The sequence below is a fragment of the Dendropsophus ebraccatus genome, chromosome 3 (assembly GCF_027789765.1).
Source record: "Dendropsophus ebraccatus isolate aDenEbr1 chromosome 3, aDenEbr1.pat, whole genome shotgun sequence".
NCBI classification, from domain to species: Eukaryota; Metazoa; Chordata; class Amphibia; order Anura; family Hylidae; genus Dendropsophus; species Dendropsophus ebraccatus.
This window is the reverse complement of record NC_091456.1, coordinates 127,012,310-127,272,338: the sequence shown is the minus strand read 5'-3', so window position 1 is coordinate 127,272,338 and position 260,029 is coordinate 127,012,310. Positions and strand designations below refer to the sequence as shown.

Genomic DNA, 260,029 nt, shown 5'->3' with positions numbered 1-260,029 from the left:
ATTCCTTTTTTGGATGCCCTGGAATAGTTATAATCACGCATTTTTTCACGCTGTAAACACCAGCAGTAGTCTGCCATCATGTTTGTGTTCCATCTGCCCTGATATCCATGTTCCATAAATATATATATAGCCACAAAATGCCAACGTCAGCAGTTTTAAACTAATTATTCAGCATTCTTCTATTTAGTTATACCTACTGCATATCTTTCTGCATACTATTATCTTTTTTCAAATTACAAACAACTGTCCCCTTCTGACACTCCATCCCCATACATATACAGAAATCTGCGTGGTATCAACATTCAACAACTCATGGACTCCCTACAATCCTCACTATCCCCAATCTCTTCCCTCACCTGCCCAAACATGGACGCCAAACACTACCACAACACCCTGAAAACTACCCTAAACTCTGTAGCTCCCCCTACTCTCTGCACACCGCACCACAGATGCCAGCAGCCCTTGCACACACCAGAAACTCGCTTTCTTCAACAATGCTCTAAGACTGCTGAACGTCTGTGGTGGAAATCTAGATCCTCGGCGGATTTCATTTATTACCAATTCACTCTCAAATCTTATTACTCTGGCCTTAACCTTGCTAAACAAGATTATTTCCCCTCCCTCTTCTCTTCACTGTAAAAGAATCCAATACACTTTTAACTTTCTTTTTAAGCCCAAAGTTCAGACACCCATCACTGACCTCTGTGCTGAAGATCTGGCCTCCTACTTTAAATCTAAAATTGACACTTTCTGTTCTGACATCACCTTCCAGCCCCAAATCCCCATAGATCCCATTATTTCTCCTACATTCTCTTCACTCTCTGCTTTTTAGCCAGTGACAGAGGAAGAAGTCGCCAAGCTCCTCTCCTTCTCTCGTCCCACTACCTGCCCTAGTGACCCTATTCCCTCAAACCTCCTTCAGTCATTCTCTCCCATTGTCACAACTCACCTCACTAAAATATTCAACCTCTCCCTCTCCTCTGGTATCTTTCCCTCCATATTTAAACACTCTATTATAACCCCACTACTAATAAAAACCTTCTGTAGACCCATCCTATGCAGCCAATTATCGACCTGTCTCTAATTTGCCTTTCATCTCTAAACTCCTGGAACATCTAGTCTATTCTCGCCTAATCCGTTATCTTTACGATAACTCTCTTCTCGACCCTCTTCAGTCCGGCTTCTGATCCCTTCACTCCACTGAAACTGCTCTCACCAAGGTGTCAAACAATCTCCTGAAGGCCAAATCACAAGAAAACTACTCCTTGCTGATTCTCCTGGATCTCTCAGTAGCGTTTGACACTGTTGACCACCAGCTCCTCTCCATGCTCAGCTCTCTTGGACTTAAGGACTCTGTTCTCTCCTGTTTTTCTTCCTAACTCTCTGGACGCTCCTTCAGTGTATCCTTCTCGGGTTTTACTTCTTCTCCCTTACTTCTTTCTGTTGGGGTTCCCCAGGGATCAGTGCTGGGTCCCCTCCTTTTCTCCCTCTGTACAGCCCCCATCGGACAGACCATCAGCAGGTTTGGCCTTCAATACCATCTCTACACCGATGACACCCAGCTATATACCTCCTTCCGTGACATCATCTCTGCATTCCTACAAAACACCAGTGGCTGTCTCTAATATTATGACTTGGCTCTTTCTCAAACCTAATCTCTTATATTCCCTCCCTCTAATCAACCTAAACCTAACATCTCACTCTCAGTCTGTTGTACTAGCATCACTCCTGCGCATCAAGCTCATGTCTGGGGGTTATGCTAGACTCTGATCTATCCTTCACTCCCTATATTCAAGCTCTTGTATGCTCTTGTGATCTACATCTCAAAAACATCTACAGGATCCACCCATTTCCCATCACTGACACCGCTCAGACTCTTACTGTGACCCTGATCCATTCCTGTTTTGACTACTGTAACTCCCTACTAATCGGTTTTCCTTTTTCTAAGCTCTCCCTTCTCCAGTCTATCCTGAACGCAGCAGCCAGGCTCATCTTCCTCTCCAGCTGTATCACTGACGTCTTCCCCATGTGCCAGTCACTGCACTGGTTACCCATTAAATCCAGAATACAGTTCAAACTCCTAACCCTCACCCATAAAGCTCTCCACAACTCTGCCCCTCCATACATCTCCTCCCTCATCTTCACCTATCATCCTACCCCTGCTATGTTCTGCTAATGATCTTACACTAACATCCTTCATAATCAGAACCTCCCCCTCCCGCCTCCAGGACTTCTCTTTTGCTGCAACAGTTCCCTGGAGCAGGTCTCTAACTCTGTTTGTATTGTATTTATTATACTTTATTTATTGTATAATGCAATATAAATATAACCTGTATTTATTATATATATATATATATATATATATATATATATATATATATATAGAAAAGAAGGAGATTGAGGACAGCATCATCTTCCAAAACACGTGCTAAGTCTTTATTGTGCCAGTTCGCATAATATAGTGCAACGTTTCAGCTCTATTTCTTGAGCCTTTTTCAAGCATAAAATAAGGGTTGTACAAAACGTCATTATATATACATAGTTACCAATCACCGGAGACAGACAATTAAAAGGGGGACCAATCAGGAGCATGGAGTAGGCGGTGCAACCGCGTTCATAATGCAATACACATAAAAATACATCATATATCAACCACAGATATTACATATCTTATCAAGTCTATCCAGACCTTCCATTAGAGTCCATACTGCCCACCGATCCCTCCGGTACAGTGATACCTTGCCGTGGCGATGACCATGTCGGCTGCGGTGTTCGGCTTGTAAACAAACCAACTGCGGTTGCGCACTGAAAAGCTTTGTGATTGGTGGATTCTCAGGCGTCACTCGCGCGTCATCTTTTTTCGTCCAATTGCGCATACCCTATAGGGTGTCGTTATGGCAACCTGTAAAGCTTCTCAACAGCCGGCATCTTAGTCCCATGCAGTGCAGATGAATTCCTTGCTTACGTTGCCATAGAGATCCAGACGCCACAACGAGTGAACTGTTTACATACACTTCAAAGGTGGAAGCACTTCTAGCTCTACCGAGCCCATCTCATTGCTCTCCCGCTCAGCATGCTCAGTCCAAGTGAGTTTTGCGGGAGGCTACTCACGTTGCCATAAGGATCAGGATGTTCAATGGGGTGAACTGCTTACATTTATTTCCAAGCGGGACGCTTCTAGCTCAACAGAGCATATCTCATCGCTCCCCCGCAGTCCCCAACGTAGTCATCTAAGGCATATACGGCACTCGTATCCACGAGATTTATCACAGTCCAATCTCTTAGTTTACTACGATGATATCCAATCCTTGCAACCAAAACGTTATTAGATACAGTCACCTGTGAATATGTTAATTCCATCAGTTATTCGCAGATCCTTATACGATGAATAGTGTGTTATTCCACCTGGTTACTCCACCCATATTCGCAGTTCATCTTCTTCATATATTATCTTCAGCAACCCTGTAGTTTGTTGCAGCCGAACAATCCGCATCACACGACCACGATCACCACCACAGAACATGTATCCTCACCGGTAGGAGATCATCTAAATAAAAAAACATATATATATATATATATTTTTTTTTTTTAAAGCGCTGCAGAATTTTTTGGCGCTATACAAATAAATATTATTATTATTATTATTATTATTATTATTATTATTATTATTAAGGAAGTCTCCTATCTTTTCAGAAACAGTGTTAGAATCTTGCTCTGCTTAGTATTACAATTAATTCCTATTCCTAAATGATTTCCTTTTTTTTCTAAATTCTTCCTATTTTCTGATTTTATTTTTCAGTTTTTTGTACGTGGGGAAGCCATCTTGTCTGAGTTATGTTCAACAGTATTTTCAACATATACCTTACAGAAAGCCCTATGATCATAAGAACAAGTTCAAAGCAAACCCTATTTATTTGTGTGGGAGAGGTTCCTAGACATGATCTATGAGAGGTCATTCTACAGGAGGGGGTGGCTGAGCTCTAAGCATCACAAATGGTGAATTATGGTAGATTCTGTATTATGGTATAATCTTTTACTATAATCCTATTCATAATAATAGGGAGGAGATTATCTGTATAGAACAGGATACATGTTTTTATAGACTGGCAGCAATTTGGCCCTGAAAAATAAAAATAATAACATATTATTAGATAAGGGCAGACAATTGTAGTGTAAAGTAAATTAAAAAGAGTTAATCACTTAAATATTTCTGAAATATGAAAAACAATAAAAAAAACACGTAATGACACGTAAAAATGTAGAATACTAGGCTGAAGTGTACAATTAGTTGGGATATTTTTTTATATTACAAGCATTGTATGGACTGCGTTTCAAAATGCTAAATCAATTACAGTATGCCATTGAACATCTAAATTCCTTATTTTACATATTAAATTGATGTTTTTCATGCAGAACCTCATTCATTTTTACCTACATTTTGAACAAGTGGAAAATAATTATCATTATCCATGGCTGTTGATATCAGTGTTGCTAAGCAGCTGAGGTCATTTAGCTTATTATATGGCATTAATCCATTATTCTGACTCAGCAGCAGTATCACCATAACAGGTATTGCAGTTCTCAGACATGGAGAACATTTCTAAATTCCTATTTCTGAGTTCTTATTTTAAAGTAGCCATATCACTGTTATATAAACCACATGATGATAATGTAATGTTGAAAGTGTAAAATATAGTCTTACCTATCCACACTCCCCTGGGATTCTCCTACAGCATCTTTGGGTCCCAGCTAAACGCTCCCTCCACCAGATGGACTCGTGTTGGCAGTGACAGCCCTCTCCAATTACTTGTGTCTCAGAAGCAAGGTCTTAGAACAGACACAGCTGTAGTTTGTGTATGGTTAACATCTATAAATCTTGTCTTGCAATGGTTTGCCAGAGCCTTTATTCTCTGTTACATACTTATCTTTTGTGCTTGTTATCTGGTACTTGTGATACACATATACCAGAATCTCTACCAATCATGTGCTTCTCGGAAGGTGTTTGTGACAGGGAACATGTTGTGATTAAAGCAATACATCTGCTTTGTTTGGGCACATTTATTATAGAGAGCACAGTGACAATAGAAAAGTCTGCCTATACATAAGGAGAAGGGCTAAGGTGCATTTATGATTTACCTGAACTTATTTCATCAGGTCTAGTGTAGTGAGTATTGCCCAAGTTAATGAATACCAGTTAAGTGTAGACATTTCCATCATGTTATGCATCTATTTAAGGAAGAAGTACTCTAAGGAAGAAGGACCTCTTCAGCAAACCAGTGCCCTTGGTGATTGGTTCAGATCAGGGAAGTAACTAGAAATGGCTGGGCCCTATAGCAAACTTTTCATTGGGCCCCCACCCTAACCGACTGACCACTAAGCTGTCAAGTCTAGTCATAACTGCATAACTGCAAGCACTTGTCAGGGGTGCTTTCAGTTAAAGGGACATTTGCAGAACCCAGGATTCCTGTTGGGCCAGATGGTGCTGCAAATGATGATGGCTCAGGGGGCTCAATGTATTGTAGGAGCAGGCAACTGATCAGCCAAGCAAGACAAAACAAACAAACAAAAAAAAACGAAGAGGAAGAATGATAGAGATTAGTGAACTAACAGTAAGTTCTCGTTCATGTGACCCAGAACACTCAGCATTTAAATCACACTTTCTAGAGAAGATGGATGCAGCCATAGAGATGCCTGCAAAAATTGGGTACAGCGATAGGCAATGTTCACACAATGTCTTTTCCTCTCTGAGTTCAAAATGACATCCGTCATTTTGCTGTTTGGCCGCCCGTCAGTGCAATGACAGCTGCTAAAGGAGAGCATGTGGAGCCTCATCAAAAAGTCTCTAAACACAGGACTAGCCAGATATCCCTCCGGGATGGACCCAGCCAAGGGTTTATCCCTTGTAATTACATTGACTTATAGGGCCACTTAATATGGTGGTTTTGGTGGGTTATTTTTACAGGAGCCACCCCTTGGCTGGGTCCTTCCCGGAGGGATATCTGGCTAGTCCTGTGTTTTGAGACTCTTTGATGAGGCTCCATGGGCTCTTCTTTTGCATATTCATGTTTCCCAGGGAGCAATGCACCTAGGACTTCACTGCATTGAGTGCTTTCATTAGCAGCTGGCAGTGTTGTCGTTTGGCTAGTCTCCCTGAGATCAGCGATCTGTTTCTCTTATGGCTCTACAAGGCATTGCTCCCACCTAGCCAGAATCCTGCTCCACACTGATGAGGGGCAACAACCCGAAATGTGGATGGATACCTGGCCTTGGTTTTTCCCTTGTCATTACATTGACTTAAAGGGCCGCTTAATATGGTGGTTTTGGTGGTTTCCTTATAGGAGCCACCCCTTGGCTGGGTCCTTTCCGGAGGGATATCTAGCTAGTCCTGTGTTTCAAAACTCTTTGATGAGGCTCCATGGGCTCTTCTTTTGCATATTCATGTTTCCCCGGGAGCAATGCACCTAGGACTTCACTGCATTGAGCATTTTCATTAGCAGCTGGCAGTGTTGTCGTTTGGCTGGTCTACCTGAGATCAACGATCTGTTTCTCCAATGACAGCTGCTGGTATATTATTCTAGATTTGTTGGACTAATTGGCCATTGGGTGTGTCTTTAATTGGAAAGTCCATTAAATATAGCAGAATGGTGAAAGGACAGTGAAACTGTGTGTCAAAAACTAAAAAAAATACAGTCTGCTGTTTGCAAAGATGTCAGAAGATAATTGTCATGGTGTCAGGACTGTATCTTTGAGAAGCTTGATGTGCTCCCTGGCTCATGCTGTGCAGCCGAGAAGACGCTGATTTTCTTGAATTTGCTCTCTTTCTCTGTTTTGTTTTGCATTAGTCTGAACACTGGTTTATTTTGTCTGCTCACTTGGTTTCATGGACACACCCGACTTCACCTGCTGAGTTCTGTCTGGCCATGTCATGGTTAATCTTTGTTTTGGTTCTTTCTGTGACTGGCAGGTCTTTGTGCCAGTGGATCTGTTTTGTTGTCAGGTGCCTGTGGTTTGAGATCAGGGGGATGGTCCAATTTTGTTCTGGACCAGACACGTAGCCTTCTATATAACACCCTCAGTTTGTATACTCCTTGCTGGTTATTGAGCTTGTCTCTGCCTGCATCTGACTCTGCTATTCTGTGTTTGTTCTGACCCTTCTGCTTTGTATTTTCTGACCATCCTTACTTGCCGCCTGACCCTGACCATATTGCCTATTTTTTGACTATGCCTATTGGATACGGATTTTGTACTTTTGTTGCCCGACCGTTGTCACCTGGATTGCTGACTATTCTTATTTTTTATTTTTTTTTGTCTTGTCTTGTCTTTTTGTTTCATGTATCCAGGCCAGGAACCGCAGCCCGGTTGCCTGCTGCCACTTTAGGGCATTGAATGGCAAGTAGGTCGGAACAGTGGGTGGGACTGAGCTTAGGGTACACTGTGTGTGTCTCTCCTGCATCTCTCTGTGACCTGAGTCGTAACACATGGTCATTATTTTGACGTCTGTACAGACAACATCCGTCATTTTATACACTGTGTGAATTGGACGTCCGTCATTCCATTGGCGTTAATGCATTGCATTGAAGTCAATTAAATCGAAGCAATAATGGACGCCTTTTCTAATAATCTCTATTTATCATTCTTTCTCTTCATGTCGTTCTTTTTTTTTTTTTTTTGCCTTGGTTGAATCAAAATTCTTTCAAAATAGGTCTAACATAAAAACTTTTGATGTCACTTTCTGATGACATATTCTCTTTGAACATGCTTGATCTTTGAGTCAAAAATCAAGAATAAAAATACCGTTAGTAGTAAGAATACCTAATTACCATCATATCATAATGATAATCAATTGAACATTAAATGCATATTTGATGAATATTTCATGGACCATTATTGATTCTATCCAACTATTTTAGTGAACTGGATGCAACAATGACCATTAATGAACACCACTTTTGTTTAGATCATAAAGAAAGGAATTTTATGTTTGTTTGTTTTTTTGTTTGTTTGTTTGTTTGTTTTATAATTGTATGGCCAGCTTCAGAATCAGAGCTTGAATGATTTTTAAGAATCAATTAATCCCACACATAACTAGTAAATATGAAGTATGTCTAATTTAAAGTCTAATATCTTTACAGGCCTTTAAGGTCATTATTATCATTATTACCACTAGTATTAGAAATGATGTACGAAATATATTTACTTTTAATTAAAAGGGGGAATATAAAGAGGGAAAGTGATAATTATGACCGAGAGTGTATAGGTGAAGTAGAACAAACATACTTCAGAATCCCAGGTTCTTGACACAGCAGGCAACTCCCCTTTCAATTATGTCTTCCCACTTTAATTAGTTTGGTCCCTTTAAGAACATCATTCTTCATAAGAGGGCATATAAGGGGTTCCAGTGCAAGATTGCCCTTTTTAGGGCAGTAACCCCGTGTATAGATAGGCAGGGAGTGATAGGATGTATTAGGGAGGGCATATTAAAAAATACCAGGCTTCCCACAAGCCCCCCCCCCCCCCTTTCTTTTTCTACTGTCTTCTACTGTCTAACTGTGATATCAATATTAAGGTTATTACAGAGTAACATGACCAATATGTATGGAATGTTGATCATGTTGAGAACATTTAGTTTTGGTGACAGTAGCCCCACTCCTGCCATATATCTAATAGGTATACATCAAGCCAGTAACAGTCTATACCTTTTCCCAATAGATGGATATGCTTCAGGTAATACTAATAGTACCATTATTAACACACAAGCACAGGGGAATTAAAAGGCAGGCTTGGAGCGCAATGTCTGCAGATGTGTATGGCCGCCACATGACAAGTCAGAAGCATATAGGAGTTACCGGAAGTACATGCACGGCTTTACCGGCGTGTGAAAAGAGAGACGGCATATTAATGGAGCTAGGACCATGCGACACACAGAGGTATCCACAGCATTAGTTGGACACCCTTCCAGCTTCATTGTAGGCCTGACACTATTATCTAAAGGGACACAGTAAGAGGCTTGGCTGAGCCATCGTACTTCTTTATATATTGCCTCCTTAGGGATTGAACAGATAACTTTGTGTGAGGTTGGTCACATATTATGGCACTATGAGTAGTATTTAGGTGTCGTTATACCAACCTCTGACTGATTGGGCAGCACAGAGCAATTGGCTTCTGGATGCATTATTATAGGCAAAACTGCTTGTTGCAAATGTAACCTTATTAACCTGTGATTAACTGTGTTTTATACCCACTGGGAAACGCATTGGTTAGACAGCACCACAGATCAGTGAGTATGTCAAAGTATCTTTGTGTGTGGTTATTTTTTTAACTTTTTAGCCTCATAATTAAAAGTTATGTTTTAATTTGTAATACACCTCTGTGAACTAATTGTTTATACGTATTTACAGCCCCCATCATTTAGAATTAAATTGACAAGTCTGTGATTGCTGATACAGTGCTCTTTTCTTCAACCTCTGTCCATGTAAAGAACTGTGCAATTCAGAAGAGGTTTTCTATGGGAATTTGTTACTGTTTTGGACAGTTCCTAACATGGACAAAGGTGGCAGCAGATAGCACTGTGTCAGACTGGAAAGAAAACACCACTTCCTGCAGGACATACAGCAGCTGATAAGTACTAGAAGATGAGATTTTTAAACAGAAGTCACAAATCTTGATAACTTGCTCACACCAGTTGATTAGCAAAAAAATAAAAAAATCCAGAGTACCCCTAATTATAGACTACCGCCTTAATTATAATATCTCATGAGCACAGGGATTTATACAATTCTATTTCTGTCCCTGCACAAAATTAGGACCACATAGTAAAACACAATAAATTAGTATAGATAATATACACTCACCGGCCACTTTATTAGGTACACCTGTCCAACTGCACGTTACCGCTTAATTTCTAATCTCCTGCAGTTTAAACCGAGCATCAGTATGGGGAAGAAAGGTGATTTGAGTGCCTTTGAACGTGGCATGGTTGTTGGTGCCAGAAGGGCTGGTCTGAGTATTTCAGAAACTGCTGATCTACTGGGATTTTCACGCACAACCATCTCTAGGGTTTACAGAGAATGGTCCGAAAAAGAAAAAACATCCAGTGAGCGGCAGTTCTGTGGGCGGAAATGCCTTGTTGATGCCAGAGGTCAGAGGAGAATGGGCAGACTGGTTCGAGCTGATAGAAAGGCAACAGTGACTCAAATAGCCAACCGTTACAACCAAGGTAGGCAGAAGAGCATCTCTGAACGCACAGTACGTCCAACTTTGAGGCAGATGGGCTACAGCAGCAGAAGACCACACCGGGTGCCACTCCTTTCAGCTAAGAACAGGAAACTGAGGCTACAATTTGCACAAGCTCATCGAAATTGGACAGTAGAAGATTGGAAAAACGTTGCCTGGTCTGATGAGTCTCGATTTCTGCTGCGACATTCGGATGGTAGGGTCAGAATTTGGCGTCAACAACATGAAAGCATGGATCCATCCTGCCTTGTATCAACGGTTCAGGCTGGTGGTGGTGGTGTCATGGTGTGGGGAATATTTTCTTGGCACTCTTTGGGCCCCTTGATACCAATTGAGCATCATTGCAACACCACAGCCTACCTGAGTATTGTTGCTGACCATGTCCATCCCTTTATGACCACAATGTACCCAACATCTGATGGCTACTTTCAGCAGGATAATGCGCCATGTCATAAAGCTAGAATCATCTCAGACTGGTTTCTTGAACATGACAATGAGTTCACTGTACTCAAAGGGCCTCCACAGTCACCAGATCTCAATCCAATAGAGCATCTTTGGGATGTGGTGGAACGGGAGATTCGCATCATGGATGTGCAGCTGACAAATCTGCGGCAACTGTGGGATGCCATTATGTCAATATGGACCAAAATCTCTGAGGAATGCTTCCAGCACCTTGTTGAATCTATGCCACGAAGAATTGAGGCAGTTCTGAAGGCAAAAGGGGGTCCAACCCGTTACTAGCATGGTGTACCTAATAAAGTGGCCGGTGAGTGTAGATTCATGTTGTAATAGTCATGTGTCCCAATATAGATAGATTTTCACAAAATGTTTTTTTCTACCAACAATGAAGTTACAAAAAAAAGCAAAAAAAACAATTTTAAACTGCAAACATTTTGTTTCAATATTAGTTAATTTAAAGCAAATTGTTGGATTAGATTTTAAGATTCCTTACAGTATATTAATATTCATTAGCTAATTAATGTGTTTACTTCTAAAGTGCTGGATGATAATCATGTCATTATAAACCTTTTAGTGATACTCCAGGGATATTCTTTTAATGAATCACTTAATGGGCAGGAAATAAAAACCAACTAGAATTGCCTAGTTTAACGCTAGATGACGGAATGCTTCAATAATTATTTCTCATATATGAGCTGTAAAATTATACATAACCTAATAATCCTTGAAGGATTGAAATACTGACTTGCGGGTCATGTGGAGCAAAATATATATAAAAAATGATAGCATATAAAAAGTTGAGTTGTTGAAACTTTTTATAAGAGAGATCAGTCTAAATATAAGCTTATAAACAAAGTAAATAACACAAAGTTTGAAAGATGCACAACTTTTTTTTATAAAATGAGTGTAGTACTTTACATACAGCACACCTTGCCACTCTTTCCTAGATTTACATATATCTTTGGCCCTGAGCTCCAAAGAGTAAACTGTATCAGGGACCATTCACTATTACATTCCATTTTTTGTATTGGCTTATTTTTTTTATCCTTAGGGTTGTGGCCATAACCTCTGCACTCTTTTTTTTTTATTATTCAAATCTTTATTTTTACAATTTTATAAAAAATTTACAAAAATATTTTACAAAAGGGATGCGAATATAAATACAGATTCAACAATATGTACATTCCAAGTCAGCATGACATAATAGCATAACAGTGACCAAAAAGGCCAAGAATTCATTCAGTCTATCCATTTCTAATGCATTTACCACGGATAAATTTATATACCAAAAGACAGAGACCCTACTTAGTACCTTCAGGGGCCATTTGCACAAAGGAAAAGAAGTAAACATGTATAACATCCCTTAACCCCAGAACCCTTCCACCCCCTCCCCACCAATCTTATCCCCAACCCCGTCCTCCCCACCCCTACCCCTCCAACCCTGGGCGTGGCTGCCCTTCCGAGAGGAAGAGAAAAAATAAATAAATACAAAAAAATAAAGAAATAAAAAATTATCCTTCCCATCATTTTATTTTTCTTCAAAATCTATATCATAAAAATGAAAGTCTGTCTGTCTCTCTGTCTGTCCCATATAGACTTCCGAACGCCTGAACCGTTTGACCCCAAATTTGGCACACAGATACATTGGGTGCCCGGGAAGGTTAGAGCGAAGGTCCTGTCCCCGCCAGATGTACAGGAGAGGAGGGGGAAGGGGAAGACCGCCCCATAGAAATGAGTTGAAAAATCTCCGCACTACACACACAGGTGATATAATTAGCTGCAGCTCTGCCCAGGAGAAACGGCAGTTGGGAGCCTTAGCAACCAATAGGATTAATACTTTCATTTTCACAGGATGCTGTGGTTGCTAGGGCCAGCTGCCTCACAACATCCACAGAAATAACTGGTAGACCCCCTACTCCATCTATACAGTACATGTATATACAGGGCACTACAGGTATACAGGACTCCCTATCCCAACTATACAGTACATGTATACAGGGCAGTATTACCAGCTGCTGCTGCCCTAAGAACTAAACCTGAGGACGCCCCATCCCCACTCACTAATTATCATCAGGATCGATTGGTAGATCCAGAGGTCACATTTAACACCACCACACCAGGCCTGATCAATACCGCCATATCAGATTTGACCAATATCACCATACTGTGACTGGATAACACCGCTATACCAGACCTGACCAATACCGCCACACTGTGACTGGATAACACTGCCATATCAGACCTGACCAATACCGCCACACTGTGACTGGATAACACTGCCATACCAGAGCTGACCAATACCGCCACACTGTGACTGGATAACAACACTATACCAGACCTGACCAATACCGCCACACTGTGACTGGATAACAACACTATACCAGACCTGACCAATACCACCATACTGTGACTGGATAACACTGCCATAAAAGACCTGACCAATACCGCCATACTGTGACTGGATAACACTGCCACACCAGACCTGACCAATACCGCCATACTGTGACTGGATAACACTGCCATACCAGACCTGACCAATACCACCATACTGTGACTGGATAACACTGCCATACCAAACCTGACCAATACCACCATACTGTGACTGGATAACACTGTCATACCACACCTGACTAATACCGCCATACTGTGACTGGATAACAGTCATACCAGACCTGACCAATACCACCATACTGTGACTGAATAACACTGCCATACCAGACCTGACCAATACCGCCATACTGTGACTGGATAACACTTCCACACCAGACCTGACCAATACTACCATACCCCCCTTCGAAAAGACTCTAGATTTTCTGGCAAGTCTGAACAGGAAGTGGAAGACTAGAAAAATTAAAAAAAATAAAAAGTTGTTTCCGTCCTCCTTCTCCCTGGTGCTGCTCCCATGCAAGGTGCTGCCCTAGGCAGACCACAAGTGCCTAATGGTAAATATGACCCTGCAGGTATACAGGACACTACAGGTATACAGGACCCCAAAACTATACACTACAAGTGAATGGGACCTCCACCAGCTATATACTACAGGTATACAGGACCCCAAACTATACACTACAGGTATACAGGACCTCCCCCAACTCTATACTACAGGTATACAGGACCTCCACCGACTATATACTACAGGTATACAGGACCCCAAACTATACACTACAGGTATACAGGACCTCCACCAATTATATACTACAGGTATACAGCACCCCCACCAACTCTATACTACAGGTATACAGGACCCAAAACTATCCAGTACAAGTATACAGGAACTCCACCAACAATATACTACAGGTATACAGGACCCCAAAACTATACATTACAGGTATATGGCACCTCCACCAACTCTATACTACAGATATACAGGACCCTCAAACTATACAGTACAGGTATACAGGACCTCTGAACTATATACTACAGAACACTACAGGTATACAGGACCCAAAAACTATACACTACAGGTATACAGGACCCCAAAAGTATACACTACAGGTAAACAGAACCCCCACCAACTCTATACTACAGGTATACAGGACCCCAAACTATACACTACAGGTTTACAGGACCATAAAACTATACACTACAGGTATATAGGAACTCCACCAACTATATACTGCAGGTATACAGGACCCCCGAACTATATACTTCAGGTATACAAGATCTCCACCAACTCTATACTACAGGTATACAGCACCTCCACCAACTCTATACTACAGGTATACAGGACCCCAAACTATACACTACAGGTATACAGGACCCTAAAACTATATACTACAGGTATACAGGACCTCCATAAACTATATACTACAGCTATACAGGACCTCAGACTCTACACTACAGGTATACAGGACATCCACCAAATATACACTACAGGTATACAGGACCCCAAAACTATATACTACAGGTATACAGAACCTCCATAAACTATATACTACAGGTATACAAGACCCCAAAACTATACACTACAGGTATAAAGGACCTCCACCAACTATATACTACAGGTATACAGCACCTCCACCAACTTTATACTACAGGTATACAGGACCCCCAAACTTTACACTACAGGTATACAAGACCTCTACCAACTATAAACTACAGGTACACAGGACCCCCAAACTATACACTACAGGTATACAGGACCCCCGAACTATATACTACAGGTATACAAGACCTCCACCAATTATACACTACAGGTATCCAGGACCCTTAAACTATAAACTACAGGTATAGAAGACCTCCATCAACTATACATTACAGGTATACAGCACCTTCACCAACTATATATTACAGATATACAGGACCCCCAACTATACAGTACAGGTGTACAGGACCTCTACCAGCTATACACTGCAGGTATACAGTACTTCCCAAACTATACAGTACAGATATACAGCCCCCCAATTATACACTACTGGATTACAGGACCTCCCTCAACTATACACTACAGGTATACAGCCCCCACCCCAACTACACACGACAGGTAAACAGGACCCCCTCCACTATACACTACAGGTATACAGCCCCCCCAACTATACACTACAGGTATTCAGGACGGATGTTTGACGTTTTTAGTTTATTTCTAATGTGCATAAGCTACAATTTACATAAACACTGCAGAACTGTCGGGTATATAGGGACATATAGGGCTACTGGCGATTTCCCCTTAAACAAAAAAAACAAGGACATAGATTGGCCTCCTGGGCACCTTAGCATACATCTAATTAACACACGGACACTTAACACCCGGGCAGCGTCGGGTACATTTTCTAGTAATTAAATAAATAAACAATGTTTATATATCAAGTGTCACTTGCCAATTTTTCCAAAGACGTTGGAACCTACCCCTCCCTCTAGCTCCCTTTCCAGAGTACCAAATCCTTTCATATTGATAAACTTGGTTTATCAGGTTTTCCCATTCAGTAGACTTTGGGGCCCTAGGGGCTATCCAGTTCCTTAAAATAACTAATCTAGCGTAATAATATCTATAATATCATCAGTCACATTAGGTAAATCTCCTAATACTGCTATCTCTGGGGAACGAAAGATAGTACAGTTAAACTTCGTCTCCAAGAGATGAAAAATCCTCTCCCAGTATTTGCCTAGAGCGCGGCAACCCCAAAACATATGACCCAGGGCTGCACATTCCTCCTGGCATCTCGGACAAGAGGAATAATTTCTTCCTCCCATACGAGAAAGCAGTAATGGGGAATAGTACGATGCATGCAAAACCCTAAATTTAACCAATCTGTGACCCTCTGAAAGTGAAACCTTTTGTACATTACTCCTTATATTGCTCCAAGTGTCCTCGCTCAAAGGGCCTAGCTCCTTTTCCCATCTGGATCGGTAAACAAACCTGTGCCCATGTTCATATTGTGAATTTAGTGTTATATACCTATAAATAAAAGATAAATTTTTCTTGGCATTAGATCCCATACCTTGCAACATTAATAGTAGTGCTAAATACCGAATATTTCAGGCGAACCCGTTTCCTCCCCCAAATGAGACCACCAAGCAATATTTCTATTTTTTTAATCCACCTATCGCCAATCCAGATGGGAGAAGAGCCAAAATAAAATAAGAGCTGAGGGAGGACAACCATTCTTATTATAGCAATCCGGTCAGCCATGGTCAATGGAAGTTTTTTCCAAATGGCAATTCGATTATTCAATCCATTCATGAAAGGAATCAGATTGGCGGTCATATAGGAGCCTCCTTTAGAGGTAAGCTTGATACCCAAGTACTCAAGGGGGTCTGACATTTTTAAAATACGCAACTGTCCTATAGGGGCGCCAATCTCCTCATCTATAGGTAAAAGACATGATTTACTCCAATTCACCTCAAATCCTGATGAGGCTCCAAATCCTTCCAGTGAAGTAATTATACCGGGAATAGTGTTAACAGGATCCACTACAAACAATAACAGATCACCCTCATATAAAAGGATTTTACTTTCCGCTCCTTCCATCCCAAAGCCTCTAAATTCAGAGCGCTGCCGGACCCATGCTGCCAGAGGTTCAATATAAATAGCAAATAATAAAGAAGAGAGGGGACACCCCTGACGGGTACCTCTGCTCAAAAGGAAAGGATTCTGACACACGACCATTAATAGAAAATTTCGCAAGGGGGGAATCATATAGGGTACGCCCCTAGCCCCATCTTATCTAAAGCCGCCCAGAGAAAATCCCACTTCACCCTGTCAAACGCCTTAGTGGCATCTAAGGACAGGATGGAGCGGCAACCCGGGACCCCATGTTGGATATTGGCAAATACTCTTTAAACATTGTAATGTACAGTACTACCTGGAATAAAACCCCCTTGCTCAGGGTCAATTAAGGTTCGAATCACACCAGTCAATCTTCTGGCTATAATTCTGGCAAATAATTTAACATCTGTGTTAAGTAGAGAAATGGAACGGTATGACCCCATTTCAGAAAGATCTTTTCCTTTTTTGCTGATAACAATTACCTGTGCTTCCCTCGTGGAGAGCGGAAGTTCCCTCTCTTACAGGATCCATTAAAAACCTCAAGCAGCATGGGAAGAAGAGAGCTAGAAAAAATTCTGTAAATCTGGAAACGAAGACCATCACTGCCCGGGGTGGAATTACCAGAAATAGATTTTAATGCCTCTTCCAGCTCCTCAAAAGAGATGTCACGATCTAACATATCACGAGAGTCCTCCTGGAGAGCTGGAAGATCCAGAGAACTCAAAAAGTCATTAATCTCTCTCTCCCCGGCCGAACTGCCCAATCTATATAATGAGGTAAAGAAATTCAAAAACTCCTTTTCTATCTCTACCTTACCCGTTACTAGATGACCATCCCTCCCCCTTATACTAGTTATATCTTTCTTATTTCTTTGGTCTTTAAGAATATTAGCTAGTATTTTATTCGGTTTGCCTCCTTCAGCATACCTCCTCTCACCCTGGAAGAATTGTTTATGTTGTACCTTTTCCTTAAGGAACTCAGAGAATTTCTTCTGAGCAGACAGCAACCCTAACCAATCATCCTGCTGTAGGGTTTGATCATATTTCTGAGCAGCCACCTCCACCCACCTCAAGAGTTCTGATTCCTTTTGGGAAAAGGATTTCTTTTTCCAGCTAATTTTTCTTGAATAGTACACCCCTCAAAAAAGCCTTCAGGGCGTCCCACACAACCAAAAGATCTTCAGAGTTTTTATTATTCTTCTAAAAGACCTCAAGTTCATTTTTGAGAAACTCATCACAGTTAATAACAGACAACCAATAAGGATTAACTCTATATGGGAGTGGACCATCGGTCTCTGTTCCACAACCTATGTCCACCAACAGGGGGGTATGATCAGAAATTGTTCAAGGTTCGATTTTAATTTTGTTTACCAACTTCAAACCCATATTATTACAGAGAACCAGATCGATTCTCGACGCTGCATCATAAGAGGTAATGTAACAGGTAAACACATTTTTATCCGGATAGAGGCAGCGCCACGCGTCAAACCATCCCATCTCAGAACAGAATCTTTGAAGAGGAGATCCACCTGAATGCTGCCCCAAACCGGAGTACTTACTGTCCCTCACATTATTTATTACACAATTAAAATCTCAAACAATAAACAGAGCATCATAGAAAGTATGTTTCAGGAACTGGACCAATGTTAAGAGCACATCATTCCTAAAAGGGGGAGCAATGTAAATGCATGCTAAAACAATATTATTTCCATCCAATTTACCATGAAGAAATATAAACCGTCCCTTATCTTCCACCTTACTGTGGGTAATAGTAAAGTTTATCTTATTTTGAATAAATACCGAAATACCAGAGGCATAGGAAGAGCCAAGTGAGTGGAACTCTAATTTCGCCCATTTCATTTTAATAGAGCCAACAGTTTTACTGGTTATGTGTGTATCTGCGCTCCTTTTAGTTACACCTGTACTTTAAAGTAATCACACAAAACAACCAGTGTAATGTTAATGTAATGCAGTTAGGAAGTTGTTCAGAATTAACAATAAATATTTCATTTTGTACAGGGTGTATGTAAGAGAATCATTGTTTGTTACATGCTCACACATGTCAGACAGTGGTAATATGCATTGAGAACGTCATACAGAATGCAGGAGTTCTTATAAGTAAAAATAAAAGTCCAGATTTTATATATTTCCAGTTTGATAACCATGTGAAAGACTGCCACGGTTTATGCCTCAGGAGTAGGGAGTTAGGGTGGACACCAACAATAACCTCAGTAGGACAGTAGGTTAAATACAGCTGGGAAGGGAAGGAAAGAAGGACACAGCACCCTTCATACTTCTATGCAAATACGCCATCCACAGTGCCCCAAACATGAATAGTTCCCTCTATTAAAGACCCACACAGTAATTAGCCCCTTCTGTTCCTCCATGCTGTAAATACTGCCCTTTTTGCCCTAAGATTGAACATTATCCCTTCAAACTAATATAAGGCAACCCCCACCCCCCACATAGCAATAACCCCCTTTACCCACCACATAGCAATAACCCCCAACTATGCCCTCAAAGTCGCAATAATCCCCCCTACTGTACCCCAAGTAGTAATAACACAGAGATCGCTCACTGCTCTGAGCCTCTTGTTAGCTGTGTTTGTGCCCTAAAAGGGCATTGACATATATGGCAGCAGTGGTGCCTGAAACAGTACAGGGGGAGGGAGTCCGGTGTCAAACTGGAGTCCCTGCTTCTGTAAGCATATTGGGTGTGTTTTGCTTTAATAAAATTATTATTATGACAGTGCCACTATAATAAATATATATGCGGAGGGAAAAAAAGAGAAGGCAAGAGGCGACACCTCGTGTGATACCGTTGGTGTTAGGAGGGATGTATTGGATTTAGATGCAAGCTCACCTTGTAGCCCCTTGGTCTTGATGCATATCACCCCTAAAGTGGGGTACTGTACGTGGTTCCAAGGTAGTCCGTGTCGGATTGCAGGCTGCAGAAAGCTAGTGAGGAGTGGCACTCCGGGATACTCCCAAATGGGGCCCGTGAAGGTAGATAGGGTAGGAAAAGGAAAAAAAAATTGCCAAACTTCTATATGCGCCAGCGCTGCCTCAAAAGACCACAGGCTTATTGGATTTAGAGCAAACAAAGATAGGTTTATTGATGCACACTATCTGATGAAGAAAGATGTTGCTTTTGAAACGCGTTATACCAGTGCATTTTTACAATAAACCTATCTTTGTTTGCTCTAAATCCACTGAGCCTGTGGTCTTTTGAGGCAGCGCTGGCGCATATAGGAGTTTGGCAAAAAAAAAATTTCTTTTCCTATGCTATAATAAATAGGCTTAATTGCCTCAAATATTTTTTTCTGTAAGTTATGTGTGGCTTTGTACAGTAAAGCTAATGTACTACAAGCTACAGTACTATATACTGAGTGGATGAGAACCTATACAATATAATGGTTCACCATTGATAGTAATCCAAATCTATATACCAATAAATCCAGAGACTGTTGTGTTTTGTGACAAAAAAGCACCACGCTCTAACTAAAAGATTTAGATGCCTACATCTTATCTCCCAGTGGGATCAATGAGTGTGAATTAAAGCATAGTAATAATCACTGCAATCTGCTTGATGTTCCATTTTCCTGCTGTTCTTCATTATGGAGTTCTGTCTTCCAAACAAGAAGAGAATGTTTGCATTTATAGTTGCTGAGCAGTCAGCACAGAGAGCAGTTGTGTTACTGCTTAAAGGGTTTACTCAGTTCAAAATTGATCAAACTAGTTTACATCCAATGTAAAAACTGTAGATGGTGCAGCCCCTTCGTAGAGTCAGTCAGTGGGAGGTCCACCTCTGCTCCATGATCTTATATCGATGATACATCGTAAGGATATGCTGCTCAGTATTAAAAGCTTAAATAAACCTTTAAATAATAAAAAGTACAAAATATTCTTCACATTCAGAAAAACATTCTCATTTACCCCGTCAAGGAAGATTTAGATGAAGAGCAATTGGAAGTCACTCTGACTCACTCTGACAGAAGTTATAAAACGAATGTAAAGCCACCTGTTAAGCTAGGGACAGGGAAACACAAGGACAGGTGAGCCCTGAAGCTGGCACCCGCCCCGCTGCCCCTACCTATTTGCCTCAGATGCTCTAATATAGCAAACGGACAACTGGACGGCAGTCCCTAATCTCACTAAAGTGAAAACACAAAACTAAACAATACACAACACAATGAAGGGAAGTCAGAAATCCGGGTCAAAAACCAGCCGAGCAGCAAAGTACAAAATCGTGTCCAAAGGGGTAGTCAAATGGTCAATAGCAAAAGTCAGGTTACCAGAAAATGAATACAGGGAAATGCTAGATCAAGTAACACTAGGGTGAGTTAGGCACTTTCACAGGCAAGAAACAAGGCAAGTGTAGATACTTATAGGACTAGAAGTCCCAGCCCAGCTCAGCCCAGCCCAGATACTGACAGCTAACTGGGAGAGTCAGATGTCAGTCACAATCACTCTGATCACAAACATATAGTGCTGATCTGCTGGGTGAGTGCAACACTGGACACTGCTATAACCAGGAATAGCAGAGCAGAGTAAAAACATGAAAAGCAGTCTGAGTGCTATGGGCGCCGAGCTGAGCGCATGACTCGAGTCCTAACACCACCTCACAGTCTGTTCACCTATTGTCTCTCCCGTCCCCATGGCTCTTCCCCTCGCTCAAGCACATTATTAAAAAGCCGGACCTGAAGCTATGCAGCCCTGAACTGCCGACATTATAGGAGACCCAGTTGTGAGGTCTGTGCAGCCGTTCTGTGAAGCTAATCCATACAAATGTGTTGGTTGGTTGCCTTTAAAGGGCTTTGCGACTATTTAGAAGAAATTTTAAAAACATATGGAAGATTACAGTATGCGGGTGGAGCTTCAGGGCTAAAGAAAAGTAATGCTGAAAATATATGTCCCATATGGTAATCATCCCTATGCTTTAAAAAATACTACTTGATAGTGGCAAAGTCCTTTAATAGAGTTTTCACAAATGTATTTGCGGAAGAAGCCGGATGTAGCCCTTAGGAGTGTGGGAAAACATGGATACAGGGATAACATGGATAACTTACTCTAAAACATCATTTAAAAAACAGTCTGGGGCTGTCTATGTTGAATTCTCCCCAACCCATTGGGCTTGATTGATAGATCACCTACCATACAAAAACAGGGGATATCAATCAAGCAGGCAGGGAAAGGGGAAGCAGTTTGGGACCACCCCAGGGACACAAAACTGCATTTTTAGCCACATTGAAACACTGAAGCATTGCAGAGAAATAGACCCTTGTGGTAATGGAGTCTCATGAGCAGCATTATAGTTATAATAGATTTAACAGAAAGAAAGTGTTCATCTGCTGTGTTACGCAACCGGTTTAGTTTTGGGCCACACCAGGGAGCGGAACTTAAGTTTTTTCAAAATCCTTACTCTTTATCCCTCTGCAGAATGCAGGAACTGGAATTTTGTACTGAAGGACATCAGGTCGCTTCACAAGTGTGTTTCCGGTCTGAGCAGCAGCTGGTTCCTAAGAAGGTGAAGTTGGCTGTGGATTGGCAGATAGCAGTAGCAGGTGAAGACAAGCTGCCTCTATAAATCTAGAGCAGTTGGCCGCATGCGCACCCTAGTGGCCAGAAGTGTCACTGCACACAAGAAGCCCCAGGATAAGCACAGAGCATGGCAGAGGAGCAAGCGGGACAATGGCACTGCTGCTGGTGAGTCTTGTCTGTCAGTGTTACAATAGGGAACCTATTCTATGCTGCCTGAAGCATAAGTCTTTCTGCTCCAAAAGGACTAACAATAACCCCCTTAATTTTATCCCAGTAACCACTATCATCAGGATAACCAGGATAACATCTACATCTGTGAACATCTACAATATTGACCTAGACCTGGGTGACCAAAGGCCTCATTATTTCTGGTCAGAGGCCAAGGGAATCTACAAACAGAAGTTTAGGGATGCATAAAACATCACTGACTTACTTTTCAGTAAGTGGAACATGAGACTCCTGTCAGATTTTGACAGGAGTCTCTGTTCTACTTACGAAGATTCTTTGGCACTCTTGCACACCACAGAAACTATTGTACATGTACTAATATATGTGACTGGCGATACATTATGCTGGTCACTTGCACTGCTCTATATGCTTTTAGTATAGCTGTGTAAGGGACATAACATGATGGTGTACTGCGACCCCTAGATGCCACACAAGAACACAAAATCAATGGTGCTGGTTACATCTATATATCAGCAGAATAAAAACTTATGAAGTCCTGTGTCTGCAATACTACAGACAGAAAAAAGTTGTCACAAATAACTTGTACTCTGCTGTGGGTTTTGAAGTGTCACTGTCATTATAACTTTAAAAATCTACAGTAGATGTGCTGAACTTACCAGAAATCCAGGTCCAATCTCCTGAAGGCAGATTTTCTGACTTGTGCTGGTTGAAAAAAGATACTAAACACATGAAGTCTGACCAGTAAACAGTGTCATGGCACAATGGGACAGATTTATCAAACTGGTGTAAAGTAGAATTGTCTAAGTTACCTCTACCAACCAATCGGATTCCACTTTTCATTCCTCACAGATTCTTTGAAAAGTGGAAGATGGAATCTGATTGGTTGCTAGGGGCAACCAAGACAATTCTACTTTACACCACTTTGATAAATCTCCCCCAATGTATCAATCAATCACATGACTGCCTTCTCTGTGATTGCTCAAATGACCTGGGAAACACAGGACTTCCTGTGTTTAGACTCTTTGGGGGGAAAAAAGAGGAAGAGTGTTTTTCATGAAAACTAATAATAATAATAATAATAATAATAATAATAATAATAAAAGTAAATTACAAAGTTGCCCTATTCCACATCTACTGTTGATTTAGATTTAAAAAGTTATAATGGCCGTAACATTTTAAAAGTGTCATGGTACCTAGAAGCTTCCCAATTCAACCTCATTAACTGAATGTTGCAATTTCACTGCAGTCTTAGGCTTGTATCCATTCAAAAAAAACAGACTTATGTAAATAGTCATCTGTTGGCTGCTGAGAATTGGCATTGTCCTGCTTGTTATTATCAATGCAGCACTAATAACGTAATCATAACATTGTATAATGGAAGCAATGGTTATCTCTTCATATACTGTATTCTGAAGATTACATTCCAAGAAAATTCTCAAGAACTGACAGCTAGAATGACAAATGTCTGAAAAGCTGTAATTGCTTGCAAATGGAGGATTCTTTCATGAATATACCAATGGGTGGATGAACAGAACAGTAATAAGAAATAAAAATAATATGCTCCGACATTTGCAATGTAAGGACTATAATTACTTGACAACTGTATATGTGCATCATGGATTGGGTACTGCCTGGGTATAGCCGATATGCCAATGTTATTAATAGAGGAAGAGGAGAGCTTTCTTATTATTGATCAGTGTAATTTTTAAAGTTGCAATGCCATTGAACAGCGGCAGCATATTTTACTGGCTCACTGTTAACAGTTTTTTTCTGGAGGTTCATGGTTATATACAGGTAATTCAAGGCAGGAGGTCCAAAGTAAGGTTTAGTGGGCAAAAAAAAAAAAAAAAAACATTGGAAAACAGTAACTAGCATTTATTGTATTTTATATTGCTTTATAAGAAGTAACTCCAATTCCTTTTAGTGCTTTTTATTATACCTATATAAAGAAAAGAAGTTGTTTTTATTTTTAAAGGAATTGAAAATTTCACAGCGATTTCACACTTTTGCTCACTAGCATAGGGCCAAATTAAGCCTACATCTGTTTAACCCTTTAATGACCACCAACACACCTTTTTATGGTGGTCATGAAGGGCTTTATTCTAGTAGACTGCTGAGTTTTTGCAGCACTGTATAAGAGTAGCCGCATGGGAGATCTCTCAGCCATGGGTCAGGTGCCACAGACAGACAGCTATTCTGCAGCTTCATATCTGTGCTTCAGGTGAAGAGCCAAGACATCTTCTCTCAGAAAATCCTTCAAAACAAAGACTGTATTACAGACGTGCTCTCTAAAACAATAAGCTATGAAACTATTTTGATATAATGAATCGGTCATTCATTTTCAAAAGTACAATATATGCTAAGTTTGTACATTAATCTATTAAATTAGGGCTGTATTACCTGGCTCAATTCATAGCTTGATGACTACATGGCTCAATGATCTTGCAGCAAGGGCCGTGTAACCTTTGCTGCGTATATAGAAAATAAAAAAGATATTACTAATGTCTCCAGACGTCCTGGTGTCCTCCTGCCTTTCCCCCACTCATTGCAGCTGCCACTGCCACTTCTGACATTCTCACAGTGTGGCAGCCTGTGATTGGCTTAGCAGCCTGCTACTAAGGAGATGTGTCAGCTATGGTTAGAGGGAAACAGCCAGGAGGACACTGGGGAGCCTTCAGAGGTAATTATACATCTTTATTATTTTCTATATAGTATCTACCCAATAGTAATAATCCCTCCCTCCTGTGGTCCTAGTAGTAATAACTCCCCCTCCTGTGCCCCCTAAGGGCCAGTTCACACTGAGTAAACAAGGCGTAATTCCATGGCGGACCTCTATGCTGCGGATTCCCGCCGTGCTCAGTGTGCTGCTTTAAGTGAATGAGAGGGCGCATGCTCGTCTGCTGCCGCCTCTCTCTGCTCGAAGAAGCTGAGAGGGAGCCACCGTGCTGCCCGACTGAGCCACCGTGCTGCCTGATAGTAGTTCAATAAAGATTTTTCATGCTACTTATATCTCAGTTTCAGCCCGTGCATACTTGTTCATTTTTTACCTTTTTATCAGTCTATTGTGAACTCCCTGCTCCTGTACTGTAGTAAGTGGTCATACATATAATGTATACATGGCCCCTCACTATGGAAGGATGGTTGGTGATGCCCTCTCAAATGCTATATAATCTGTGGCCTGAGGCGAGATCTTTAGCTCACCTCATGGCAGATGTGGCTCTTCCTGATTGACCAGATGCAGAAGTACAGTATACATATTGTGTACTTTTAAAATACACTGTGAAAGCAGTCTAAAAGCTATACCTTAATGCCTGTATCTACTTTTATCTGTAAATCATTCTTTTAGACAATCGTATGAAAATTACCAAAGATAGGCTGACAAGCACATCACTTCTACTGCTGCTTAAAAAAACTATTGTTTATGTAAGAAACATTTATACTTTACCCGAGTACTAGATTTATTGGTATGCAAGCAAAGCAATTTGTTTGTAACTCATTTTCACTACACATCAATATTATGGCAATTTGCTTCCACTTTATTCATAGTATTGCATTTTGCTTGATTGAGTACGTACAGTGAAGCTCAGACTTAGCAGTAGGCCACATTGCAAAGACAAAGATAAAACTGCAACACAATAAAAGTTGCAATTATAAGTACTGCAGCGATTTATTTTTTTTTTTAAAGTTTCGGGCTATGTTCACACTGCGTATGAATCCGTCCATAGTGCGAACCACGAATATACGCACGTGGTTTTGAGGTTGATGCGCTCGCTTGAAAGTATACGATATACACCCACACAGTGCACAGTACGTATAAGATCGTATTCGGCGCCATGAAAAATGAACAAGACCATTGTTTGAGGGCGGAAATGTTGAAACTCACGGCCGTGGTTTTTTTATGCGGTCCCGTACGAAGTAATTATTTCAGCCAAATTGAACTTGATTTTTCAATCCAATAGGTTCTGTGTGGTTTACGGGGCTGGGCGAAGATTTCCAAGTGAATGACCTGTTTCAGATCGCTTCGAAACAAGCTAGGGAAGCATAACTGTACTACGGGCGTATGTTCGCGGTTCGTACGCATCCGGCCGCATGTCTATTTTTCCCACGCCCGTAGTTTCAGCCGCACATGTACGGCGGCGTACCATTTACGGACAGATTCATACGCAGTGTGAACATAGCCTACATGTGTAGGTGATATTGTTTCCAATATGATGGAGCCATGTGAATGGCATAGGTCCCACAGAAATGCCACGTCTGTAGCAAATTTATGCTTTCCACCCTAAAATCCTTCATCATATATATTTTTACCATTGGAAGAATTACATGCTGTAACACGTTTCATACTTGGGAATAGCAGATATTGACTAAAGATATAAGTAAACTCAGTTTCCCTAAAACTGGGAGACAGGTTTAATAAATAACATTCTGCACAAGCTAACCAGTAGAATGTGTTAATGTTTACAGAGTGATTCTGATATTAACCTCTTAGCAACCAAGCCTCTTTGGACCTTAAGGACCAGGAGTTTTTTTTTTTTTTTTTTTTTTTTTTAAATAATGCAAAAACAAGCATGTTAGGTTTTGTGTCCCTCACCTTATGGCATAAATAACATTTTACTTTTATTAAATGGGTTGTTATGATTTTGGTATGTTTTATTTAGATATTACTACTTTTGCACAATAAAAACACTTAAAGAATAATTGGATTTTGTGTTTTATACTTTTAATAGAACCCATTCGGCATACATATAGTTTATTGATTAGTTTTTGTTTGTGAAGGAGAAGAAAAAATATAATTTCACCATTGTTTTTTACTTACCTTATTGCTTTTTATAAGGGTTAAAATCATATAACACATACATGATATCATGTATGTGTATGTTTTTATCACTTGCATAATACAACCACTTTTTATGGCAAAAATTGTTTTATTGCTTTCATTTATTTATTTTTTTACCTTTCATTTTCCCTGGTTTAAAACTTTAATTATTTTTTTAGTCCCATTAGGGAACTTTACAATGCAATCTTTTGACCATTAATGTAATGCTTTGCTGTATTCAGTATACCAAAATATTATGGCCTGTCAGTAAAAGGGTATGTTCACACAACGTCTTTTCATCTCCGTTTAAAATGACGTCCGTCATTTTGAGTCTAAAATAACGGACGTAATTTAGCAGCCTGACCTCCCCTTAGTGCACTGACAGGTGTTTGTACATTATTCTAGTTTAGGTTACTAATTGGACTTTGGATGTGGCTTAATTGAAAAGTCCATTGAATTTAATAGTAAAAACGGAGACAGAATGGTGACAAAAGGAAAACTGTGTGTGAACTACAAATAAAAAACGTCCACTGTTTGCAAAAGACGCCCAACAATAATGATCATGTTCATTATTTTGACATTGTGTGCATTGGACGTCCGTTGTGTGCATTGGACGTCCATCTTCCCATTGACTTCAATGCATTGCCATTGCAGTCAGTTAAATCTCGGCAAAAACGATTATTTTAAATATGAAATATTGCATATGAATTATATTTTGGGTGTCATGTGTGGATGGTTGCATGTTTCCATGGCAAAATCATGGTGCTAGGCGAAAGGTGACACATGCTAAAAAGTGTTGTCTTCCATGAAATATGAATATGAATATTTTAAACGGTTATTTTAAATAAGAAAATCAAACGCCTTTTTAATATTTTTGACGTTGTGTGAACATAGCCAAAAACTGACAAGCAATCTATTATGCCAACATAAAGGGAACACACAATGGCTTTGTAGCATAGGATAGTAGTTTTAAAGGTCCAATAAACAACAAGTCTTCAGAAGAAGAAATATAGTTTAACACTTTACAATCCAGTATAAAGCAGTATCAGAAAAATTAACATAATTTATCCATAAATTACATAGGGAAACTTTAAATCCCTTTAAATTAGAATTAAGAGCCAGACATGTCGTATAAAAATTTTGGAAAATAGGTCCTCTTCAATGGAAATTTAACTGATGTGTTTCCCCGAAAATAAGACATCCCCTGAAAATAAAGGATTTACAGAATTCCTAAATATAAGGCCTCCCCCACAAGTATGCCTGGCGCTGAAGGCATAGTGTTGGTCCATGGCCCCCACCTTTTTTTTTAAACAATAAATGTGAATTATTCTTTGCGGGAAAAATAAGAAATCCCCTGAAAATAAGACACATTTGTGGGAGCAAAAATTAATATAACACACTGTCTTATTTTCATAGAAACAGGGTAGAAGAAATACATGGCATGGTCAGAATTATATACAAAATAAAGAGATGAGCAAACCTCAAGTTTCATTAGTGAGCTGTTACCATGTTTCCAGCACTCTCCAGGGCTGCATTCAATTTCTTCAGCCAATCAAAAGCAGAATGGTTGGGTTTGGACAAACTAGAACATGCTTATGCATCACTTATCTCTAATAAGACCTAATCAATCGGATTATAGGAATATAGAAATCCAAATTAACAAATTCTTTACATGATCTTATTGCATAAGATTCATGAAGTTTTTGGCCTAGTCAGTGATGCAGAAATGAGAGAGAACAAAGAAGGACATGGATTTAAGACCAAAGTTGGTACTACACTACAGAAGATCTTGGCTTATAATAATACAAATATAGAAATCAAGGTATCAAAGAAACTGTGAACTTAAGCTATCCAGTAAACAATAGGATACAATTTTTTTTTCACTATTCTGCTGATTCTGGTAATAACAGACAAGCTTTTCCATTTTAATTCAAAATAATGTCAGTTTAGTCTTTAGTCACCTATATGCCGCAACTTTAATGCTGGATCACAAGAATGGATATTTGAAAGTGTTTGAGAAAGCAACAGCATTGGACTCATAACTGCCACAACTGCCAGGAAAATTGTTTGGGATGCAAACAAAATCCCACAAAGAACATCAGCTGAAATACAGGATGCTCTAAAAACTAGAAGTGTGGCTGTTTCAAGATACATAATAAGGAGGCCATTTAAGAAAAATGAGCTGCATGGTCGAGTTGCCAAAAAAAAGCCATTAGTACGCAAATGCCACAAAGTATCTCGCCTACAATATGTCAAACAGCACAGAGACAAGCCTCACAACTCCTGGAACAAGGTCATTTGGAGTAACTTTTTAGCCACAACCTTAAACGTTACATTTGGAGAGGTGTCAACAAGGCCTATGATGAAAGGAACAGAGGTGGATCACTGATGTTTTGGGGATGTGTGAGCTACAAAGGCACAGGAAACGTGGTCAAAGTTGAAGAAAAGATGTATGTACTGATTTTCAGCAAATACTGGAGGCAAACTTGCACTCATCAACCTGGAAGCTGCGCATAGAAGGTACTTGGATGTTCCAGCATGATAATGATGCAAAACACAAGGCCAAGTGGACACTGGCTACAGCAGAACAAAGTGAAGGTTCTGGAGTGGCCATCTCAGTCTCCTGACCTCAATATCATTGAGCCATTCTGGGAAAATCTGTCTTGCACAGTTCATGCGAGACAGCCCAGGTATTTACAGGAACTAAAGGCTTTTTTATAACTTGAATGGGCAGCTTTACCATCTGAGAATGTAAAGAGCTTCATCCCCAACTACCACATAAGACTTCAAGCTGTCATTGACGTTAAAGGAGGCAATACATGGTATTAAGAACTGGGGTATGTAAACTTTTGATCAGGGTCATTTGGAGGTTTTTTGTTGTCATTATCATTTAAAAAGAGAAAACAAATGATTTCACCCAACCACTAACCATGAGTGGAAAAAAAAAGTTTTTGTCTTTCATATTCTCTGAAAAAAAGGATAAGAAAGCAAAAATTCTGGCGCCGGTATGTAAAATTTTGAGCACGAGTGTCCATAATTTTTACTGTGTAGTTAAAATGGAAGCATTCAGTTACCCAATAAAAGCAGCGTTCCTAGGAATGCTCGTTCCCATAATCTACCTCTGTAAAAGGACCTGCAATTAACTGACAACCAAGAAAATGCTAGTTCATCGTCTGATTGGATCGTGTGCAGCCATTTACATTGAAGAGCCTTTACTCAATGCTTCACTCAAGGCTTAATCAATCGTGCAGCCCATTAATTTCATCACAGTTGCCAGCAATTCCCATTTCCTGTGGAAGATGTGTGGGCGGCTAGTGATGACTTAAAAGCCCGCACAAAAGATGCAATCAGACAACAAATGAGAGATTTGACTTTATGCCAGATGACAGAATGAATGTAGTCTGCAAGTGACAACATTTAGTCTTTTTTTCTCAACATATTATTTTTGTCCCTTGTATAGGCTATTAAAAATACATACAATGTTTTTCCGACAGATCCTGCAGATTTGAGTTGTGGCTAGAAGAAATCATCAAGGCAGTATATGTCACAAGGAAAAGAAATGGTAAAGTTGATGTCAGTGGAGATAGGAGTTGGGCGTGATGGAAAATCACTGTCTGACCTCTTTGATCTAGGAGGAACAAGCTTGCACTCTGAGCTATCTGGCTGTGGCTTAACTCTCTACATAGAGAAAACAGGTATGCTTGGCCATGTCAAATGTTCCTTTGTTTGGTGTGGGCAGGGGCTGAACCAGAAAGATAACTGATGACAGAATGATAGATGTGCCATCAGTTATTGCAGGTGTATTGTTTTAGAGAGCAATTCCAAGAAGATGCCCACTGTGAGTCACTGGATGTAACTGCAATGTAATCACTCACATGTTCTGCAGAGCCTGTTTTGGGCTGGTATCTACAGCTATATGGTCACTGTACGGGGGAATATTGTGTAGTAGTTGATTTTCTGTATGTAGTAGTCTATTATTCAGTCACTGTGGTGGTAATATGCAGTTGTGGTTTTGGTGGTATTATTTTGTAATAATATTGTGGTATATTATAGGGGAACTCCAGGTAGAGGTTAAAAAAATGAAACTTCTGCAGAAGCATAAAGCATTACCTACCTATCTATTCAAGTTTTGAAACTACCAAATATCCATTTTTATTTTTTTTTTTTTTTATTTTTTTTGGGTGGGGGGTTGTTCTGTTGTATGTTTCTGCACTTCCTGGTTTATCAGAAATATCCATTTTTTTTTTTTTAGTTTTTTTTTTTTTTTTGGGGGGGGGGGGGGGTATTGGGGGGTATTGTCTGCCTGAAACATCACACAGCACACTGTATTCTCTGCCTGTAACACCACACAGCACCCTGTATTCTCTACCTGTAACACCACACTGTATTCTCTACCTGTAACCCCACACAGCACACTGTATTCTCTACCTGTAACACCACACAGCACACTGTATTCTCTACCTGTAACACCACACCGCACACTTTATTCTCTACCTGTAACACCACACAGCACGCTGTATTCTCTACCTGTAACATCACACAGCACGCTGTATTCTCTACCTGTAACACCACAAAGCAGGCTGTATTCTCTACTGGTAACACCACACAGCATGCTGTATTCTCTACCTGTAACACCACACTGTATGCTCTACCTGTAACACCACACAGCACACTGTATTCTCTACCTGTAACACCACACAGCACCCTGTATTCTCTACCTGTAACCCCACACAGCACACTGTATTCTCTACCTGTAACACCACACAGCACACTGTATTCTCTACCGGTAACACCACACAGCACACAGTATTCTCTACCTGTAACACCACACAGCACCCTGTATTCTCTACCTGTAACACCACACTGTATTCTCTACCTGTAAAACCACACAGCACAATGTATTCTCTACCTGTAACACCACACAGCACGCTGTATTATCTACCTGTAACATCACACAGCACGCTGTATTCTCTTCCTGTAACACCACACAGCACGCTGTATTCTCTACCGGTAACACCACACAGCATGCTGTATTCTTTACCTGTAACACCACACTGTATTCTCTACCTGTAACCCCACACAGCACACAGTATTCTCTACCTGTAACACCACACAGCACACTGTATTCTCTACCTGTAACACCACACAGCACGCTGTATTCTCTACCGGTAACACCACACAGCATGCTGTATTCTCTACCTGTAACCCCACACAGCACACTGTATTCTCTACCTGTAACAGCACACTGTATTCTCTATCTGTAACACCACACAGCAGGCTGTATTCTCTATCTGTAACACCACACAGCACATTGTATTCTCTACCTGTAACGCTGATATTGGAATAAAGTAAAGAACTTTTTGAACTTTTTTTCTTTTCATTTCCACGCACATATTATGATCAAGCATCTGTTATCTTTGAAGTTGAGCCCCACAATAAGGCTCTTATCCTCTCTGCCTTTTAGCATCATTTATTTGTGTTACTGCATTATTTTTGTGAATATGCTGCAGTACTGCAATGACACTCCAACATGTGTGAACACAGCCCTAATTTCACTGCACACTTCTGCACAATTAGAGAAATCAGTGCAACACCTGCTTCTGGCCTGTCAGATGGTAAATCCAGGGGATTGGGGGATCCAGCCAAGCCTCCTGTGACATCACGCCCTGCCACCCATCTGCATCATAAGCCTGATCTCAGCAAACACACACAATGTGAGACAGAGTCATAGAAGATTTGTCTCTTACGGGGGGATAGCAGAAGGAGCAGGAGACAATGTGGATTTGCACAGATGACATTTTTTTCACTTCCTGGATTTCAATCAGCTACCAATATGACATAACCGTACAGATACGGTAATACATTGTATAGACACATATATTTAACTTTAAATGTACTTTTAATAGAAAACAAGAATGATTTGGTATTATTTAGTCTTTATATGGTGTCATTATTAGCAATGTTGGTCTTATGATACTGAGATCTGTTTGGTAACAGTAAAAATGTATGTATGGTAAAGTACTTGTTTCTTATATAGTAGTATTATATGGTAACTGTATGAACTGTACATATTATATGGTAACTGTATGAACTATATGTATTATTTAACAGTATACTGTCACACAGGACATATATCAGTTTGCTATTAGGTTTAACCTTTCCTAGTTATGCCAACTATATTGACACATTACTGTCATTCAGAGAAAAAACTTTTGACATGTCATAAAGGCATGTAAAATTGTTTATCGGTCATGGTCTCAGTGCTGACCCTCACCAATCTGTACATACATTATTGAAAAGCTTGCGGCTGTGCCTCTCACTCCCAAGCTTGGCACTCAGTCTGACTTAATGCAGGAGATGGGTTACACAGACTTGCAGTATAATTGAACCTGAGCGTGGAGTAAAGTGCTTAGCCGTGTACATCTGAAGGTTATTTCTAGAGGTCAGTGGGGGGTCTCGACATTGACATCTCACCTAATCAAAAGTTTTGTTTTCAATTTTTTTTTTTTAAATGACAGTAGCTTTAAGAATGAATTTTTAAGAATGCTTTTTTGTTAAAGGCAATACATACAGCATGGAGAAATGCAATCTTGTAGATGGGCAGCAGAGCAGTCCACCTTCCTGAGAGGTAACTAATAACATGACACACAGTAACATAATCTAATGTCAATTTTACAATAAAAAGACAGAAGCCTAAAGACAGGCAGTTAAATACATTCTAAGAAAACTAGACACTCCTGCATTATCTTAACTAATAAAGACATTTTGAAAAAGCAATATTTTCTTTAATTTGTTAAGCCAGGCACGAGCTGATACCTTTATAAAGCCATCTATTTCATGCAGCATGCAGAACACATTACTCTAATGTATAATGACAAAAATCATAAAACACTGCTTGGCTTATTGAATATTTTTTTTCACGGAAGAAAACATTTTCTGATAGATGATTTTACAAAGAAATAAACCAATTATGTTTTGCAAATGCGTATTTCCCTAGATCTTTGTCAGTGTCGCTAGAGTTTTTCTGTTGTTAGGTCTATGGCTTCATATTCAATCATGTGAACAGGTTTTGAGTTTATTAATTTTCTTCCAAAATTAAACAGATGAGGAACCTGTCAGCTCTGGGCCAATAATAAAAGAACATTGTAATACCACATTAATCACGTTCTGTGTTAGACAGAAATATAATCATGATTCCAAGGCAAAATACTGACAAGAAATATTCGACATGTTATACACCTTTCCTTTTCCAGATATGCTACAAAAAGGCGGCTTAAGGAAACTTACTTTCAGATGCAAAATTGAAACATAGGAAGAATGCAAGCTTTGAAAATAAACTGATGCACTTTCCCGTTGAAGGTTTTTTCAATTTTTTCGCCTATTTATTAACCAATAATTGACGAGCAAAAATTTTTTTTTAGATGCAACTCTTCTTTAACCCCTTCTGGACCAGGCTAATTTTCGTTTTTGTGCTTTCGTTTTTCCTCCAAGTGTTTAGAAGGCCATAGCGCTTGCACTTTGTCACCTACAGACCCACAAGAGCCCTTATTTTTTGCACCACTAATTTTACTTTGCAATGGCAGGCTTAATTTTCATATAAAGTACGCTGCAAAACCAGAAAAAAATTAAATGTGTGATGAAATTGGGGAAAAAAAATTTGGGGAGGTTTAGTATTTACCCCGTTTGCCCTAGGGTAAAACTGACTTGTTATGCATGTTCCTCAAGTTGTTACAATTATAACGATATGTAAAAAATTAAAACCTTTTTTAAAAAATAAATGTCCCTTAAAACCGCTCTATTACCATACTTATAACGCTTTTATCCTTAGGTCTATGAGGTTGTGTGAGGAGTCATTTTTTGCGCCATGATCTGTACTTTCTATTGGTACCTTGATTTTGCATATGCAACTTTTTGATTGCTTTTTTTTTTACAATTTTTCTGGATTTGATGCGACCAAAAATGCACAATTTTCCACTTTGGAATTTTTTTGTGCTTACGCCATTTACCGTGAGAGAGAAACTGCCAACAGAGGACTGATCTGCAATCAGAGACACTGATTGACAGCTAAGCAAGCAGGAGGATTGACAGCAGAGATTATTCATGAAGGAGTGGGAAGAAGAGGGAGTAGTGAGGTGTGCCAGAGCGTGGCACAAACAACTCCTCTTTGACATATCATTACAGTAGGAGACCTGATATTGTGCATAATCCCCTGCATGGAAAATTACCAAGAGGTAACATGCTTACTAGGGGACTACCAGCTACAGCACACTGTCAGCACCTTTGATAGGGCCCAGGTGCTGACAGATTCCCTTTCAGTAGTTGTGGACAATATACAGTATATAGAGAGAAATACATATAATATGTGATACCAATCATGATTTCTCCCTGTGACTAGATGCTTTGTATAAGGTACGTTTATGACATTTATTATTATGTGGGTGTAACTTTTTAATTACAGTTGTGCTCAAAAGTTTACATACCCCTTAAGAATTTTTTTCAGAGAATTTGACAGATAACACAAAACCTTTTTTTCCCCACTCCTGGTTAGTGGTTGGGTAAAGCCATTTATTGTCAAAATACTGTTTTCTTTTTTCAAATCACAAAGCCAACTAAAAACATCCAAATGACCCTGATCAAAAGTTCCCATACGCCAGTTCTTAATATTGTTCCTAACTTCAATCACAGCTTTAAGTCTTTTGTGTTAGTTGTGAATGAGCCTCTTTATTTTGTTCGATGGTAAAGCTGTCCATTCTTATTTGCAAAAAGCCTCCAGTGTCAGGGCCCCTGGGTACACAGAGACACAGGACAAGTGGGCCCTATGGCTAACAGCCCCCCACACTGTCCCTACCTACTTGCAGTGCAGGTCCTAAATGACCGTCCGCAACTGGGCGGCATTCCCTACACTGCAGTAAGTGCAAACACAAAACAAGACGAGACAAACTAACACAATAAAGAATAGTCGGCGGGCAAGGTTGGCAACAAACGGGCAGCAGTAGTACAGAGTCAGAATCCACAAGTAAAGTCGAGGTCACAAAATCCAGGTCAGAAACACTAATAAACACGGAACGGAGATGCAAGGAAAAGGTACAAGGAACTATACGCAATAACAGACAGTAAACAAGGTACACAGTGAAACAGAAACGAGAGACAATAACCAGGTAACTAGAGGACAAGGCAAGGAACACTGAACCAAAAGACAAAGGCAAGAAACAAGCAAAGGGATCAGGAACTAGGAATACAGACAATCTGAGGAAAGGCAGGATCTAGCTGACAGACAAGCTGAACAATGCTATCAAGAGCACAGAATGAAGGGAGGGAGAAGCTTATAAGGGAGCAGAAGTCCCGGACTCCAAGCAGATAGGCTGAGCAGGAGAAAGACACAAGAAATCACAGAAAGCCAGAGGTGAGGAGACCTGTCCATTAAAACACAGCAGACAACAATCAGCGAACAGACCACAGCAATGAAAGTGCAGGGAGAACTAAGAAAACAAGGACTGGATCACAGAAGACATAAGCAGAGAACATAGTAAAACGAGGAACGTATTAATGCCAAAAGCGCAGTCTTTGGCGCAGAGGTCGGATCTTCACCGCAGAGGGTGGCACTGATGCCTTTTCATGATATTCAGTTCCTGTAAATTCCTGGGCTGTCTTGCATGAACTGTGCGCTTGAGATCTCCCCAGAGTGGCTCAATGATTTTGAGGTCAGGAGACTCAGATGGCAACTTCAAAATCATTTCAGTTAATCTTAATCAAATAAATTGTCCTCTGCAAGGATGTTGAAGCATGATTGTCCTCTGCAAGGATGTTGTTCTAAAGAAGTCTGGCCCTTTTCAGGGTTTAGGCAGTGGCAGCAGGAGAGGTAGCAGTCAAGGAGGTGAAAGTGGTGGAACACAGGGTCATGGTGACATAGTGGTGATCCTAACATGCTTGGATGAAGAGTGCAGCTACCAGTAAGACCCAAGGGTCAGGTGAATACTAGCCAGGCTGGTATTAACAGATCCTTCAAAGTTCTATTTCCAGTCAATCCCAGAGCCAGAAATCATCTGAAGGGTCCTTACTGTGCTAGGGTTATACAAACCTTTCTGGCTGATGGGCCCCCAAAGGAATGTGACTTGTGGCCAAGACACAACAGAAGACAGAGCTGAGGAAACTTCTCCCGGACTCTCCTGGACATTTTTGAGGAATGGGAGAAGGGAGAATTTGGAAGGCATTGTTGAAACTCCAGGAGTTTCCAGGCTCAAAAGCAGTGAAGAGAGCAAGGCAGGGGAATCTCCTTACAAAGCAACGGGAGCAAGAGGCATACCATTCTAGGAAGACAGCCTTGGAGAAGAACCATCATTCCTAATTACAATGATGATGTGGCAGACCCCATGAGGAATCTAGGAGCACAGACGTTGTCATCTTTATCAGAGAACAAAGATGTATTTCTCCCACCAAGAGAACGTCAGGTCCCAAGCACAACTTTTGTTCCTCGTAAAGGGATAATCTCTTGCTCCCCACAAGTAACAGTACTGTAAGTAAACATGTGCATCCGCCATCACGGCCACCATGTTTACCATATTTGTTAACAAAATGCCCAAAATCCGCTTCACAAAATAAAGCAAATTGACAGCATGATTCACAGCAAATCCTGAATCACTGGATTCAGTTCGCTGATCTCTGGTTACAAAGGGTATGTCAACATTTCTGAAATATTTCGTTTAGTAAATTCTTGTAATTTTGGAACACCATAAAAAGTTAGCATTGTACCATTCCGCTGGTATTCTTCCTGGATATGTATCTATAAGTTGACAGCTAACTGTTACCATTCTTGTAAATGCTAAAAAAAAAAAAATCTGTCTTCATTGCTTGGTCTCTTCTTTTTGAAAGATCTCTGGCTTGGCATATATTCCTAGTCATGTTTTATGACTCCCAGTTTGAGTAAGAAACTGACTTTACAGGAAATCAACCTTAAAAAGGTGGTTTGAGTGTAATCCCTTTCTTTTCCTTTGGTAATGTAGAATGAGAACTTAATGTTCCTGTGCACATCATAGCTGACCATTGGAGTTACAGTTGAGAGACTTTATAAAAAAGTGAATATAAGAAAGTAGAAGGTGCTCATGTAGTTTTTCTATTACAATGTTGGTATGCCTAAGGTTATGTTCACACTACGTAACACTACGGCCATTGTTGCCGATGGCAACAACGTCCGTAGGTTTTGCGGGGTGGAACAATGCCTTGGTTTCAATGGGATCCTTGCCGGAGCGTATACACATCGTATACGCTCTGGCCGGGATCCCGTGTGGCCCCGCAAATAAGTGACATGTCAGTTAATTCCGGCCGCAGAAAGCCCTGTCAGTTCACACAGTGAATCCGCGTACTTCACTGTGTGCTATGGGAAGCTCTGATGCGGGCGCCCGCCAATGCACCCACATCAGAGCTCTGCCGCCGGAAAGATCATCAGAGATGATCTGGCCAGAGACCGGCCGTGCAATGACCCGGCCGGGGTCACGGAACAGCCGGTCTCTTATGTAGTGGGAACATAGCCTAAATCTACAACAATGTACCAAGAGTTATCTTTACTTTCAGTTTATGAACTTTTATTGATTACAAATATATAACTTCTAAACCCCTTTCCGACATGTCACAAGTCAGTGTCACGTACCCGTACTTTATGGAAAATTTTGTCTGATCTAGTAAAATGTATTGCCTTAGTGATTAAAAAAGGCAATAAGAGTTGGAATAGGACAATGACTCTTAACAGACCATTAGTGAAAAACGAACACGTAAAAATGAAAAACGGCTTTGTCCTCAAGGCCAAAATAGTCTGCGTCATGAAGGGGTTAATAAACAATGAGACCAATTTGTTTTAGTTTTGTTATTTATGGTTTTCAGAGAGCTTTCATCCTGGCTGCTGTGCCTATAATAACAGGCAAAAACATAGGCCCTTAAAGATCAATCTTTATTGATCCCTGCCCTACATATACAGTGGTACCTCAATTCTCAAACTTAATTGGCTGAGGAAAGCAGTTTGAGAACCGAACAGTCTGAGAACCGAGCAGTGTTTTCCCTTAGGAAATAATGTAAATGTGTTTAATTGGTTCCAGCACCCACCAATAATTACCTACAGTACTCATATATTACATTGTATAGTGCCCAGTATAATCGCTACAATACAGTACAGAACAACACTATATACTGTACAGGACATTATACACAAGAAACATTCAACAAAACCAGCAATTATAGTACAGTAGTCACCAACTCCTCACTCATAGTTTACTGTATAGTGCTCCCCACCCCAGCTCTGTAATCGATGGAAGATGGAGTTGCAATGATTGTACTACTACTGTACTGTATATGCACTCCAGCAGTCTTATACAGTACTATACTGTATGTGAAACCTCACCAGTGCTAAACTCACCAGGTACAACCCATGATCCACACTCGCAATGTTCAGATACCAAGTAAAGTTCGAATTCCAAACATTACTTCAAGGTTAATTTTCATTTGAATACTGCAGTATTACTATACTTCAAGATAGGGTGCTCAAAAAGTGTTTGAGAACCAAGAAAGAGTTTGAGAACCAATGCAAACTTTCCTTGAAAATACTGTTTGAGTTTCAAGCAGAGAACCAAGCAGTTTGAGAACCGAGGTACCATTGTACTATAAATTCCCAGCCACAAAGTTTAAATGCTGGTAGATTCATCAGGGATGCTAATAGATGGGGAGAACATAGTAGGATAGCTGACTTCTAACTCAGTAATTTTTTTTCCAAGTGCCTAAATAGTCACAATATATGGTGTTCTTGCTGCTTGTTGCTGCTGCTGTTTGCTTGTTGCTGCTGCTGTTCTTACCCTTATGTCTTAAAGAAGTCTGGCAAAAAATGTTATTAAAGTATTTTATTGCCCCTAAAAGTTATACAACTTACCAATATACACATATTAAGGGAAATGCACATAAAGTGCTTTTTTCCCCTGCACTTACTACTGCATCAAGGCTACACTACTTGGATAAAATGGTGATGTCACGACCCGACTCCCAGAGCTGTGTGGGCTGTGGCTGTTCGAGAGGATGGCAGGGGGACACTGAGGGACACAGGGCAATGGAGGGACACTGAGCATCCCTCTGCCATCATCCTCTCCAGCAGCCACAGCCCGCACAGCTCTGGGAATTTGGTTGTGACATCACCATTTTATCAAGGAAGTGAAGCCTTGATGCAGTTAGTGAAGCGAAAAAAGCACTTTATTTTAATAAGTGTATATTGGTAATTTGTATAACTTTTGGGGGGGCAATACAATACTTTCATAAAAATTTTCGCCAGACTTCTGCTTTAAGTTCACTACCATGACTAGTTCTATGGGAAGCAAGAATTGTATGACTATTAATGGCTTTGGAATGAAACATTCCCCCAGTACTTCTTGACAGCAGTGACACAAACTGTGTAACCAACTTCCCAAAATTCCAATTAATGTAGACCATTCCTTTAATTTAATTAACATACATTTGAGAAATCCAAAGCTTTATTTTCAAAGTTTTCAAGCAAATCTATCATCAAAGCAAAACAAAACAATTTCCTCTAATGTCTTTAGTTAATATGATCAAGTGACAGATTAAGAGAATAATAATTTGTCTGGGATATTAAACAAAAAACTAATCTATAGTAATTGCTTCTCAACAGCTATCTCAGTACATATAAAATAAACGTTGGACAGTGTGACAAATACGTCTTCACTTTAGACGCATTAATGTGCAGTCACTATAATTTATGGAACTATTCATATGGCATAGGGTAAAGTATTTGCTGCAGTGACTATGTACATAACTTAGATCATGCTGGAGTTAGCTTGAACAGATATTTGCAGGCATCTGTCTTAATGAAGCAGATATATGTTTGCATAAAATATCCCTAAGGTTCTACACTCATAAGCATTATTTTGCATCTTAGAGCGGTTGCCTTGGCTAGTGATCCTTGAGGAAAAAGCTTAATTACTATCAAATAAATGTTTTGCTGCCTACAATGGGACATGTTTTTAAATTATGAGAGAAACATTTATAGAAATCAATGGGAGAACTCATTAAAATCCATCCCAGCTAGATTTGTTCTAATTTCTAAAAATGTATAGAAGTTAAGGTTGGCATGATTTATTAGTTTGGTTAGCTGCATAAACACAACATAAAACACTAGCTTCTGTAAATTGGATTTTTTAAATGTTTAGTAGGTAAAGTCACTATTGTAAGCCTATTGTTAGCATTGATGCACTGAGGTACCTGGGCCACTGGGCTGACTGATTCAGTACTGGTAGGCAGGGTAGAATGGGTGAATGAGGGGGTAGGGCTGGAAAGAGAGTGACATATATCAGAAAGTGAGCCAGCACGCAGATTCACAGGATTTATTTAGAGCTGCATGTCCCCCTGTGCACATGCATTAAAATCTACACCAGCTCAAAGTTGGCATAGGTTTCAGTAAACATTTTTTGTATAAATAGTAATAAATATGGCACATGTAAAGGCCACAAACCCTCTGTGTGTGACCACGCCAACTTCTCTACCTTTAAACACATCAGTATTATACTATCCGCAATTACAGATCCATAATCGGAGCCATGATCGTCTATTACACTCAATACTGCATCATCCATTACAATCAATGGGTCGTTCAAATGCAGATGGGGATCGCAATTACGGACAGGTTTACTGATGTGTGAGTAGAGCCTTAGGGCCCTAGTTCCTGGAGCTATAATTGGCCAAATCAGGTCGATTCAGCTGCTTATCACTCCGTGTAATAAAGACAACAATCAGCCAATAAAAACGATCCTCACCTAAAATCATTGACCTCTGACCATGCATCGCTATATATAATAGCAATGCATGGCTGATGATTGTGTATACTGTATACATTACCTTTCCACACTCCAGATGTTCTTCCCAGAGCTGCTGCTGTAGTTTCAGAGTGACTCTCTAAACTGACAAGCGAATTACTGGCTATGGCTGGCAGAAGAACACTGGGAGTGTGGAGAGGTAATGTATTAAAAGTTTAGGGCAAGGGCTGCACAAACATCGCTAATGATGTCCGTGCAACCCTTGTTAAATCATTATCGAGCTGTGCAATAAGCTCACTAAACATTATTAATCGGGCCGCCATTGGCCTGTCTAATAGGACCCTTAGTGTTGTCACATTTCCAACAAATACAATAAAGCTTTAAGACAAAACAATAGAATTAGATGGTCTTTACAATGGATACATGGGCTGATGGCTAGTGTAAACCAAGCCATTTAGGTAGGTTAATAATAAAAGATGAGCGAACGATCGCCATTTGATTAGCGGGGGCTGCAGAACTTGGATAAAGCTCTAAGGTTGTCTGGAAAACATGGATACAGCCAATGACTATATCCATGTTTTCCAGATAGCCTTAGGGCTTTTTTCAACTTCAGAAGCCACCGCTAATCAAATGCCGAAAGTTCGGGTTCGGATAGACTCGAGCATGCTCCAGGTTCGCTCATCCTTATTAATAATCTATGGCAAGCGCCTTAGTTTAGTTACCTTTTTCATAGGTCTTATACTAAACATTTTAGTATTTCTACATATTAATATATCAGACTTCTCAAGGATGAGGTAGTGGATCCCTAGACCACAACTTGTTAGGCTCTGGCTGGTGGGGTGGGGACAGTGTCGGACTGGAGTGCCTTGGGCCCACCAGGGGAAATCATTCTTGGGGCCCACCTTTCTGCCACCATACTTATCTATGGTAACATTAATAAGGGTACATTAACACGGCGTGATATGGGGCAGCATAGGGCTGCAAATGATTGCTAATCAGCAAGGCAGGTGATGTGCAGCCGACAGCAATTATCTAAGGGCCCTTTTACACAGAAAGATTATCTGACAGATCATCTGCCAAAGATTTGAAGCCAAAACCAGGAACAGACTATAAACAGAGAACAGGTCATAAAGGAAAGCCTGAGATTTCTTCGCTTTTCACATCCATTCCTAGCTTTGGCTTCAAATCTTTGGCAGATAATCTGTCAGATAATCTTTCTGTGTAAATAGGCCCTTAGCCGCACAAAAGATCAAATCAGCCGACTATGGGGCATTTGCTTGCATGTCAGCAGATCTCTGGCACTTTTACATGGGCCGATCATCCGCTGAATAGACTTCCTAGGAGCACTTGTTAGCAATTATTGGCCGGCGACCACAACCATTACTACCATATTGTTACTGACCAAATCTGGTATACTAATGCTGCGTTTACACAGAAAGATTATCTGACAGATTATCTGCTAAAGATTTGAAGCCAAAGCCAGGAGTGGATTTGAAAAGAGGAGAAATCTCAGGCTTTCCTTTTGACCTGATCTTTGTTTATAATCCGTTTCTGGCTTTGGCTTCAAATCTTTGGCAGATAATCTGTCAGATAATCTTTCTGTGTAAACGCACCACTGCTGCTACTGAATAAAATCCTCAGAAAAAAGATCAATATCCCCTTTTACAGTCATATAGAGGTGGCCCCAGCTCTACACAGGCTCTATACACCATATACATTACAGTGCACATAGATTTAGCGACTCACAGGGGACGTCTTCTCTGATCAGAGTTCTTCCCTTTTCATCTTCTTCTCCATCTGTCCTGGGCCGTTATGAGAACTTCTCCGAGCCAAGAAGCCACAGAATCTGCCTCACTCTGTCACCATCCTCATCTCTCTAAAAACTGCACATCTGTATTGGCCCCTTTACACCTTCTCTCAGTGGTTAGCCCTGACTATTTGTAGCGTGTGTATATATATATTATATATATATATATATGTAGACACCTTGTAGATGGCCCCTTGTTCAGTTTGTCCTCCATATAGATGACCCTGTGTGCCTCTACTATAGTAGAGATACCCCTCTGTGTAATCCCCTTACAGTAGATGACAACCTATGTGCATTCCCTATATCAGGGGTAGGGAACCTCGGCTCTCCAGCTGTTGCAAAACTGCAACTCCAATCATGCCTGGACAGCCAAAGCTAAAGCTGTAGTTGTGCAACAGCTGGAGAGCCAAGGTTCCCTATTCCTGCCCTATAGTATATGGCCCCCTCTGTGTAGTCCCCTTATAGATGACCCCTCTGTGTAGTCCACTAAAGTAGATGCCCCCCTATGTGCATGCCCTATTGTATACAGACGCACCCAGTATAGTTACCCTTATAGATGCCCCCCATTGTTCTCCCCCTTTGTGTAGTGCCCTTTATAGATGCCTCCTCAGTGTTGTCCTCCCTATAGATTGCCCCCCATCCAGTGTCAACCAAATTGTAAAACTTCTGTATCTTCACTTGGATGGACTCCAACTGAACTGAATAATAATAAACACATTAAATTGGTTGGGTTTTAAATGTATCTGCATACTTTTCTTAGTTATTGTTAAGGTCCTTTTACATGTAGAAATCTTCGGCCACCCATGACCATAAACGAGGGTGTCCCCAAGCCCTGCTTCCAATTCATGCTCCTGCACACAATTTGTATGCACTGCTCCAAATGAGGTTCATAGCCCTGGAAGCCATGAATCAAGCAGGGATAAGGATGCAAGGGGGAGTGAGAAGGTATTACAACCTATATCACTTCAGAGCCTTGTCAATTTGCACAAAAGAATAAAAGCATTTTTCTAGGTTATGGAAGCACGGACAGATATGTGAAAGGTACCATGTGTATCTTTGCTCTAACGACTATCTAGCACTATCTGCTGTTTAGAACATGAAATGCGGCTGACAGATTCACTTTAAAATGTACTTGCAAAAAGATTGTATGCTTTAAGTTAATAATGATCACTAATAGTGATGAGCGAGCATGCTCGTCCGAGCTTGGTACTCTTTCGAGCATTAGGGTACTCGATGGTACTTGTTACTTGGACGAGCATCTCGCAAAGATTCGGGTTCGAGTTCTATAAAACAGCTAAACAATTGTTTGTTTAGCTGTTTTAATAAAGTTAAAGCTCCCTGGGAAGCAGGGAATCAGTAATTCAGGGATCAGCATTAGGAGGGTTAGCGATCCTCTGCAATAATGCCGATCCCTGAATTGGTTAATATAATTAATTAATAAAACACATTTTCAATGTAATAAAATAACTTTCATTGTTCAATAATTTAATTAAAACAAATCCATACTTGTGCAATTAAATATACTGTTAAAATAAATATATATATAAATAAATGTATATTTATATATATATTTATATATATATATTTACAGTATATTTAACCCCTTAACGACATCGGGCGTAAATTTACGCCCTCGCGCCCTGGTACTTAACGCATCAGGGCGTAAATTTACGCCCGATGTTTCCCCGATCGCTGTGTGTTCGCACACAGCGATCGGGGAAGATGGCCTGCTATAAATCATAGTAGGCCATCTTAGCTTCTCGGCACGGGGGGTGGTTAACATCCCCCGTGCTTACGATCTCCGCTATTGGCTGATCAATTCAGATCAGCCAATAGCGGCGATTGGAACCTTTCCGGGTCAACCTTTCCGAGGACTGTAAAAAGTAATGGTGGTCACGGTGCCACCGGCCCGATCGCAGTGAACGGCCGGCTGGTACCGGCCGGCCGTTCACGGCGATTGGGCCAGTGGCACGGCGATCAGAGTCCACAAAAATAGTAAATACCTGCTCTGGACCCCTCAGCTAGGTAGCTGAGGGCTCCAGAGCAGGTATTTGTACATTACTCACCTGTCCCGGGGTCCTGATCGGCGTCTTCCGGGTTCGCGGCGTCCTCCGTCTTTCCATCGGGTCTTCGGCTATTTCCAGCGGTCCCCATCGGCTTTTTTTTTAATCAGCAACTCCTCCTTTTTGGCGTAGGGTGTTTTTTTTCTATATCCTACTGCCACGGTCTGCTGATAAGTGCCGCACATAAGTGCGGCATTTATCAGCAACTCCTTTGTTGGCGTAGCTTTTTTTTTTATACTTACTGTAAAAAAACACGTAAAAAACACTACATTACACCACACTACATTGAATAATGTTTGACACTACACCACTACATACCCCATATATCAATCCCCGTATAAAGATGGCCCCCAGGGTGTTTTCGGCGTCGGACGCATACGTTATTATTGCCTCCGACACCGAAACAGCCAGTGAGGATGAATGGGGGGATCCTTCTTTCCTCCATTCCTCCTCATCCTCATCATCCAGTGATGTGTCTGGGGGTAGTGTAGCGTACGCTCCCCCCCAGACACGTCTTTTCCGCCAGTACCGTCCCAATAAGAGATGGCGGTATGGCGTGAAATTCTACAAACTCTGTGAGAGTACCTCAGGGTACACTTACAGATTTAGGGTACGTGCACACTGCAGAATGGTGAAGGATAACCCTTTGTGCATTCCGCAGCTGGCACCCGCCGGCGTACTAATGCGGGCGCGTGTCTCCACCCGTGTTATAGACTCCAATCTATGCATGGGCGGATTCCATCGTCCATCCAAAGAATGAACACATTGGACGGAGAGCGGAATCCACCCGTGCATAGAATGGAGTCTATGACACGGATGGAGACGTGCACCTGCATCCGTCCGCCGGTGGGTGCCAGCTGTGGAATGCACAAAGGGTTATCCTTCGCCATTCCGCAGTGTGCACGTACCCTTAGAGTGTATGTAGGAAGGGACACCCGAATCCAGCCCCCAGATGCCCCCAGATGCCCCCTCCCCCCATTCTCGGAACAAGTGGGAAGACCGTCCGGGAACTGATCTTCCCACTGCTGGATAATGGTTACCACCCGTACGGCGATAACTTTTATACCAGCACCCCCTATTCCGGTCCCTTGCTGCCCGCGCTACTGTAGCATGCAGCACGATCCGAACATATCAGAAGCAGTAATAGAGCCCTTATATTTAGCAGCCATGGAGCGGACCCAGCGCTTCTGGATATGAAGGACCCCGTTTCGCACCAGGACAACATTTTCCAGGTGACGTCCCCCACACTGGAGAACAGGAGACCCCAGAAGAAGTGCAGAGTGTGGCGTAACTGGGAGATCAGGAAGGACACCATTTTCCAGTGTGCCACCTGTCCTGATCCCCCCGGCCTCTGCATACTGGATCTCTTCAAGGCGTACCACACGTCATTGGGGTTCTACATTTTCTAAATTCCGTCCATTATTCCTATTTCAGGGGTCACGTTGATCCAGGGATTATTCTGATCGCCATTATGGAGTCGGGAAGGAATTTTTCCCCTGTGATAAAGCTACTGTCGTCTGCCTCACGAGGGTTTTTTGCCTTCCTCTGGATCAACACAGATTGACTTTGATGGACACCTGTCATTTTCAACCTTATAAACCAATAATTGTCCTAATACCCCCAAATAAATTAGAATTGTCCCTTTTCCCCAGCTAAATAGGTATGGCCGTCATTCCCATTAGAGACTTGCCATGATGCAATTTCAAAGCCTCTGTGCGGCCAGGACAGTAAAAACCCCCCACAAGTGACCCCATTCTGGAAACTACACCCCATAAGGAATCTAACAAGGGGGGCAGCGGGGATATGGCCCCGTGGTGACGGCCACATTTGGGACGTGAAAATGAAAAAAAAATTATTTTTTATTTTCTCTGCACATGTTCTACGTAAGTGCCCGTCACCAGTGGGGTCCATATGCTCACTGCACCCCATGTTAGATTCCTTATGGGGTGTAGTTTCCAGAATGGGGTCACTTTTCGGGGGTTTCTACTGTCCTGGCAGCACAGGAGCTTTGTAATTGCGGCATGGCCCCCATCCTCCATTCCAGCCTCTAAATGGCGCTCTGTCCTTTTGGTGGCTTTCCTTGTGCCCATATGGCACATTATGCCCACATGTGGGGTATTTTCGTACTCAGGGGAAACAACCCTACACGTTTTGTGTTCATTTTCTTTTTTAACCCCTTGTGAAAATGGAAAAAATCAAGGCTAGACCAACATTTAGTGTAATTTTTGTAAAATTTTTACTCTAAATCATTAATCTTGTCATGATTTTTTCATTTTCACAAGGGGCTAAAAGATAAAAAAAACACTAAATGTGTAGCGCAATCTCCCCTGAGTACGGAAATACCCCACATGTGGACATAAAGCGCCATGCGGGTTCAGGATAAGCCTCCGAAGGGAAGGAGCGCCATTTGGTTTTTGAAGGCTGGATTTGGATGGAATGGATTTCGAGGGGCCATGCTGCATTCAAAAGGCCCCTGTGTTTCCAAGATAGTTGAAACCCCCCACAAGTGACCCCATTATGGAAACTACACCTCTCAAGGAATGTAACAAGGGGTGTAGTGAGCATATGGACCCCACTGGTGACGGGCACAAATGTGGAACAATGTGGCGTGAAAATGAAATATTACATTTTTTACACTATAATGTTGGTTTAGCCTTGAATTTATCATTTTCACAAGGGGTTAAAAGAGGGGAAGAAAAACAAAATGTGTAGAGCAATTCCCCCTGAGTCCGTAAATATCCCACATGTGGAGATAAAGCGCCATGTGGGCACAGGGCAAGCCTCCGAAGGGAAGGAGTGCCATTTGGATTTTGGAGGTTGGATTTGGCTAGAATGGATGATGAACGCCATGTCGCATTTACAGAGCCCTCGTGCTGCCAAAACACTGGAAACCCCCCACAAGTGACCCCATTCTGGAAACTACACCCCTCAAGGAATCTAACAAGGGGTGCAATGAGGATATTGACCCCTTGATGACGGGCACATTTGTGCCATGAAAAAATGAAAATATTCCCTTTCACGTCACATTGTTCCACATTTGTGCCCGTCACCAGTGGGGTCCATATGCTCACTGAACCCCTTGTTAGATTCCTTGAGGGTTGTAGTTTCCAGAATGGGGTCACTCGTAAGGGGGTTTCCAGTGTCTTGGCTCTGTAAATGCGACATGGCCCTTGAAATCCTTTCCAGTGAAATTCAGCTTCCAAAAGCCAATTGGCGCTTCTTCCCTTTGGAGGCTCGTCCTGCACCCGCTTGGCATTTTATGTCCACATGTGGGGTATTTCCGTACTCGGGAGAAACTGCGCTACACATTTTGTGTCTTTTTTTTCCTCTTATCCCTTTAAGAAAATGAAAAATTGAAGGCTAGAACAACGTTTTAGTGTAAAAAATAAATTTTTCTTTTTTCACGCCATAGTGTTTGGAAAATCTTTGAAGCACCTGTCGGGTCCAGATGCTCACCGCACCCCTTGTTACATTCCTTGAGGGGTGTCGTTTTCTAAATGTTGTCCTTTTAGGGGTGTTTTTAGGTTTTGGCACCCCAGAGCCTCTGCCAACCTGAAGTGGTACGGTCAAAAATTACCAAATATAACGGAGGCGTTGAAATTCACTAGGCACTCCTTTATATCTGAGGCTTGTGGTTGCGTCAAATAGCACAATAGGGCCACAAGATGGGTATTTCTATAAACTGCAGAAACGGAGCAATCAATATTGGGGTGCATTTCTCTGGTAATAGGTTTATAATTATGAAAAATATTGGATTACAATAAAATCTCTGCACAGAAATTTAACATTTTCTAATTTCTTACACACTTAGCTTTTATTTCTGTGACTCCCCTAAAGGGTTAAAAACTTTCTGGATGTGCTTTTGCGGAGTTTTGGGGGTGTAGTTTCTGAAATGGGGTGCTTTGTGGGGCTTTCTAACATACAGGCCCCTCAAATACACTTTAAACCTGAACAGGTCCCTAAAAATATCTGATTTTGAAATTTTACAGAAAATTTGGAAATTTGCTGCTAATGTTTTAAGCTTCCTATTGTCTAAAAAAAATGAAAGATCGTTTAATAAATGCTGCCAACATAAAGTAGACATGTTGCTAATGCTATTTAATATATAATTTATGTGGTATAACCACTTTCTGTATAAGCAAAAAAGTTTCAAAGTTGGAAAAATGCATTTTTTCACGTTATTTGGGTTTTTTTCATAAAGATTTGTTATGAGTATCGACTCCAGTTTTCCAGAAATGTAATGAACAATATGTCACGAGAAAACAATCTCAGAATCAGCCGGATAGGTAAAAGCATCCCGAAGTTATTAATGAATAAAGGGACACAGGTCATATTCATAAAATTTGTCTCTGTCATTAAGGCCATTTCAGGCTCTGTCCTTAAGGGGTTAATTGCAATAGTATGGATTCGTTGTTTTTTTTTTTTTTTTTTGGGGGGGGGGGGGGGTAAATAAAATGTTTATTGAACACTTAAAACAGGCACTCCTGTATAACAAATTAAGCATTATAAGAGTACAAAAAGTTACAATCATCTGTGTCATCATCTTTAAGAAACCATAACCCTAAACAGGCTAAGGAGCATGGCGTCTTTGATCATAAAGTATAAATTTCTCACACAGGAATAACAGTAAATGCAAGGCACACATATCTAACGACAAAACACCAGGAGTCTGAATTCCCAAACTGAGAAAGAGGATAGAGAAAACTCCCTTAAAACTAGGAGAACAGAGAAAGAAAAGATAAGGAGAGAAACAGGTAAAGAAAAGAGGAGGAGAAGAAGGGGGAATGATGGGGGAAGAAGGGGGGGAAGCAAGGGGAAGGAAACATGGGGGAAGGGAGAGGGACTAGGGAAGGGTGTGGGAACCCCTACTATACGATAGAGCACACGAGAGGTTATCTCCAATGATTAGATATCCACTGAGATAAGTCTCCAGAATCCTTAAATACATCCCAGCAGAACCAAACTTTGGTAAAATTACCTTTCTTTTTATCCGAGTGAGCATTGAGCTCCTCCATTCGTCTGAGGAAAGAGAGGGAATCCAAGAAGTCTCCCGATGAAGGAGGTATTCTAACCTTCCACTTCCTTGGGACAGCTTGTCGTGCTGCATGCATGAAATGACGTAAAAGTCCCCTACGATAGGACTTGTCAGAGCCCCTAGACAAGGACAGCAATGCTAATCCTAAGGTGGGCTGTGTCGTAGTGAAACATACTTTGTCATACAGAGCGAACACTGCCCTCCAAAAACTCCTGATAACCGGGCAGGACCACCAAATATGCTCCAGACTACCCGAACTCGCACCACATCTCCAGCAGGAGGGATCAATTGAGGGGAAAAGCCTATGGAGTCTCTCTGGATAATAATACCAGTGTGTTAATATTTAGAATTTTTTCTCTTGTGCATAACTGGAAAGGGAAGACTTATGTACACAGAGAAAGACAGATCTCCAGTCTTCCTCAGAAATGGGATGGCCAGTATCCCTCTCCCACTTGGCAAAGTATGAAGGAATATAACTCACATCTTTAGCCTCCAAAAACCTACCAAACAGCAATGAGATGGCATGTCCCGGAGGTGAAGAAGCAGCGCAAAAATGCTCAAAGTCTGACAAGTCATCCATGTGCGCCCAGCTGTCCTTAATGGTAAGGAAGAGGACTTTAAGTTGATCGTATACTAGCCATTCATTGCCGCAGCCAAAAACTCCATCACAATAATATATAGTAACGGAGAAAGGGGGCAACCCTGTAGTGTCCCATTGGAAATCGGAAATGTCTCCGATAAGGCACCATTGACCCTAACCTGTGCAGTTGGACCCTTGTAAAGAGCCATAACCCCACCCACCATCAATGGACCCAACCCCACAAAGCCCAGTGCGGCCTTGAGGAACCCCCAGTGCACTCTGTCAAATGCTTTTTCGGCATCGAGAGACAGGATGCACAGGGGGGCCCCAACAGCCCTGGCCCTCTCCATTAACGTCAGAGTCCTAATCGTGTTGTCCCGTGCCTCTCTCTGCTTCATAAGCCCAACCTGGTCTCTGTCTATAATATAATGTAAAAAGTATGGATTCGTTTTAATTTAATTATTGAACAACGAAAGTGACTTTATTACAACAAAAATGTGTTTTATTAATTAAATATTAACTATTACAGGAAACTCTATTAAAGCCGTTAATTCATATTGCCGGCAATAGAGCTCACTGTAATAATTAATACTTTACTTTAATTAAAACATCAAATGTTTCTTCTAATTATGCTATCACAATTGCATTATTAGAAGAAACATTTTGCTTTATATGTGCGCTCAGCTAATTGGCTTTCATTGTGCCGGGACCGGCGAAGAGAGAAGATCAAGACATCAGAGGGTGAGTATACAGCTCTCCTCACCCTCTCCTCTGCACCCATCCCAGCAAGGAAGGGGGGGGGGGTCACTTAACCCCTTCCTTACTGGTATGGGTGCAGTCTGACATCAGTCTGGCCCCCAAGGGGTTAGGTGGGGACCCTTACTTCACCACCTGGGGGCCAGATTGTTCAGTATGGCACCCAAAGGGTTAAGGGGGATGCAATGCATCCTCCCTTAACCCCTTGGGTGCCAGACTGTAAACAGCGATCTGTTAAGATGCTGCATACTGTAAGGTGCACAACACCGCTGACAACGATGGGTGTTGTGCTCCTGTTTGTGTGTTTTTTGTGTGTTTCTCCCTTTTTGTTTTTCAGATATCGGTATCCTGTGGATTAGGTCGGATTCGCTGGACTACGTCGATGACCAGCGGTTGTTTGGATTCTTTTTTAAAATAAAATGGTCAATGAGGGGTGTGGGGGTGTTTTTATTTGAATAAAAAATGTTTTTTACTTGTGTCTTGTCTTAATTTCTTTACTATATAGACTTAGTAGTGGAAGCCGTCTAATAGACGGAATCCATTACTAAATCAGGGCCTAGAGTTAGCCGGTATAAAATGGCTAACACTAAACCCCCCATTATTACCCCAGTACCCAATGCCACCAGGGGTAACGGGAAGAGCCGGGTGCCAGTGGTCTCGGAGCGTCAAAATTGGTGCTCCTGGACTTGGGAGGCAGCAGGCTTGTAATATTTAGGCTGGGGAGGGCCTAAACCAATGGCTCTTTCCACCATGATGTTACTAGGCTGCTGTTGCTTGGTTGTTAACCCGGCTGGTTATGAAAATAGGGGGAACCCAATGCGACTTCAATGGGGTTCGTTACTCGAAACGAGCACTCGAGTATCGGGAAATACTCGTCTCGAGTAACGAGCACTCGAGCATTTTAGTACTCGCTCATCACTAATCACTAAATGAAAAAAGGAACCCATTTAGAATTTATTATGGAATATTGCTTTTCTTTAAAATGTTTAAAAGTCTTCAGGTTTTAATATTTAGGTTCACAATTATGTGCTTATTCATTACTTACTATATTTCTATAGCAGATTCAAGTTTCAGGAGGTCAAATTTTCAGATAAAAGGTTCCAAAACCCCCTACATAGACATAGAATTATATAATACAATTCAAACTGCAAGCAGCAACCACCTTGGAGGGCAAGATACAGTTTTATTATAGAGTTCAATGTAGCAACAATATGTAGCAACCTTCTAAGACATATGCAGGCAGCCATATGCTGGTATTTAATTTATTCTCTATGGAGGGGATCTGGGGATGTAGATAATAAAAATTGATTTCCCTGTGGCACCTCCACAGGTTAAATTGAGAATCACACAGTGCCTATTTATAAAAAATAAAGTGTATGTGAGTAAAGGAAGTCAGGGCAAACTCCTGTACAAATCTGATGATTACATCAAGCAATTACTCCTAAAACAAATTGTGGGAGATTTGCTCTATTTTAGTTATAATGTACACTGAAAGTTTAGCTGCCACAATGATAACAAACATAATTTTATATAACCAGGACTCCTGGACCCTTATGTAAAAATTCATAAGTCGCCAGCTAATGGCCTACTTGTAACTTTTAGCTGTATCCCTGGCATTATTCCTTTTAGGATTTTGTAGCTATTGAACTGTGAAGTAAATGACAGGGTACTGTTATTGTTACCTGTTAGTGGCAATAGCAGAATAGCATCATATTTACATTAACATACTGTACAGCACAGTAACAATAAGCTAAAATACAGCCAATTAGATGCAACAGAACAAAAATTAATAGTAACTTTCTTGTAGTAAAATGGTATGTTTCTTGTTTCCCTGCCGCTTCACCCCGGGTGCCGGGGAAAAGCTGGATCCAATTTTTACAGGGTTGGATCCAGCTTTTCCTGGCATCCTGGGAGGAGAGGCAGACAGCAGAGCAGCGCTGAAAGGCAGGACTTGAGCGCAGATCATACAAAGCGCTTTGCTTTGTTTAGATGACCGATTCGCTCATCTCTTCCTGCTATAAACAACATATATATCAAACAAACAGTGTTTTGAGGGATTTTTCATTCTAAATTTCAACCAATTTCTAGTGTGGCGAGATGGCTGGGTTTTGGCTTTGTCATGTGAGAAACCTGCAATAGGACCTGCAATAGAAAATAATAAGTTGTTGAAAGGTTTCTGGGTTGTTGAAAACCTAACAATGTTAGAAAATTATTATTGTTGTTTTTTTGCTAATTCTTACACAGGTCAACAAAAAAAAAAAAAAATTACTGGTGTCCAAAATATTTTAATGAATTTGGGGTATTTTTGGGGTACTGATTCTGAATATGCTATCAGTTTTGCCAGATTGGCTCAAGTTTTTGAGATTTTTGGTATCTTATTTATAGCACTTGTTGGTAAATGCAACGCATCATCTCATTAATTTCTTTGGATTAGTACTTGAACTGAGCAGTTCTCAATATAGTTTTTTGTTAATTAGTGTTCTAAAAGTTTGTTCATAGCTTGATTTTTGCACTAACTTTATGTTGTTGTCTGTTTTCCAGTGAAAAGCATAAACTCAACTTAACGATAAGTCTTAACGATCCAGACTCATTCTGTTACATTTGTGGTGAATATACACTGCAAAAACATAGAAGAAACATAACAGACTTCATAAAAAAGTGTATTTGGCCTATTTTGGGGTTATGCTTGGGGACCAAGACAAGTCTTGGGCACCACACAGTGTGCAAAGCATGTATCGAATTATTACAAAAATGGAGCAAAGGACAAAGAAAAAGCTTCAAATTTGGTGTTCCAATGGTGTGGAGAGAGCAAAAATCTTTGATGGTCCTTAAATTCGGAAACTCATTAAAGATTCAAATTTTCCTAAGGAAATGAATGACATTGAAGCTGCTGCATGGTGTAGTTTTGTGTTGGTAGTGAAGAACTTCTTGGGAAATAAAAAGGCAATTATGAAGAACTGGTACAAAACATGCTATTGAGATTTAGAAATCTGGGTGTACACATGAGCATTAAATTGCATTATCTTCACAGTCACTTGGACAGATTTCCAGAAAACCTTGGAGATTTTAGCGAAGAACAAGGGGAGAGATTTCATCAGGATATTATGGTGATGGAGGAAAGGTACCAAGGCAGATGGGACAGACATATGATGGCTGATTACTGCTGGAATCTACAGCGTGACTGCCCGAATAGCTCACATAGAAGAAAATCATATAAAAAGCGCTTTTCCAGCGATTAAATGTCTCCTATCTTTCATGTCTTGTTCATTTTTGAAGAACTAGTTAAAATAAACTAAAATCAACATTTACTTTGTTAAATTTATTGTATTCATGACAATATCAATAAAGTTAATGCGCGTGTAGCAAATTACGTCTTTTTACACATTTCACGAAAAATCTCAAAAACTTGAGCCAATCTGGCAAAACTGATGAATTTAGTTACCCTAAATTCGTTGAAATATCTTTGGCCCCAAAAATGCTGTTGACCTGTGTTATTGTTGTTGTTTTTTGCTACTTTATTAACTGATGCTCATCAATTGTTCAGACAGTAATTCAAGGACATCCTCAAGAACAGCCATTCTCTGGACATATTCTTGTCCCACATTTTTTTAATCTTTTTATACCATTAACAGTACAAACAAAACAATCTGACTTCTGAAATCATTTGCACAAATAAACAATCATACTTTGTAGATCATTTGCCATCCTATTTCCTTGTCTTTAAAGAAATATAAAGGCATATTTTATAATGAGCATTTGGTAATTCCACTTACATTTCAGTCTACTGAATAAAGGTAGCTCTTCTCTGAGGAATAGTATAGTCTTCTGTATGAACAATATAGTGCTTTGACAACGATTTTATTTATTCCCCTGTTTCAGGTTTCATCTAAACACACATTATGTAAATTCCATTCTGTACACATTTTTGTCCTTTTTCCATTGTGGAATCATAACTTTTCTGAATTACTCTTTGAATACCTTTTCACCATTTTAGTATTACTCTACTGTACTTCACATACACTGTTGAATAACTTCACAAATACATTTCTATCTCATACAGACCTGAAATCTCATGTTGTCTATTCTCATTGATAGAAATATTCCAAGTTCTGCTGGCTTTTTTTTTTTTTTTTGCCATTATCTATTCTGGAGCATCTTCCATCAGATCCTGCTTGTTCATTGTCAATACAAAATATGGTTTTCTGGTTTATATTGTGTGAGGTTTAATCCTTATGTCAGGCACGAAAACAGTAATCTTTAATGATGCAAATTCAGCTTATGTTATGGGTACAAGATAGAGGTGTGTGTGTTTGTGTGTGTGTGTGTAATTAGGCACTGTTCTGCATTGATATTCTTTTCATCAAAAATACCAGAACCACAAACAAAATCTGTCAATGGGTTCAGCCTAAAGCATGCCATACTTCTACTTTACAGAGCAGCCATGACACTAATGTAAACAAAGCTTTAGGGTCAGCTCACACTGCATCGGAAGTATACATTGGGAAGTGACCCTGCAGTGGCTACAACAAAAACAACAAAAAAATCTAAGTTCTTAAGATGTCATGACAGTCTTCTAACTTCTCCTTATTGAGCTACTTTGGGGACATATCAAATATGCAGTTCTTAACATCTAAATTATTTACAGAATCTGATGGCCTTTTGCCAAGAGGATGTTAGGTTTAAGATTAAAGGTACTCACTCATTCCGTGATATTCTTTATTTTGTGAGATGCATACAGTCAGGGCCGGATTAAAGGGAGGGCACCAGGGGCACGTGCCCCGAGGCCTCCACCACTTAGGGGCCCCCACCAGCTCAAACCCTAGCAGAATGGTGCTGATTACCCAGGATATCAGGCCATGTAATAGGGTCCTAACACAGTAGGCAACAGCGCGCAGAAAGTGCTGTGTTCTCACATTGGGTTATTAACACAAACACAATGTGGGAATACACTCTGATACTTAGTCCACCCCCCCACTCCCCGCTCCTGTCTCTAGGGCCTGGCATCTTCCCCTGTACGGCAGCCTCTAGTGACCACCTACAGTAAGCAGTCATCTGTATAGATCGCGGTATAGTTTATTTTATTTTTTTTTTGGGGGGGGGGATTGTCGCCCGGGGCCTCCACCAACCTTAATCCGGCCCTTCATACAGTGATCAGCTCAAGACATAACAGGTAGTAAGGACGCCATACACTTCAGGTTAGTGAAGCTACAGTGTATGAAACAGCTGTCACACTACCTTAAAGTGTATGGCGTCCCCACTACCTGCTATGTCTTGAGATGATCGCAGTATGCACTGCACAAAATAAATATCATCACAGAATGGTGTGGAGTGCCACCTGGTACCTTTCTTCTGATCTCCTGTTCAGCTATTTACCATAGTAAAGGGCACCACCCAATGATTTCCATTTGATGCAATTTCCAAGGATTCTAGTCTGACATCCACTTGCTACAGTGATTGTGGCGCACTTTGCACATAGGATATTAGGTATTTACCTGTAGATGTGGATTAGAAAACCCCCAACTGGTATCACATTGGCTAAACTGGAATGTGGAGTGTAATGAATGCCTCTGCTCTATATACTACTCCCCCCAAAAGGAGATATATATTTTCTCCATTGGACTCTTTTGTTATGGCCCCCAGAAAGGTGACTTATTAATGGCAGTTGCACTGATGGAAACATTTTATCATCAGGAAAAGAGTAAAGGTTCATAATCAGGAGAGGTGTCAGCATATAACAGGCCACAGAAAAAGACAAGAGCCTAGGTACATGCAAGAAGTCAGCTAAACAACAGATACCAGGCAAGCGATCAAATGGGCGAGGCAGGAATGATATCCAGTAACTTCAAGATCAAGCTCATGGTTTAAATAAAAGTCTAGGAGAAAGAAGAAGTGTTTAGAATGTGCAGGGGCTCTAGATAAGATGAACAGTACACCCCTCTCAGCAAATAAATATGCATAAATAACCCTATTCTGGCCCCTATAACCCTTTTTTTTTACATTGTTTGCTATGCAGGACTAAAGGGGAACTCCAGGTAGAGGTTAAAAAAATGAAACTTCTGCAGAAGCATATAGAATTACTTACCTTTCTATTCCAGTTTTGAAACTACCAAAAATCCATTTGTGTTAGGGGGGGGGGGGGGTGTTCTGTTTTGTGTTTCTGCACTTCCTGGTTGAGCAGTTGTACACAGTATTACAGGTTCCAGAATGCAATGCTTTCCCTCAGCTGTTCATCAGAGTTCCCCACCCTGCACATTCCCCTCCCAAATCTATTGCAGAACATCTAGGATGTGTTCGCACATTGCAGTTTAAGGCTGGGTTCACACTATGTATATTTGAGGCTGTATTTGGTCCTCATGTCAGGTCCTCATAGCAACCAAAACCAGGAGTGGATTGAAAACACAGAAAGGCACTGTTCACATAATGTTGTAATTGAGTGGATGGCCGCCATATAACGGTAAATAACTTCCATTATTTCAATACAACAGCCGTTGTTTTAAAATAACAGCACATATTTGCCGTTAAATGACGGCCATCCACTCAATTACAACATTATGTGAACAGAGCCTTTCTGTGTTTTCAATCCACTCCTTGTTTTGGTTGCTATATAGCCTCAAACATACAGCCTCAAATATATGTAGTGTGAACATAGCCTCATTGTGTTACTGAATTATTTGCAGTACTTTATAATTTCATTGTGGTCCCACCCACCCACACAGCACGCTGTATTCTCTACCTGTAACACCACACAGCACACTGTATTATCTACCTGTAACACCAAACAGCACACTGTACTCTCTACCTGTAGCACCACATAGCATGCTGTATTCTCTACCTGTAACACCACACAGCAGTGTATTCTCTACCTGTAGCACCACACAGCACACTGTATTCTCTACCTGTAACACCACACAGCACACTGTATTTTCTACCTGTAGCACCACACAGCACACTGTATTCTCTACCTGTAACACCACTTAGCACACTGTATTCTCTACCTGTAACACCACACAGTGCTGTATTCTCTACCTGTAACACCACACAGCACGCTGTATTCTCTACATGTAAGACCACACAGCACACTGTATTCTCTACCAGTAACACCACACAGCACGCTGTATTCTCTACCTGTAACACCACACAGCACACTGTATTCTCTACCTATAACGCTGATATTGGAATAAAGTAAAGAACTTTTAGATTTTTTTTTCTTTTCATTTCCACGCACATATTATGATCAAGCATCTGTTATCTTTGAAGTTGAGCCCCACAATAAGGCTCTGATCCTCTCTGCCGTTTAGCATCATTTATTTGTGTTACTGCATCATTTTTGTGAATATGCTGCAGTACTGCAATGAAACTCCAGCATGTGTAAACATAGCCCTAATTTCACTGCACACTTCTGCACAATTAGAGAAATCAGTGCCACACCTGCTTCTGGCCAGTCAGAGATGGTGAATCACTCAGGGGATTAGGGGATCCAGCCAAGCCTCCTGGGACATCACGCCCTGCCCCCTGTCTGTATCATCAGTCTATATAAAACACACACAATGTGAGACAGAGGCATGGAAGATTTGTCTCCTAAGGGGGGAGAGCAGAAGGAGCAGGAGACAATGTGGATTTGCACAGAGGCCATTGTTCTTCACTTCCTGGATTTCTATCAGCTACCAGTGTGGCAGAACAGTACAAATACGGTAATACATTGTATAGACACATATGTATAACTTTTAATGTACTTTTAATAGAAAACAAGTTTTTCTTATCTGCAGTTATCCTTTAATGTCAGTATTTATACTAATAATAACAATCTGTTTTTTTCCCTCTAGAGGACATTTTTAGAAAGCAATGCTTATACTGATCTATGAAATACTATTGCATTGTATGGATCAGTTTAATTGGTGGCTGTCTGATGCAGAAACAATTAGCAATTTTGATGTGCCAAGCGTGGAGGCGTAGTGAAGGCCTCCAGCTGCCATAGTAACTGATTGCACCCTACAATCACATTGCTGATAGAATAAAAGAACACCAAGGGACTGTGCCGGGCTAGGTGAATATGGGGTGAAGGCCTGTATAGGATTGATGGGGGCCCCATATAGGTTTTTGCTAAGGTGCTCCATGAATCCTAGCTTTGCCCCTGTTTAATAAGTGAAAATGGCCAACTGGAGCTGTATACTGAAATATCAATGTCTGAAAATCTATATCAACAATAAACTGAATAATGTGTAGGATAAAAGTCAGTGCATGCTTAATGTAATACATATATAGTTACACATGTATTAAAATTAAGCATAAATTCTAAATAAATGTGGTGATAATAAATGTATATATACTCACATAACACTAAATATGCATAAACACATAAAACAGATTTAAAAAAATAATAGTAATAAAATGATGTAAAAAAAAACAAAAAATCATAAAAATATAAAAAGAGCACATTACATGATTAGCTGAATTATGATTACCTTGAATTATGACCCTAAAATATTTACAAAAATAATTTGAACGATTATATATTCTACAATAGACTATGATCACACAACGTTTAAAAAGATGTCCGTTATTTTGAGTCTAAAATAACAGACTTAATTTAGCTGTCTGTCCTACCCTTAGTACAATGACAGCTGTACATTATTCTAGTTTTGGGTTACTAATTGGCCTTTGGGTGTGGCTTAACTGAAAAGTCGGTGACATGGAAAGAACGGTGACAAAAAAAACTGTGTATAAATAACTAATAAAAAACATCCGCTGTCTGCAAAAGACGTCCAAAAATAATTGTCATGAACATTATTTTAATGCCTGCAGTAACAACGCCCGTTTTTCAATAAATGGTGTGCACTGGTTGTCTGCAAAAGCGGCAGCCTTTTCTCTATTTTTGACGTTGTGTGAACATAGCCAAATAGTGTATGGCAGTAAAGTGTCTAACCAATATAATAACTAATATGATAACTAGGGATGAGCGAACTTTTGAAAAGTTCGCTTCGGTTCGATCCGGCGAACTTTAGTGAAGTTCGGATTCGTACGAACCAAACCTAAAACTAACCTTGCTATAACGGCTGAATAATTGCAGCTACAATAGTGGGAGTCTGATAGGGTATAATTTCGTTTAGTTGCAGTTGCTATTACAATGCAAAAATAGTGAAAAAAATTGCCTCCAATAAAACCGCACACTGTAATAGTTAATATTTAATTAATAAAACAAAGTTTCTTTCTAAAAAAGCAATTTTAGTTGTTCAATAGCATAAATAAAACGAATACATGCTTTTTGCAATTAAATATGTTAATAAAAAATACTGGTAAAAATACTGTTAATAAAAAATAAATATTTAAATAAATGTATATATACACACTACCGTTCAAAAGTTTGGGGTCACATTGAAATGTCCTTATTTTTGAAGGAAAGGCACTGTACTTTTCAATGAAGATAACTTTAAACTAGTTCTAACTTTAAACAAATACACTCTATTCTAGCTGCAAATGTCTGGTTTTTGGTGCAATATCTACATAGGTGTATAGAGGCCCATTTCCAGCAACTATCACTCCAGTGTTCTAATGGTACAATGTGTTTGCTCATTGGCTCAGAAGGCTAATTGATTAATTAGAAAACCCTTGTGCAATCATGTTCACACATCTGAAAACAGTCTAGCTCGTTACAGAAGCTACAAAACTGTCCTTCCTTTGAGCAGATTGTGTTTCTGGAGCATCACATTTGGCCAGAAAAAGAGAACTTTCATCTGAAACTCGACAGTCTATTCTTGTTCTTAGATATGAAGGCTATTCCATGCGAGAAATTGCTAAGAAATTGAAGATTTCCTACAACGGTGTGTCCTACTCCCTTCAGAGGACAGCAAAAACAGGCTCTAACCAGAGTAGAAAAAGAAGTGGGAGGCCGTGTTGCACAACTAAGCAAGAAGATAAGCACATTAGAGTCTCTAGTTTAAGAAACAGACGCCTCACAGGTCCCCAACTGGCATCTTCATTAAATAATACCCGCAAAACACCAGTGTCGACATCTACAGTGAAGAGGCGGCTGCGGGATTTTGGGCTTTAGGGCAGAGTGGCAAAGAAAAAGCCATTTCTGAGACTGGCCAATAAAAGAAAAAGATTAAGATGGGCAAAAGAACACAGACATTGGACAGAGGAAGACTGGAAAAAAGTGTTGTGGACGGATAATTCCAAGTTTGAGGTGTTTGGATCAAAAAGAAGAACGTTTGTGAGATGCAGAACAAATGAAAAGATGCTGGAAGAATGCCTGACGCCATCTGTTAAGCATGGTGGAGGTAATGTGATGGTCTGGGGTTGATTTGGTGCTGGTAAGGTGGGAGATTTGTACAGGGTAAAAGGGATTCTTAATAAGGAAGGCTATCACTCAATTTTGCAACGCCATGACATACCCAGTGGACAGCGCTTGATTGGAGCCAATTTCATCCTACAACAGGACAATGACCCTAAATACACCTCCAAATTGTGCAAGAACTATTTACAGCAGAAGCAGGCAGCTGGTATTCTATCGGTAATGGAGTGGCCAGAGCAGTCACCAGATCTGAACCCCATTGAGCTGTTGTGGGAGCAGCTTGACCATATGGTACGCCAGAAGTGCCCATCCAACCAATCCAACTTGTGGGAGCTGCTTCTAGAAGCGTGGGGTGCAATTTCTCCAGCTTACCTCAACAGATTAATAGCTAGAATGCCAAAGGTGTGCAATGCTGTAATTGCTGCAAAAGGTGGATTCTTTGACGAAAGCAAAGTTTTATGTAAAAACAATGTTATTTCAAATACAAATCATTATTTCTAACCTTGTCAATGTCTTGACTATTTTCTATTCATTTCACAACGTATGGTTGTGAATAAGTGTGACTTTTCATTGAAAACACAAAATTGTTTGGGTGACCACAAACTTTTTAACGGTAGTGTATATAAATATTTTTTTTATTTACTGTATATTTAATTGAAAAAGCATTGATTTGTTTTAATTATGCTATTGAACAACGAAAATAGCTTTATTAGAACGGAAATGTGCCTTATTAATTAAATATTAACAATTACAGGGAGCTGTATTAATGCTGCAATTCCTATTGCCGGTGATACAGTTCAATAAAATACTTAATTTATACTTTACTTTAATTAAAACAGCAAATATTTCTTCTAATTATGCAATTTTTTTTATCACAATAGCAAAATTAGAAAAAACATTTTGATTTATATGTCCGTCCAGCTGATTGGCTGAGCGGACATATAAAGAGCCGGTCCCCGACACACTGAGCTCATTGTGCCAGTGACCGGCGAAGAGACAAGACATCGGAGGGTGAGTACAAAGCTCTGCTCCCTCCCCTGCACTGCAGTCTGAAATCAGTCTGGTACCCAAGGGGTTAGGAGGGGACCCTTACTTAACCCCCTGGGGGCCAGATTGTTCAGTATGGCACCCAAAGGGTTAAGGGGGATGCAATGCATCCTCCTTCAACCCCTTGGGTGCCACACTGTAAGCAGCAATCTGTAAAGATGCTCCATACTGTAAGGTGCATAACATCGCTTACAATGATGGGTGTTGTGCTCCTGTTTGTGAGTTTTTTGTGTGTTTCTCCCTTTTTGTTTTCCAGATAGCGGTATCCTGTGGATTACAGCAGATTCGGTGGACTATGTCGATGACCAGCGTTTTTTTTTTTATAAAATGGTCAACAAGGGGTGTGGCTTTTTTTTATTTGAATAAAAAAAAATTTCACTTGTGTCTTTATTTCTTTATTATAAAGACTTAGTAGTGGAAGCTGTCTAATAGACGGAATCCATTACTAAGACAGGGCTTAGTGTTAGCCGGTATAAAATGGCTAACACTAACCCCTTTATTATTACCCCAGTCCCCAAGCCACCAGGGGTACTGGGAAGAGCCGGGTGCCAGTGGTCCCAGACCGTCAAAATTAGCTTTCCTGGACTGAGCGGCAGCAGGCTGGTAATATTAGGCTGGGGAGGGCCATAACAAATGGCCCTTCCCACCCTAGTGTTACTAGGCTGCTGTTGCTTGGTTTTTAACCCAGCTGGTTATGTAAATAGGGGGACCCTACATGGTTTTTTTTTATTATTATTTATTTATTTAAAAATATATATATTACCAGCCTGCTGCCTGCCCAGTCCAGGAGCACCAACTTTGACGCTCCGAGACCACTGACACCTGGCTCTTCCCAGTACCTTTGGTTGCATTGGGAACTGAGGTAATAATGGGGGGGGGGGGGGTTAGTGTTTGCCATTTTATACCGGCTAACACTAAGCCCCGACTTAGTAATGGATTCCGCCTATTAGACGGCTTCCACTACTAAGTCTATATAGTAAAGAAATAAAGACAAGACACCGGTAAAAAATATTTTTTATTCAAATAAAAACACCCCCACACCCCTTGTTGCCAATTTTATAAAAATAAAAAACAAACAAAAAAACATAAAAAAAACAAAACAACCAACAGCCATCGACAGACCCCCGAATCGGTCGTAATCCACAGGATACCGATATCTGAAAAACAAAAAGGGAGAAACACACAAAAAAATACACAAATAGGAGCACAACACCTATCATTGTGAGTGGTGTTGTGCACCTTACAGTATGCAGCATCTTTACAGATCGCTGCTTACAGTGTGGCACCCAAGGGGTTAAAGGAGGATGCTTTTCATCCCCCTTAACTGAAAATGAGCGAACCTCGAGCATGTTCGAGTCTATATGAACCCAAACGTTCGGCATTTGACTAGCTGTAAAGTTGGATAAAGCTCTAAGGTTGTTTGGAAAACATGGATACAGCCAATGACTATACCCATGTTTTCCACATAGCCTTAGGGATTTATCTAACTTCAGCAGCCACCGCTAATCAAATGCCGAACGTTCGGGTTCGGATGGACTCGAGCATGCTCAAGGTTCACTCATCTTCACCCTTAACCCTTTGAGTGCCATACTGAACAATCTGGCCCCCAGGGGGTTAAGTAAGGGTCCCCACTTAACCCCTTGGGGACCAGACTGATGTCAGACTGCACCCATACCAGCAAGGAAGGGGTTAAGTAACACCCCTTCCTTGCTGGGATGGGTGCAGTGCAGGGGAGGGGGAAGAGCTTTACTCACCCGCCGATGTTGTGTCTCTTCGTCGGTCCTCAGGACACACTGAGCTCAGTGTGTCGGGGACAGACTCTTTATATGTCCGCTCAGCCAATCAGCTGGGCAGACTTATAAATCTAAATGTTTTTTCTAATTTTGCTATTGTGATAAAAAAAATTGCATAATTAGAAGAAACATTTGCTGTTTTAATTAAAGTAAAGTATTAATTATTACATTGCAAGTATTACATTGAACTGTATTATCGGCAATAGTAATTGCCGACATTAATACAGCTCCCTGTAATTGTTAATATTTATACCGGCTAATTAATAAAGCACATTTTTGTTCTAATAAAGCTATTTTCGTTGTTCAATAGCACAATTAAAACAAACCAATGCTTTTCAATTAAATATACTGTAAATAAATATATATATATATATATATATACACCTTTATTTATATATTTTTTATTAACAGTATATTTAATTGCAAAAGCATTAAATCGTTTTAATTATGCTATTGAACAATGCTATTGAACTTTTTGCAAAGTTTGTAATCGTAATAAATCTGGTTCGTTACGGTTTGATTTGCTCATCCCTAATGATAACCAATATAAACCAATTGTAGTGAAGGGAAAATAATTTGTACAAACAAAACGGGAAGAAAATGTAATTAAATGTCTCATTGGCCGTTCGGCAGTAGTTGTTGTTTTCGGACAGCCTTCATTTGGTGCCAAAACCATCGGTTTTATGCAGATTACGAACAATTTGTGGACAGTCATTATTTTGGCGCCCAAACACTGTAGTTTTATGTAAAATGACCAAACGACCAAAAAAAAAGACATAGAGGGACATTTACTAAGGAGTCTAATGTGTGCAACTATTCTAATGGAGATGGTGTGTATTTTGTTCCAATATCTTATGACTGATTTATTAACATGTAGCACTGCCATAGAAAATATATCTAAGTAAAAAGTCACACAAAAAGTCGCAAAAATTGCGCAAGCATATTCACCTGGTACTGACCAGATGTAAGCCTGCACCTGTTTGTGCAACTTTTGAATTCTTGTTCATAAATAGAACTTAGACCAAAACTAGGAGAAAAATCCAATTATTCACCTAAAAATAGGTGCAAAGCCCTTGATAAATTTCCCCTATAGCCTCACACATATAAAGTCAAACCTAAACAGAGGGGTAAGTGAATGCAGCAATATAAGGTGTAGACTTGTGTAGTGTTATTGTCACAGCCATCATAACCTGAAAATGTATGTGTAGTATGTGGTATGATGATGCATGTCATAAAATTGGTAAAATTTTCTTCCTTTTTTGTATTGCTTTCTGACAGCCCTAATTTTTAATATTTATGTCCCTGTGGCTATGTAAAAGATAATACTAGTTGGCAACACTGAAACTATCTAATAAAATACACATAGTATATCATTCACCATGTCCAGTTTTCTGAGATTCTAGGTAATTAATATTCGGAATGTTTTGAACCACTGCCCCTTTCTTGCACACAGCACCGGTCTATTACCGAGCACCGATCCGCAATGAAGCACTGAAAGCGGCCTGCCAGCTTGAGGCAAAATCCCCTCCACTTGGTGACACGGCTACATTAAAATAAATGAGGCCGTGTCACAGAGGGGAGACAGATGCTGCTATAATGTGCCTACACTTACACTGTTTCTGTCACTGTCCTCCTGCTCTGTGATTCTCACTTCGTGATTGGTCCATGCAGAACATACCCTCATTCCCTATTGCTGACATGTGACCACACAGACCTTTGACAGCAGCCCTGCTTCTCTATTCTAGCCTGTTGTACTATGCTGCTGCATCATGGGGATCTACAGTTCCATCCTGTATCTACAAACTGCTGCTGTTTTTATACTGCACAAGAACTTATAATATGACATGTTCAGCTGTTTCTAAATGTTTGTTTAATTTGTTTTGCATGTTGTTCAGAATAATAATATTTTTTTTTTTTTTTTTGGGGGGGGGGGGTATCCAATTGTCTGCAATTCAATGATTTCTTATGGAAAAATTTGCTTTGGTTTAAGAGAGATTTGGATTACAAGCAGGGTCCAGGAATGAATTATGCTCATAAGCCAAAGCCCTGCTCATTATACTCATTACATAATGGATTCACTCTGCAATATATACCATTTCACAAATGTAACAAAATATAAAAGCTTTTTTTTCATATTTTACAGATACAATAGAATCTTTCCAACTCCTTCAAAAGGATGAAATATCCACAGAAATTAGAGAGAATATTTTATTATGGTGTAAACTGCATACATTACCTAATTCTCAGCATTCTTACCTTTCACAAGTCTGTCCTAAACGTACAGTGATGTACTCCACTACTTGAACTACTTGCTTCTTGAAATTGTCTTATTTCCCCTGGTAAAGTCTTTTTAATAAAATCTCAGTACAAAACCATCAATTTACATATCGTCAAATGTTATATTAATCAGATAATATCCTATTCCCTCAAAATATGGGTGAAGGTAAATTAGAAATTTTCCTCAAAAAAGCATGTTCATGTCAAAAGTCAATGAATGAATATCAATAAAGTCATTAGACCATGCATAGATTACCAGGTAAAAAAAAAACTTAGTTAGCGCACCCCTAAAAAATAAGGGCCCTATTACATGGAATGATAATCTGCTGAATCAGCTGATGGCAATGATCATCGGCTGATTGTGTCTTTAGGTTCAGACCTAAAATCATAGGCCACCTGGTGCGCGTCACTACATGTAATAGCGTTGCACGGCCGATGGCTGATGAGTGTGTTAAGAAGAAATAATACAGATACTGATGTACTGCTAGCTTTGACCTGCTCCTCGCAGTGTCTGAAGTGGCTGGTCGCTCAGCCAATCACTGACCACGCCAATGTCCTGGTAATTGGCTAAGCAGCCTGTAACTTCGGACACTGCCAGAGTGGTCTGAAGCTAGCTAGCTACTTATTCTGTAGCAAGACAACAGCCCTTAATTACAGCCAATGTCATTAAAGATGAAGTCCAGCAAAAAATTTTATCATAGTATTGTATTGCCCCCCAAAAGTTATACAAATCACCAATATACATTTATTACGGGAAATGCTTATAAAGTGTTTTTTTCCCTGCACTTACTACTGCATCAAGGCTTCACTTCCTGGATAAAATGGTGATGTCACGACCCGACTCCCAGAGCTGTGTGGGCTGTGGCTGCTGTAGAGGATGATGGCAGGGGGACAGTGAGGGACACAGGTCACTGGAGGAACACTGAGCATCCCTCTGCCATCATTCTCACCAGCAGCCACAGCCCGCACAGCTCTGGGAGACGGGTCATGACATCACCATCTTCTTCTTCTTTAAGAACTATCTTTAACATGCAGAACAACCAGGAGTCTTGAAAGTGAAATGGCCCCTACAGAGCAATAACATAATCCAATCTGAGATAACATGATGAGACAGAACGACTTCAGCAGTTACATCCACAGAGGATCTGTACTTAGTTCTCCAAGATTTTGGGAACAACCTCCCTGCCTTGTTCCTTCAAATACTGTTTGCAAGTTAAAGAATGGATGCTGTTTTGCAGGCAAAGGCTGGTCACACCAAAATTTTATCTGATTTAGATTTCTCTTCTGATTTACTTTGCATTTTATTAGCTAATAAAAATAAACTATTAACACAATTTATTTTTCCACAGCATTGTTTCACACCTGCCTTGAACTTTTTCACAGTGGTAGATAGATAGATAGATAGATACCGTATTTTCCGGCATATAAGATGACCTTTTAACCCGGAAAAATCTTCTCAGAAGTTGGGGGTTGTCTTATACACTGGCTATGGTTGCCACATGCCATGGGGGAGATCAAAAATGGCTGCATCCCCACCATATGCAGCAATCACTATAAAAAAAACAAAAAAAGTTAACTCCCCATGACCCATTTCCGTCAGCCGCACGTCTCCTGTCCTGTTTCCGGCGCAGGCAGTGTGACACAGAGGTCCCCAAAGCTCTCCCGGCGCAGCTGAGTGTCAGAGAAGTTTGGAGATGCTCGACTGCCGGGAGAGCTTCGGAAGAACGACAGAGGCTCCGGAAGGCCATATTGTTACATTTTCTGGCGTATAAGGCGAACCCCTGACAATCTTCTTGAAAGTCAGGTGTCGTCTTAAACCCCCAGTCGCCGTATACGCCGGAAAATACAGTAGATAAATAGACAATGTGTGTGTGTGTGTGTGTGTGTCTGTGTGCACGTGTGTTGTATTTTTACATACATTTATAAAACGAAATAGTTCAGGTTGCATGATAGCCTCAAGCGAAAACACATTGGTCAAATTGAAAAGAAAATGAATGTATGTTCATTCCAATCAGCGGTGGAAGAAAAATACTGAATTGATTTCTATGAGTTGATCTCTTCCAATAAATAAAAAGTGTTATCTTTTACTATGACACATGTATGAAAGAAACATGACATTGCTGATTGGTAAAAAATATATTACCTGTTTCAAGTAATATAACCTTTTCCTTAAAGATAAATGTAGTGCTGTTGATATTAGTATTCATGGAAATTCTGTGCTATAAATTACTGTGTGCCCCTCAGGCATAACAGGAACAGATGGAGCTGAATCTGTATAATTTAGAAGTACAATTTCAGGAAAGGCCATATGGAAAATATGAAAATGTTATGGATTGTAAAATAAAAAATTAGCTTTGCATAATAAATCTTCAATTACTTTTTCAAAATGTAATGATTGCAAATAGCACCTCTGTTAATACAGGCTACAAGAGATTTTAAGATGTATACAGTTTTTAGTAGTTGTGTTTTTTAAAGATTGAGATCTTGGTGTGACAGCAATAAATTTCAAGTCCCATTGGATAAAAGTTTCACGCAAAGATATTTGGAGGTGAATAGGCGTCTCATTTTCTTTGCATCAGCTTGGTCTAGAAGTAAAATTAAGAAGCCCGGTGGGAAGTTTAGTCCTCTATGTCATATGAAGTCATCTTTTTGAAGGAAAATGCTTAACATCAATGATTTAGAGGATTGAGAAGCAGCAATGAATCTGACAATTTGCTGAAAAAAATTGCTTTTGTATCTTATAGTTCAACCACTTCAAGAATTAATTATTCCAGGTAATGAAAAATGCCGTATAAATCATGTACTATGTTAGGAGAGAAAATGAGGAATGTTGATATAATGTCAAAAATATATGCATATAAATTTAGAAATAAGGCAATCATAAAAATATTGTAAATCTAGTTAAAGTAAAGAAATAGATAAATAAATAGATAGAATATTAAAAATGAATGATTTTTAAAGTGTTTAGGAAGAGTGGATAAGATGGACCATTTTAAACATCTTTAAATTCTGTTAAAGGGTAAGGTCAAATTTTATAGATTTAAAGATTTGTAAATGACTTTATTAAAAATCTCCACCCTTCCAGAGCATATCAGCTGCTGTATGTCCTGAAGGAACATGTGTTTTCTTTTCAGTCTGACAAGGTATTCACTGGTGCCAACAGTTTTTGCCTTTTTTGGTGTAGATTTCAAAGATTTACAAAGTCTCAACTATTTTGAAGCGAATGTACCATTACAATCAATAAATATTTTCATATGACTAGATCTATTCTGCCATGCAGATTTTAATTGTGCAATCCATTTTCCGCAATCTACTCTGATTTCTGTATATGCAAATGAATGTGTTTGGTGCTCTGCAGACAGTCCCCTTGGCCCCCAGTGTGTCTAACATTTATATTTATTTATTGTAGTGGTACACTCACTTTAACAGGAAAAAAATACATCAAGAAATAAAATGTGGAAATCCCTGTCAATATCCACATTGAATCAAGTCAACTTACCCTTAGTGGGGGTTTCACAAATGGCTTTCCGTGGCTGTTGAGGCCCTGAAAGGCACAAATTAGAAAAAGGTAAATGGCAGGGAATGTCAATTATGATACCTGGGAACAAAAATCCATATTTGCCAGCTATACTACTAACTAGGAGAAGACTACAACCTATTAAGCCCTAGAGGCCCCTTACCCAAACATAAGACAAATGCTATATAAAAAATAACAGCAAATAATTTCCAATGGGGTTACAAAACATTTATCAGGAGAAAAAAAAAAAGAAACATTTAAAAGACTGAAAGCTTATTCTCTCACAGGCTCTTGTTTGCATATTATTTATATCAGGGAGCAATGGACCTAGGATTTCACTGTATTGAATGCTTTAGCCGGCAGCCGACTGTTTTATCTTTGGCTGGTCTCCCTGAGATCAGTGATCTGTTTCCCTTATGGCTCTACTAGGCATTTCTACCACCTTGCCAGAATCCTGCTTCACACTGATAAGGGGCAATACCCCAAAACAGCTGTTTGTCAATAGATGCCTGGCCTTGTTTTTTTCCCTTGTCATTACATTGACTTGTATGGCGGTTTTGGTGGTCTCCCTACAGGAGCCACCCCTTGGCTGGGCCTTGGGAGAATGTAGTGATCCAGTACAGGTGGACCACTAATTTTTATACCACTGTGGTAAAGTATCTGTCAGGTGCCACACTAAGGGATGAAGCTGTACTTAGCACAGCTGCAGTGTATACAAGGTTATATATGTCTATTATGTTGACCAATCACAGGTGCAGACCTTTTACCCCAAATCCACTCTCCATCCCCTTTTCCTGTGACACAACCCTATAGGGAAGAGGTTCCAGTTTTAAGAGTGGGTTCAATCTAATTTTAGCCTGGAAAGAGTTCAGTTCAGTGTATGGAGGACAGAAAAAAGCCCCAGGTTCCCGCTGCAGTGACTAAGCGGTCCTGGATTAGGACAGAGCCTGAGATGGGGACAGAGATTATTTCTGTAAGAGACTAAGAAAACAGCCATGCGCCGCTGGACTCAGAGGTCACATGGGTAACTGTGACATGAGTTACCCTTGTCTACACCTGGAATTCTTCTTAACGTCAGGACAGTTACCCCCAAAGAAAGGAAGAGGGACTGAGTTGGACAAATGCTGAGAGTCAAAGTATCCAACTGACAATGTTCGGCTACGTTGGAAAATCTTAAGGAGTTAGCTATACCCAGAGACAGAGACCTGGGACTCATGCTACCTAACCTGGTTAGGCAGAAGGTGGTCATATACACAGAAAATATATATGAGGATTTTCTTTTTTCAAGTATTTACACTACAATCCTGGCAGATTACTGCACTAATTAGACAAGGGCCCCTACATGGCACCTACACTACACTCGCACAAAAGCCTTTCTACTTCTATTCTTCACCTACAGCTAAAGTCTACCCCACAGTGTTTTTCTTGTTTGCACTAACACCTGTGAGTGGTCGTGTTGTGTATTTTTGTATTGCACTGAACTTTTACTCAGTAAAGAACCAACTTCTTGTTTAAGTGCTGGAGTCTGTTACCTTATTTGTGTTGTAACTGCACCTGCAACCTCACACTACAGTATCCCTACTTAATGGTCTGGTGCCTGTGTGTCTGGGGGTGGGTATCGCCACTCTTGGCCACCATGACAAGAGAACTACCAGCCGCACAAGAGCCTACCTGGTGCCTAAACATTGGCCAGCAACGCGGGCCACGGCAAGAACGTTGTAAAGAAAATAATCTGACATACTGTACCTAGTGCACACGACCAGAACAAAGTTGCATGACATATACATTCCATAGTGTTCAGCAACAACAGAAATGTGTGCATTAAAACCAGAGGACTAGGAACAGTATACATGTCCATTTGTTCTGATGACATTAAAGAGTAACTGTCATGTTTTTTTTTTATTGCAGAAATCAGTAGTATAAGCAGTTTAAGAAACTCTGTAATAGGTTTCAGCCAAAAAAGCCTCCTTTTGTACTCAAGAAGCAATCTCCCAGCCTCCCCCCCCCCCCCTGACTTCTTATCTGTGCATTATCAGGCAAACACGTCTTCATTACAGAGAAGCCAGTGAAGACTGGCTCTGCTCTCTCCATTGTAAGCCTATGAAGGGGGGAGGGGCTGAGGGAGATGAGGGAGCAGGAAGAGGTGACATGAAGGTCAGCTGTTTGTAGACTCTCTGGGCACCTAAAACGCTAAATTCAGGTGTCAGAAAGGTCAGTGCTTATCTATGAACTTACTGAGAGAAGATTGCAGGGTGTTGTGCTTTGCAGAAATCCTCCGTGCTCAGTCACTCCTAACAGCCCCTCCCCTCTCCATAGCCACATAATGGACACAGAAATCCTGCTGCTTTTGAAGTGAGGGGGGAGGCTGGGAGATTGCTTTTTCAGTCCAGAAGGAAACTCTTTTAGTACATAAAACCTATTAGAGTTTCTTAAAATCGCTTGTACTGTTGATATTTAATGTTTTCAGAAAAATGACCCTGAAATGACAGTTACGCTTTAAATATAGACTGGAATTGATGAATTTAAATTGGCAAACAAATCTGCTTTAAACTGCCTACCTAGTTGCTGTGGAAGAGCGTAATATAACCACAACAATGCTGTATTATGCACTAAGTATAAAAAATAAAAAATAAGAGTCCGTATGTTATAAAAAATAAAACCCAGAAGTTGATTCAAGTGGACTCATTTCTATGCCTAAAGGGGTTGTCCAGGTTAGGAAAACTATGACTTTTTTTCTAGAAACAGTACCAATCTTGTCCTCAACTTGGATGTGGTTTTGCAGCTCAGTTCCATTGAAGTAAATGGTAATACCACATACCACATCACCTGAGGATGGGGGTAGTGTTTTTGCAAGAAAATAGCTGTGCTTTTTTTAAACCAGAAAAAAACATTAAAGTCTATGTTCCCTTTATGAACATGACGTCATTTAGCAGGGAAAGATGGCCTTCTGTTGTTAATGACGGCTACAAATAGGGATCATGGTCATTATTTGTAGCCATCATTATTAACAGACGTCTGTCTTTTCTGGATAGAATCCTATAATGGGAACATAGCCTAAATGCTTACAGAATGACATCACTTTTACCTCTACATGACTCTAAGGATGTACAGTACTCACAATAGGCATTTCACATTGGCTTATTCGCTTAATAATTATGTATTGTCAGAGTAGATTTTATCCATCTAAACACCTGAAAATATATTAGATTTATTTTACTGGTCTTGAAACTACTACTTGAAATGTAGAATCCCAGATTGCAATGTTCACTACTTTATTTTCTTATTATGTGAAGTTAAACTAGAAATTCATCCTGCAGAAAAAAATTAAAATAATCAAACTCTTTAATATGTTGCCAGAATAAAATGTTTTATCATTTTGAATATTGTACAAAGAAAATTATCAAAGGCTAAAGATGTGTTATATATTTAAAAGAGGTTTTTCACGTCTGACATAATTAATTATTCCTGTTATCTGCCAATCGAATCTTGGTGTCCAGCAGTCATGAATTAAGATTAATTATTTTCCTCTCAGTGGTTTTTGGCATTTGAGATTCTATTAGTTATTATTGACATGCCAGTACCAAAATTTAAAGTGCTTGCCCTCCAAAGCTTCAAAATCAATTCCTCATTGAGCTGTAAACTTTTAATTAAAACGACGGATTCACAAGATTACTTTATCCATCTTTATCTCAGCAGTAATAAATGCATCACTTTATTATAACACATGCTACATGTAGTTATTGAAGGCTAATCGTTTGCTGGTATAATTGTAAAGTATTTATCTATACATTAGATGTTTTTTGTCAAGTGTCCAGAAGCCACTTATCTCACTCCTATAACAGTATGCAGCTTCATCCGTCATCTTGTAGACTGAGATTGGAGGTCTGCTCCCCAATGGGTGAGTTGCACAGAGTAAGAAATTTGGAGGCCATATTTTCACCATAATTATAGAATACAAGTTAAACTGGAAAACAAGCCATCCCCTTCTCTGAAAATATAATGGAGAAAGAGGAGAGATTTGTCTTACTAGATTAACATTGCAACGGCCAGATAAATAGTGATACATAGGTTATATGAAACTGAATAGGTTACCATATGGTTACCATAGGTCAAATTAATGGTGTCCAAGCCAGGAATGTATTTGAAAAGAGAAGAAATCTCAGTGTCTGCTTTATGACCTGTTCCCTTTTTATAGTTTGTTCCTTGCTTCAAAGATGTGTCAGATAAATCTGTGTAAACAAACCATAAGTCAGAGAATGGGGTCCCAGAAACCGAATATTGTGCCTACCTATTTTTCTACCATCAATGAAATTCCCAAAGAATTTTTATTCAATGCAACACATTTTGGACCATCATCATTTTTGTCTTCTTTTAAAATAAAAAAAATGTTTGTAATGAGTTGAAGTCTCCACTGCTGGAAAAGAGAAAGGTCATCCACTAATACTTAGCTGTAATGTTGGTTTGTTTCTTTTATTGTTTTATTTTTAGGGTACAAAATGTATCCCTATAAGGGAGAAGCAAAGCAGACTGTCTACTGGAAAATCAGTCCTGTGATAAAAGCTAATAATAGCAAGTAGATACTATAATAGATAATAAAAGCTTTCTACTTACAAGTAGGCATGGTCCGAACCTGCCGAGGTTCGGTTTCATACGAACCTGAACTCTCGGCAATGATTCCCGCTGTCTACCCGCTCCGTGGAGAGGGTTGATACAGCGGGAGGACCGCCTGGAAAACTTTTCTAGGCGGTCCTCCCGCTGTATCCACCCTCTCCATGGAGCGGGCAGACAGCGGGAATCATTGCCGAGAGTTCAGGTTCATATGAACCCAAACCTCGGCAGGTTCGGACCATCCCTATTTACAAGATCTAGACTTGAATGAATACTAAAATCACTGGTATGGTGTGGCAAACCTGGTAAGGATAGTAGTCAGCAAGTGCTGTTATCACCCTTAATAAACTAATATATATAAGGCCAGATCAGGTAGGTCAAAACCATCTCTCCTTGGACCAAGTCCTGGGAACCAATTGGGGAACCAGCACTGTTTTATTTCCAAAAATATATATTTTTTCTCTGTATCTGCATAAACTTTAGAAGGTCATATAAGTATACCACATTGGTTGCTCCTTATTACCTAAGGTGAGTAACATTGTTATTACCTAATAGAAATTATATGAGGCATTTAAGAGTTATATAAGACCATAGACCAGCTTTACTAGACTGGAAAACATTTTTACAGGAAGATGTGGCTTATCCATTCCATTCTCTGCTAGGGGGATCTTTCAGAGAGTCAGGGCACATTGAAAGACCATATACATGTTTGCCAGTATCACATAGTAAGGGGTCTGTTCTTAAAGGAAAATCTCTTTAGAGGATGCTTAAGGCCATTTCTCATCATATTCAGAATACACCCGTCCAATGAAATGTCCCCCCTTTGTTTTAGAAATAAGAGGGAGGTTTCTAATTCTCAAGGCCCTATTACACGGGCCAATTTGGAGGAGGCAATCTGTCAGGTATGCGCTCGCTTAACCCGTTCAGCACAGTGGACATAACTGTATGTCCTTTTTTGCAGGGTTTTCCCACTTAAGGACATACAGTTATGTCCTGGGATGAAATGGGCCCATGAGCTGCGCCCGTGTCATCCCGTGGCAGGTCCCGGCTGTCAGTGATCACAGCAGTAAACACTATAGGCGCTGAGATCAGGCCAATCACCGCACCTATAGTGTTGAATAGAGGGAGAATATTCCCTCTATTCCCATCGGGGCCGTGCAGAAGAGATCGCGCGGCCCCGATGGTCGCTATGATACAGGAGGCTTCCCTGAAGCCTCCTGTGTCATAGCTACGATGGCTATAAGGAATAGCACCACTTCTTTCCCTGTGCGAGGTACCACAACCGTGGTACACAAACCTGATTGTGTTCTAGACTTCAATCAGTAAATGGGAGGAGCTGATCTCTCAAAAAAACCAGAAAACCAGAACGTGGTAAAAAAAAAAGGTGGCTCTACATCTGGTCCAAACAGCAATGTACAATGCATTTGTGCTGTATCGATGTGCCGTCCACCCGGGGAAATACCCTGCATTCCAAGAAGCAGTAATAAAAGCCCTAATATTTGGCAGCTATAGAGAGGGTCCCAGCGTTTCTGGATATGAAGGACCCCAATCGTACAAGAGCAACATTTTCTAGGTGATGTCCCCCACACTAGAAAAGAAGAGATCCCGGAAGAAGTGCTGTCAAAGGGGAGTCAAGAAGGACACCATTTTCCAGTGTGACAGCTGCCTTGATCACCCCGGCCTCTGCATCAAGGATTACCATACGTCATTGGAGTTCTAAATTTTTAAAATTCTTACCCTTATTCGTATTTCACATATGGGTGCCAGGGGTCACGTTGATCCAGGGATTATTCTGATTGCCATTTTGGAGTCGGGAAGGAATTTTTCCCTGTGATGAGGCTACTGTCGTCTGCCTCACAAGGTTTTTTTTTGTCTTCCTCTGGATCAACACAGGTTGAATTTGATGGACTCCTGTCCTTTTTAACCTTATAAACCAAAAATTGGCATTATACCCACAAATAAATTAAAAATTGTCCCTTTTCTCCGACAGAATAGGCATAACCCCCATTCCTATTAGTGACTTGCCATGTTGCATTTACAAAGCCCCTGTGCTGCCAAGAGAGTGAAAACCCCCCACAAGTTTGGAAACTACACCCGTTAAGGAATCTTAAAAGGGGTGCAGTGGGGATGTGGACCTCTTGGTGATGGGCACATTTGTGCTGTGAAAATGAAAAAAAAAAAAAATGTATTTTCACAGCACATGTTCTACGTATGTGCCCATCACTACATATGTGCCCATCACCATACACTCACTGCACCCCTTGTTAGATTCCTTGAGGGGTGTAGTTTCTAGAATTGGGTCACTTGTGTGGGGTTTCTGCTGTTTTTGCTGTATGGGGGCTTTGTACACGCGACATGGCCCTGGAAACCCATTCCAGTGAAATCCAGCTTCCAAACGCCAATTAGCACTCCTTCCCTTTGGAGGCTCGTCCCGCGCCCGCTTGGCACTTTATATCCACATATGGGGTATTTCCATACTCGAGAGAAACTGCGCCATACATTGTGGTTATTTTATACTTTTATCCCCTTGTAAAAATGAAAAATTGAAGGCTAGAACAACATTTTAGTGTAAAAAATCAAATTTTTCCTTTTTCACTCTACATTGTTCTGAAAATCTGTGAAACACCTGTGGGGTTCAGATTAGGGATGATCGAACTTTTGAAAGGCTCAGTTCAATCCGGCGAACTTTCGGGAAGTTCGGATTCGTACGAACCGAACCTAAAACGAACCTTGCTATAACGGCTGAATAATTGCAGCTACAATAGTGGGAGTCTGATAGGGTATAGTTTCGTTTAGTTGCAGTTGCTATTTCAATGAAAAAAGTGGAAAAAAGTGCAAAAATAGTGAAGAAAAGTAGCCAAGGTGTAAGTGATTACACGGGACATAGGACACAAAGTTCCTTGGACCCAGTAGGGTGGAAAACTGACATTTGACAGTGGAACCAGCAGCAGTAATAGTATTGTATTGGACCAAGTGTGGTGGAGAACAGACAATTGACGGGGGAGGAGGAGGAGGCGGCAACACTTGATTGCACCCAGCCCAGTATGATTGAGAACAGACTATTTGAGGAGGAGGAGGAGGAGGCAGTACCTGATTGCACCCAGGCCAGTATGATTGAGAACAGACTATTCATGGAGGAGGAGGAGGAGGAGGAGGAGGAGGAGGAGGAGGAGGAGGAGGATGTTCAGCCTTGGAGTGGTGGCCTGATGATGTTGTTCAACGCACTTTCAAGAACAAGGACAGTGAGATGATGTAGTTGATGCCTGCTTACAGAGTCGTGTGCTCAAAAGGGATCAACAATTGGCACAACATGTTCGAAGAAACCTGTGCACTATGAGGTGTATCACATGTGCCACACAAAGTGTGTGACTCAGCCCTCCCTGCTTCACTGCAGAGAAAAGGTTCCTCTCTTTGTGGGCTACAACACCTCCCACCGTTAGTTGACCTTGGGTCAGCCTTTCATATATCTCCTACCCGATGGTCCGGAGGAGCTCCTGCCCCCTGTGGCTCCATTTGTCCGGACTCACAAAATGGAGGACAGCCTGAGAGCGCAGGGCCTGACATCGTTGGTAAGACACCAGGGCAGGTTGGACTGCAGTCAAAGTGGTGGATGGTTGCAAGCTGGTGGAGGCAGAACTTTTGCAGAACTGGCCCCCTAAAGCACGGGGGAGGTGACAGTGGCAAGAATGGGCTAACTTATGGTGGTCTTCTGGGGGAATGTTGACCCAATGGGCAGTAACAGACATGTACTGCTCTTGCCCATAATTAAAGGACCAGACATGAGCACTGGGGTGCACGGTCTTGGCCACCAAGAATCCTGATGAGTCGCCAACATTTTTCTTCAAAACTGTGCAGTGATGGGACTTTTTCTGGGACAGTGATGGGAGTTTTTTTTTTTTTGGACTGTTTTCTTTTTAAACTTTTTTTTGTTGTGGTTAAACGGGATTCTCCTATTATTTTGAACCAGAATTGTAAGGATATGAACTGAGATTTTCCCTTAATAAATTCGATAAGCTTGAACACTGAAGTTGCTTTCATGTGTCTTGCTTGATACTTACAGACAGCTGTCACATTACATTTTTGATTAGGCAGCACCCAGGTAAATGTGAGGAGACTAATTTAAGGTCTCATCCTAACAGGGGTGATGGCACACATCTTGATATTCACAGAAAACCAGGATACAAGACATTATAGGAGTAATAATATACTTGTATCCTGGTCTATTTTGTGAAAAAAGTACAATTTTGCGTCACCGTTGTTATTTTTACCAGATTCGCAACAAACTTTCTTAAAGTTCAGTTTGGTGCCGAACCGAACTTTTTGCAAAGTTCGTAACGAATCTAGTTCGTAACGGTTCGGTTCACTCATCCCAAGTCCAGATGCTCACCGCACCCCTTGTTACATTCCTCAAGGGGTGTAATTTCTCGCTACAGAACTACGGCCGTAGTTTTGCGGGGTGCAATGAGATCCCGGACGGAGCCTACTCACATCGTATATGCTCCGGCCGGGATGTGTGCGGTGCCGGAAAAAACTGACAGGTCAGTTTTCTGCGGCCGGAATTCAGTGAATGCCACTAATGTTTTTAGCTTTCTATTGTCTAAAAAAAATGGAAAGAAAGTTTAATAAATGCTGCCAACATAAAGTAGACATATTGCTAATGCTATTTAATATTTAATTTATGTGGCATAACAATTTTCTGTACAATTTTCCACATTATTTTGGGCTTTCAAAATTTACGTTATATGTTTAACTCAATTTTACCAGAATTGTTGTTCTTTGCATTAATATCAACACTAAGTAAATAAGCTTGAGGCTATGTTCCCACATTTTTTAGACGGTTTGACGCCTGTCATTTTGAGGCCAAATAACAGCCATAATTTTATATTGACAGCAGTTATTTGTGCAATGACAGCCGTTATTTGGCCTTAAAATGATGGCCGTCCTAAAAGACATCCTAAACAGTGAACCTAGCTTTATACCTGCATTGTAACTGAAGTATAATTATAAATAATGCAATAATGACTGAGACACAGGGCTCTGTATGTCAATCAGGGAAGCATGGGGGAATAAAAAGGTAATTTTATAATCTCCGGTAAAGGTACAGGTTTTTATATCCTAACAGCTATCCAATGGCTGTAGCTCTAAGCATCAAATATAGCGGTCAGATTGACTTTAAAAATTCTCCATTGTAGATTTTGGTTTAAAACCTGCCCCCCCCCCATTCTTTTATCATTATTATTGCCTTGGCGGATGATGATAGCCCAGTGTCTCATTAGTACAAAATTACATTTAACATTGTTATGTTTTTTTTTTTTTTTAAATCTTTCTCATGTCTAACAACTTTAATTTTGGAAAATGCTGAATGCCTTAGAGTCCTCAACAGAAAGATTACCTAGATTTTTTGCTCAGTGATGTGTGTATAAATGTATTTTTCAATGAAATCCGTACCCTCCTTGTCATAATGTACTTTTCTCTTAATGAAATATTCTTCCAATGCAAGACTGCATGAATTTCTTTACTCCAAATAATGCATTAGAAAGATTGAGACTTACCATGCAAGGCATATTTCAGGCCCTTTTGTAATAAAGACTCTTCATTGTTTGCTAATAGTTACCAAGGTTAAAGGGGTAGTGCGGCATTTAACATTTATTCACTAAATAACACACATTACAAAGTTATACAACTTTGTAATGTGTGTTAAGTAAATGGCCCCCTTCCCTGTGTGTCCCCACCCCGGAAGTGTGGTGCATTATACTCACCGACCCCGGCCGCCATCTTGGGTCGACGACATCATCTTCGGGAGGCCGGCCGAACCGCTCCAGCCATCCCTCATGCCGCCCCCCTTCTGCCACGTCATCAGCTGCTCAGCCGCAATTGGCTGAGCATAACTTCAGTAAGTATAATATACTTCAGTAAGTATAATGCACCACACTTCCAGGGTGGGGGGGAACACGGGAAAGGGGGCCATTCACTTAACACACATTACAAAGTTGTATAACTTTGTAATGTGTGTTATTTAGTGAATAAATGTTAAACACCGCACTACCCCTTTAACTGACATGGATCAACTGACTTGTTCTGATATTGTCATTCTTTACATTTTATTGATATACATATTATTTATTCTACGCAACTGGAAATCATCCTGATGTTTCTCCACTCTATTAGTCTCTTGCTTTGATTAACCCCTAGGCTGTAAAGCTGGTCCTGTGCCAGTAGCTCATTATTAATGTGGAAAGATTTGACAGATCTGTGAATGCTTACACACAAAGTTGTCAGCAGGATCGACTGTCACTGGAGGCTGAAAAAATCTCTGTCACTGAAAGCCCTAAGCACAGCATTTATTTGGAACCATGAGCTCTCGAATGCAGAAGCTTAAGGCAGTTGCTATGTAAGCCCATGATGTCAGTAATGATGTCACAGGGCTTTTTCCAGCAGAGTCTGGCCAGTGGGATGCAAAGAAGATGCAATCTGCATCTTCTCTTAACGCTTGACTTTACAGATCACTGATAAAAGTGACCTAATGGGCGCTTACCATTCAGCAGCAGCCGGCACAGTAATGTAAATATGACACCGAAATTAACCTCTAAAGTCTCTTCCCTTTATCCTTGGCACTGTTTCTGTGTATTTTGTAATTATATCCACAGGCTAATCAGGCACCAAGAGCCCCACTCTGACCTGATTAATTGATATTTATTGTGGGGGAGGGGGGCTTCTGGGGATGGATCAAAGCTCAGGGGGTGGTAATCCCACCCCCAGTGCTCCCAAGCACCTGTGGATATAACTACTACATAAATGGAAACAGTGCCGAGGATAAAGGTAAAGAACCAGTGCACAAAAGGGAGCTATCCGGAGGTTAGATTCATCTAACCTCCTGATAGTTTCCTTTTAAGACAATATTGTCATGTATTTACCTGGTTGCTCTGCAGCGCTGCAGAGGCAGGCTGACATTCCCATACATGCCCAGCCGGCTGATGCTGCAGATAAGCAGCCTATCAGCAGTTGGGGGCAGGAGCGAAGCTATGCAGGAGCACGGAGCCAATCACAAGCTGCCAGCCGCTCCATGCAAATCAGGGGCGGTGGATTTAAACGAGCTGCTGCTGCTCCATAGCTGCCAGTGATACTTTTGCCTTGCCTTACTACACCAGCATCACTCTGTGTTCTTACTCCCTGTATTCCTGACCTCTGCATTTGTTGCCTGACTTTGGCTTGTTATCTGATTTTGTACCTTGCTCCTGACAGTGTTTCTGACCTTGGCCTGTTTAAACAGTATTCCCTTTGTATCTTGGATTTGACCTCTGGCTTGTTCTCTGACTGTGATTGTGGTTCTGATTTGTGGTTTATACGTACCTAGCTGGTTTGACTTGGACTGCTGACTTTTCATCTTGTCTGGCCCTGCACTTAGCAGCGTAGGGACTGCCGTCCAGTTGGGGTCTGTCACCTAGGGCAGTACGTCCAAGTAGGTAGGGACAGTGGGCTGGGTTCAGTTAGGGCTCACTGTTCCCCTACGGACGTGACATTATCACTGGCCCTCACATTACTGAGTTGCTCACTACCCTCCCAATGGATGCAATGACTGCTAAGTAGCTGAGCAAATGCAACGTCTCACTTATACATTGCAGGATCTTGCACAAAGAGTGCAGCAACAAGAGGTTTCCCAGACACATTATGTTGCTGTAACGCATGCTATCCCCGAAGAACCTCCAGTTCAGCTTCCTGGTAGGTTTAGTGGGGATAGAAAAAGTTTTTTGACCTTTCAGGAGGGTTGTAGATTGTATTTCCGTCTCCGTCTCCAGTCATCTGGTGATGAGGCCCAGAAAGTTGGTATTGTTATTTCACTCCTACAGGGGCCACCTCGAGAGTGGGCTTTTTCGTTATCACCAGGTACTCCTGAGTTGGTCTCGATGGACACCTTTTTTGCATCTTTGGGCCTTTTGTATGATGACCCTGACAGGGCAGCTGTAGCGGAGATGCACTTGACTACTCTGAGACAGGGTAAAAGGCCGGTTGAGAAGTATTGTTCTGAGTTTCGCCGGTGGTGTGACCCGGCACTTAGATGCCAGTATAGGTTGGGTTTAGCTGATCATCTGAAGGACTTGCTGGTTGCTTACCCTACCCCTGACACCCTTGATGAAGCTATGACTTTGGCTGTTAGGCTGGACCGACGTTTTAGGGAGAGACATTGTGAGAGGTCTGAGACTCCACTCCCACGCACCACTGCTTCTCCAGTTCCTGTTACTCCTGGTTTTAGAGCTGAGCAGTCCATGCAACTGGGGGCATCTGCTACAGATCCTTCAAGTGAACGCAGAACCTCCCGTCGTATCCAAGGTCGCTGTTACTACTGCGGAGGGGCTGACCATCTCATTGCTGAATGCACAAAGAAAAAGGTCAGGCCAGAGGGACTCCAGGGTCTAGGTGACTTGCAGGAAGGTTACCTAGGCCGTCAGGTATTTTCTGTTGTGTCAAAAAAGTTTTTGCTCCCTGTAAAGATTTCTTATTTATCTAAGTCTTATCAGGGACAGCATTTGTTGATTCAGGGTCAGCATGCAATTTTGTGGATGCATCCTTTGCTAGGCGTGTGGGTCTTCCTAGTGTGCCCCTCCCTGATCCATTACGTGTAGTTGCTGTAGACTCCCCTGCACCCCTGAGATTGAGATGTTGGTGGACTGTGTGCATTCAGAAAGATGTACCCTGTTTGTTATGGAGGGCTTATCTACTGATGTGTTGTTGGGGTTACCATGGCTACAATGTCATAATCCTGTGCTTGATTGGGACTCAGGGAAATTAACAAAATGGAGTCAGAAATGCTTTGGTAAATGTATTCCAGTAACTCTAGGTTGTCAGGAGGTGAAACAAATCCCTGCCTTCATTCGTGACTTCTCTGATGTTTTTTCTAAATCTCAGTCAGAGGTTTTGCCTCCCCATAGGTCATATGACTGTGCCATAGACCTGTTGCCTGGGGTCAGATACCCTAAGGGGAGGATTTATAATTTGTCTGGTCCTGAGAGGACAGCTATGAAAGAGTATATAGCAAAAAGTCTTCAGAAAGGACATATCCAACCCTCTGTTTCTCCTATGGGAGCAGGCTTTTTCTTTGTAGGGAAAAAAGATGGTGGTCTCCGACCCTGTATTGATTACAGAGAGTTAAACAAAATCACTATAAAAAAAACAATATCCTTTGCCTTTGATTCCTGATCTGTTCAATCAAATTCAGGGAACAAAATGGTTTTCTAAACTGGACCTTAGCGGGGGGCATATAATCTCATTCGGATTCGTAAAGGTGATGAGTGGAAAACCGCATTTACTCCCCGGAAGGACATTTCGAATATCCGGTTATGCCTTTCGGGTTGTGTAATGCTCCTGCGGTTTTCCAGAACATGGTAAATGATATTTTCTGTAACTATATAGGTAGATTCATGGTAGTTTATCTTGATGATATCTTGATTTATTACGAAAATTGGTCCGTTCATGTCCAGCATGTCCGTCCAATTTTACAAGTGTTATGAGAAAATCATATGTTTGTAAAATTGGAGAAGTGTGTTTTTGGGGTGCAAGAAGTGTCATTCTTGGGGTACATTTTGACACCACACTCATTTCATATGGACCCAGCTAAAGTCCAGGCCATTGTTGATTGGGTCAGCCCCACCTCCTTGAAAGCCTTGCAACGCTTTCTAGGATTTGCAAACTACTATCGCAAGTTTATCAGGAACTTCTCAGTCATTGTTCGGCCATTAACTGATATGACTAAGAAAGGTGCGGACCTCAGCAATTGGCAGCCAGAGGGACTTGAGGCCTTTGAAAAACTAAAGGAGTGTTTTGTTAGCGCACCTGTGCTGGTGCAGCCCGACCATTCTAAGCCTTTTGTAGTGGAGGTTGATGCTTCCGAGTATGGGGCAGGAGCTGTACTATCACAAGGTTCTGCCACTTTGACCAATCTTCGCCCTTGTGCCTATTTTTCTAGAAAATTTGCCTCTGCTGTAAGGAACTATGACGTGGGGAACCGTGAACTATTGGCCATCAAGTGGGCTTTCGAGGAATGGCGCCACTTTCTCGAGGGTGCACGAGATTGTGTCATGGTCCTTACTGATCATAAAAACCTGATCTTCCTTAAAAATGCTAAAAGGTTAAACCCACGGCAGGCACGTTGGGCATTGTTCTTTACATGGTTTAACTTCATTGTTACATACAGACCAGGATCAAAAAATGTTAAAGCCGATGCCTTGTCTAGGAGTTTTTGTGCCAGTAACCCCCAACAGGAAAATCCAGAGCCCATCTTACCCAAGGAGACAGTTGTCTCAGTAATTACTCCTGATCTTGCTAGTTGGATTTTTTTTTATATATTTATCACGTCCATAGGGGAACAGTGAGCCCTAACTGAACCCAGTCCACTGTCCCTATCTACTTGGACGTACTAATTAACAATAATTAAAAAATTAAAGCACATCAAGATCTGGCGCCAGTAAAAAACCCTCTATCCAAGCTGTTTGTGCCTCCCCACCGAAATTATTGGTGGCCAGCCCTGTCCAGAGAACTGGTCCTGCAGGAGAACTTTGTCCGTTGCCGATACCTAAATGTCCTTGGACCCACATCTCAATGGACTTTATGACTGATCTTCTTGTCTCGCATGGTAACACAGTCCTTTGGGTGGTGGTGGATCGTTTTAGTAAAATGTGCCATTTAATACCTCTGAAAAAGCTGCCTTCGTTAAAGTTGCTAGCTGAGTTGTTTATCAAACATATTGTCACACTGCATAGTATCTCGGAGAATATAGTGTCCGATAGAGGGGTACAGTTTGTGTCACGTTTCTGGAGGGCTCTCTGTAAGGCCTTGGACATCACTCTGTCCATTAGTCTCTGGATGAAAGGCAGAAGAAAATGACACACTGGGAGAATGAACCAGGCCATAATTCAAAGGTTATGATATTACGTTTCTGATCAACAAACCAACTGGGTAAACTATCTGCCCCTCATAGAATTTGCACTGAACAACCATGATAGTAGCTCTTCGGGCACTTCGCCTTTTTTTTGCAATTATGGTTTTCACCCGCGCCATGCGTCTTTTTCTGGTATGCAGTCTGGGCTGTCTGATGTGGATGCTCTCATAAAAGACCTGTGCACAGTTTGGGCCCAAGTTCAGAAGAACTTGGTTAAAGCCCAGAGCATTCAAAAAAGTAAAAGGTGACAAGAAACATCTTTGTGTTGGTGGATTTGCCATTGGTGATAGGGTGTGGCTATCCACCAGACACCTTCGTCTAAAAGTTCCCTCTGGGAAGTTGGCACCATGATTCATTGGTCCTGCTGTGTCTGAAATAATAAATCCTGTGGCTTACCGGTTAAAACTTCCCAGATGTCTCTGGGTCCACAATGTATTTCATAGGTCCTTGCTGAAAAAGTACATACCAGCCCTCACCAGTTAGTGTCATGTATTTACCTGGTTGCTCTGCAGCACTGCAGAGGCAGAGGCAGGCTGACATTTCCATACATGCCCATCTGGCTGATGCTGCAGATAAGCAGCCTATCAGCAGTTGGGGGCAAAAGCGAAGCTATGCAGGAGCACAGAGCCAATCACAAGCTGCCAGGCGCTCCATGCAAATCAGGGGCGGTGGATTTAAACGAGCAGCTGCTGCTCCATAGCTGCCAGTGATAGTTTTGCCTTGCCTTACTACACCAGCATCTGTCTGTGTTCTTACTCCCTGTATTCCTGACCTCTGCATTTGTTACCTGGCTTTGGCTTGTTATCTGATTTTGTACCTCGCTCCTGACAGTGTTTCTGACCTTGGCCTGTTTAATCGGTATTCCTTTTGTATTGTCATTTTGTACTGTTTTGCTATCTTGTATTTGACCTCTGGCTTGTTCTCTGACTGTGATTGTGGTTGTGGTTCTGAATTGTGGTTTATACGTACCTGGCTGGTTTGACTTGGATTGCTGACTTTTCTCCTTGTCTAGCCCTGCAGTTAGCAGCGTAGGGACTGCCGTCCAGTTGGGGTCTGTCACCTAGGGCAGTACGTCCAAGTAGGTAGGGACAGTGGACTGGGTTCAGTTAGGGCTCACTGTTCCCCTATGGACGTGATAAATATATAAAAAAAAATCCAACTAGAATCCATGGCAATAGTGAGGAAAATGTATTCTGTCACATCTGGTTCAATAAAAAGCATAACAGTACTTACATTGTACAGCTCATGTAAAACATGTCACATGCATAGGCCTTTGTTACATGAATGACTAGGGCTTATTGTTCACACCGGACGGTATTCAGCACGTTTCTGTAGCTGATACCGCTTTATCGGCTGCAGGAACATTATCTTTTTACAACTGAATTGCGAGCACCGTTGGGTTTGCCCGCAATTCAATTAACCATTGACTACAATGTAAAGTACGGCCATCAGCCGTACATTGTGTGAACAGCTGCATTTACATTGTGTGAACAATGAATTGTTTCCGGACGCTGTTCAGCAAACAGCGTCTGGAAATAACAGGCATGTACATCATTTTTTTCGTTCTAAAGGACGGATGTAAAAATAACAAAGTTGAAACACAGCCGGCAACCGACGCTGCAGAAAAGATTGGATGCTGATTCATTGCAATCAGCATCTGTTCGTTGTGTGAATATAGCCTATATGTGTTTGCGGCACATGTATTAATGTAAGTTTAAAACTATAAGTATGTCCTAATCTTTGCCAGACTTTTCCTACACAAGACCCAAAAACAAATACAATTTCTACTTGCATAATGCCATCAGTGATAACAGTGGCATCCAGTTTTACATTCAGTTTTGTGGTAAAGTACAATTATTCAGAATTTATTATTCCCATGAGCAAAGCCCAAGCATTAAGTCTTACATGATTAACTACCAGAATCTCTAATTCCAGATGTACTTATAATATTAACATTATTTTTGGTAAACAAAATCACACAATACATTAATCACATGAATACAGTTCATTGTAATTTGTCTTTTTTTACCGAAATATTATAGAAAATGTTGAAAACTGAATGGCAGAATACAAGAACATAGTGTGACTGGTTACAAATAGTTATCACCAAAATATAACCTAAGACGCTCAGTAACTTAAGGTCTACTAAAAATAACTTAAGATCATCATATACATACTGAAAAGTAATTTACAGTAAGATGATGATCATGCATATAATTCTCATGATTTACTGTGTGGAGCCTTTATTTGTTACAATGTCTGTGCAAAGAGGTAGGATACATGGCAGAAATGCTCCTGGCAGCAGCCTTTAAGGCTTAATACAGACAAGAATCCTGAGAGGCCTATTGTCATGGGACCAAAGGTTACTAGTGTCCATTTGGTCCTATGACCATAGGCCTCTTAAAAGGGTTATCCAGTGCTACAAAAACATGGCCACCGGGAATTTGCTAATTGTAAGTGAAATATGCAGTAATTGTTACAGTACTCTCTGTTGGAATACTTCCTCTTCTTCCTCAGCAGTGCATCCCTATCTAAATTTGTGGTGTGCTGCAATATATCCATCACACCACTATAGGTGCTTTGTGATTATCTGTGACATGGTGGAACGCAATATGCGTTCCACCAGCCGTACATGCAAGACGCTGAAATGCCATTATCAATAGGAACATTCAGTGTTATCCAGCAGTACATTCAGTGTTATCCAGCAGTAGGAGTCGATGGGTCATGTGATGCACCTAGTGGAATACATGATGCGTTCTACAGACCAGAAGTAGTAATCACAAGCGCCCGGTCATGTGACTCACCGAGGGAAACACACACATCGTTCCACGGACCGGAAGCAGCGATTATCGGAGTACATTGCACACCTACAGGATGATGTCTGCAGGACGTAACTGATGAGTATTGCTGGTTACATACATTTTTGCTATTCAGTATCTACGATTAGTCCGGCTATATTGGGATGCATCCACTATATTCTAGGCTGGGCTGATGAAAATAGTGAATCCTGTGATTTATCTGGGTTGGTAAATAGGATCATCATCACTTAGTGGCCCTATTGACCGGCATTGGCATCATCCTGTGTACTTTCTTGGACACTAAGTGTCATTGAGCTTCTTTTTTATACCATCGAGCAATTCACCGGAGGTAGTGTAGGTGGTTTTGCTTTGTTCATTTATTCACTACTTTTTGGCATTGTTTGTTGTGCACCATGGTATCCCTGATGATCCTGTTTTTATTGTACAGGTGAAACGCGTTTGATTTGTTAATTGTTTTGGTGTGGTATCTTATTTTGTGTCTCTCACATTTTGTGTCTGTTTGTGACTTGTCCTGCACTTAGAGAAGTGTAGGGAACGTCACCATGGTTGGGGCCACCCTGTTAAGGAGGTGGGTCACCCCAAAAGGCAGGGAAAGCATCACATGATTAGGAGTGGACAGAGTGCACCTTGTCCCTTCTTGTGTTCCCTTGCCTAGTAATTACGTTCCCACTCCCTTATTGCTATTGTCTCCAGTGCAGGTTTTGAGGTTCACAGTGGTGACGTTGTGTATTTGTGTTGTATAGACCTTTTTTTATCTTATTTCCCATTAAAAGTTATGTTTTAGTTCCCAAGTGCTTCTTTTTTGATGAATTAAATAATTGTTGCTCCATAGTAGCACGGGAGTGTGTATATCAGTATAGAAGATTTGACCTCCTCTTTCATTGGATTTGGTTCGCTGTGGAATCTATATGGACCCAAGGAAGAAATTACTGTTATTGGAATCTTCACTAATCATAGTCTTAATATGGATGAATACTTATGCATGTTACTAATTTGTATAAAAATTACAAAGTGCATAGAAAACATTGTAAATCTGTATTTATATACAGTAATGTTACTTTTTATCATAAGTCATAGACAAAAACTTAATTAAAAGGGTTATCCAGTGCTACAAAAACATGGTCACTCAACACAACTCTTGTCTCCAGTTCAGGTGCAGTTTGCAATTAAGCTCCATTCACTTCAATGGAACCAAGCAGCAAAACCCCGCCCAAGCTGAAGACAAGAGTGGGACTGTCTCTGGAAGAAATTGGTCAAGTTTTTGTAGCGCTGGATAAGCCTTTTAAATCTGATGTCATTCAATGTTGCTAGACAATTAAACAAGAAAAGGCCTGAGGATAGTAAATACTTTTAATAGGCACTGTAATATTTTTTAATAATGTTCACTACCTCTCAAGCCACCGACTACATGTATCTAAGAACACCTTTAAACAAACATTTTAAAAATATATTGTAAATTAAGGCACAGCAGGGAGACGTTCTGCATAATAATGCAATGCAGAGTTTACTCAGCCTGAGAAGGAAAGAACACAAAATTACATATTTCAATTTTGAACTGCCTAAATCTCTGTAATCTTTTCTAGAAGTCCACAGCGAAAATAAACTCCCCATTGAGACATCTGTTGGCCCAGCCACATCATTTCACATCAGTTTCTCTTGCTACCCTTAAAAAGCATTTTTTGTCTTTTTTTGGTTTTATAAATGGTTTGAGAAATAAAGACAGAACTTTACAAATGTGAAAAGAAATATTTAATCCTCGTTTTCATGTTCAGTATTTATCGTGTAGCCTAGGGGATATACATGCTGAGGCAATGCTGAAAAATGGTTCTGCTACCATGAACTACAGAGCTTTTCATTTAGTATGCATTCAAATATTCTAGCATTATAACGTTGAACATAAAAACTTAAAATATTTCACAATACTAAATGTGTCAGAATATTTCTCTAAATGTGGCAGATAAATTGTAATGACTGTTAGAAGTGAGAGAACCTGTTGGTTGCAAACACCAAACAAGCCTCACTAGCTAACTGATGACAACATAGAATAAGGATAATGACAAAACCCATCTACCGCCTGCTTATTATCCCATATATATTATATATATTTACTAAAAAAAAATTACTGGTTTGAAGAATCCATGTGTGCAATCATTATGGCTTTACCTAATTCATCTAAGCATTCCAAGTTTAAAAACTAAGACCAACTTATTGATCTCATTCACACAAAAATTATCTGGGAAAAGTTGTCAAATTGCATAGACCAACATAGAAAAAGCTGGAACCCTGTGGGGCCAGAAGAAATGTAAGGGGTTATCCAACCTCATTGATGGCCTATCCAAAGAATAAACCATAAATATTTGATCTGTTCAGCACCAACCACTGACAATGCTGCAGATTAATTTTTTTAAGATTCCTTCAATTTTATACAGCTGGATAACCTCTTTGAAAGAAATCAATGGCATTGAAAATGCAATCGAATCTGCAGGCATCAAATTATAGAGCAGGACGAGTGAGCATATTGATGTATTATGTTTCCGGAAAAGAGTCCCTACTGCTCGTTCATTGTTTGATTGTGGCCACGTTTACACCAGAAGATTATCACTTAACGATTTAGCGCATGATAATCTTTCCATGTAAAAGGCACTTAAGGGGTTGTCCAGCGAAAATCTTTTTCTTTCAAATCAACTGATATCAGAAAGTTATTTAGATTTGTAATTTACTTCTATTAAAAAATCTTGTGTCTTCCCATACTTATTAGCTACTATAAGTCCTTCAGGAATTGTTGTTTTATTTTCAGTCTGAGACAGTGCTCTCTGCTGACATCTCTGCCGAGACAGGAACTCTGTCTCGGTTTTCTAAGAATCCCCATAGAAAACCTCTCCTGCTCTGGAAAGTTCCTGTCTTGGCCAGAGATGTCAGCAGAACTTTCTGACACCAGTTGACTTGAAAGAGAAAGATTTTTGCTGGATAACCCCTTTAACTGAAAACTATATATAATGAAACTGTAGTCAACACTCCACTCTACTTTGGGTAGCTGCAAAGTTTAAAGGCCCTATTACACAGGCTGATGAAAGAGAGCTCTGACCTTTCAGGAGCGGGGGAGGAGCCAGGGGGCTATGGGGATGATCCTATTACATAGCACAATTATTGCAAATTATTGTTATATCGTTCAAACGATAGTCATTTCATGTAAATGCAGGTAACAATCGTTTGATGCCGACACCAAAATCATTATTAATCGTTTGCTAATCATTCACTGTTAATTTCATATTTATTTGCTTTAATTCTGCATTCAATCACTAATCGTTCTGTGTAATTCCACATCGTTTCTTCATTTTCTGGGATCAGATGGGGTAAACGATTGTAGAAATGACTGTAGAAAATCATTTTGTGTAATATGGTGAATGATTTCAGGTTAACCCCTTCCCGCATAATGACGTGCCGGCACGTCCAAATCTGCAACCCGTTCCTGTAGATGGATGTTTCGGCACGTCCCAGGGGTGACAGGGGCGCAGGAGCTGCGCCTATATCATCCCTGGCGGGACCCGGCTGTCAGTGATAGCCCGGATCTCAGCCCGGATCTCAGCAGTTAACCCTATAGGTGCTGCGATATGTGCGATCGCAGCACCTATGGTGCTACAGGAAGGGAGAATCCTCCCTTCCTCCTCTATCGGGGCTGTGCGGTGAGATTGCACAGTCCGGATTGATGTGTGACGTAAGGAGGCTTCCCTGAAGCCTCCTGATGTCCCAGCTATGGAAGCTGGTCAGGCTCAGCCTAAGGCTGAGTCTGATCAGCTTTGCTTTTTACAGGCAGAATGCATTGCAGTGCTGATGAGTACATATAAGCCCCATAGCCCCCAATACAATAATAAATGTAAAACAAAGTACACATATTTACTATCGCCGCATGCATAACGGCGCTGGCAATACAAATATTACATGAACCCCTTAGTGACCGCCAATACAAATTTTCACAGCGGTCACTAATGGGCTTTATTCCCATACGTATGCCTTTTAATGGCTCTGCCTCCACCTTGCGGTGGCAGAGCGGGGGATTAGCTGTCAGTGTGACAGCTGATCTACCCCTGAAACAACCCGGAGCAGAGGATCCTCCGCTCCGGGTAGTTTAATCCATTGAATATCCTGACAGCGGCATGTAATTGGTTCCGGTGGCTGCTGCAGGTAGGTCCTGCGGTGACGTCCGGTCCATCGATGGTCTCCATGGTAATCCCAGGGGCCTAATGAAGGCCCCCAGGATTACCATGGATATACTATGCAGATTGCCTGTCAGCATGATGCATAATACAATACACTGCACTACGGTAGTAGTACAATGTATTGTATCAGTGATCACAGATAACTTTACAGTATTACACTAGTGTACAGTAAGGTACTCTAGTGTAAAAGTAAAAAAAAAAGTGCACCAAAACACAAAATTCCCCCCCCCCCCCAGCTCCCCCAATAATAAAAATGCATTATATTCCCTATACACAATAAACCATTACATAAAACAGATCAAAACCATAAAACCTATGCATGTTTGGTATCATCACGTCCGTAACAACCCAATCTATAAAACAAAATCATAAAATATATCGCACGACACGCTGTAATAAAAAAAAAAAAAAACACAGCAACAGAATTGCTGTATTTTATCAATCCGCTTTAGAAAATACATCATAAAAGAGATCAAAATCATATATATGTAAAACTTGGTATCAATAGAAACTACAGATCTTCCTGCAAAAAAATGAGCTCAAAACCAGCTCTGTCGTGCAAAAGATAAGAATGCTATGGATCTTAAAATGTGGCGACAGTTTTTGTGGGTTTTTGTTAGGAAGATAGCCGCCATTACTGTGAACAGACTCTGTTTGTTCACAGTGATGGATTCCTAAACATGATGAGTCCCATTCTCTCCACCACTGGAGGTGTTGGAGAGCATGGATCAATGATCAGGGACCACCCGGTGTGGTCCTGGTACAAGCAATCAGCCTTATATACTATATATCACTGATCGCTTGTTCCAAATGCTGCCGAAACTTTTTTTTCCAGTCACCATAAATCATAGGTAACGGAATAAAAAGTGAGATGCCCAAGATTACCTGTAACCACCTCGAATTACCTGTAACCACCAGGGATTACCTGTAACCAACCGAGACCACCTGTTACAACCCCAGATTACCTGTTACAACCCAAGATTACCTGTAACCACCCCAGATTGCCACAGACTGCCCACAACCCCCTCAGTTGTCCATCACCACCCCAGATTGCCTGTAAACAACTTCAGATTACCTGTAATCTCATTGGGGTTTTTTTTTAGCAATTTTGCTATTATAATAACTATTACTCGCTGCGGTTTTGCTCCATCAAAATGACACTCCTTCCCTTCTGAGCCCTGCTGTGTGCCCATACAGTGGTTTATGCCCACATATGGGGTACCATTGTACTCAGGAGAACCTGCGTTACAAATTTTGGGGTGCTTCTTCTCCCCTGTTCCTAGTGAAATTGAAATTCTCAAACTAAACAAACATATTATTGAAAAAATTCTATTTTTTCATTCTTACTGTCTAATTTTGAATACTTTCCTCTAATACTTGTGGGGTCAAAATGCTCACCACACCCCAAGATGAATTCTTTGAGGTGTGTACTTTCCAAAATAGGATGACTTTTGGGGGGGGGGGGGGGGGTTCTATTCTGCTGACACTACAGGGGCACTGCAAACACACCTGGCGCTCAGAAACTTCTTCAGCAAAATCTGCATTGAAAATGGTAATTGTCGCTCCTTCCCTTCTGAGCCCCGCTGTGTGCCCATACAGTGGTTTACACCCACATATGGGGTACCATTGTACTCAGAAGAACCTGCGTTACAAATTTTGGGGTGTGATTTCTCTCATGTTGCTTGTGAAAATGAGAATTTATGTAAACAAATATATTGAAAATTAATATTTTCCATTTTGACGGAATAATTGTGAATACTTTCCTCAAGCACCTGTAGGGTCAAAATGCTCATTATACCCCTAGATTAATTATGGTGTGTTCTAAAATCGGGCCATTTATGGGGGTTTCCAGTATACAAACCTCCTAAATCTACTTAAAAAAGTACTGGTCCCTAAATAAATCGCGCATCACTGAGCTATAAGCGCATAAAGTGAGACAGGTCAGATTTTGAAAAATGAGCCTGGTCATTAAGGCCCAAATAGGCTTAGTCTTAAAGGGGTTAATGATAAACAATCTAGTTTGTGATTGTTTTTCGTTAAAAATAGCTTAGTCTAGTAGGACCCACACATTTTATCTGGGTACAACTTAGTAGATGAACAGATTTGTAAATGATCGGCAAACTACCAACGATAATTTTTCGACATATTAAAAGACAAGAATTAACGATTTTTCCTTTGTTGTTTGATCGTTGGGTGTTATTAAATGGGCAGATAATAATTGATAATCGTTCATTTTTAGACTATAATCACTCCATGTAATAGGCCCTTTAGCAGAGATTTATACAAGCTTAGGCAGACTTGGACCTAGGTTGCATCTGCACATCATTATTATGGAGTAATGAATTAATATGGAAACTATTAAAGATGTTTCAAGAAGTAGCATGGTCATCTAGACGCATTACTACCAGGATGGCTAATCAGCCCAGCAACACTAGAAGAACTAGAACAACTCAAAAGCTAGGAGTTCAAATATAAGCAAGATCAGAATCCAATGGAGCTAATAGGCAAACAGTCTGAAAGTTTAAAGCGATTCTGTACCCACAATCTGCCACCCCAAACCACCTCTTCCTTCGTATAGCTGCTTTTACTCCAAGATCGCTCCTGCGGTCCGTTCGGCAGGTGATGCGGTTATTGTCCTAAAAAACAACTTATAAACTTGCAGCCCTGTGTCAAATTGGTGTGACCTAGACTGTCTATGCTCTAGGCTTGCACAGCCTCTCTGTCCCTCCTCCCCACCCTTTTCACCATTAGGAGTGCACCAGGCAGGATTTCTTCTATTCATCACTTGTCAAAACACACAGGTGTCTTAACTATTCAGCAGTGCTCAGACATCTGCAATGTACAGACATTTAATGATTAGGAGAAATCCTACCTGGGGCATTCCTAGTAGTGCCAATGTGACACAGGGCTGCAGGTTTAAAGGTTGTTTTTTAGGACAATAACTGCATCACCTGCCAAACAGACCCCAGAAGATTACATACGTTCACACCGGGTATGTTCTGTGCATGAGCATGGTGTGCATGGAACTAACCTGGTGTAGACATAAATAATTGAAGTGTGCTTGTAAGACAGATATGTCAAAAATTAACAAAAAATTATGATTAGTCAGACTCTGGGTGTTGAAATAATTACTGTTAGAATGAGCCAGAAGAAGAACAGAGGCTTGCTGCCTTTTCTGTCTCAATGGGCTCCATAGACTTACAATGGAGCCTGTCTCCTTCAGAGAGAAAAGTGCTCTTGGCTCTGTCTATATCAACACCTAGATCAGAACTTTTGAACTTTTTAAAGTGATAGTTTTGCTTTAATCTTCTGAACACATATTCTTCACGCATGTTTTATGAATATTCACTCTATTGCACTTACTCATACTAATGGTGTTTTATCTGTGTGTTCCAATGTATATTTTAGTGGCAAAATTAAAAATATATCAAGAGAAATTAAAAAAAAAAAACCCTCTCTCAGACTTTCACATACGGACATCTAGACAATATTCTACAAGGGCACAAGTGGAGTAAAGAAATAGAATAAAAAGAAAATGTAGGAGGAACTATAAAGCTGAAGAATTGGTAATAAAATGTCTGGATTAATAGCATGGCTGACAGGATAATTAGAGCATCATCTTGACTAATAAAGAACATGCTTTGGCTTTACATTGAGCGGGTAAATTTAGCAGGACTGCAGGATGTCTTAGACAAGACAAATAATTGGAATCCTGTTTAACATGCTAGCCACAAATAATTGTTACATTCACTGCAAGTGACATCCAAACCCAGGACGGAAAAGAAATTCCTGGCTATAACAGATTTTTTATTTTTCTTTGTAAAATAATTACAAGATTTGCATAACATTTTAGTGAGCATAGCCAGCCAGTGAGCCCACTAAGAATGCAAACACCACAGAATACAAAATATGAAGATGGTTTATTTAATTATTATTCAGGCATGATTGGATTGTAGTCTTACAACAGCTAGAGGGCTGTAGGTTCCCCATCCCTGCTGTATACCAATGTTTATTGTTATACCCCAATGGGAATTAATCAACTGTTTTACCTTAATGGTTTACCTAAAACTCAGGAGCAGAATCTGGATATCCTCAAGGTTTTTTACCCTTCATTCTGCTTCACGATGTGGAAGCTGGACTTCGTAATTTCCACAAGAATGGCCCTGATATAGGTAACAGCTGGCCAAGCAGAGCAACTGATCAGCAGCTTGGAGCTAACAGCATAGACACAGCACAGTTCAGTGAGGGTTAAACAATCAGTAGTATCAGCTCCGGTAGGTACATTGCTTTAACCCCTTAAGGACCGGGCCTGAAATGGCCTTAAGGACCGGAGCAAATTTTATGAATTTGACCAGTGTCACTTTATTCATTAATAACTTGGATGCTTTTACCTATCCGGCTGATTCTGAGATTGTTTTCTCGTGACATATTGTACTTCGCATTTCTTGTAAATTGGAGTCGATACTTATAACGAATCTTTATGAAAAAAAACAAAATAGCGTGAAAAATTGTGAAAAAAATGCATTTTTCCAACTTTAAAACTTTTCTGCTTATACAGAAAATGGTTATACCACAAATTATATATTAAATAGCATTAGCAACATGTCTACTTTATGTTGGCGGCATTTATTAAACTATATTTCATTTTTTATAGACAATAGAAAGCTTAAAACATTAGCAGCAAAAAACATTAGCAGCAAATTTCCAAATTTTCAGTAAAATTTCAAAATCAGATATTTTTAGAGAACTGTTCAGGTTTAAAGTGTATTTGAGGGGACTGTGTGTTAGAAAGCCCCACGAAGCACCCGATTTCAGAAACGGCACCCCCTAAACTCTGCAAAAGCACATCCAGAAAGTTTTTTAACCCTTTAGGGGAGTCACAGAAATAAAAGCTAATTGTGTAAGAAATTTGAAAATTTTAATTTTCTGTGCAGAGATTTTATTGTAATCCAATATTGTTCATAATTATAAACTTATTACCAGAGAAATGCACCCCAATATTGATTGCCCCATATCTGCAGTTTATAGAAATACCCCATATGTGGCCCTATTGCGCTATTTGACGCAACCACAAGCCTCAGATATAAAGGAGCGCCTAGTGCATTTCAATGGATCCGTTATATTTGGTCATTTTTGACCGTACCACTTCAGGTTGGCAGAGGCTCTGGGGAGCAAAAACCTAAAAACACCCCTAAAGGGACACCATTTAGAAAACTACACCCCTCAAGGAATGTAACAACGGGTGCGGTGAGCATCTGGACCCCACAGGTGCTTCACAGATTTTCCGAACAACATGGCGTGAAAAAAGACTAAAGTATTTTTTACACTAAAATGTTGTTCTAGCCTTCAATTTTTCATTTTCACAAAGGGATAAAGGGAAAAAAAAACAAAAAAAAAAAACACAATGTGTAGCGCAGTTTCTCCCGAGTACAGAAATACCCCACATGTGGACATAAAGTGCCAAGCGGGCGCAGGACGAGCCTCCAAAGGCAAGGAGCGCCAATTGGCTTTTGGAAGCTGGATTTCACTGGAATGGATTTCAAGGGCCATGTCGCATTTACAGAGCCCTTGTGCTGCCAAGACACTGGAAACCCCCCACAAGTGACCCCATTCTGGAAACTACACCCCTCAAGGAATCTAACAAGGGGTGCAGTGAGCATATGGACCCCACTGGTGACAGGCACAAATGTGGAAAAATGTGACGTGAAAGTGAAAATTTTCATTTTTTCACTTTCACGACACAAATGTGCCCGTCATCAAGGGGTCCATATCCTCATTGCACCCCTTGTTAGATTCCTTGAGGGGTGCAGTTTCCAGAATGGGGTCACTTGTGGGGGGTTTCCAGTGTTTTTGGCAGCACGAGGGCTCTGTAAATGCGACATGGCGTTCATCATCCATTCTAGCCAAATCCAACCTCTAAAATCCAAATGGCGCTCCTTCCCTTCGGAGGCTTGCCGTGCACCCACATGGCGCTTTATGTCCACATGTGGGGTATTTACGGAATCGGGGGAAATTGCTCTACACGTTTTATTTATTTTTTTTCTCTTTTAACCCCTTGTGAAAATGATAAATTCAAGGCTAGACCAACATAATAGTGTAAAAAATTTAATATTTCATTTTCACGCCACATTGTTCCACATTTGTGCCCGTCACCAGTGGGGTCCATATGCTCACTACACCCCTTGTTACATTCCTTGAGGGGTTTAGTTTCCATAATAGGGTCACTTGTGGGGGGGTTTAACTGTCTTGGCAACACAGGGGCCTTTTGAATGCAACATGGCCCCTCGAAATCCATTTCATCCAAATCCAGCCTTTAAAAACCAAATGGCGCACCTTCCCTTTGGAGGCTTACCCTGCACCCGCATGGCGCTTTATGTCCACATGTGGGGTATTTCCGTACTCAGGGGAAATTGCTCTACACATTGTGTTTTTTTTTATCTTTTAGCCCCTTGTGAAAATGAAAAAAATCAAGACAAGATCAATGATTTAGAGTAAAAATTAAAAAAAAAATTACACTAAATGTTGGTCTAGCCTTGATTTTTTTCCATTTCCACAAGGGGTTAAAAAAGAAAATAAAAGCAAAACGTGTAGGGTAAATACCCCTACACGAAAATACCCCACATGTGGACATAATGTGCCATATGGGCACAGGGCAAGCCACCAAAGGTACAGAGCGCCATTTAGAGGCTGGAATGGAGGATGGAGGCCATGTCGCAATTACAAAGCTCTTGTGCTGCCAGGACAGTAGAAACCCCCACAAGTGAGCCCATTCTATAAACTACACCCCATAAGGAATCTAACAAGGGGTGCAGTGAGCATATGGACCCCACTAGTGATGGGCACATGTGTAGAACATGTGCCGTGAAAATAAAAAATACCATTTTTTTCATTTTCACGTCCCAAATGTGGCCGTCACTAGGGGGCCATATACCCGCTGCCCCACTTGTTAAGATTCCTTATGGGGTGTAGTTTCCAGAATGGGGTCACTTGTGGGGGGTTTCTACTGTCCTGGCCGCACAGAGGCTTTGTAATTGCATCATGGCATCCTCTTATGGGAATGGCGGCCATACCTATTTAGTTGGGGAAAAGGGACCATTCTAATTTATTTGGGGGTATTAGGCCAATTATTAGTTTATAAGGTTGAAAATGACAGATGTCCATCAAACTCAACCTGTGTTGATCCAGAGAAAGGCAAAAAAAAACCCTCGTAAGGCAGACGACAGTAGCCTCATCACAGGGGAAAAATTCCTTCCCGACTCCATAATGGCAATCAGAATAATCCCTGGATCAACGTGACCCCTGAAATAGGAATAAGGGACAGAATTTAGAAAATGTAGAACCCCAATGACGTGTGGTACGCCTTGAAGCGATCCAGTATGCAGAGGTCGGGGTGATCAGGACAGGTGTCACACTGGAAAATGGTGTCCTTCCTGATCCCCCTGTTACGCCACATTCTGCACTTCTTCTGGGGTCTCATGTTTTCCAGTGTGGGGGACGTCACATGGAAAATGTTGCCCTGGTGCGATACGGGGTCCTTCATATCCAGAATCCAGAAGCGCTGGGTCCGCTCCATGGCTGCTAAATATTAGGGCTCTATTACGGCTTCTGATATTTTCGGATCGTGCCGCAAGCTACAGTAGCTCGGGCAGCGAGGGACCAGAAGAGGGGGTGCTGGTATAAAAGTTATCCCCATACAGGTGGTAACCTTTATCCAGCAGTGGGAAGATCAGTTCCCAAACGATCTCCCCACTAACACCGAGGATTGGGGGTGGGCATCTGGGGGCTGGATTCGGGTGTCCCTTCCTTCATACACTCTAAGGGTACGTGCACACTGCGGAATGGCGAAGGATAACCCTATGTGCATTCCGCAGCTGGCACCCACCGGCGGACTGATGCGGGCGCGCGTCTCCGTCCGTGTCATAGACTCCATTCTATGCACGGGCGGATTCGGCTCTCCGTCAATGTGTTCATTCTTTGGACGGACGATGGAATCCGCCTGTGCATAACATGGGAGTCTGACACGGGTGGAGACGCGCGCCCGCATCAGTCCGCCAGCGGGTGTCAGCTGCGGAATGCACAAAGGGTTATCCTTCGCCATTCCGCAGTGTGCACGTACCCTAAATCTGTAAGTGTACCCTGAGGTACGCTCACAGAGTTTGTAGAATTTCACGCCATACCGTCATCTCTTATTGGGACGGTACTGGCGGAAAAGACGTGTCTGGGGGGCAGCGTACGCTACGCTACCCCCAGACACGTCACTGGATGATGAGGATGAATGGAGGAACGAAGGATCCCCCCATTCATCCTCACTGGCTGTTTCAGTGTCAGAGGCAATAATAACGTATGCGTCCGATACCGAAAACACGCCGGGGGCCACTTTTATATAGGGATTGGTATATGGGGTATGTAGTGGTGTAGTGTAAAACTTTATTCAATGTAGTGTAGTGTGGTGTAATGTAGTGTTTTTTTACAGTAAGTATAAAAAAAAAACCTATGCCAAAAATGGTGTTGCTGATAAATGCCGCACTTATGTGCGGCACTTATCAGCAGACCGTGGCAGTAGGATATAGAAAAAAAAAAAACACCCTACGCCAAAAAGGAGGAGTTGCTGATTAGCAGCGCACTTTCGTGCGATGCTGATCAACACTCAGCGGCGATAGGGTGCGGAAAATAGAAAAAAAAAAAAAAAAAAAAAAAAAAAACTTACTACATTCTGAACATCCCTATAGTGGCTGATACGTGTATTACACTTATCAGCCGCTAGGGGGCAGCAGAGCGCAAGATCCGAAAAAAGACGCTGGAGCCGAAAAAAGCCGAAGACCCGACAAGAAGAAGAGGACGCCGGAAGACGCCGATCAGGACCCCGGGACCGGTGAGTAATGTACAAATACCTGCTCTGGACCCCTCAGCTACCTAGCTGAGGGGTCCGGAGCAGGTATTTATTACTTGTGGGGACTGTGATCGCCGTTCATGGCGATCGGGACGGTAGTACCGTGACCACCATTACTTCTTATAGTAATGGCGGTCGGTGCCTTCCTCGGACAGCACCGACCGCCATTTTTTTCCGGGTCATCGGGCCACCGATGGCCCGGAAAGGTTCCGAACGCCGCTGTGGGCTTATCAGCCAATAGCGGCGATCGTCGGCATGGGGGGGGGGGGTTAACAACCCTCCATGCCGATAGGGAGAGATGGCCTGCTATGTATTATAGCAGGCTCTCTCCCCCGATCGGGACCCGGCCGCGGCGCCCTCTTAAAGGACCCGCGTACCAGTACGTCATGGGTCCTTAAGTGACAGTGATCCATGACGTACCGGTACGACATGGGTCCTTAAGAGGTTAAAGTGTAACTGTCATGTTTTTTTTTTATTGCAGAAATCAGTTTAACGCCTGGAGTAGTGGATCCACTAGCGATAGCACTAACCTCACCAGGGAGCGGAGTCTAAGGGGCCGCTGGTTTTCACCAGAGCCCGCCGCAAGGCGGGATGGACTTGCTGCGGCAGGCGACCCCCAGGTCGCTACCCCTGGCTTGGTTGCTAGTGATGGCAGGCGAGGCGTGGCAGGAGCAGTAGGCAGGCAGAGGACTGTAGACGTGCTCGCAGGTGGCAGACAGGACTCAGGAACAATGGGAAGGCAGCGGGCAAGGACTAGGGACAAGGACTGAAGACAGGAACAAGGGACAAGGACTAAGGTCAGGAACAACAGGGAGCTGGGCCAAACACTATGGGAAGCATGTAGAGGCTCCAACACCTGGAAGGGGGCAGAGCTGGAACTTATAGGGGAGTGATTGACATATGGACCAATTAGGAGCGCACTGCCCCTTTAAATCCGAGACAGCCGGCACGCGCGCACGCCCTAGGAGGCGGGTACGGTGCGCCGGCCGGCACAGCGTCGGACAGGAGCGCGGTGAGGTGAGGCGCCCCCCGGGGCCGAAGCAACAGCAGCGCCGGGTCCCTGCCTATGGACACCGGCTGCTGCAGCTGTAGGAGAGAGGGTGCGGCGGCGGTCCGGAGAACGGGACACCGCCATGGCCCTAACAATCAGTAGTATAAGCAATTTTAAGAAACTCTGTAATGAGGTTTCATCAGCCAAAAAAGCCTCCTTCTGTACTCAAGAAGCAATCTCCCAGCCTCCCCCCCTGACTTCTTATCTGTGCATTATCAGGCAAACACGTCTTCATTACAGAGAAGCCAGTGAAGACGGGCTCTGCTCTCTCCATTGTAAGCCTATGAAGGGGGGAGGGGCCGAGGGAGATGAGGGAGCAGGAAGAGGTGACATGAAGGTCAGCTGTTTGTAGACTCTCTGGGCACCTAAAACGCTAAATTCAGGTGTCAGAAAGGTCAGTGCTTATCTATGAACTTACTGAGAGAAGATTGCAGGGTGTTGTGCTTTGCAGAAATCCTCCGGGCTCAGTCACTCCTAACAGCCCCTCCCCTCTCCATAGCCACACAATGGACACAGAAATCCTGCTTCATTTGATGTGAGGGGGGAGGCTGGGAGATTGCTTTTTTTCAGTACAGAAGGAAACTCTTTCAGTACATAAAACCTATTACCGAGTTTCTTAAAATCGCTTGTACTGTTGATATTTAATGTTTTTAGAAAAATGGCCCTGAAATGACAGTTACGCTTTAAGTTTCTTACATGAATGGATGGGGATGCTGGTGCTGTGGTCCTTTTTTGAAACTGCATCCTTCCCACGGTTCCTGCCCACAGCACTGGTCTATTTCCGGGCACCAGCCCGGCATGAAATACTGAGGGCAGACCCGTTGGCCCCCAGTGTGACATCTCCCCTTTTTTTGTGACTGTGGCTCCCTTTAGAATCAATGGAGCCGCATCACATAGAGGGAGGGGGTTTGTCACACTGGGGGCCAGCGGGCCTGTCCCCAGTGCTTCATGTTGGGCCGGTGCCTGAGAATAGACCTGCACTGGTTTAAAAAAAAAAAAAAAAAGCCTGCGGCATCTGCGGCGGCGGGGGTGGCGATCGGAGCGGCGGCGGGGGTGGCGATCAGAGCGGCGGCGGGGGTGGCGAACAGAGCGGCGGCGGGGGTGGCGATCAGAGCGGCGGCGGGGGTGGCGATCAGAGCGGCGGCGGGGGTGGCGATCAGAGCGGCGGCGGGGGTGGCGATCAGAGCGCCGGCGGGGGTGGCGATCAGAGCGCCGGCGGGGGTGGCGATCAGAGCGCCGGCGGGGATCAGAGCGGGGGTGGCGATCAGAGCGGGGGTGGCGATCAGAGCGGGGGTGGCGATCAGAGCGGGGGTGGCGATCAGAGCGGGGGTGGCGATCAGAGCGGGGGTGGCGATCAGAGCGGGGGTGGCGATCAGAGCGGCGGCGGGGGTGGCGGTCAGAGCGGCGGCGATCAGAGCGGCGGCGGCGGCGATCAGAGCGGCGGCGGCGGCGATCAGAGCGGCGGCGGCGGCGATCAGAGCGGCGGCGGCGGCGATCAGAGCGGCGGCGGCGGCGATCAGAGCGGCGGCGGCGGCGATCAGAGCGGCGGCGGCGATCAGAGCGGCGGCGGCGATCAGAGCGGCGGCGGGGGTGGCGATCGAGCTGGCGCAGGGGGGCTGCGGATGAGCGGGGGGGCAGGACTATCGCGCTGACTGTTTACACAGACTGATCGGCGAATTTTTTGCGAACGACGATTCATGAACATGTTAAAAGATCAAAATGAACGATTTTTCAATCCACTAGACCTCCATATCCACTAGACCTCCACTACTACACCCCATATCCACTAGAAATATGTAAAATAAACATTATATATCATAGCGTGCTGAAATGTATGATGTATTAAAATATAATATTGTTCCCGTACAGTAAACGGCGTAAGTGAAAAAAAAAAAAAAAAAACACACCAGGATTGCTGATTTTTTTAAATTATATATTAGAAAAAAAAATAAAAAATGATCTAAATTTTTCTCTTACACCAATATGATATTAATAAAAACTAGAGATCATGGCACAAAAAATGACACCCAAACCAGCCCTGTAGGTGGAAAAATAAAAGCGCCATGGGGAGGAACATTGCACTTATTTGACCTGGACATCTGTGCATCAATGGGCTCGGTCATGAAGGGGTTAAATAAACTGCAGAATAAATGAAATGAGTTACAAAACCAAGCTCAGCCGCTACATATTGTATGGAGCAGTGTCTGGTAAGTCATAGGGCGTGTGCAGGCTTCATGGGTTGCCAGACACAACTCTATACCCTAGGTAGCGTTAAACCCAATATTGCAACTCATAGAATTAAAAGGGTGCTTCGACATAAGGTATAAAAAAATAATATGCTGAAGAAGCATATAGCATTTCTTAACTGCCCCAGATATGAAATCATTCCTACTTTTGAGGGTCTTAGATCTGTATCTGTGTATATGACAAGAAGACGGTGATGTAGGCTGGAGGGGCCGGTCAGTGATGGTGATATCAAACAGGTGGGTGAGGCTAGAGCTGAGAGAGAAGATTCAGCCAAGTACCCTGCAACATCAGAGGATGATGCATTGTCTACAAAAAGAGCTGTAGACAATACACATTTTGTAGTTAACTTTCTGTCCGGGGTGAATTATACAAAAAAACGCTGAATTACTATATTACTAGTTATATATCTTGGTTTTATTTAGATACAATTTTCTTATACTGTAATATCCCTTTAACTTAAATAGGACTGCAGCCTCTTTAGTCAGCTGATCAGTTCAGGTGTCAGAAGTCAGACCCCCACCGATCTGAAATGTAATAGCTTGATTCAATATTAAAGTCCCTTAAAACCTTTTCAGGATAATTCTGTTCGATTTACTTGTTTTTAAACTTCAGCTTTTGTTCAATTTGACAAAATGTGATCTTCACTCTGCTGGAAACAAGCTGTTCTGTACTTTGCTAATAATGGCCGTGTATTCCTAGAATTCATCAAATACTGCATTACACACAGTAAACGCTAAGTAATCAATGCCTCAGTTCACTTAATTATAGATAAACTTTAACCATCCAGAGGATTAGGAATCGTTCAGAAGAAGCACAAGTCAAACAGGTTCAGACACAATTACACTCTCTCCATAGAAAATCTATTCATGTAATATATATATATACAGTATTTTTTTCTACCCACTGTGAACTTTTATTTACTGGCTAAATTATACAGAGGAAGTAATACCGTAATATTCATTTCTTTCCCCTATGAGATACACTGCCTGCTGAAAGCCCAAGATAGCCATTCAGCAGGATACTGACCCCAATTAAAAGAGACGCACACAGCCGGGTCCAGCAGCCGCACACTGAGGGCACATTCCACTACACCTAGGCTTAAATTGGGTAAAAAAAATCATATGGAAAATTATTCTGAAACGTTAATATTTGCACATTGATGCAGAGCACAAACATTTTATAAGCTGTTTATCTATCGTGGCTTCTACATAGTGATAAAAAAACCTTTCACCCTGGATAACAGCTCCACCTAATGTTCTGCTTGTAAACTACACGTACACATACACTGATCAGCCATACTATTTAAAAACACTGACTGGGTGAAGGGAATAACCTTGCCTTATCTCGTTGTAATGTCAGGGAATGATATAATATATTAGGCCATAAGTAAAGTGAATACTTGATGTTAATATGTTGAAAGCAGAAAAAAACAGCAGAATATGAGCAACTGGCTAGGACCAAATTATTATGGCTGGATGACTACAGGCATAGCTACATTATTTGTCTCCAGGGGCAAAGGTTCAGTTTGGTGCCCTGCTTGGCATCAAGCTGGGAATGCAAATTGGACTGAAGACAACTATACAACACGTCCCTGTTCAGTAAGGGACATGGAGGAAGGGGAATAATTTTTTAAAAAGACTTGTCTGTATCTTTTTTGAACAAGATAGGGCAGAGGGGGCACTGACTTGATCCAACATTTATTTGAACAAGATCCAACATTTTTTTGAACAATATAGGGCAGAGGGGGCGCTGGCCTGATCCAACATTTACTTTTACACAATCATATCAGTGCCTCACAAGTGATACCTTCTCTGTTCCTTTTCTTCTCCATCTGATTTGGAGCACTATGACTTCTTCCATCTATCTCTTATCTCTGCTGACATCTTTAGCTCTTTACATTCCAAGTAGTCCTCATCCTCCAAACTAAACTCTTCTTAGTGTCACACACTGTGCCCTCAGAGATATAACTCTAATGACATTTACTGTGGCCCCCTTAATGAGTTATAACACACCCCTAATAACTTATAATACACTGTGCCCCATCTTATAATCCATTGTGCCCCCTTAACTTCCAATACACTGCCCCCTTAATGAAATATAAAACACCATGCCCATTTTCATTGATATTATCCTTGGCCCCCCTTTTTCTAAACCCCGTAAAAGGGTGCTCCAGCTGGGAGCGTCTCAAGGCCCACCTCAGACCAAGAAGCGACTGTAGACAAGAGCAGCTGGATGTAGATGTCAGCGCTGGAGCCAGGGAGGTAAGTAGATGCAGTTGTTTTCATCCATCCCCTCCCCAGTGATTGTGAAAAACAGCATTCCAGCCGGAGTACCCCTTTAACTTTGAAGACACCTTTGGCATTATGGTCCAAGCCGTATTTTTCAAATATGACCGATGATATTTTATGTGTTAATAGCTTTGTGACAATTAAACGTATCCAAGTGATTCTGAGGTTGTTTTCTCATGACATATTTTTTGTGTTAATAGTAAATTTTGGTTGATAGATTAACACTTTTTTGTGCAAAAATGGAAAAATTTGCATTTCTCTAGGTTCGAAATTCTCTGGGTCTAACAAAGTCACGCAGCATGAGAAATAACATTAACAATATGACTACTCTTTCAGTATTATTGTCAAAAGTACAAGAGCAATGATTATGTGCAGAGGCACATGTACAAAAACAGCAGAGACAATCAGATACACTAACAGGAGCAAAGATCGCATGTAGCAACAACGGGAAAGTAGTCAGCCTACAGCTTGTATAACAATGTAAGGTTATGTTCACACTGAGGAATAGGTGAGGAATTTCAAGTGGAATCCGCTCTTAATTTTAAACGTGTTCTGCGTGAAATTCCAATAGTAAAATGTCAATTCTTTGGGTGGATTTCACTAGAGAAATCCCATAGAAGTCATTGGGCCTTTGACTTTTCGCTTTCCGCTTGCATTTCGCTTGAATTCTGCCCCTATTCAGCCAGAATTGAAGAAGAGGACATTTCAAGTAGAAAACTTTCCTCTTCAATTCTTTGCCTGTGAACATACCCTAAATGTGGTGTGCCCTCAAAATAACACAGCCATGAAAGTACACACTTTTTCAATGCATATCCATGGAGACCCAAACTTCCAGATGAAGAGAGGAACTCAACTGTGATCCAGCAGCTGGCCGTCATGACAGGCACACTTAATGTCTAAACCCCTGGAAACAAAAGTGAGTACACTCCAAAGTGAACATTTTGCCCAATTAGTCATTCTCCTCCCCCCCCCACCCCACCCCCGGTGTCAAGTGACTCGTTAGTGTTACAAAGTCTCAGTTGTATTAATATTAGTGTTACCACACTAAAGGCCCTATTCCACCAACAGATCTGACGACAGATTATCTGCCAAAGATTTGAAGCCAAACCCAGGAACAGACTATAAACAGAGAACAGGTCATAAAGGAAAGACTGGATTTCTCCTCTTTTCGAATCCACTCCTGGGTTTGGCTTCAAATCTTTGGCAGATAATCTGTCGTCAGATCTGTTGGTGGAATAGGGCCTTTACACTCTATCATACTGGTCACTGGAAGATCAACATGGTCCCTCATGGCAAAGAACCCTCTGAAGAAAAGAAAAAAGGATTGTTGCTCTTCATAAAGATGACTTAGGTGATAAGAAGATGGCCAACATCCTAAAACTGAGCTGCAATAAGATGGCCAAGACCATACAGTGGTTTAACAAGACAGGTTCCATTCAGAACAGGGCCCACCATGGTCGACCAAAGAGGCTGAGTGCACATGCTCAGTGACATATGCAGAGGTTGTTTTTTTAAAATAGATGTACGAGTGTTGCCAGCATTGGGAGAGGGGGGGGGGGGGGTGCATATTGCACGGAAAGATGTGTGGCCGGTGCCTTATTTTTTGACATACTGAAAGCCTGTGGTCAGCTGACAAGTGAGCATTGGCTCTCTAAGGGTATGTGCACACTGAGTAATTTTGACATAAACTCAAGTCGCGGAATTCTCAGCTCGCGCCCGCCGATCAAGTTCATTCTTTGGACGGATGAAAGAATCCGCCCGTGCATAGAATGGAGTCTATGACACGGGCGGAGAAGTGTGCCTGAGAATTCCGCAACTGAATTTCCATCAAAATGGAGGGTGTGTGCACATACCTTGAGGGTCCATTTACTGCCAAATGATATGAAAAGGATTATTCCTCTGCATGGGTTAATATTCCTGCAGAAAAATTTCAGCATCTAATAGATCCTATCCCACTGAAAAAGGATAAGGAGCAGTGGTGTATGTTCAGATGGTCTTGATTAGTATCAGGGCACTTTACAGGAGTGGTAATTATTGTGGTTTGCTAAACATTTTTGCACAATTCAAGTGGCAGCTTATTATATTTACAATGTTTTCCCTTGCACATTATACTTTTGTACTTGACAATCATGTTCTGTTACCTCATTATTCAGTAATTTTTACTGTGCTCTCTATAGTCATATTATTGATATAATCACACCACTCTGATGCCTCCATAAATGGCGAAAAAAGTATATAAATTTTTGTAGATGTAGGGGGAGATTTATGAAAGGGTGCAAATATACACCTGGTGTAAACTGCCCACAGCAACCAATCACAGCTCAGCTTTCAGCTCTGGTAGAATATAAAGAGGAGCTGTGATTGGTTGCTGTGGGCATTTTACACCAGGTTTATATTTACACCCCTTCATAAATCTCCCCCGTAGTCTTTTTATGTATTCCAGTCCCCCGTAGTCTTTATTTATGTATTCCAGTCCTTATTATGTAAGGGTGGGTTCAGACTGAGGAATTCTCGTGGAAAATGTCAGCGGAATTCCGTCAGCTGTCCGCCCGCATATCTGGCCGCCTTTCCGCCGGCCCCATAGACACCATTCTATGGGCCGACGTATTCCGCTATTCGCTGAAAGAAGTGTCATGTCACTTCTTTTAGCAGATCGCAGAATACGCCGGCCCATAGAATGGTGTCTATGGAGTCGTCGGAAAAGCGCGTGCCTGTGCGGGCGGACAGCTGACAGAATTCCGTGGACATTTTCCGCGAGAATTCCTGTCTGAACCCACCCTTATAGTGGTTAACAGGGAGATCTGTTAGTGATACATATATAATAATATTATATATATTATATTATATTATATTATATTATATTATATATATATATTATATCTGGTGCAATGTCAGCCACCAGACATTGCATATTCTCCGTTTGGCTACACAGCGCTACAGAGGCTTAAAGAGTCACTGTCGTATTTTTTTTTTTTGCAGAAATCAATAGTCCAGGCGATTTAAAGAAACTTTGTAATTGGGTTTATTAGCCAAATCTGCCATTATCTGCATGTAAAAAGCCTTTTCCCAGGTCCCCCCCTCCTTCCTCTTTTTCATCCACTCTGAAAAATCTGAAAATTGTGACTTGTTGCAGGAGACGTACCCTGTCTGCTCTAGGGAGAGGGGAGGGGGGAGGAGGAAGGAGGGAGTAAGCCAGGAGCAGAAAGCAGATAACAGAGGATTACAGGCATGGAGCTGGGTGACAGCTGTAATCTGAGCTCAGACAGGTCACTGGTGATGGTCACAGGAGATATCCCATGAGGGATTTGTAGATTAACTCTTTGTTGTCCTGTTTTGGTCTTTTCTTTAGCTCTCTCCATAGGAGAACAATGAAGACAGGGGGGAGAGCTTCAAGCTGCTTTTTCATGATAAAAATGCATTTTTTGGATAATAAACCCAATTACAAAGTTTCTTAAAATCGCCTGGACTATTGATTTCTGCAAAAAAAAAAAAAAAATTTCACGACAGTGACACTTTTAAGATTAGTCAGGAATCCACTCGTGGCCGTGCACTCCGCTGGTCCCATAGGCTTTATTCTATGGTTTTCCAGATTCTGCCATCTGCCCGAAGAATGAACCCACTCATTCTTCGGGCGGACATCGGAATCTGGCAAAACATAGTATGAAGCCTATGGGACCAGCGGTGACGTGCACAGCCACAGATGGGTGCCAGCTGTAGAATCAATCAGAATTTCGTAGTGTGCACATACCCTAAGAAAGCCTATGTGATCTGTGACATGTCAATTACTTCCTTTACCAAAAATTACTCACCTAAGGGGAAAAAAAAACAGCTCTAAAGTTTTGACAACTAGGAATTTTAATTCTTTGTAATTTGCTGTGAACACTGTAGTCAGGGAATTTTTTTTTAGCAGACAGTAGGACCAAGTGTAACTGTATGCACTCCTTAAAAGGGTACTCCGGGCTGGAGTCATTTATATTGTAGGGCCGGGGAGTGGGAGGATATAACCTCCCTGGTTCCAGCGCTGGGTCCTGGATCGCGTCGCCGTGTTCTCCCTTCCGGCTGCAGCTTCTTTGTCTGAGCTGCGGCTTATAAAGTGGAATTTTATACTCACCGTAAATTCTCTTTCCTGTAGTCCGAAGCAGCAGCACATAATGGGGAAGATTCTATCTTCCTGCAATGATAGGACAAATGGTAACAAGCAATAAAGAGTTAATTGCCCCGCCTATAAGGCCCTATGCTGACCCAGCCTCCTTGTGTACTTCTAACGATCTAGGAAAACATAACCCAAAACACTCAAGGTATGATGCATAAACTTTTATAGGGAGGGTTAGTTTGTGCTGCTGCTTCGGACTACAGGAAAGAGAATTTACGGTGAGTATAAAATTCCACTTTCCCTTACGTCCTAAGCAGCACATAATGGGGATATAGCAAGATCACATAAAGGGTGGGAGAATCATACAGCAGCCATGAGAACCGGTTTACTAAGATTGGTTGCCCAGAGGTTCTAATGTCTAAAAGTAGACCACAATGCCGTTCTGTATATCTGATCAATGGGCATATGCACATCTCCTCCACCCAGGATGTAGACATTGCCCTTGTGGTAAGGGCCTTAATGGATTCAGGTACTTGGACTCTCACCTCTTGGTAACACACAGAGTCGGCCGTATCCATCTGGATAAAGTGGCTTTTGAGGCCTTCCAATCACTGTTCCTTCCTGAAAAAGATACAGATAAAATCTTCTGACTTCTCTGGTTCTCACTAAATAAACTCTCAAGGCTCCGCCCACAACCAGAGAGTGGCGGCCCAAGGCTCCGCCCACAACCAGAGTGAGGTTGTAATGCTTCCTCATTGGAGGAATTTAGACAAAAACAGGTAACTCAATCTGCTGAGTAATGTTGGATAAGGAAGGAACCTTAAGGGTAAAAGACAAAGTCCTGAAGGATAACAACATATGGTTCAGTTGCTCCTAATGTCTGAACATACTCCTGCGTTTAGCAGATGTAATAGCTACTAGGAAGCATACCTTGAGGGTCAGGTATTTTAATTCAAATAAAGATAACTCAAACGGAGCAGTGCAAGGTGATGAAGGACGAGTCCCGGATCCCACCTGGGAGTTGGATCCATTACAGTTGCTTTAATCCTCTGCGTAGCTTTAATAAATCTCTGTATTAGGGATTCATGGGACAATCAGCTGTCTGGAAGAGCATAAAGAGCCGAGACATGTACTTTGACGGTCGTAGCTTCAGCCCATTCTCAAACCCATCCTGGAGAAATAGAAGGATCGCCTTTCTAGCCAGTGATATGGGAGAAGTCCAATTCTTCACACCAGGATAGAAAACCTCCTTCACCCTCAGGGAGGTTCTCTTTGTGGGTTCTGCTCTTAATAGCAGAATCATGTTTATCACCAATTCTAAAAAGCCTCAGCTCATCAGGCCTGTCAATCATAGGTGGTCCAGACCCAGACACAATCTGCCCTTCCGTGACTGTGAGGATTCTGGGGAAGTCTCCAAAATGTCCTGACACATGCATCAGGAGAGAGCAACCATGCCTTCTTGAGCTATTAGGAGTAATGAGGCATGATTCTGTCTTGTCCTTACAAGACTACTACGGGTTGTCATCCCTAGCAGTTTTAGGGAGTAAAAACCACGTATTCTGGCGTTATCCGAAATGGCCATTAGGTCCACGTAAGGGTCGCCATAATATCTGGTGATTTGCCAGACATAATCCGTCCTCATGGGGCAGTAGGTGAGGAATCTGGGCAAGTCTCCAAAATGTCGTTTTGGACATATTCATCAGGAGAGGACAAAAATTACCACAATGACCTCTTGGGCCAATCTGTGGCTATCAGGATTAAAGAGACTGATCCTGTATTGTCTTTTTACCAGACTTCTACTTATTGTTGTCCACAGTAGTTTTTAGGAGTTAAAACCACGCATCCTGGTTTTACCCGAAATGGCCATGGGACCAATGGGTCGCTGTAATATCTGGCGATTCAGTAGAACCTCCCCTGGTCCAGAGACCATTCTTCTGTCAGGGTAATATAATGGCTTTAGCCTTTTACATTAAGGCATTGTGACTTCCCTTGTTGCTGGATAGATCTCTTGGTCCATGCAAAAACAGCTTCTGCTTTTAACAGTAATGCTACTGATCACATGCAGCTCTGAAGATCGATATGCACCACTGTAGATGCTTTCTTGAGCTTACCCCGATAGCTTCCCCATAGATTGTTGTGTTGAAGTGGACTGGGGCTCACTTACCGCTCTCATCTCTCATGTTGGATGACAGCCACTTCTGTTAGGAACAAAGTCTTCTTTGCCTGTCTCACCCTTTGTTAGATAGATAGGTGGTTGCCTCCACCCACTTTGAGGGAGAGATTGGTCTGCCACTGACTGAAGAAAATGTTGAGGCCCTTGTATCTGTGGGTATAAACCATAACCCAATGTAGGCTGTTTATTCTTTGGTCCCATACTGACAGCATCTGCTGCAAGGGGATACATATGCCAACCTTCCTATTAAATTCGTTGCTTGAAGACGTCATGAGACCTTCACATCATTGGGTGAAGGGACACCAATTGGGGAGTTCTAGGAATCCTGACCCAGGAATGGTTACGGGTAGGTGAAAATATAGTACTGTAAGTTTTTGACAATTAACAATCACTCATGCAGGAAGGAGACAATGGTGATCTTGGATTCTCTCCAGGTGGTGACTACAGCTAACATAACATAGAAGAGTGTCCCATCTACTTCCCTTCTTATCTTAGGATAGATATATGTCATTCCAGGCCCGGCAGGTAACCTTAGTGAATGTAAAGGGAGCTGAGGTAATTTCAGAAAGATGCAAAGGAATATGCAGTCTTCTCTGTAGCCAGGTACATGCAGGTGTATACAGTCTTCTCTGTAGCCAGGTACATGTAGATATATGAGTCTCTCACAACTAGCATGGTTAGTCTCCTTTAGGAGGGGGAGCACAGAGCATATGTTCTCCATATGGAACCTTCTTTGCTTAGAACTGTAGATCTATGGACGTTCACCAACAACTTACCTTCTTTGGATCGGAAACTGTCGAGAATATGGCATCATAAGGTAAACCCACGGTTGCTGCCGGAGGAGCTTTTGTCACAAGCTTCTTTGTCCACATCCACAAGACCTCTGAGATGGATGATCCCTTTTTGTGCCAGATCCATCATTTCTTCCAGTACCTTCTATGCTGTAAACTTCTATAGAATGGGGAACAAGGGAGGATTTCCTTCTCCTTTTCAGACTGGGGCAGAGATTGTACCTTTCTGTAAGGAAGAGTGTCCCCAATCCATTCAGGTTGATTCTCATGGTACATAGAGTATTATTAGAAAGAACATCCATCTCTGGCAAAGTCTAATGCTCCTCTCCAAGCGTGGAGGGGCCACGGACCAGGCAGCAAACTGTGGGGTTACACGCATACTCAGAAGCAAGCACCATCTGCTTAAGACATAGCATCTTCTGTAATGGGTTACAATGAAGATACAATCTACAAGCAAAAATAAATTCCACTGCCATCTGGATGTGGAATCTTGCAGGATACACATACATAAGTGACTGAGCTTTCCCAAAGGTTACTGAAACTTTGGACATTAGATTCCTGCATTAAGTGAGATAAAATGATAATAAACCTGTGCCAGGTAAAGAGGCAACAGACTGCTGTGTAGTGCAAGAAATCCAGATACCTCAGAGCAGCTGATACACAACTAGCAATTCTAAGGCTGCGTTCACACAGTGTAGCCTCATTGTTTAAATGGATTATTGTTTCAATAGCAGAACTAATGTAAGACAGCCATCAGGTATACTCGGTACACAACTAGAAACTCTAAAGTTGTGATCATACCCTGCAATATCTTCGTTTTACTATTTTAAAAATAGCAGTACTATACATGTAGCAACTCTAGGCGTGTGTACACACAATGCTGTTTCATAGCTTCAATGCAACATTAAATATCAGTAACCGTGCTAGAAAAGACCCCAGATACACTCAATACACAACCAGGAACTTTAGGGTTGTGTTTATACAATGCAGTCTCATAACTGCACTGCATCATACAAAAGCAGAGCTATAGATGACATGTAAGGTGCAATCAATACACCACTAGCAATCCTAGGGTTGTGTTCACACAACGAAGATTCATAACTTTACTGCCTCATTCAATAGCAGTACTGAATGAAACATCAGGTGTAATAAAAAAAATAGCAACTCTAGGCTTGTGTTCACACAATGCATCTTTCCACAGCAGAGCTAGAGCAAGGAATCAGACATCAGGTACAATAAATAGCAACTCTAGGCTTGTGTTCACACAATGCATCTTTCCACAGCAGAGCTAGAGCAAGGAATCAGACATCAGGTGCAATAAATAGCAACTCTAGGCTTGTGTTCACACAATTCATCTTTCCAGAGCAGTGCTAGAGCAAGGAATCAGAGGTCAGGTGCAATAACAGCAACTCTAGGCTTGTGTTCACACAATGCATCCTTCCACAGCAGAACTGGAGCAAGAAATCAATATTCACCTAGCAACTCTGGGCTTGTGTTCACACACTGCAGTCTCACTGCATCCTTCAATCGCAGTACTAGAGCCAGGAATCACACTCAGGTGTAATGAATCACGCATCAGGTGTCACCAATACACACCTAGCAAATCTAGGGTTGTGTACACACAATGCAGTTTCATAGCTTCAATGCAACAAGAAAAAGTAGTGCCAGTGTAAGAAAGATACCAGGTGCAATCAATACACAACCAGCCACTAGTGCAAGAAATCAGCATCCAGGTGCACAAACAGCTCAGTGACCACACAACTAACAGCTCTTATCTAAGGCTGCATACTCATATAGCAGATCCATAGTTTTTACTGTATTATTACATAGCAGGACCCATACCGCATGATCACATAGCGGAACTGTCTCACAGAGCTCGCATAGGCAAAAAACTAAAAATAAACAAATTATAAACTATTATAAATCTCATGAAATTTATATCCATTAGCCTGCACACAGGCCTCCTGCAATACAGGTCAGGCTTCCAGGCAGAGAGCCTGCACAGGCACCATACAGCTCCTCACAAAAAAGGTTGTATGACTTACCTCTCTGAAGAGTGAGGACAGACACCAGGTGAGCGGCGTCCTGTCTGAGCAGCACCATGCTTAGCAGCCACGTGCAGCCCGGCAGCGGATGGCGCCATAATACTTACTGACCAGAGCATAGAAGCTGAGCGATCACTGAGATGACAGCTGCTTCCATAAGAAAAATAAAATCTTTGCTCTGTACACAACAAAGCAGGATAAAAAACAAAATACATATACAAAAAACTCTCCCTCTCTACACGACCATGTGGAAAAGAAGAATTATTGGAAGGAGAGCAGAGAAACACACATAGGCCTGCTCCCTGCTCTCCTCCTACCACCTGTCCCACAGAAGGACAGAAAAAAACACAAGGAGGCTGGGTCAGCATAGGGCCTTATAGGCGGGGCAATTAACTCTTTATTGCTTGTTACCATCTGTCCTATCATTGCAGGAAGATAGAATCTTCCCCATTATGTGCTGCTGCTTAGGACGTAAGGGAAAGCAAACTGCTCTTAGCTGAAGGCAGTAGTCTGCCTCTAGCCACTAGAGGCCGCTCTCTCCACCCAGATCCAGGGCTTGCAGGCATTTTGTAGCCTGTATGATAGTGGTCACCCAGCTTTCCCAGCATCTTGTAGTCAGTATGATGGGGGTCACCCAGCTTTCCCAGCATCTAGTAGTCATCATAATGGAGGTCACCCAGCTTTCCTACCATCTTATACTCAATATGATGTGGTCACCCAGCTTTCCCAGCATCTTGTAGTCAGTATGATGGGGGTCACCCAGCTTTCCCAGCATCTAGTAGTCATCATAATGGAGGTCACCCAGCTTTCCTACCATCTTATACTCAATATGATGTGGTCACCCAGCTTTCCCAGCATCTTGTAGTCAGTATGATGGGGGTCACCCAGCTTTCCAAGGATCTTGTAGTCAGTATGATGGGGGTCATCCAGCTTTTTCAGCATCTTGTAGTCAGTATGATGATTCCACCCAGCTAGCCCTGCTTTCCCAGCATCTTGCAGTCAGTATGTTGGGGGTCACCCAGCTTTCCTAGGATCTTGAACTCTGTATGATGAGGTCACCCAGCTTTCCCAGCATATTGTACTCTGTATGATGAGGTCACCCATGTACCCCAGAATCTTGTAATATGATGCTGGTCACCCAGTTGTCCTAGTATGACTGAGTTGTACTCAGTATGATGGAGGTCACCCAGCTTTACAGCATTCTGTAGTCAGTTTCATAGAGGTTACCCAGCTTTCCCAGCATCTTGTAGTCTTGTAGTCCATTAGCTTCTCAAATCCAGTCCTCAGGCCTCCCCAACAGGTCACGTTTTGAGGCTATCCCATACAAAGGATGCCTGTGCTAATACCGGATGCACTCAGTACAATTATATCACCTGTGAAATACTAATGAAATCCTTAAAACATGGCCTTTTGGTGAGGCCTGAAATTGAGAGGCACTGCTGTAGTCAGTACGATGGAGGTCAACCAGCTTTTCCAGTATCTTGTACTCAGTATGATGGATGTCACCCAGTTTTACCAGCATCTTACGGACTGGACATCTGCACTGCATCAGAACGCAAACCCATCCTGAAGAAAAAAAAAGTACATGTCCTGGTGCAAACCCAGATTTTGGGGGGAATTCTCTCAATGGGATCCATTATTTTTTACAGATTGTAATAATTTTTATTTTTTTTTGCATCTGTATTTCCGTAAAAAAATTAGGATTAGTCACATGATGAAAGTTTGTGTTTCTAAAACTAATTTATAGAAATATGGATGCACTACAGATATCCAATGCATAATTGTTAGCACATTGCACAGATGGAGAGTGGGAGGAATCTACGGACATGAAATAACCTCACTGGGTGCACGCACACAGCTCCCAGGCAAGCCCCGCCCCGGCCGGATTTCATTGGCTGCTCCACTCTGGGCTTCCTATCAGTTAAAATCAGACCCTGCCGGACCCCCGACCCTAATCCGAGCGTTTAGTATTAGGGTTAGGGTTGGGGGTCGGCTTAGGGTTACGTCCACTGATTTCTCATGTCTAACCCTTCCCACAGCCCCAACCCTAACCCTCCTGATTAGCACCAACCCCGAGGGTTAGGGTGGTTGTGTGGGAAGGGGATAGTTAGATGATTTTAGTAACCCTTATCCGACCCCCAACCCTAACCCTAATACTAAACGCTCGGATTAGGGTCGGGGGTACGGCAGGGTCTGATTTTAACTGATAGGAAGCCCAGAGTGGAGCAGCCAATGAAATCCGGCCGGGGCGGGGCTTGTCTGGGAGCTGTGTGCGCGCACCCAGTGAGGTCCCTTTGCGGTATGGGATTTAGTCACTACCGATACTGAACGGGTGCATAAGTATCCCTGGAGAAACACTTCGAACTATGACAGCCTCATAAATGTAATCTTCCAACCACCTCAGCTTTTTAGGTGAATTAACATTTTTTACGCTTCCTAGAACTGTATGTTACACTGCGGGATGACTATTGTTATCTGGTATCAGGTATGAAATTACATTCCTAACACAGTACTCGTAACGGTGTTTTTTTTTTTTCTTCCCTCCCCGGCTTCCGTAGCCATGTGTAGTAGTATCATAGAGACACAGGAAGACACATGGGTCTGGTGTGCGGAGGATCTAAACTTTAGGACCTTTGAGAAAATCGTGATCATGTGATCACAATTGTGGGAGGAGACAAGCTGAGCTATCAGAAGTTTCCCTGTAGTTTCGGCTTATTGTCAGTGTAATAACCTGACCCTAACTAAAAGGTTACAACAACCCCGTCCAGCAGCACAAGTCGGACAAGCTTGACTCCTCCCACTCATGTGACGGATCATGTGATCGTGATGTCATCAAAGGTCCTTTCGCACCCAGGATCCAACATTTGCCGTGTGCTGTGTCTGGTGCTGCTTTCCTGTGTAACAGTGATATTAATTCCTCGGCGACATGACCGCTGCGGCTCCTGTGCTCAACCTGAACAATGAGGTGAGTAGCGGCCGGTGTGAGCTGTGTCACATCACCACTATACACTGTGACTGACTGTTTACTTCTTATACAGCGCTGACTGTGCCGCCATGTGTGGAGGTGGTCAGTATTACATCAGTGTCTGAGTCTGCTGTCACACATCCATCCACACCAGTGATTATTCTGTGCAAAGCCATGGGGAGCTGGAGTCTGGTCAGGTCACGTGTTAGCTGTATTGTGGAGCCTACGATTCCCAGCATGCCCTGCTGCATCAGTGTTACCAGCTGTAGCAGAATCACAAGTCTCAGCATGCCCTGGCAGACTGACATCACATGCTGGCAGCTGCAGTTGCCACAGTTTGGGGATCAAGCTGAAGTGTGGTGACCAGCAGTAGCACTGCCCATAGTATATACTGCGTGCCCACACTGTATGCACTGGGAGCCTTGGGCAAGACCCTGTGCACACTGCTGTTTAGGTGATAGCAGAAATCCTAATGTCACCAGTGGTGGAGCTGTCAGACAGCGGACTCCAGTGGTGGAGTGTCTATGTAGCACTCTCATAACTAAGGCCCATCCCCGGTCATACACATGGATCAGAGAGCAGCGCATTAGCTGTGCTATTCTGGGAATCTACAAGCCTGGGGCACAGAAAGTGAATGGATGTTCCCTGCTGTGTAGTGTGGGCAAGCCACCCTCCTGCCGGGCACACACCCCTTGGCAGAGTGAATGAAAATAAGCAATGCGGTTAACGGTGCTCTGTGTTTTAAGCCCAAGAACAAAAAGCTAAAAACACTGTATGTGTGAATGTAGCCTCAAAGGGAACCTGTCACCCCGGCTGCTGGGGTGAAGCCCCTTATACTTACCCCTTCCCCGAAGTCCTGGTCCCGAACCCCGTCCTGCCACCAAGAAATCCCCATCGAAAGGTGTGCGCGGTCACCAGAGATGAGTCCAAGGCCCATAGAGAATGACTGCTCCAGGGATTTCTCAGTGGCGGGATGGGCTTCAGGACTTAAAGAGGGGGAAAAGTGTCCCCTTTACAGTCTGTTTTCTTTTTAATGCTTTATGAGGGTGCCTGAACAGAAGACACAAAGGCTAGGGAATGTCTGCCGTAGGCAATCTGCAGCATTTCTCCTGGATTTGTTACAGATTTTTCACTGTGGGTTCTAGGTCAGAATATGCCAGTGACTGAACTGATAGAGAGGAGTGATCAAGTGTCTAAAAGAACGAATATCTGGGTTGCCTATAGCAACTAATTAAAGGGCAGCTTTCATTTCTTACGGTAGCATCACACGTACCGGATTCGCAGAGGAGGATTTCACGCTGCGAGTTTGCAGTGAAATCCGCTGCGAATCCATGTACTGTGAGGTTGTATGAGTCCCATACCCGCAGCAGAATTTTCATTCCTTTGCCAGTATGTAACCCAGCCCTTTTAACCGCTCGCAGCCCCCGGCCCCCGTGCACTGATTGGCTGATGGGGACCAACAGGAGTCGGGAGCCTCACTGCAGCCGTGGTGCCAAGCAGGTAATATATGCTTTGGGCTGGGGGCAGCGGGGGGTTCAAGGGGCCAGGTTAAATATGAAAATTCCGCTGCGGATGTGTAACCCCATAGAACTTCACACTATTAGGATTCGCAGCGGATTTTGCTGCAAACTCGCAGTGTGAAATCCGCTGTGAATCTGGTACATGTGAAGCTACCCTTTAAGGAGAAACATTGCAGATGAAGGTGGTGGAAACATAATAAAGAATTGATATATATCTGTCTCAGGGGGAGGGGCATTTTCAGAACAATGGGGCGTGAAAAAGAGATAATTAAATTTTTTTACACTGAATCGTTGTTCTAGCCTTCAATTTTTCATTTTTACAAGGGGATAAAAGAAAAAAAAAACACCAAAGTATTAGTAGTGCAGTTTCTCCCGAGTACGGAAATACCCCACATGTGGACATAAAGTGCCAAGCAGGCGCAGGACGAGCCTCCAAAGGGAAGGAGCGCCAATTGGCTTTCGGAAGCTGAATTTCACTGGAATGGATTTCAAGGGTCATGTCGCATTTACAGAGCCCTCGTGCTGCCAAAACAGTAGAAACCTCCCACAAATGACCCCATTCTGGAAACTACACCCCTCAAGGAATCTAACAAGGGGTGCAGTGGGCATATGGACCCCACTGGTGACGAGCACAAATATGGAACAATGTGACGTGAAAGTGAAAATTTTCATTTTTTCACTTTCACGGCACAAATGTACCAGTCATCAAGGAGTCCATATCCTAACTGCACCCCTTGTTAGATTTCTTGAGGGGTGTAGTTTCCAGAATGGGGTCACTTTTTTTTACTGTCTTGGCAGCACGAGGGCTCTAAATTCGACATGGCATTCACCATCCTTTCTGGCCGAATGCAGCCTCCAAAATCCAAATGGCGCTCCTTCCCTTCAGAGGCTTGCTCTGCGCCCACATGGCGCTTTATGTCCACATGTGGGGTATTTACGGACTTGAGGGAAATTGCTCTACACATTGGGTGAGATTTATCAAACTGGTGTAAAGTAGAATTGTCTTAGTTGCCCCTAGCAACCAATCAGATTGCACCTTTCATTTTTCAAAGAATCTGTGAAGAATGAAAAGTAGAATCTGATTGGTCCCTAGGGGCAACTAAGACAATTCTACTTTACACCAGTTTGATCTCCTCCATTGTGTTTTATTTTTATCTTTTAACCCCTTGTGAAAATGCCATACCTATTTAGTTGGGGGAATTTGGAAAGGGACAATTTTTAATTTATTTGGGGGTATTATGCCAATTATTAGTTTATAAGGTTGAAAAGGACTAGAGTCCATCGAATTCAACCTGTGTTGATCCAGAGGTAGGCAAAAAACCCTCCTGAGGCAGACGACAGTAGCCTCATCACGGGGAAAAAATTCCTTCCCGACTCCAAAATGACAATCGGAATAATCCCTGGATCAATGTGACCCCTGAAATAGGAATAAGGGAGAGAATTTAGATAACGTGGAACTTTATTGATGTGTGGTACGCCTTGAAGCGATCCAGTATGCAGAGGCCGGGGTGATCAGGACAGGTGTCACACTGGAAAATGGCGTCCTTCCTGATCCACCTATTACGGTACACTCTGCACTTCTTCTGGGATCTCTAATTTTCCAGTGTGGGGGACGTCATCTGGAAAATGTTGCCCTGGTACGATACGGGGTCCTTCATATGCAGAAGCGCTGGGTCCGCTCCATGGCTGCTAAATATTAGGGCTTTATTACTCCTTCTGATATTTTCGGATCGTGCCGCAAGCTACAGTAGCTTGGGCAGCGAGGGACCAGAAGAGGAGGTGCTGGTATTAAAGGTTGTAACCTTTATCCAGCAGTGGGAAGATTAGTTCCCAAACGATCTTCCCACTAACTCAGAGGATATGGAGGGGGGGGGGGGGCATTCTAGGGGCTGGATTCGGGTGTCCTTTCCTTCATACACTCTAAGGGTAAGTGCAAACTGAAGAATGGCGAAGGATAACCCTTGTGCATTCCGCAACTGGCACCCGCTGGCAGACTGATGTGGGCTCGCGCATCTCCGCATGTGTCATAGACTCGATTCTATGCAAGGGCCGATTCCACCCTCCATCCAAAGAATGAACTTGTTCATTCTTTGGACGGACGAGGGAATCCGCCCGTGCATAGAATGGAGTCTATCCTTCGCCATTCCGCAGTGTGCACATACCCTAAGGCTATGTTCACACTACGTATGAGACCGGCCGTACTTAAGTACCGTCCGGATGATCCATCCGGCCGCGGAGCTCTGATGCGGGAGCATCAGCACGCGCCCGGATCAGAGCTTACCATAGCACACAGTGTTCACTGTGTGAACTGACAGGTCTTTCTGCGGCCAGAATTCACTGAATTCCGGCCGCAGAAAACTGACCTGTCAGTTATTTGCGGGGCCGCACAGATCCCAGCCGGAGTGTATACGATGTTTTTATGTTAAACATGTTTTTTTTTAAAAGAAAATGTTCATATTCCCTTTAATAAACCTGTAGTAACTTGAGTAAAGTAAAAAGACAGCGTGCAATAACAGCGTGCAATAACAAGTATGTACTGTAGATGGCAGCACACTATCAATATATGTTTGTCTTTCTGCTTTTATATGGTTTTCTGGTCTACTAACAAATATTGTGGTAGTCTAGCTCTCCCATATTTTTTATTATTTAGCTTTGAGGACTGTCTGTTTGGTGCAGTTCTTATACTTTCACGCTGATATGTGTCTGCTTTACAATGTGGAAGTTTATTTATTTATTTTTTTTATCCTAATAAGTAGTAATCATTTGTGTTTCTCAACCACATTGGCCAGGCATGGATATTGATAAGAGGTTCGCTCCACCCCTGTGATAATGCGTCATTTAGCAGCTTCCTTATTTTACGCCATGCACAAGATTACACTTTATAGATAATGTTATCTCTAATGGAAAAAAATAGTTCCTGAGGTTAATGTACTGTGTATTAGTTTTAGCGAACATGTCATTATGCCTAGATGAGCAGCATGTAATGACAGCTCTGCCATAGTACAAATAGGACAACCCCACTTTTTTTTTTTTTTTTTATCAATTGTCTTTTTTTATTGATTTTTAACAGAAAGACAACCCCACCTTTTAGTGGGATCCTGAATGGATGAGGTTTAAAGAACATATAAACTTATTTGAGGAGGTATCCGTGTACATTACATGTGCATTACATCCATCCATCCATCTGATATGCGTGACCTCCCTTATTTATATTGTTTGCCCGACAGTCATTTCTCCTGACTCTCCAATTAACACACATGGTCCACCCTACTATACATGAGAGTTTACTTCACTGTGCATGGTTGCATTAAAATACATTTCACATCTTCAGATAGCTGCTTTTAATCTAAGATCTGTCCTGGGGTCCGTTCGGCAGGTGATGCAGTTATTGTCCTAAAAAAAAATACTTTTAAACTTTAAGCCCGTGCCAAAATGGGAGCATCTGTGCCCTAACTTTGCACCACACCTCCGTCCATCCTCCCTACCCTCTTCATCATTAGGAATGCCACTGAAACATTTTCTCCATGCTGAACATTGCACAGGTCCTTAACGATCCAGCACATGTGCCGGGCTGCCACAGGTGGGGAATAGGAGGCAACCTGCCTGGAGCATTCCTAATGATGAGGAGGGACAGAGAAGTACTCCCGTTGGGCACCGTACTGCAAGTTTAAAAGTTGTTTTTTAGGACAATAACAGCATCACCTGCCGAACGGACGCAGGACAGATCTTGGATTAAAAGCAGTTATCGGAAGGTACAAGTGGTTTGGGGGGGGGGGCAGATTGTGGGTACAAAGTCGCTTTAAGGTTGAGCCACAACTCCTCTTTGACCCTTTATTGCAGTAGGAGACCTGAGATTGTGCACAATCCACTCCATGGACAAATTGCCAAAAGGTACCATGCTCACACAAATACTGTCAGCACCTTAGGTATGGCCTGGGAGCTGACAGATTCCCTTTAATTCATTAGTTGGAAAAACTAAATTTGTAAATTGTGTAAATTTAATTGGTATGCTTATTCCTAGCTCAAGCTATGTAAATAAGTAAAAGCCTATTTATAGATATAGACATGTCACTGATAGAACCCATCTTCCCCATAATCCATGTTCTTGCTAAAAGGTAGGAGCCTAGACAATAAACAAGAAGTATGGGTGTTACGAATCCCATCTTACCCAATTAAAGGGGAACTCCAGGAAGAGGTAAAATAAAATAATATAAATAATAAACAAAATAAACCTTCTGCAGAACGATATAGCATTGCTCACCTGTCTATTCCAGTTTTGAAACTACCCAAAATCCATATGTTTTGGGGGTCTTTGTTCTTTATTTTGTGGCTTTACTTCCTGGTTTATCAGTTGTACACAGTACTACAGGTTACAGAATGCAATACTTTCCCTCAGCTGTTCATCAAAGTCCTCCACCCTGCCCATTTCCCGTCAAAAGCTGTTGCAGAACATCTAGGCTGTGTTCACACATTGCAGGTTCATTGTGTTACTGAAGGGCAGTGCCATTTAGCATCATTTAATTGTGTTACTGCATCATTTTTGTGCAGATGCTGCAGTACTGCAATCAAACTTTCACTGCAGACTTTTGCACAATCAGTGAAGTTGCAGCAGCTGCATCTTTCACTCCTTGTCTGCTCAGGTATAGGCGTATCAGAGATGGTGAATCACTTAGGGGAGTGGGAGATGAGATCCATCCAATCCTCCTGTGACATCAAGCCCTGCCCCCTGTCTGCATCATCAGCCTGTGCTCAGCAAACACACACAATGTGAGACAGAAGCATGGAATATTTGTCTCCTAAGGTGGATGAGCAGAAGGAGCAGGAGACAAAGTGGATTGGCACAGAGGCCAGTTTTCTTTACTTCCTAGATGCCAACCAACTAGCAGTAATCCATTATATACATATACATTATATACAGTAGTAATACATTATATAGATACATCTATAAAACTTGTAATGTACTTTTAATAGAAAAAAATCCCTATATGGAGTTCCCCTTTAAGGGATTGACTGGTGGAAATAAGTTCTGCCTGAACTAGAGTAATTTGAAGTGGGAGCAGCATTTTCCCCTTCTGCCTGTATGTGGACCATGGGGGGGGGGGGACAAAGGGGGTTAAGCAGTCTGTGATCCTACATTGTACTTGCTCATCCTGTTTCTTCCTTATCTCTCCTCTTTGCCCAATATGACTGTCTACACTACCTATTCCCCTCAGACAGGAGCTGTCCAGAGCCGGAGAGGTTTTCTATTTTCCCATAGAAAGCCACTCCAACTCTGGACAGTTCCTGTCTTGACCAGAGATGTCAGCAGAGAGCACTATGTCAGACTGAAAATAAAACATTTCCTGCAGGACAAACAGCAGATGATAAGTCTGGGAAAACTTGAGATTTTTAAATAGAAGTAAATTACAAATCTACATAACTTTCTGACACCAGTTGATTTGAAAGAAAACGTTTTTCCCTGGACAACGCCTTTAAAGGGAATCTGTTAGATGCAATTCTCGCTTTAAACCTCTGACACTGTAACATAGCTGTAAGACCAGGGAGACACCTGTTACCTTTCAAATATCTGTTTGCGATTCCAGAGTGTAGAAAATTTTATTCTATAGTGTCAAGAGTCTTTCCCGAGCTCCTAAAGGACAGCAAGCAGTAAAATCTTACTCCCCCCTCTCATACCTGACCCTGCTTCCAGGTGTTTATCATACAGGATAAAGGGAGAGAGAAAGCACCCCAGCTTGCAGCTATTCTAGAGCTTGGGGAAGCCTCTTTAAGGCCCCATTCACACGTCCGTGTCAGTTTTTACTGTTAGGAAATCCTGATCAGGAGGCCTTAAATGTCATCAGGATAGTATCAGGATTTCCTGACAGTAATCCGTTTTTACCATCAGGAAACCATCAGGAAAAACCTTCAGGATTTCCTGATGAGAAGAAAAATAGGACATGTATTTCTGCAAACTGGATGGTCACAGCTTGCAGGATTACAACTCCCATCATGCTTGGCTGACAGGTCATGATGGAAGTTGTACTTCTGCAGTCTGTGGTCACCCAGGTTGCAGTACATGATGGGAGTTGTACTTCTGCAACCTGGATGGCCACAGGCTGCAGAACTACAACTCCCATCATGGCCTGTCAGCAGGGCATGATGGGAGTTGTAATCCTGCAAGCTGTGACCATCCAGTTTGCAGAAATACATGTCCTATTGTATTTGGCCGTGGGAAGGGGGGGGTGCGGGGATGCCGCGGGGGGGGGGGGGGGGGGCGCGAGTGGCCGTGGGAAGGGGGGGGTGCGGGGGTGCGGGGATGCCGCAGGGGGGGGGGGGGGGGCGCGAGTGGCCGTGGGAAGGGGGGGGTGCGGGGGTGCCGCGAGTGGCCGCGGGGGGGGGGGGGGTTTGGTGCGGGGGTGCCGCGAGTGGCCGCGGGGGGGTGCCTGGGTGACGCGAGTGGCCGCCGGGGGTACCTGCAGACAAGGATGCGGAAGAGGCAGCAGGAGGCCGGGGCAGAGGCGGAAGGTGAGTGGAACTCCGGACGCTTTCCTGATGTGCATCAGGAAAGCGTCCGGGGCCCGGGCGCTCCCATAGACTCCTATGGGGGCGTCCGGGCCGGATTTCCGGACGAAAATAGGACCGGTTCTAAAAAATCCGGTCCTATTTTCCGGAACGGACACCCTTCCGGAAAATTCCGGAAGGGTGTCCGTGTCCAATGAAAGTCTATGCGTCCGGAAATCCGTCCGGATTTCCTGATAGGAAATCCGGGTGGTTTTTCCGGACGTGTGAAGGGGGCCTAACTCCTTGTGCCAGAGAATAAAAGCATTTCTCTACATCCAGGAAGCACAGCTGGATATATAAAAAGTACCTTGTGTCTCCATGACTTAACAGCTTTCTTACACTGTCTGCAGTTTGAAACATGAATTACAGCTGACAGACTACCTTTTAATGTATATAATTCCTATAAACCAGACCAGAATTATTAATCAGAATTATCACCTTTATTAATTACAACATATATAAGTGTACATAATCAGGAGTTTAAAAATCTGTAGCTATGCACAGGGGTACTCACACTCAGGATGAATACAATATAATAAGTAGCAATCACAGTCTCATATATTGCACAGAAGTCTGTAAATGCCATACACTATTGCTGCTATTTCTGGGGTAATGAATCAGATTTACCACATATATTGCGCAGTGCCCAGTAAACACAGTGGAAACCGAGAGATACAACATTAGTAAACCATAATACCTGAGATGCAATAGTGTATGATATTTGCAGACTTCTGTGCAATATATGAGACTGTGATTGCTACTTATTATATTGTATTTATCCTGAGTGTGAGTACCCCTGTGCATAGCTACAGATTTTGTTGTGATTAATAAAGGTGATAATTCTGATTAATAATTCTGGTCTGGTTTATAGGAATAACTTTGTGTTCTACAGCCCCGGACTGGCTGTGATTGGTCTGTATAGGAATGCATCCCTTTTTAAGGGACCCACATGTACAAAAACAGTTGCCATAACTTAGAGGTCCTGTGGTAAGTCACACAGCTGTGGGTCACAAGTCACAAGTGGCTTCTGAGCTGCAACAAGAGGTCTTTCCATATCTTCCCGTTGAGACCACATGCACTTTAGGCCAACACAAGCATGCATATGTGTGCGAGAGTCAGCAGGAATACTTGTTACCTGAATGTGTGCCCATACAACTTACATAGTTGTCAGCTACCTGTTCATTCAGATGACTGATATTTCTCCTATCCCCCACTCTATACACATGCACGCGTGGCTATGCAGAATGTGTATGTGGTGTTTGCAGTGAGTGAGGGATAAGTAGATGCCAGACACTTCTTGCAGTGAAGGATTGGACTTATTGATATCGTTCTGAGAGAACACCCAGCACAGGAGCCTGGCTCCATGTTCTCTCTTCATACCTATAACCATGGACTCTTGGTATTAGAGAGGATGAACAAGTACAAGCAGAGCAATGAAGCAGTAAAACGTCCATAACAAGGGCGAGTTAAGATACACTTGGCTCAATATAAAAGGAGAAGAGGTCTGGGTGCAATGTACAGAACTATGGAATTTATAAAGAGCGTGTATAGGAAATCAGTTCATTCATGCCAGATGGGTTCTCGCTTCTAAGAGGGAAGATTTTCTTAATTCTCCTGTAACATTAATTTGCCCTGTTTCCATCATTTATTTATGGTTCTTGTTCCTGTAAATCTCAAGAGATTAGTCTCCTCCATGGCAAGAATTGAACCGCAAGAATTGTGCTTGTTATGTAGAATAGATAAGTAGGGGCCTCCAGGTCCAGGGGTGGCGGCCTAAGTATATCCACGCTGCCTCTGATGCTTGATGGGAGACCTAACACAAATTCCTGAAGGATCTGATCCATATGTTGGCTACATTGTGTAACACTGCCCACCCAGGAGACAGCAGGTCTAGACATATATACTTACCCCTCTATGATACCCGTGTCCTGCGGTGTTGCCGTTGTCCCCCGCTGCCTGCATTGCCTCCACCTCAGTGACAAACTTGTCTTGGGAGTGACACTCTGCTCAGCCAATCACTGGCCATAGGGATGTCTCGTCTCAGTCATTGATTGGCTGAATGGACTGTTTCTACAAAGGCAAGTCTGTCTTAGGGGTGGAGGCTCTGCAGTCAGTGGGGACACTGAGGAAGCATGGAGAGGTAATCAAAGTCTCTTAAAGGAGAAGTCCGGCCAAAATAAATTTTTGATATGTTGTTACTTATGAAAAGTTATACAAATTTCTAATGTACATTAATTATGGGAAATGTACATATAGGGCTATTTCCCTTAATTTAGTAGATCAGGAAGTGTTAGAATTCTCTCAGATCCAGTGATGTCACGACGAAAGGTGTAATTCCTATGGCGTGGCCAGCAGGGGGTGCTCTCTATATAGAAGTCTATGGGACTTTATTGTTTCTATGGATGTCTGTTATGTTATGTAATGTAATGTAGTGTACAGTGCTTTATTGAATGAATACATCTATGGAATACTTTGGGGAGCAAGTGTCCCTGCTCCACAAAGTATTGCATAAATGTATTCATTCAATACATTAGGATATCAAAGTAAGCCTGCCGATCCGCCGCACTCCCGCCGATCCGCCACATATACACTGAACTACAGCTCCCATCATCTGCTTATAGTATGAGCAGGTGATGGGAGCTGTAGCTGGGTAATGGATATCACTTGCCTGCGATGCCACTGCTTATGCCGCCGGGCCTCCTCCTCCTTCCGGGATACCGTCTCCCTATACCACTGCTGACTCCCCGCCTGGCCGCCACTCTCCGCTCTCATATACCGGCTCCCGATGCATCAGCGCAGACACCAGGAAGCATCGGGAGCCAGTATGTGTGGGGGGAGAGCGGCAGCCAGGCGGGGAGCCAGCAGTGCTATAGGGGGGAAGGTATCCCGGAAGGAGGAGGGGGAGCGCTCCTGTGTACTGAGCGGCTCCCCCTGCGCCCGGCGGCATAAGCAGTGGCATCAGCGGTGGCAGGCAAGTGATATCCATAACCCAGCTACAGCTCCCATCACCTGTTCATACTATAAGCAGATGATGGGAGCTGTAGTTCAGTGTATATGGTCCGGATTGGCGGGAATGCGGTGGATCGGCGGGCTTACTGTGATATCCTAATGTATTGAATGAATACATTTATGCAATACTTTGGGGAGCAGGGACACTTGCTCCCCGAAGTATTCCATAGATGTTTTCATTCAATAAAGCACTGTACACTACATTACATTACATTACATAGAAATCCATAGAAACAATAAAGTCCCATAGACTTCTATATATATATCTATATATGTGTGTGTATATATATATATATATATATATATATATATATATATATATATATATATATATAGAGAGAGAGAGAGAGAGCCCCCTGCTGGACACTCTATAGGAATTACACCTTTCGTCGTGACATCACTGGATCTGAGAGAATTCTTACACTTCCTGATCTACTAAATTAAGGGAAATAGCCCTATATGTGCATTTCCCATAATTAATGTACATTAGAAATTTGTATAACTTTTCATAAGTAACAACATATCAAAAATTTATTTTGGCCGGACTTCTCCTTTAATTGTTTTCCACATAACAGCAGCAATATATTAAAGTTGCCTAATGCTGGATAGCCCCTTTTAAGTTAGTCATCTGGGCCTCATTTAGATTGCATGGTTTTCACATAAGTCTTGTGCATTAGTGTAAGTTCAATTGCAGAGTTCAATTTCTCTTAAAAAAATAATTAAAAATAAAGTCACGTCTTGAATTGGGTGTAATTCATATGAAGTGTCCAGCAGGGGGCGTAGTATATGTAGAAATGACATTGTATTTGTTTTCCTGTACTTTAGTCACAAACTTCAGTTACTGTGCCCACCCCGACCTGAAAGGAGCCCTGTAGTGTAGCGGGTACTGCGGTATAGCAGCATTCACCCCGCTGCACACAGGACCTGTTTGCTATACCGGGGTCCCCGCTGTCTCTCTCCCTCCGCACATAGTCATTTACTGCAGCAGGAGAGAGACAGCTGGGAGGAAGACACGCCGCACACAGGAGGTAATGCTCCTGTACATGCGGTTAGGGCAGCTGGGGGAGTTGGGGAGTCTTTGGGGTGGGGGGATGCCTTCAAGGGGGGCTCCTGGCCACGGGGGGGGGGGGGGGGAGCGTGGATGGGGCTGCTGCTACTTTAAATGCGGATGGGGTGGCCTGTGGGGGAGAGTTTAGGGGTCCTTGGTGGGGGGGGGGTCCACTGCAGGGCTCCTATCAGGTTTGGGGGGCACATTATCTGAAGTTTGTGAATAAAGTACAGGAAAGCAAACACAATGTAATTTCTACTTATACTGCGCACCCTGCTGGACACTGCATATGAAGTACGCCCAATTCGCGATGTCACAGTTTTTTTTAGAGAAATTGAAGCCTGTCTGATCTACTAAATTGAGGGAAATAGCAGTATATGTGCATTTACCATAATTAGTGTGTATTAGGAATTTGTGCTCATTAACACTAGTTAAACGTTAGGTCTTAACATTAGCCTTATGGTACTTTTACACAAAGCGATAATTCGCCCGATCGCACGATTAACGATTTTGAATGAACAATGTTTTTTTTTTATAACGATTAGCGTTTAGACGGAACGATACATCGTACAGAAAAATTGTTTTGCGATCGTTTAAGCCTATCTCACACACAGGTGAAATCGTTGAAAGACTGTTAACACTGAACGATCTGCAAATTTTTTGCAAACGATCAACGATGATTTGAGAACATGTTGTAAGATCAAAATGAACGATTTCTCGCTCGTCGCTTGATCGTTCGCTGCGTTTACATGTACGATTATCGTTCGTATTCGATCGTTATCGTGGAAATTCGATTGATAAATCGTTCCGTGTAAAAGGACCATTAGTAATCTTGGTATAAGGAAATTCCTCAACTCAATTTTTAAATATTATATATAACAGTATATTCTGTGCTGACTTGTATTCATGGGCAGTATGTAGAGCACAGGCAGATGCCTGGGAATGGCATAGATATGAACATTATTGTTTCATAATACCATGCAGATTAGGATAGAAGTGCCTGTGTTGCTGTGTGTATAGGAGAGCTTCCAGCAGCTGTTTCTAGGCTGCCACATCATCAGTTCTGTGATACCACAGCTCCAGAGAATGAAAGCCCTCCCTGCTCAACAATGCAAAACTTCATGGAAAAGTCTGTAAGCAAGCACATTAATACTTGTGGTCAATGGATGATAGAAAAAATCTGATATACTGAGTAACCATTCATGGCTTGTGGTCAGCGATGCTTCCATATATGACTCACGGTTTGGTCTGTACATCACTCAGTACAGAGGAGATCATTGGGGTTGTTCACAATGAGCAAAGAATGGCTGCTTTCTCCTGAAAACAGCGCCTCACTTGTGTAAGGGTTGTGGCTGGTACTACAGCACCACTTCATTAAAGCGTAACTGTCATTTCAGGGTCATTTTTTTAAAAACATTAAATATCAACAGTTCAAGCGATTTTAAGAAAATTTGTAATAGGTTTTATAAACCAAAAGAGTTTCCTTCTGGACTGAAAAAGCAATCTCCCAGCCTCCCCCCTCCCTGCAGAAGCAGCAGGATTTCTGTCTCCATTATGTGGCTATGGAGAGGGGAGGGGCTGTTAGGAGTGACTGAGCACGGAGCAGTCCTGCAAAGCACAACACCCTGCAATCTTCTCTCAGTAAGTTCATAGATAAGCACTGACCTCTTTGACCCCTGAATCCTGCGGTTTAGGTGCCCAGAGAGTCTACAAACAGCTGACCTTCATGTCACCTCTTCCTGCTCCCTCATCTCCCTCAGCCCCTCCCCCCTTCATAGGCTTACAATGGAGAGAGCAGAGCCCGTCTTCACTGGCTTCTCTGTAATGAAGACGTGTTTGCCTGATAATGCACAGATAAGAAGTCAGGGGGGGGGAGGCTGGGAGATTGCTTCTTGAGTACAGAAGGAGGCTTTTTTGGCTGATGAAACCTATTATAGAGTTTCTTAAAATCGCTTATACTACTGATTTCTGCAGTAAAAAAAAATATGACTGTTACGCTTTAAGGTGAATCCTGTGGACTGGTGTGCCACTTTCTTTTTTTTTTTTATGTTGGAGATATCAATAACTAAAAGACGGAACACATCATCAAATCTTCTGCAGATCCTGTACATTGGAGTTGACCTATAAAGGGGTATTCCCATCACCTACATTTTTCTCAGGTGGTGGAAAATGATAAAGAAAGGGATTATGCAAATGCATTGCATTTGCAAAATTGCTGTCTTTTGAAGTTTGTCACTTTTCTGTCGCTGTCATGTTGACGTTGGTTGCATTGAATTGCAAGAGCAATAAGCGAGGAGCCTTTTTTCCTTTTTTTTTTTTAAATGAAAGGCTGCCTGACATAACTACAAAAATCAGTCACATCCTACGATTAGAGTATGTATGTATCTGCTGCAACATGACCTTCTGATGTCAGCTGTGCGCCGATCTGCACAGACAATCATTTACACAGGTACCCTCTTAGTGTTTTCACTTCTACAGAATACAAAAAGTCATTCAGTGACTCACAGGTAATGTAGTCCTAATCTGAGGTGTACACATTCCATTTTTCCTACATCCTGCCCAGACCACCATTACTATTTCTTCCAGCAACAATTCTTCTTTTCAGTACCTGTCAGACAAACATCTTAGGGTCCGCTCTTTTATAGCAATTTCCTACCCTTTTTCCCACCTATAGGGTCCCAAACAGTAGTGAGTGGGCGGGTTGGCTTCTGTATACAAGATTCTTTGCCGTGCCCTTCATATTGTAATAATGTCTCCTGCTTAGTCCTCCATATAGTAATAATGTCCCCTGCCGTGCCCTCCATATAGTATTAATGTCCCCTGCTGTGCCCTCCATATAGGAATAATGTCCCCCTGCATTGCCCCACACATAGTAGTAATAATGATGTCCCCAATGTATAGTAGTAATGCCCCCAGCTGCATCTCCCGTATAGTAGTAAAGCCTCCTGCTGTACCTTTTATAGTAATATTGCCCCCTGCTGTACACCCTCACATAGTAGTAATGTCCTCTGCTGTGCACCCTCACATAGTAACAATGCCCCTTGCTTAGCAGCCCCCCATATAGTAACAGTTCCCCCCCCCCAAAAAAAAAAAAAAAATCAATCTCTCTCTCTCTCTCATATATATCTATATATCTATATCTATATCTCTATCTATATAATGCTTACATAATCTGGGCATGGTGCAGGTCTCACTTCTGGCCTATGAGCCATGGGGATGCTCCAGTAGACACAATGACATCCTATCATTCCGCCTGCAAGAGCCCTGGCGTTTGAAAAGGCTGTGGACAAAGTGGGCTGCCACCTATAAGAATGAATGGAAGATCGGTATTCTGACAGCCTCCCCTCCTCGATTCTCTTCACTTTAATTTTTAACTCATTCACCCTTCACTTTATTTGCGTTACAGTGAGCTGAGCATCCATAGAAGCTGTGTGGCTGTAGTTTCATGGGATTCATAAAGGGAATATGCCTGCCGTAATGGCACAGCACCTCGGTTGGAAACCACTGCTGTAATTGTTTAGCTGATCTCTGTAAAGGTAGAACAGTGCATTTCTTGTTAGCAGCTGAAAAGTCAAACTGGTGGTGCTCATATAGGCTCATAGCATTTAGAGCCCAGGTACTCCTTTTCTTTTTTTCTTTTTTTCCTTTTCATGGACAAATGCAAATTGCTGCTAGTGCTGTTCACAATGACTTGAGTATGTGTTGGGATCACTATTTGGCAGCGGTTCTATTGAAGCTATTGAACATCTACATTGCGTGTGTTTATGATTTAATTACCTCTAGTAATGTAACTTTACATAATGACGTCGTGTCTATGGTCCGCAGTTGAAGTGTTTTTGGGTGCCTGTCACTATGAATTGTTACAATGTACTTTTTGTTCTCCGTCTCGTATTACTTTCTCATTTCATGTGTCTTCCAGCAGCTTATATCTTGCAGATGGAATAACAGGATTCAAAGGTTTGCTCTTAAGCAAGCACAAGTGAGGTGGGGAACACACCTTAATTTTTGTGGCTTGTGTTTTTTTTTATATGTGGTCACTACTTGTTTTAAGTTTATTCAACATCTAATAAAATAAAGTTTTGAACAGACGGGTGACCTGTAACTCCTAACTTCATCCCAAACAATTTTTGGTTTCAGTGGAATTGTTGTATTTTCTACAAAAGCGATGTATCAGGTAAAACTTTATCTAGATCAGTCATGTCAAACTCTGGCCTGCGGGCCAAATCTGGCCTGTGGTGCCATCACTTTTGGCCCGCCAGGCAATTCAGAGTTTGAATTACATCTGGCCTGCCATGGCTGCTATATAAGACACTATGGGGGAGGGTTGGCTACTATATAAGAGACTATGGGGGAGGGCTGGCTACTATATGAGACAACTGGGGAGGGATGGCTACTATATAAGAGACTATGGGGGCTGGCTACTATAAAAGATACTATGGGGAGGGCTGGCTACTATAGGAGACTATGGGGGAGGACTGGCATACTATATGAGACTATTGGGGAGGGCTGCCTACTATATAAGAGACTATGGGGGAGGGATGGCTACTATATGAGACTACAGTGGAGGGATGGCTACTATAAAAGAGACTATTGGGGAGGGCTGGCTACTATGTGAGGCTGTGGGGGAGGGCTGGCTACTATATGAGACAACAGGGTGGGCTGGCTACTATAAAAGAGACTATTGGGGAGGGCTGGTTACTATTTAAGAGGCTATGGGGGAGGGCTGGCTACTTTATAAGAGAATATGGGGAGGACTGGCTACTATATGATACTATTGGGGAGGGCTGGCTACTATATGGGACGTTTGGGGGGCTGGCTACTATTTGGGTATTATTGGCAGGGCTGGCTAATATGTGGGGCAGTTTTGGTTGGCTTGGCTACTACATGGGGCAATATTGGGGGGTTGGCTATTACATGGGTTTGGGTTTGATCATATCATAGCAATTTATCATGTCATTTATCATAGTGCACAGTGCTGGGAGACTCACACCACTAACCGTGCCAGGAACACAGCATTCACGCTTCAATAATTATCAAGGTTGGCCTGCTACTTTGTCCAATTTCTTAATTTTGCCCCACTGTGTATTTGAGTTTGACACCCCTGATCTAGATGGCTTGCATCTTTGCTTTGAATGGGCAGTCTCTAAGCCAATGTGGGAGATAGAAAAAGAGACAGCAGTTCCAGGCGCCTCGCGTGTTACCTAAGGTGAGCAAATATATAACTTATGCTTCTCCTATTTGCCCCTTGGGCTTTATGCATTTCACCCCTAGCCTGTCCGCGGGGGGGAGGGGGTACATGGGTTCATACAATCCCTCGGTCCATTGTAGCTCTGGAACGTCAAAGGGCATCTGATAGACGAAAAGCAGCTGATGTACCACAAACAGGAAGCTCCTAACAGGGGCCCATAGTCGTAATGGCAGAAAAAATATATTTAAAAAAATTGTGAGATATTTAAAAAATTGGTTACCAGCGCTATCACCAAAGACACTCCACAAAGATGTAGCTTGAAAAATTTAATTTATTGCCTCTAAGCCGGACATATACTGTGTGTTGAAAAGTCTGAGCCCCTCAAGTTGCCACCTATAGTTCTCTGACCTGGCCGCAGTGGGTCTTGTGTAACTGTGTTTTCAGTCTTGTAATAACCAGAGTGGATATTCTCAATAGTTTCACATTGGGTTAATGCCTAGAAAGCTTTGTGCACATTCCATTTAAGTTATTTGGCTCGGTGCTTTGCTTACTTAATTTTGGTGTGATGACATGTCCAAACACAATAATCTTTTATAATCCTGGATGGTTTTGGCAAATTATTCTAATGTGAAAGAGACACGAAAAGCAAGGTTTATTTTTCAAGTCTCTAATAAATTACTGTCCCCTTATGTGGCTTATATGATAGCGGGAAAACATCCCTATGGTTTTATTCCTCATGTGAATTTTGATTTCATTCTACTTAAAGGGGTATTCTCGTCACAATGAACATAGTAACACTTGTAGGGCTCCTTAGGTAAAATATTTTAAAAAATACAATCATTTATCAAACTTGTTTCCTCCTCCTGATATTCTGCTCTTTCCTTCCCATTGTTAACACATCATTGTGTAGGTTACAGACCACCAATCTTCTCTAAAAGCAGTGGTCTAGCTGGTGTGTGTATATATACAGCTGGTGTGTGTATATATACAGTAGCTATAACATAAAGTATAATATAATATTGTATATTGTATAATATATATACAGTGGTGCCTTGGATTACGAGCATAATTCGTTCCGGGGCCGTGCTTGTAATCCAAATCCACTCTTAAACCAAAGCAAATTTTCCCATAAGAAATCATAGAAATGCAGACCATTGGTTCCACATCCCAAAAATAATGATTTATTATTCTGAATAACATGTAAAACAGATGAAACAAACATTCAGAAACAGCAGAATCTGTGATATTATAAGTTATTGTACATTAATGGAGAGGATGGGAAACACAAGGGCTGACAGAGACTGCAGGGAGCATGAAGGAATGAGCAGGACAGATGTGGGCACAGTATAGCAGCACTCTCTGTCTGGGGAGATCTGGGTTACAGCTATGGATTACCTCCCTAGTCCTGTCCCCTGATGTAAGCCTCAGCCTCAAGTGGATCTGCTATGATTTGGAAGGTGAGGGAGACTTCCTGGGTCAGAGTACAGTGCTGTAGACCGCGCTATAAGGACCATGCCCCTCCTCCACTCGCGTTCCCACCCAGTCCTGGGAGCTCTTAAACCAAAACAATGCTCTTAAACCAAGTCACAATTTTGAAAAACTGTGAGCTCTTAAACCAAAACGCTCTTAAACCAAGTTACTCTTAAACCAAGGTACCACTGTGTATATATATATATATATATATATATATATATATATATATATATATTATATCTACATATACCATATATTATATCAGCCAGACCACTGTTGTCATTTGTTATGATGCTGGGATCTCTGAAACTGTTTACCTCTTAATGCAACATAACATCCTTGTACGTCATGCTGCCATTAAGAGGGTACAGAACCCAGCCCATTATTCACCGCGCCGCTCATTCGTTCCTGATGGCTGTTTAACCGTTTAGATGCCACTATTAAAACTGACAGTGGCATTTAAATGCCTTTTTAGAAGCCATCTGTCATACTTACAGTCTGGGTACTCTTCTGACACCCGGTGCTGTCCCTCGATTGGTAATTTGTTTCAAGTTGTCTGAAGCATCCTGAAACAATAGAGTGTAGAAAACCTTGATCAATGCAGTAGATTTCATACTATAAAAAAAAGTTTTTTTTCATACATAAAAAAAAATCCCAATCCCTAATAAGTTTATAAATATATAAATAATTTGTAGCCTATGTTATAGTAAATAGATGACATGTCATTAATAGTTTTTTTTGTTTCTTTTTCTCACTTCACCCCACCCCATCCCTCCTCACCCCATCCCTCCTATTAGGCAGCCCGGAGATGGGTTTGCTGCATTAAATGGGCTTGTTCTGTATCCAAAAGTGTGGCATTTGAGAGTGATATCCAAAATGCTGTGGGAGCATACCCAATAGGCAACTTTATAGAGCTCTAAATCCTATGTAGCTAAACTTTTTTGGGTTGGGGAAAACTGCTTATAGCTGGAACTATTCTGACCCAGAATATATATAATGGAATTAAACATAATATGATGCCTCAAAACCAAAGGTCAATTCTCTGTTCTATAGCCAACATAGTTTTCTTTGCAGTTGTGCCTCTAAGACAAAGAAATATAGTGCAGTGTTTGGCGCAGTATCAATACTTGGGTAATACATCAGTCTAAAGTAGTCGTTTGCGAGGCACAACTGCACAGTTAGTTTTTACAGAAGTGACTATTAGACTTGTTACACTACAGATGGTAAGGCCCATGCACCACTTTAGTTGGTAAAGTAAGGGGACAGTAATTGAAAAAAAAAAAGTTTAAGCCACGGTCTAAAGGAATGTTAGAACATGATTATAGTCATGGTTTACTCACAGAGCAGTATTTTGTTATACAAAATGCTGGCTGCTATTAACACTGTTTGACTGTCCTTAGCAATTATGACATTGAAATGGTGCAATACAAGACTCATGTTGGGCGTCCAATTGCACCCTGGCAATGTGATCTATAGATTCCTGAGTGATAGAATTGGACTGGTATCTATAAGTGTAAAAAAAAAGGGTACTCCGATTATTATTTTTTTTTCTCTTCTCTACATCAAATGGCACCAGAAAGTTATATAGATTTGTAATTCTAGTTAAAAAAAAAAATCTTCCAGTATGTCCTGCAGGAAGTGGTGTATTCTTTTCAGTCTTATACAGTACAGTGCTCTCAGAAACTGTACAGATAAGTAGCAAATCCCCATAGAAAACCTCTCCTGCTCTTCACAGTTCCTGACATGGACTGGGGTGGCAGCAGAGAGCACTGTCAGACCTGAAAGAATACACCACTTCCTGCAGGACATATATCAGCTGATAAGTACTGGAAGATTTAAAGAGGACCTGTCACCCCCCGTGCTGGGGTGACAGGCTCCCGACCCCTTTACAGCCCCCTATACTCACCTGATCCCGCCGGGTCTCGCTTCCTGATCCGGTTGGGTCACAGAGATATGAGCACCCGAAGCCTGGCGCGCGCACTCACAGGAGAGTCCGATGCCCGTAGAGAATGACGGAGCATCGGACTCCCCATTCATTCTCTGTGAGCGTTGGACTCTCCTGTGAGCGCGTGCGCCGGGCCTCGGGCGCTCATATCTCCGTGACCCAACCGGATGAGGAAGTGGTATCAGGTGAGTATAGGGTGCTGTTACGGGGGGTCAGGAGCCTGTCACCTCGGCACGGGGGGGTGACAGGTCTCCTTTAAGATTTTTAAATTACAAATGTATGTAACTTTCTGAAACCAGTTGATTTAAAGGAAAAACTATTTTTCTGGAGTACCCCTTTATTGCATCTTGGCCACAGAAACTGTTTCTGCCGTCACTGTTCTAAGGCTTGGACGTGACTTGGTTAGTTGCTGAACATTATTGGTAATGGTATTGACATCTGCGGAACCTTTTTATTTTTCTCTCTTTGTTAAACAATCTTATAGTGGGACGCTTGTCTGTGTTTCTTATTCCAAGCTTACAGAAAGCAATCCAAGTTTTTTGCCAAGTAATTTGTTTTTTAAGCTTCACTAAAAGATTTCCTGTTTGTTCAGTTGTGGGAATATGAAAAATTGCCAGTATGCTTATGTCAGCGTTATAAATTATTGCAACCTATAAAAAAGCCAGTTTATTATAAAAGATATCAAGGTATAGAAGGATAATGTGTTTTATGTATTGTGTATACATTTTAGGGAAGATTAATCAAGGTGTGCCCCTAGCGTACAACACAGAAAAGGGGGAGATTCGCCCCTTTTCAGTAACGTACACTAGTCATATGCCCAGCTCCAGCTCACCTGATTTGGGGAGGGTCCAAGGTGTAAATCATGATACAAATCTACACCTGCTCAGCAATAGGGCCGGCCGTCGTACACCTCTTAGTTAATCCGGCCAAGAAAAGTAGGTGGGGCTTTATTTAGAACTGGCTCACAAGTACTGTACGCCCATCTTGATAAATGTCCCTATTGTTTGTATGACTAGAATGTGGTCATGTTGTTGAAAGTCCGTATCCATAAGTCATACTATAGTCCTAACTGGAACCAATACAGATAAGATCAGCTGCAGTCAGCTCCATACTATAGAACTATATGGACTATATTTGCTGCCGTGGTGAGAGAGAAAATGGGCAGGCATCTTGGGTTTAAGAGTGCGTTCACACGTACAGGATCGGCAGCAGTTTTGATGCTATGTTTAGATATCTAGTTACATTGATATCTGTGCCCTCAAATCTGCGACTGACCCTGTACGTGGGAACCCACTCTCAAAAAGATAAGCTGCAGCTTACCACCTCTCTCTCTCTCTCCATAGAGAACACCTATACGTTTGGCCATTGGGAGACCTAGCAGTTGGATGAACAAACATTTGGCTGATTATAAAAAGTATACAGCCACCTTTTATAGGCCCACACCTTCTGCACAGGAACCTGGGGTAAAAAAGCATATGCAAAGTAACCCCATAAGCTGTCTGGTACCATCTCTTGGAGGTGTAGGGTGGGTTTTAGATAACTGCCGTATCTTGATTCTTTGTCATTGAACTTGTCGGTAAAGAACAGTTTTTACAGAAACCTCCTGTATGCTTTGCATTACTTGTGTTCTGTACATTTTCTAGTAGCTTTAGCTTACAGTACAGCCTGCCAGCTGCTAGTTTGAAGTAAGCCTTAAAGGCTGCTATAACTACTTACTTCCATCTCTATTTCCATGATTGACAGCATCTGGAAGGTCTCAGTTGATGTCAAGGTATTAAAATACACAGTGTTAATGGGTAACAAAGTGGCTTTACAGGGCCTGCAAGTCTTGCCTCCTCATGCTCACATTATGGATTAGAGGGGGCAGTTCTCTACACAATGCGCTTTTTTTCTAAAAAGAATCAACATGTCAGCGAGTGAAGATTTCCAGTGGTTTCCAGTCAAGTGTGCAGCACAGCTTACTTCATGAGGTTGTCCATGGGTGCCATGTTTCTGCTGTTTTAGGGATGTTTTAGAAGCAGGAGATTTTAAAAACTTAACTTTGTCTGTCTATTTATCCATCTATGAGCCAGACCACTGGTTTTCGAGCACAGTGGTGGTCCGTAACCTAAACAATGAGCTCTCAACAATAGGAAGGAAAGAGCAGCATATCAGGAGAAGGAGGCAAGTTTGCTAAAGGAATGTATGTACAAAAATGTTTACCTTGATGAGTCCTACAAGTTTTCAGGCGCTATCCCGGTACGGATATGACTGTTTCCAGTTTCGGTGTAGTTTTGAATCTAAGCTACACTTCAATGGAACAAGTTTCAAAGCCACCCACAAACTAGAGACAAGAGTTGTGCTGTTTCTGGAAGAAAGTGGCCATGTTATTCTAATGGCCCTATTCCACGGGTCGTTTAGAGGAGCAATATCGTTCGTATTCGGCCGATATCGGCCGCTACGAACGATATTCTTCCCGTGGAATAGAGTGCAACGATCAACCGACATCGTTCATGTCGGCTGATCGTTGCAGTCGCTTGTTTTTCAACATGTTGAAAAACAAGCCACTGATATAGCAGCGATCTGCTGCCGTCGCTCTGTTGAATAGGAGCATTGGCAGCAGGTGCTGCTGTATCCTATGGGCTGCCCGGACGATCAGCGATCACCCGGGCAGCCCCCCCAGCAGCTCCCCGACGCCCCTCCCGCACTCACCCGCTCGCTGCCGCCGCGTTGAATAGCGGCGGCAGCGAGCGGGGAACGAGGAGCAAACGAGCACTAATAGCGCTCGTTTGCTCCTCCAAACGACTCGTGGAATAGGGCCATAAGCCTGGATTGCCCCTTAAACTGTTGTTTGAGATGGGAATATCCCTTCAAAGCATACCTATTTGCACATCTGCTGACTTGAGCAGTGGTGAATTCCACTTGGATATCCGAACTTCTGAAACAAAGTGGAATTCACTGCTGATCTGGATGTGCTGGCAGGTATGCTCCAAAAGGTACCTACCACTTCACACGCATAGCAGGATCCCTGTTCAAAACTGCCGCTGCCTTACAATCCATCCTAAAGCGAGTGCAGTATGGACCTGCTGGAAGCAGCATGAGCTGCTTTATAGTATACACTTACAATACTCACTTTAGGATGGAGTGCAGAGCTGCAGGAGTTTTAAACTAGAATCCTGCCACATGTGCAAGGTAATTTTTAAGTAGAGATGAGAGATATACACTAACAACGAAGTGAATCGCTTTGTTAGCTCGGCCTTCAGCTTATCGGCTGGCTGTCTCATAGCGCGTTGCCGCTCCTCCCTGGGTGCAAAAAAAAAAAAAAAAGCTAGATCCAGATCTGGAAACTTCTTAGTTTGTTAGAATTGGACCCAATTTTTCCAAGCACCTGGAGCGGAGCGGCACCACGTTAAAGGTCATTCAACTCCTAAGCTGAGTGCCGAGCTAACAAATCGATTCACTTTTATTAGTGTATATTCTCTCATCTCTAATTTTAAGTAAACCACATTTATACACAGAATATTATGACTTAATTTTGTTTATTTAATACAAATCCTCTGTATTGTCTGTCCCTATCATTGGGGTTTGTGTGTGTGGAATAATGTCTGCACGTAAGTTTTGCTACAGGTTTCTAAAAAAAAATTAGACAGTCAATAGAGCTTAGTTGTTCATAGGTCTGTCGGCATTCACACAAGTCCCATAGTCATTAGCTGACAGAATCCTGGCTGTTTTACCAATTCTGGTCCATAGCAAAGGTGGAATGTTCTATGAAAAGTGACAATATGTACAAGTTATGTTTTCCAGAACCTTGGCGTGTTTATTTGTGGAAACTGCAGACTGCTTTGTCTTCTGTAAGACTTATTTTCCCTGCTTTTTTTTTTTGTCCTGGTTTCCCTGCGCATTTTTATGAAAACTTTAAGGTACCACAAAATTCAATAAAATGCAGTGGGCACAGAAGCAGGTGCCAGAGATATACCTATTTGGATGCCTCAGTCAATAGCAGCCATTAGGTCTAAACAAGTTAAGGGTCCTTCACTGTCACCCAGTTCTGTTGATAGACTAAAGGTCCCCGCAAATGTTCCTGTGTATGGGAAGGACAGGGGGTGGTTATTGCTTATCTCCCCCAACCAGACCCCATTTTCCTGATACACAGCAACGTTCAGCGCGGCCAAGTGATCCTGTGTTTTCTATGGGGAGAAGGGGGTCAAGTGGCACAGACTGCTCTGACTGTGGCTTATCTCTCCCAGAATAAAGGGGTCAGTTGATGGTTTTCCAATATGCACAAACCCACAGACATGATCTGTTGATGGCCTGTCAGGAGCGCCCCATACACTGAACCTCTGAACCCGCCTCAAACATCGGTTAAGGCTGACAAAAATCTAAGGTGTAAAGGACCTTTATTCTTGTGTTTGTCTTGCAACCAATTCCCAAACTTTATAACAAAAAGCTGTGATTTTAGGGCTGACAGCAGCCTAAAACCCCTATAATGCCTCCATGGCTGCCATGTCTCTGCTACTAACTGCTTGTGGAAGATTGTGCCAATAGACTGCAGATCTCATGGACATATGGAGATACTCCACTGCATTGACAATTACATTTTTCTCTAAGGGGATAAAAAAAAGTGTGAAATTTATACAGCTGTAAAAGGGTTAAGCTAGGTGTCATAGATGTTCAGTGAAATACAGTACTGGGTCGAACAGAGAAGGACTTGCAGCTGAGAGTTGGAGAGCACGGCGTTCCTTTCCTGATTATACCTTTTATAACTACGTGTCCTGGGAGGTCTGCTCGGAGATGCTGGCCAAATTGCAGCTCCAGCCCTCCCCCCACCCCCCGCTTCTCTCATGCAGCCCGTCCTGTGTCACACAGGATCCCGTTTCCCAGGTGCCACATCTATTGTCGCACTACTTCTACTCAATAAAAATGGGGTACATCTTATGGTCTGCACATCTGTAAAAGGTTTTAAAGAGCATTTACTACTAGAATTCTAGAGTTAATTTTTGGCTGTCATGTATGATTTTTAGATATCCATTAGCTGTTATGACGGTCCTGTGACTGCTAGTATGAATCACAGTGTTGGCTGTACAATTCTACCTAGTACTGTCGGTTGGTTAATTCAGCTATAATGTTTGTGTTGAACTGTTCTAATGCACTTTTAGCAAGTGATTTTCCAGTCACTGCTGCTTACTCATGGTACTTGTCTGGAATTCCTTTACTCCCACAGGTGGTAAGGATGCGGAAAGATGTGAAGAAAGTGAAAGCTCTAACAATTCGCAAACTAATCCGCCACATTTCACAGCTGAAATCCAAAAAGTTAGTACTTTTATATTTGAATTCATTGCTTGTTGTCCTGAAACCAGTTATATCTACGTAGTATACAGTTGTTTTTGTTTTGTTTTCTAGCATATATGCTATATGCATAAACAAAAACAGAATAGTGAAACAACACATTACAAATGCCAAGACATATGGTTAATGGAGATATTTAGCATTTCAAAACTGCTATAGAAAAAACTGTAGAAAATTAGGGTCTTGGCATATCATTTGATCAAATAGAGTGTACCATGAAGGTGGACCTCAGAGGGGATGGACCCACACTATACTCTGGCCTCTCTTAAGGCTCTCTTAATGTCCAATACCACTAATCACACTATGCAGATGCATAGGGCCATGGCTGAAATACAGACGCAAAAGAAAAGTGCAACAACACACTGCAAATGCCAAGATGGCTGCAGTCAGTGAAATTGACGCTGGCTGGTACGGCAGTACCAGCTGGTTGAACTTTACTTCTTTTGATTTAGAATGCGGGCGCATTCGGGTGTGCCCGCCTTCCAAATCACATTGCAGACAATGTAAAGTGCGTCTGGATTAATAGTGGCCTCATAAAATGCAGCCACATTTCATAGGACACAATGTTATTTTTTTTTTATAAATAGCATCCGGTGTTGCAATGGCCGTTATTTATTGAAAATTTGCATTTGCCCAAGGGTGAACCTCAGAGGGATGGATCTACACCAAACTCCGGCCTCTCTTGGACTAATAAGTTTACACTCATGTTTATAAACATGCGCTAAAGCGGGGTGATGTGAACACGTATCACTGAAATCTAAATAAGCTGCGATTCCAAATGTAAGCCATCGCCTCAGCTGTTTCGTAGTGGCTTACCCTTCTTCTTAAAAAACATAGGAACAGTCGTGCAGAACATTCATGTGTATGGGGAGGACAGGAGAAATATCTAACAGTTATTGGCCATGTATTTTTTGCATCACTGTACTATTTTTACCCCCCATGGATTTAATCACCCCTGGTTTCTTCTCTAAACAGTGACTCTGCGGTTACCATGCAGCATTGCACACACTTTCCCACAATCACCCTTGCTTGCAAACTCAGTGGAGGTGAACTGCCAGTACTTCCTGGACATTGTAGTTGACAGAGCATGTCTGGCTCATCTTTGTGGGTTATAGCCAAGGGCAATGCAGGCACTTGGGTCTGTAAGAAACTGAACAGTTCAGAAATGCTTCTACTTTTGAAATATGTTTAATGTCACGTAATGCACCAGTTTAGACCTAGTTTTCTTATGGACACAACCCTTTTTAATGTTTACTTATACATTTAAATCAGTAGTAATGAATGATATTATCACAATGATAACTATTTGTTATTCAATTGAACAGCCCATAATAAAATAGAATCAACTATCAAAATATGGTAGTATGAGATATCGAGTGTTCCAAACACTGATATAACAGATTCATAATATTCAGATAATATACAGACTCTTCAAAATTGTTTTGATGCCCTGTAGTCATCAAATGTCTATAGAGATTTTGCAGAATCTCCAACCTGTTGGTCGCTATTCATTGTAGTTTGCGAGAATTTGTGGTTCCCTCTGTTACCACCATCAAATCTGCTATGGATCCTGTACGTGTGAATGCACCCTTAAAGTATAATAAATCTCAGAATTCTTTTTAATAACATTGGTATGATATTGCTTACCAATGAAGAATAAAGTACTTCGTACCATTAATGTGTTTTGCTGATGGCTTTGTAGTCCCCCCCCCCCCCCCCCCCCCCCACACATATGTTCCCGACCCCTGCTCTATACTATGCTGCATGGAACCGTATCATAAATTAGTTATGGCTTGTTAACATAAGGATGAAAAGAGAAGTGGATGATGCGCAGTGGTGTGAAACAGCCTTCGCTCTAATTCTGGTGTCTACACCTGAATAAAGCCTTGGGATTTTACCTTATCGGAGAGTTGACTCTTGCTTCCCTTGCTGTGATAAAAATGAAAATGCCCCTGCTGAAAGAAGGGGTGAAGAATAGTGAATTAGGATCAGGAGGGTGTAAGAAAAGTACACATCAGGTCCTAGTCTCACCAATTGTGTAATGAAAGCTAGAACGGAAAGACACTGCCAAGGCTTCATTGATTGTAAACCACTGATCACCAGCAGCTCTTGTATTTTATTTGTTTTACTGCTAATTAAGCAGATAATTTTAGTACATAAAGTACATTTGTTGAAAACACAATGTGTATGTGATATTTTTAATGTGGCATTTAGATGTTCACGCAACTTCATTATGCTATTTATCCTGCTTTGACTTGTCTTTTTTTACTCCTTTTAATTTATATTATCAGGGGAACAGAAGAACAAGTACTCAAAAATCAAAGACGAGCACAAAGGCTTCTTGAAGAAATCCAAACTATCAAGGTAAAAGATGTATTTTTTTGCGCCATAGTACCCTTAATTCCATATGCCGTCTTTTGTTTGACTCGAAACGCACGCTTACAGATCATCTGGAATATTTGAGCTATATTAATCCAACATTTTTTCCATGTTTTTGTTATATTTCTTCTGTGATCTTGGCTTATTTTGGCACATATACTTGCCAAGCTAAATGTACATTTGTTTAGGAATTCTTGTACTTTTTTAAAGGCTGAAGTGTTTGCTGTAAGTATTCAGGAAAAGGAGGAAAGTTCCTGTATGAGTAGTCTGGTGGAGAGCAGAAGTGTATGCTGACATCATGCTCCGGCTATAGCCAGTTCTGTATACATTTTTAGAAGATGCTGTCATCATCCACTTTGTGCCCAGAGCTTCGGAAAATCTGGACAATTTGGAATAAAAATGCACTGAAGACTGTCTGAAGATAAGGTCTACATGCCTTCCTACAGCTTGTGACACTTATAGAATATCCTTATTTTTCCCTGTAGTATAGTAGTGTAGTGGTTTTTTTTGCATTGTGAAATGTGTTGGGTTTTTTTTGGTGATTGTGTAAATCAATTTATAATGCTAGAACGTTAAAGGGTTAAAGTTAATGTCTCAGTAGATTTGTTATTCAGCCCTGTATAGCACGTAATAATGATCGCACGTAATAATAATCAATTGGGACTGCCTCTATGACACGTGATTCAAGCAGTGTTAAAGAGATGACAGGTTTGCTTTAAAGCGACTCTGTACCCGCAATCTGCCTACCCACAAACCGCTTGTACTGTTGAATAACTGCTTTTAATCCAAGATCTGTCCTGGGGTCCATTCGGCAGGTGATGCAGTTACTGTCCTTTAAAAACGATTTTAAAACTTGCAGCCCTGTGTCAAATTGGCGTGGCCCAAAGCGTCTGTGCCCTAGTTTTGCATCGCCTCCTCGTCCCTCCTCCCCGCCCTCTTCATCTTTAGGAATGCCCCTGTGCAGCATTTCTACTATTCATCACTTGTCTGAACACTGCACATGTGCCTTAACGATCCAGCACATGTGCAGTGTTCAGACAAGGGATGATGAGGAGAAATCCTGCCCAGGGGCATTCCTAATGATGACAAGGGTGGGGAGGCAGTGCAAGGCTAAGCTACGCCACCTTGACACAGGGCTGCAAGTTTTATTTTTATGACACTGACTGTATCACCTGCCGAACGGACCCCAGGACAGATCTTGGATTAAAAGCAGCTATCCAACGGTACAAGTGGTTTTGGGGTGAAGGGGGTGCAGATTTTGGGTACAGAGTCACTTTAACCCCTTCAAGACTAAGCCTATTTGGGCCTTAATGACCAGGATCATTTTTCAAAATCTGACCTGTCTCACTTTATGCGCTCATAGCTCAGTGATGCTTTAACATATGCTAGCGATTCTGAGATTATTTTTTTGTCACATATGGCACTTTATATTAGTGGCAAAATTTGGTCACTACTTTGTGTGTTTTTTGTGAAAAACATCAAAATATCATGAAAAATTAAAAAAATTTGCATTTTATGAACTTTGAAATTCTCTGCTTCTAAAAAAAGAAAGTCGTAGCACATAAATTAGTTACTAAGTCACATTACCGATATGTCCTCTTTATTCTGGCTTTATTTCATAAACATATTTTAATTTTTTAGGGTGTTACGGGGCTTAGAAATTTATCAGCAAATTACCACATTTTCGTGAAAGTTTCCAAAACTGATTTTTTTAGGGACAAGTTCTTAAGTTGATTTAGGAGGCTTGTATACTGGAAACCCCAATAAGTGACCCCATTTTGGAAACTTCACACCTTAAAGAATTAATCTAGGGGTATAATGAGCATTTTAACCCTACAGGGGCTGGAGCAAAGTATTCACTATTAGGCCGTAAAAAAATGGAAAATTAAAATTTTCCAATAATATATACGTTTAGAGTAAAGTTTCTAATTTTCAAAAGGAACATGAGAGAAAAAGCACCCCAAAATTTGTAACACAGGTTCTCATGAGTACAACGGTACCCCATATGTGGGCGTAAACCACTGTATGGGCACACAGCGGGGCTCAGAAGGAAGGGAGCGCCAATTAGCTTTTCCAATGCAGATTTTGCTGAAGAAGTTTCTGAGCACCAGGTGCGTTTGCAGCGCCCCTGTAGTGTCAGCAGAATAGAACCCCCCCAAAAGTCACCCCATTTTGGAAAGTACATCCCTCAAAGAATTCATCTTGGGGTAGGATGAGCATTTTGACCCCACAGGTGTTAGAGGAAAGTATTCAAAATTAGACCGTAAAAATGAAAAACTCAAATTTTTCCAATAATATGTTCGTTTAGTTTGAAATTTCTCAATTTCACGAGGAACAAGAGAAAAAAATTACCCCAAAATTTATAAAGCAGATTCTCTTGAGTACAACGGTACCCCATATGTGGGCGTAAACCACTGTATGGGCACACAGCGAGGATCAGAAGGAAGGGAGCGCCAATTAGCTTTTTCAATGCTGATTTTGCTGTAGAAGTTTCTGAGCGCCAGGTGCGTTTGCAGTGCCCCTGTAGTGCCAGCGGAGTAAAATCCCGCCATAAGTCACCCCATTTTGGAAAGTGCACCCCTCAGAGAATTCATCTTGGGGTGTGGTGACCATTTTGACCCCACAGGTATTAGAGGAAAGTATTCAAAAGTAGACAGTAAAAATGAAAAACGCGAATTTTTCCAATAATGTGTTCCTTTAGTTTGAAATTTCTAAATTTCTTGAGGAACAGGAGAGAAAGTTCACCGCAAAATCTGTAACGCAGGTTCTCCTGAGTAGAACGGTACCCCATATGTGGGTATAAACCACTGTATGGGCACACAGCAGGGCTCAGAACGGAAGGAGCGCCAATTAGCATTTTCAGTGCAGATTTTTCTGAAGAAGTTTCTGAGCACCAGGTGCGTTTGCAGAGCCCCTGTAGTGCCAGTGGAGTGAACCCACCCCATAAGTCACCCCATTTTGGAAAGTGCACCCCTTAAAGAATTCATCTTGGTGTGTGGTGAGCATTTTGACCCAACAGGTATTGGAGGAAAGTATTCAAAATTGGCTAGTAAAAATGAAAAACTCGAATTTTTCCAATAATATGTATGTTTAGTTTAAAATTTCTAAATTTCACAAGAAACAGGAGAAAAAACGTACCACAAAATCTGTAAAGCAGGTTCTCCTGAGTAGAACGATACCCCATATGTGGGCGTAAACCACTGTATGGGCACACAGCAGGGCTCAGAAGGGAAGGAGCGCCAATTTGCTGGAGCAAAACCGCAGCTAGTATTGGTTATTAGAATAGCGCAGTTACTAAAATACAATAAAAAAAAATGAGATTACAGGTAACGTGGGGTGGTTACGGACAGTCTGGGGTGGTTCCAGGTAATCTGGGGGTGGTTACGGGCAACCTGGGGTGCTTATGGGTAATCTGGGGTGGATACGGACAACCTGGGGTGGTTACTGGTAGTCTGGGGTGGATACGGACAACCTGGGGTGGATACGGTGAACATGGGGTGGTCACAGGCAACCTGGGGTGGTTACAAGCAACCTGGGGTGGTTACGGGTAATCTGGGGTGGATACGGTGAACATGGGGTGGTCACAGGCAACCTGGGGTGATAACCGGCAACCTGGGGTGGTTACAGGCAACGTGGGGTGGATACGGACAACCTGCTGTGGTTACAGACAACCTGGTGTGGTTATGGGTAATCTGGGGTGGATACGGTCAACATGGGGTGGTCACGGGCAACCTGGGGTGGTTACAGGCAATGTGGGGTGGATACGGACAACCTGCTGTGGTTACAGACAACCTGGGGTGGTAACGGGTAATCTGGGGTGGATACGGTCAACATGAGGTGGATACGGTCAACATGAGGTGGATACGGTCAACATGGGGTGGTCGCGGCAACCTGGGGTGGTTACAGGCAACCTGGGGTTGTTACGGGTAACCTGGGGTGGTTACGGGCAATCTGGGGTGGTTACGGGCAACGTGACATGGATACGGACAACCTGCTGTGGTTACAGGCAACCTGCTGTGGTTACAGGCAACCTGCTGTGGTTACAGGCAACCTGGGGTGGTTACAGGCAACCTGGGGTGGTTACAGGCAACCTGGGGTGGTTACAGGCAACCTGGGGTGGTTACAGGCAACCTGGGGTGGTTACAGGCAACCTGGGGTGGTTACGGCAACCTGGGGTGGTTACTGGCAACGTGACATGGATACGGACAACCTGCTGTGGTTACAGGCAACCTGGGGTGGTTACAGGCAACCTGGGGTGGTTACAGGCAACCTGGGGTGGTTACGGGCAACGTGACATGGATACGGACAACCTGCTGTGGTTACAGACAACCTGGGGTGGTTACGGGCAACGTGGGGTGGTTATGGATAAACTGAAGTGCTCATAGGTAATCTGAGGTGGGTACCTGTAATCTGATGTGGTTACGGGCAATCTGGAGGCGGTCATTGGCAATTTGGGGTGGTTAGAGGCAAGGTGAAGTGGTCAGTGGCAACGTGCGGTGGTCAGTGGCAACGTGCGGTGGTCAGAGGCATCCTGCGGTGTTCAGAGGCAACCTGCTGTGGTTGCGTGCAATCTGGGGGGGTTACATGTAATCTGGCATGATTACGGCAACCTGGGGTGGTCACGGGAAACCTGGGGGGGGGGGGGGGGCTACAGACAATCTGGCATTGTTATGGATAAACTGAAGTGTTTATAGGTAATCTGGGGTGGGTACATGTAATTTGGGGTGATTATGGACAATCTGGAGGGGGTCACTGGCAACGTGCGGTAGTTACGGGCAACGTGCGGTGGTTACGGGCAACATGCGGTGGTTACGTGTAATCTGGGGGGTTACGTGCAATCTGGCGTGATTACGGACAACCTGGGGCGGTTACGGGTAATCTGGGGGGGTTAAGGGTAATTTGGGAGTAATTATTACTATAATAAAAAGTGTGTGTTTTATTTTTTTGTATGTTTGTAACTTTTTGTACTTTATACATTCATTTTCACTGTATTACTATGATTACTGTGATATTTTCTATCACAGTAATCATAGTTCAGTGACAGAGACCAAATTGGTCTCTGTCACTTTAAATTTTCAGAGTTGGCTGGTTATGGAGCGCATGCGCACTTCATAACCAGCCTGGACGTCGAGGAGGAAGGAGCTCCAGGAGCAGGTGAGTATATGGGGAAGGGGGGGGTGACTGGGGGACGAGGGTGACAGGGGGGGTGGGGGGGCGACTTGGGGGGGGGGGGGCACGGTGACACTTTTTATCCCCTGTCACCAATCATTGATGGTGACAGGGGATAAAAAGTGCCGGGTTCCACATGGCACAAGCGATCAGCGGTATATAGTATATACCGCTGATCGCTTGTACCGGGATTCTGATCACTTTGAACAGACATTAGTGGCCGCCGCGGGGAGGGAGAGGGTTAGTGACCAGCCCACTAGGGGGGCTGATCTGGGGTCTGATTGACTTATTTCATCTCCCCCCGCCGTGGATTCACGGTGGGGGGAGATGAAATGTAGTACAGCGCCGGCCCGTTAGTGACCGCCGTATCGGCGGCCACTAAGGGGTTAACTGCCGGGATCCGGGCACGTCACGGATCTCGGCAGTTGCGGCGGGTGCCCGGCTATCACTGACAGCCGGGCCCCGCCGAGGATGACAGGAGTGCAGCTCCTGCGCCCCTGTCATCCCGTGGACGTACCGGCACGTCCATCTGCAGGAACTGTATGCAGATTTGGACGTGCCGGTACGTCCATATGCGGGAAAGGGTTAAAGAGGTTATCCAGGATTACAAGAACCTAGCTGCTTCAAAAGCTAGGCTAATACGTGTTTTTTAGCAATAATTGCAGCTGCACCTGGACACTATCCCTGCATTAAGTGGTGGTTCCAGGTGCTGTCTGCAATGCAGAAACACACGCGGTGACTGGGACAGGTTTCTTCCAGGACAGAACTTCCATGTACAGTATTTCAATGTAAGGTAGATGTACTGTCTATTTGGAAAACATAATATTTTAGAACAAAAACACCAAGTGGGATCAATATTATGTGAACAGTTAATAAAAATTAAAGGTTACCTATGATTCAAGGAAAATGTTTATAAATAGGCCTTCATGTGTGTACTTGGGTATATATGATGATCGCACACACAGCCAGGAGCACTTGATTCTGTATCTACTTTTGAGGAACTAGTTGAGGATGCTGGTGTGTCCAAATCAGTCTGAGGCATCACAATGAGAATACGGCATGCAATTTTAATGGTGCATTGAACTGTTAAAGGGGTAGTTCTTTTTTTCTTAAATCTAGCACTACATGGCAAAGTTATATAACTTTGTAATGTGGTTCTGTTACCTTTCTTGCCGGCATCCACCTTTTCTCAGTCGTCCCGCACCTTACTAGAGACAGAGCAGCTTGCAATATTGAAAGTAAGAGAAGACATAAAGTATAAGCCACTGCCGAACGGACAGGAGAGAGTTTCAGATCAGTCAATTCTTTGGGTGGACATTGGATTGAGCTTCAAAATATCATTGAGTCTATGGGACAGGCGGAACTTTAAGTAGGGACTGCTGTGCGGATTCCGCTGGGAATTTCCAAGCTCCGTAGTGTGCACATATCCTAATGCTGAATTCAGTTCATTAACAGAGTCCACCTCCTTTCTGGGCTTCAGCTGCACATGATTAGAGATGAGCAAACCTCGAGCACACTCGAATTTGTCCAAACTCCAATGCTCTACCAGTGGCTGCAGGATATTGTCATAAGAAATATGGGGAAAAGATGTTCCAGGTAGACAAAGGGGGTACTGCCTCCGCCTGGAGAAAAAAAGGTTCAATTTCCGGAGGCAGCACGCCTTCTTTACCTTGATAACAGTGAATCTGTGGAACAGTCTACCACAGGATCTGGTCACACCAACAACAGTGGAACAAAACAGGCTTAGACAAGTTCTTAGAACAAAATAACATAAATGCATATGAATAGAATGTACCCATCTTCCATTTCTCTTCCCTTTATCCATCCATCCCCTCTTGGTTCAAACTTGTGGACATGTCTTTTTTTTTTAACTTTACTGACTATGTAACTAACTGACCCCATTATAGGTAAGCGTTATCCATTAGGTGCTGTTGGGGTCCATCTTTGACAGGTACAGTATGTCACTGCCACCATGAAAAAACAGCACTGTAATCAGTTTTTGTAGGTAGGGATCCGCCTGCTGCTCTGTGGGCCAGTCCGAGACTGTAGTACATTGTTTACTGTATGGGGGTTTGTGGACAGTTGATGGATTAAGGCCACATTCACACTCCCATTGTCCTGCCAGTAGCCACAAACCCATGGCTAGGGGCATCCACAGCCTGTCTAAAAGGAGAAATCTAGTAGTATGGTATGCTTAAAGGGATTTATTCCAAAATAAACACTCAAGCTATCCGCCAAATAACTCACCAGTTACTGATTGGCGGAGTGCCGATATTCAGCACCCGCACTGCACAACCTGCACTACAGTACACAAAATATGTAGCAGTGGCAACTTTTAACTGGAGCTCAGCTCCCATTTACTTGAAAGGGACCTGAGCTGCAGTTACAGGTTGCCACCCCTACACAGTGAGTGTAGACGAACTGCAACTGGCAGGCGCCAGTCAGTGACTGATGAACTATTCTGTGGATGGCTCATTAGTATATTTTTGCCGGAAAACCCCTTTAATTGTGTTGCCCATGTGTACAGAGTTGAAGATGCCTAACTTATAATTCATAATAGATATAGATAGATTAGCTCTTCTAGGTAGACTAGTGGAATAAAAGTAACACACAGAACTGTAGCCGATGTGATTGTTTTGGATTAGTTTTGGGATACTTCTGACCACTGGGTTGGAGCCAGAAGAACATTTTGTTTACTTAAAGCTATCCATGGAGCAGATTACACAATTGTGGTTTGGCAGGCTTGGGGGCTGTGAGCATTTTTCTTTTGAAAGTGTGCATTCATTACAATAGAAGAAACGTTAAGTGTAAGGGCCCTATTCCACCGGACGATTATGGTTTGCATAATCGTTAACGGTTAATGATCTCAAACGACCGCTATTGCGAAAGACCTGAAAACGTTCACTCATTTCCATGGAACGATAATCGCTACTTATGATCGTAATTGCGATAGTTTCTCTTCGCTATTTCTTCGCTATTTATTCGCTATTGCGTTCGTATCTATTGCGAACAACCGGACGCTGTCTTATTCAATGCGAACGATTTGCGAACGTTTGCGAACGAGCAACGATAAAAATAGGTCCAGGTCTTATAAAGCAACGATTTCTCGTTCGGTCGTTAATTGTCAACTGCATTTCAACCGAACGATTATCGTTTAGATTCGAACAATTTAACGATAATCTGAACGATAATCGTCCAGTGGAATAGGGCCCTAAGATAAGGCTTCTCGATCTCAGAAACAAAAATTATTCTCTTCATCTTGATACAAACAGTTAAACTAAAACTATTCCAGGTGTTAGGTTTATTGACAGCAGACGCAAGCATTTGCAACTTTAGAACAACAATATAAGGGCCTTATTACACCAACAGATTATCTGACAGATTTTTTTTTGAGCCAAAGCTAGTAATGGACTATAAACATGAAACAGGTAATAAAGGAAAGACTGAGATTTCTCCTCTTTTCAAATCCATTCCTGGCTTTGTCTTAAAAAATGTGTCAGATAATCTGTTGGTGTAATAGGGCCCTGACTCTGCTCCCAGGTTTTCTCCTTTATATGTCTGTGGATGTAGGGCCTATAGAATATATACTCCCCCCCCCCCCCCCCCCCCCCCCACCCCCACCGTCTGTTTTTTTTTTTTTGTTGTTTTTTTTTGTTTTTTTTTTTTTTTAAGATTAGACATTTAATGGTTTACCAAGGAGGGACAAAAGAGTGTGACTGCCGTATCAGACTACACAATTTGTTTGTAGTCTGTTACCATGGACACAGGTGTGTGTGGTGTAGACACTATGGGAGAGATTTATCAAACATGGTGTAAAGTGAAACTGGCTCAGTTGCCCCTAGCAACCAATCAGATTCCATCTTTCATTCCTCACAGACTCTTTGAAAAATGAAAGGTGGAATCTTGCTAGGGGCAACTGAGCCAGTTTCACTTTACACCATCTTTGATAAATCTCCCCCTATCCTATATCATAGGACATGTTTTGATGAAGTCTATTTGCAGTTTATTTCTCTTTTTTTATTTAGATACTTTGACAATAAAAAAAGTTGGTCTGATAATATCTACTGTATGTAAATCCTGCAGTAGTGTTAAAGCGACTCTGTACCCACAATCTGCCCACCCCAGACCGCTTGTACCTTTGGATAGCTGCTTTTAATCCAAGATCTGTCCTGGGGTCCGTTCGGCAGGTGATGCAGTTATTGTCCTAAAAAAAATACTTTTAAACTTGAATCCCGTGCCAAATGGGAGTATCTGTGCCCTAACTTTGCACCACCCCTCCGTCCCTCCCCCCCACCCTCTTCATCATTAGGAATTCTCCAGGCAGATTGCCGCCTCTTCCCCACCTGTGGCAGCCCGACACATGGGCTGGATCATTAAGGACCTGTGCAATGTTCAGCATGGAGAAAATGACACAGCAGCATTCCTAATGATGAAGAGGGTGGGGAGGAGGGACGGAGGGGTGGTGCAAAGTTAGGGCACAGGTACTCCCGTTTGGCACGGGCTTCAGGTTCAAAAGTATTTTTTTAGAACAATAGTTGCATCACCTGCCGAACCTACCACAGGACAGATCTTGGATTAAAGGCAGCTATCTGAAGGTACAAGCGGTTTGGGGGGTCAGATTGTGGGTACAGAGTCGCTTTAATGTCTTTACTGTGAGGTATTGCCACTTAGTAATGAGGGAATCCTTAGGATTATGCTGTTTCTATCATTTAGAATAAGTTCTTTAATTCCTAAGATATATAAAGCTCATATGTCATCTATGTACGTGGCATCCTAATGTACAGTAAATTAGAGGGTCCGCTTCTATTTTAGATTACCATGTTAGGCTTGTGGTTTGTAATAGCAGATGGGTAAAGCGGTCCAGTGTGCTTGCAGCTGGAAATGAGATATGGAAATATATTTTTTTCTGGTTAGTTGAGAAACTATTTGTAAAGTTTTTAAATATGGGTTGTTGAGGAACATTTCCTTGAAGGAAATTTTTTTTCAAATCAGCTAGTATCAAAAAGTTATAAGGGTTTGTAATTGACTTTTTTTTTTTAAAGAAACCTTTAAGTATTCCAATACTTATCAGCTGCTATATGTCCTTCAGGAAGTGTTTTTTTTTCAAGTCTGACACAGTGCTCTCTGCTGCCACCTCTGTTCATGTCAGGAACTTTCCAGAGCAGTAGCAAATCCTCATAGAAAATCTCTCCTGCTCTGGACAGTTTTGATACAGACAGAAGTGGCTAGAAAACAACTTCACTTCCTGCAGAGCATACAGCAGCTAAGTACAGAAAGTTATTTTGGTAGGTTCATGTTGACATAACTTATTTATTTTTTTACAGTACTGAATATAGCAGGCAAATAAGCATTTCAGACTCACAAATAGAAGTATCTGCATACTTTATTATTTATTATTTAATATTTCATGATTGAAGTCATTGAAGTAATGCAAAAATTATGTGGTTTTCCTATATGTGACTATGCTTCCTTAAAAGGAGAACATCAGAAAATAATCAGGTTTTTGAATCAAATGTGTCAATTCTTCGGCCTTCAAGCTGTTGCGAAACAACAGTTCCCATCATGCCAGGGCAGACAAAGATTTAAATGTCCTGGCATGATGAGAATTGTAGTTTTGCAACGTCTGGAGGGCTGCAAGTTTTACACTACCCTTTTAACTTAAAGGACAACTCCAGCGCTACTAAGAAAAAAAACACAAACACTGACACACATACGTTTCATACTCACCATGCCTCCGGTGACAATCGTCACTTCTGGTCTCCCTCACTTCCGGGTTCCAATGATATGAATTGGAGAGAAAAGGCTACTGATGGTCATGCGCACCGGCAGCCTTTATTTATTGGATGGATCACTTAACATGGATTCCAGCTTGCTCAGCTAATCAGGGCTGAGCAAGTTGGAAGCCATGTGATGTGCTCTAGCCAATGAAAAGACTACAGTGTATCAGCGCAACAGTAGCCTTTTCTCTCCCATTCGGCTCTACAGGAAGACGCAGAAGAGGAGGAAGATAATGCTTGTCTCCCACTCTGATGACACCGGCACAAAATGGTGCCAGGAGAAGAGGACATGGTCAATAGTTATTAGGTATGTTTGCTTTTTTTGTACTTCCAGGCAGTGTCCGAGGTGGTAGAGGGGTGGAACGGGCCATATAGCTAATTAACATACATTACTAATTTATATAACTTGTAATTTAAAAGAGTAAACCGACTGAGTTCTCCTTTTAATGGTAAACAATATTTTGTAAGATTTTTTTGGTGTTATTATTTTTTTTTCTTTACTTCTGTCCACCAAGCCTAATAGGCAGACACTTTTTGTTCTCTACAGATCTTTCATTATCACAGACAGGTTTACAATTAAAAAGGTGACGCCAGTTTATAGATAACTTAGGATTGGGCCATTCACAACAGGTGATGGTCACAGTTTGCCTTCTCCCTGATTAGGTTGGTGCCTCTATAATAACCATACTGTTTGACACACTTCTGTTATCTTGTTTCAGGCCATAAATTGTAAGAAATCTTTCTGGAGCTGAAACCTAACTACCTATTAATTAGAAATATTAGAAATGCTGAGAGTGTAGAAATCTGACATGGTTCTGTACAAAACTGCCGCAGCATAGCCCTTTAGCTAGTTCCTACAGGCTGCAAACATTATTTTGGACACGTCCTCAAATTATAGACTTCAGAAGTATTTCTGGCATTCTCTTCAAAAAAGTAACTATAATATAAAGAAAACTAGGCACTAAGCTGAGAGTTCCTCTTCATTGTCCCGCAATGTCATGCTTCATATCAACACAGACAACAGTACAGTAAAGGTGATTCCAATATACAGCTGTTGAATTACCTTTTTCTGTAGAATGAGGTCACTGAGCACACCCCAAAAGCACTTTCTCATTCATCTGGATAGGACAGATCCTGTCTGTTGTATGTTTGGTCCATAGGGCTTGCTGTAAAGCAGTTCAAGCACGCTCAGGTTCGTCCAAAACAGAGCGTGGAACATTTGATTTGCGTTGACTGCTGTTTAAAGCTATATACAGTGGTGCCTTGGATTACGAGCATAATTTTTCCGGGACTGTGCTTGTAATCCAAATCACTCTTAAACCAAAGCAAAACTTCCTATAAGGAATCATTGATATGCAGACAATTGGTTCCACACCCCAAAATTTTTTTTTTTTTTTTTTTTTCTGAATAACATGTAAAACAAATGAAACAAACATTTAGAAACAGCAGAATATGTGGTGATATAAGTTAGTGTACAGTATAGCAATCAGCATGTAGAGTATAATGTACAGTAAGTGCATAAACCTGAAAAACAGCAGCAGCAGTTTGTAGATACAGGATTAAGGTGCAGATCCCCATGATGAGAGGATGGGACACACAAGGGCTGACAGAGACTGCAGGGAGTATGAAGGAATCAGAAGGGTGTAGAGTGAGCACAGTTTAGCAACACTCTGGGGAGCTATGAAGAGATTACCTCCATAGTCCTGTCTCCTGATGTAAGCCCCAGCCTGAACTACATCTTCCATTATTTGGAAGGTAAGGGAGACTTCCTGGATCAGAGTACAGTGCTGTAGACCCCGCTATGCAGACTATGCCCCTCCCAACTCCCGCTTCCAGGGAGCTCTTAAACCAAAGCGATGCTCTTAAACCAAGTCACAATTTTGAAAAACTGTCAATTTTGAAAAACTAAAATGCTCTTAATCCAAGTTACTCTTAAAACAAGGTATCACTGTATTTGTGAATAGTGCAAAGCAATTAAAGTGCCAATAACACATTGTATGCTAGTTGTAAACATAACCTCATATACATTGTAAAGTGCAAAGGTAAACAATATACCTAAGTATAAATCTATGAATAATATATACTCCGCAGCACGTCTTCTTCTACCCGTGGCTCATTCCCCAATGCAGCTCCCCTGCGTCGTCTTCCTACTGCGTCTTCTTGTCTACAAGTTTCTTGGGTGTTGGAGTATTACCAGGAGGAAAAAATATATTCCAAAAATATATTCATAAAATATGTATAATAATGCCGCAAGGTAGAGATGAAAGAAATTGGGGCACTCGGGGATCTTCCAAGCTTGAAAATCCTTTATCGCATCAGACTACCATCCGAAAGGTGAGGGAGGACTGATGGACCGAATACACCACTGAAATGACGTTTTGCGCCCACTCGGCACTTCTTCCTGCCAGGAAGTCACCTGACTCTAGGGAGGGGTGTGTTTAAATACCCTCACCAATTAAACAGTGAAAACAAAGGTAAAAAACACTTCCACAGGCAGTTATTATATAGTCATTACGCTCATTGAGTCCCAGCGGTCCAACCACATTAGGGTTCAAATCTGCGTCTGTTTCTAGATTTTCTTTCTCTTTTCAAAACACTTCACTAATTAAAACTATTGTAAGCTATCAGGAAAAACTGGAGAATTCTAGAAACAGACTCAGATTTGAACCATAAAGTATGTAACCCTCCAGTTATCCTGTCAGGAAAAATAGTACAATCTGTGACAAACTCAACACCGTTCAGAGTGTAAGTACCCAAGAACCTAACTGGCTTAAACAAACCCTGCCTAGTGGTAATAAGAAATGCAGACAGTGCGGGTATTGTAACCATATGCATGACAAGTCATATATTAGGGTAAACGGCACAGAGGTACCAGTGACTGATTTTATAACTTGCCAGAGCACGTTTGTGGTTTACGTTATTTTCTGCCCTTGTATGTTCTTTTATATCGGTAAGACTAAAAGAAAGCTATGAGTTCGTTTTAAAGAACATATGTATTCGGTCAGGATGGGCAAAGGCGTGCCTCGCCTCATCGAGCACATTCGCACCACCTATAAAGGGGACACTAGCTGTATGAAGTATATGGGCCTAGAAAGGGTTAAAGCCCCGATGGATAGTAGTGACTCGAATAAATGCTTATTAATCAAAGAAGCATATTAGATCTCAAAACCTTATGCCATTGGACCGCTGGGACTCTTGAGCGTAATGGCTGCACTGTGAAATGAGCCGCAGGTAGAAGAGGCATGGGGAGGGAGCTGCATGGGAAAGAAGATGCAGGGGGAGGGAGCCGCACAGGGAAGAAGACGAAGGGGGATGGAGACGCACGGGAAAACATATGGAGTTCAGCTAACTGCTTACTTGAGGCAGGCACACTGAAGCCAGTGGTCAGGGTTATAATTGCTTACCCAGCCCATCAAAGATAAGGAGGACACGTGATCCTGACTCTGAAACACCAAAACTGCTCTGAGCACACAACTTTCTTTGAGAAGCTTTTGGGTAGGCTATTGTATAGTTTTTATCTAGTTACACTAATTTCTGTATACTCTTTAGGCTTTTACATCAGAATGTGAGGTGTATAGAAATATAATTTTCATTCATATCAGTGGAAAAAAAAACCTTGAATACCATACACTTTAACACAAGGAGGACTCCCTAGGCTGTCACATGTGATGTCTTCAGGAAGAATTTAGAAACTAAAATACTCTGGAAAATATAAAGCCTTTTCGAGGCAAATGATTCATTGTCTTCATCATGTTTTCACGGCTGAGTTCAGTACCTGCTGTTCAGTGAAGTCAACATTATGTAAGACATTAGGCTCTTACAACAAGCTTTTCTAGTACAAATTGCACCTTGGAGGATCAGGTTTATCCCTTTTTTTAATAAAAACAAGTCAGTAGTTGTTATTTGGTTTAATTTACTAGTAGTTTTTTATACCTAACTATTGGACCATTATTTGTTTATGATATTCCACCTCCTGTTCTATAGAACAGTTACTCTTGTATTCATTGTAGGGGGCCATTGGGTGACACTACCCTGGATGGAGCACTGACCGACCCGTTAAGAAAATAATTTGGACAACATTAGGCTTACATTTAGTAAATAATACAGACTAGCTCTCCTTAAAGGGGTTTTCCCGAATAAAACTTACTTGTACCCTGTCTGAGGGGGTTCTGACCTCACTTTACTGTCAAATGAAATGGTTTACAGGAATATCTCTTTAAGTAAAACCATGGTGCCCTAAATGTTAGGAATTGTAAGCAAGTCACATTCAGTGAGCTGGGCAGCTACATGTGGCTCCTAAAGACCCTTTTACACTGGGCGTTAAGAGTTCTTGATGGTTCCTAGCAACACTCATGCACCCAATAATCGGCCTGTGTAAAAGGGTCAGTGATCAGCTGACGAGCAAGCAAGCGCTCACTGTTGTCTCATATGATAGTTATGATTTTGTTAGCTATCGGCTGCAAATCACTCTCTCTAAACAGGAGATGTGCGGCTGACTACACTGCAAGCGAGTGATGATCTCGCTGATCAGTGCTCGATTATGGCCACGTAAAAGGGCCCCAAAACACTTAGGAAACACTTTTGAGTTTTTCTACTTTTGTATAAACTTTAAGTAGACGAGAGTCATTAATTCCATTTTTTTTTCTTGTTTTCAACAGAGACTGAAACCAGATGATGTGACTAAAACTGCATTACGAGAAGATATTAACTTTGAAAGCATATTTAATAAGGTAGTTATATATTTTTTTATTGCTAATTTTCTACAGTTCTGTTGAATTCCTTATCTTATAATGTGACTTTAAGTCAGTTCTGCTGTTCATACTGTTTCACAATAAGTTAAACCTAGAAAAAAACTTGATAATCAAAAATTATCAAAAGCAAAAATGACCAAGAGAAAGCAGTGCAGTCCAAATTTTATTTTTTTTCATGCAAAAAATGAGTCTTTATAATTAATAGAAAGGGTTAATGCTGTGTATCTCCAGAGTCCAGAGTCATTTTTCTGTAAGTTGTTATTTTCTCAATGTACTGGTCATAGAAAATAAATGGAAAAGGGTCTGGAAAGCCAGAGGTTCACATGCTGTATGGGAAGACGACAAGCATGAACTGGTGGTACAGGTTAGGGATATGCCCACCCCAAAAGAATCAAGCTCCTGGCCAGTGTGTCCATCCTCACTTATCTTTTAATGTACAGCATTCACATGGTGATTCTCCTATGGTTGCGTTGTTGAGGAACAACCTTGATCTGCTTTTATTAAACAAACCTACTTGATCAAGAGATCAGTAGGAGAATAGCTTACACAGGGTTGGCTGATCAGGGGGTTAAAGAAGCCTGTGAATCCTTTAGAATGCTAAATAAAAAAAATTCTGCCTTATAATCCACGCTATAGATCAGTTACTTGATTTACTCAACTTTTTATGCAGTGTAGAATAAGTCTTTTATGTATGTAAAAATTCAAATAGTGTCTTTATTGTTTTAGATTTTTCCATTATTATGATCTAATTTGCCTCACTGTGACCTTTTTATTTTGGCCCTTTCAACAACATGCAGTTTGCCTTTTTACACCAGCCCTTGTTTCTTCCTGTGCTTGTTCCTCTTGTTACTTTTATTAGATGTTATCTTTACCCCATCTTTATCTTCAGTTTATTATTGATTTGTTACCCTCCCCAGGGGTTATTTATTTAATGTTCTGTCTTGGAAACAGGTATATGCTTATAAGTCTTGTGACTTAGATTTTGAAATGCCAACCATTTTTGCATTCCGAAACTTTTCAAATGACATAACCTCAGATGCACTTGTGCATTTTAACATGTTTTAACAAGCTGAAAACAGACTGCTGAAAGATGGCCACGTAGAAGGTCTATGTAGGCAATGTAATTCCTGTAATTTATGGTAATTTGGCAACTCATCACAGTTCATTTCAGTTTCCCTTACTGCCCTGGAGAACAGAAAGGGGCTAAAGTAGCAATTTCCTAGAATTTGTAGATATTCATTAGAAACTACTTGCGTTGTGGAGCAGCACAAACTTCTTATCTTAACTGTCTTTTACCATAATTTTAGATTAGTTTTTTTAAGAAAAGTATATTTTTTAAGGTCTTAAATATAAAGCGCCAATGCCATTACAAAAAAGTTGACGTGTCATCAGGCATACAAAAAAAATAAACAAATCGCCGCCTCACTCACACTTGTTCACACTATGCAGTTTGCACACTACCATGGCTAACAGACAAAAATAGAAAATTGCTGCGGCAAACTGCAAGTATCAGTACTCATCATATATACTCCTCTTAGTGTACACAGAATAAAAACCTGTTCTAGAATTATATATATTTATGTCTGTTTGTCAGGCACGGCTGCGTGCAAACTTCATAGTGTGAACAAAACGGCAAGAAAAATCATAGCAAGAAACTAAAAAAAAAAATAAAAGTAACACAGATCCCATAGAGACTGAAGTAGTAGTGAGAAGGGGTCTGCAAAGAGTGATCCAATGTCATCATTTAATTCACAGAAAGTCAGCTGACCATCGACAGACCACTGGGTCTGACACATTAAACACTGATTTTCTGCGGGTCACATTGGTGATCACTTCACGCAGTTACAATAATAAAACACGAATGAATGCAGCTGTGCTGGACTGATGATGCTGTAGGCCTAATAATGATGAGTGTACATAACATGGGCAAAAAATATTAGGCATATTATAGCTGATTAATCTATTTGTCATTGTAATTCAGCATTCTTTATCAAGATTAGTTCCATTAAGTGGTTTAAAATAGAAGTGCGGATAGTTGTTCATACCTGTCCTGTTAAATCTGACACATAACTTGAAGACATGGTAAATGATGGGATTAAGTTACTCTGCTCCGCTCGAGTGCTGATTGAAATGTGACTGGACTGCAGCCTGAATTATTTATTAACAAGGTGAAGTTCACATACCTGGCATTCTGAGAACTGTAAATGTAATGTCATACAGGCTACAGTGCTGCAAGCATTAACTCGACAGCCGCTTATCCCTCTCATCAAAGATTATGGGGATTTTGACATGGTGTTTCAAATCTACATAGTCAGTAACAGCCAAAAATAATATAGTGTACAGTTGCAATGAAAATGTAAGTGAACCCTTTGCAAATATATAAATATATATATAATTTTTTTTTATTTTTTTTTTGCTTGATAACTAGTACAGTGTTGTCTAATCATCCTAGATTAGTAATTGAACCTCTGTGTTCTTTTACTTCCTCAAAAGCTAATTAAAAGGTGTTTTAAATAAGGAGATGTGAATTATTTGCTTTGCCAAATATATAAACACACACAAAAAAGATAAGACGTGCATTTAAAAAAAAAAAAAAAAAATTCTGTTTTTACAGTTTACAGTTTTTTAATTGACGTCAATGGAATGACTGGACACCCAGTACACACAATGCATTAAATAACAAACATTTTTTGCACGAATGTCAAATTAAAGGACAACTCCGGCGTGACCCCCCCCCCCCCCCCAAAAAAAAAAAACACAGACACACACAGACGCCATACTTACCATCCCTCCGGTGACGATCGCCACTCCATTCGCCCGCCGTCCGCCTCACCGTCACCTGCGCCCGCCATCCAGCGATGTCTCTTGCTTCCGGGTCCATGAGAGAGAAAAGGCTGCCAGTGCGCTTGCGCACCGGCAGCCTTTTCATTGGCTGGAGCGCATCACATGGCTTCCAGCAAGCTCAGCCAATCAGGGCTGAGCAAGCTGGAAGCCATGTGATGCGCTCCAGCCAATGAAAAGGCTGCTGGTGCGCATGTGCGCCAGCAGCCTTTTCTCTCCCATTCACTCTCAATGAAGACGCCGAAGAGGAAGAAGACCCGGACCGCCCCCAGCTCTGACGTCACCCGTCACCAGATGCCGCCCGGGAGAAGAGGACCGTGACGACCGTAATAGGTAATGTATACATTCTTTAACTTCCGGGGTCGGGGGTCGGAAAGTGGGGGAAGGGGGCCAGACCGGGTATTTAACCACATTACAAAGTTATATAACTTTGTAATGTGTGTTAAATAAGCCAAAAAAAAATTTCGCCGGAGTTGCCCTTTAAAGTTCATGACAATTAACATGACATGACCTTTGCATGTTATTGTGCAAATTTTAATGTCGTCAACGCACTTTTTTTTTTTTTATGACTAGTAAAATCAATGGACCTTCAAAAAAGAACCACTCCCAAAGGGGCCTGAACTAAAATAATGTACCAACAGACATCATTGTAAAGACAGGCGCCAATGAGAAATGACGGACGTCATTTTGAGGGAAAAATGATGGACACCATTTTGAGGGGAAAAAAGACGAACTGAAAAAAACGTCATGGGAACATAGCCGTTCTCAATAAAGATTGGTTAGTGGGAACCATACTTTAATGCAAACAATTTTTAATTGACCTTAGAAGTGTTATGTAGATGCATGCTTTGCTAAAGACCTGGATGTATATCACACTAAGAAATTACAGACAAATTGTAGAAAATTCCTACTGCTCCCTAGAAGGTTCATCCTGTTGAGTTCACTCGAAAAAGCACTACAACCGTCCTCAAAGAGGCAAAAAACACACTGGAGTACCAAAGGCTCGCAAACTGTAGAATCTTCTAATCTTGTGTCTATTATTAAATTAACACTGAACAAGTAGGAGTTCATGGAAGGACGCCCCAGTGCCTGTGGGGAAATGTTGTATGGATAGATGAGACAAGATTGAAACATTTTAGCACATATGCACAACTTTGTCTGGAGGAACAGAACGCTGCACTCTAACAACGCACTTCGTTCTAACTGCAAAGCATTGTAGAAAGAGCATGATAGTTTGAGGCTGCTTTGCTGTGCCACAGGACCTGGATACCTTGCAGTCATTAAGAGAATCATAAATTAAAAAGTGTAGCAAAACCTATTACACGAGAATGTAAGGACATCTGTCCATGTCCTCAAGCTGTGATGCAACAAGACGATGATTCAAAGCATACAAGTAAATCAACTAAGGAATGGCTGGAAAGGAGACTTATGTTTTTCAAATGGCCAAGTCAGATGGCAGGACCTCTGCCATCTTACAAATGTTGCTGAACTGTGGCCTCATATGGGATACACTGCCCGGTTTCTGGCACCGTTTCATTGAAAGGATACCCTGGAGCTGGAGAAGGTACAAAGACACGCAACAAAACTCATGAAGGGAAAGAAAAATCTTAGTTATGTAGAAAGTTTTTAAAAGCATGAAATTTGTTTAGTCTTGAGAAGAGATGTTTAAGAGGCATATGATGAACTTATTTACTATAAATGTACCAGACAAAAAATATGGGGGAAAACCTTGCCAAAAGTACACCCTCCCCCTTCCTTTGGTTGAACTCAATGGACTTGTCTAGCTTGGTTCACATCTGCATGGGAGGCTCAGTTTGGGCCCTGAACCACAGAAATCATCCAAATGACCAGACAAAAAAAAATGCCACTTGCTGACACCACAGCAACGGACAGTTGTACTAAAAAGTCAGTGGGGTCTCTCAAGATTCATCAGTGTTCCTTGTACAGAGGGCCAGGGTTCTCCTTTCACGGCTACGATGGAGACCCAGAATGGAGCCTTTAGTGCAGATGTTAACCTAGCCTAAATCTGTAACTATGAAACTTGTGCAAATCTAACTTTTAGTTATATAAAATGTTTGAAAATAGGGGATTTTGCTTTAAAAATAGCTTCCTTGTTACCTGGAAAGAGTAAACTACTTTGGACAGATTTTCACTTTTCTCTGTGTTATGCCCAGATTCCTGCCATTCCTGATATTATATCCTATCATATACTCTGGCCATACATATCTTATTCTATATGGACAAGTTTTCGCATAAATGGCTCTTAAATCACTGAGCATAAATACGAATATTTCTGTTCATTGACAGCATGCAAACAGTGGTGAGAATGGTGGTGACTGAACCGCTGTGGTTTACATAACGTTTTGCTATACAATTACTTTATTTCCATAAGGGAGGTACTGTTCCATCAGGACATAATGCATATAAAGGCTGGAGAGTGGCCATTGTATAGCCAACCAATTTTGAAGTGTGGTACATTGCTTTCACCAATTACATATGTTTTGCCTTGACCTTATCTACAAATAGGCCTTTAAATGTATACGGTTTTATTACTATTTGATATTATTAAGCTTTTCAATATATTTTAGGGGTCCACCTTTCTTATGATGTGCACTTTGCATCTGTCACCTGTATGCTGTTCCATGTGTATTCATTGCATCACATTGTATACATTGCTATCAATATTCTATAATGCCTCATAAATACACTGACTTTTTAAGTACACATCATAAACACATTGACTTTTTCCTCATCACATAAAATATTTTATGCCTCTAAGGGGAATGTCATTTTTACGACTGAGACAGTTTAGCATAATGTTTATGGCCATATCGCTCCTCTCTGCCTCTAATGTTCGACATTCTAACACTGAAAGTGTGTATAGGTTGCTCTATCCTGAGTAAATAGAATAATGTGCTTCATTCTCATCTGAAAAGCAAATCAATATTAAGTTGAAGTTTTATATTTTGTGTCTGGGAAGTTTCCGGTTACAGGATCTGTTTCTCATTTTATTTTGATCTGAAAAGCAAAGAATGTCTCCTTTCATTTTTCTTCAGTTTTTATTTTTTATTTTTATTTTTTAATACTATTTAGTGAGTTTAACCGGTTGTTGAAAATAAGTGGAAAGCTTTAGTTGCTGTTGAGTGATAAGGTGTGATAACATTTAGCAAAGGTTTCTGTGTCATGTGTACTTGTAATATATAGAGAGTGATAGATTGGTAGGTTTATACTATAACATGACTTGTCACAGACACAATATATCATATAGTATGACTGCAGTCATTTTTCTGTGTGATGTCCCTTTCTGACCCTAATTATGACATTATTTGTATGTGTCACCTAAAATACTTGAGCACAGACTATGGTATCCTAAAAAACAAATGGGTCACAAACAGTATCTGAAATAGGTACTGTATATAGAAAAGCTCCCAGCACTCACCATTATTGTAATTCTATAATAGCGGCCATAGAATGAACAGAGTAAGAAGGCTTCATACACAAATATGGAAGCAGTTATGAAAGAGAGCTCTCAATCCTTGGCCTAGTTGAGAGAACACATACTTAAACTAGTAAATGGATTGTAGATAAATAAAATGAAAAGTGGTAATATATACTAAAGAATATGTTCTAATGGCACAATTTGGCTTTAAAGCTTGTCTCCTTCACAAAATTGAATGTACTATCCATCCTTATGTGTAGTATTAATGTCCTTTTCATTGCAGAAAATAGCCTTGCTAGTTGTAGTAAAGGTTATCCAAGCTTAGAAAAATGTGGCTGCTTTCTTTCAGAAACAGCACCACTCTTGTCCTCAGTTTGGGTTTGTGTTGAACTAAATGAAGCTGAGTTGTAATACCACACACAACCTGAGGATGGGTGTGGTGCTGTTTTTGCAAGAAAATAGTATATATACAGAATATATATTATTTTGTCTGCAGCTGTAATGCCTAGACTCTAATCACTTTAATGGCTCTGTTGGATCTTTCATCTTAATACCAGCAAATTTTGACAGCTCTATTGGAAACCACAAACATATTTTAACAAAACCTATTGGTACTGTCATCCAGACTTTCTTTGCTGTACGATATTTGGTCAAGGAGAGAGTGAACGGTGGATGTTTTGGGCACTTTTCTCCAAAAGTAAGGCAAATAGTTCAGTAGCAAACAAAAGAGACACTTGGCACTATGCCAGTCCTTTTTACACTCCGTGTACACACTGTGGAGTAGATCACTTCGGGTCTTTGCAAGCACAATGTACCACTAAGCCTGTTGATGCGTATGACCGCAAACGGACGTCACTTTAGTGGAGCACACCTGCGCCTGCCATGTAACTTGTACAGCACCAAAGGTTATTTTTTCTGTAACCTATGCACAAATAAAGAATCTGCATGGAATTTGCCGAGTGCCAAATGATCATTTTTTTCTACAATTTTTGCAAATAGTTCAGTTGCTCCGGAAATCACAAAAGAATGAGTCCCAGTATTTCTACAGAATTTTGGATGCTTTATTGGACAAAGACAATCCCTTTCGGGGACCTTACCATCAAATGACATGTTAATGCATCTAGTGTTGGCTAGAATACAGCTCCCACACGGCAGCACAAAGTCTGCTCCATGGGACACCTACCCAGACACCCATCATCCCGGACACTATACGGACCACGGTCCTCATACACATACCGGTGAACCAAAAACTCCACAGCTTTGCGGCTTACATATACACCTGGGCAGTCAGCTCATGTCTTATTACTCCAATGTAATAATGAACTAATACTTTCATTTGTGTGGGACTTGCATCTTTCTCCCCATCGGACCCCAGCCTCATTTAGATGTATTTCAATGCTGTACACTGGACAAAGACAGACACCAACCAGCAGTCTGTTAGCACAGACTATGGGGGGAGATTTATCAAACATGGTGTAAAGTGAAACCATCTCAGTTGCCCCTAGCAACCAATCAGATTCCACTTTTCATTTCTCACAGACTCTTTGGAAAATAAAAGGTGGAATCTGATTGGTTGCTAGGGGCAATTGAGCCTGTTTCACTTTACATTATGTTTGATAAATCTCCCCCCATATGTATAGGTAAGGAGATGAATGATTGTCCGTCTGTCCGCCCCCCCCCCCCCCACCTCTATAAACTTCCGAACGCGTGAACCATTTGACCCCAAATTCAGATACATAGTGTCAAGCAGGCAGATACATAGCGTCAAGGAATGTTAGAGGTCCCGTCCTTGCCAGATGTGCAGGCGAGGAGGCGGATAGGGAAGAGCGCCCCATAGAAAAGTACACGCAGGTGGCATACTTAGTGCTGAAGCTCTACCCAGCAGTAATGGCAGTTGGAAGCCTTAGCAACCAATAGGATTAACCCTTTAAGGACAGAGCAAATTTCGATTTTTGCGTTTTCGGTTTTTCCTCCTTGTGCATAAAAGGCCATAGAACTTGCATTTTTCCACCTAGAGACCCACATGAGCCCTTATTTTTTGCGTCACTAATTGTACTTTGCAATGACAGGCTGAATTTTTGCATAAAGTACACTGCGAAACCAGAAAAAAATTCAAAGTGTGGTGAAATTGAAAAAAAACCCGCATTTTGTTTATTTGGGGGAAATGTGTTTTTACGCCATTCGCCCTGGGGTAAAACTGACTTGTTATATATGTTCCTCAAGTCGTTACGATTAAAACGATATATAACATGTATAACTTATATTGTATCTGATGGCCTGTAAAAAATTTAAACCATTGTCAACAAATATACGTCACTTAAAATCGCTCCATTCCCATGCTTATAGCACTTTTATCCTTTGGTCTATGGGGCTGTGTCAGGTGTAATTTTTTGCGCCATGACATGTTCTTTCTATCGGTACCTTGATTGCGCATATACGACGTTTTGATCGCTTTTTATTACAATTTTTCTGGATTTGATGCGACCAAAAATGCGCAATTTTGCACTTTGGGATTTTTTTGCGCTGACGCCATTTACCGTGCGAGATCAGGAATATGTGATTAATAGTTCGGGCGATTACGCACACGGCGATAGCAAACATGTTTATTTATTTATTTATTTATTTACTTTTATTTATAACCTGGGAAAAGGGGGGTGATTCAGACTTTTATTAGGGGAGGGGGCTTTTTACGAATAATGACATTTTTTTTTAAACTTTTACACTTATACTAGAAGCCCCCCTGGGGGACTTCTAGTATAAGTGATCTGATCTCTCATAGAGATCTCTGCAGCATAGATATGCTGCAGAGATCCATGAGATAGGCACTCGTTTACTTCCGGCTGCTGCAGCCGGAAGTAAACGAGTGCCGAGCCGGGGACGGCGCCATCTTGGAGCGGTCCCCGGCCGGCTTCATTTACGGAGATCGCTCCTCCGGGATAACATCCCGGAGGAGCGATCTCCCCACTAGACACCAGGGATGACGCTGCGTCCGGTAATCGGATGCAGCTGTCATGTTTGACAGCTGCGTCCGGTAATCGGATGCAGCTGTCATGTTTGACAGCTGCATCCGATTACTGTATTAGCGGGCACGGCGATCGGACCGTGCCCGCTAATACCTACGGTCCCGGGCTACACGCGGCACCCGGGACCGGCGCGGTTCAGAGCGGGGCCGCGCGCGGCCCCGCTCTGAACTCCCTTACCGGCATCAGGGCGTAAATTTACGCCCGATGTCGTTAAGGGGTTAATATTTTCATTTTCAGAGGGAGCTGGAATCTGATTGGTTACTAAGAGCAGCTGCTTCAAAACATCCACAGAAATAAATGGGTGACCCCCACCCCAACTATTCAGTACAGGTATATAGGACCCCCAAACTATACAGTACAGGTATACAGGACCACATAACTATACACTACGGGTATACAGGACCTCGAAAATATGCTACAAATATACAGGGCCCCCAAACTATATACTACAGGTATACAGGGCCCCCAAACTATACACTACAGGTATACAGGACCTCCACCAACTATACTCTACAGGTAAACAGGACCTTCCCCAACTATACACTTCAGGTATTCAGCACCTCCCACCCCAACTCTATCCTACAGGTATACAGGACCCACCAACTATTTACTAAAGGTATAGAGGACCCTTCAACTCCAACTATACACTACAGGCAGTTTCATAAGCGTCATTTGCAAAGACAATAAACAAGGCCCAAGGCCGATCACTGCAGGTGGCAGCATAAATCTGGATTCTGCATGTTTTCTGCATGGACAATTGTATGTTGCTGCTACAGAGTTGATTCTGGTAAAATTATTTAGGTTAATGGACCTGGCAATTACCCTGCCAATGTTGTATATAACCAGGCTCTGTATAAAGTCTTTATCACATGACATCTCAGCTTGCTATTAGGTATTTAGGATGTTAAACATAAGGCCATTTTGGGCTCTGTCCTTAAAGGGGAACTCCAGGTAGAGGTAAAAAAAAAATGAAACTTCTGCAGAAGCATAGACCTGCCTATTCCCCGCCCAAAGCTGTTGCAGAATATCTAGGCTGTGTTCACACATTGCAGTTTCATTGTGTTACTGAATTATTTGCAGTAATTTATGATTTCATTGTGGTCCCACCCAAACAGCATGCTGTATTCTCTCCCTGTAACACCACACAGCATGCTGTATTCTCTCCCTGTAACACCACACAGCACGCTGTATTCTCTCCCTGTAACACCACACAGCACACTGTATTCTCTCCCTGTAACACCACACAGCACGCTGTATTCTCTCCCTGTAACACCACACAGCACGCTGTATTCTCTCCCTGTAACACCACACAGCACACAGTATTCTCTACCTGTAACACCACACAGTATTCTCTACCTGTAACACCACACAGCATTCTCTACCTGTAACACCACACAGCACGCTGTATTCTCTACCTGTAACACCACAAAGCAGCTGTATTCTCTACCTGTAACACCACACAGCAGCTGTATTCTCTACCTGTAACACCACACAGCACACTGTATTCTCTACCTGTAACACCACACAGCACACAGTATTCTCTACCTGTAACACCACACAGTATTCTCTACCTGTAACACCACACAGTATTCTCTACCTGTAACACCACACAGTATTCTCTACCTGTAACACCACACAGTATTCTCTACCTGTAACACCACACAGCATTCTCTACCTGTAACACCACACAGCATGCTGTATTCTCTACCTGTAACACCACAAAGCAGCTGTATTCTCTACCTGTAACACCACACAGCACGCTGTATTCTCTACCTGTAACACCACACAGCACGCTGTATTCTCTACCTGTAACACCACACAGCACGCTGTATTCTCTACCTGTAACACCACACAGCACGCTGTATTCTCTACCTGTAACACCACACAGCACGCTGTATTCTCTACCTGTAACACCACACAGCACGCTGTATTCTCTACCTGTAACACCACACAGCACGCTGTATTCTCTACCTGTAACACCACACAGCACGCTGTATTCTCTACCTGTAACACCAAACAGCACGCTGTATTCTCTACCTGTAACACCACACAGCACGCTGTATTCTCTACCTGTAACGCTGATATTGGAATAAAGTACAGAACTTTAAGATTTTTTTTTTTTCTTTTCATTTCCACACACATATTATGATCAAGCATCTGTTATCTTTGAAGTTGAGCCCCACAATAAGGCTCTGTTCCTCTCTGCGATTTAGAATCATTTACTTGTGTTACTGCATCATTTTTGTGAATACGCTGCAGTACTGCAATGACACTCTCTAATGAACACAGCCCTAATTTCACTGCACACTTCTGCACAATTAGAGAAATCAGTGCAACACCTGCTTTTGGCCGGTCAGAGGGGATTGGGGGATCCAGCCGAGCCTCCTGGGACATCACGCCCTGCCCCCTGTCTGCATCATTAGCCTGATCTCAGCAAACACACACAATGTGGGACAGAGGCATGGAAGATTTGTCTCCTAAGGGGGAGAGCAGAAGGAGCAGGAGACAATGTGGATTTGCATAGGGGCCATTTTTTTTCACCTCCGGGATTTCTATCAGCTACCAGTGTGGTAGAACCATACAGATACGGTAATACATTGTATAGACACATATATTTAACTTTTAATGTACTTTTAATAGAAAACAAGTTTTTCTTATCCGGAGTTCCCCTTTAACCTTTTAGAGACATATGGCATACCCGTACGTCATATTTCCCCAAAAGGTGTTCAGAGGGTGGCCGCGCCGCGACCCCGCTCTGAACTGCCGCGATCCTGACTGCTATCTGCAGCACGGGACCGCAGCTATTAGCGGGAGCTAATCCCATCCCTGGTGTCTAGTGGCGGATCCCTTCATCTTACCGGGTCGGGCCTCAGCGACTGACGCTGATCCTGGCTTAGTATTCTATTGTATTGGCCTGCAGCAGGCCAAAGCAAAAGAGCACCGATCTCATGGATCGGTGCTGTGTTATGCAGCTACACTGATCTCTATGAGAGATCAGTGTAGCTGTATTAGAAGTCGCCCAGGGGTTCTTCAAATTAAAGTGAAAGTAAAAGAAAAAAAAGTTTCCATTAATAAAAAGCCCCCTCCCCTAATAAAAGTTTGAATCACCCCGCTTTTCCCATTTTATTAATAAAAATTAATAAACAAAAATGTTTGGTATCGTCGCGTGCGTAATTGCGCAAACTATTAATTTATCACATTCCTGATCTCGCACGGTATACGGCGTAAGCGCAAAGACCCACCAAAGTGCCAAAATTGCGCATTTTTGGTCACATCAAATCCAGAATCATAAAGTCGCATATGCGCAATCAAGGTCCCGATAGAAAGAACACATCATGGCGCAAGAAGTGACACCTCAAGCGTTATAAGCCTGGGAATAGAGCAATTTTAGGGAACTTTTTTGCTGTAGAAGGTTTTATTTTTTCAAAAGCCATCACATAATATAAAAGTTATGCAAGTTTTAATCGCACCGACTTGAGGAACATGTATAAAATGTCAGTTTTTCCATAGGACAAACAGCGTAAAAACGAAAAAAAAAAAAAAAAAAAAAAGAATTGAGTTTATTTTTCAATTTCACCGCGCACATAATTTTTTTTTTTTCTGGTTTCGCAGCATATTTTACGCAAAAATTAAGTCTGCCATTGCAAAGTACAATTAATGGCGCAAAAAATAAGGGCTCATTTGGGTTTCTAGGTGAAAAAAATGCAACTGCTCTGGCCTTTTAAACACAAGGAGGAAAAAGCGAAAACGCAAAAATGAAAATTGGCTCCGTCCTTAAGAGGTTAAGGGGTTAAGTAGGGTTTTCTTCAAACATCCCCATAAAGGTTTGCATATGATGGTGCCACTTGAGTTCCCAGCTGATCCGCCCGTTTGAAAAGTGTTACCATTATAAATAAATAAATAAAAAAATCATATTTATTTATAAAAAAGTTTCCAAAATAAACTCCAAGGATTCAAGGGTTACCAAATGATGCTTGCTAATAACCTCCTGTTTTATTTGTGAAGCCCCATACTAGTAACGGCAATATCAGCATCCCCTAGAAATAGTATTCAGCAGTCAGCAGTATAAAGTATGAATTTTGGTGTAAGTCCATTATTGGAATTCCCAAGGTCTTTTGCTACGCACCATCTATTCGGGTCAGCAGAAGCCATATTTCAAATGGGGGGAAAAGTGGAGAGAAGAGGAGAGAGTTTTGAGGACTACTCTAAAACTGCTCCATACAGAAGCAGATCACCAGTGCCTAATGAAATATATTGCAGACTAATTTTAGATTATTACTATAATGGTAGAAGAATAAAACTTAAAATCTGTTGTAATGTAATAGCTGCTATCCATATATAAACCCATTGATGCTCGGGGAACTGTGGTTTTAATCCATCACTAGTGACTTCCATTTCTAGTAACCACATGAAACACCAGGGCCCTCTGCTGCAGTTACAATACAGTACATCTGGAAGTGATGTGTCTATTTTAAGTGTGTGTGTATGTATATATATGTGTGTGTGTGTGTGTGTGTGTGTGTGTGTGTGTGTGTGTGTGTGGGTGTGTATATATATATATATTATTTATATATATATATATATATATATATATATATATATATATATATACACCTTTTAATTTGAAAGAAAAAGTAACATTATGTTAGAAGTCTCTAACCTGCCATATAGTCCCTTAGCACATGGAATGTTGTGGATGATGGTCATTTTCTTACCTTCATCCTCAGATCTGTTTTCACTAAAGCCTCACTTTAAATCAATATGTAATGTAGATGGGCCTACTACTCTTGGTACACCTATCCACCCCCACCTTATAAATATAGAGGCAGCGCTCTGCAGTGGCACTCATCACTGCAGAGCGCCAGATGAATAATAATGAGGAGTGGTGGATTGGTGCAGCCCCCTAATTTTACATATTGATTTAAGTGAAGAATAAGTGAATTTTGGGAACAAAAAAGCAGGTTAGAGAATTTTAAACCTAATGTTAGTTACCTTTTTAAGTGTACATTTATGTTAGTAGTTTTTAGTGTGTTTATAATTCAGTGTATCACTTTACTATGTTGTGTTCTGTTCTGATTCCGGGACTGTGCTTGTAATCCAAATCCACTCTTAAACCAAACCAAATTTTCCCATAAGAAATTATTGAAATGTAGACAATTGGTTCCTCACCTCAAAAATCATTTTTTATTCTGAATAACATGTGAAACTAATGAAACAAACATTTAGAAACAGCTGAATGTCATATTAGTTACTGTACAATATAGCAAGCATGTGGAGTATAATGTATAGTATGGCATTCAGCATGTGGAGCATAATGTATAGTAAGGGCATAAACCTGATGAAACAGCAGCAGTTTGTAGATACAGGGTGGAACTGCAGATCCCTATAATGCAGTAGCATAGTACAACAGGCTAGAATAGAGAAGCAGGGCTGCTGTCAGAGGTCTGTGTGGTCACATGACAGCAATGGGGAAGGGGTGTGTTCAGCAGGGACCAATAAGGAAGTGAGAATCACAGAGCTGTGCAGAAGAACAGTGGGCAAAACCTCTCTATACAGCAGTGAGTAAAGCGAAGTGTAAGTGCAGGCACATTATAGTAGGAATGGAGAGGATGAGAAACACAAGAACTGACAGACTGAGCACTGAGACTGCAGGGAGCATGAAGTAATGAGCAGGATATATGTGGGCATATACATACAGCACACTCTGTCCGGGAGAGAGGGGTTACAGCTATGGATAGATTACCTCCACAGTCCTGTCCCCTGATGTAAGCCCCAGCCTGAAGTGGATCTGCTGTGATTTGGAAAGTGAGGGAGACTTCCTGGGTCAAAGTACAGTGCAGTAGACCCAGCTATGCAAACCATGCACCTCCCCCCCTCCCTCTTCCACCCAGTACAGGGAGCTCTTAAACCAAGTCACAATTTTGAAAAACTGAGCTCTTTTTGCAAAACGCTTTTAAACCAAGGTCCACTGTATAGAAATTAGACATGTGATGCGTAGAGTGCCCCATCACTCAGGTGAGTGTTTTTCTGTGAGCAGTTTTGTTTTCAGTTTGAATCTTTGTAAGGGCCTTATTACATGGAGAGATAATCTGCCGAATCCGGCTCGCCAGTGATTAGCTGAGCAGCCTGTCACTTTAGAGACTGGCTCTGAAGTTCCACCGGCGGCTCCGGACAGTGGGCGGAAGCCAGAAAGATACCAGGAAGCGCCATAAGCTAGAATTCTAGGGACTATTTTCCTCTAATTAATTGATATGGATATTATGACTAGGCCTATTTTAAAAAAATGACCTGATACCTGTGTACCCCATTATGAAAGAACATGCTTTGAGTGCATACTTCATTGAGAAAGCAACCCCCGCCTTGCCAGCTATCAGCTCAGCAGATCATCTGTGTCTTGGCCGGAAAATAGGTGATTCATATATTTTACTACATTTCACATTTCTTTATAAATAAGGATTGTTACTTCATATTTGATACCTGATGAATCACTAAGCTTGTCATATATGTTAGTTCAGCCAACATCATGACTAGTCATTGTGCATATGCCATGGTGGTAATTTAATACTATGCTGCTTTTGGAATTGCACAATGGACTCCTAAAGAGGAAGATGTGAGGAAAAAATTCCTAGTTTACAAGCACTTTACAGGCTGTGCGATGGCGTTCTGGAAATGTGGCTACATATCACAGTTTGTTTCATCAGTGTTCCATTAATGTTCTATTCATCGGAAACGTACAATATTTATTTTTCAGAATGTCTTCGTGTGCATAGGTAAAGCACAAAATGCTGTTCTTTTGCAGCAGTCGGAAGACATTGCCTAATGTTTATTTACAGAATTTGGGAAGTTTGGACCTGTAGAAGCAGATCCTTCACTGTGTGCCATTAAAGACTAGTTTGTCCAAAAACCCGTCAAGCATAAGGTGCCATTGTCTAGAGAAAACAGTATTTTCCAAGTCATAATAAATAGAAATTTATTTACTAAATGTGAGCTGGGTGATTCCAGGGAGTGGATCTGGTGATGTAATGACGCAAGCAATCAATGAATGAGTGTGATCTTGCCCAAGTCATTGCAGTTCTAAATGAATTATATATTTGCTTTTTTAATTCAGCATTTTAATCTGTATCAGGGAATGTCTATAAAACTAGAGGAGTTTTCCTCTAAAATATACCTAAGGAATTATGAATGTATCACATCCTTAAGCTCCTTACTTTACATTGGGAATAGAGATGAGCGAACCGGGTTCGGGTTTGAGTCGATCCGAACCCAAATGTTTGGTATTTGATTAGCTGGGGCTGCTGAACTTGGATAAAGCTCTAAGGTTGTCTGGAAAACATGGATACAGCCAATGACTATATCCATGTTTTCCACATAGCCTGAGGGCTTTATCCAACTTCAGCAGCCAGAGCTAATCAAATGCTGAAAGTTCGGGTTTGGATCGACTCGAGCATGCTCAAGGTTCGCTCATCTCTAATTGGGAACCATTTATCACAAACTAGGTACAGTAGTTGAATAATCAGAGAAACCTTGTCGGAGCCAGGCTCTAACTTAGTTGTTCCAAGGTACAACACGTCCCATGATATCCGGCAGTTGACTAATCAAAGAGCTATTATTTCTATTGGACTCCCATGTAAAAACAGCAGATAAGAAAATTGTGGCTTTCCTATCTCTCGGTTTTTGTATTCCTACTTTGTTCCTACCCACCACCTATTCCCTTTAATTCACTTGAGCTGAATGGTACTTGGGTGTAGGCAGAATCAGGCTAACATAGAGAATCGCAAAGGCTTAGGAAAGTATAACTTGTTGTTGCTCATCCAGAACATTCTACAAACTGCCACTATTTTGAGAAAATGTCCTGCTTGCTATCTACTCAGCGTTACCATATGTATAATGAATCACATTGGCTAAAATATCTAACCCTACAGCCTTGCACCTAAGCTATGTAATATACAGGCTTTCATTTTCTTTTAAAGTTATTTTACTTGATTTTCTCCACTTTCAGAGGCATGAGATGCAGCCTCCTTTTTGGCAGTTCCATCAGATCAGATATAATATGCATCACTGTTCTTGCCATGTAGATGAAAACTGTAAGAGAACTCAGAGTGGCCTATTTGCATCTATGCAATGGAAGACACATTGCATATGTGAACTGAGCATGATGTAAATAAATGTGTAACATTCGATAAAAAAATGCCTTTTCATTGCATTTCATTGCCTATCTGGTTTTTGAATGTACCAAAGATTTTTATTGCTAATTTGTTATATATTTTCATCTTTACTAAAATTATAAACTTTTATTGATAGGCAGACAGCTCTGTGGAAAATCGCGCCGTCACCAGATTAGCCACACATCCTATGATCAAACAAAAGATATCTGCTGTTAAAGGTAAGCAGAGATCCCTGTGATTTCTACAGGACTGCGCTGCTAGACTTATGATATTTTGTCTACTTGGCTATCCTATTGGAATTGTATAATTTTAGGCTGGGTTCACACACTGTATACTTCAGGCAGTATTTGGTCCTCAAGTCAGGTCCTCATAGCAACCAAAACCAGGAGTGGATTGAAAACACAGAAAGGCTCTGTTCACACAATGTTGAAATTGAGTGGATGGCCGTCATATAACGGTAAATAACTGCCATCATTTCAATATAACAGCCGTTGTTTTAAAATAACAGCAAAAATTTGCCATTAAATGACGGCCATCCACTCAATTACAACATTATGTGAACATAGCCTTTCTGTGTTTTCAATCCACTCCTGGTTTTGGTTGCTATACAGCCTCACAAATACAGCCTCAAATATACATAGTGTGAACCCAGCCTTAATGTATAAAGAAAGGTACTAATTAATAAATATCCTGAGGTTCATAAAATGTCAGCATATGGACAGCAAATATAAATTTTTCTTCTTTTTTTTTTTTTTGCTAGAGATTGTCACTGTCCCTTTAAAGTAATTAGAGGGAATGCTCCCTTACTTTTTGGGTACTCTAGTAATAATCCATCGTGGGCTTTTTTTTTGGCCTTTCATTCTGGATTATGAGGATTTTAATGGAGCTTAGCTATTAATTTTGCTGCTTTTTATTATTAAAACTACTGGACCGCTCCCAGCAAGATTTCTGAATTCCTGCAGCTTCATTTCTACCTACCATGAGATTACAGTCTATATAATCTATCACTGTGTGCAGCCTGGGGCCACGAACAATAGAATGTAGGACCATAGGAAGAGGAAATTGGATTCTTCCTAACCCCTAACCCTGACATTTCTGCACAACAATTAAGCAACAAACAGTAGTGGTATTGATAGGAACATTATGGAATTGTTGCCTGAGTAGATTGTATGTTTCTTCAGAGTACAGAAACTTACAGTACGTGCCATCGACGCCCAACAACTTTTAGACACTGTACAGTTATCACTGCTTCCTATTTCTTCCCTCCTTATCTGGCTGGCAAATATTATCACAACACTCAAATCAACTCTTGACAAAATGGCACCCTCCACACCTCAATCAGCCCGACACAGACGGCCATAATCATGGCACACATCTAGAACTCGTTTTCTTCGACAGTGCTCTATATGTGCCGAATGTCTGTGAAGGAAATCTAAAACTGCAGGAAACCTCCTACATTATAACTATGTGCTAAGAAGTTACTACTCTGCTCTTCATTCTGCTAAACAATCCTACTTCCCCACTCTCATCTATTCTCTATCCAATAACCCAAAATGCTTCTTTGATACCCTCAACTCACTCCTAAAACCCAAAGCGTGGATGTGGTAGTTGGCCAGTAGTTGAACTAACCGTGACGCCAATTCCGTGGTGTACGGCTAGACGTGTTAGTTGTCATGACGCCAGTGCTAGTCCGGCACACAGGTGTGATGTTGGTGCCTGTTTTGTAGATAGCCTGCTGATTTGTGTCCACAAGACAGTCAGTGACCTGCCCGGTTGTAGTAGGTCTCTTGTCACGTTAGTCCTGAGTGGCAACTGACCCACCTGGACTATCAGTACCCCCACCCACAGTCCTGGGAAGAATAACAGAAGGTGCGGTTTGTGTGTGTGGGTGCTGGTGCAGACAGAATCTGAGTCCCAGTGAAGTAAAAATAGAACAACTTTACTGTTAAGTTCTTCAGTATAATAATACACTTGCAGAATAGATAAATCTTTGACACAAACTGTTAGTGCTTAAACTTGTGCTTAAGGAGGTGCTTGAAGAGTAGAGAGGAAGAGAGGTAGTTGTAATGGTGCTTGTAGAGAAGTCCCAACGTAGCTGTGTACTTTGCCGGAACTTTAAACACAACTACAAGTAAACTTCAGACTATAAAGTGTATCTTCAACTTTGGTCTGACTACCTTCTGCCCTACAGTGCCAAGTTACCCGTCCTGTAAGGGTACTACAAGCCCCAGTCATGGTTCTCTGGGTATAGCTAAGTTTTTGGGTCTTCCCAGTTACCTGCACTGCGAGATAGGATATGTAGACATTCTTTACAGTCCTATCCAGGCTAATTCCTCTTGTGCTTAGGATACTGCCTTGCTCTGTGTTGACATGTTCTCTGCGTGGGTTAGGGTGTTTCTTGATTCCTCTCCCTTTAAAAGTGCTTAGCACTGCATAGTGAACGTAGTGGTAGTTGAGAAGGTTGCATCCTGCTGCATCTATACACTTGGGTGTCTAGACTAGACTGCACTGCTTGTCCTTGACAGGGGTCCCTGCATCAGCCAGGCCCTGGCTTAACTACTGCAAGAACAGCTGTTTTTGCATCTTTCCTGTCTGGAATGCTGTCTGGAATCTGGATAAGACTGACTGTGCACTACTTCCACCATGTAATTCTTCCCACAGGGGCTTACAGTGTGCTTCCCTGTGAGTGGTGGCGATGAGTGTGTGCAGGAGAAAAGAGATTGGTTAGAAGTAGAGAGCACCTCGTATAGGTTAGCACAAAACACATGGTACAACAATAACATTAACCCAATACTGACTTCAGCTGTGCAACACAAATCTAAAACACAGACACCTATTGGTGAAACCTTAGAATACCTCATCACAACTTTTAACCTGAAAGAAGAAGCTTTTTAAGAGGTGCACAGGAGAGAAAAAAAACACCCATGATGGGACACCACACAGTCACCCGTCACCATCCTCTGTGCTGAAGACCTAGCATTCTACTTCAAGGATCATCTCCCAGTCCCCAGGTAGTGTTGATCCTGTTCCCTTTCTGATTTCCTCCTCATCTCTCTCAGCCTTTGAACCAGCGACAGAAGTCGTCTGCAGACTCCTCTCGCCCCTATTTCCTCATACCTTGTCTAGTCTCTCTCTCCTGCTCTCCCTCTTATCTCTAAACTTTTGGGGAGTCTGGTCTGTTCCCGCATAACCCGCTATCTCTCTGAAAGCTCTCTTCTCGCCCCCCCTTCACTCTGGTTGCCGTCCTCTAGATTTTACAGAAACTGCCCTTACTAAAGTCTCCATTGATCTTCTCACCACCAAATCTAAACACAACCACTCTCTACTAATTCTCCTAGATCTCTCTCCAGTTTTTGACACTGTACACCACCAGCTACTCCTCTCTATTGGTATCACAGACTCTTTCCTGGTTTTCCTGCTACCTCTCTGACCACTCCTTTTAGTGTATCATTTGCCAGCTCTACTTCATCCTTTCTCCCCCTTACCTTTTGGGGTGCCTCAAGGATCAGTCATGGGACCCCAACTTTTCTTACTTTACCTATTAGACAAATCATCAGTGAGTTTGGTTTTCAGTACTATCTCTATGCTGATGATACCCAAATATATACCTCCTCCTGTGATATTGCCCCTGCACTTCTACAGAACACCAGTAACTGTCTGTCTGCCATCTCTAACATTAAAACTCTCGTTGCTCTGATTCATTCCCGTCTAGACTATTGCAATTCCCTACTAATTGGCCTACTTTCCTCTAAACCCTTCCCTCTCCAGTGTATTCTTAATGCAGCGGCCAGGCTAATCTCTAACCACTATACAGATGCCTCCCCCCTGTGCCAGTCACTGCAACTCCTGCTGCTCACCCACAAAGCTCTCCACAGTGCTGCACCTCCCTACATCTCATCTCTGTCCAGCACCCTACCTGTGCTTTACGCTTCGCTTATGACTTATGTCTAACATCCTCCGCACCTCTCACTCCCATCTCCAGGACTTTATTTTTTAATTCTCAACTTATCATGATTTACGTTTTTACCCTGCAATGATACATACATGTGCAGCCCCACATGTCTGCAGGAACTTGCCAGAACATAACAGTGATTTTAAGCATTTGTTAAACAAATAATCATAAATGTCTCCCCTTGGCACATCTACAGCCGTTTTCCCCTCTTCCACCTCCTGTAGTATCATCTTCATATTTTTCTTTCCATTCATTGTTTTGTTTTCTAATAGTCCTTGTCGGTCATAACCTCGGCACAGTTTTCCAGTCACATACTGCTTTCTCCACTTTGGAAATTTTTTTTTCCCTTTTTTGGGTCATAAAGTGCATGCCCAGTTTATAGTCTCTGTGCATGTCTCTTTCCATTCTACTTAGGAACTGAAGTGTTAAGATCTGTTTTGTTCTTCAATTACCTATATGAATACTGCTCCTATCAGAGCTGTTTTGCTTTACTGAGAGTCCACACATATAGAGAAGAGCGTGCTCCAGTCTGATCATTCAGCATTTGTATACCAGTGGTTGAAGAAGTTGGATGCACCCCCTAGGGAGCCTGGGAAAACGTGGATATAGCCATAGGCTGTATCCATGTGTTTGCCAGGACTCCCTAGAGCTGCATCCAACAACTTCAGCCACCTGTATTCAAATGGTGAACAATTGGACTTGAGCATGTTTGAGTCACGCTCATATTGATTTCAGATTGGCACAGCTGAGTTTACATCTTCAATTTACAGAGATGAAATCCACAGTATATCATCAGCAAAATAGAGTTTCTGTTTATACAACGTTTCTCTTAATATGAGAACTAGCTTCATTTTACAGGCTTTTTGGCGTAAGCTTGAAATATAAGCCCTACTCCAAAAATAAGCCCTAGTTAAAGTCGGCTGATCAGATCCCTGACACTGAGTGGCTGAGCATCAGCCAATCAGTGCCAGACTTGATATGCTCCGCCCCACCTGCTCGACGCAAGCTGCTGGGCAGGCAGGAGTGATAGGAAGTTGCACAGTAGGGGACATTAAATATGGGGGGACAGAGGGTACGTGGGCAAATTAGAAGGGGGAGGGGCCATATGGGGGAGATATAAACAGTATGGGGGAAGAACTACAGAGGGGGGAGGGAGGTATACAGTATGGAGGACTAATTACAGGGGACAGTATAAAAGGCTAACAACATTGGGACATACAGTATGGCAGCTAACTACTATATTTATTACTTGGTACAAGTCTGCAGTTGGAGTTCCTCACAATATGTAAGGTTCGTAAATAAGTGCATGGCTTGATAGCGCTAGTTATAAAGACTCCAGGCATACTTTCTTTTTTTTTTTTTTTTTTAAACCTCTTTCCAGACCTTTTGTTTATATGCAAATGAGGCTCAAAAGCCCAGCAAGTCCAACTCATGTGACATCAGGGTAAAAAAGCATCTAACCCTAGGCAGCAGATTGTTTTTAATGCATACCTTGCTTATTGCTGGATATCCAACATGCACATTGGTGGAAGTAAGCTTCACTGCTCAGCATGCATGTGCTGCTCTTCCTGGCTACAGCACTTGAATGAGTTTAGGATGCAGGACATGTGCATCAACGTTGGTGCAGGAACTGGACACCGATATGAAATTACAATAAATAACTATTAATAAAGGTGTTCAGCTCACCGTATGGATTATGTGGGAGGGAGGAGGAGACGTGACAAAGTGTGGCATGGCCAGAGAGCCGCAACTCCTCTTTCTCACTTGGTCACACATTTTCTGCTGCATGGACGGATAACCTACAGGCACCGTGTTCAATAGGGTGCTGTGACCTATATATAACACTGTCAGCAACTCCGGTCAGGTCCGAGGGCTGCCATATTCCCTTTAACAGTTACTGATTTCTGTGCCAAGTGAGTGAAATTACAGGCCACCTATTTAAATCTGTGCCAGTATTGGCATGTTAACACTTACTGAATTGTAAAAAGGAATTTTGTAACTCAAAGCGCTGAACTACCTAAAATCCTAAACTGCTATAAGTTTACACGGGCAAAGTGCATTTATTTTGAATTAGTTGTGTTCCTTTAATGTATGTCCTCATAAAATAATTATCTGACCCTTGCTGTTCTGTACACAAACCTTTTCAGCAGTCTCTTACTTATCACAGGTGAGATTATGGTGAAATTTGACACATCCATATGGGGGATCACACCATTCACAAAGGTGATGCTGGGAGGTCAACCCCCACCTCCGTTCAGTGACTTCTGCACAGGTCACACAGCATGCCTAAGAAACTGTCACTTTTAATTATAAGTATCTGGCTGTAATCAATAAAAAATAATAATCTAGGTGATACATTTATTTACTGTCAAGACAATGAGATTTATTATCATTATTTGATATTACATATAGTTGGCACATTTATTGTCACTGCTCTCATTACTTAATCATATATAAACCGTGAACTGTGTGTATCCTAGCATAACTCCATATGATTCTTTAAAATGTCTTTTTTTTTTATAGATGCTGTTCAGAAGTTTAAAGACAATAGAATGAACCAGACAGAAGAGCCTAAACCAGAACAATCTCCTTCAACCTCCAAGCCTGCAGAAAGTATAAAACGAGAAGCAGAGAATAAACCAAAGCAAATAAAGGAAAAGCAGAAAAAGAAAACAGAGAAAGTAAAATTGGAGAATAAGGTTATGGATGATCCTGTAGTAGAAACTGTAGATAATAAAGAGGCAGATTCTATAGCTAGTAACCACAGTATTGAAGAGCCCTATTCTCCAGCCTCCCCACAAGCACAGGTTTTGCAAACTGTTCCAGAGGTTCCGTCTGAAAAGACAGTTTTACAGAGTAGTTTAGGTAAGGCTACAGTGCAAAATAAACCGGATAAGAAAGTAAATAAACCTGAAAAGATAATAAAAAATAAACCCAATGAGAAAATAAATAGACCTGATAAGAAAATAAATAAACCCGATAAGAAAATTGAGCAAAGTATCCCTGACCAAAAAGTGCCATCTACAAATGAGTCTGATTCTAGTGATCTGGAAGACTCAGATGAAGAAGATAAGGAATATTTTGATGACAGTACAGAAGAAAGGTTTTTAAAGCAAACGTCCGGATTTGAGGACAGTGACAGTGATGGCGAAGATGACTTTTTCATTGGTAAAGTAAGACAAACAAAAAAGAAGAAATCAAGCAGAAATGATGACCAGGTTAAGAAGGACAAACTGCCACCAGCAAATGCAAACCTCTCAGTCCGTGTCACAGAAGAGAAGAAGTTGGACACAGGCCCCAAGAATTTGAGAATGGAATCAGTCTTTTGCACATCATTATCAGAAACTAAACAGAAGTCATCGTATATGAAAAGGTAGGACACAGTGCTAAAATTTCTACAGTTATGTTAAATATTGCTTATGAAACCCCCTGGCCACCCATGTAGTACTTGACCTCACAAGATGCAAAAGCTCCACACACATCCAAAAGCCATTATGTGGAAATACACTGATTTATTTTCTCATGTTCATGCTGAACAGAAAAATGATGGTTTTTTATGTTTTAGTGCCCTGCTGGACTTATGAATCAGTCTGTTTTATTTAGTTTGCTTTTATTTTGTTTTCGTTTGTTGCTGTAGTTACATTGTTCACAATTACCTTGTTGTAGTAGTGTAAAGGGCCTTTTACACAGGCCGATTATCTGTCAGGAGCTAGAAATGCTAGAATTGACAGCGATCAGGATTGGGAAACACCCAATCCTCGGCTGTCCGTATCTTTCATGCAGGGTCCAAAATTTATCATTGTCGGCTGCATCTTTTCCTGTGTAAACAGGAGATGTGTGGCCGATCGCAAAGAGAAACTGACAACGCATATGTATATATCCATGCAGTCCGTTTTCACATTACAAGCACTACTTCTATTCCGGCATCTTGCTCTCTGGCTCTCTCGTGCTGCTTTGCCGATGTTGCATCTTCAGTTGCCTCCCCTAGAATGGTTGATGGCTGGTGAAGTGGGGGCGACTGCCAGAGGGCAGGATGCTGGACAAATGGTCCTTTGTCAAAAAAGCTTTATATCATAGCCAAGTAATACCCGAGAAACATTAAAGGGGTCTTTTTTTTTTGCTTTTAAATCAACTGGTTTCAGATCTTCTCTCTTCTAGCTCTCCCCTTACTCTCTCTCTCAAATTTCTTCACATGATAATCTAAGTGCATGCTTATATGTATTAGTAGGCCACTCCAGTATAAATATACTGTTTTATTTAATTTTTTTTCTCCAAACTTATTTTATTGAAAAGGTCAGTTAGACATAAACAAAACGCATTAAGGAACACGCAGGTCCTTGCTCAGAAATACAATCTGTTTGATATATAGAGTGACCTCATTTTTTGAAATTTTCTGCTATAACAAGTTATGATACATGTACTTAAAGAAAAATTACAGAGACCACATACATTCCCAATGTTCTAAATGATCTAAATATAGGCGACCAGTTGGGAAAAAGTAGAAAATGTACTGTTTTATTGACCACTACCAACTTGCAATTTTGTTTTTCAGAGAATCTAAAGTTTTGCCTTTCAGAAACAAGAAACCAGGTATGTAAGGTATTTGATTTGCATGTGGTGGATCAGGCACTTGCAGAAGTTTTCACTTTGATTAGCATTTATTTTGGACTATAATATGCATTTTTGCAGGATACTAAAGGTGGAACTTATTGTCTGTCACAGTTGGTATTGTGTTACAAGAATTAACAAAGACCTTTTTCTGTGGCTTTAGTCATAGTGGTTAGATTTCACAATTATTCTTCTAGAAAAAACTTTTAGATGGCTCAAGAAAGTCTGGACCTTAGATCCTTGGTTATCGGTGCTTGTTTACAGAGCCTTAACATAGCTTGATCAGTCATGTGGCCCTTTCCTGCAAATCTGGAATCTGATTGTTCTTTATGGGCAACTACTTCACTGTTCCTTTGCACAAGGTTTATTCATTTTCCCCCTTTCTTGTCCACAATGTATATCAACAACCACTTGTACTATGTTAGATAATACATCATAAATTTAAACTGTTGCCAGGTAAGGAGTAAAGCTTAGCTTTTGGTATTGTGTTAAAGCGTAACTGTCATTTCAGGGTCATTTTTCTGAAAACATTAAATATTAACAGTACAAGCGATTTTAAGAAACTCTGTAATAGGTTTTATGTACTAAAAGAGTTTCCTTCTGTACTGAAAAAGCAATCTCCCAGGCTCCCCCCTCATATCAAATGAAGCAGGATTTCTGTGTCCATTATGTGGCTATGGAGAGGGGAGGGGCTGTTAGGAGTGACTGAGCACGGAGGATTTCTGCAAAGCACAACACCCTGCAATCTTCTCTCATCAGTAAGTTCATAGATAAGCACTGACCTTTCTGACACCTGAATTCAGCATTTTAGGTGCCCAGAGAGTCTACAAACAGCTGACCTTCTCTGTAATGAAGACGTGTTTGCCTGATAATGCACAGATAAGAAGTCAGGGGGGGAGGCTGGGAGATTGCTTCTTGAGTACAGAAGGAGGCTTTTTTGGCTGATGAAACCTATTACAGAGTTTCTTAAAATCACTTAGACTACTGATTTCTGCAATAAAAAAAACATGACAGTTACGCTTGAAATCTTCTAATTTTGCTTTTAAACAAAAGTATTTGCTATACAGTGGTCCCTCAACTTACAATGGCCTCAGGTTACTATATTTTTAACCAACAAAACACAGTAATCACTGAACTCGAGGAGAACAGTGAAAAAAGAAACTCCAATGAAGTACTCAATCAAGAGTCTCCACTGATGCCTCCAAAAATTTAAATATGCAAAACAAGAGTCCGTGGAGTCTCTGTTGCGAATCTCAAAACAGGGGATAGCCAGATATCTCTAGCCTGTTGCCACGGGGTGCCTCCATGATGGGGAGAGCACCACACCACCCTGATAAATAGCCCCTTAAGTCCCACTCAGTTGCGAGTATTGGAACATAAATAGGGAAATACAAGGGTGGCCCCTTTTTGTCAATGTGGAGTGGAGACTCTTGGTTGAGTACTTAATTGGAGTTTTTTTTTTTCACTGTTCTCCTTGAGTTCAGTGATTACTGTGTTTTTGTTGGTTGATTTGTCATTGCCCCAACTAGCCAGAATCATACTCCACACTGACGAGGGGCAAATACCCCGAAACGGCTGTCTGTGGATGGAAGCCTGCCTTGGCAAGCCCTTGTCATGATCGCAATACTCGTACCTTGAGTTAGACATTGACAAAAAAGGGCCACCCTGGTATTTCCCTATTTATGTTCCAATACTCGCAACTGAGTGGGACTTAAGGGGCTATTTATCAGGGTGGTGTGGTGCTCTCCCCATCATGGAGGCACCCCATGGCAACAGGCTAGAGATATCTGGCTATCCCGTGTTTTGAGACTCACAACCGAGACTCCACGGACTCTTGTTTTGCATACTATATTTTTAACATACAGTGGTTCTTTCTGGACCATCGTTACTTGAGACCAGACTTTACATACAATACTACAGCCAGTCAGGATCTGTGGCACATGTGAATAACTAGATTGAATAATAAAAGTGGCCATTTTATTGGTAAAACTCCCGTATTACTGAGCTTTTCTTGATGTCATCATCTCCTCTTATCAATTAGGTAGCATATGTGTCTTGTGGGTGTCACATTTAGGAGTGTTTCTCTACTGAAGTGAGCAGTGACAACATCTTTATCATCCCCTGCATGAGCATCTGGATCACACTTTTTTTTTTTGTTTAGTTCAAGTGATTGCATGTGCATGTAGACAGGGGCACGCTCTGTATCTTAGGCTTTGCTTGGTTCAGAGTTTAAAGGTTTCATAATATGATTATTTTAGTTCAAATTCTGCTGGAATCCTGCTGCTGCCTGGAAAAGGTGGATGTGGCCTGGGGACTGCTTGGGAAACAGGGTAGTGTGTTCCAGGTAGTCCTCCGGCTGCATTCACCTGCTCTATGCAGCGGGATTCAAATGCAGGTCGTTCGGGTTCGTGAGTTTTCAACAGATTCGTACATCTATTGTACTTAATTGAAAATTACAGTCTTCATTGTGAGTATTATTGTTATAGAATTGCATATAACTGTTTGTTTTTGCTCAGTTTTCCCTCAAGATAACACATTATCACGGAGACCACAGTCTGTAAAAGTGTCAGCTGTAAAGCAACAGAACCAGAACAAAGTACAAGAGCAGACTCTACACCCATCATGGGAAGCCAGCAGAAAACGGAAAGAGCAGTCCCAGATTGCAGTATTCCAAGGAAAAAAGATAGTTTTTGATGAATAGTTTTCGTTTTAAAGTTAGTTTATATTTGTTTTTTACACAAGCTAATTCATACTTAAATATAATAATAAAATATTTCTGCATATTTGTGTTTGTTGCGACATGGTGAATTTTATGGGAATTTACATAGATGAAAGGAAATGAATTATTTTTTTTTACGTTTAGTACTGTATATGAAAATGCATATAGTATGCAAAACACAGAGTTTAAGTAAGACTCTGCATGTTTGTGCACAGTGCTTCATGTGCTGTGTATATAGTGTTGTTGCTTCTAGGCAGTGGCCAGGTAAAAGGTGGTCACAAATTCGACCAGGCCCCTAAAGAAGAAGTCCGGCGAACATTTTTATTAAAGTATTGTATTGCCCCCTAAAAGTTATACAAATCACCAATATACAATTACAGGAAATCCTTATAAAGTGCTTTTTTCCCTGCACTTACTACTGTACCAAAGCTTCACTTCCTGGATAACATGGTGATGTCACGACCTGACTCCCAGAGCTGCACGGGCTGTGGCTGCTGTAGAGGATGATGGCAGGGAGACACAGGGCACTTGAGGGACACTGAGCATCCCCCTGCCATCATCGTCTCCAGCAGCCACAGCCCCCACAGCTCTGGGAGTTGGGTCGTTACATCACCATGTTATCCAGGAAGTGAAGCCTTGATGTAAGTAAGTGCAGGGAAAAAAGCATGTTATAAGCATTTCCTGTAATAAGTGTATATTGTAGATTCGTATAATTTTTAGGGGGCAATAAAATACTTTTCACCTGACTTTTCTCCTTTAATTTCTCCACACCACGTTCTGGATCTGTAGTCCATCCCCTGTACTCAAAAAGCTAAGTTTCATCAAGAACAATAGAGTACTCCCCTTTCTTCCACATAGCTATGTGGTAGCGATTAGCAGTGCCCTCACAGTCAGACCAGGCGAGGAGAGGCGAGTTTTAGTAGGATTTAGGGTTAGTGATTTAGGATTAGGGGGCATCATGGCACAGTTCATTAGGATGTGGTGGCAGATGATGATGATAGGGGGCATACTTGATTAGGGCCTGATTCAGTATGGGAATTTGGCAAAGTAGTACATATTAAATTGCACAAAAGGATTTAAAGGGAAACCATCATCCCTGTGACTTAATGCTTTATTCCCAGTCTGTTTTATAACTTGTTCCTACACAAGGCAGAAAGTTTTTTAAGACTAACTCAAGAATCCTCTAATCCCAAATATAGTAGCAACCTAAGGCTGTATTAGACAGCCCCACTCGCTGTGTAAGCAAGCGCCAATTTGCTAGGTTGGTGCTCACTTACAGAGTCATTACACTGCTCGATAATTGTGGGGGCAGGGCAGTTCCTTTCAATCATCTTTCAGCCGCACAGCTTTTATTTTATGGAGAGGAAAACTATGGGTTCCTAGGGCTTTAGTCACTCAAGAAGTTGTTAATGTAGAAGTCTGTGCCTTAGTGTATGCTGCCTTAGGTACTATACAGCAAAACATAATAAACCAACACCATGTCACACATTATTTAAGTAGAATCTTGACATTGTGAAGAAGAAACGGACTCATTGCTTTTCTTATTACACATAACAAGACTTCTTTTTATTTATGAAACACTTGAAAAACTTTATTCAAGTCATTTTCACATACGTTTGCAACCATAGAGGAGGCAGGCAAAAGAGAACCATGAAAGTATGCTAGAGAAGTAGCCTGTGTTATAAATATGAGATTTCTGAATAACAAAGTTCTAAAGTTCATCTTAAAAGCACACAAGAAACAGAAGCAAAGTCAAACTGTGTCAATGAATCTACAATATAGCAAAATAAACATAAAGCTCTCTGTTTAAATAGCATAGGCTTGTATGGATTTAATTCAAGTTACAAATAAGCACCGTTTAACACACTTTCTTCCATGGAAACAAAGTTCAGTAACATTTTTCCTTTACACTTGATAGCGATGTCTCATATTCAGCATAGCAATGCAATATTCAGCAACAAAGAAAAGGATTTTTTTTATATTTAATATGAACTGTAAAGTGACTAAAATAGTGTCATGTCATGGGCGTCATTTGGTCTTGTGCGTGAACAACTTATTGTGTTCTCCAAATTCCAAGGTGATCAACATGAAACACAAGTAGACACTGTTCACACAGTGCAGTTATGGTGCAATGTCCCCCCCCCCCCCCCCCAGCCAAAACTGCTGAATCTTAAGAGTTATCCAGTTTAACAAAATAAATGGGCTATCCAGGCTCCACAACTGATCAGTTGTTTTAAGCGTCCTCTTAAATGTTTACCAATGCTTATAGTGGCAATCCATGGTATTGCAGAGTTGTCTTGTCCATTTGAACAGGATAATGCTGCAGTAATTTGTACAACCACTACTAAAAGAGGCAATGCAGGTACGAGCACTGGTAATCATTAAAGAGAAACTGCACTTCTGTGAGCACTGCAAACAGTGGAGTTGGACTCCAGTCAGTCTAATATTTATGGCCTATGCTGAGGATTAATCAATGTTGTTAAACTGGATTAACTGATTTAAAGGACTTGTCCTATGCACACCACCCTTGTGTTGGGACCTCCAGCAATCAGCTGTAATTTTTCAGGGAACCCAACAACAAATGTTCATAAATTATGTCAGATATCCCATTGATTTCTGTTAGAATTAAACAATCCATTATTTTATGGACATCATGATCAGTGAGATGCATGCTTTGTATATGTTTGTTTTTTTTCACTTTAATATTAGAAACCTAAAAGAGGGGCACCATTTTCCCCTATCATTTCACAATTCTCTTATAGAATATTTAAAAATAAGTTCCCTACACACAAAAAAACGACACTGTGTGAACACAGTCCTAGGCTGATAACAGATGGAACCAGGCAAAAAGTAGGAAAAGTAAGTTAATTAGGAGGTTAACATTCATACAACACACTTTCATTATTATAAGGATTTCTTAGGTTGATGTAAAACTCTTTACAATGCTATGCCCTCTAATATAACACTTTTGTTTCAATGTGCAAAACTCTAGTGCAAATGAAGTTTATTTCATATACTTTCCCAAATGCCCTATTTCTAGAGATGTATCATTCTACACATATGCATGCCATTTCACAATTGTATTATCAGCACTAAGTTTAAAGCTCATGCTATGATTTGTTGGGATAAAAAATTCTAACCACTTTTTGACCAGCATGACTGTAAAACTTATCTCCAACACCAGAATACAGTACTCTTGTGGTAACCCACATTGCTATAAACCAGTCTGCTATGTGCATAATAGTTGCCATTTTCCTTGCTTAAGTTCAACTATATTAACTTTAAAGGAAAAAACAAAGGACTACCTTTGCAAAAAGTCTTGGTTAAAATAAATATATATTTGCACTTTTTTCCCATGATTGCAGTTTCTATTATTGCAAGGGGCAGATTGAAGAAAGTAATTAAACAAACACACCTTTTAATCCAGACAGTTTGCAAAGTTGCTTGCTTTATTTGGAGAAAAACTAAAATAGTAAAAATGAGCACATAGGTGGCAATCAAAATCGGCATCTGATAAGTGATTAGAGATGCAAAGATAGTATTGTACATTTTTGTGTAAATCAACTTTTTCTACACCAGAATACTGGCATACATGGCTTATAAAATTTCTGCCATAGTTATTAAATTAATCTATAATGCAACTTTAAGGCAGGGTAAAGCATAATAGAGGGGGTGTCACAGTTGCACCTGACCCTGATCTCTATAGGGACAAGGTGGCCTTTCTGCAGCATAAGGATGTGTGCACACATTCAGGTTTTTATTGCAATTATTAGATATAAAGCCAGAAATCCTAAATGGAGAATGTGTAAATGGAAGAACAAGAGTTCTTCTCTTTTTATAACCTATACCAGTATAATTAAATTGCAATTTAAAACCTGAGTGTGAACATATCATAAGACAACAGTACTACTATAAATGACAGATATTAGGTGAAGGGCTCCTATCAAAGCTTTAACATTGGAACCTCAAGTTACTTCACTGATTGGCTGACTGGATTCAGGTTTAATTGAAGAGGAGACCGAGTATGTATAAGGTAACATAAGAGGAGGCAAAGGATATTCTTTACTTAGGATATAACTTTTCCAGGTTGTCTGTACTGAACTTATCTGTAATATTAAAAACTATATGAAGGCCTCTTAAGACATTCCTTCAACATAACTAGCAACTTCCACATCGCTGCTCTAATGAAAGCCAATTTCAGTTTTTATCCCTTCATTTCTGTATTGCAATCTGATGATTACTTAATGTCCAAAGTAAGATTACAGATGTAGCCAGGGTTAACATGATCCCTGACACAATAATTGTGTCAGAGAGCTACAGTATGGTAAGTCAATTAGAAAGTCAAATGAAATGCGTCATTGTAATCAAGTTACAGTAACACAGGTTACGTTTCTGAAACGGACTCCACCCACGAGGGGAATAACACTAGAAATGTGAAAGAACTTTATTGCATGAAAACACTTCACCCCTGTACAATTATTTAGACATCTTATGAATCATCTTCATAGCTGAAGGCCCTATTACACGGAATTAATATCGGCCGATAATCGCCCTGTGTACTAGAAGGCAACGATCAGCCAACATGAACGTTGCTGTCGTTTGTCTTTCAACATGTTGAAAGACAAACAACTGCGATAGCAACAATATGCTGCCCTCGCTCCGAGGAATAGGAGCGGCGGCAGCAGACCCCCGCTATCCTCTATGGGCTGCCCAGACGATCTAGCAATCTAGCGAGCGGGGAACGAGGAGCAAATTGCACCTCTATATCGCCTTGTGTAATAGGGGCTTAGGTACCAGAAATTTTGCACATAGTATATGCTTTTGTTTTGTTGTTTGTTTTAACTTTTTTTCTTCCCCTTGTTACTTTTATCTACATTTTTACAATACTTTAAAGCCAACCCAGCACCATTTCTCTGTAGGTTTACAAAGTAAGTAGCCTCAATATATGCCATCTATTGATAAATAGACTGGTCCACTGGCCATAAACATTTTCTCTCTCATTTGTACAACACTAAATATCACTTATTCGGCTCATCTTTAGGTTTGTAGCGTAAACAGGTTATTGCTCAGTAAAACAGAAACCACTGTGCCTCATTGTGGCATATATAAGATTATTGTTTGTCTGTATCAGCAAAAAAAAGAAAAAATTTTTACACAGATCAACCAGATATCGTATATATTAAAATAGTGCTATCTTTGTTACGTGTGGTTAAAAGATTAAAATCCAGTTACATTCTTGTCAAAGTCCTTATGCTTCCATTGAAAAGTGTTTACATCCAATTGAATCCAATGACTTGGTAACTCCAGCATGATCGAACCTTGATAGGACTTCTTTACTGCAATCTAATAGCTGTGGAAAGAAATGACAGATTTGGTTTTAACATTGAACACTTAACCAACAGCAAAAACATATCTGGAATGTGTGCAACTTGTTCGTAATTTACGAACATGCCACAAGGGGCTTGGCATGGGCACCCTGATTCTTTATACAAGTGCTAATGCTGCTTTTCAGATTATGAAAACTATTTGGCGTTATGTAGCACAAACTGATCGGAATGAATTTCTTTTATCCAAATGGAAACTTGACGTTCACGACTTCAGAAGAGAAATTGTTCTGTGCTTGCCAGTTAGGCACACTCATATAGAAGACACTGGCTTTGTTCGTGGAAATAAGACTATAAAGGAATTGTTCACATTTGCACCTTTTTCAAGGGTAATGTTCATGCCTCCGATAACTGTTTGGTGTCATAAGGGATCACATTCTTTTAATCTATAAGATGTTATGTCACCATATTGCCCAATGAAGAAGAAAATTGTAAGATAAGAGTTTATTTTTTTTTTCTACCCTTTAAATCTCCAAATCTATTTCAGCTTCCCCAGAATATAAAAATAATAAATTTGGCACTCCGGTGTTTAGTTCCTGGCTTCACAATGTGTCATCCATAATGATGTGACTGAGGTAGTGAAGCCAAGGGACATTACATCATAATGGATGACACATCTGCACAACTAGCAGCAATTGAATACTGCAGTTATGGGATGTGACCAGTGATGTAGCACAATGAAGAGTAGAGGTCCCATAGCAAAGAAAAATGAACCCTCCTTTGTGGTGCCCAGTTTAGCTGCCAAGGTAAGGGGGACCTGGTGTTTAGCAACCCCTACATACCATGACAAGTGTTTTCTCCACTAATTTCCACTATAAAGGGCAAAGCCCCAGGAAGAACCAGGGCCTCTTTCTTGTTCTCAAAGATCCACATGATCTAATTAGAGGGTAGGTATGCCCTTCGGATCACTATGATATGTATATTACAAAATATGTGGGTTTTTTTGCAAATTTTTAAAAACCTACATTGGTTAAACCCCTCAGAGTAGTGACAAGGTGGTTTTAGTGTTCCCTCTGCCACTATTGAGCCCTACATGCCATAACAGTGCTGGAGAAAGTGCATGGGACTGGGCTAGGGTATGATTTACATAACACCCCTCACCCCCAGTATAGGAATGTTATGGATGCATTGGCTTAACAAGGTGCTATATGAGAAAAATGGGAAGAAAGTACATAAGAGCAAGTGGGGGGTTACACTAAACACTAAATTACTGAGAAGTCTTTTCATAGACAGTGCAGTGATGAGTCATGTTTTGGCCAATTAAGTGGTCTTCAAATATGTTTGAATGCATAGGCTATAAAATGGAGGAAAGTTGTTTGAAATAACATTCACGATTTAATGGGGATCCAACTGCTGAGACTCCCACCAATTATAGGAATTTTACCCTGTACCCCCATTTAAAAAAAACAATGGTCAAGCATAAGAACACCTTCATTCATTTGCTTCAAGACTGCCAGAAATAGCAGAGCACTGTACTGGCCATCTCCAGCAGCCCCATAGAGTTTTGTTGAAGCTTTAGCACAGTGTACAGGGACATGGGACTCAATTACTGTCATTATCAGATACTTTTCTCCTATAGTGTATCTAGTTGATACTCTGCACGGTCATTGCCTATGGCTCTGCCCACTTAACCCAACAGCTGCAGGACTAATACATTACCTGCCCACTCTCCTGCCTGCTTCTCCCAGGTCACTGACATCCTGCTCAGCCAATCGGTGGCTGCGGCAGGACATCAGAGACCCAGAAGCCAGCAAACCAGGCAGGGGTGCGGGTGGGTAATGTACTATCCCAGCAGCTGGTGGGTTAAATAGGCAGGCCATGACAGTATAGAGTGTTGCAGTGGATTTCGCTGCAGAACTCACAGCATGAAATTGGCTGCAATACTGTCTGTGCTTGAGCCACCCTTAAGGTTTCCATACACCTTCAATAACAGACGCCTTAAAGGCTCTGACTGCAGCTTACTGCTCAGAGAACAAAGGCGTTGGGCAGTGATTTTACATCACTATCTCCACGGACATCATCTGTCAGTGGACAGTCGGAGGAGCCGCATACACATTGTACTGATGGTCATACCTGCCATGAGCAGCGAGTACAGCGGACGAAAGTAAATAGTATATAGGGTCCTAATCTTGGGATAACCTCTCACTGTCTTGAGCAGCCAAGGAATTCCAATGAGTACAATGAGCTTTCGGTTCACTATATAATCAATTGTACCCCAATGTACATACAGGTACAAGAATCCGGCATCTTTGTACAGCAGTTGAACAAAATAACATCAAATAGGAAAGTTCCTGAAAAAATTGTTGTCTTTACCAGGATTCCAGCTGTATTATAAGATTTATTCTGGATACTGAAAGATGCCCTATTTGTTTGAAAATGAACGGTCTTATTAAAAACCACCCGCGTTCTTGTATAATTAGGTAATGCAGATCTGCCAGATGTGGGATTTACATGAAGCTTCAGAACATGTTGCTTGCTTTATTCTGATTTCTATTCAGAAATAGTGCAGAATAGTTATTCCAGTAAGTATGGTAGTGTAATGTGATATACATGAATTGTGTCAAGAACAATTTCTAAATATGTGTTAGTACCTTCTTGCCCCCAAATAATGCTTGATGCCTGTAGTGCTTACATATTGTACATAAGAACTTATCTGATCTGGCAAGCAGCAATATACTACTACTTAGCAGTTCTAGAACAGAGGAGGAAATTTATTACATGGCAGGTGTGATGCAATATGTGGACTGGTTAGGTCCACTAGAGCAAGATCTGCAGCTTGGAAGACCTTCTCCTAATTGACTGAAAGAGGGGGATCCCAGGCAGGGACTTGACTTTATTATATCCATATCCCCTAATAGGACAGGGTTTTCCCTGACACTTTTAAGCAGGGGCAGACTGAGGGTTGTCTGGTCTGCCAAGAGAGTTGGATTGGCCCGCTGGAGTATTAGAAGCTCCTCTGGTGGACCCATGGTAAGGATAACCTCATAACCATGTACACACTTAACATCAAAGTATTTCAGAGGTTGTGCATTAATAGAAGTTGGGCTTAGAGGGGAACTCCAGTTAAGAAAGATTTAACCCTGTCCAATTCCCACCTATAATCTAAGCTTGTTTGTAATTAATTTCTATTACATTAATTGGGTTGTTTGTCTGCCGAACATCCTGACGCTCACCCTAAAGCTGCTGAAAATCCTCACTTTATGGTGCACTATGCCTCTGCTTATCTCTTCTTCCCCCTCCCTTCTGAGATAGAGGACACCTGATCTCGGTCTCTTCTGTTGGCAGGCAAGCTGTGACACCTCATCTGTAACCCCACCACCTCTGACATCACACAGTAATCACCTGGCCAAGGTTCTCCTGAGTAGTATACGGGAAAGGAGACTTGCTTCATCTCTCTTTAATCTATCTTTGTAGATGAATACATACTGTGTTAACTGTGGTTGGCAGATACTACAAGACAGGGACGGATACTCGGCAGTTTGTTCTGAGGTGCAATGCATGCTGAAAGATGTAGTTTCCCAGACAGATGCCATGATGTAAAACTGTGATCATTTGTAAAAGTTTGCATCTGGGCCTAGGAGCAGTGTAGACAAGGGGGAAAGGTGTCACACAAACAGTGAGGGATTGGGAACAGTGAGGCACCTATATGCTTTTAGTGCATTTTATTTTTATCTTTTAAGGAACCCCAGCCTGGCATTGGCTGACAGGCAGTAGAAGTTGTGGGACCCTTTTCTGTTCTATCCACTCACAGTATGGGAGCATTGCATGCTTGCCGGATGAGACCACACATGGAGTTTGTTTGTAGTCTGGAATCATTTGTAGTTTCAGATAGATAGATTCCAAGCATTTTCAGTTTCATTGGGCCATACATTGGTGTGATTCTGCTAAAATGATACATCACAGTCTATGAAGACAGCCGGTCATATGCATGATGGAGTGGGACCAAAAAGTACCAGATTTTTTTAGTTTGTTTGTTTTTTCCATGTATGTTATCTCCAATTTTTTTCAGTGACCTCTTGGTTTGCCTTGAGTTCACAGGTTAAGATAGAACCTCTATTAAAATGGAGGTATTACAGAGGCAGCTGTAGCACTGACGTTTTTGAGGAATGAGTCAGAGGAATAATACCAGCTCTGGACACAGAACACTTTTCTAGCTGGACAATATCCAGGAAAAGAGTTGAAAGATATCTGAACCAGACAGAGTGAAATCCATTGCTTGTAGAATTTTGAATTAAAGCCTTTTAAGTCATTCTATGTCTCGTTGTGTTACAATGGAGTCATGTCTCAACATTTAAAGGATTTCATTTTTCTAAACCGTTAAGCTCCCCATAACACTTAGGATATCCATCAATACAAAGGTTACATACCTATTAAATTCTGAATACATCCTGGAGGGAATCTCCACATGCACATAATATAGTACAGTAAAAGTAAAGTATATGAAACCAATGGTCCAAAAATCACATACATCACTGTTTTTTTATTACTATTATACTTGCTTTTAATAATTGAAAAGTATATACTCACGGTGAAATTGCACAGCTAGAAGTATATACATGATGACCGGTGTATCGCACATCACAGCGGACAATGTTGTTGGAATAATCAGATTCTGGAACCAAGTAGCTTGGATTCACACTGACCTGTGATATATATTTAGTTCTTATTAGTATTCAAACCTTGTCCTACCTGCAACATATGATCTATAATCCAAGGTACAAAATGTTTCCATTTACCTTCAAAATATAGTTTCCAGGCTTTACATCTGTGATGTCAATCCACTGGCAATCAATATCAGCATTGTAGGTGTCATAACAACCAGGACTCAGCCCCTGAATATTAGGACAGGATTATAGGTAAGAATATTTATATACAGGTGTTGTGTACAATAGGATCTATCAACAGCATATAACCCAGTAGTTTCCAGGTACTTTACAAAGTTTTACTGAAATTACCATAACTAAACAGTAAAACCTTTCAAAAAATACATTTATGTTAGGCTTAGGCATGTTTTGGTAGAAAGTAACCATGGACAACTAATAAAATAAGGCTTCTCGTCCAATGCCATTTAGACAGTTTTCTCACAATTTCACTTTACACACAACCTCTATATAATGCCAAATAAATGCTATAAGGTGTGACCAAACATGAAGCATCCAAACAACATTGGAATATGGATCCAATGTTATACTAGAATCCAATAACAATATATTGGGTGCTTTTATTTATTTATTTTCACATTTCTTTTTATTTATTTATTTTTGTCAAGAAAACAGAATTAACAGAATTGCACCTATTGTACATTAAGTGATAAATGACAATTTTTGATACTGGGGGCCTTTAGTTTGCTTTTGGTTTCCCATTCTCTAGGTTTGCTGGAAAATAGGGACCTTGGGCAATTTGTTGCTTCCTAAAACTAGCTATAGTCAAGGCTGTGCTTAAAGCAGTGTTCACACAGAGTGGTTTTGCAATGTTTTTACCACTATGTTTTCCAAAATTGCCGCCGAAAGTGTTTACCACGCTTATTCGAATAGCAGTAAAAATAGTGCATTTGTTCCATGATTTGCATAATTGTGGTAGAATAGCACTAGTTTGCCCAGATTAAGGAAATTGTGGGAAAACAGGGCAAAACCTAATACGGTGTTACAGGATCACAAAATTGATACTCTATAAGTATCAGGGGGATTGATTGCAGGCACCTTCACTCATCAGGAGTGAAGCTTACAGCTCAGGCAAGCACTTTATTGTACAATACACGGCTGCTACTAAATGTACAATGTGCCGGTGTCCAAGCACTGTGGCCCCTTTAAACAGCTTATGTGCTGGAGTCCCCCCCCCCCCCCCCCCCCCATGACCACCACTAATCTGACTATTCTATATTCTAAGGATATACTGTCAGTATTTTTCTGGATAACTCCTTTCAACAACTACTGAACCTTTCATTCTTCTATTGATGTTATTGGTCTGAATCATTTTGCTGTGGGCTATTTACTCACATTGAGTATTTACAAATAATGTTACTGTTTGTTACTTTAGAATACATAGAAGCTCCTGAATCAGGTTTACTGCGCTCCAGTCAGCCCCTCACTCCTTTTACTCATATACTACTGCAGACTGTCTGCCTGATACTGTATGTAGACAGCATGTAACATAAGCCAGCTCATTATAAGAGATATGTTAGGTAAACATTGGTCTTGTTTATGTGGACATGTCAAGATCAAAGGCTTTCTAGAGGACAATTTGACATATGCTATTCTTGTGCATTATATGCTATATTATGGACTCGAAAAAGTTGGTGCAATACGTATACAAGAATGTATGACCTGTGTTGTTTAGTTTAATCCGTTTACTTAGTTTAAGACCAAAAAATGTTCCTTTGAACCTTTAATTCAAAAACTTTTAAATCAAAGACTGTTTACATTTAGTTTTGACCATATGTCAGACGTTTACCTGGAGGATTTATATCTCAGATGGCAGGCTTCAACCATAGACAACACTATGATAGAATATGTATACTTTACAGTATTTTTACTGTGTTTACTATAATAGCAAAATGTGAACAGAGACTTAACAGTGAACTGTATACATGTTTATTTAGCGGTCCCAGTGATTAGCTTGCAGATAGAGTAGAACTTTTGGAGATGGGAACAGTCTTTGAAGCAGTATTTAGGGTGTCAAACTCAACACTATACGGTTAATTTCTGTCCATCTGGTCCCATCTCTTAGTATGATAAGGGCCAGATGTTGCTGAGATATTGTTGATTGATGTATTTATAGCGGGTCTCTGATGCTTTGGACATTCCAGTTCTGCATACTCTGATCATGTGGTGGGGAGTCGTCTCAAGTCCAGGAAAAAAAATTAGTGTCAGTGTAAGGGAATCTTTCCGCATTTGATGTCTAGGTATAAGGCAACTAGATTGTAACACGTGTCACTTGCTAGATATGTAACACTAGGTGGCCACATTACATTTATCTCTTTATAGAGGAGATGGCAGTGAAAAAGTAAGATAGAATACAGACTGGCAGATAAACAGGGTTTCTCTACATTAATCCTTCCTAAATCACACTTTAACATGTTTTATCATAACATGCAGGAGATGAATAGTGCTGTACAATGATGCTATGCACCACTGACTAATGCTGCGTTTACACGAATTTGCGTGCCGCGAATTTGCACGATAACGATCGAATTCGAACGATAATCGTACGTGTAAACGCAGCGAACGATCAAGCGACGAACGAGAAATTGTTCGTTTTGATCTGTTTTAACATGTCGTCAAATCGTTGTTCGTAAAAAATTTGCCGAACGTTCCGTGTAAACAGTCGGCAGTCGACAGTCCGGCCACCGGCAGCCCCCCGCTCGCAGCCCGGACCCCGGCTCATTCTCAGCCCCCTGCGCCGGCTCGATCGCCACCCCCGCCGCCGCTCCGATTGCCCCCCGCTGATCCACGCAGCAGGTCTTCCGACATCCCGGCTCCGCTCTTCAGTGCACTGATTGGCTGAAGAGGAGCCGTTTGAAGTACCCGGCTCCCCTCTTCAGCCAATCAATGCAAGGCAGCACTGATTGGCTGAAGAGGAGCCGTTTGAAATTCCCGACTCCCCTCTTCAGCCAATCAGTGCACTGAAGAGGGGAGCCGGGGATGTCGGAAGACCTGCTGCGCGGATCAGGTAACGTATGCTTGCGGCGGGGGTGACCGAAGCGGCGGCGGGGGGGCGACCGGAGCGGCGGGGGCGCTTGGAGCGGCGGCGGGGGTGGCGATCAGAGTGGCGGGGGGAACGGCGATCAGAGCAGCGGCAGGGGTGGCGATTATGCCGGCGCAGAGGGCTGCAGATGAGCGGGTGGCCGGGCTGCGAGCGGGTGGCCGCGCTGTGGCCGGGCTGTGGGCGTGCGATCGCAAAACGATTTTTCCGTACGATATATCGTACCGTCTAAACGCTGATCGATATGAAAAAAAAAACGTTACTCCGACATCGTTAATCGTTCGATCAGGCCAATTATTGTTTCGTGTAAACGCACCATAAGTCTGATAATACCATGGTACACTGAAGGTACAATACATCCACCTGAGTATTGTTACCAAGAATCTAAAGCATTTGTTAATTATAGCGACACCTGCTCTCTATGAGAGTGTAACTCGAATGCTTTTCTAGTTGATCCCCAGTGTTTTGTGAGACTCTTTTCATTGTTATATAAGTAGTTGTGCTTAAATATTACTAATATCGTATAGTTGTGAGGCAAAACTAGGAGAGGAAAATCCATGCTGTGTATTTGCAGGCAGGCACGTTTCAGGATAATGTGAGGCTGTAGAGGCTTACAGAAAGTGGGACATGCATGCTTTCCTGCAGACGTGGTAGATGCTATTACAGAAAGGATTTTTTTTTTTTTTTTTAATTTGGCTTTGGGCTTGAATAAAAACTGGCTTCTGATCAAATAGCGTCTGAGGTTTCACCTCGAATAGGAAAATGTGCATATTACATGAAGCCAATTAACTCTTGCATGCTATTAAGCCCCTTGTTCTGCTTGCAGAACAGTCTATTCTTTCCATTCTTGTCAGTTTGACAATAAGAGTTCATACAATACTGAATATAACAAAATCTGTGTTTTTAGTCCCCAATTTACCCTAATGACACACAAATATTAAATTCTCTGACATATCAGGGCATTTGTAAAGACGACATCATGAGGGAATACATAAATAAAAAAAAAAGTGTGAATTTCTTAAAGTGATTATCCAGAATTAGAAAAACATATTAGCTATGTTCCAAAAATTGTGCCACACTTGTCCTCAGGTTGTCTATTAAGCTAGGTTCACACACAGTATAACAACGGTCGTTGCTATACTGTGCGAACACCAACCGGTGTTCAGCATGTTCCTGTGGCTGTCAGAGCTTTGATGGCTGCAGGAACATTGTTCTCCATACAGCCCATTAGGATTTGTAAGAAAATCAATTAACACTGTGCTTGTTTATGCCTTGGGTAAAGTTTTCATGTATAAACTTGCACCCCTTTTTGTGTGTGTGTGTGTATTTGTGTGTGTGTGTCAGGATCATGTGGAAAATTACTTCATCCAAAATTAAATTCATGGTAATTTTGTAGGTTTTTAAAGTGACTGTACTACCAGGCCCAGGCTGAAGCACTGGATGCGGGCCGACCCACCCTTAGTGGGAAGAAACTCCAGCCCCTCCATGACGTGACTCCATTAGAATCAATGGAACCCTATCATAGAGGGGCTAGGGTTTCCTTCCACTAAGGGTGGGTCGGCCCGCCTCCAGTGCTTCAGCCTGGGCCTGGTGGTACAGTCACTTTAAACTCGTTTTCATGTGTGAAAACTTTTTTATCCCCATCCCCATGTGTTAAGATGATCTATATTATAAGACATAATACACTGTCTATACTGTACGTCTACACTTTTTGCAAGATTCAAATCTTTGTAGGTAACAAAGTAACGTTTCCTTTGCTATCCATAATCCATATTCTTTGGAGTGGAGGAGTAAGGGGTGCCTCCTCTCCTCCTCATCAGGCACCACTTACTCCTCCACTCCATCGCTCCTGGTAAAAGCGGAGGTGAAACGTGTTCGGGAGTGGAGGTGTCAGGACATCTAAACAGGGTAAGTGTTACAGTCCCCAAACCTGATTGCAGGGTTACCAGATATAGGTGACACTATTCCCTGAGCTGGTTAGTGGGCATGTGCAATACAGTTGCTGGTATCCTGATTTGAACGCCATATATATACAGTGGTACCTCGGTTCTCGAACTTAATTGGTTCCGGAAGGCAGTTTGAGAACCGAGCAGTTTGAAAACTGAGCAGTGTCTTCCCATAGGAAATAATGTAAAGTGATTAATTGGTTCCAGCAGCCACCAATAATTATCTACAATACTCATTTATTACACTGATAAGTGCTCAGTATAATCACTACAGTACAGAACAGCACTATACTGTACAGGACATTAAACATAAGAAATGTTCATCAGAACCAGCAATTATAGTACAGTAGTCACCAACTCCTCACCCATCCTTTACTGTATAGCGTCCCCCCCCCCCCATCCAAGCACTGTAATGTATGGAAGATGGTGGTGCACTGCCTGTACTGCTACTGCACTGTATATGCACTCCAGCAGTCTTATACAGCACTGTACTGTATGTGAAGCCTCACCACTGCTTAACTCCAGGTACAACCCACCATCCACGCTCGCAAAAACAGAGTTCGAATTCCAAACACTACTTCTGGGTAAATTTTCGTCCGAATACCAAGCAGTTCGAGTTCCAAAGCGTTTGAAAACCAAGGTATTACTGTATAATATATATATATGTTGCTGGGACAATACTGGTGCAATAGATGGTTGTTGCTATAATTATTGGTGCAATACACAGTTGTTGCTTTTCTAAATTGTTGTGCAATATATAGGTGCTGTTACTCGTAGTTTAGTGCAGCATACAGCTGTTACCAACTCTAGTTTGTGTGTTATACATAGGTGCTGTTTTGCACATAGATGCTATATAAGCCACAGTTATTGAATATAACTAATCATGTGTATTTGTAATAATGATCCTGACTCCTTCTGTTTTTAATATATCTATGTGTGTATAGGTTGTTATGGGACCATGGGTTGCTGTGAATAAATAAAAATTAATTTGGATTTAAAAGAAATTTTTGGTGGATTATTTATGGGGTTATTATAGGAGAATAATGACATTGGAAACAGACTACATGTAGTACAGTATATAAGCAAGAAGAAAACATTTTCTGGGTCTATAATTCATTTGCAGTCTAATTAGCATGGAGAGCGTATCAAAGTAATAAAACACAGATGACCATCAGGCATAATTAAATTAAAATACTACAATGTGATACATACATAATACAGTAAAGTATTGCTGCTTTAAACTGTCAGCTGGAAAACAGAAATAGACTAGACTAGATAGAGTTACTCACCTTTCTTATCTCCATACTCCTTTCCAGCACAGAGATAAAAGCTTTTTTAATATGTGAATGAGGTTAAAAAGCCCAGGGGGTGTTTCCCAGCACAGCAAAAGCCCAGAAATTTTTTTTTTCATTCAGTAGCTATCAGCCAAATGAAGGATGCAAAGGCAAGTGGGTACAGAGACAGCAAATAAGGCTTAACTTGTCTGGAATTTTACTGTATCTGGGAAGGTCCCATGGGCTATTAACCTCATTTACATATTAACAAAAAGGGTTATATCTTGGTGCTAAAAAGAACTTTGAAGATTAAAAAGGTATGCCACAAATCAGGGTAACTAGCCCTATCTAGCATATGTACATCTGGTTTTACAGGTCTGTTTTAGTAAAATTAGGTTAAATAGTCTGGGATCACAGGTCTCCATTGATATATTTCTCACCTGTGTATGTGCAGTACATGCAAATCGCCTGTAGTAACCATAGTCACAAGAGGTATCTTCTAGGCAAAAACTGGCCTTGTGCCCTTCAGCAACTCTTCTGTGTGATTGTGCATCAAGTAAGTCATAATGGCTGAATTCATCCATGCTGTGGTAATGCCTGTCAGTGACATAAATACAGAACAACTTTATTATAGTATGATCTGTATAGTTTAAATGGGCACTTCCAATTTACATGAATCCTTTTTTTATTTGTTATCATGCTTTAAAACAAAGCTATACTTACTTGTATCCAAGTCCAGTCTTCTGAAGCTTTTTAGTCTTGTGCTGGTTGGAAAAAGAGACTAAATGCAGGAAGCCTGACCTGTACAGAGAGTCACAGCTCAATACATCCATCAATCACATGACTGCCTTCTCTGTGAGCAGATGAATGGGACTTCATATGTTTAGTCAGTTTTTTTTTAATCAGCAAAACACTAAAAAAAACTGGCTTCAGGAGACTGGTTCTGGATGTTATAGATGTGTATAACATGATAAGTAAAGAAAAAAAAAAAAAATAATGAATGTAAACGTTATAACAACTGTGACGCTTTAATGCTGTCTAGCAAGTGTTACAGTAATTTTAAAATTTTAGGTACACAAAAAGTTTTAGAAGAATTTTTTCAGTTACTTTTTACATTGACAAAGTCGTAGTACAGCAAATACCGTGACATGGTTCAAAGGTTCAAAAGTAAGCTAAAAACATTAAATGGAAAACATCAATAAAAGATGCCCTGCAGCAGAGTATAGTTTAAAACTGGATACAAACTATTCCTACAGGTGTCTCAACTTTCAAACCCTCTGATTCTATATAAGGACAGCATTACAACACCCTAGGGCAGGGTTTGGACAGTTTTACTCTTCAGACTGGTCTAATTAATATGTATAAAGATGTGCATAGACATAAGAAGGAAATAATCATTACAGAAGTCTTAAAGGAGAAGTCTAGCGAAAAATGTTATTAAAGTATTAAATTGCCTACTTAACGTGGACGCTAAGATATTCACAAAAATTATTGCCACCAGATTAAAAAAAGTTGTCACTAAATTGGTGAGTGCAGACCATAATGGATTTATTCCAGGAAGGTCGGTGTTTATGAACATAGAGAGGGTGATGGCCAGTCTGCAATCAGATGTGGAGGCTCCCTGCTCCATCCTGTCTATAGATGCTACCAAAGCATTTGACAGGGTGGAGTGGGGCTTCCTCTGGGCAGCCCTGAAACAGTTTAATTTAGGACACGAGGCAATCAAATGGATACATATGCTTTATGAAGAACCGGTGGCATGTCTGAGAATAAATTGTAGCCTAACTGAAAATTTTCCCCTATCCATTATCACCCCTATTGTATGCTCTCTATATTGAGCCATTAGCTGCTGCGATTAGAAGAGACCCAAAGATAGAAGGATTTGGGGTTAGGGGAGCTGCGGATAAAATTACTATGTACGCAAACGATTTGTTACTGTTTGTTAGAAATCCAGATAGGACAATTGCACAAATTATGTATCAGATGGAGGAGTTTGGTAGCCAAGCTGGGCTAGATATTAATTGGAACAAATCCACCCTGCTTAGTTTTAACAAAGAGGTGGACGGAGGCTTGTCTCAAAGCTTCTGGATATATGGTGAATTACAATGCTCTGAAGGGAACATAGAGTATTTAGGGGTACACATTAGCCGGGACACAAAGGAATTTTGTTTGCTTAATATAAAACCTTACCTGAAGAAGCTGGAAAAACAGGTGGCTGTATGGTCTAGACTGGCAATCTCCATGTCAGATAGGGCTGCTCTGATTAAAATGGTGGTACAACCACAAGTGTTATATTTTTTGCGGGCATCTCCTATCTGGATTCCTGAAAAGTATTTTAGAAAATTGGAAGGAATTCTGGGCAGGTTGCTATGGGGTAGTCATAGGGTGAGGGCTAGATACGGGACATTTGCGGCACCGTCGCATCTGGGCGGTATGGGTTTGTCGAACTTCCGTGTCTATTTCTACGCTATCACCCTCTCTAACATTAAGAAAAGTAACATGACATGGCTTGGAGAATATATCTTGGAGACTTTGGGGGGACACTTCTGTACATTGTTTGAGGCATTTATCCTGAGCTGATAGGTAGGTTTAGGAAACACGAGAGGGTCGAGTGCCCGAAATGTGCAATGCCTAATGTCAACTATACACATATGCTGTGGGGCTGTAGTGGGGTACAGGGATTCTGGAAATCAGTCATATCTGAGGTTTGCTCCAGACTAGGTGTGTCCTTACTATACGGTCCAAGTGTTATGATACTGGGAGATACATCTAGTATTCCGTCCAAACATAAGAAAATAATTAGCCATGTTTTGTTTTTGGCAAGACTTGTTGTCCTTAGGGGATGGGTACAGCCACAATCACCGGTAAAATCAGAGTGGATAAATTTGGTTAATAAAGTTAAGCAATATGAATACTTGCATCATAGTGCAGGGGTAAAGGGAATGCAGAAGTATAAAGCCACTTGGTGTGAATGGGTAGGAGGCAGCTAAAATAATCCATACTTAGGGAGGTTTGTATAATAAGTGTGTGTGTGGTTTTTTTTGTTTTGTTTTTTTCTTTTCTTGCTCTTGCTCTCTCGGGGGGGGGGGGGGGATGGGGATTGTACAAACTAGGATGTCATTGGTTATGTTTTCTTATTTGCCTTTTTTTGTACTGTTATTTTGGATGAAGTAAATAAAAAATTGTAAAAAAAAAAAGTATTAAATTGCCCCCCAAAAGTTTTACAAATCACCAATATACACTTACACATTACAGGAAGTGCACATAAAGTTCTTTTTTCCCTGCACTTATTACTGTATCAAGGCTTCACTTCCTGGATAACATGGTGATGTCACGACACGACTCCCAGAGCAGTGTGGGCTGTGGCTGCTGGAGAGGATGATGGTAGAGGGACACTGAGGGACACAGGGCACATCCCTCTGCCATCATTCTTTCCAGCAGCCACAGGCCGCACAGCTCTGGAAGTCGGGGCGTGACTTTACCAATTTATCCAGGAAGTGAAGTCTTGATGCAGTAGTAAGTGCAGGGAAAAAAGCACTTTGTAAGCATTTCCTGTAATAAGTGTATATTGGTGATTTGTATAACTTTTGGGGAGCAATACAATACTTTAATAAAAAAGGCTAGGGTCACACTGCATTTTTGCATCCATTTTACTCTCTCCATTTCAGCAAAAATGCAGTGTCAACCTAGCCTGTCATTTTCCAAGACAAGAGCATCTACTCTAAAGATTTGGTAATAGAGCTCCATGCAATAAGGTTGTTTTTTCCCCCCTCTCACATTTACTGGAAAAAAACTGCACAGAATTCAGAGCATGCTATGGATTTTTCATGTGTAGTATGCCCCTTTCATTGCCATGTTTTTTCACTTTAGTGTCAAGGTTGAAATTTACAGTAAATCGCAAATAACACAAGTTCCGCCACATGTGCATCCAACTTTAGGGTCATCTCAATGTACTATCAAGGCAGTTTAATCAAGTAGTTCCCCATTCCAAGCCATGGACTTCTTTTGGCAATTGAACTTGGAAGAATAAGTACTCCTGTTGCCCATAATCCCTGACCATTGCTTTTGTCTTTTTCTGCACAATAACATCAACAATACTTTTTTTGCTGTTCAGTCTACGAATGTTTGGTTCATGTCCTGTGCTGGAAAAAATGAGGAGCAAAGATGTAGAAGACAGTGAATGGGTGAATGAGGAAAGCAAATGTAACTGGCTGTACATTCACTGGAAAAAAAGGTTTATTTAACTGTCTGGAAGTATAGATGTGCACCATCAAATATTTCAACATAGCAAAGAAGTGATCTCAAAATAGGAAAATGAATTGTGCAGCCACCAGATTTGCACTTAGCTGAATAAATCCAGATGTTCTGAAGTTCAGCATTTTCATAATATCCTGTTCTATAACAGTTATGATAGCCGTATGAAATACTACATTTTTTAAGGTTGAGTGACAAAGCTTTGACAAACGCAAACCCTTAAGGCACAGCAAAATTGGATGGAAATTCTTCTCGCAACAGCGAAAAATTCCATGCAAGTTTTATATTGTTATAAGAGGACTGGTTTACTGAACTGTTTTCTGTATGTACCATTGTTGGTTCAAGCTTCTTTATGTAGTGAAAAAGATGTCATTTATCTTATAGACAAAGCATAAGTAATAGGGGTATTCCAGCAAAAATCATAAAAATATTCTAAAATATCTTAATTCCAAACATAGCCAAGAAACTAGACATAATTAGATTGATTACATAATGACTTGAAATGAGCCAATTAACAGTAAAGCTCAGCATTTAAAAAACAAGGATATAGACTGTATCTACGTTTTCCAGGCAGCCCTAGGGCTGCATCCATTTTTTTTAGCCACTGGGAGTCAGATGCCGAGCAATCGGGTTCACACACACTTGAGCTTACTGTAAGTTTGCTTGTTTCTAATAATGATCTACTGTATGTTATCTAATAGTTGGGGGTTCCTAAAGTCAAAGTCAAGATATATGGCTAGAGTATATTACACAACAAGGAGGCGCAATCTGAGATTAGTTGGGGTAAAGGTAAGAAGCAACACAAAAAAGACTTTACTGAAAGGGTAGTAGATGCTTGGAAAAACTTCCAGCAGATGTGGTAGAAAGGAAATACTAAAAGGGCAGACTAGATGGATCATGTGGTCTTTTTCTGCTGACAATCTTCTATGTTCCCAAGCTGGAATTCATTGACCTGTCAGCTTGTATTTAAAGGGGAGAAAAAAAATAGTTTTTAGATCATCTGTTTGGATAAGCTAGTTATGTAGATTTGTAATTTTCTTCTGTGTAAAAATCTCAAGTCTTTCAGTACTTATCAGCTGTTGTATGCTCTACATACAGTGCTTGTTGCTGCCACCTCTGTCTGTGACAGGAACTGTCCAACCTTTCCTGCTTTGGACAGTTCCTGTTACAGACAGAGGTGGCAGAAGGCAGAAAAAATACCCCCCCCTGCAGAACATACAGCAGCTGATAAGTACTGGAATACGTGAGATTTTTATTTTTTTTGTACAGATTAAAAATCTATATAACTTTATGACAACAGTTGATTTTAAAGAAAGAAAAAAAATCTCTGAAGTACCCCATTAAACATAATTGCGGCTGCTTGCGTCATGACGTGAGGACGCAGCTTTGCCTCCTTCCCCTCTCTCCCTCCTCCCGGCCCCAAACACCGGAGCGCTGGTTCGCTGGCTTCGGTCGGAATGAAGGACCCCTGGACTGACCGGACAAGGTGCCTGGCGGGAGTGCGTTGGCCGCGGCACTGCGGCACCGCGGTCGGATGGAAGGTCTGTCTGTGGGATGGCGTTGGGGCGGCTGTGCCACTGGAGATACTGTGGAGGTGATGCCTGATGTTTGTGCAGGCACACAATGGACACCTTGCCTGGACAGCATTGCAGAGGCGGTCACGTGACTTCCCCACGTGATGATTAAAAGGCCCCTATGCGGCTTCCATTGTTTTTGCTGTATGGTGCATGGCTGAGGACCTCACAGGGCTGGAAGTAAGTGGCTGGATACCTCTTAAAAGATGGACTAATTGGCCCGCTGCGGTGTTGCCGATTGGGGGGTGCGCGGATCGGGGGGGGGGGAGGTTGGGGGTGGTCGGGGTGAGGGGGTGGGTGGGGGGTCGCTCTTGACATGCTCCGTTGCAGTGCTGTGTACTGTTGGGGGCCGGGGGCGCTCTCCTTTCTCCGCTCCTGGTGTGGCCCTGGCCGTCTCTGTGTTGCCTCCTTCGCCTCCTCCCTCCCTCGCTCTGTGCGCTCTTTGATGGGTAACATAGGTAGTTGGCATGAATAGGAGGTGTTGTGGTGCTATGTGTAAAGCAGACTCCCTCCTTTGAAGACTGTTACAATGTGCCTATCTCCTTTTTAAAGCGAGTTTTGAATCTGAACTGCTCCTTGGTGCGAATTGTGAGAGCTAAGTGAATCCCCGGCAGCCCCCCCTCTTTAACGAAATACCACTACGCGACAACGAACTGGTAATATCTATATGACTGCTCTTCCTTTCCCGCTGTTTAAAATGGTGGCTGATGTGTACTTTTTATTTTCTGCATCTAGTACAGTTGGGCCTGTATTATAAACCGAGAGCCTCCCTGATTATGGGTCCTAAAGAGCAATCGAAAAAAACAGGAGGGGCTGGATCCCAGAAAGTCTCAGCTAGTGGAGAGGCTTGGGAGCCAGGTATGGCAAATCAGGCCATTGTGGGGGAAGAGGGTGGGGCGGAGAGAGAGTTGGGTTTTCCTCTTTTTTTTTTTTTTTTTAAGAAGTCTGGATGGAGTCCTTAAAACTGTTTTTCTGGAATGTGAGGGGGATGGGGGAGAGATTAAAGAGCCGCGCAGTATTTGATTTAATAAATTCCCACCTCCCAGGAATAATTTTTTTAGCGGAAACGCATTTGACCCCAGAAACATTGATAAGGGTAAAGCGGAAATGGGCCAAGGTTGAACTGCATTCTGTCTTTTCCAACTACGCTGCAGGAGTGTCTATGTTTGTTCATAACCGTATTCCATTCACTTTGATAGCTAAACAGGTGGACGATAGAGGTAGGTTTATTTTTACACATTGTAGGGTATATGGATGTGAAATGATTATTGCGTGTCTCTATCTCCCTCCCCATTCTCCTCTCAGGTGGTGGTAGAACTAATTAAGTTTGTGTATAATAGAGATCCTCTGCCAGTCTACGTTTGTGGTGACTTTAATTGTGCTATGGACAATCTGGTGGATAGAAGAGGGAGGACGCAAGGTACGCAATCTTCAGCATTGGCCAGAATTGTGAATGAAGTTGGATGGAGGGATGTGTGGAGGGAGTTGTATGGGGATAAGGTGGCGTTCTCTTGTTATAGTGCCACTTTTAAGGCGGCCTCCCGTATCGACCTTGTGCTGGCTAATGATATTGCGTTAAAATGGATCTCTAAAATGGTATACAGCGCCAGGTCAGTATCTGACCATTCACCAATGTTTATTATTATTAGGGGGCCTTGGAGTGGAATTGGAAAGGTTAGATCTTTAAATTTCAATCCACATTGGTTGTCAGTAATAGGGGAGAAGGATAGGATTAGGGATGAATTGAGGAGCTTTTGGGCTACAAATAAAGGGTCAGCCAGAATTCAGATTATCTGGGATGCCTTCAAGTCATTCTTTAGGGGTCTCTTGATAAGAGAAGTAGCTATTAGAAAAAGAGGGTTTCGGGAAAAAGAGGAGGCATTAGGGAAGACCATTGCCGGAGCAGAGAGGCTGTATGCGGAGGCACTCACTAGGGAAAATGGGGATAGCTTAAAGAGGGCTCAAGACGAATATGCAAATTTACTTGTTACAAAGGCCCAACAGAAGCTTTTTTTTCAGGGTCAGAAGCGTTTTGTAGAATCGGGAAGACCAGGGAAGTGGGTAGCTGGATTAGTGAAAGCCCAGGAAGAGAGGAGCCCAATTCAAGCATTATATAACAGAAATGGGAAGTTAGTACATGATGTAGAAGAAGTTAAAAATATTATTTTGGAATTTTACTCTGAGTTGTATAAATCGGAGGTAACGGTAGAGGATAAAGGGGTGTTGAGTTATTTGAAGGATTTGAACCTTCCAATGATGGATGAAAGTGATAAAGAAAAACTGAACAGTCCTATTACATTAGCTGACTTAAAACAAGCTCTGTTCAGTTTTTCGGGCTGTTCTACTCCTGGCTCGGATGGCCTCCCGTTCGAGGTGTACAAAGAGTTTGAAGATGTGGTACTCCCGTTTTTGTTAGAAACTCTAAATGAATCCTGTGTGAGCGGCGCTCTCCCTGTCTCTATGTGTGAATCCTGTATTGTTCTAATCCCGAAGAAGGGCAAGGATCTCCAGAGGGTGGAATCTTTCCGCCCGATTTCATTATTAAATTCAGACTGTAAAATTCTGGCAAAGGTTTTTGCCAGGAGGTTGGCTGGAGTGGCTTCTAAGCTGATTGGCCCGGAACAAACGGGCTTTATTCCAGGAAGAATGCTGCAGGAGAATTTATCCAGGGTTTTTCTGAACATACAGTTAGACAGCGAGGTTTCCCGCTCCATCCTGTCGTTGGACGCTATGAAAGCCTTCGACAGGGTGGAGTGGGACTTTTTATGGAATACCTTGAAGACCTTTGGGGTTGGGGAGAAATTTCTGGAGTGGGTCAAATTATTGTATACTGCCCCTAGAGCGAAGGTTAGAGTTAATAATGAATTCACTGCGTGGTTTGAACCATCTAGGGGAACAAGACAGGGGTGCCCTTTGTCGCCCCTGCTTATTGCCTTCTTTATTGAGCCGCTGGCTGCCAGACTTAGGGGCTCGGATGACTTCCGGGGGTTTGGATTGAATGGCCAGAATGAAAAATTGCTTCTGTACGCAGATGATATTCTATTATTTGTGAGAGACAGGGAGTGCGCCGTACCTAAAATATGTAAAGTAGTGTCTGAGTTTGGTTCCCTTTCGGGATTAAAAATTAATTGGGAAAAATCCTCTTTGTTGCCTTTAGATGGAGACCATGTTTCCTCGTGTCCTCCGGTCCATGTGTTGGGAGTAGAGACACTGGAGTATCTGGGCATACGCATATCGACCGAAGTGTCCAGATTTAAAAAAGATAATTTAACTCCCTTCCTTAATAGGACAGAAAAGAAAGTGGACTTTTGGAGCAAATTGCCCTTGTCCATGGCAGACAGGGCTGCTATTATCAAAATGATAGTCCTTCCACAGGCCCTCTTCTATCTGCACGCCTCTCCTCTCTGGATTAATGATGTTTGGTTTAAGAAATTGGCGGTTTTACTTAATTTTTTGCTTTGGGGTCGGAAAAGGGCAAGGATTAACCCCTTCAAGACCGAGCCTATTTGCACCTAAAAGACCAGGCTCATTTTTCAAAATCTGACCTGTCTCACTTTATGCGCTTATAGCTCAGTGATGCTTTAACGTATGCTAGCGATTCTGAGATTGTTTTTTCGTCACATATGGCACTTTATATTAGTGGCAAAATTTGGTCACTACTTTGTGTGTTTTTTGTGAAAAACATCAAAATATCATGAAAAATTGAAAAAATTAGCATTTTATGAACTTTGAAATTCTCTGCTTCTAAAAAAAGAAAGTTGTATTACATAAATTAGTTACTAAGTCACATTACCAATATGTCCTCTTTATTCTGGCTTCATTTCATAAACATATTTTACTTTTTTAGGGTGTTACGGGGGTTAGAAATGTATCAGCAAATTACCACATTTTCGTGAAAGTTTCCAAAACTGATTTTTTTAGGGACCAGTTCTTATTTTAAGTTGATTTAGGAGGTTTGTATACTGGAAACCCCCATAAGTGACCCCATTTTGGAAACTAGACATCTTAAAGAATTAATCTAGGGGTATAATGAGCATTTTAACCCTACAGGGGCTGGAGGAAAGTATTCACCATTAGGCTGTAAAAAAATGAAAAATTAAAATTTTCCAATAATATATACATTTAGATTAAAGTTTCTCATTTTCAAAAGGAACATGAGAGAAAAATCACCCCAAAATTTGTAACAGATGTTCTCTTGAGTACTACGGTACCCCATATGTGGGCGTAAACCACTGCATGGGCACACAGCGGGGCTCAGAAGGGAAGGAGCGCCAATTAGCTTTTCCATTGCAGATTTTGCTGAAGAAGTTTCCGAGCGCCAGGTGCATTTGCAGTGCCCCTGTAGTGTCAGCAGAGAGAAAAAAAACCATAAGTCACCCCATTTTAAAAAGTACACCCCTCAAAGAATTCATATTGGGGTAGGATGAGCAATTTGACCCCACAGGTGTTAGAGGAAAGTATTCAAAATTAGACAGTAAAAATGAAAAACTCAAATTTTTTCCAATAATATGTTCCTTTAGTTTGAAATTTTTCAATTTCACGAGGAACAAGAGAAAAAAAGTACCCCAAAATTTGTAACGCAGGTTCTCCTGAGTACAATGGTACCCCATATGTGGGCGTAAACCACTGCATGGGCACACAGCGGGGCTCAGAAGGGAAGGAGCGCCAATTAGCTTTTTCAGTGCAGATTTTGCTGAAGAAGTTTCTGAGCGCCAGGTGTGTTTGCAGAGCCCCTGTAGTACCAGCGGAGTAAAATCTCGCCATAAGTCACCCCATTTTGGAAATTGCACCCCTCAAAGAATTCATTTTGGGGTGTGGTGAGCATTTTGACCCCACAGGTATTAGAGGAAAGTATTCAAAAGTAGACAGTAAAAATGAAAAACTCAAATTTTCCCAATAATATGTTCGTTTAGTTTGAAATTTCTCAATTTCACGAGGAACAAGAGAAAAAAAGTACCCCAAAATTTGTAACGCAGGTTCTCCTGAGTAAAAAGGTACCTCATATGTCGGTATAAACCACTGTATGGGCACACATCAGGGCTCAGAAGGGAAGGAGCGCCAATTAGCTTTTTCAATGCAGATTTTGCTGAAGAAGTTTCTGAGCGCCAGGTGTGTTTGCAGAGCCCCTGTAGTGCCAGCGGAGTAAAATCTCGCCATAAGTCACCCCATTTTGGAAAGTGCACCCCTCAAAGAATTCATCTTGGTGTGTGGTGAGTATTTTGACCCCACAGGTATTAGAGGAAAGTATTCAAAAGTAGACAGTAAAAATGAAAAACTCGAATTTTTCCAATAATATGTTCCTTTAGTTGGAAATTTCTCAATTTCACGAGGAACAGGAGAGAAAATTCACCCCAAAATCTGTAACGCAGGGTCTCCTGAGTAGAACGGTACCCCATATGTGGGCATAAACCACTGTATGGGCACACAGCCGGGCTCAGAAGGGAAGGAGCGCCAATTAGCATTTTCTCTGCAGATTTTTCTGAAGAAGTTTCTGAGCACCAGGTGCATTTGCAGCGCCCCTGTAGTGTCTACAGAATAGAATCCCCCCAAAAGTCACCCCATTTCGGAAAGTACACCCCTCAAAGAATTCATATTGGGGTAGGATGAGCATTTTGGCCCCACAGGTATTCGAGGAAAGTATTCAAAATTGTCCAGTAAAAATGAAAAACTTGAATTTTTCCAATAATATGTTGGTTTAGTTTGAAATTTCTAAATTTCACAAGGAACAGGATAAAAAAAGTACCCCAAAATCTGTAACGCAGGTTCTCCTGAGTACAACGGTACCCCATATGTGGGCATAAACCACTGTATGGGCACACAGCAGGGCTCAGAAGGGAAGGAGCGCCAATTTGCTGGAGGAAAACCGCAGCTAGTAATGGTTATTAGAATAGCGCAGTTACTAAAATACAATAAAAAAAAATTAGATTACAGGTAATGTGGGGTGGTTACGGGTAATCTGGGGTGGTTCAGGGTAATCTAGAGGTGGTTTCGGGCAGTCTGAGGTGGTTACAGGCAGTCTGGGGTGGTTACGGGCAGTCTGGGGTGGTTACGGGTAATCTGGGGTGGTTACGGATAATCTGGGGTGGATACGGTCAACATGGGGTGGTCACAGGCAACCTGCTGTGGTTACGGCAACCTGGGGTGGTTACAGGCAACCTGGTGTGGTTAGAGGCAACCTGGGGTGGTTAGAGGCAACCTGGGGTGGTTATGGGCAACGTGGGGTGAATACGGACAACCTGCTGTGGTTACAGACAATCTGGTATGGTTACAGGCAACCTGCTGTGGTTGCGGACAATCTGGGGTGGTTACAGGCAACCTGCTGTGGTTACGGATAAACTGAAGTGCTAATAGGTAATCTGAGGTGGGTACCTGTAATCTGGAGTGGTTACGGGCAATCTGGAGGGGGTCACTGGCAATTTGGGGTGGTTAGAGGCAAGGTGCAGTGTTCAGAGGCAAGGTGCGGTGGTCATAGGCGATGTGCGGTGGTCATAGGCGACGTGCGGTGGTCATAGGCGACGTGCGGTGGTCATAGGCGACGTGCGGTGGTCATAGGCGACGTGCGGTGGTCAGAGGCGACGTACGGTGGTCAGAGGCGACGTGCGGTGGTCAGAGGCAAGGTGCGGTGGTCAGAGGCAACCTGCGGTGGTTGCGTGCAATCTGGGGGGTTACATGTAATCTGGCATGATTACGGGCAATCTGGGGTGGTTATGCCCAACCTGCGGTGGTTATGCCCAACCTGCGGTGGTTAGGAGCAACCTGGAGGGGTTACAGACAATCTAGAATTGTTACGGATAGAGTGAAGTGCTTATAGCTAATCTGGGGTGGTTACATGTAATTTGGGGTGGTTACAGGCAATCTGGGGTGATTACGGACAATCTGGAGGGGGTCACTGGCAACGTGCGGTGGTTACGGGCAACGTGCGGTGGTTACGGGCAACGTGCGGTGGTTATGGGCAACGTGCGGTGGTTACGGGTAATCTAGGGGTTACATGCAATCTGACGTGATTACGGACAACCTGGGGTGGTTACGGGCAACGTGCGGTGGTTACGGGCAACCTGCGGTGGTTACGGGTAATCTGGGGGGGGGGGGGGGTAGGGGTAATTTGGGAGTAAACTGTAATTATTACTATAATAAAAAGTGTGTGTTTTATTATTTTGTATGTTTGTCACTTTTTGTACTTTATACATTCATTTTCACTGTATTACTGTGATTACTGTGATATTTTCTATCACAGTAATCATAGTTCAGTGACAGAGACCAAATTGGTCTCTGTCACTTTAAATTTTCAGAGCTTGGCTGGTTGTGGAGCGCATGCGCACTTCATAACCAGCCAGGACGTCGAGGAGGAAGGAGCTCCGTGGATCCGGTGAGTATATGGGGAAGGGGGGGTGACTGGGGGACACTTTTTATCCCCTGTCACCAATCATTCATGGTGACAGGGGATAAAAAGTGCCGGCGGCACATGGCACAAGCGATCAGCGGTATATACTATATACCGCTGATCGCTTGTACCGGGACCCCACAGGGGGGGTCCCGATGACTGCCCCATGCTCTCCGCTACCTCCGGTGGCGGAGAGCATGGGGCTTTCATTCATTTTTCTTTTTTGATCACTGTGAACAGACATTAGTCTGTTCACAGTGATCGCGGCGGCCATCTTGGATCCGATGGCCGCCGCGGGAGGGGGGGTTAGATACCGGGGCACTAGGGGGCTGATCTGGGGTCTGATTTTTACTTAATACAGCGGCGGCACCGGCCCATTAGTGACCGCCGTTTCGGCGGTCACTAAGGGGTTAATGCACCGCAGCTGATCCTCATTATCTGCGGTGCTGTACACAGATGAGAACGGGATCGCTGTCCCTGCAGCGATCCCGTTCTCATCACAAAGCCCCTGTCAGTCAGGAACGTATATGTACATTCCTACTGCCTGGGGCATGTGCAATAGGAACGTATATATACAGATGGCTGACGTGAAGGGGCTAAATATAATGTATTGACACAATTGATGAGTGAGGGAGGGCTTGCAATGTTATATGTATTGCAGAGTTTGGAAGGCACTAAAGAGAGTTTTTGGAATTAAAGGTAGTCTCACGTTCACCCCTTTGTGGGGAAATATGTATTTGAAAGAATTTGTTGGGATGCCTGATGCACCCTTTTGGGGAAATAAAGGTATGCGGTATGTAGCACAAATGGTGAATAATGAAGATTTGAGATCTTTGGCAGATATGATGGTAGACTATGGGGAGGATGGCCTTCACTTTCTGAGATATGGACAAATTAAAAATGCTTTTAGGTGTACACGTAATGTAGAGATTTGGCACATAAATCAGCACGTTTTCTTTGACTATATTAGGGAACCTCCGAGGGGAGGTAAGGTTTTGAGAAGTATATACAATGTGGTGATTAAGGAGAGGGGAGGCGTGCAGTCAAGAAGGATTAAAAGTAAATGGGAACATAAAGTAGGGTCGATAGTAGAGGAGGACTGGGAGCTGGTCCTCAGTAATGTTAGAGATGCTACAATTTCACAGACTCAGCGTATAGTTCAACTGAAAATTTTATACCAACTCTACTATTCCCCGCTAGGGTTGTTAAATAGGGGTTGTAGAGCCGACGCATTTTGTCCTAAATGCGGGAAGGATGGAGCCGATTTCATGCACCTACTATGGGACTGTGACAAGGTTCAGGCCTTATGGAAGGGGATGGTGGAATTTCTTAGAGTACAGTTAAAAATCAATTTGGATCTGGACACTTGGAGACTGGTCTTGTGTGGTTTCCCGAATGATGGGGGGAAAGGCACTCTCTGTAACAAAGCTTGTGTAAGCTTGAAAGTTATGATTGCTCGGTACTGGATGGGTCAGAAGTTGGCAGGGCTAAAGGAATGGTGGTCCCTTATGGATATGGGGAGGGAATATGAAGAAGTGTTGGCTAGAAAGATCACTGAAAGAGCAGTTGGAAGGCTTTGGAAGGTTTGGGATGGATGGCAGAGTTTAGAAAATTAAAATGGACTTCTTATCTTATCCTGGTTAATTGATTCTCCTGGGTGTATTTTTTTTTCTTTTTTTTTTTTTATCTCTCTCGGCTGGGTGGGGGGATGGTTGAAGGGTGTTGGATATATTATGTATGAGTATATATTTGTGTTGTAAAATATTGTATTTTTCTTATGACTATGATTATATTGTTATATTTGGAAAAAGGTAGAGATAAATTAAAAGAAAAGAAAAAAAAAGGAAAAGGAAAGAAAAAAAGGAAAAAAAAACAAAAAAAAAACATAATTGCAAATTTGTGCATGAATATAAACCATTTGGATATTCTCTATAGCAAATTAAATTCATAATATATTAATTTACATACACAAGAATTTAGTGGACATAACACTAATAAATCCATTTTTCTAATCTTTAATCTGTTCTCTCATTTTGCATCTTAAGATCATCTGTTACTTAAGGCACTATTACATGTAGCTATTATCGGTTGTATTTGGACGATTATCGGCCATTACAGCCAATAATTGTTTCATGTAATAAAAGGCAACAAGCAGCCGACATGTGTGATGTCGGCTGATCGTTATCTTTTAATGTCTTTTAACATGTTAAAAGACCAACAATCCGGATAGCAACGATCTGCTGCGGTCACTCCGTACAACAGAAGGGATGGCAGCAGACCACCTATATCTTCCATGGGCTGCCCAGACGATTTAACGATAGCCGGGCAGCTCTCAAAGCTCCCTGTGGCCCCCCGCTCTTACCTGCTCACTGTCGGCATGGGTAATAGGGCTGGCAGTGAGCTGGGAATGAGGAGCAAGTGAGGGTTGACCTAAACTGCTGATGGCCCAGTGCAATAGGGGCTTTAGACAAAGCTTCACATAACTCTTAATTTTTCAGTGTCTTAAGGCCCTTTTAAATAGGCCGATTATGGTTTCTGATAATCGGCCCATGTAAGTGTCGGCTGAAAAACAAGTAAAATCACCAGCTAATTGGGTCTTATGTGCAGCCATTTTAATTACCATTTTTCACCACACATTAACCTATTTAAACAGGTGATGTGCGGCAAACAATGATCAAAGTAAAGGGCTACATGAACAATCAAATGGCCCAGCTGCATAATTGATGGGGCCCAATGGATAAGCTAAGATCACGCACAGCACTTGTTATTGGCCCATCTAAAAGGAACCCTAAAGTCGGTTTACATCTTTGTTGTGGCTTTACTTTACAAAGAAGGACACAACCCAGTGCCAGTACAGTGATACAGTGTATATCATTGACACCTGACAATCTTCATGGACGACTATTGGGGTCCATTGACGTTCTATCATTTTGACAAGAATATCACTGCATGCTGTGTTAAACTTGCCAGCAGATGTGGCAGAACTAGTAACAGAGGGTCAGATGTAAATTTGAATAGATCCTTACTTTTTTCTTTGGGTACCTACTATAATGGGCAAGGCTGGAAAGGCCTAAAGTAAAATGAGCATAGTTGTGGCGCAACACAAATGGTTACACAAAAACTAGGCAAATATTTACTGCCTACACCCCTCACACAGCATTGTATATTCCCTTAATAGGGTCTGGTCTGTAGTTTTTGAAAGGAAACCAACATAATCAATTGTCAGAAGAAAGTTTGCATATATTTAACCATTGGTCTAATAAACAATAGAAGACCTTAGGGTCATATAACCTTAACAAGGTTTATAGGATGAGTAAAAAGGTCTCCTTTTTTCTCCCACACACAGTGGCACTTATTTCCATGAGTTCCTTCTAGAATTATAGTCCAGCCACCCCATTTAAATAAATGGGGCTAGACTGCAGTACCAGGAACCACTCTTAGCACTGTTTTCTGGTTAATTTATGCTTTGACTTTCATTCTCAAAGCAAGTGGATACTATTAGCTGTAATATATTTGACGACTAACTGTTGACAGATGAGAAGAGTAACACTAGTACCTGGTTGATTCTTCCTTGCCCGCATATAACACAGGACAGACTCCAAGTTCCTGTCCCTATCACTTATTAATAACTTACAGTGTACAAGGTTTATTTTTTGGAAAGAGACAGGATTTCAACGTTGACTTCAGGACTTACTGGTGGCAGCTGTGCCATTCCCAGGAATAGCGGGGTCTGCTTGGCAGGAAGTCAGCTGTGCCTTGATTTTTCACTCTCTGGGGAAAGCGCAGGAGCACCCTCTGGTCATAATCTCGGACATCTGAGCGGTAGGCTGAACTGTGGTATTATGAAGGCATGATAAAGTAAAAAGACATAAAATGAGAGTTACTATAAATGTGTTGTAGAACGTGACACATGCAACACTGTAGGGTGACATCAGTGGAGAAATCTCTAACACTCATTCACAACTGAATACAAATGTATTTACGCCATAAAGGTAAATGATTCAATATGAATCGCATACCCGCAAGCCCGGAGAAAAACCACCAGGAAGAGAAAATATGAATTGAGTAATTTCTGTCTACAGTGACTAGAACACTTTGGATGGAGTCTCTACTTTTCCACACCTGAGTAAATTTTACCCACAAAAAAATCTGCAAAACCACAAGTTTCCTGTGAATGGCCTGCATGGCACTGCACAACGTCTTATAACACCCTAATAGTTTATGTAGGATTGCCTCTAGTATCAATTATTTTAAAGAGTTTCCAGACTTTTTTTTATGAATTTTGACACAGTTTTTGAGTCATAACAAGAAGTATATTTATAATATATGATTTGCTTGTTATTCCAGTGTAGCCTGCAATAGATGTCTGGGGCATTATATATTGGTCTACAGGCACAGAGGGCTTTAGACTACAGGCTGCAGAGAGGAACGGTGTCTGCTCCCACGTGGGTGGTTAGTAGGGCAGATCAGCAATATACCACTAAATTTAAAGGTCCCCATACATCTTACATTAGAGCTGGCCGTACCCACCACTCACAGCAGGTTCAGCCGCCAGTATAAAGTATATGGAAAACATTCCTGGGTATTAAGACAATGGGCGCTGGAAGAGAGAGCTGAAAGATTGTTTGGTTGTCAGCTATTGAAGGTGTATGACCACCTTAAGGAATAGAAATGTAAACTACAAGAAAGAAGTCATTTCAGAAAAATAGAATAGAAACAATGATTTATTTTTCGGACCTGTCTCTACCACATTGTGATTGGCACTATTGGTAAAGCTTTGTGACTGGAAGCTATTATATAGGGGGGCTGTGGTTGGCATTAGCGCTGTTACTACTGTGTAAATAACTAGTACTCCTACTATGGTACAATATATATTAAGTCACAATATAGCTATAGGCATTGCAAGTTGAAGTCAGTAAACCACAGTACACAAGGTTTATATTACTTTACATATAATAAGTAGATACGGTAATTCATCAAATAGAATAGGCTGCACATATAATACAGATGGTTTAAAACCTTATTCTCCAGTGAAACCGTCTCCTCTTTTTTGCTGAGGCCATGATGGTGAACATGATTGACATTGAATGTTGAAGTATAGAAGACCCCACCAAACACCTGCAACATTGTTGCTGGTAGCATTACAAAATGCAATACTGTATTCAATGTTAAACAACAACACCTCCAGGAGCCTGTAAATGGCTATGCTCCCACATTTTTTTCCCGTGAAGAACGTCTATCTCTTGATAATGACTGATATTATCAAAATACGGACATTTTTCACAAAAAAAAAAAAAAGACGGGGGAACATAACAATGCATGTAATGTGTATTGTTTACCTGAATGCAATGTACTGGACTATTATGGGTCTATTAGATGCAATGAAAAAGATATATATATATATTCATTGTGGGCTAATATGGACAGTTAGCATCCACTCATTGCAGGGTAAAAGCAGGCCCAGAATTATCAAAGGGTGTAAAATATTCACTGGCCCAGAGCAACCAATCACAGCTCCTCTTTCATTTTAGCAGAGCTGAAAGCTGAGCTGTGATTGGTTGCTGTGGGCAGTTTACACCAGTGGATATTTTACACTCTTTGATACCCCTCACCCCCCTCTCCAGTCTTTACCATTGAGCAGTCAGTACCAGGCATGGCTAGTTATATGAAGGAGCATCTATGACTGTATGAACAATGTGGAGCCTTCATGTGAGCATCACAACCTCTTCACTGTGCTGATCAGTGGGTATCAAGCAATGGTAGTTTGACCAAAGTATAGGACCACCTGACTAGTTACTGTTCTTGCGCTCAGAAAGAATTAATTTAGATCTGCACCTAAATACTTTTATTGATAAATCCTTTATTTACTGATTATAGATTTGTATCCCTTGGCCTCACTAGTCAGCTGAAGTATATAACATGGAAAAACTCTGGTGTAAGAACTCTACCTCTAGTGCAGTTATGGAATGGGTGTATAGCGAGTGCACTACTTGGCTGGCACCAAATGACCTAATTAGTATGTATAATTAGTAGGCTCTCTAGCAATACCCTAAATTTAATTATACTTCGATTTAATTATACTTCGAGATAATATTTTAGGGGTATTGCTAGAGAGCCTACTAATTATACATGAAGTATATAACAGCCTTATTACAAAATTTTGTAAAATTGCTGCTGGTGCTCATGGAACCTGAAGCTCCTCAGGAGACCCCTGTCAAATGTACTGTTGCCCTACTTAGAGCTCAATGTGACCTGCAGTATGAATAAAAAAAAACTGAGTTTATAGATTTCTTATTAGAACAAGATGTGAGACTGACTAATCAATCTCTCCAGTGTCTGGGCATCTGAGCCGATGTGTATGCCTACACCACACATCAGAGACTTCAGTGATTAAACTCCGGCCACAATTCATAGAATTACAAATAGGTCTGATTTGGTTTATCAGCTGCTGCACATTCTTGCTAGAAGAGATGTTGCCAAAAGAAATACAGTTATGTAATTACATTTCAGACATACTGGAGTCGGGTTTGTTAGAATATAAAATTATGTAAATGTGTCCGGCTCATCTTTTCCTCTAAGTTATTATGCACGCATATACTTTTCATAGATATGAAATATGGAAAAAACAACTCTCCAAAGGCACCCAAATAATATATATCTACACTAATTTCCAATTCTCTCTTTGAAAAAGTTTACCTAAAAATGATAATTAGTGGATTGGAAGTATGCCTAAAATTCTTTCACTTTGTAAGTACTCACTAAATGTTAGACAGAAGTTTCCTCAAATATTCTACAAGGAATATGATAGACTATTGTTAATATGACATCTAATATTCCTGTATACTTTTACACTAATGCCATGTTTTTTCCTAGAAGTTGCCTAGCCCTATGTATTATATATTACCAATAAATTGTCTTGGATCAACTTTAGTTTTCTACTGTGCTTCTCTATGGTTTGGAGCTTTTCAACTTTAGGCTATGTTCACACGTCTTTTTAGGTACAATAAAGGCCGTTGTTTGAAAATTACCAACTGTTATTTCAGAATGACGGAAGTAAATAATATTCATAATCATTATTCACAGTCGTCATAATCAAACAACAGCCGTGTTTTTGCTTAATAAAAACACATTCCCACGATGTCTTTTTGGCTATTTTACAAATGTCTTTTTGGACGGCCATCATTTGAAGTCCAAATAATGCCCATTATTTTATTGTGAAATAACAGCCATTATTTGAATTCACAATAACATCTGTCCTGAAAGCTGCGTTTTTGTAGTCCTTTTTTTTTAAGCCGTTTTATGCAATTTTATGTATTTGTGTGAATTCGTTTTGATCCATTTTTCCACTGACTTCCATCATAAAAAAAAAACAGATTAAAAAACATACCAAAATGCATCCTTTTTTTTAACTGCCGTTATTTGCCGTTAAATGGCGAATGCCCAATAAAAGCGCCCATCATTTTGACGATGTGTGAACATGACCAAAGGTTTCTTGCATTTGTACAACCTTTGGCCTCACAATGACCACACAATGTCTCACAAAGCTCAAATAATGGACGTTATTTCGAAATAAAAGATGTTATTTTTAAATAACGCCTATTATTTGTGCTCAAAATAACGGTCGTCAAAAAAAAAAGAAGTCTGTCAAAGGGAAATAGGTCATGCAAAGAAAAATGTCCATGAATCACCATAGATCTTAGGGGATAACTAATTACAACCCATTATGAGAAATGAAAGCAGAGCTGTGATTGGTTGCTATTTGTTAGAGACAAACAATATTTCTCCAATATTTCTCAAGCCAATTGATAAATCTGGAACAATTTGTCTTTTATCAACTGGGAAAAAGTGGTGTAGCAGTGGTCTCTTGTTTAGAATATCATGGAAGTGTAGGTGCTGCATTACAGCAGGGCCTCTCCTTTAACTACCAGGAGCAGTGAAACCTCCAATCCTTGAAGTTTAACCCCTTGCTTTTGTCAAATTGTGACTGTGGCATTTAAGTGTTTTCTGGGCATCTGCCACCCCATGAGCACCAGGGTGAAAAAATGCTGGGATGCGGATGGGTTTCCATGGAAGCATAGAGCCTAATGAAAGCCACAGCCTTGTAGAACTAATAAAAAGTAAAACAAAGTTTAGCAAAATATAGTTTTATATTAAAATGTAACTGTCATTTAAAACATTTTTGCAGAAATCAATAGTACAAATGATTTAAAGAAACTCTAATAGATTTTATTAGGCAAAAAAGCCTCTTTATTAGAGATGAGCGAACCTCGAGCATGCTCGAGTCCATCCGAACCCGAACTTTCGGCATTTAATAAGTTATAAAAAAAGGTACTGTATGCCAGGAAAGAAAAATTATAACAGCAATGAAAAAAGAAAATCGTTCTGTGCTGGTTTATCTAGCTATCTAGAGTATGTTTAGATTATTATTTTTATGTGGGTTAACTGGGACACAGATACACTGCTGTGGGGCCCACACAGTCACACATTCTTATGGTTACAAGTAAGACAGATTGGTAACAATGTAATTAATTTTTTGCTGGATTTCGCTGTGATGATGAAGTGGAATGACTTGGAACAAAGCCATGTAGCAAGTCCTCCAGGGCTAGTAAATTGTAGTTGCATCATTACACTTGGCAGAAAACATATTCTAATTTTATGCCTTTTTTATTGTATATTTTACTTTTTCAGTTTATAAAACTGTGTAGATTTAGTTTTTTTGTTGCAAGCCAAAATATACCGTAGAGAGAATGGATAATCAACTAGCATACTTACGCTACATTAGCTAGGAGAGTATAGGGTAGAAATTATTATTTTTATCCACCATACTTCTTTTCAGTGGTTAAGGAACCTCATCTGTATTGAATATATGTAGAGTACAATTCTTGCATTAGGTAACTGGTTTATTAGGTTATGACAATTGCAGTTTTTTTTTTGTTTTGCAAGATAAAGATTGGGAAGGTAATAGATGAACATTTTGGAGTATTAAAGCGATTGTACCATCACAGGTAGAGATGAGCGAAGCAAATCTGATAAATTCTGATTCACAGCGAATCGGGCGTTTATTTCGCTTTATAGTTCCTGGAGGTAGCCAGCCAGCTGTGTATAGTGGAGAGCAGGTTGCAGCAGGCCAGGCAGTTAGAGCAGGGAGAGAAATACAGAGAAAGGGACAGAGAGGAGGGTGGAGTCGGGGTGTTTTTCTGTGGGAGAAGTGAGGCCATTGTCTAGTATACCAAGTAACTGGGTGACTGTTGTTCATTATACCAAGTCACTGGGTGCTGGGTGTGCACTATAGAAAGTCACAGTGAACACAATGTCCATCTTAATAACTCTGGGTGCTCATTTCCCAATGTCCACTGCTGTCCTGGGAGAAAACTGATATTATGCCACTGATCCACCAACGTCCACTGCTGTGGAAATTGAATGACTGACTGGCTGATTTTTAAATTTTGACACTGTCACAGCAACAGCTGTTGAAAAAAATTGCTACTCTGTAATTGTCCCACTATTGTAGCTACTATAGTTTGCCTGATTTAATGAAAATTTGTTTGTATGCGATTCGCAAATATTCTCAAATTTCCGAGTGATTCCCTCATCTGTAATCACAGGTGAAGTACCTGCTCAGAGCCGGCACAGAGATCCTGGTGGTGTGGTCCCAGTACAGGAACCCAGTGGCGTTTTAAATAGAGGACCGTGTCTTCTGGATCCACTGAGCAGTGCTTAGCAGGTACTGAAAAAACAATGTTTCAGTACCTGTGATGATACATTCTCTTTAAATGATAATGTAGACAGTGCTGCATCAGGGACAACACAATGAGAAACCAAGCTCATGGTCTTAATTTTAGATTTATTGTATAATTTTAGATGTATTTATGTAATGGGTGATGGCTCTACTTCTAGGGATCGAAAGTGGACAGAAAAATGCAACTAGGTAATATTATAGAATCCTGTAGATAGATAGAGAATGGATAATAAACAGCAAAAATATACAGGACCCACCAGGGACTCTGTGGCTAGAACTTTAACACTGCACTAATAACTATGCACTAGTCATGTTTAAATACAGTTTTGATGCCAGGGACGGTATACTGACGCCATCCACTTGATATTCAACATTATACATATATGTCTACAACAGGGGTCTCTGGCCTGTGCGCATTTACAGTTTGGCTGCTATACCTGTACTGTATGTGGGGTCACTGATATGATATCTATTCTTTTAAATGACGAATCTATTAGCCTGTATTTTGCAAACATTCCCTAGGGCACCATAAACAGCTTGGCTGGATGTATGAGGTAAAATAAGAAGTTATGTCATGTACTGAGATGCATTCTATGCCTCTTGCATATAAGGAATGCATTATTATCTAATCAGGATAATTGTACTACAGCAGAAGGAGTGAGGAATCTTTCTTGAAGAATACCATGGATTACCAATGAATTCTTCCAATTTTTGCAGCATATATCCATACATGTAACATTTTGCACTTTTTTTTAAAACTGGAAATGATATATGTTTATTAGAGATGAGCAAAGCAAATCCGGCAAAGTCAGATTCGCTGTGAATCACGCTGTCAACTTGCTTCATTCTGCGAAGTGAATTCACAGCGAGTTGTTAACCAAGTTCACTAAACATGTTGGCCACACATTTTAGCTCACAGTACAGTCTTTTGGCGGGAGCAAGGGATTATCCATAATCCCTTGCTCCCCTGTAATCCAGTTTACCAAGTAACCGGGCACTCGTTGTGCATTATAAAGTCCATGTTATTGACTCACTGGGAGCTGTAAACTCATAGGGTGTTATACCACTTTACTTACATCATTGAATTGAGTGTCCGCCTTCCAAACTTAGTGGACACACTCAACTCATAATGTGTTATACCAATTTACAAGGATCAGTGAACACAGTGTCCGCTTTCCAAACTTAGTGGACACACTCAACTCATAATGTGTTATACCAATTTACAAGGATCAGTGAACACAGTGTCCGCTTTCCAAACTTAGTGGACACACTCAATTCATATTGTCTTATACCAATTTACTGGGATCAGTGAATTCAGTGTCCGCTAGGGGCAATTCTACTTTACACAAGTTTAATAAATCCCCCCCATAGTGTGTTATATAAGAGCAGACCTGATGACCACTAGTAGTTAGTGTTCGAGTTAAAGTTTGAGCACCTTTCTGCCAGCCAATCAGTGCAGAGCCTATAGAAGTGTCAGAAACGTCATTGCTGAGGTGTAGGGGTCTCACTGGCTGCTAAAATCACATGACCATCTCATATGTGTATATATATATATATATATATATATATATATATATACATATATATATCATGTATCTGCTCACTCACTGTGCTGTACAGACTGCTCTCTGTCTGTCTGCTTGCTTACACTATTTATCTTAGGTAGGTAGTTGGGTAGTTAGCTAGTTAGTGGGGTGTTTAACAAGCTTAGCAACTTATGGACAAGCTTAGACTTACTTAGATAGCATTTACAGCAAAACTTAGGTTGGGTAAAGCTGGGTGACCTCCATTATTTTCTAAGTGACCGCCATCATACTGACTACTATACAAGATGCTGGGAAAGCTAGGTGACCCCATTATACTGACTATTATACAAGATGCCAGGAAAGCTGGGTGACCTCCATTATACTGACTACTATACAAGATGCTAGGAACACTGTGTGACCTCCATTATACAAGATGCCAAGAAAGCTGGGTGACCTCCATTATACTGACAATATAAGTGCCAGGGAGGGGGCCCTTGAGGCACTGTTGGCCCTGGCACTTGCCCAAGTAAGCAGGGTGCTGACACCTGCCGTGACTATATGGCACTGTCTCCCTTTTTTGACAGCAGACCCCCGACTGCCCCCCCCCGACCTCACCCGCTTCTTTAATTGCAGCACATTCCCCCCCAGCTGAACCGTGGCCGCCCACAGTCCCACCTGACTGACCCCCCTCGCAAGCTCACCCATGGCCCCACAGCAGTCCTCTGAATAACCCCGACCCCTGCCTTAACTCTGCTATGTCACTACCTCTGCAACTCTGCTACGTCACTGCCACCTCAATTCTGCTACGTCACTGACTTATTACCTCAACTCACTATGTCACTGTGGCCTCAACTCGGCTGTCTCACTATGTCAACTCGGCTACCTCAGTTATCCGTTGAAAGAAAATAAGTATTTTACTCTCTTAATTTTTTTTCTGTCATTCTTAGAACCAAATTTTTTCACTAAGTTGTTCCATGTATCCAATTTACTCTTCTGGACGGTAATTCCAGCTTCTCCTATCATATATAGGTATAAAAATTAACCAGAACATCTCCCATTGACTTTTATGTGGTTCGAGTTCGACTCGAACCGAACACCACTACAGTTCGAGGTTCGACTCCAACCCGAACATTTTACAGTTTGATCATCACTAATCCCCACCAATCACAAGACCAGAGGTTCCTTGTCCCTTAACTCCATTCACTTCCTATACGATTTCTGAATAGAGAAACAGATTGCTGAACTCAGGGAGAACAGCCAAATGACAACACTGCCGGCTGCTAATGAAAGCGCTCAATGCAGTGAAGTCCTAGGTGGCATTGCCCCCTGGGAAACATGAGTATGCAAAAGAGAAGTCCGTGGAGCCTCATTGAAGAGTCTCAAAACACAGGACTAGCCAGATATCCCTCCGGGAAGGACCCAGCCAAGTGGCAGCTCCTGTTAGGAAACCACCAAATCCACCATATTAAGTGGCCCTATAAGTCAGTGTAATGACAAGGGATAAACCAAGGCTAGGTAACCATCCACAGACAGCTGTTTCGGGGTGTTGCCCCTCATCAGTGTGGAGCAGGATTCTGGCTAGGTGGGAGCAATGCCTAGTAGAGCCATAAGAGAAACAGATTGCTGAACTCAGGGAGAACAGCCAAATGACAACACTGCCGGCTGCTAATGAAAGCGCTCAATGCAGTGAAGTCCTAGGTGCATTGCCCCCTGGGAAACATGAGTATGCAAAAGAGAAGTCCGTGGAGCCTCATTGAAGAGTCTCAAAACACAGGACTAGCCAGATATCCCTCCGGGAAGGACCCAGCCGAGTGGCAGCTCCTGTTAGGAAACCACCAAATCCACCATATTAAGTGGCCCTATAAGTCAGTGTAATGACAAGGGATAAACCAAGGCTAGGTAACCATCCACAGACAGCTGTTTCGGGGTGTTGCCCCTCATCAGTGTGGAGCAGGATTCTGGCTAGGTGGGAGCAATGCCTAGTAGAGCCATAAGAGAAACAGATTGCTGAACTCAGGGAGAACAGCCAAATGACAACACTGCCGGCTGCTAGTGAAAGCGCTCAATGCAGTGAAGTCCTAGGTGCATTGCCCCCTGGGAAACATGAGTATGCAAAAGAGAAGTCCGTGGAGCCTCATTGAAGAGTCTCAAAACACAGGACTAGCCAGATATCCCTCCGGGAAGGACCCAGCCAAGTGGCAGCTCCTGTTAGGAAACCACCAAATCCACCATATTAAGTGGCCCTATAAGTCAGTGTAATGACAAGGGATAAACCAAGGCTAGGTAACCATCCACAGACAGCTGTTTCTGAATAGAGCAGAGTACAGCACATAGAGTTTGATAGAGTGTACATGGAGTTCAGGCACTGCTATGCAATTTGCAAGAGATCCTTTCATGTGATCAGTAGGGGTCCCAGCAGTTCGTTCTACTCCTAGAAAATCCCTTGGAGGGTGCCTTCACACCTATCGTATCGCAGTAGAAAATCCGCTGCGGATCCGCAGCAGATCCGCAGCAGATTTAACTAAGTGAATGAGCACAGCATTAAATACGCACTGTCAAATCCGCAGCGGATCCGCTGCAGATTTGTAAGTGCGGATTTGATGCGGTGTTCATTCATTTAGTTAAATCTGCTGCGGATCTGCTGCGGATCTGCAGCGGATTTTCTACTGCGATATGGTAGGTGTGAAGGCACCCGGAGGAAGTATTCCAGGCACACAAAAGGGTGGATTTATGGTGCTTAGTTTATGAGATTAAAGTATGAAAATGTCTTATTATCTTTTAATTATGCAAAAAATTAGACTGACCTTGCGAGACAGTTCTCCTCAGCTGCACATCTCAGGCTGTACATGGACATCCTTTGCACATAAATGGAGGCCTGGATGTAGTAGGGATCTGGAACCAAGTCTGGAAGCCCTGCGGAGAGGAAAACAATATTCAGTATTATGTTTTTAGCAACCATATAGAGATTAAGGAGTGAGCAGGGAGAAAGAAGTAAGTGAACCTCACTTTGGGTCAGACCAATAAATAAAGCCTAATTACTGACAAATCTGTTCTTCTCAAGAAAGCTTCTTCTCCCCATGTGCTTCTCACACTATTATAACCATTTCATAGCTTTAACCATAGTTCTTATTCGACCACTTTTGTCAGGTACTAATAAACAACCCAGTACACCTAACGTTTTAGCAATGGCATGACCCAGTCATGTAGCCATTTGACCCTTATCAAGGTAAGAGATACTTACACCTGCCTATTTGTCATGCTAACAACATACCATCTTTAAAGTGAATGTACCAGCAGGTACATCACATTAAGATTTCTACATCAATAGACTAGTGCTGGTGCAGGGATGCTGGTGTAGCAGTTCTTTCTTTGAACCGCAGCCTGGTTCCCGCACACAGCGCCGGTCTAAAGCACTGGGGGGGGGGGGAATTGCTGTAATTCCACATTCGTTCACTAATTGTTCACTAAGCGTTCAGAGTAATTTCACATTGTTCATTCATTTGCTGGGATCAGATGGAATAAACGTTCGTCGTAACTACTGACTATCGTTCTATGTAATATGGTAAACAATTTCAGGTAGTTTTCATTTGCAATTATTTACTGTTAATTGTTAAAAATTGCTTTGTCTAATAGGACCCTTAGAGTAGGTTGGCATCAGCATATGGTGTTTTAAAACATGGCTTAAATTAAAGGAGAAGGCTGGTGAAATTTTTTATTAAAGTATTGTATTGCCCCCCAAAAGTTATACAAATTACCAATATACACTTATTATGGGAAATGCTTATAAAGTGCCTTTTTCCCTGCACTTACTACTGCATCAAGGCTTCACTTCCTGGATAAAATGGTGATGTCACGCCCCGACTACCAGAGCTGTGCGGGCTGTGGCTGCTGGAGAGGATGACAGCAGAGGGATGCTCAGTGTCCCTCAGTGTCACTCTGCCATCATCCTCTTCAGCAGCCACAGCCCGCACAGCTCTGGGGTCGTACGTCACCATGTTATCCAGGAAGTGAAGCCTTGATGCAGTAGTAAGTGCAGGGAAAAAGCACTTTATAAGCATTTCCCTTAATAAGTGTATATTGGTAAATTGTATAACTTTTGGGGGGCAATACAATACTTAAATAAAAATGTTCGCCGGACTTCTCCTTTAAGGTAGATATTTTAACACAACTAGTTTGGATGGGGAACAGAGAGTGCAATGGACTGAATAGTAGTACAAACTTAGACTATTCCCCTATTCACAGCCTAGGGGATAAGGATTGTGGGGGGTCCAATTCCTAGGACCCTTCGTAATCTTGAGAATTGGGGCCCAAATGTCTTATGTATGCACAAAGCTTCACATTATTATGTGATACCACTCTACTCCCAGATGTTTTATAGATAGACATATGAGAGGATTGTAAGCAATTAGTTTCTGCTGCTTCACTTGTATAAACATCCAGCATACTTTTTGCATTCACTAATAGAGGTGAAGAGTCATGGGTAACATAGCTCTCTCTTTCTGAAAGAAAGGCAGTGGGAGTATATAAACTCCCTCATTCACTTTATGAATTGACCCATCAAACAAATGAAGAATGTTGAAATATCACAGAAATGTTTTATACAACATAATTACTTAGTTGTTAACATGCCAGAAGATTAAAGTGAGTGGATCGGGGTATCATTCTAACAGGACTGCGGAAATGTCTTTTGATCATGAGATTAATTAGAGAAGCAGAATTAGCAACTATGACCTCACAATGTCAAAAATGATCATCAAAGTCCTTAACATTGCTAACTTCAAGGCATTTTAATATATGACGCAAATTAAATCCTCTAGTGTATAAGTAGCTGATGAATTTCACTGTTCATCTATGGGTACTGTCTCCTTGTGGAGATCAATAAAGAGCAGCTGAGAGAGCACTTATGTGATACATCAATATGTGGCTACTTTATTCTACCAAGTATGCATCTTTGTGGGGTCCGCCAGTTCACAATACATAGTCTTAAAGGAAATACTTTACGGAGAGCTACCAGGAAGGGCTACCTCCAGTAGGTTGCACTAGGTAAACAACCTTCTTTTTGGAAGAAGGGATAATTTGCATTTTTTAAGGAAGTATTGCCAGTCCTGTTGAATCCCTATATCATTAGCCAGAGATGAATACTAAAACATTTTAGCAGCCCACCATCACAATGTTTCAGTGGATAAAACGCTTCATCTAGGCAGGTCATTTGTGACCATGTGGCTATGCTCTGACCTCATGGACCCTTGGATGTCTTTGGTGGGTTGGCATATTCCCACGTGTAGAGCAATCTTCTACATATATCACGACATCAGTAGGTGGTCTCACAAAGACCCTCAGCCAATTAGTACCCTGCTGTTTATTGCTGAGTGTCAAGAATCCCAAAAAGATACCTAATGATGGGTGTCTTTGTTTTAGAGTAGATCCTTTTTTGGTTAAAACCTTTTGTCACGTTACAATGCTCATTAATGGGTAAGACACAAGGAGGCTATCTCCAATACATGCACCAGAGAGATTGTGTTCTTCATTAGGCTGGGTTCACACTTTTTTTCATTTGTTTTTTGCAAAATGGATGGAAAACAGATGCATGTGTGTGCATCTGTTTTGTAACGTTTTTCCATTAAATTTCATTATTAAAAAAAAGGATCAAAATGGATCCTTTTTTTAAACGTACACAAAAACGTAGTCAACCTCATTTTTGTGTCCGTTAAACAAAACAGATCCGTTTTGATCCGTTTTTTAATAATTGAATTCAAACATGCATCCGTTTTTTCCATCTGTTTTTCATCTGTTTTTTGCAAAATTCGGATGAAAAAAGAGGATTGCAAAAACGTAGTGTGAAGACAGCCTTATATAGAATAATTAACAGAATCCACTTTACCTGTCAGAATGGAAAAGTGACCCAAGGTGGGTACTGTCTGCAGGGTTCCCAAAATCTAGACAGGACGTATCTTCCTTCCATACATTAGAAATATCCATTCACTCAACACACCTGTCGTCAAACAACCTGTCCTAGCATGACTTGTCAGTAGAAGATCCACATCATTCGGTGTACTAAATATTTCACTGCACCATGTAAAACACTTTAGCTTATAGGTAGATTTCATGTATCTGGAGTATTTATTTTGCATACCTACATGACCAGTATGCAATGTTAGTTTTGTAATAGAAGGGAAATAGAATAAAGTGTCCATACAGTGCATGTGTAGCCCAAAGATTGTTCATAAAAGACCCTTTGTTGGAAGTATAAGAGAAGAACCTCAGAACCTGGAATTAATTTCTTTTGTGTGTATGTGTGTGTGTGTATGTGTGTGTGTTCACATTATGAGTGTGTACTATATCAGTAACATGGTAGCTGCAGACTTGCACGTGGGATTGCCTTGCTGTTCTAATAATGTCATGGCACTAACCCAGGAAACCACAGATGAAACGATTAGAAGATTTCTAGAATTAATCTCTACCTCTTGTACTGGTTCAGACAAACTAGACCAAATCTAACCGACTTTACCATTTTTACTCTGTAAACACAGTGGTAGCTAGTGGTAGTTTGCTTCAGAAGATCTGAATGACTGAATTAGCTTTTAGATCAGTGACAATATCTGCTAGGTTACATCAGTAACTAAACTACCTTTATGGCTCTATAATATACATGAAGAATTTAACACTGAGCTGTAAAGCTACACAGTGCGGTAAATGACTAATACCAGACTTTAGTTACTATAACTAAAGATACATGGTGGTCATCATAGTACAACAATATTAATGATAATGTTGCTTATGTAGCTTACCATACTGGAAATATCTTGTGCCATAGCCTGGCCGCCGCCTTAGGCTTGTTCTTCTTCTTTCATATGTGTCAAAATAGTTTTCTTCGTGGTACTTATATCGGTTTCGTGGATCATCTCCCTGCATTATATCGGATCTGGCTGTATTACTTATTGTTGCATTGACTTTCTGGGACTGTTGCCCACGTGAAGGCTGGACTGTACTACGATGGCTTTCTTGAGTACCATCTCCGCTCCTACCTGTGGCATCATTTCCATGGTATCCTGACCTTGAAGCCTGAAACCTTTGTTGATCAGGAGTCTCCCTTGGCCTTTGTATATTTGTTTGCTGTGAGCCATCCCTTTGGTTGCTGTTAGAAATGGAAGACTGGGCTCTTCTAGCAGCCAAAGCTCCTGTGTGGTTTTGAGGGCTCAGCAGAAGCAAAGAATTACTGGCTGTTTGAGCTACAGATTCTTGTCTCCTTGGTGGCTTGTACTGAGGTCCCTGGCTCAGCAGGCTATAAACTCTTCCACTGTTTTGCCATTGTATTCTATGTCTCCAAAATGTACTAATTCCATTATGGTTTCTTTGGCTCTGGCAGCTGCCTTCCAAAGTACAATAAAAATACAAAACAATCTGTATTAAAAATATACCACCTAGTGAGCATCCCATGATCTCTCTTGTGGCCAAAAATGATAATAGATTATAAACTGGTTAAGAATTGGTTCTGGGGGGAAAAAACCCTTACAAACTTAATCTATTAGGATGCAGTTAGCTAGAGAGGCTAGACCCTTCTCATCTTTCTAATATTTTGCTGGTGCTGGTAATAAGGAAAGGGGAGGGGGATATGGAGTAAAGTTACCAGACCTCCCTTTCAAACTGTAAGGTTATAGAGCATACAAGTGCAGGGGCTAAACAACAATCCAGGTATCCGAACGTACATTTTTACAGCCCTGTAATGTAAACGATAGAACACAGTTCTGGGAGGGGTCTGTGCCGTGTACATGGGGGTTGCAGAGTTTCCATAGTATTTTAAACTAGGGAAAAGAGAATTTTGGCTAAGTGCCCAAATGTTATTTTTTCACATTATAGACTGGGAAGTTGTGACTTGACATATCTTCCAGATCTGCTTGTCCCTCGGAGCTCATAAAGATCTACACGCCGAGCCTCCTGAATGCACACTGTGAAGGGTCCACCTCAAGATGCAAAGGTGAGGACATTATGTTACATCTAGCTTGTCCTGGGGATAATTATGGAGGAACACAGCCAGATCCAGATACATCTGGCAGCTGGGAAAGCTAGACTGCAGAAAGTTTTTTTCTGTTCACATATGTATTGTTTTTATCATTAGATCTCCATTGTTTTCTTCTGAATATATTGCATGAAAGGTTCATCTTTAAGCTACTATGTATTGAAATCCTTATCATGTGTTCCTGGTGTTCAGACCATATGCTTCCTGGGATGGGTTTCTATGTAAAGCTTTACTATAATGTGAACCTCATAAAGATATCATATACTGACCTTAAGTTAGCACTGAATTCCTTTCTAGAGTGCAGAATGAATGTTTCACTATGTGGAACAATAGGTAAATTGGGAACAGAGAAAATCTGTCAGTATTCCAGAACTGTAAACTTATTAGATGTAGTGTTCTCACTATCAATGGCTGCAAATCGAGCTGATGTTGTCAGTCACTAAATCTTCCCTTGGGAAAACCTGTTATATTGTCTGGCATTGTAAGCAAAAGCATTTCTGTAGCATTTGAGCCAAAAATTGGAAACCTAACAAATATACAACAAAATTGAAATCCTGCAATGTACACAGTAAGGGGAATAAATAAAATTTTTGTACTTCCTTGTACTTTTTGTTGGGTTTTACAGCAACTTTTGAGTGCCTGAATACCCGCCATTTTTGGTGCAAAAGACGTGAACAAATAATTTCATAGAAACTGATATTTTGGACAGGGAAAAGGTTTACATGGCAACAAATAAACAGCTGCACCAAAAATGAAATCATAATACACAAAATTTACCTGACTTTCCATTTATTCCCCTCAGAATATAATATAAATTTACAGACAAGTTATTACTGCCTTGAGTGTTTCATAATTGTACAAAGTTTTTTAACTACATAGTTGTTGTGATTATGATAGGTGGCAACATCTATAGGCAGGCCTTGTATGTAAATTGAAGCTCTATTTTTGACATAAACATTTTTTTGCACTCTTGTTGGTTTAGGTGCTGCCGCCATCCTTTTTTTTTTTTTTTTTTTTTTTTTTATCTTGTTAACATACCTTAACTTACTTAGCTAGATTGGTAGATTTAAGCTTTAACATGTAAACAACCAGTTGCCCTGATTTACAATACCCCTTGTGCACTTAGAGTACTAAAGGTAGATCAATCCATAATAAGAATTCCATACTGTCAACAGCAGGTTATCAACTTTTCTGGGCTTGTGCTGATAATAAATTAGCAAGACACAGAGTAGCAATGGTTTAGCATATGTCAAAGAACATGACGAATCTACCCTGTGAGGCTATTTTCATTCTGTGTGGTACTTGTTTTTATTTTATTGTATACTGCTTTAGGTAATATGGAAAATTTTGTTTCTCTATACTATTCCATACAGCCACCCCTTACATATACCATTCCTCTAAAATTACCAATCTCAAGTACTGAGCATTATTGGACATGTTTAGTGTATACGCAAGACCTTAACCAGAGCATTCAGTAAATAGACACTGTGCACACAGTGTGATTGTTTTTTTCTTTTAGCACAGCTGATACACACATATGTTCTCCCTCAACTTTTCTCTTGACTGGCCATATTCCAAGATGTGTAGTGCAAGATGACAAAGGCTCCCATGGCTCTGTCGGCTGTTTCTCCATCTCCAATAGGCTCCCATGTTTAATTAAAAGTATATATTTAACATAAGTGTACTGGATGGCTTTGACAGATGCTTTTAACACATATCATCCATCATCCATAGCCTCCCAAGTTTAAAAAGTGATATGTTTAGATTTTGTATCCTGAAGTTAAGGATGGGCAACTCTGTATTCTTGTAGGTGTATAGATAGTGTATGTATACAACCACACATAGATGGCCCACACTGCTTACATCTCAAGGGCTAAACCAATGTCCAGTATAAAAAAAATTTAACATTCAGGACAGAGCTACACCCAAGCTTTAAGTAGTAAGAACGTTTCTCAATTAAGTAGTCTAAACCCAAGCAGGTGATTTTTCATGAAATTTCTAGTCAATTTTCATATTACTCTATGGACAAAAACAAGCAGATCAGAAATCCCATCATGTAACAATGAAAAAAAATGAATTTCCTAGTGAATTGGTTTTCAAGCATCTCATTGGATTCCTATCTACAACAATTTCACATTGTTTTTCTGCAGTAGAGATAAAAAGTGTAACTGTAGCCCTAGCCTCAGGGTTCAGTAGAAAGAAGAGCATGCTTGTATCCTTACCCTGCTTAAAGAGGTTGCCAAGTTATGCTCAATTGCTTTTTAGCAGATGAGACCTCAAATAGTATGCCTGGTCATAAGGATTGCCAATTTCACCAGACAGTAAGCAACTTATTTTAGACCCTTAACTTTCCTCTCTAAAGGTACATTAGTTATACATATACATTAATTTGGCTGATAGTTATCACTTCCAATCTCTCCCTGCAAATCGAATGTACGGCTCAGCCAAATGGGTTCTCAGGGGAGAGAGGAGGGATAAGCTGCTGCCAGACTCAGATGATGGTCGCCTTTTTCTCAAATTCATCAAAAGCAAAAAAGAAAATGTATGTCATAAAAAGTAACATTTCAAATCAGATGAAAAAAAGATTGGCGGTAGAGTGGCACAGACAATACGTTTGCACTTCTCTCGTCTTGTTCCCATGATCACTCAGGATGTGACCACAACCAGTCACAACTCTTCATAAGTCTTCATAAAAAGTATCTGCCATTTATACATTCTGGCTGATGAAACGTGCATGTGCGTGAAGTGGCCGCCATGTTCGTACTGCTAAGTGTTTTGGCATCTGCTACAAGTGATATGCCCTGCTGAAATTTAACTCCATTTGGAATAAAGGATACTGCATTATTTCAGTGAATGCCCTCAGCTTTTCTTCTTCATTTCGTTTGAGGCTTAGGGACATGTTACTCTGTAATTGTTATATGTGTAATGAAGTATAATCTTTTTTGGTCTGATTTGGAGTGCCACTACTTTTTATGACATATACTTTCTTTCTTGCTTTTGATGGTTCACTTTTTTTGGTATGTTTACCAGGTGGTGTATATGCTTTTTTCTTTTTGACTTTCTTCTCTAAGAACAATAGTGTCTGACTGGTAAAATCTAGGATTCCCAACCTTTCTCCCCCCTGACATATTCTACTACGGCGAGAGTCGGGAGGCCAACTCTTTGCTAATGTTTATGGGCCTAAAAAGTGGATAAGTCCCGTTAAATCTAAATTCTCTTAATACAATATTTGATGTATTTAAGATATATAAGTTGGTTTTCTAAACTAGACAGACAATCTCTTCAATAATCACCACACTTTATCTCATATTATGTGTATATTATGTCATTAGTATACTGCACAGTAGAACAGTGTGTAATTCTAGTGTGGTGTGCAGGCTGTTACCCAGTGTGATACACCTGTTGAGTGATATGTCATAGCTGAATAACACTGCTAGCAAACAAATCGCTACTGGCAGTAACAATCTTTAGAACTTTTGTTTGTCTTGCTTTCTGACATATTTTAAATACCACGGCCAATTACAAAGTAAGACCAATTCTGATCAGACAGCTACTTTGTATTCAAGGCATTGGGATCTCCAGCTTTCTACCCAGCTTGTAGCCTAATGAGAAGCTAACCCCCTTGGCAGTGCCAGAACTGAGGTCTCAGTACCTATCAGGCATTAATAACATATTTTATGAGTTACAGAAAGAGCTCTGGGAAGTTGTATTATTAGGAAGACCCATCATTTATAAAGTTGGAAAGACTGCCAAAACAGATTTGTTGCATGCTCAGGGGGGTAGCTTATTCTCTTAAAAACCTTTAGGGGGATTCATCAAGACCAGCATCTCACATGCTGGTCTTAAAAAGTCCCCCACCAGTGCACGGGTCCACAAGAATTATGTAGAGGCCCATGCCTCCAGGTGCATCGGAGCCTCACCGAGCTGATGTAGATCCCATCAACAATTTACCCCTGCATTTTAGTGTAAATTGTGATAAATACGGCACACACAGTGCACACCCCCTCTGCATTCGAGTGTGCCCACTATCCCATCTTCACTCTGCCACTCAGACGGTAAAAATGTGCTATATTTTTGTGACAGATTTTTACAAATTTTTTCTGTCTGCGTCACCTGCCAGCTTCATAGAGCCCCCAAATTAGGTATATTGCGCTAAATGGGATGTATATAGAATGCAACCAAAATTTATTGCAAGCTTTATCATGTCTTTCAGCCCATTTTCATCAAGAGCTATATTTGGAAATCTGCTAGGTAATCGTTATTTGCTGATTGGGGCAGACATCGCTCTGTGTAATAAAGACAACGATTAGCCGAAGAAACGTTCATTGGATGATCATTGTCTTTTAACATGTTTAAAAGTCATCAGCCATTGGCTGTGCATTGCTACATGTAATAGCGATGCACGGAAGACTATTAATTCTAGGGTACAGAGACAGAATCAGAAGTTTCTAAGGCGGCTGCAGTAAGTAGGGAACACAGGAACAAGAGAGCAGGACAACGGAGGAGCTTGGACAAGTAAATCCATCTCTTCATTATTTTACAGCTATGCAAGGGCTGCATGGACATTGCTAATGATGTCCCTGAAGCCCTGCCATGCAATCTTTTAATTTTTTTTAAACATGCCATATATCTAATTTCTACCAATACATTCCCTTACATTCACTTTTGCCCATACATATAAAGCATACCCAACATTTATCATACCATTCTAACAGTGACATCTGTTTCATTCCAGCACAGTTGTATCTATATGTTTCATTACAGTGTCTGGGGCATGTCACCAACTCTCAGCCCACCTGAAAGTTATGTATGTGTCTGAAGTGGTCTGTTTGGTGGTCAACTGACTTTCTGCAAACTACAGGATGACATCAGCTATAAATTTCCTCCAGGCAACTCAAAGACCACTACTCCTGTCCCCACCTAACTATGTGTTGCTGCTCTATTATATCAGAATATACAATACACATTGAATTTTTGCCATATTTTTTCAGAGTTTTTGCTGCAATTTTGTCCTGAGTAGTAGCGTAATTTGGTGGGTGCAGAGTGGGCGCCGCTCCTGGGCCCACACAGGCAGAGGGCCCCCTGAAGACTTTGCCAGTTAATGCTGTCTGCAAAAGCTATTGCTTTTGCATAAAGACATAACAAATGTCTACTGGCTGTAGGTGGCCCCTGGCCAGCAACCAGTGCTCTTGGGGGGCCCACACGGCTACCGAATGTTGTGTCTGACCATTTAGCTGTATGCGCTTGTATGCAAGGAGAACATACAGTTAAATGCAGCAGGGTGATTAACAAGGTGAGGAGAGCATTGGCTCTCCACCCTGCCAATCACTGTTGTGTCCACAAGCTGTGGGACATGAGTAATGTCACTCTTGCACTCACAGAGCAGGGAGAGAGTTGACATCAGAAGACTACAGTACTGCAACCGCACAGGAGGTATGTTTTTTTCCCTTGGTTATAGAGAGGAGACCTATGTGAGTGGGTGGGGCTTAGTCCTGGAAAGGATGCTATCTATGGGGGTTGGGGTATGGGATGTGCTGGCTAACTGAAAAGGGGGTACCTAATTTGGAAGTACAGTCTACTCACAGTGGTGGTGGTGGTGGGGTCTCTAACCACCAGGAGGATTACCAGGGAGATTACTGCTGGGGAAGGGCGTGGCTGCATGGGGAATACATACCAGGGGATTACCTACATGAGATGGTGCTGGAGGGGATGCCTACACGGAGGATACTCTTTTTTTTTTTTTGGGGGGGGGGGGAAGGGCTGTCTAACTTCTTTATGAGGGACCTAACTAGTACTTCATGGAAACAGAGAGAAATGATTACTATATTGGGGCACAGAAGGCCTAACTATTATAAGGATGAACAGAGAAGCTGAATTTCAATATGAAGGTACGGAGGGGCCTGACTACTATATGGGGCTGCACAGGGAGGGTCTATCTCCTATATGGAGGAACAAGGGGTAGTAATCTACTATGTTAGGGTATAGATGGTGGCCTTTTACTATATGAGAGCACAGAGGGACCCTGCGAAGTACGTGAGAGCTAAAATTGGGTCTAAATACTACATGGAGGCATAAATTGGCTGCTCTCATATACCCCGTACACCATGATTATTGGTGCTGATTTCTCCTACATTTTCCATGTATTGTCGTGTATTGTTTTTTATGAATTAGTAAATCAATTATTCCATTTAGTTATGTTGCAGTAGTCTGGCTTTTTTGGATATATGTTATTTATTATAGTTTCCTTGAACTGCATGGGACTATTTATTGTTATTACCCAGCATTTGTACTACACATTTACTCGATTGGTACTGCTGGTATACCTTTCGGGTGTTGCTAATTTGGTCATTGATCATCAGCTATGGTGTAGTCCTCATGCTGCCCAATAGATATTAGACAGATACATATGAGATAAATAGATAGAAAAATTGATGGCTAATTAGAAAACAAACACTATGCCATAGATTCCTCTATGTTGTTTGTGGTATTACAACTTGGTTCCATTCTCTTTTAGTGGAACTGAGCTGCACTACCACATCCAAGCTTTGGAGGAGAGTGGCGCTGTTTCTGGAAAAAGACAGCTATGTTTTTGCAACGCTGGATAACCTCTTTAATCTTTACATGGTTATATATGTGAAATGTAGAAAGTCTTTTCTTACTATTCTCAGTCCCTGTTCACTATGAATAATATAGTAGAAAATACTCTTTATTATTCGGAAAGCATTGTCATCTACTGAGGTTCCCATGGGTAACATAATTGGCAGGGGGCCCACTAAGACTCACTCGCCCCCCCTAGGCTGAACCCCTATCTACGCCCCTGGTCCTGAGGGATCCGCAACTAGCCAATCTCAAGGTAAAAGCCTTCTGGAGTCTTCCTGGGGTTGCACTCTTCAGGTATGCCGAAGCCGAAACCAGGTGGCTCACATTGCGGTCCTGGCCAAGCCGGGGAAGGACCCCCAGTTGTGTTCTAGTTACAGCCCTACATCTCTCCTTAATGTAGACCTAAAATATATATTCCAAGCTTCTGGCCAATAGATTAAATGCATTCTTACCTAACCTTATAAATCCTGATCAGGTGGGGTTTGTGCAGGGGAGGTAAGCCAATACGATCTTGATAATACGATCAAGATGTGGATCTTATACGTGGATCCTATACATCATGCCTGGTCTCAAAAGATCACGCTTATGATTCTTTCACTTGATGCCAAGAGGGCCTTTAATAGGATATCCTGGTCCTCCCTCGCACAAACCCTACATCTTATTGGCCTGGGTCTTATTTTCATATTTAAAATTCTCACACTTTATGCCTCCCCATCTGCTCATTTAAAAATCAACAGTACACTTTCTGACCCCTTTCCAATACTTAACCCTTGGAGGACCCGGCCAATTTCAATTTTTGCATTTTCATTTTTTCCTCCTTGTGTTTAAAAGGCCATGGCACTTGCATTTTTTCACCTAGAAACCCACATGAGCCCTTATTTTTTGCGCCACTAATTGTACTTTGCAATGACAGGCTGAATTTTTGCATAAAGTACACTGCGAAACCAGAAAAAAATTCAAAGTGTGGTGAAATTGAAAAAAAAAAGGCATTTCTTTTATTTGGGCGGTTTGTGTTTTTACGCCGTTCACCCTGGGGTAAAACTGATGGAATATGTTCCTCAAGTCGTTGCAATTAAAACGATATCTAACATGTATAACGTTTATTGTATCTGATGGCCTGTAAAAAATTCAAACCATTGTTAACAAATATATGTCACTGAAAATCGCTCCATTCCCAGGCTTATAGCGCTTTTATCCTTTGGTCTATGGGGCTGTGTGAGGTGTCATTTTTTGCGCCATGATGTGTTCTTCCTATCTGTACCTTGATTGCGCATATGTGACTTTTTGATCGCTTTTTATTACATTTTTTCTGGATTTGATGCGACCAAAAATGCGCAATTTTGCACTTTGGGATTTTTTTGCGCTTATACCATTTACCGTGCGAGATCAGGAATTTATTTATTTATTTTTATTTATAACATGGGAAAAGGGGGGTGATTCTGACTTTTATTAGGGGAGGGGGCTTTTTACTTATAACATCACTTTTATTTTTACTTTTACACATATACTAGAAGCCCCCAGCCAGGATTTAGGTTGAAGCTTAAAGGAGTAGTGTTGTGAAAAGGAGTAGTGTTGTGAAAAAGGTTCTCCCCATTCCCTCCCCAAATGAAAAGTTATATAGACGCATATTATACATTGGTAGCCAATTCAAGCTGCTTAACCCACTTTCCCTGGTCCCGCTGGCCACCGGAAGTGGCCCCGGGCACCATCTTGGGTCGGGACGTAGGGCGGACTACTTCACGATCCGGGGCATTCCTGTGAGCTCCTGGGCACTCCCTCCCTGCCATGGCACACCTCCCTTACCTCCCTAAGTTCTGCTATTGGTTACCCTACCGGTCAGCAGGAGCGGCAGAAGGGCTCAGCATGTCCCAGGGCTCAGAAGCTGTCAGCGCTGCTCACCGGCCACCTCCAGCCACTGCATCCCTGTGATTGCGGTGCCACAGCTCAGAGCATCCTGCCCAGACAGATGGGCCAGGGCTGGGCGGGAGCCTGTGTGTTATGGCCAGTGCTGCTGACCCCAGTGTGATGTGGTGTGATCCCTGACTCCTCCTTCCAGGAGGTGGATAATGGAGCCATGCGGAGGGGTGGTCGCTGCTGGGCTCTCCGGGGCTGGTGCACTGTGATGTCAGCTCCAGGGACTGCCCTGCCCACTATGGAGGTACCAAGATACCATATAGTGACTGCACAGTATGGGGAACAGCGGGAGGTGTAAATGGGGTAATGAGTGGAAGAGTAAAGCAGGTCATATATTGTCAGTCCAGTGTATGACTTGCTTTACCCTATTGCACTATGTACAGCAATGTCACTACTATTAGAATTGGAAGTCACAGCGCACTCGATGGCCTAACACATGTCAGTGCAGTTTATGGCCATCGGGTGCGCTGGGACTTGCAGATCTAATAGTAGTGGCATTCCTGTAGATAGCGCGGCAGGGTAGGCAGAAGCGGAGCTTAGGGAGGGAGTGCCCAGGAGCTCACAGAAACGCCCTGGATCGTGACGTAGCCGGCCCTACGTCCGTAACATGGTCCTGCCCAAACCCGGAATAAGACATCGGGATCGGGAAAAGTGGGGTAAGCAGTTGAATTGGCTAACAATGTATATTATGCATCTATATAACTTTTCATGTGGGGAGGGAATGGGGGGAGAACCTTTTTTGCTGCATTACTCCTTTAATGCGATATCCAGGCAGCATTACAAAATTATTTCAATGTGAAAATAGGCCTATTATAGACAATATGAATGAAACCCCATGCCTGGCACATTAGCTAAAAAAGATAAACACATAAACACACCTTATTTTTTCATGATAGCATATGCTGCATTACATAAGTAATAATAATAATAGTGCTTCTTCAAGAATGGTGCAGATAGATTACATGCCCCAACAACTCTTTTTGCCTAGGGCATTCTCCATATACTGCCATTGATAAAACACTGGCTCTAAGAAAGTTATCAGGTTTTAGACTAGTGCCAAATACGACAGCTTCCAGCCTACTGTGCATGTCCATAACCATCCTGTTCATTTCTGTAGGCTGCTTTTGAGGGGGCCAACATCTCAAGAAATAGAAGGTAGCTATAGAAAACAAGAAAAAAGATATCTACTTCTGTTCAGCCACTGTTATGTGACACTCAAGGTGGTCAAACCCAGCAGCAACTGAAATTACTCTTAGCAGAGGAATGGGAAATAGGTTGATGGATATTAGTTTTTTTAGGGTGCATTCACACGTTCTGTAAAGTTGTCCGTGTGCACGGATCTGTGTGCACTGACAATTTTAAAGCCCATTGCTTTGTATTGGGCTATTCAGACCTTCCGTGATTGCATGGATCCGTGATTCATGCCGTTAAAAAATAGAACATGTCATGACTCGGAACAGATGCAAGATTCCCCATAGAAATCAATGAGATCCGTGTTTTTCAAGGATGTACACGGATGTGACATCCGTGTTCATCTGTGAAAAACACGAATGTGATGTAATCAATGTAATTCAAAATTCTTTAACCCCTTCAAGACTAAGCCTATTTGGGCCTTAATGACTAGGCTCATTTTTCAAAATCTGACCTATCTCACTTTATGCGCTTATAGCTCAGTGATGCTTTCACGTATGCCTCGTGATTCTAAGATTGTTTTTTCGTCACATATGGCACTTTATATTAGTGGCAAATGTTGGTCACTACTTTGTGTGTTTTTTGTGAAAAACATCAAAATATCATGAAAAATTAAAATAATTAGCATTTTATGAACTTTGAAATTCTCTGCTTCTAAAAAAAGAAAGTCGTATCACATAAATTAGTTACTAAGTCACATTACCGATATGTCCTCTTTATTCTGGCTTCATTTCATAAACATATTTTACTTTTTTAGGGTGTTACAAGGCTTAGAAATTTATCAGCAAATTACCACATTTTCGTGAAAGTTTCCAAAACTGATTTTGATTTAGGAGGAAGTTGATTTAGGAGGCTTGTATACTGGAAACCCCCATAAGTGACCCCATATTGGAAACTACAAAGAATTCATCTTGGGGTAAAATGAGCATTTTAACCCTACAGGGGCTGGAGCAAAGTATTCACCATTAGGCCGTAAAAAAAATGGAAAATTTAAATTTTCCAAAAATATATGGCTTCAGATTAAAGTTTCTCATTTTCAAAATGAACATGAGAGAAAAAGCACCCCAAAATTTGTAACGCAGGTTCTCATGAGTACAACGGTACCCCACATGTGGGTGTAAACCACTGTATGGGCACACAGTGGGGCTCAGAAGGGAAGGAGCGCCAATTAGCTTTTCCAATGCCGATTTTGCTGAAGAAGTTTCTGAGCGCCAGGTGCGTTTGCAGAGCCCCTATAGTGTCAGCAGAATAGAACCCCCCCAAAAGTCACCCCATTTTGGAAAGTTCCCCCCCCCCCCCCCCAAAGAATTCATCTTTGGGTAGGATGAGCATTTTGACCCCACAGGTATTAGAGGAAAGTATTCAAAATTAGACAGTAAAAATGAAAAACTCAAATTTTTCCAATAATATGTTAGTTTAGTTTAAATTTCTCAATTTCACGAGGAACAAAAGAAAAAAGTACCCCAAAATTTGTAACGCAGGTTCTCCTGAGTAAAAAAGGTACCCCATATGTGGGCATAAACTACTGTATGGGCACACAGGAGGGCTCAGAGCGGAAGGAGGGCCAATTAGCTTTTTCAATGCAGATTTTGCTGAAGAAGTTTCTGAGCGCGAGGTGTGTTTGGAGAGCCCCTGTAGTGCCAGCGGAGTAAAATCTCGCCATACGTCACCGCATATTGGAAAGTGCACCCCTCAATTCACCCCTCAAAGCATTTTGACCCCACAGGTATTAGAGGAAAGTATTCAAAAGTAGACAGTAAAAATGAAAAACTCGAATTTTTCCAATAATATGTTCGTTTAGTTTAAAATTTCTCAATTTCACAAGGAACAGGAGAGAAAGTTCACCCCAAAATCTTTAACGCAGGTTCTCCTGAGTAGAACGGTATCCCATATGTGGGCATAATACACTGTATGGGCACACAGCGGGGCTCAGAAGAAATGGAGCGCCAATTGGCATTTTCAGTGCATGATTTTTCTGAAGAAGTTTCTGAGCGCCAGGTGCGTTTGCAGTGCCCCTGTAGTGCCAGTGGAGTGGACCCCCCCGCAAAAAAAGTCACCCCATTTTGGAAAGTGCACCCCTTAAAGAATTCATCTTGGGGTAGGATAAGCATTTTGACCCCACAGGTATTAGTTGGCCAGTAAAAATGAAAAACTCGAATTGTTCCAATATGTTGGTTTAGTTTGAAATTTCTAAATTTCACAAGAAACATGAGTGAAAATGTACCCTAAAATCTGTACGCAGGTTCTCCTGAGTACAATGGTACCCCATATGTGTGCATTAACCACTGTATGGGCACACAGCGGGGCTCAGAAGGGAAGGAGTGCCGATTTGCTGGAGCAAAACCGCAGCTAGTAATAGTTATTAGAATAGCGCAGTTACTAAAACAAAATAAAAACAAATTTGATTACAGGTAATGCAGGGTGGTTACAGACAGTCTGGGGTGGTTACGGACAGTCTGGGGTGGTTCCGGGTAATCTGGAGGAGGTTACGGGTAATCTGGGGTGGATAAGGACAACCTGGGGTGGTTACAGGTAATCTGGGGTGGATACGGGCAACCTGCTGTGGTTACAGACAACCTGGGGTGGTTACAGGCAATCTGGGGGTGGTTACAGGTAATCTAGGGGGGTTACAGGCAACCTGCTGTGGTTACGGGCAACGTGGGGTGGTTACGGGCAACGTGGGGTGGTTACGGGCAACGTGGGGTGGTTACGGACAGTTTGGGGTGGTTACGGACAGTCTGGGGTGGTTACGGACAGTCTGGGGTGGTTACGGACAGTCTGGGGTGGTTACGGATAAACTGAAGTGCTTATAGGTAATCTGAGGTGGGCACCTGTAATCTGGCGGGGTTACGGGCAATCGGGAGGGGGTCATTGGCAATTTGGGGTGGTTAGAGGCAACGTGCGGTGGTTAATTGTGACGTGCGGTGGTCAGTGGCAAGGTGCGGTTGTCATTGGCAAGGTGCGGTTGTCAGTGGCAAGGTGCGGTTGTCAGTGGCAAGGTGCGGTTGTCAGTGGCAAGGTGCGGTTGTCAGTGGCAAGGTGCGGTGGTCAGTGGCAAGGTGCGGTGGTCAGTGGCAAGGTGGGGTGGTCAGAGGCAACGTGCGGTGGTCAGAGGCAGCGTGCGGTGGTCAGAGGCAGCGTGCGGTGGTCAGAGGCAACCTGCGGTGGCTGCGTGCAATCTGAAGGGTTACATGTAATCTGGCATGATTAAGGGCAACCTGGGGTGGTTATGCGCAACCTGCAGTGGTTACGGGCAACCTTGGGGGGTTACAGACAATCTTAGATTGTAATGGATAAACTGAAGTGCTTATAGGTAATCTGCGGTGGGTACATGTAATTTGGGGTGATTACGGACAATCTGGAGGGGGTTACGGGCAACGTGCGGTGGTTAAGGGCAACGTGCGGTGGTTACGGGCAACGTGGGGTGGTTACGGGCAACATGCGGTGGTTACGGGCAACGTGCGGTGGTGACGGTCAATGTGCGGTGGTTACGTGTAATCTGCGGGGTTACGTGCAATCTGGCGTGATTACGGACAACCTGGGGTGGTTACGGTCAACCTGCGGTGGTTACGGGTAATCTGGGGGGGTTAGGGGTAATTTGGGAGTAAACTTCAATTATTACTATAATAAAAAGTGTGTGTTTTATTTTGTTTGTATGTTTTTCACTTTTTGCACTTTTACACATTCATTTTCACTGTATTACTATGATTACTGTAATATTTTCTATCACAGTAATCATAGTTTAGTGACAGAGACCAAATTGGTCACTTTAAATTTTCAGAGTTGGCTGGTTCTGGAGCGCATGCGCACTTTAGAACCAGCCTGGACGCCGAGGAGGAAGGACCTCCCAGGATCAGGTGAGTATAATGGGTAGGGGGGGGGGTGACTGGGGGACGGGGGGGGGGGGGGGCGACTTGGGGGGGACTGACACTTCACTTTTTATCCCCTGTCACCAATCATTTATGGTGACAGGGGATAAAAAGTGCTGATCAGCACATGGTACAAGCGATCAGCGGTATATAGTATATACCGCTGATCGCTTGTACCGGGACCCCACAGGGGGGTCCCCTATCACTGCCCCATGCTCTCCGCTACCTCTGGTGGCGGAGAGAAAGGGGCTTTGATTTATTTTTACATTTCCATCGCTGTTAACAGACATAGTCTGTTCACAGCGATGGCGGCGGGGGAGGGAGCGGGTTAGTTACCAGCCCACTAGGGGGGCTGATCTGGGGTCTGATTGACACATTTCATCTCCCCCCACCATGGATTCATGGTGGGGGGAGATGAAAGGCACTGCGGCGCCGGCCCATTAGTGACCGCTGTATCGGCAGTCACTAAGGGGTTAACTGCCGAGATCCGGGCACGGCACGGATCTCGGCAGTTGCGGCGGGTGGCCGGCTATCACTGACAGCCGGGCCCCGCTGGGGATGACAGGAGCGCAGCTCCTGCGCCCCTGTCGTCCCGAGGACGTATCGGCACGTCCATCTGCAAGAACTGCATGCAGATTTGGGTGTGTCGGTACATCCTTATGCGGGAAGGGGTTAAACAGATCCGTGAAAAATATGGACATGGATGCAAAATGGAAGCGAAACTGATGACAACACGGATGGTTTTGCACAGATCATGGAGGTAGGGTAGCAGAGCACAATCACGGACCAGGAAGAAAACTGAACGTGTCAATGCAGCCTTAATGGTTATCTACCTACATATACGTATTGTGCTAGGAATATCCCTCTTAGACAAACCTTTTGAGGTTTTGCTATCAGCACTATGGTTCCACATCCCTTTGAACATATTTGTAAATGTAGTTCTTATTCTGCAATCTTTAGGATATTGTTTCTGAAAATTGTCACTGGTCACCTATCAGTCTAGGATAATAAAAGGAGCTAAAGAGGCAGGGTTTTTTTTTTCTTCTCCCTCCCAATAGGCTTGATATATTTTGACTATCCTCCGATTTCACAACCCTGTGTATAGCTGTGCCCCCCTCTTGTCTGGTGTGCCTTCAGACAGGGCTGCTTCTGCCATGAGGCGGAATGAGTATTCCGCCTCAGGCGGCAGATTCTGCGCCCCTGCAGGGGGCGGCAGATTCTGCGCCCCTGCAGGGGGCGGCAGACAGCAGCCCTGCAGCCGCTCACCTGTCCTGCCGCAGTCGTCCTGTCCTGCCACCAATGCTCACCGCTGTCCCCCTCCGTGCTCCCCCACGTCAGTCAGCAGCTGTCATCGCCCTCCAGCTAGTCGTGAGTGCCCAGGGTCAGCGGGGGCCGCGATGCAGGGTCGGCGAGACAGCGGTAAGCGTTGGAGGTAGGACGGCTGAGGCAGGACAGGTGAGCGGCTGCAGTGCCGGAATGCCTGGGGGGGAGGGTGCTAGTGAGGGGGCGGAGAGAAAGGGGCTTTGATTTATTTTTACATTTCCATCGCTGTGAACAGACATAGTCTGTTCACAGCGATGGCGGCGGGGGAGGGAGCGGGTTAGTTACCAGCCCACTAGGGGGGCTGATCTGGTGTCTGATTGACACATTTCATCTCCCCCCGCCATGGATTCACAGTGGGGGGAGATGAAAGGAACTGCGGCGCCGGCCCATTAGTGACCGCTGTATCGGCGGTCACTAAGGGGTTAACTGCCGAGATCCAGGCAGAGACCCCAGAATCGGCCCTGCCTTCAGAGATGCTAATTAAAGTGCCTAGACCTCCAGGCACAGATCTGTAACTATTTGTAACAGTCATGGTGCTGATGTATGGCTGTTCTATGATAGAACAACATGTCCTTATTATCTTATCAAGTAGGTTTTTTTTTTTATGTGATAAGTTACCAATAACCATGAACAGTGTTCCCCATTGCTTTTTAGTCAAAAACCTTTCTAAAAACACAGATTTGCTTACAAGCAAGTGAAAACAGGAATGCTGCTAGAATTCCCACCAATAGCAGAAACAGATGTTGTATTCCATTGCCATTTAAAGGGAGACTTTACATTTTTCCTTATTGTCTCACTTTACTGCTCTTTATTGTGGCCATGTCCCTTTTTTCCATGACCTATATTTCCTCTGTATGTTCGGAGATCAACATGGTAGCATATTGTGGCTAACAAACTCCAGGGATTCAAACAGTTTTAGTAGATACACAGTTAAAAGGAAAAAAAAATTGTATTTTCTATTTCAACTTAATGCAGAGAAACAAAGACATTTAGTCTCGCAGACTAAATCCATGCATAGAAGAATTCTTACCTTATTAGGTATACTGTTTTTATTATATTCCTAATTTTTTTCACTTTAAGTGAACAGAGCTTTAAGTATAATTGCACAGATGTAATAATATGCAGATCCATGTTATTGACTGTTTAGTTACAAAACTATGTAGGATTCTGGTGTTAACCATATAGTATAGGCACCATACCTATCATGATACAGCCTATTTATGTACTCCTTATTGCATATATATAACATGTTATATTTTAGCATGTATTACATCTATTATAATGGTATACAGTATAACCAGAATGATATAAAAATAGTCTGCATCTAGGGACAAACCTAGTATACTGGAGCCCCCTGGAGGTTTTGTGGTGTTTCAAAGTTAGTTAAAAATGTATCAATGAAAATAGTCATATTTATTTGTAATAAAATGTAGTTCTGTTAATATTCTCGCGCATTCATATATTACTGATACTTTTTATGTATTTATACTCTACTGATACTTTCTATATATTTATATTGTTCATGCATTGCTTTATCTTACCATACTGGTGATACCGGGTGCCATAGCCAGGTCGTTGCCTGTCAGATGACCTTGGCCTGTCGTAGGTGTCGTAGTAGTTGTAATATGGATTGTCATCATTGTATTTGTAAGGGTTATATGGATCATCTCCTTGCATCATATCCAGTCTGTCTCTGTTGCTTGCAGTTGTATTCACTCTTTGTGATTGCTGAGGACTTGATGGTTGTGCAGGAGTATGTCTCCTATCAGTAGTACCCTCTTGTCTGTTTCTTTGTCTAGGAGAAGCATCTTCTCCTTGACTTCTTGTTCTGCCAGCTTGGAACCACAGACGACCTGCAGTCTCAGATGCCTGATTTGTGCCTGTGGTTTGTCGAACTTCAGCCTGAGGGTTTTCAGGTCTGGAAGCTTGTGGTCTCCCTGAGGCTCCTGGAGATGTATTATTTCTGCTGCTTAGTAGCAGCAAAGGACTGTGAGGTGAACCAGATGTAGAAGTTCTTCTTCTGGATGGCTGATACTCAGAGCCCTGGCTCAATAGGCTGTAAACTCTCCCATTGTTCTGCCACTGCACTCTCTGCCTCCACAAAGGGTTCGGACCACCAGGTGTTCTTTGGTGTTGGCAGGTGCCTTCCAAAATACAATGGAAGACAACAAGATGCAGAACAAGTATACTGACTTTCGAGGAGTCCATCTTCCAAATAAAAATATTGCTAAGGTTTTAATTAAAAAGCAACATAAATGTTAGAAGTATAAGATAAAATCAAAAGCTGAGAATAGAAGCAGTTATTGCAAATGAAAGGGTAGCAGCACGTCTGTCTTTTAGGCAAAGGAGAGGAGTGAGCCACTTCTCATATTTCTATAGCTTTGCTGGTGCTTGTACTGGTGATCAGAGGGGAGGAGTGATGGGAGTTTTTAAAGTTTCTGGCACGTTTAATAAAAGTTATACAAGGTTTATTGGCCGACTGCCCCCTCTGTTATTTGTTCATATAATGCAATTGAGAACACGGGGCTTAACATATCTTCAGGACTGCCTATCCAGAGGGCATACAGAAACACTGGCAGATAAAAAAGGAATCTAAAGTAAAGATTCATTTTATGATGTACTTTAGATCAGCAGAGGTAAATTACACTAAAATAAATGTTTAAAGGTATGGAGATACATTATTCAGACTGTACAATGCTTCTGCATTATAGCATCACTTACACAGCATTCTCATACTTGTGACTGACAGAAATAAAATTCCTTATTGTGTATATTGAGCACATGATGTCAAATAATTAGAGGTTTCAGTAAATAGAATTTCTACTTCCACTCATTATTACATTTAAAGGTTTATAACTTAGAAATCTATGGCTCCGACATTACCCCACCTGTCACAGTGTAACTGGCCCATTGCCAAGTTTCATACGTTTCTTTTCTGTATATAAGGACCCTGCTCATCTGCTAACTAGGTAAAAGACTACTGATTGTTCCATGTGGTCGTATAGTTGAAATGGTTATAGAGCAGCACAAAGCTTGCAGCGCTGGGGTCCTGGTGTCAAATCCCACCAAGGGCAACATCTGCAAAGAGTTTATATGTTCTCTCTGTGTTTGAATGGGATTTCCCTGTGCACTCCACTTTCCTCCCAAAACATACAG

General features: G+C 41.7%; 2 protein-coding genes across 4 annotated transcripts; one reads left to right on the top strand and one right to left on the bottom strand.

Moving 5' to 3' along the window:
* Positions 1-120,031: 120,031 nt before the first annotated feature.
* On the top strand, positions 120,032-193,244 carry SRFBP1 (serum response factor binding protein 1). Of its 2 annotated transcripts, XM_069962667.1 has the most exons (8): positions 120,032-120,309; positions 146,233-146,321; positions 148,649-148,721; positions 164,341-164,412; positions 182,038-182,119; positions 188,377-189,226; positions 190,406-190,443; positions 192,978-193,244. In XM_069962667.1, exons 1-8 carry the CDS (start codon positions 120,271-120,273, stop codon positions 193,160-193,162), a joined length of 1,428 nt encoding a protein of 475 aa, XP_069818768.1. In that variant the 5' UTR covers positions 120,032-120,270; the 3' UTR covers positions 193,163-193,244. The 2 variants fall into 2 exon arrangements, with proteins under 2 accessions (XP_069818768.1, XP_069818769.1); XM_069962668.1 differs by lacking the exon at positions 146,233-146,321.
* Positions 193,245-194,733: 1,489 nt separating this feature from the next.
* LOX (lysyl oxidase) lies at positions 194,734-259,223 on the bottom strand. Of its 2 annotated transcripts, XM_069962665.1 has the most exons (7): positions 258,415-259,223; positions 236,764-236,872; positions 226,389-226,526; positions 209,926-210,082; positions 203,301-203,396; positions 203,092-203,207; positions 194,734-198,530 (listed from the first exon to the last, which is right to left on the bottom strand). In XM_069962665.1, the coding sequence occupies exons 1-7, from the start codon at positions 259,079-259,081 to the stop codon at positions 198,524-198,526; spliced, it is 1,290 nt and encodes a 429-aa protein (XP_069818766.1). In that variant the 5' UTR covers positions 259,082-259,223; the 3' UTR covers positions 194,734-198,523. The 2 variants fall into 2 exon arrangements, with proteins under 2 accessions (XP_069818766.1, XP_069818767.1); XM_069962666.1 differs by lacking the exon at positions 194,734-198,530 and having other exon boundaries at positions 203,088-203,207.
* Positions 259,224-260,029: the final 806 nt, after the last annotated feature.

What these genes read in the sequence shown, in the direction of transcription:
- LOX (XM_069962665.1), bottom strand. Translation starts at nt 259,081, where the DNA reads ATGGACTCCTCGAAAGTCAGTATACTTGTTCTGCATCTTGTTGTCTTC. An exon ending in GAGGAGAACTGTCTCGCAAG is followed by an intron (nt 226,527 to 236,763) that starts GTCAGTCTAATT and finishes ATAATACCACAG; the next exon opens with TTCAGCCTACCGCTCAGATG. An exon ending in GAATGGCACAGCTGCCACCA is followed by an intron (nt 210,083 to 226,388) that starts GTAAGTCCTGAA and finishes TGTCACTGACAG; the next exon opens with GCATTACCACAGCATGGATG.
- SRFBP1 (XM_069962667.1), top strand. Translation starts at nt 120,271, where the DNA reads ATGACCGCTGCGGCTCCTGTGCTCAACCTGAACAATGAG. An exon ending in AAGAAATCCAAACTATCAAG is followed by an intron (nt 148,722 to 164,340) that starts GTAAAAGATGTA and finishes TGTTTTCAACAG; the next exon opens with AGACTGAAACCAGATGATGT. An exon ending in TTGAAAGCATATTTAATAAG is followed by an intron (nt 164,413 to 182,037) that starts GTAGTTATATAT and finishes TTTTATTGATAG; the next exon opens with GCAGACAGCTCTGTGGAAAA.